This window comes from Schistocerca americana, chromosome X (assembly GCF_021461395.2).
Source record: "Schistocerca americana isolate TAMUIC-IGC-003095 chromosome X, iqSchAmer2.1, whole genome shotgun sequence".
NCBI classification, from domain to species: domain Eukaryota; kingdom Metazoa; phylum Arthropoda; class Insecta; order Orthoptera; family Acrididae; genus Schistocerca; species Schistocerca americana.
Genome location: NC_060130.1, coordinates 243,690,439 through 243,978,796, shown reverse-complemented (window position 1 = coordinate 243,978,796; position 288,358 = coordinate 243,690,439). Strand labels below are relative to the sequence as shown.

At 41.5% G+C, this 288,358-nt stretch overlaps 1 protein-coding gene across 1 annotated transcript; it reads left to right on the top strand.

Annotated features, from left to right (window-relative positions):
• The first annotated feature begins 88,770 nt into the window (after positions 1–88,770).
• Positions 88,771–275,099, top strand: LOC124554709 (polyamine-transporting ATPase 13A3). The gene is made up of 18 exons (XM_047128348.1): positions 88,771–88,965; positions 90,369–90,774; positions 135,579–135,658; positions 154,210–154,377; positions 160,095–160,165; positions 167,434–167,552; positions 167,944–168,100; positions 169,424–169,628; positions 172,472–172,670; positions 200,030–200,334; positions 201,927–202,127; positions 219,220–219,405; positions 223,602–223,736; positions 239,219–239,369; positions 243,692–243,934; positions 251,471–251,628; positions 264,293–264,611; positions 266,918–275,099. The coding sequence occupies exons 2-18, from the start codon at positions 90,675–90,677 to the stop codon at positions 268,297–268,299; spliced, it is 4,179 nt and encodes a 1,392-aa protein (XP_046984304.1). The 5' UTR covers positions 88,771–88,965; positions 90,369–90,674; the 3' UTR covers positions 268,300–275,099.
• Positions 275,100–288,358: the final 13,259 nt, after the last annotated feature.

Genomic DNA, 288,358 nt, shown 5'->3' with positions numbered 1-288,358 from the left:
TTGCGAGGTGCCAGGGCTAGCAGTGCATTTAACACTAAATTCTTCTCGAATCTTCATATGGAAATGATGCTCTAAGGCCCCCCCCCCCCTTTTCTAACTCCTACTTTTGCTGTTGCACATGGATTAAGAAGAAATGCAAACTGACTGTATTCGACCCTGCAAGTGGAGTAGAAAAGAGTTTGGCACCTGCAATAATTTAATTTGATAGACATTAATTAAATAAAGGAAAGTTTCAGTAACGTAGTGAGAAATGAAAAGGTTGCTCTACTGATTAACAGAATGAAATTTCTGTCCAAAATAACAATTTGATTTATTATGAGTAAACTCAAAATCATAAACAAAACACATGAAACATTTACAATACATCAAATTGGATCAAATTGGAAACTCAAAAAATGCTGTGAAGGTGAAGTTGTCCATAAACTATATTGTGACATTTATGACGAAGTGGTATGTGGAGCCAATCCCTTGCAACTCAAACCTTAAGAGAAACACCCAGCCAACCCAACAGTAATTGCTGCTACAGTAGTGAGAACTCAGACAATGAACATCCAAGACAGAACCACGGAAGAAAAGACGGGAACAGGCGCGCTCTGCTGAGCTCTGATCATCACAGAACAAATTCCCTAATCTGCCAATGCTGCAGACATACATTACCAAGCTGTCTTCTTAACTGCAAGGACACGATCTGGCGTACCGGAAGCGATGGCTGGTTGCTTCGACGTCCCGTCGTGGTGATGATAATGTCGCGAGTGTAGCCCAAAACAAATTATCCTGGTCTGGTTGTTCCAGGCTAAAGACTTCCTATCAATACAAATGCGCCTCTGAGGGAGACGAAGAAGCCTCGTCACACAATCACTGATGGTACAGTGATTGATTTTAACAAGCGAAGTCACACAGTAACTCCGATGCAGTCAACTTTAGCCAAAACTGGTCAAGACAGACAACATAGGCCGCTTGTACGCAGAACGCTCAATTGCCAACTGTACTCGGAAAGTTACGTTGAAGTCGAAACTTCAGCAACTTCGTCAAGCAGTTACAATCAAATAAAAGTATATTAGACAGCCAACGGAAGGCAGGCTGTCCAGAGCAGCGAGAGCTCAGTCTTGTAACCTACTCCGACCGAAAGGCGAGAGCCGACCCCCTTCAAGAGTACCCGTACAAGCCGAACACAGAACATTCCCGCCCCCAGGACAGTGGCCGTGGTTAAACGTTCCCATCAACAACTCGAAAACCTGCGGAAAATTCCACTCTATTGCCGAAGCACTACCATTCCACCAATGGAGATTCTTGGCGCCAATTTCTGCGCCGATTTTGCTACGTCACGGAGCTATGGCCTGAGCAAGCCAATCACAGTTACGATTTTGCAGAAAACGCGGGAATTTGCCCGCCAAGACTGCCTGGGAACACAAGTCATTCCCACGCCTCGCTGGTAGCCCGCCAGAAACGGTTTTCACTAAGTTTCTGCAAAGTAACGGAATCTCTAGCCCAGCCGCCCCTTCCGGCGTATCTGGGCGTGTCGTCCCGCTCTTATGACAATGTCGGCTTCTGGAAAGCATCCACTCGACTCCCTCACACCCGTCGGCTTAACCCTTTCAAGCTCAGCTGAACTCGCGCGTCACTGGACCACCCGGGTGACGAGAGACGCTGCGTGGGAAGTCCGCGTGTGAAGGAATAGCAACTTTTCACAGCATGCAATTAGAGAGGAAAATCGAAGTACTCAGAGTAAGATAGAAATATGAGAGGGGGCTTCTGCCACCTCTCAGTCACACCAATACCGAAAAAGGGAAGTAGGAGTAATCCGCCGAATTACAGGCCCATATTACTAACGTCGATTTGCAGTAGGGTTTTGGAACATGTACTGTATTCGAACATTATGAAGTACCTCGAACAAAACGATTTATTGACACATAGTCAGCACGGATTCAGAAAATATCGTTCTTGCGAAACACAACTAGCTCTTCATAATCATGAAGCATTGAGTGCTATCGACAGGGGATGTCAAATTGACTCCATATTTTTAGATTTTCAGAAGGCTTTCGACACCGTTCCTCACAAGCGTCTTCTAACCAAACTGTGTGCCTATGGAATATCGCCTCAGCTGTGCGACTGGATTCGTGATTTCCTTTCAGGAAGGTCACAGTTCGTAGTAATAGCCGGAAAGTAATCGAATAAAACAGAAGTACTATCCGGCGTTCCCAAAGGAAGTGCTATAGGTCCTCTATTGTTCCTGATCTATATTAACGACTTAGGAGACAATTTGAGTAGCCATCTTAGAGATTGTTTGCAGATGATACTGTCATTTACCGTCTTGTAAAGTCATCAGGTGACCAAAACGAATTTCAAAATGATTTAGATAAGATATCTGTATGGTGCGAAAAGTGGCAATTGACCCTGAATTAAGAAAAGTGTGAAGTCGTTCACATGAGTACTAAAAGAAATCCGCAATTTCGATTACGCGATAAGTCACACAAATCTGAAGGCTGTAAATTCAACTAAATTCTTAGGGATTACATTTACAAATAACTTAAAATGGAACCATCAAATAGGTAATGTTGTTGGTAGAGCAAACTATAGACTGTGATTCATTGGCAGAACACTTAGAAGGTGCAACAGGTCTACTGCTTACACCACGCTTGTCCGCCCGATTCTGGAGTACTGCTGTGCGGTGTGGGATCCGCATCAAGTGGGACTGACGGATGACATCACAAAAGTACAAAGAAGAGCAGCTCGTTTTGTATTATCGCGAAATAGGGGAGATAGTGCCACAGACATGATACGTAATTTGGAGTAGCAATCATTAAAAGGAAGGCGTTTTTCGTTGCGACGGGGCCTTCTCATGAAGTTGCAATCACCAGTTTTCTCCTCTGACTGCGGAAACATTCTGTTGGCACCCACCTACATAGGGAGAAATGATCATCACGATGAAATAAGAGAAATCAGGGCTCGCACAGAAAAATTTTAGTGCTCGGTTTTCCCGCGCGCCGTTCGAGAGAGGAACGATAGACAGCTTGAAGGTGGTTCATTGAACACTCTGCCAGGCACTTTATTGTGAATAGCAGAGCAATCACGTAGATGTAGATGTATCTCGTTTTATTCACGCATTTGTCAATATCACGTCCCCTTGGGATCACGCCAAAACACGAGGCAAGATGGGAGCGCTGAAAAAGCGTAAGTAGCATTAGCTGCTTCGGATCACCTTCAAATTTCGTCGAATATTTTGAACGGATCCTAGTGGCTCCATCAAGTACGTGAGTGCAAAAATTGCGCTCGCCTACACTCCGGATGGGTGCGATCACGTCTGGTGGGGATGCACCCTCACAACGTCCTTAGAGATAGGTTGACACGCCCGAGGGTATCAGCAGTGTCAAAGGCAAGGAAAAACCTTTCTCTGTTGCTCATCGCAAAGCGTGCTATCGTTTTCGACCACCAAATGTGGGGTAATACACTACTAGCCATTAAAATTGCTACACCACGAAGATGACGTGCTACAGACGCGAAATTTAACCGACAGGAAGAAGATGCTATGATATGGAAGTGGTTAGCTTTTCAGAGCATTCACACATGGTTGACGCCGGTGGTGACACCTACAATGTGCTGACGTGAAGGAAGTTTCCAACCGATTTCTCATACACAAACAGCAGTTGACCGGCGTTGCCCGGTGAAACGTTGTTGTGATGCCTCGTGTAAGGAGGAGAAAAGTGTACCATCACGTTTCCGACTTCGATAATGGTCGGATTGCAGCCTATCGCGATTGCGGTTTATCGTATCGAGACATTGCTGCTCGCGTTGGTCGAGATCCAATGACTGTTAGCAGAATATGAAATCGGTGGGTTCAGGAGGGTAATACGGAACGCTGTGCTGGATCCCAACGGCCTCGTATCACTAGCAGTCGAGATGACAGGCTTCTTATCCGCATATCTGTAACGGATCGTGCAGCCACGTCTCGATCACTGAGTCAACAGATGGGGACGTTTGCAAGACAACAACCATCTGCACGAATAGTTCGACGACATTTGCAGCAGCATGGATTATCTGCTCGGAGATCATGGCTGCGGTTACCCTTGACGCTGCATCAGAGACAGGAGCGCCTGCGATGGTGTACTCAACGACGAACCTGGTTGCACGAATGGCAAAAGGTCATTTTCTCGGATGAATCCAGGTTCTGTTTACAGCATCGTGCGGTCGCATCCGTGTTTGGCGACATCACGGTGAACGCACATTGTTCGCATTGACTGCACTTTGAACAGTGGACGTTACATTTCACATGAGTTACGACCCGTGGTTCTACCCTTCATTCGATCCCTGCGAAACCCTACATTTCAACAGGATAATGCACGACCGCATGTTGCAGGTCCTGTACGGGCCTTTCTGGATACAGAAAATGTTCGACTGCTGCCCTGGCCAGCACATTCTCCAGATCTCTCACCAATTGAAAACGTCTGGTCAATGGTGGCCGAGCAACTGGCTCGTCACAATACGCCAGTCACTACTCTTGGTGAACTGTGGTATCGTGTTGAAGCTGCATGGGCAGCTGTACCTGTACACGCCATCCAAGCTCTGTTTGACTCAATGCCAGCCGGCCGATGGTGGCCGAGCCGTTCTAGGCGCTTCCGTGTGGAACCGCGCGACCGCTACGGTCGTAGGTTCGAATCCTGCGTCGGGCATGGATGTTTGTGATGTCCTTAGGTTAGTTAGGTTTAAGTAGTTCTAAGTTCTAGGGGACTGATGACCTCAGATGTTAAGTGCCATAGTGCTCAGAGCCATTTGAACCATTTTTGACTCAATGCCCAGGCGTACCAAGGCCGTTATTACGGCCACAGGTGGTTGTTCTGGGTACTGTTTTCTCAGGATCTAAGCACCCAAATTGCGTGAAAATATAATCACATGTCAGTTCTAGTATAATATATTTGTCCAATGAATACCCGTTTATCATCTGCATTTCTTCTTGGTGTAGCAATTTTAATGGCCAGTAGTGTAAATGCACCACGGAAAGGGGCGGTTGCATTGACGACCTTTATGCCAGAGCGTGCGGCCTTTTCAAGCCGATTCTGAACGGTGGTGTGTGGAATGTTTGCCCGGCAGCTCATTAGGAAACCGTGTGATTTCAGTGCTGGGCGTCGTGATTCTGACCTCCATTGCAGAGGCCTCAAACTAAGGAACGGAATGTGGGTAAGAGGTTGTGTGGCGACCTTCCGATCGTGCAACACATCCACAGTGGCACTGGGAAGAATTGTGATGAGATGTGGTGCCAATGTAACATCATTAACCCACCTGACACACCTCTTGAAGTTCTGAGCTGTGGCCTTTTCTTCGGAAGTATCGCCACTTTGCTGTTTGAAGCGTCAGGGAGCACGAGGGTGACATCACAGGACGCCATGCTTTTGCACCATCACAGACTAGGGTTGTACACAAGTTTGAGCTAAATTTTATACTTAAGAGTCGCAATGGGTGGAACTTAACGGCGTTTCGAAAAAGTGATCTTTTAATTCTGTTGCGCACAGTATTTCTTTCCAATGGCCGTCAGCCTGTGGATCAATACGTTTACCGATGATTGTGCGGCTACGCCATAAAGCACTTTTCTTCAAAGTCAGAAGGCGTTTTTTTTTTGTTTTTTTTTGTCCTTTCTCATTGTCATGTCTGGGTCACATCTGCCCAAGTTCGCGTACGATGTTGTACTATCGAGTCTCTCACGCAGATACTAGTTTTAGCTCAGCCTTATTGTTTCCCTGCTACTTACGTCCATTACTTAGGAAATGAATACAACAGCAGCAAATTTCTCAAGACTGCCCAAGTGAAGTATGTGTTTAAAAGTACGAGGGTGAATTTTGGAACAACTTGAGGATCTAAGATTGTCGGGTGTCGGGGCGTCCTTGTTCCTCATTCCTTTGTGTGCGTCGATAATACTGACTGTGAATGTTCCGTTTCTCACTTTCAGTGGACGCTCGAGCTGCCCTCATCACCAGACGTACCTTGTGCTTGAGCAGACTACGCCGTACTCTTCCAATATGTGCGCTAACTCTTGAAGATGTAAACAATAAGTACGTTAAAACATGAACTCCAGTGTTATAGATCGTCTGAAAATTTTTACCCGCAGCAGCGATATGACCCAGCCGTATGATTTAGGATGTGATGGGGAGGAGAGTGTAGAGAGGTAGATACAGTGTGTACATTGGACAATGTTGTTATGGGCCGTCAGAATTACTGTTTACTGCAGGCTTTACACTGTGACAAAGTCATGCGATAGCGATATGGGCATATAGAGATGGCGGTAGTATGGCGTACACAAGGTATAAAAGGACGGTGCATTGGCGGAGCTGTCATTTATACTCAAGTGATTCATGTGCAATGGTGCTTAAGACCGCACGACGGCGTTTAACAGGCTTTGAATGCGGAATACTACTTGGAGCTAGATGCATGGGACATTCCATTACGGAAATCGTTAGCGAATTCAATATTCCGAGATCTACAGTGGCAAGATTGTGAAGAGAATATCACATTTCAGGCATTACCTCTCACAAAGCACAACGCAGTGGCCGACGGCCTTCAGGTAATGACCGAGAGCAGCGGCGTTTGTGTAGAGTTGTCAGTGCTAACAGATAGGCAACACTGTGTGAAATAACAGCAGAAATCAATGTGGGACGTGCGACGAACTGACGTTAATGGGCTATGGCAGCAGACCACCGAAGCGAGTGCCTTTGCTAACGGCACGACACCGCGTGCAGTGCCTCTTCTGGGCTCTTGACCATATTGGTTGGACCCTAGACGATTGGAAAACCCTGGCCTGGTCAGATGAGTCCTGATTTCAGATGGCAAGAGCTGCTGGTAGGATTCGAGTGTGGCGGAGATTCCACGAATCCATGGACCCAAGTTGTCAACAAGTCACTGTGGAAGCTGGTGAAGGCTCCATACTGGTGTGGGCTGTGTTTACATGGATTGGACTGGATCCCCTGATCCAGCGGAAACGATCATTGACTGGAAATGGTTATGATGGCTTGTTGCAGACCATTTGCAGCCATTCATGGACTTAATGTTCTCAAATAACGATGAAATTTTTATGGATGACAATGCGCCGTTGCACAACATTCTGGACAATTCGAGAGAATGATCTGAGCACCCAAATCGCCTAACATGAATCCCATCGAACATTTATGGGTCATAATCGTGAGGTCAGTTCGTGCGCAACGTTCTGCACCGGCAAAACTTTCGCAATTATGGAGGGCTATAGGGGCAGCATGGCTCAATATTTCTGCAGTGGGCTTCCAACGACTTGTTGAGTCTACGCTAAGTCGAGTTACTGCACTACGTCGGACAGAGGGAGGTTCGACACGATATTAGGAGATATCCCATGACTTTTGTCACCTCGGTGTAAGTCGAGTTAGAAGGATTATTGGTAAGTTGTGCGTTGGTGACAGGGACTTATAAAAACATGAACTGTGTGTAGACACCTCAGGCAAAGCGTAGCGGCAATCCCTCTAATCGATGGTTGCGGGTTTTCTATATAAACCAACACTGTTTTCTGTGCGCTCGCTTCTCAGACGTAAATATTCGTCAGACGCGCTATAGGAGCTCAGTGGTACCTGTAAACGAACTGTGCAGAGCACTGATAAGGTACATTAATCGCCTTCAGAAGCAGTTCGGCAAGTGCGCCCAAATATTTGAGACGGGAGGAGGATAGCTGGCCCACTGTCCTACTCGTTTCCGTGGAACTTTGTTACCTCTCTTACCGTTGGCAACTATTTTGGATTATAGCATTGATTGGAGAGTTTAGGAACAAAAAATTCATACCTTATTCTCCTACTTTCTGCTTTGCATCATATCCGAAATTTCTCCCATCAATGCAGGAAGACTCAGTATTTGAAATCGCTTGCCACGGACCGGAACCAGGCTGTGAGCATCAATTTCTGTGTCGTTCTGTAATTATAGTATTGACTTTACAGTTACTGAATGCTTTATTAGTCCTTAACTTGACAGATCAGCTGTCGAAATACACACTTTAAAAAAAGTTTTGCATTACCTCGGTTCCGAGAGATACGGAACCTGTACAGAAAATTGGAATAGAGATCAACATAAACATGATTTACGCCCTTTTTATTGCTCATGAAAATCACACATTGCATATTGTACCACTATACAGCGAGACCTTCAGTGGAGGTGGTCCAAACTGCTGTACACACTAGTACCTCTAATATCCAGTAGCACATCCTCTTCCGTTGATGCATGTCTGTATTCGTCGTGGCATACTATCCATAAGTTCATCAAGGCACTGTCGGTCCAGATTGTCCCACCCATCAACGGCGATTCGGCGTAGATCCCACAGAATGGTTAGTGGGTCACGTTGTCCATAAACAGCCCTTTTCAATCTATCCCAGGTATGTTTCATAGGGTTCATGTGTGGAGAACATGCTGGCCACTCTAGTCGAGCGATGTCGTTATCCTGAAGGAAGTCACTCACAAGATGTGCACGATGGGGGCGCGAATTGTCGTCCATGAAGACGAATGCCTCGCCAATATGCTGCCGATATGTTTGCACTATCGGTCGGAGGATGGCATTCACGTATCGTACAGCCGTTACGGCGCCTTCCATGACCACCAGCGGCGTACGTCGGCCCCACATATTGCCACCCAAAAACAGCAGGGAACCTCCACCTGGATGTACTCGCTGGACAGTGTGTCTAAGGCGTTAAGCCTGACCGGGTTGGCTCTAAACACGTCTCCGACGATTGTCTGGTTGATGGCATGTGCGACAGTCGTTGGTGAAGAGAACTTGATGCCGATCCTGAGCAGTCCGTTCGGTACATGTTTGGGCCAATCTGTACCGCGGTGCATGGTGTCGTGGTTTCAAAGATGGACCTCGCCATGGACGTCGGGGGTGAAGTTGCGCATCATGCAGCCTATTGCGCACAGTTTGAGTCGTAACACGACGTCATGTGGCTGCACGAAAAGCATTATTCAACATGGTGGCGTTGCTGTCAGGGTTCCTCCGAGTCATAATCCGTAGGTAGCGGTCATCCGCTGTAATAGTAGCCCTTGGGCGACCTGAGAGAGGAATGTCATTGACAGTTCCTGTCTCTCTGTATCTCCTCCATGTCCGAACAACATCGCTTTGGTTCACTCTGAGACGCCTGGACACTTCCCTTGTTGAAAGCCCTTCCTGGCACAAAGTAACAATGCGGGCGCGATCGAACCGCGGTATTGACCGTCTAGGTATGGTTGAACTACAGACAACACAAGCTGTGTACCTTCCTTCCTGGTGGAATGACTGACTGGAAGTGATGGGCTGTCGGACCCCCTCTGTCTAATAGGCGCTGCTCATGCATGGTTGTTTGCATCTTTGGGCGGGTTTAATGACATTTTTGAACAGTCAAAGGCGCACCGATTCATCACACCACACTAACCACGAGAAGTGTGGTACAACGGGTACACTGAGAGTGGTTTTGGCGCGTTTTCCCAGATACTTTTAAGCTATTGACGGGTTGTTCCCTATTTTTGTATCAGAAATACACCGCGCGAATAGTTAAAAACCTAACGAAAAGACAATATTTACACATGCCTCAACCAGACAGCAGTGACTTATACTGGTTTTAGCGATTATCACTAGGTTTTAGTGGGCGGATAGCATTCGTTGTATCCTATCGTTATATATTCACCTACAGGTTTGATTGCTAATGTTGAAAAGTATTTTTTATTGTTTATTTTTTACCTCCTTTTCGAGGTTATTGTACCGCAAAACCCGCGTAACCTACTAGGAAAGAAAAAAATTCAAAGCTTGTGCGTCAACTTCCGCAACATATCAGTTTTATAAACCGATCTCCTCTCCCTCTACGTTTGTCCCCATTTGCAGTCCGATGGTAAGCCAACTGTGAGTATGATACTGCTCGTACACTACTGCATATCAGAACCTACATCTGGCTACACAGTGTAAAACATTTTTGCCATTCATATAGAGTATATAGAGTAGGTGGCTGACTTCACAGTGCTAGCGGCTAAACATCCCCGTTTACTGCAAATTCGCTTTCACTATCTGTAAAACCATCGGATGTCGAATGGAACACACCTATATGCGTGCTACTGCTGTTGACAAATTTTCACAACGTGTATCTAATGAGTGACGAAGGTAGGCAGCAGCTGCATGTTTTAGCATGTACCTTTTGAAGTTTTCCGGACATCGCGAATTCTATGAGGCTTCGTTGAAGATAAGAGGCGAGTAGTAGCAAAACCGGCCAAGTCGCTGAAGGCAATTTTTTTTTAGGATAGATGGAAAACCTCTAGAGACAAGACAATGACGGTGGCAAACGCTTTTCATTCATAGATAAATCCTTAATGGTTTACTATTTAAATTTTATTGTCAAATCTGATTCATAATGAACCCATTTTTTTAAATTTAAGATTTGACAAACTGTACTGTTTTTAAAATACAAAATCTTATGAAAAAGCAAATAAATGAAAATAAAGTGATTTTGTGATTACTTTTCTTTATATCAATAAAAAAGCGTTTCGTCATAAATTGGATAATAACATTTCAAGAAGAACATCAGAACACTAAGGAGAATACAGAGTAGGATTTCTCACTAAAGGTTTGTAGGCCACTTAGAATCTGAACATAGTAAAAAGAAAATAATAATAATAATAATTATTATTATTATTATTATTGTGTCCAGGACAGTACAGTACAGTTATTTACAAATTCAAAATAATACAGTACAATACAACATATACATTAAACTCTGAAGATATCAGATTGATTTTGAGTCCAAAATTCGGCAGTCTTGATTGGTGGGACATCTGCTGAAATCACGTCCTCCAGCGTGCAGGCTGGAGACAGCTTTGGGCGGACCCAGAGGTGTTCACTATCTTGAAGTTCTCCACATTCGCAGGTTGCATCTCCAGTAATGCAGCCCAACGGCTCAAGTTTTGTTTGCTCCGCGTTTGCAGTCTGTTCAAAGTCCTCCAAGTCTGGTAGGGTAGTTGGAAACAGCAGCGGGTTCTTCCTTTAGGTTTCGGTTGTTACTTCCAGTTGCCTTGTTTCGCAACAGTTCTATTGGATGAGTGGAAGGTGAAGATGTAATGGCTTCAGCTGTTCGAAGAAATCTCTTTCTCAACTTCAGCCTAGTACACGATGCTTCGCTTCCAAACATCGGATTCCTGGGATCATTTTCCTTCGTCTTCTCAATCTCTGCTGCTGTTCTTCGCCTCATATCCTGGAGTGTATTTGCCTATAAGATGGTCGATTTTGTCAAATGGAGTTGGTCGTAGGCAATCATTTATAATGCTCCCTGTCTCATTAAGTGCGGTGTCCACGTGCCTGATGTGTGCAGAGCTCTGCCGGACTGGTGCAGCATGTTCTGCCGCAGAGAAACGTAAAGACTAAAGACAGAGCAGACGTACGTAAACATTTGGTTGAGCTCCTCATGTGCTGATAGTGAACCTGCGTATAATACTGTTTCTGCTGCAAGCTCTAAGCTTCTTGTTCTCGCAATGGTCTTTGAAAGTACGTGTGCGGTCGACCGGTACTCCGAGCTATGTACTGATGTCCCAGTGTTGTAGTTGCTTTCCCCTCCAAGTTACTTCCTGTTTTTCCCTAGCCTGCCTATTTTTCAAGTGAAACGCACGCACCTGTGTTTTGGATGGATTAGCCTTTAAGTTGTTATTGTCGTAGTATTCTGCAAGATCTTCGAGGGCTGCAGTTAGTTTCATTTCTACCTCCTCGAGCGTTCTTCCGTGGGCTGCAACCGCTGTGTCGTCGGCATACATGAAAGCTCTTGTGTTTCTTCCGACAGGTTGGTCATTGGCGTAGACATTGTATAGCAGCGGTGTCAACACACTGCCTTGAGAAAGATCGTTCTTCTGGATTATCCGTCGGCTTTCTACATCTACATCTACAACATAGTTACTGTGCAATTCACACGTAAGTGCCTGGCAGAGGGTTCTTCGAACCATTTTCATACTACTTCTCTACCATTCCACTCTCGAATGGCGCGTGGGAAAAAGGAACGCCTAAATCTTTCCGTTCGAGCTCTGATTTACCTTATTTTATTATGATGATTATTTCTCCCTACGTAGGTGGGTCTCAGCAAAATATTTTCGCACTCGGAAGAAAAAGATGGCGATTGAAATTTCGTAAATATACCTCGCCGCAAAGAAAACCTTCTTTGTTTCAGTGACTGCCACCCCAACTCGCGTATCATATCAGTGACACTCTCACCCCTATTGCGCGATAACACAAAAAGAGCTGCCCTTCTTTGCACTTTTTCGATGCCCTCCGTCAATCCTACCTGATAAGGATCGCACACCGGGCAGCAATATTCCAGCAGAGGACGGACAAGTGTATTTTGGGTTCTCTCTTAAGTCAGTTTGTCGCATCTTCTAAGTGTTCTGCCAACAAAGCGCTGTCTTTGTTTCGCCTTCCACACAATATTATCTATGTGGTCTTTCCAATTTAAGTTGCTCGTAATTGTCATTCCTAGGTATTTAGTTGAATTGACAGCCCTTAGATTTGTGCGATTTATCGTATACCCAAAATTTATCGGATTTCTTTTAGTACCCATGTGGATGACCTCGCACTTTTCTTTGTTTAATGTCAATTGCCACTTTTCGCACCATACAGAAATTCTTTCTAGATAATCTTGTAATTGGAATTGATCGTCTGATGATTTTACTAGATGGTAAATTACAAAGTCATCTACAAACAATTTAAGGGGGCAGCTCAGATTATCACCTAGATCAGTTATGTAAATCAGGAACAGCAGAGGGCCTATGACACTACCTGGCCGAACGCCAGATATCACTTTTGTTCTGCTCGGTGATTTACCGTCTATCATTACGAACTGTGACCTCTCTGAGAGGAAATCACAAATCCAGGCACACAACTGAGACGATACTCCACATGCACGCAATTTGATGAACAGTCGCTTGTGAGGAACGGTATCAAAAGCCTTCTGGAAATCTAGGAATATGGAATCGATCTGAGATCCCTTGTCGACAGCACTCATTACTTCATGGGAATGTGTTGCACAAGACGATATTTTCTGAATCCGTGTTGGTTATGTATCAACAAGTCATTTTCTTCAAGGTGATTCATAATGTTCGAGTACAGTATATGCTCCAATATCCTACTGCGAATTGAGGTCAGTGATATGGGTCTGTAATTCAATGGGTTACTCCTATTTCATTTCTTGAATATTGGTGTGATCTGTGCTACTTTCCAGTCTTTAGGAACAGAGCTTTCGTCAAGTGAGCGGTTGAATACAATTGCGAAAAAAGGCGCTATTGTACCTGCATACTCTGAAAGGAACCTGACTGGTATACCATCTGGACCGGAAGACTTGCCTTTCTTAAGTGATTTCAGTTGTTTCGCAACACATAAGATATCTACTTTTATGTCACTCATGCGAACAGGTGTTCTGGTTTCGAATTCTGGAATATGTACTTCGTCTTTTTCTTGTTGTTACGGCGACAAAGAACCGCCTCTTTTGTACTAAAGTTTGGATGAACTGCTTTAGTCGGTAGTCCTTGGTCATAGTATAAATCTTCTGTTAGAAGTGTGTCAGAACTCTCCATTACATTGAAAACAATATAGCCAACTTAATGCTATTCTTTGCATTGTGTAAGCACTCAGATATCGATAGTAACAATCTGAGGGCGAAACATGAGAGCGCGATTCTAAGAATTGTTGTGAGACGAGGTCTGTCTGCGAGAGTGAAAGTAGTAGTGTCTGTCGAGAGCTCAGAGACGTGTTACGCTGCTCTCACGTCGGTGATGGCCGACCTTACCACACTCAAGGAGTGATTTCATTTATATAGACAGGAGAGATTTAGATGGCTTAACTACGCTTGAAGATGGAATTCAAGATAAAATTCGCAAGCATAGCGTAAAAGCAATTGCAGGCTTAGGCTCGTGATCGTTAGTCCGAGTTTGCAACAATCCCATGTTTTGCTTGTCAGTTAAAGAAGCCTCCTTATCCTCCACATAATAATAATTATTCTCCACATCTAATTAATAAATATGCTGTGGTTATTAAATGTTAATGTAACTTTGAAATTGAAATAATTTGTTAATCTGGCACTCAGCCAGTATGAATACTTATACGGTCATTTTGAGGCTTTCGCCATTATTAATACTTGGTCACGATGATTTCTGAAGTTTTTAAATAGACTTAATTTATGAAATACCTTCTCATAAGTTATATAGTAGTTAATAGGATCCACGTAAACTCCTTTTTATTAAATTCATTCTTAGTAACAATAAGCTTTACCCGCTGCTGCTTCATGCTGCTGCGAATTGCTGTAAACCACACGGAAAAAGGCAACCATCTAAAGAGGTGAGTGCAAAACTTAGGTTCAAAACAGAGACACTGGCACACCGCAACATGTCATGTACTCTAATCCAGTAAATTCCGTTGCACAAGCCAGATTCTGTGTCATCTGTAAATTCTGGTTCAAAAACGCAGTAAGATAGCTTAGGTAATCATTGTTACAGGTTCATTTGTTCCTGTAGTTTTGCATATTCAGATACGCAGTCAGATAGCTTATCCAAATGTTAGTTTTAAATTTTTCGCTAAACTGTCTGTTGAGGGCTTAAATAACAGTGAAACTAACACTCCTACAACACGCACACAGTGTTATGCAGGTTAGATTCGGATTACTGATAGCTCAGGTTGCTTATCGAGTCCATTTTCACAGACAAACATAGGCAATAATATTTGTTGTAGGAACGTCACATATTGGTTGCATGTACGTTACACTTTGTAATGTGCCCTCTCTCGTATCCGTTCTCAGTATGCTGAGTCAGATTGAGGATCTGGGCACAACATGATTTTCCCGAGCGGAATCCTGCCTTTTGTTTAATAAGGGTCTTGTCTACATATCTAGATATGTGGTTCAGAATTTTCTTTCCGATAGTTTGTGTAGATAACAGAGAAGCGATATTGGTCGAAAATTCTTGGGGTCTGTTGGATCTTTGCCAGGTTTCCGTATGGCTACCACTTTAGCTTTATGCCTGATTTTGGGCATCTGTAACTTCGAGGTGCAGTTGTTAAGTAGACTTAGAATCCAATTTTTAGTATCTAGTACGGTTATTTGTTCAACTAGTAGGCCATCTAGGCCTGAAGCTTTGTTATTCTTAAAGAAGCATTTGGTATCCTCTAGTCCTGCTAAAGTAAAAGGGCAAGAAATAAATTCATTTTCTTCAGCATATCTTCGTAGCTTTTGTTCCCTTAGATCGTCTTTTGGTTTTGCCACTTAGTAGCAGATGATGAGCTATTTGATCAGGAGCTACATTGGATGTTACAGCAAAAACTCTAGTGAGGTCATCACTAGGGTCTTTCAAGAAATTCCACGCTTTATGCCTGCTATGCTTCACGTGTAACTGTGTTCCTATGTTACACCACTTTCTTCTTCTAGAGGCAGAATGGTAGAGATCAGTTGTTCACCTTCTGAATTGCTTTTCTGGAGAAAGGGTCTTCATTGATTAGTTGTTCGTATTTTTCCAGTAGTGTTTTTGAAACTTTGCCAGGTCCTGAGATGTAGGTAATTCTACAACCGCTAGGGATATATTTCCGTGATATCGTTTTCAGTAGGTTGACAAGCTGATCATACCTTCCTGGAACAGGTTCCACGTTTCCCACTTCCCAATCCAGGTCTTCTGCGAAATTAGTCCACTGTGCTCTCTTAAAATTAAACCGTCTTTTGAATGGGCTTTCTTTGGCACCACAGCTGCTTCCAAAACACAGACGACATGTCGATGCTCGGAGTTTGGAACTTGTTCCAAAGCATCTTTTTTCGACTAGTGCGCTATGTGTTCACTTACAAAGACGATATAATGTTATATCCAGAGAGTCACCTCCCACTGTTGAATGAGGGTGGTTTCTTCGTGTCGTGTATGAGCTTCAGTTCCATGCTTTAGGCCCAGCCTTAAGATTCTCCATTTTTGTACCTTTCCCTATAGTCCCATGAAGAGCTGTGGCAACTGAAATCACTCGTGACTAGTTTCGTTGGTATGCAGCAGAAACTATTTGGTTCCTTGAAACTGAAGTCTGTCTTCGGTGGTTTATACACCGATGTCATTGTGCATGACTGAACCTCAACAGTCAGGATTTCTATGTCTTCTACAGCTGTTAGGCCCATCGATAGGATAAGAAGGTCCAGTTTGGCAAATATTGCACTTACATACTGAACTTTGGTCTTGCAATGATCAGCTTCATGCTGTTTACCTTTGGCCTCCGATCATAGGGGCCTATGTAAGTCTCTTGTGCCATAAGAAAGTCGCAGTTTATGTGATTGCAGATGTCTGATAGCAAAGCTTCTTTCTCTTACGACATACCCTCATTATTCATGGAGATTACCGTCGAAGCTGGTTTTGATAAAAGCCTTTTGGCTTCGTTGTTGCTGTCGTCCTGGCGGTGGAAGTTTCTGCCGCTAGGATAACTCCTAACGTTACCCAGTGCACACCAGATCATCTATGATGACATGTTATCAGCGGAGCGATCTTAAGGAGGCATATTCCTTGTAGCCCCCACTCCCATCCTCGTCCAAAAAACTACAAATAATCAAATATGTTATATATTTTGTGCATTATTATAATACACTGTTCATACATACTTTTTAATATTGCTTTTTTAAGCCTTCAGTTTGCTCTCATTTAGATTACAATATCAGATATTTCACGTGAACCACTGACGCAGACTTCGGAGACTGTGTGGGAACTCTCACTGTCGTTGCAAGATGTTTCACCACCTAATATTATTGTTTGACAAAATGTCAATGACTGAAGATCTTCTCACGTTAGGCCAAAGTGTTTCAGCAGGAGAGTTTTGAAGCCTTTCCTTTCAGAGACAGGGAGAGTCAGCGATCTGCCACTTTTAGACAGACTTTGGTACCATCATTATTGCAAAATACCTCACCTTTTACATGGAAAGAATTTTGTGCCTTCTTTGTTTTCTTCACAATAATTCTTTTGGTCTTAGCTAAAGGAAATTGTCATTGAGGAGAAGGGTAATATGTTACGCTACACAATAATGACAAAATATAAGCACAAAGGAAATAGTATTGCTTTCGGGCCAATAATGGTAAGAAGCTAGTGAATTTGGAAATTAGTGCAAAAGACTGATATTGGCAACGTACAAATAAAATACTACGCCTTCAAAGACTATACATATGAGGTTTTTTTCCTACTGATATGGTCGCATTGTTGTGTAATCTAACAACACGACATTCCAGACAAAAATGTTGACATGAAGATTGTTGGTCGTTTCTTGACATGGCCGGTTATGAATTCACTGCCCGCGTTAATACTGAATATAGGATACCCAATCCACACTCGTATGTTAACACAAGGAAGGAAAATTACGGTTTAACATCTCACTGATGACCATCACACAAGCTCTAGTCGGACAGTTCCCGTTGTTATACCAGCCAGTTGGGAAACTTCATTCGCAGTCTGAGCATGGGCACATCCTAACATGATGGATCCGTTCTCCCATTCCGTCCCGTCTTCACGTCGACCTATTATTTCACTTCACTGATTCCAGACAACCTACTGGCACAAACGAACCACTGCATTGCCATGACTTACGTTATTGGTGTAGGGTACCACGACCACCTGGTGCCACTTGTACAACATTCACGGCGCTGCAAAGCGACCAGTGGGCTCTTTTAAGGGAGTGATTAATATTTAGTGTCAGGAGCTTATTAACATAACAATTCAACAAAACCGTTTAACACATAAATGCCTATTTGTCGGAGGAATCTAAGAAAATACCACCTCCAGTAGGATCATGAATAATAAATCACTGCTGTGTTCAACCCAACCTTCTGATCAAGGATAGAGTTTTTTTTTCCTTTTCTTCTTTAGGACAGCATCCGAATATGATAACCGAGGCATATACAAAATCGCATGTAGCAACTGCAGTAACTTCTACATCGGCCAGATAGGAAGAAATTGTAACGTCAGACATAAAGTACACAGAAGAAACAGCGAGAATAATCAGTCGACCTTCTTTCTACGTTTGTAAAATCAAAACCACACTGCTAATACAACCGAAAATACGCTCCAAATTCTGCGCAGAACACCAAAACGTCATACAATGAACATTCTTGAAGAATCGGACGTCTATGAACACACGAGAAAATACCCACAAGAAACATCAAACGAATGTACAGCATTTAGACAGAAATACTACGTCAAATACTTCCGTGAACACGGAAATAATATATGCAACAAGCAAAGGTAATCGTGACAAAGCTTAAGCTAATAACATAACATCGCTGTTCGTCTTTATAATCTTTGTAAACGTATAACATCGTAAGAGCAGAACTGCCAAACTACTGTCAAACCATAATTAACGTATTATTTTCAATATATTTACGTCAGTCATCACATAATCAAAAAATTTATAGTTATAAGACAGTTCACTAGTGATGTAATATGGAAGTCACATCGTCCTAGACGTGAGTACGGTATAGTTACTTTAACATACAGGGTGTTTCAAAAATGACCGGTATATTTGAAACGGTAATAAAAACTAAACGAGCAGCGATAGAAATACACCGTTTGTTGCAATATGCTTGGGACAACAGTACATTTTCAGGCAGACAAACTTTCGAAATTACAGTAGTTACAATTGTCAACAACAGATGGCGCTGCGGTCTGGGAAACTCTATAGTACGATATTTTCCACATATCCACCATACGTAGCAATAATATGGCGTAGTCTCTGAATGAAATTACCCGAAACCTTTGACAACGTGTCTGGCGGAATGGCTTCACATGCAGATGAGATGTACTGCTTCAGCTGTTCAATTGTTTCTGGATTCTGGCGGTACACCTGGTCTTTCAAGTGTCCCCACAGAAAGAAGTCACAGGGGTTCATGTCTGGCGAATAGGGAGGCCAATCCACGCCGCCTCCTGTATGTTTCGGATAGCCCAAAGCAATCACACGATCATCGAAATATTCATTCAGGAAATCAAAGACGTCGGCCGTGCGATGTGGCCGGGCACCATCTTGCATAAACCACGAGGTGTTCGCAGTGTCGTCTAAGGCAGTTTGTACCGCCACAAATTCACGAAGAATGTCCAGATAGCGTGATGCAGTAACCGTTTCGGATCTGAAAAATGGGCCAATGATTCCTTTGGAAGAAATGGCGGCCCAGACCAGTACTTTTTGAGGATGCAGGGACGATGGGACTGCAACATGGGGCTTTTCGGTTCCCCATGTGCACCAGTTCTGTTTATTGACGAAGCCGTCCAGGTAAAAATAAGCTTCGTCAGTAAACCAAATGCTGCCCACATGCATATCGCCGTCATCAATCCTGTGCACTATATCGTTAGCGAATGTCTCTCGTGCAGCAATGGTAGCGGCGCTGAGGGGTTGCCGCGTTTGAATTTTGTATGGATAGAGGTGTAAACTCTGGCACATGAGACGATACGTGGACGTTGGCGTCATTTGGACCGCAGCTGCAACACGGCGAACGGAAACCCGAGGCCGCTGTTGGATCACCTCCTGCACTAGCTGCGCGTTGCCCTCTGTGGTTGCCGTAAGCGGTCGCCCTACCTTTCCAGCACGTTCATCCGTCACGTTCCCAGTCCGTTGAAATTTTTCAAACAGATCCTTTATTGTATCGCTTTTCGGTCCTTTGGTTACATTAAACCTCCGTTGAAAACTTCGTCTTGTTGCAACAACACTGTGTTCTAGGCGGTGGAATTCCAACACCAGAAAAATCCTCTGTTCTAAGGAATAAACCATGTTGTCCACAGCACACTTGCACGTTGTGAACAGCACACGCTTACAGCAGAAAGACGACGTACAGAATGGCGCACCCACAGACTGCGTTGTCTTCTATATCTTTCACATCACTTGCAGCGCCATCTGTTGTTGAAAATTGTAACTACTGTAATTTCGAAAGTTTGTCCGCCTGAAAATGTACTGTTGTCCCAAGCATATTGCAACAAACGGTGTATTTCTATCGCTGCTCGTTTAGTTTTTATTGCCGTTTCAAATATACCGGTCATTTTTGAAACACCCTGTAAATTACATTCACGTTGATATACGGTCCCACCAGAATTGTTTTCCGCAAGTACTTGGCAATGGCGATAAATGCCGAAACAGAGTGTCGTTAAGAAAGATTAATTATTACATGCAGCTGTTCTGGTGCACATTTCTAATAAGAGAACAGCGTTATTTTTAATTTCTGATTAGCACAGTCACAGAAATCAACTAGCCGTCTCAGATCGCTCTGTGTGGCAAACGCACAGAAATGCTATAAATGACACAGACTCGCCCCGTCACATGGCTGCTCGGTTTGGAGCCACGCGAACGAAATGTCTGTGGATCAGTGCGTCCGCTACCGGCAGATCGCCTGATTAAAATGCGGAGGCTTTGTGTAAGGAACGAAGTGGAGAGGTAAATACAGAGGTACATTACGTACCTCCATAAAAAGATTTTTAAGTATATGCAGCAATGCGACACGCTCTTTTAAAGTTTTAGTTTTTCGATAGTCGCAGCAGTTTCTGCGCAGTTACTGAAAATAGCAATTTTTCAATTCGCGTGTTTTCTTCGCCATGTAGTATTTCTCATGCGATTTTAAACGAGCAATATTCAGGTATAGACTCACCAGCGAAAACGTCACTCCCACAAACTGCCCTAACTGTAACTCGCTGACGGTGTCGTGTATTCTCCGCCCTGTGAAATTCCCGCCCAGAAAAGGTCGCTGAAGGGCCCACTAATCCCCTGGGGACGCGAGCAACCATGCTCAAGCCGTAAGGTACCAGCCATACTATATGTTGCATGTAACAATTTCAGTGTTATTAGTTCTGATTAGTATATGTTTTCACGTAGAGACCTCTTACTGATTAAAAGTAAAAAAAAAATAATAATTCTATTATCCATCTTTTTGATTTGCAGTTCCTTGTATTGGCCGTGTTTGCAATTAAAATTTTGGATGTGAGGTCCGCCAGTTATGCAAAACACCGTTTTTCTCAGTACCCAAACATGTTTCGGCACCACTGTGTCATCATCAGTGGGTTTTCGTTTTTATTTATTCTGCAATGTGAACATTTTTGTTAAATGATTATAAAATTATGTGCATTTTTAGTTCAAACAACAGATCGCTTCTTTTTGTAAATACCTTTACATTTGGTATGCATGAATTTTCTGGATCACTTTTGTGTTGATTACTACATCGTTTGGTTGCAGATGACAAGCTACAGTGGTGCCAAAACATGTTTGGGTACTGAGGAAAACGGTGTTTTGCATAACTGGCGGACGTCACATCCAAAATATTCTATTAATTTATGCAGAAATTTGGTTTAGAACAAATACACAGCGATGTTGCCCAAGTGGAGCACAAAATAAGTAAATAAATAAATAAACAAGTAAATTGCGGTCCAGTTTTTGAAGGGCCATTTGTTGGCTGGTTCAGTGCTGAAATTTGTTAAACTTACGTCAGAGAAGTACTCGACCCAAAAGACATGAAAGAAGGCGCAAAAATGTTATAGTTCAAGAGTGAATTTGTAGATGATCAAAAAATTGACGAGACTAACAAAAATTAAGAACCTATTAAGGAGGTGGTTCTTGATAAAACTGAAGGACTTAAAGAAAACCTAGAAAATCTTGCACATAACTGTCATGCAAAAGAAGACAGTGTATTAGTTGAAGAAAAAGCAGATGAAGAAGAATCCAATGAAAGGGGTAATAATATTTTCTTTTCTGACATCTGTCAGTGACCTTTGACTGTCTTGGAAATCTAACAGTTGAATCATCAAAATAGGAAGTGACAAAAAATTTAAAAACAAACATTACTCATTCGTTTTTGTTTAACAGACAATGAGATAAAGAAAACGTTAACTAACAGTTAACGTCTGACTCCTATATCAGCCGCAGCGTGAGAATGTTTTTAGAACTTGGATGGCACAGTCGACTAAAAATCACACTTTGTACTATTCTTGTTGTAGTCTCTCTACCACAGGCATGAGTTTGACCAACGCATATAAATTTGTTAAAAGTTTTCAAGCGTGGTTGAATTTTTAAACCTTAAAACCTTAGGAACAAGTCTAACTATAAACAGAAATACCTTACCTAGACAGCACCTCAAACGGAAGAATGGTCCTATTGGAATTACTAAATAAATAAATGACTTTGTGAGGATGGTAATTGGTGAGGGCGACAGAAGTCCGCGTTAGGTACCAAAATACATAGCTAAACCACTGCGTAAACGTCAGTCTGAAGAAGAACAAAATATTCGACGTGTAGGTAACAAACTAGCAAATTAATACAGTTCTGTCATCATCATCATCATCATCATTTAAGACTGATTATGCCTTTCAGCGTTCAGTCTGGAGCATAGCCCCCCTTATAAAATTCCTCCATGATCCCCTATTCAGTGCTAACATTGGTGCCTCTTCTGATGTTAAACCTATTACTTCAAAATCATTCTTAACCGAATCCAGGTACCTTCTCCTTGGTCTGCCCCGACTCCTCCTACCCTCTACTGATGAACCAATGAGTCTCTTGGGTAACCTTGCTTCTCCCATGCGTGTAACATGACCCAACCATCTAAGCCTGTTCGCCCTGACTGCTACATCTATAGAGTTCATTCCCAGTTTTTCTTTGATTTCCTCATTGTGGACACCCTCCTGCCATTGTTCGCATCTACTAGTACCTGCAATCATCCTAGCTAATTTCATATCCGTAACCTCAACCTTATTGATAAGGTAACCTGAATCCAACCAGCTTTCGCTCCCATACAACAAAGTTGGTCGAAAGATTGAACGGTGCACAGATAACTTAGTCTTGGTACTGACTTCCTTCTTGCAGAAGAGAATAGATCGTAGCTGAGCACTCACTGCATTAGCTTTGCTACACCTCGCTTCCAGTTCTTTCACTATGTTGCCATCCTGTGAGAATATGCATCCTAAGTACTTGAAACCGTCCACCTTTTCTAACTTTGTTCCTCCTATTTGGCACTCAATCCTTTTATATTTCTTTCCCACTGACATTACTTTCGTTTTGGAGATGCTAATCTTCATACCATAGTCCTTACATTTCTGATCTAGCTCTGAAATATTACTTTGCAAACTTTCAATCGGATCTGCCATCACAACTAAGTCATCCGCATATGCAAGACTGCTTATTTTGTGTTCACATATCTTAATCTCACCCAGCCAGTCTATTGTTTTCGACATATGATCCATAAATAATATGAACAACAGTGGAGACAGGCTGCAGCCTTGTCTTACCCCTGAAACTACTCTGAACCATGAACTCAATTTACCGTCAACTCTAACTGCTGCCTGACTATCCATGTAAAGACCTTTAATTACTTGCAAAAGTTTGCCTCCTATTCCATAATCTCGTAGAACAGACAATAACTTCCTCCTAGGAACCCGGTAATATGCCTTTTCTAGATCTATAAAGCATAGATACAATTCCCTGTTCCACTCATAACACTTCTCCATTATTTGCCGTAAGCTAAAGATCTGATCCTGACAACCTCTAAGAGGCCTAAACCCACACTGATTTTCATCCAATTGGTCCTCAACTAATACTCGCACTTTCCTTTCAACAATACCTGAGAAGATTTTACCCACAACGCTGATTAAAGAGATACCTCTGTAGTTGTTACAGTCTTTTCTGTTTCCATGTTTAAAGATTAGTGTGATTACTGCTTTTGTCCAGTCTGATGGAACCTGTCCCGCCTCCCAGGCCATTTCAATTATCCTGTGTAGCCATTTAAGACCTGAAATTCCACTGTATTTGATGAGTTCCGACTTAATTTCATCCACCCCAGCTGCTTTATTGCACTGCAATCTATTGACCATTTTCTCCACTTCCTCAAATGTGATCCTATTTCCAGCATCATTCCTATCCCATTCTACCTCGAAATCTGAAACATTACTGATCGTATTTTCACCTACATTGAGCAACTCTTCAAAATATTCCCTCCATCTGTCCAAGGCATCCACAGGATTCACCAGCAGTTTTCCTGACCTGTCCAAAATACTTGTCATTTCCTTCTTACCTCCCTTTCGAAGACTGCTAATTACACTCCAGAATGGTTTTCCAGCAGCTTGACCCATAGTCTCCAACCTGTTTCCAAAGTCTTCCCAAGATTTCTTCTTGGATGCTGCAATTATCTGTTTGGTTTTGTTTCTTTCTTCAACATAACTTTCTCTGTCTACCTGAGTTCTAGTATGTAGCCATTTTTGATACGCCTTCTTTTTCCTTTTACAGGCTGCCTTGACTGTGTCATTCCACCAAGCTGTTTACTTCATCCTACTTTTACGCACTACTGTTCCAAGACATTCTTCAGCCACTTCTAGTACTGTGTCCCTGTACCTTGTCCATTCCTTTTCCAATGACTGTAATTGACTACATTCAACTAACTGGTACCTTTCTGAGATCGCTGTTATGTACTTGTGCCTGATTTCCTTATCCTGAAGTTTCTCCACTCTTATCCTTCTACATATGGACCTGACCTCCTGCACTTTCGGCCTCACAATCCCAATTTCACTGCAGATTAAATAATGATCAGTGTCATCAAAGAATCCCCTGAATACACGTGTGTCGCTCACAGCCTTCGTGAATTCCTCATCTGTTATTATACAGTCAATGACAGATCTGGTTCCCCTGCCTTCCCACGTATACCGGTGAATGTTCTTATGTTTAAAAAAGGAGTTTGTGATTACTAAGCCCTTACTGGCACAGAAATCCAAGAGTTGTTTCCCGTTCCTGTTGGCCTCCATCTCCTCTCCAAATTCACCCATAACCTTTTCATACCCTTCTGTTCGATTTCCAATCCTGGCGTTAAAATCACCCATGAGCAGAACACTGTCCTTGTCCTTTACTCTAACAACTACATCACTGAGTGCCTCATAAAAACTATCCATATTATCTTGATCTGTCCCTTCACAATGCGAATATACTGACACAATCCTAATTTTCTTGCTAGACACTGTCAAATCTGTCCACATCAGTCGTTCGTTTACATACCTTATTGCAACTACGCTGGGTTCCATTTCTTTCCTGATGTAAAGCCCTACACCCTATTGTGCTATTCCTGCTTTGACTCCTGACAGGTAGACCTTGTATTCTCCCACTTCCTCTTCTTTCTCACCCCTTACCCGAATGTCACTTACAGCTAAAACGTCTAGCCCCATCTTACTTGCAGCCTCTGCCAGCTCTACCTTCTTCCCAGAGTAGCCCCCATTGATATTAATAGCTCCCCATCTCATTACCATTTGTTTGCCAAGTCGTATCTTAGGAGTCCCTGGTTTGTCAGTTAGAGATGGGACTCCGTCACCTCCAAAGGTCCGAGGCATTTTGCTCTGATTGTTGCCAGCATCATATTTAAAGTACCAGGGAAGCAGGTTGCTAGCCTTACTTGCCCCGGGTCCCATAGGGTTTTACCCCTAACGGCTGAGGGGCTAACCGGTGGATTTGGTAGTCTTTGCCGTATGAGCACAAAGGTGACCACGACTCAGAATATGTCCGAGATGACCAGCCTTATTCCAAAGTAACTGGTATCTCGACTATCGGGACCACTTACTTGGCCACTCATACGTTGCCCGTGGTTCATGAACTAGGACATGACTACAGGAACCCACACCATGAACCACAGTTCTGTGTAAGCTCGAATTTGATCACGGCAAACATCGCCAAGTCATTAAATAACTTAATATTTAAATAGCTCAGGAGTCTCATCTTTGCATCATTAGTGCGCGTCTTTCTGAAGTGAATGGAAACTCACAAAAAGCAAGTTTACATTCCAAAGATATGCTTAATTTTAGCTCAGTATATGATCATTCATCATTACAACCTATGAAGACCAATTTTGCGTTTGGGGGGTGGGGGGAGGAAGCTACCATGACCTCTTTAAGGAACCTTCACAGCATTTGCTTAAACAAGGAAAACCAAACACGGTTTACAAATATTGACGGCCAGATGATTGAGTCCTGGTTAGCCACTGCGCAAACCTCGCTTGGTACCATAAACAACAAATAGACAGTAGACAACGAAATAAGACTTCACAGAGACTTAAGAATATTTCAGTACATAAAGAAGATTCGGTTCTTTTACAGCACCAGACAGCAGTCATTGTCAATTGATATACTTTCATAAAAGTGCACTTATTAAACACAGGGAAATATTAAGTGGCGTTATGTTCACACATGTGTCGTGTAGCTTAATTTTAACTGTTAATTAGTAAACGAGGCATGAGACTAGTGGCGCTTTGGGTTTAGATGCGTTAGAAATCACATACCTACACTTTTAAAAATAATCTGATTCCCATCGCACTTTATCCAGGCTTTGGACTCGCTGAATGGCAAAAGTAATTTTATTGTCATTTAGGCGTGTTTAAAATCAGCTTATAAGTTTCGTCAATTTTTTTTACCTTTTTTGTTTTTGTTTTTTTTATTAATTTTTAATGTTGCTATTTACATTTCATATATTTTTTATTTGTATACATATTCTGATAAATTATTTAGTCTTGTTTTTGAAGCCTTCAAGCAAACCCTTATCTCACCATCCTCCTCGTACTTTTTCAATATTTTCTCTAGCCTTTCATCCCGTTTCATGTACACTGTTTTCTTTCTTTTATCTTCCATACTCAGCTCTGTTCTCATTAACGTGCGCGCTGAATTTTCTGCTTCTGTTTTCATACAAGTAATTACATCACTAATTTTAGGATTTGGTTTGGATAGCATATTATTAATTTTGTTATGCCAGCCCTCTACGGAGTTAGTTGTTCGATGGAGCCGTTTGTAGCAGCTCCAAAGGCTGATAGGGTTTTCTTCATTTTTCCAACCATCTCTCTACAAAATAGTCGAAAAAGCGAGAAAGCCTAGGAACATTCGGTGCCTGTGAATGTATCTCCAGCCAGCCATCACATACATCTTCAGGCCGTAGAAACGCCAGCGCAGCACATATGCGAATTCGTTATCTCACTTCTTCATTTTCTTTACATTCGCGACTTAGTCCAAGATACTGTACTTTCCTCCAGAGAGACTTTCTCATGTGGAAATAGCATCCATGCACTGAGATACTTGGTAAGGTGTGCGGACATTTTCCACGCTGGACATTTGCCACGATTTTACCTGCTCCGAAGGGTTGGGTCCCTTGTCTCCCCCTCCTCCTCCTCCTCCTCCTCCTCATCGCTTACTGAGCCTTTCCGCTGGTTTACTTAACATAGGACCAGAATCTCTTTGGATTTTCCGCCACATTTCTAGAGAGAGTTTCGTTGTGGAAACTATTAAATGCATCTGGCATTGAAAACCGCACCTAATTTCAAGCCTCAGTAAAACTTCGCCAATCTTGGAGATTTTGCGTTCGTCTAAATTATAAATGCCTTTTTCGGTGCTTCTGCAGCAGCTTTCTGTCGTGTTTTGTGTACCATGGGGGATCAGTTCCGTCTCTTATTAATTTATTTGGTATGAATCTCTCGAGTGCTGTTGATACTATTTCCCTGGTCTTCACTTACATAGTTTGGAAGGATTGGAGACTGTCTCTTAGAAAGACGTCAACCGAATTTTTAGCTGCTTTTATAAAGAGATAAATTTCGCGTTTAGTTTTGGTGAATTTCTTTGTTATGAAATTGAGCCTAGCTATGACTGTGTGCTCACTAATCCCTGGATCCGTCGTGGTGCTCAGGATTATTTATGGCTAACACGTCAGGTGTGTTTTCGTAACCATTTACAATTTGAATGGCCTCGTGAATTAATTTTTCAAAATAATTTTAAAAAAAAGCATTTAGAACAATTAAGGAAGTTGTTTTCTATCTACAATGGGGTCTGAAAATGTATTTTTGTCAACGTACGGAAGGTAGATTGAAGTTACTGCCAACTATAATTGTATGAGTAGGATACCTATTTGTGATGAGACTCAAGTTTTCTTGGAACTGTTCAGCAACTGTTTCATCTGAGACCGGGGGTCGGTAAAAGAAGCCGGTTATTAAATTATTCCGTTTGTCGAATATAACCTCTGCCCATACTAAGTCACAGGAACTATCTGCTTCAATGTCGCTTGTGAGCTGGAACACACATTACATTATTTTTCCTTAAGTTGTGCTTCTTCTTTCTGCTGTAGTGCAGATCGTTACAATTACGGCTTTTCCCTCCAAAACCTGGGATGCTTTCTCAGTGACCCTGCAAATACCAGAGCTAAGCAATGTAGAACAACAACGTACGTTACAAGCATAGCATTCTGTATTACTTCATTTTCTTATTTCTAACATTTTAAAATTGTACGTCGACTTTAGATGACATGTCAATCATAGATGTTCTTATCTCTATTTAGTGAACGTATTTTCCGTCATGTTCTGAACATTGTCCGGCTACACTTTATTAACTAATGTTTCGCCGCAAGGGATATCGCATTTTAGAGAGTAAAGTAATTTGTAGTATCTCGTTCTTCTTTTCACATATTCACATACCCATTTCTTCTTTCCTTATTGTCTTCTGGGTATGCAATTGTAGTAATTAAAGTAGGCACAAATGCAGTGATCAAAAAGAAATGATTAGCGTACATTCGCATTCTCTTTACATCGTTCCTTTCTTGTTGCTCCCATGGCGATGGACTGTTTCTATCACAATCAGTAAGCGTGAAAGGAAGCTACCGTACAGACAGAGGGATCTATATTTATACTTGCCCCCAGGGGCTCAGCATTCATTTGCTGGGTACGGGCTTGGCGACCCCGGGGTTCCTGAGCTGGGGACTGGTAAGCGCCGCCCGTCCCCTGTCACCGTAACCTCTGAGCATACTTCAGCGACCACCGTGCTGTGGAACGTTGTGTGTCTCAGGGAATGGGGATCTTGGCTTGACCGCCCGGATCGCGAGGATGGAATAAACCTCTATAAAAAAAACCTCAATCTCAAGGTGTGCTGCGCGCTGATGAGATGCATGGCTGTTGAGGTGGAACGGTCGATAGCGGGCAACCTCTGGGGAACCTGCCGCACCTCAGTTGTATACGGCTTACCTAGGCACGCGGGGCTCTGTCTAGGTGGACTTCTAGTTCCCTAGCTGCTCGTGGGACCGCGATGGATCCTTCGAAATCCTCTTTTCTGCCTCCCAGCGGAAAGGGTGGGCCGCTGGAAGGTTCTAACACCCATTCTCATAAGAGGGCCCGTGCAGTCAGTCCCCCTGACTCCGGCGCTTCTTAAACAAGTCCAGTCTTAGGTAACAGAATGCATTCTGGTAATCCGAATGTGTTTCTCATTGTGAAACGGAAGGAGGGTAGTTTTGAGAAGGTTTCGCCCTTCTATATACAAAAGGGATTGGAGGGAATCTGTGGCTCCTTAAAATCGGTGAAGCGCTTACGTAATGGGACCTTGCTAGTGGAAACTTCCACTTCCCAGCAAGCAACTAACCTCCGATCTGCTAAATGCCTTGGAGAGTATGCCATAGACACTGAACCGCGCAGCACCTTGAACTACAGCAAAAGTGTTGTGACATGCCGGGATCTAGTCGACATTCCCAAGGAAGAACTGCAACGTGAGTGGGCTCCAGAAGGTATCGTTGATGTCCAACACATCATGAAGAGGGTTGATGGCACTCTTGTCACATCCGACTCCTTTATTCTAACCTTCAGTAGCACAAAACTTCCAGAACATGTTAAAGCTGGCTTCCTTCGCCTTAGTGTGAGGCCTTATTTCCCGGCCCCGATGCGCTGTTTCAAATGCCAGCGTTTTGGGCATACCACCCTCGGCTGTAAAAGCGAAGCGACTTGTGGAAACTGTGGTCAGGCTGCTCATGAAGGAGTTGGTTGCTCGTCTCCGGCTAAATGTATTAATTGCTCCGGGAACCACCCTGTTTGGAGTCGGGACTGCCGCATATTTTTAGAGGAACGCAAGGTCCAGGAAATAAAAACGACCAAGCATATCCCCTATGGTGAGGCCAAGAAGATTTATAAGTCGATGCAACCTCCCACATTTGCTACATCTTTTGCATCCCTGGTACAGAAGCCTACTCCAAAAGTCGATGCCTCGTCGCAGACTGAGGTGGTGAGTGTTGGCACTAACACCTGCAGCTGTCAGTGCACTTACACCGCAGCCGGTGTTTCAGAGCCAGTAGCCCCTCCTCGAATGGCAGACAAAGGTACAGTGGCGAACTTGGTCCAGCCCCTCGCGCCTCCAACAGCTGAGGTTGTCCCCAAGCCCAGTGCGCCAATTACCACTCCCACATCAGCTCCCTCAAAGTCCACCAAACCACAGAAAGCTACTGTACAGCAGCAACAGCGGGTCAAATCCCGTGGTAAACCATCTGACCATGCGGATGTTGTTTTACGTGAGGCTTCATCTGACTCTTCCCCAGAGTTGATGGAGTACGATGTATGTGTGGGGCACTCATCTCGTCCCACGCCTGCCCCTCCACCCGCTGCGGTCTCCCCGCCCCGTCGGAGAGACAGGGTGAAGGTGCTACCCCCAACATAGATGGCTCCCATACTCCAGTGGAACTTGCAAGGGTTCAGGACGCATGTGGAGGAACTTCGTCTACTTTCTCAGGGTAGGCCACTGTGTCTCTGTCTCCAGGAGACGTATTTCCATCCATCATACTCCCCTGAGATACGAGGCTATACACTCCACAAAAAGGACGACCTGCGTGGAGAGAGAGCTAGAGGAGGCGTAGGTATTTTCGTCAGGACGGACTACCTCTCCTCGCCTCTCTCACTTACGACGACTCTACAGGCCGTCGCTGTGTCTGTGCACGTGCGTCATCCATTGACTGTATGTTCACTTTAATTGCCCCCACATGATGCTCTTGATGAAGCGGCCCTCACCGACCTTCTTACACAGCTCCCCCAGCCATTCATTATTTGTGGTGATTTTAATGCCCACAATGTGCTTTGGGGCTCTGCAATTACCTGCCCCAGGGGTAGAGCGATTGAGAGGCTTCTCCTGTCATCCTGTGCCTACTTGCTCAATGGAGGACAGAGTACTCATTTCTGCATGGCGACTGGGTCGTTCTCTGCCATTGATCTCTCGCTTTGCTCTCCAGCTCTTGCCGCCAGTGCTCACTGGGAAGTGGTCGCTGACCTGCACGGCAGTGATCATTTCCCAATCTGGATTCACCTGCCAGATGGCGTGGGCCCCGAAAGGAGACCACCACGATGGGTGCTCAGTGGAGCTGACTGAACACTTTATAGCCAGTTGGCCCAATTCGAACACTGTGCGAATGTTGAGATGTGGGTGGATCATATTACCAACACGGTCCACCACGCCGCTGCAGCATCCATTCCACAGTCCAGAGGCCACCGGAAAAGGCCACCTGTGCCTTGGTGGAGTGCCGACTGCCGCTCTGCAATCAGGACCAGGCGTGCGGCTCTGCGTCGGTTCAAGTGTCGGCCGACTGCTGAGAATCTTGCAGCCTTTCGGGTGGCAAGGGCAAGATGTCGCCGCATTATTCGTGAAAGCAAGAAGAGGTCGTGGCAAACGTTCCTGAACACCATTAATCGTTCCACCAAAAGTTCCATTGTGTGGGAGACCATCCGGAGAATTTCTGGCAGAGGAGGGAAGTGCCCCATAGCTGCTGTAATGACTAACGGCACTCTCCACACGGATCCGCGAGCCATTGCCCAGACTATGGCAGCGTATTTTGCCACAGCTACTGCAACAACCAGTCAGGATCCAGGTTTCCAGCACCATAGAGCGGTTGCTGAGAGATGTAGTCTGCACTTCCAGTCCACCTCTCATGAAGTTTACAACTGCCCATTCTCTATGTGGGAGCTGGATTCTGCATTGTCTGGGGCTCGTGACACATCCCCTGGTCACGACAGGATCCATTACAGTATGCTATGGCACCTCACAATGCGCAACAGAGAACTCCTCCTCGCACTTTTTAATGACATTTGGGCGTCGGGTCACTTTCCTGACGCGTGGCGTGAGGCAGTTTTAATCCCTTTTTTAAAACCTGGGAAAGACCGCACGAGCCCAAGCAGCTACCGTAGTATTGCCCTCACTAGTTGCATAGGGAAGACCTTGGAGCGGATGGTCAACCGCCGCCTTGTCTGGATGTTAGAATCCCGGCAACTCCTTAGTCGCTTTCAGTGTGGGTTCAGGAGGTTTCGTTCCACCTTCGATAACCTTGCCCTCCTGGAGGCGGCTATACAACAAGCTTTCCTCCGCCGTCATCACCTTCTAGGTGTATTTTTCGACATCGAGAAGGCCTACGATACCACTTGGAGGCGTCTCATCCTGGCGCAGCTTCACGAATGGGGTTTTCGTGGTTGTCTTCCTCTTTTTATTCAGTCTTTCCTTTCGCCGCGATATTTTGGATACCGAATTGGTGACGTCCTGTCTGATCGCTTTGAGCAGGAGAATGGTGTCCCTCAGGGTAGCGTTTTAAGTGGCACTCTGTTTGCCATCGCTATTAATAGCATTACGTCCCTAGTGAAAAGTCCTGTCCAGTGTTCTTTGTTTGTGGATGATTTCTCTTTGTTCTGCTCTTCTTCAAGCCTTGCAACGACAACTCGTCAGTTGCAACTTACGATTAGGCGTTTGGATGACTGGGCGCAGAAGAGTGGATTTAAGTTTTCCACCGAGAAGTCTGTATGTGTTCTTTTTAACCGTTCTCGTTCGATTTTAACATTTCCTGAGTTGCGCTTGAGGGACACTATTCTTACTTTTACAGACACGGTGAGATTTCTGGGGCTCATTTTTGACTCGAGGCTCACGTGGTTACCTCATCTTAAAGACCTGAAACGGCGGTCGCTTCAGGCTTTAAGTATTTTAAAATGTCTTAGCCACAGTACATGGGGAGCTGACAGGACTTGTCTGCTCCAGTTTTACAGGGCGTTTGTGCGATCTCGGCTCGATTATGGGTGCACGGTGTATGGGTCTGCGAGGCCTTCGTACTTAAAGATTTTGGACGTTGTCCACCATGAAGGGCTTCGGTTGGCCACTGGGGCATTCCGAACTAGCCCCATACCAAGCCTCTGTGCAGAGGCAGGTGAACCGCCACTTCATATGCGGCGACGGCTACTTACGGTACGCCAGGCGTATAAAACTTTGTCCACACCCTACACACCTGCATACCATACCGTTGCTCAGCCTCCTCTGGCACGGTTATTTCATAACCGGCAACGTGCGATGCAGCCCTATGGGATTCGCGCACAGGATTGCCTCGCTGCGATGTCTGTGGCTGGTCTTCGTGTTTTACGTCGCGGTTGGAGCAGATCTCCACCTTGGCTCCTCCGGCGTCCCAAACTTATTTTAGATTTGACTCGTTTTAAGAAGGATAGCACGCCAGATTTTACATTCCAGTCACTGTTTTTTAACATTTTAGATGTGCATCACGGTTTCACTGTCGTTTACACTGATGGCTCCAAACAGGAGAATTTCCTTGGCTGTTCTGTGGTGTTCCCTGATCATGTTACCCGGATTCGCCTCCCTGCTCAACATACCGTTTTCGCAGCGGAGCTCCACGCGATCCTGAAGGCACTGGAGCAGATGCATCGTGTTCGGGGCGATCGATTTCTTCTCTGCTCCGATTCTCTTAGTGCCTTACAATCACTGCAGAACCTATACCCGACTGAGGAGATGGTCCAGCTGATACATGACCAACTGTACTTGCTCCAACAGCGGGGTAAAGAGGTATCCTTCTGCTGGGTGCCTGGTCATGTCGGCATATGGGGCAATGAACAGGCTGATCGGGCTGCCAAGGAGGCCTGCAGAGAGCAGGATGTGGTCCAGTGTCCTATCCCCTCGCAGTCAGTCATCGCTGCACTCCACAGGAAGTGCATGGAGTTGTGGGAGGACGAATGGCTGGCGGTGACGGCCAATAAACTGCGGTCGGTCAACTCAACCACTCGGCCGTGGCGTTCCTCCTGCCGGTTGCTCAGGAGGGAAGAGGTGGCCCTCACACGTCTTCGGATCGGGCACTGTCCTCTGACGCATAGCTACTTATTACGGCGGGAGGATCCTCCGTTTTGTGACGCTTGTGGTGTGCACATCTCTGTCCGGCACATTTTAACAGACTGCATTTTATACCGTGATGCAAGGGCAGAAGCACAAGTTGATGGGGATCTGCCTTGTGTTTTAGCTAACGATGAGACGTGTGTGTCTAGGGTTTTTAAGTTTTGTGATGTGTCTGGACTCTGGCCTAAACTTTTAGGCTGGAGGTTTTAGTGTGTTGCAGAGTGGCTGACTCCTCCCTTTTTTCCTTGCGGTCAGCCAGCCACTTCCATCTGCTACATTGTTTTAGCTCCCTCTACCATTTTCTTCCTGTGTTGTCCATGTTTTACTGCTGACGCCCTGCTTCATACCACGCTTCGGTGTGGGTGAGCACATTTTTTCAATGATGTTTCCCTGTGTTTTATGTTCCGTTTTATGTCCATGTTCTGAGGTTTTTTTCTTGACACCCGTCTCACTATGATACTGAACGGGCGCTGAAGACCTTGCTGTCGTGCGCCCACAAACCCCTCTACTACTCTATATTTATACTAGGCAGAACTAATTACATACTGACATAATCCTCGGTATTGCATTCGTTTCCCAAAAGTTATAAATATTTCGATTTCGGAAGAGAAGCTCTGTATTTGGCCAAGATGTCGAAGAAGAAGGTCCTTTACGTACTGGTTGTATCGAGTAAGATGTGGAGACGGCGGTTTCAAAGCGGACAGAAGAAGTACGAGGAAGGGCGTCCCTTACCTAAGGGATCGCTACCTGGCGAAGGGGCAAGTGTGGCAAATGTCCGGCATTCCTTGGTAACATATGTATAATTGCAGAAATCGCTGCTCACTTAAAATCTACAGTCACACTTGCAGGGTTCCATTCTGGAATATTTTCCAGCACATTTCTGAAAATTTGATCTATGTCTCTTTCCTTTCATTTGGTAATAACGCAAATGCAACTGGGTAGATATTAGTCTCATTTTTATTACTTCCAAAATCTGCGTGAATTCTACATTTCTGTGAAAACTGTTTGCTACAGCACTTGAACGTACCATCCATAAAAAAGTCTTATTTACTTCTTAGAGCCTCTCCCCCTGCTCTTCAACAAAAAACTATTATCCTGTCTCCACATTTATCGTCACTTAACAGGAAACTGCTGCCATCATTCATAGTTAATAGTTCTGCTTTAAGTTCAATTTCTTCTCTTGTCTCTGGATCCCTCTCACTTCCCTGCGACTTTGCTCTTTGCTTGTATAACGTCCTCTTCGTTGTTCGCTGCTCTGGTATTCCTGTCACAAAGTCGTACCCTCGATTATGGAAGCTACCTAGCTCCTCTGAATAGATTTTGGAAATAGGCGTATTTTCCTCTCGTGCCCTCTTCTTTGCCTGGTCCAGAGTCCTCTGTACTTCCAACCGTGCGTCATCCGGAGCTCCATATTGATGCTCGTGCGAAAAGAGCACTGTAGAATCCTTGGTTTTAAGCTTTCCTCGGCAATGCTTCTTTTTCTGTTTTGAACAGCGCCAAATCACAGTCCCATCTTCCTACATTTTCTTCACTGTGTAAGAATAACCTTCGTTGAAACTTGCATATCGTAACTACTCATCATCATCATCATCATTTAAGACTGATTATGCCTTTCAGCGTTCAGTCTGGAGCATAGCCCGCTTATAAAATTCCTCCATGATCCCCTATTCAATGCTAACATTGGTGCCTCTTCTGATGTTAAACCTATTACTTCAAAATCATTCTTAACCGAATCCAGGTACCTTCTCCTTGGTCTGCCCCGACTCCTCCTACCCTCTACTGCTGAACCCACGAGTCTCTTGGGTAACCTTGCTTCTCCCATGCGTGTAACATGACCCCACCATCTAAGCCTGTTCGCCCTGCCTGCTACATCTATAGAGTTCATTCCCAGTTTTTCTTTGATTTCCTCATTGTGGACACCCTCCTGCCATTGTTCGCATCTACTAGTACCTGCAGTCATCCTAGCTACTTTCATATCCGTAACCTCAACCTTGTTGATAAGGTAACCTGAATCCACCCAGCTTTCGCTCCCATACAACAAAGTTGGTCGAAAGATTGAACGGTGCACAGATAACTTAGTCTTGGTACTGACTTCCTTCTTGCAGAAGAGAGTAGATCGTAGCTGAGCGCTCACTGCATTAGCTTTGCTACACCTCGCTTCCAGTTCTTTCACTATGTTGCCATCCTGTGAGAATCATAACTACTGAGACGGTAAAATCCAAGTGGCGCGATGTGAAGTCTAGGAAAACTAGAGCGATATTAACAGGCAGACGGGAGTGTGCGGGCGGAGTTCGGCCGAGTCCAGGGAACAGGTGGAGCAAGGTGATTGGGACGGTCCGGCTGCAGGTAGGACACAATGGACGCAGGTACGAGGCGGAGAGTTCGCAGATTTCTAGTGGGGTGGAAAGTTCGCAGGGCGGAGAATTCATACATTCCTCGCTGACACTCGCTAACCATCGCTGTAAGCCGCTCATACTACCACCACCTAGAGAGACCAGGTGGTGATGCTCATACCGTCCCACTTGCCCATTCTCATTCACTCATTCAGTCCAACTCATTTCTCCTAGTTGTCGCTGTCAAAGACTCTGTCTCTCGTTATCACTTCCACTTTCTCCTTCTCTTATCCTTCTCCCACTGGCACTGTCTCCTTCACTCTTTTACTAGGACTGTTTTGTCACTGTCAGCTACGTTCCGCTGCCGCTGCATCCCTCTCTTTCTCTCACAATGCCATTGTCTACTTCGATCTTTCTATACCACAACAACTGCCTACTATCTCTCAGTCTTTATTACTTTTCCGTCTCCTTCCCGCTGTCACTGTCTCCTTCCCTCTCAGCATATAAAAGTATGAATATGTTTTCATTTCAAAATTTTTTGAAAATTTTAATGCTGCTGAGGAAGGTAGAAATGAGGCAGCTGGAAGCCCACTTTTCAGTCAGTCTTTTAATAAACAGAAGCATATTCGTCTTTTTGTACTCCAATGGAGCATTTCTCCGCTGGATCCATTCTTTTCCCTGCTGCAGCACGGCATGTCATTCATATGCTTTATTGTTCAGTAAAATTTTGATAATTTACTTATGTGAAATTGAAATATCGCAAAACTATATAATTACACGCCTGAGAACGGATTTTATGTGCATAAAAATTTTGCATGTGCTTCAGTACTGCGAAATCATGGTGTTCCCATAACCCTTCTCATGATAACGGAGACACTTCACGGCAGTGGTAGCCAACCTAGTCCCTACCGCCCACCAATCAGCATTCAACTTAAATGGTGGACGGTAGGCGGTAGGGATTTTAAGAACATCTTCAATAGGTTTTCATAAAATTTTAACATGAAGTGTCTGGTAAGTAATTATTCTTATATGCTGTACCTCGCTGCAACTCTGCTTTATAAAATTTGTTAAGTTACCTCCCTACCTTATAAACCACCTACACTGAGAAAGAAATGGGCGGTTGGGGAATTTTACTGCTAATGGAGACATAAAAGTGGGAGGTACATAAAAACAGTTGAATACCCCGGCTTTGCAGCATATTTCTACGTCTTACGTCACTTCATAAACTACTTTATCGCCTCACACCGGATTTTAACGGACACATATAACAAGACAATTTTCAAGGTTCTTCGACATCGTGATCTTAGTAATATAGCCAAATAATTCCATCCATTTGCTGTGCACAGCCGTCTTGGAGTCCGCGGCTCGGTTTTCGCAACCAAATACCAACTTTTTCGGGTTTTCTCAGGAACCACCCATGAACTAAATGGTGCCTCCATAAGCCCCTTTAGGCTCACCGTAGACCACATCTAATGCGAAAAGAACCAACCGATTTTCTCCATTTGGCTAAGCTTGAAGAAGTGTGTAATATTCAAACCTTGATCCTGTACACCAGGATAGTTACAGTAAGACGATCCTTCTGCTGAGTACACAAATGGTCCCTACAGCAATGGCCATCCAAAGCGTTTGACCCTCCCTTTCTACCACGAATAGATCCCGAGGTATGAGCCCAGGGAAAATCCTGTTTTTGTGCGCGGCGTTTTGGAACATACTGGCAGCGCATGCTGTCGCATAAGGACCGATAGCGCAGACTGATAGTAAACTTAGCTATTTTCTCTCTCCAATCCAGAGTAAACAGTTTTGACGTCCACAGAACTTTCTCGTGTGACAAAATAAATTCAGATTTGAGTCGTTGATAACTACGAGACTTAAAAAAAAGGGGGGGGGGGCGCGTGTGACTAGGGGCTCCCATAGGGTAGACCGTTCACCTGGGGCAAGTCTTTCGATTTGATGCCACTTCGGCGACTTGCGCGTCGAGGGGGATGAAACGATGATGATTAGGACAACACAACACCCAATCCCTGAGCGGAGAAAATCTCCAACCCAGCCGGGAATCGAACCCGGGCCCTGAGGACTGACATTCCGTTGCGCTGACCACTTAAAAAAAAAAAAATCTCATTTTGTTCGTTTTGGTTCGTTGTATCTGCTCGGGGCGGACATCGCAAGCCACCCGTTTCAGTTCGTCGTTGGTCCATTAACTCGGTTTTTTTTTATGACAGAGGACAGCTAACCCTCTGACCAAACACGCTGAGTTACCGTGCCGGCACCACTCAGCCACCGGGGACGGACACGAGACTAGTAATGCATAAACAATGGTTCAGTTTACAAAGGATAAATTATGTCTATGCGTGCTCGTAGCGCAGAATTTGTTTTGCCTGGGGGATCATAGTACCAGTGTAAGCGCATGCACGTGACTGTACGATTTACCTTTGTTTAAAATTATATTTTGGTGTACCGTGGAAAAACGTTTAGCTAGGACAATGAGTCAGGTGCCATTGTGTGTGATGTCCTTAGGTTGGTTAGGTTTAATTAGTTCTAAGTTCTAGGGGACTGATGACCTCAGAAGTTAAGTCCCATAGTGCTCGGAGCCTTTTTTGTTTTTTTTAATCTGCTAAGTAGGCGAGTTTCTAAAATATATTCTCATTTGCCAGCTACTTGTGCTTAAGTTTTCACTCCTGGTTCACGATGTGCGCGTTTCTACCGAGCCAAGTGCTAGTCTTTATTTACGTTGTGTGACGATCGTGTGCCTGAGCGCTTTCCTAATGGTTCGAGCATAGACGAAGCATAACGAAATTCAGTTGTTCGATCAGAAAAACGCATGCGTTGCCCCCTAATTATAAAAATGTAAGTATTAAGCTCTTGAAAATGAGAGAAAAATTTCAAAATGTATCCTGCTTATTACAGTAAAACAACGGTATGCGCAATGACTGCTAGCACAAATTATGTATGTCTTTTTAGAAGTAACATTATATTCAGATAGTAGCAAACATTCGCTCAACTATTACATAACAGATAAAGTGAAGTTACTGATATGTCTGAAGCTTTGCTTTCGTATACACTTATCGAGTCAGCCATAATCACAACTTGTATTCACAGTTTTCTTTTTGTTTTGGAATCAATTAGAGACATTACAGATCTATCGGTCTGGTCGTCTACTGGGTGTGTCATAATTAATTACGTAACCTGACACCGGTGAAACTATACGATAATACAAGCAAAAATACTCCAGTAAACATGGGTCAGCCGTTTGCGAAATAATTGTGAATGTGTGATTGTGAGCTAGCACGGGCTTCAGTATGTAATATTGTACTAGTTAGTAAAATGTATTTCAAATGTAAAAAAAGCAACTAACAAGGACAAAATTTCACCCATGGCTTACCTTAACAAGAAGTAAAACACTGTTCCAGCAAGTTACTTGTTACAATTTACTGTACACTAGCGCCAGTAAAAGGAGGTGTTCCATGTGTCCTCGCATTTGGCTGCAATACTGTACTCGTCTCTGCACTTACACGAATTGTTTCAAACAAAACCGGATCATCTCGTAAAACTTGACTATTCGACGTTCCAGTTCTCGATCATATCAAAAGGAGAGCTGTTCACTTCAATTAGGAGATGTTCACAGCAAGAAAAATCCAGAGAATTGAGGCCATGTAATCTTCGAACAGACTCTGCTCGGCCTATCCTTCTTTAACAAATCAAATGGCACTATGGGGCGTAACATCTGAGGTCATAAGTCCCCTAGAACTTAGAACTGCTTAAACCTAACCAACCTAAGGACATCACACACAACCATGCCCGATGCAGGATTCGAACCTGCGACCGTAGCAGCAGCGCGGTTCCGGACTGAAGCGCCTAGAACCGCTCGGCCACAGCGGCTGGCCTTCTTCAACACATTGGCGCGTTATCCAGGGTTATTCCGTGATGATGTTACAAACTTTCAGGGATTATGGAGAAGGGTAATGTACTGATTTGAGGGGAGTGACCCTGGTCCAGAAACATCCGTGTCGAAAGTTATAAGCGAAAATCGTTCTGATACCTCTGATAGTGGAGTACATGTACCGGTACTGTCGTTGCAAAGATTGTAGGCTCCCCACTCTGCCCTGACTGTCAGCTCGAAGACACCGACGAGCACCGTCTTACGTGCCCCCTAAAACGAAACGTTTGGCTCCTCATCCAACGAATTGTGGGCCTTTACGTCCGTGCACCGCCAACGACCGTAACCCCAGGTTTCTTGTTGTTGCCCCAGACATTTCACTATCCTCTTGCTAAGCATCATACACTCATCTGGTTCCGAAAAAAAAAATGATTCTGAGCACCATGGGACTTAACTTCTGAGGTCATCAGTCCCCTAGAACTTAGAACTACTTAAACCTGACTAACCTAAGGACATCACACACATCCATGCCCGAGGCAGGATTCGAACCTGCGACCGTAGCGGTCGCGCGGCTCCAGACTGAAGCGCCTAGAACCGCTCGGGCACACCGGCTGGCCATCTGGTTTCGAGGACAGGCCTTAGAACACCTCTTTCAGAGTGATCCGCATACAGTCCTGAACTTCTGGTACAAAGTTGTGACCGCGCGTAGTACCCTCACGCGGAAACCATCTTACCGACAAACTTTTGCCGGTTATCTCCGCAGCGTCTTCCTTGATCCCCCTCAACGTTGGGGTGTGCCATGCCTACCCATCACATGACGCAAACCCTTACCCACGTTCTCATGCATTGACAAAAAAAAAAAAAAAAAAAAAAAAGGAAGAAGACAGAATGTGTTACTTTGTTGTATTTAACGATTTTCTAATATTTTTGTTAAACTAACAATCATTTGTATATGATTAAATTATAACTTGAACTGTTGCATTGAGTATATATATATATATATATATATATATATATATATATATATATATATATATATATATATATAGGGTGTTTAAAAAATGACCGGTATATTTGAAACGGCAATAAAAACTAAACGAGCAGCGATAGAAATACGCCGTTTGTTGCAATATGCTTGGGACAACAGTACATTTTCAGGCAGACAAACTTTCGAAATTACAGTAGTTACAATTTTCAACAACAGATGGCGCTGCGGTCTGGGAAACTCTAAAGTACGATATTTTCCACGTATCCACCATGCGTAGCAATAATATGGCGTAGTCCCTGAATGAAATTACCCGAAACCTTTGACAACGTGTCTGGCGGAATGGCTTCACATGCAGATGAGATGTACACTGCTTCAGCTGTTCAATTGTTTCTGGATTCTGGCGGTACACCTGGTCTTTCAAGTGTCCCCACAGAAAGAAGTCACAGGGGTTCATGTCTGGCGAATAGGGAGGCCAATCCACGCCGCCTCCTGTATGTTTCGGATAGCCCAAAGCAATCACACAATCATCGAAATATTCATTCAGGAAATTAAAGACGTCGGCCGTGCGATGTGGCCGGGCACCATCTTGCATAAACCACGAGGTGTTCGCAGTGTCGTCTAAGGCAGTTTGTACCGCCACAAATTCACGAAGAATGTCCAGATAGCGTGATGCAGTAATCGTTTCGGATCTGAAAAATGGGCCAATGATTCCTTTGGAAGAAATGGCGGCACAGACCAGTACTTTTTGAGGATGCAGGGACGATGGGACTGCAACATGGGGCTTTTCGGTTCCCCATATGCGCCAGTTCTGTTTATTGACGAAGCCGTCCAGCTAAAAATAAGCTTCGTCAGTAAACCAAATGCTGCCCACATGCATATCGCCGTCATCAATCCTGTGCACTATCTCGTTAGCGAATGTCTCTCGTGCAGCAATGGTAGCGGCGCTGAGGGGTTGCCGCGTTTGAATTTTGTATGGATAGAGGTGTAAACTCTGGCGCATGAGACGATACGTGGACGTTGGCGTCATTTGGACCGCAGCTGCAACACGGCGAACGGAAACCCGAGGCCGCTGTTGGATCACCTGCTGCACTAGCTTCACGTTGCCCTCTGTGGTTGCCGTACGCGGTCGCCCTACCTTTCCAGCACGTTCATCCGTCACGTTCCCAGTCCGTTCAAATTTTTCAAACAGATCCTTTATTGTATCGCTTTTCGGTCCTTTGGTTACACTAAACCTCCGTTGAAAACTTCGTCTTGTTGCAACAACACTGTGTTCTAGGCGGTGGAATTCCAACACCAGAAAAATCCTCTGTTCTAAGGAATAAACCATGTTGTCTACAGCACACTTGCACGTTGTGAACAGCACACGCTTACAGCAGAAAGATGACGTACAGAATGGCGCACCCACAGACTGCGTTGTCTTCTATATCTTTCACATCACTTGCAGCGCCATCTGTTGTTGAAAATTGTAACTACTGTAATTTCGAAAGTTTGTCCGCCTGAAAATTTACTGTTGTCCCAAGCATATTGCAACAAACGGTGCACTTCTATCGCTGCTCGTTTAGTTTTTATTGCCGTTTCAAATATACCGGTCATTTTTGAAAATAATTTACATGTCAAGTTCCGTAGGACCAAATTGAGGACCAAATCTCCAAGGTCATGGAATGTGTCAGTACATGAAATTACTACATAAAAGTAATAACAGATAAAAATAAATGTTCATGAACCTGAAAGAAAATCAGTGCATAAGTTTAAGCAAACGCTATCAGCAACACAATGAGAATCAGCTTAATTTTTCAAGGAACTCCTCGACCGAATAGAAGGAGTGACCCATGAGGAAACTCTTCAGTTTCGATTTGAAAGCGCGTGGATTACTGCTAAGATTTTTGAATTCGAGTGGAAGCTTATTGAAAATGGATGCAGCAGTATACTGCACACCTTTTTGCACAAGAGTTAAGGAAGTCCGATCCAAATGGAGGTTTGATTTCTGCCGAGTACTAACCGAGTGAAAGCTGCTTATTGTTGGAAATAAACTAACATTGGTAACAAGAAACGACAATAAGGAATATACATATTGAGAGACCAATGTCAAAATACCCAGACTCATGAACGGACGTGACAAGAGGTTCGTGAACTCACACCACTTATTGCCCGAACCGCCCGTTTCTGAGCCAAAAATATCCTTCTAGAATGGGAAGAGTTACCGCAAAACATAATACCATACGACATAAGTGAATGAAAATAAGCAAAGTAGGCTAATTTATGTGTCGAAGTATCACTCACTTTCGATACCGTTCGAATATGAAAATGGCTGCATTAAGTCCTTGAACAAGATCCTGAATGTGGGCTTTCCACGACAGCTTATTATCTATCTGAACACCTAGGAATTTGAACTGTTCAGTCTCACTAATCATATGCCCGTTCTGTGAGATTAAAACGTCAGGTTTTGTTGAATTGTGTGTTAGAAACTGTAAAAACTGAGTCTTACTGTGATTTAACGTTAGTTTATTTTCTACAAGCCATGAACTGAGATCATGTACTGCACTACTTGAAACCGAGTCAATGTTGCACACAACATCCCTTATTAAAAAGGTAGTGTCATCAGCCAACTGAAATATTTTAGAGTTACCCATGATACTAGAGGGCATATCATTTATATAAATAAGGAACAGGGGCGGCCCCAACACTGATCCCTGGGGCACCCCCCACTTGACAGTACCCCTCTCAGACCCCACATCATAGCCGTTATCAACATTGTGAATAATGACCTTTTGCTGCCTGTTGCTAAAGTAAGAGGTGAACCAATTGTGAGCTACTCCCCTTATTCTGTAATGGTCCAACTTCTGGAGCAACTTCTGTGAGATCAACACAGTCAAATGCCTTTGCTAAATCAAAAAATACGCCAAGCGTTCGAAACTTTTTGTTTAGCCCATCCAGTACCTCACATAGACAAGAGAATATAGCATTTTCAGTTGTAAAACGACTTCTAAAGCCGAACTGTACATTTGGTAGCAAATCGTGTGATATAAAATGATCAATTAACCTTACATACACAGCCTTTTCGATAACTTTTGCAAACACTGATGGCATAGATATAGGTCTAAAATTATCTACATTATCCCTTTCTTCCTTTTTATAAAGCGGCTTTACTACTGAGTACTTCAATCGCTCAGGAAACTGATCATTCCTAAAGGAAAAATTACAAATATGGCTAAATACAGGGCTAACATGTGGAGCACAGTACTTTAATATTCTACTATACACTCCATCATAACCATGAGAGTCCTTAGTCTTCAGTGATTTAATTATTGACTCAATCTCCCTCTTGTCTGTATCACAGAGGAGTATTTCAGACGTCAATCTCGGAAAGGCATTTGCTAAGAAATTTATATGATTTCCTGTAGAAACTAATTTTTTATTTAATTCACCAGCAATGCTCAGAAAATGGTTGTTAAATACTGTACATATATCTGATTTATCAGAAACAGAAATATTATTACTGCGAACTGACTTTATATCATCAACCTTGTGCTGCTGACCAGACACTTCCTTCACAACTGACCATATGGTTTTAATTTTATCCTGTGAATTGGCTATTCTATTTGCATACCACATACTTTTTGCCTTGCTAATAACATTACGTCTAACATTTTGATATAATTCCCGCTTTGTTCTACATGATATCCTTATCCCTCTAGTCAGCCAAACGGGCTGTCCATTACTGCTAGTACCCCGTTTAGAATGTTCTAATGCAAAGCAACTCTCAAAGAGCATGAGAAATGTTATGGAAAGCATTGTGTTTATCATCTATATTATCGGCACTAAAACATCTTGCCACTCTTGTTCCTTGACAAGTTTTGAAAAACTCTCTATTGCAGTTGGATTAACTTTCCTATGTAGTTTGTAATTAAATACGACATTGGTTTGAGTACAAAAACCTTTTAGTGTTAAAATTTGTGCATCATGGTCTGAAAGGCCATTCGCCCTTTTACTAACAGAATGCCCATCTAGTAATGAAGAATGAATAAAAATATTGTCAATGATTGTGCTACTGTTCCCCTGCACCCTAGTTGGAAAAAACACAGTTTGCATCAGATCATATGAATTTAGGAGATCTACCAACATCCTTTTTCTTGCACAATAAGTTTGTTCAATAAATATTATTGCATCTAAAAAAGGAAAAAGTTAGCAGGAGCTCCCAGGTTCGAATCCCCGGTCTCTTTTCTCTGTGAGGTTTTGGACGGATTAAATAAAAGGTTGCGAACGTTAGGTGTTTTCTTTGATTTAACGAAGGCTTTTGACTGTGTTGACCACAAAATATTACTGCAGAAGTTGGAACATTATGGAGTAAGGGGAGTAGCTTACAATTGGTTCGCCTCTTACTTTAAGAACAGAAAGCAGAAGGTAATTCTCCGCAGTATTGAGAGTGGTAATGATGTTCAGTCCCAATGGGGCACTGTTAAATGGGGCGTTCCCCAAGGATCGGTGCTGGGGCCACTGCTGTTTCTTATTTATATAAATGATATGCCTTCTAGTATTACAGATGATTCAAAAATATTTCTGTTTGCTGATGACACCAGCTTGGTAGTGAAGGATCTTGTGTGTAATATTGAAACATTATCAAGTAATGTAGTTCATGAAATAAGTTCGTGGCTTGTGGAAAATAATTTGATGCTAAATCACAGTAAGACTCAGTTTTTACAGTTTCTAACTCATAATTCAACAAGAACTGATATTTTAATCAGACAGAATGGGCATGTTATAAGCGAGACGGAACAGTTCAAGTTCCTAGGCGTACGGATAGATAGTAAGCTGTTGTGGAAAGCCCATGTTCAGGATCTTGTTCAGAAACTAAATGCCGCTTTATTTACCATTAGAACAGTATCTGAAATAAGTGACATTTAAACACGAAAAGTAGTCTACTTCGCATATTTTCATACACTTATGTCATATGGTATTGTTTTTTGGGGTAATTCTTCTGATTCAAAAAGGGTATTTTTGGCTCAAAAACGGGCTGTTCGAGCTATGTGTGGTGTAAGTTCGAGAACCTCTTGTCGACTCCTATTCAATAGTCTGGGAATTCTGACATTGCCCTCACAGTATATATTTTCTTTAATGTCGTTTGCTGTTAGCAATATTAGCTTATTCCCAAGAGTTAGCAGCTTTCACTCAGTTAATACTAGGCAGAAATCAAATCTGCATGTGGAATGCACTTCCTTGACTCTTGTGCAGAAAGGAGTGCAGTATTCTGCTGCATCCATTTTCAATAAGCTACCACAAGAACTCAAAAATCTTAGCAGTAGCCCAAACGCTTTTAAGTCTAAACTGAAGAGTTTCCTCATGACTCACTCCTTCTATTCTGTCGAGGAGCTCCTGGAAGAGCTAAAAAAATAAGCAAATTCCAGTGTTACATTCTTGATTTTCTTTATTTAAACTAATTACGTGTCGCCTGAATATGTTTCTTATATATCATTTTATCTATTTCTACAACCGTGTTATAATTTCATGTATTAACTCGTTCCATGACCATGGAGACTTCTCCTTAATGTGGTCCCACGGAACAATAAATAAATAAAGAAATAAATACACATTTTGGCTCGTCGTCCGCTTAATGTCCCAATGCAGCTGATATCAGTAATCCATTTCCTTTCCTTTCTCCCCCCCCCCCCCCCCCCAAACTTTGAATTATTACAGCGAGTCACACCGTCCAACTATCGTGCGAGAACGACGCGAACAACTGGCAGAAGACCCGATTATTCAGCATGTCAATATTAAACTTATTCCTGTTGTTTTTGTTATTGTTGCGATCTTCAGTCAGAGCACAGGTTTGACACAGCTCTCTATGCTAGTGTATTCTGTACAAGCCTCTTCACCTCCGAGTAACTACTGCAACCTGCATCCATTTTAACCTGCTTATTTTGTTCATCACAGCACCACATTTAAACAGTTTCTCTTCTCTTCTTGTCTTCACTGCTTATAGTCCACGTTTCACTTCCGTTCAAGGCTGCACTCCAGAAAAACACCTTCAGAAAAAACGTCCTAACACCTAGATTTATATTCAGTGTTAACAAATCCTTATCTTCCAGAAATAATTTCCTGCTATAGACAGTCTGCGTTTTCTATCCTCTCTACCTCAGCTATTTTGCTGCCCATATAGCAAAACTCATCTGCTACATTTGATGTCTCATTCCCTAATTTAATCCCCACGTATTCGACTGGTTCCGTTACCTTAGTTCTTCTTTTGTTGATGCTCATTTTATAACCTCTTTTCAAGATTACATCCATTCCGTCAAACCGCTCTTACAAGTTCTTTGCTGTTTCTAACAGATTTCCGTCATTGGCAAACCTCAATTTTTTTTCTTCTCCTTGAACTTTAATTCCTTTTTCAAATTTCTCCTCCGATTCCTTTACTGCTTGATCAATGAACAAATTGAATAATATCTGGGATAGGCCACCGCACTGTCTCACAATCTTCTTAACCATCGCCTCCTTTCTACGCCCTTGCACTCTTATAACTGCAATCTGATTCTTCTACACTCTGCATGTAACCTTTCGCTCCCTGTATTTTACCCTCGCTGCCTTCAGAATTTCAAAGGATGTATTCTGGTCAACAGTGTAAAAAGCTTTTTTCTAAGTTCGCATTTGCTACAAACGTAAGTTTACATTTCTTTAACCCGTCTTCTAAGATAAGTCGTAGGGTCAGTATTGTCTTGTGTGATCGTACGTAACTCCGGGACCCAAACTGATTTTCACCGAGGTCGACGTCTACCAGTATTTTTTTCATTTTTCTGTAAATAATTTGTCAGTATTCTGCAATCATGACTTATTAAATTGATAGCCTGTGAGTATGTTTTCATTGGAATCAAAATTATTATATTATTGAAGTCTGAGAGTGTTTAGCCTGTCTCATATAACTTGTATACCAGATGGAATAGTTTTATCATAGCTGGCCCTTCCAAGAACCTCAGTAATCCTGAAGGAAGGTCATGTACACAAGGAGTCTTGTTTCGGCTCAGGTATTTCGGTGCTCTGTCGGATTCTTCTTGCAGTATCATATGTCCTATCTCATCTTCACCTACTTCTCTTCATTTTCTATAATATTGTCTTTAACTCTGCTTCGTGTTCCCTTCTTTGCTTAGAACTGGTTTTCCATCTGCGGTCTTTGATATTCATACAGCTGCTTCTCTTTTCTTCCAAGGTTTGTTTACTTTTCCTGTAGACAGCATCTACGTTTTCCCTAGTTATGCATGCTTCTACATTTTTGCATTTCTCGCCTAACCATTCTTATTTTGGCGTTTTCAACTTCATCTCAATCTCTTTTTTTCGAACGTCTGTATTCCCTTTTGCCTAGTTCATCAGCTCATTTTTATATTTTCTGCTTTTGTCAATAAGATTCAATATCCCGTGAGTTATCCAAGAATTTCTACTAGACTTTGTGCTTTTGCCTGTGTGATCCTCTGTTGCCTTCAGTATTCCATCTTTCAAAACTACCCATTCGTCTTCTACTTTATTCTCCCGTATTAGTCAACCGTTGTCTAATACTCCTTCTGAAACTCTCATCTATCTTCGTTCTTTCAAATTGTCTAGGTCCCATCATAATTTTCTAACTTTTTGCTGTCTCTTCAGTTTTAATCTTCAGTTCATAACCGATAAATTATGATCCAGGTCCACTTCAGCTCCTGGAAACTTTTTGAATTTTGAATTCTAGTTTCGAAATCTCTTTCTTTCCATTACGTAACCTATTTGAAATCTACCTTTCCTCCAGGTCTCTTCCATGTACATAACCTTCTTTCATAATTCTTAAACTAAATATTAGAGATGATTAAATTATGAACTGTGAAAAATTCTACCAGTATCTTTCCCCTGTCATTCCTTTCCCCTAGTTAACATTCTTCTGCTGTTTTTCCTACTTTTCCTTTTCCTACTACTGAATTCTAAACATCTATCACAATTAAATTTCCATCTCCTTTAACTATCTGAATGATTTTCTTGATCTCATCATACATTCTTTCAGTCTCTAGATCACCTGCGCAGCTGGTTGGCATACAAACTTGTACCACTGTGGTATGTGCTGGCTTCGTGTCTATCTTGGATACGATTATACGTTTACTATGCTACTCGTGGCTGCTTACCCACATTCCTATTTTCTTATTCATTATTAGAAAATGCCTTGAGCACTATGGGACTTAACATCTAAGGTCATCAGTCCTCTAGAACTTAGAACTACTTAAACCTAACTAACCTAAGGACATCACACACATCCATGCCCGAGGCAGGATTCGAACCTGCGACCGTAGCGGTCGCGCCTAGAACCGCTACGTCACACCGGCCGGCTCATTATTGGACCTACTCCTGAATTATCCCTATATGTGTTTGTATTTGTAACCCTTACTCACCTGATAACAAGTCCTCTTCTCCATGCCACCTTACTTTAATAATCCCTACTATATCTAACTTCAACCTAACAGTTTCCTTTTTTTTAAATTCGCTAACCTTCTAACCCAGTTAACAGATGTAACATTCCACACTCCGATTTGTAGAAGGCCACTTTTGTTTTTTCTGACGACAGTATTAACGTTGTAGGTATGATATCATTCTTCTTTCCCTCTTTTCGACACTTACATCACCTGTCATTCAGCAAGCTACTTTCTTCTTCTCAGAAAAGAAATGCCTTCAAAAAACTACGGTGACTTTGCATTTGGAATGAGACTGGAATATTTTCTGAGGTGGATTTAAATTTGTCAGCAGTTATAAATGTTATTTTTGCAAACAATTTAAAACTTGAGCTCTGAACTATGATTATTCTTCCACACAAAATTATTGAAAGACATAGTCATGGGTTTGTGGATGCTATTTTTCGTTCCAATTTCAGTGCCATGTATGACACTCACAACGAAAGGAACTAGTTGTTTGTTTTGAGACACAATTAGGTTTCTTCAGTGCAGCAAACCTGCATTTCTTTCTTCTCGATATCCTTTACCGAGGTCTAATAATGGATGGTGTGCCGCACCTCAAACTGACAAGGTAACCTCCCCATCGCACCCCCCTCAGATTTAGTTATAACTTGGCACAGTGGATAGGCCCTGAAAAACTGAACACAGATCAATCGAGATAACAGGAAGAATTTGTGTCGAACTATGAAAAAAATAAGCAAAATATACAAACTGTGTAGTCCATGGCAAGATAGGCAACATCAAGGATAGTGGGAGCTCAGGAGAATAAGATATTGTCAGATAATAATTGTCTGAAAATAAAAGATTAAACAATTCACTGGAGGGAAGACCTGAACCAAGCACCTCTCGCTCCGCAGCTGCTCACGCTAACCACGGGACCACGGCGGTCCTGAGCTCCCACTATCCTTGATGTTGCCTATCTTGCCATAGACTACTCAATTTGTATATTTTGCTTATTTTTTTCATAGTTCCACACAACTTCTTCCTGTTTTCTCGATTGATCTGTGTTTAGTTTTTCAAGGCCTATCCACTGTACCAACTTATAACTAAATCTGATGGGGGGGGGGGGGGGGGGGGGTGCGATGGGGAGGTTCCCTTGAGAGAGTCGTGCATGATCGTGATAAGTTCTTGGTGCAGAATAGTGTTTGTGTTCTTAGACACGAGCACGGAGTAAAAGAAAGGGGGAAGGCGAAGCTCTTCTCGAAATAAACCGACTGCCCCCCCCCCCCCCCCCCCCCCCAGCTTGTAAGTCCTCACACGGCATGTGACGGGGCTCGCCCGCCCGCAACATTCTTCTTGTCGCCACAAACACTAACGGCAGAAGGTCGTACTCCGAACCTGCTTGAGAACGGTGCCAAGCCTTTTATACTTACAAATGTATTTTTCAACTATTTGTGAGTTCTGTTTCTCAAGCAGAAATGCATCCCCTGCCAAGTCTTTGTTTACAATGAGAGCCCAGAACCAATTGCCAACCGATTTCGAGCTTCGACATATTATTAACTCCTGTGAAAGGGTTTAGGTCGGTCCGCTTCTGTTTCAGAAATAATCGAAGTCAAATATCGTGGCGTAGGAACCTTTCGCAAACTACGTTGAATCGTTACCACACTCAAAAATGAGGAAATTTTATTTTTACGAGTCAGGCCTGCATCCTGATAGTTTTCAAGAAATTGAAGAAGTAGAGATTTCTATCCGCTGCAGATATACTTGCAAACTGAGGCGGTGACTAAGTGGTATTGGGCTTGCGTTCTGGTCATAGTACAATAACATGCCCCGGAGTCGAATCACACTTCTGGCAATATTTTTTACTACTTGGCAACAGAATAAAAGTTATCACAAAATATATATGTTGCTATTTAGAACAAAATAAATTTATTGTGAACAAAATAAAAAAGTGATTAGTGTAAGTGCCTACCAACTTTGACAACATTTGTTTGATCCTCCGCGTGCATTGTATGATTTTCCGTGTTACATCAGAGTCTTTTTTCACAAATTATATTATTCTTTTATAGGGAAAATGAAAACGATCATTAACTGTGATCAGAAGTATTGAACAATCGTTGCTTGAATCTCCCACCCGCTCTCTCCCCCTCCCCCTTCCCCTCCTCTCTCTCTCTCTCTCTCTCCCTCTCTCTCTCTCCCCCCCTCTCTCTCTCTCCCCTCTTTCTCTCTTTCTGCTTCTCAGTATCCTCTTCTCTCTTCACCACGCTTGCACGCTGAATGGAAACCAATTTTAGTTCGTACACGTATTTCCCTCCCAACATACGATGAAAAGCAAACTTCAAAAATGGTTCAAATGGCTCTGAGCACTACGGGACTCAACTTCTGAGGTCATCAGTCCCCTAGAACGTAGAACTACTTAAACCTAACTAACCTAAGGACATCACACACATCCATGCCCGAGGCAGGATTCGAACCTGCGACCGTAGCGGTCGCGCTGTTCCAGACCGTAGCGCCTAGAACCGCTCGGCCACTCCGGCCGGCAGGCAAACTTCGTATTTGCTTATGAAGGCGGGTAGGTTCGATACGTGCCATTCACACTATAACAACGTGTGAAATATTGGGGCTGACAAGTGATTATGTACAAGATTACAGATATTTGTGCCGGCCGCTGTGATCGAGTGCTTCTAGACGCTTCAGTCCGGAAAAGCGCTGCTGCTACGGTGGCAGGTTCGAATCCTGCCTCGGGCATGGATGTGTGTGATGTCCTTAGGTTGGTTAGGTTTAAGTAGTTCTAAGTTCTAGGGGACTGATGACCTCAGGTGTTAAGTCCCATAGTGCTTGGAACCATTTTTGAACAGATTTTTCTGCAAAAGCTATTGAAGAAAGTACGAGACGACCCACACGCAAGAATTTATTTGTGGTCCTGCTGTTTATCGTGGAGTCAAATTTGATTTTACCTTATTCCTTTACGTGTCCATAATTTAGGTAATTCAAAATAAGAAACACAATAACAAAATTCTACCAAGCACTACTGATTTTCTGGCTAGATGGTCCGTAATCTCCAGAATTCCGCTGTCTCGATGGCCCTATCACTTGCACATAGATCTTCTGTAGTACAAGGATCGGGCAAGTTTCTGCAGACCAGAAGACGTTGTCCTGCTGGTCACCACTCTCATAGGACTCATCTTCAGTCATGAAACCCCACTTCCTGAGGTTGCGTCCTCTGTCGGTCCATGTCACACACGGCAGATGAAAGCCGCAGCAAGTTCATCTTTGGTGTGCTCCGCTACCTTTTCGGTTAATGAATTCCGCCACAGCTCTGTTCGGCGAGTTCCAGGTGCCGGTGGAACAGCTAATGTTGTACCTATGAAGCTCCTCCTTGACCTCAACCTAGATTTTTGTGGTTCATATCCAAACAAGGGGCGTCTGGGATCGATTTCCTGCTTCTTTTTCTCCATTTCTGCGACTGTTCTTCTGCGGATGTCACGTGGCGCTAGACCCATAATCTGATACATTTTTAACTAACATTAATTTTCATATTAGAATTATATTAATACCTTCAGCTGCTGACGGGCGTTGATATATATCAACGGGGACCGGTGAAAATGTGTGCCCCGACCGGGACTCGAACCCGGGATCTTCTGCTTACATGGCAGACACTCCATCCATCTGAACCACCGAGGGTACTGAAGATAGTGCGACTGCAGGGACTATCTCGCGCACGCCTCCCGCGAGACGTACATTCTCACCTTGTATGCCCACACACTACATTCGTAGTGTCCCACCCTAACACACTCATTACTCGTGGTAGACATTCTTACCAAGTCCCGTAAGAGTTCGGGTAATATGTGTGCATCCGCACAGAAGAAGAAGGTATTGCCAGAACTATATAGTTATATGGATATGGTGTCTGTTCTTTCGGATATGTCCGAAAGAACAACAACATCACGCGGAGGAAAGTTTTTCACAGCAGTAATTCCTTCAGTACTATTCTGATCTATTCGTACAATAGTTATGGTAACAAAATTTTGTCCACCATGAACATTAATATACTTATATCGATATGGTGTCTGTTCTTTCGGATATGCCCGGAAGAACAGACACCATATCGATATAAGTATATTAATGTTCATGGTGGACAAAATTTTGTTACCATAACTATTGTACGAATAGATCAGAATAGTACTGAAGAAATTACTGCTGTGAAAAACTTTCCTCCGCGTAATGTTGTTTGAAGGACTTGATTGTTATCTGAGATTGTGTGGTCATATTCTGTTACTGCAAGTGCATCTGCTGCTGTTGATCAGCCACTGTGTGTTCGTGCAAGACGTAGCTGCAAATCTGAGATCTGAATGCAAGCTTTTACCACTTGTTCATTGCCCCAGCTGGCATGCGCAAGCATATCTACAGCAGATCGAAACCACTAATTCTTCCATTTCTCGGAAATTATTCCCATACGGGCCTGAAACGTAAAATTAAAATTTTCTTATTTTCGAGTATGCTAATGGTTCAGCATGGCCCAAAACAGATCTTATGTCATACAATTTGGCTCCCATTATTCCAGAAACGATAGTTGTTACCTGCACCCTTTCATTCGACTAGTATGCAGAAGGACGTCGAGATCGGTGGGTCACTGCGTCTGACCTCTCCATGTTAGGCAGGTATTCAGAACCCCTTAAAAAGGAACCACTTTCAGACTGGCCAAGCGCATTCCTTTCCAAAGAGCGTTAAGATATATGAGCACTTCTCCCCAAAAATAGAATTTGTACCCTGGAAACAAAGCTGTTTTGCAAGACGCGACCGTCCGTAAGTGCAAGATTTTCTCGGAATACGGCTGCAGGCGCTGTAGTATATTTGCTGCAGGACACATTCCTAACGCCTACGAATACTCCTCGGAAGCTGAGACGTTCTATTACATGCGGCGCCCGGTGAACTGTGTCGCTCCTTTCTTAGAATCGGAGACACCGGCGGGATGCCTGTCTTCCCAGAAACTGGAGCGTGCCTGAGGCTATTTTCATTACTTCTCACGTTTCGTTCGACTGCTGAATTAGAAACTGTCCCGGCTGGAAATACTCATTTCATGTTGTTGTTATGTCTTCAGTGCGAAGACTGATTTGATGCAACTCTCCACCGCTAGTTTATCCTGTACAATCCTCTTCATTTCTGCATAACTGCTGCAACCTCCAATCATTTTTATGAAGGAAACTTGCGTATTGTAGCCAAGCTTTCAACCCAATATTCACCCCTCCCTCCCCCCGCCCACACATACACGCTTCCCCCTCCATTAGCAAACCGACAAATCCTCAACGCCCCATGACGCGTCCTATCAACCAATCCCTTCTTTTAATCAAGTTGTACACCTACATAATTACTCTGCAGTTCACAGTCAAGTGCCTTGCTCATCGAACCACGTTCCAGCTGTTTCTCTACCATTTCACTCTCGAACACTTAAATCTTTCCGTGCAAGCTCCCATTTCTCTTATTTTATTACGATGATCATTTCTCCGTATGTAGGTGAGCGCCAGCAAAATATTTTTGCATTCAGAGGAGAAAGTTGCTGATTGAAATTTGTGAGAACATCGTGCATCAACGACAAACACCTTTGTCTTAATGACTGCCACCCCACTTCGTGACACGCTTTCCCCTATTTCGCGATAATACAAAATGAACTGCTGTTCTTTGAAGTTTTTCGATGTCCTCCGTCAATCCTATCTGATGCGGATCCCATGCCATGTAGCAATACCGTGCATGGCAAAATGGTGCTATCCAAAACCGGCGACGAGGGAACTGTGGTGCACCACAGGCCATAGATGAAAGGGGTGGTATCATCAAGACAAGAAAACCTAAAATATGATTCACGAGGTGTGCGTGCTTTCAAGATGGATTGTGACATCTTTTATGAGAGCGCGGACGGGAGAGAGGCCGAAGTGCCATCACCTCTGCTCGCCAAACCACGCGGCTGCTACGGTCGCAGATTCGAATCCTGCCCCGGGCATGGATGTGTGTGATGTCCTTAGGTTAGTTAGGTTTAAGTAGTTCTAAGTCTAGGGGACTGATGACCTCAGATATTAAGTCCCATAGTGCTTAGAGCCATTAGAACCATTTGCTTGCCAAGGTGGTAAGTCCTGAGGCAGTTTCTTGTAGGCCCTTTCGACCTCACACACATTTCTTGATCAAGTTATTAAACTACACGCAAATACACAGTCCAGTCTAATTTAAGTAACCATCGCCAATATTCAACGTCAGCTTGCTGTAACCACTCGGAAATAGAAGGTGGCAGTACTATCAGTGGAGCGTATATGAAACATGCCGGAGGGGGGGGGGGGGACGGTTCCGGACTGAAGTGCCTAGAACCGCTCGGCCACAGCGGCCGGCGAGCGTTATGGTCTGGGGAATTTTTCGGTGGCATTCCCTGGGTTATCTCGTCATATGCATCTATCCTTGGGGTCCATGACCACCCCTACATGCAGTTTGTTTTCCCTCGACACGATGGCATCTACCAGCAGGACAATGCAACAGGTCACACAGCTCGCAGTTCACGCGTGTGGCGCGAAGAGCACCAGGATGAATTTAACGTACGCCCCTGGCCACCAAAATCCCAGGATATAAACTCAGTTGAGGATCTGTGGGACCACCTCGATCGAGCTGTTGGCGCCATTGATCCTCAACCGAGAAACCTAGTGTAGCTGGCCACGGCCCTGGAGACGGCATGCTCCATATCCCTGCCAGTACTTTCCACACTGTCTTCCTGCACGTCTCGCAGGGGTCCGCGCTGCGAAAGGTGGCCTTTCATAGATGATTACATTACTGTGTCTGGACAGTGTAATATGAATATACTATACAATTTACAGCTACCTGATGTTCATTTATTGGGTCTCTAATTTTTGCACGATATTGCTGTGATGACAATGGATATTCTCGTATAGCTTAATGCGCTGCACGTTAGCTTACGGGACAGAGAGGTGAACTAGGCCCGGATCGAATGCGCGCGACATATTAGCGGTCCGGTTCCGGTCACACGGAACGTGGTTTTTAGGTGGTTTTCTTGGCATTGTGACTTCTCTGTTACATCTGCACGGGTGGCTGCCGGGGCCCCCGGACTGAATCCAGCTTGTGATCTTCTTCATTCGGCTCACGGTACAAATTTCTGGGATAGACAGAGAGAGAGAGAGAGAGAGAGAGAGAGAGAGAGAGAGAGAGGGAGGGAGGGAGAAATATTCGCTCTGTGCTCCACTCGGCACATATTTTCGGATATTTCGATATTAACATCAGTATAGTAATTCTTCTCAGGTCTGAACGCTTTAGAGCACTGCAAGTGTTGAAATTAAAGGTGTTTAATAATGAATTAACTTGCAACCATTTATTTTTATAGGCGTTTGTTTTTATGATGACATTTGAAGAAGCCTCGCATCCCATCTCCAAATGTTTATATTTATTTGTCGTGAACTCTGTTTCTTTATTAACAGCGTTGTAGAATTTTGCAACGGGTATTGTACGAGGGTGAGTCAAATGAAAACCTTAAATTTGTAATAACAAATCGAAATTTCGCCCCGTTATCCTGTAAGTAGGTAAGTGTGCTACAAACAGCGTGCAGAATGGCCCGTAGGTGGCAGCATAGTGCAGATGTACACATACCGTCGCAGTATCAGTATAAAGATGGCCGCCCCACTTGCGACTTGCACCACGGAAGAACAGCGTTCTGTTATTCGGTTTTTGCGTAGTGAAGGAGTGAAACCTATTGAAATTCATCGACGAGTGAAGGTTCAGTACGGTGATGCATGTTTTTCACAGCAGCAAGTCTACGAATGGAGTAGGAAGTTCGCAAATGGTGTGACTTCAGTGGAAGATGCTCCTCGTCCAGGTCAGGCAAACCAATTGTGACCCCACAGAACATTGTAGCAGTTGAAGCCATAGTGAAGCAAAACCGTCTAGTGACATTGAATGACATTGCAGCACGTTTGCAGATTAGTCATGGGTCAGCACACCACATTGTGCATGATGTGCTCCAGTTTCACAAAGTGTCTGCAAGATGGGTGCCACGGCAGCTTTCTCCTGAAATGAGAGAACGACGTGTTGATGCTTGTGAAGAACTTCTTGGGCGCTTTGAACGGGAAGGTGATGGCTTCCTTGCCTTTGTATTGACCCTCTATATACTCCTTCCATCTTTCTGCTTTCCCTTCATTGCTTAGAACTGGGTTTCCATCTGAGCTCTTGATATTCATACAAGTGGTACTCTTTTCTCCAAAGGTCTGTTTAAATTTCCTGTAGGCAGTATCTATCTTACCCCTAGTGAGATAAGCCTCTACGTTCTTACATTTGTCCTCTAGCCATGCCTGCTTAGCCATTTTGCACTTCCTGTCGATCTCATTTTTGAGACGTTTGTATTCCTTTTTGCCTGCTTCATTTACTGCATTTTTATATTTTCTCCTTTCATCAATTAAATTCAATATTTCTTCTGTAACCCAAGGATTTCTACTAGCCCTCGTCTTTTTACCTATTTGATCCTCTGCTGCCTTCACTACTTCATCCCTCAAAGCTACCCATTCTTCTTCTACTGATTTCTTTCCCCCATTCTTGTCAATTGTTCCCTTATGCTCTCCTTGAAACTCTGTACAACCTCTGGTTTAGTCAGTTTATCCACGTCCCATCTCCTTAGATTCCCACCTTTTTGCAGTTTCTTCAGTTTTAATCTGCAGTTCATAACCAATAGATTGTGGTCAGAGTCCACATCTGCCCCTAGAAATGTCTTACAATTTAAAACCTGGTTCCTAAATCTCTGTCTTACCATTATGTAATCTATCTGAAACCTGTCAGTATCTCCAGGCTACTTCCATGTATACAACCTTCTTTTATGATTCTTGAACCAAGTGTTAGCTATGTTTAAGTTGTGCTCTGTGCAAAATTGCACCAGGCGGCTTCCTCTTTCATTTCTTAACCCCAATCCATATTCTCCTACTATGTTTCCTTCTCTTCCTTTTCCTACTCTCGAATTCCAGTCACCCATGACTGTTAAATTTTCGTCTCCCTTCACTATCTGAATAATTTCTTTTACCTCATCATACATTTCTTCAATTTCTCCGTCATCTGCAGAGCTAGTTGGCATATAAACTTGTACTACTGTGGTAGGCGTGGGCTTCGTATCTATCTTGGCCAAAATAATGCGTTCACTATGCTGTTTGTAGTAGCTTACCCGCATTCCTATTTTCCTATTCATTATTAAACCTACTCCTGCATTACCCCTATTTGATTTTGTGTTTATAACCCTGTAGTCACCTGACCAGAAGTCTTGTTCCTCCTACCACCGAACTTCACTAATTCCCACTATATCTAACTTTAACCTATCGATTTCCCTTTTTAAATTTTCTAACCTACCTGCCCGATTAAGGGATCTGACATTCCACGCTCCGATCTGTAGAACGCCAGTTTTCTTTCTCCTGATAACGACATCCTCTTGAGTAGTCCCCGCCCGGAGATCGAAATGGGGGTCTATTTTACCTCCGGAGTATTTTACCCAAGAGGACGCCATCATCATTTAACCATACAGTAATGCTGCATGTCCTCGGGAAAAAATTACGGCCGTAGTTTCCCCTTGCTTTCAGCCGTTCGCAGTACCAGCACAGCAAGGCCGTTTTGGTTAGTGTTACAAGGCCAGATCAGTCAATCATCCAGACTGTTGCCCCTGCAACTACTGAAAAGGCTGCTGCTCTCTTCAGGAACCACACGTTTGTCTGGCCTCTCAACAGATACCCCTCCGTTGTGGTTGCACCTACGGTACCGCTATCTGTATTGCTAAGGCACGCAAGCCTCCCCACCAACGGCAAGGTCTATGGTTCATGGGGGGAGGGGAAGAAGGTGTAATGGACTGTAAAAAAAAAGCAAAATAAAAAGAGTGAACGGTCCAAGAACAAGAAATTCAATATAGACAGGCTGAAACAACTACAGTGTTGTGGTTACAAGATCACCGCGTTAGAGTACCAAGCGGGCCAGCCGTGTTTTTTTTTTTCAGCTGTTCGCTGTACTCAAATTTGTGTCTGTGTCGTGACGTAACTTCCGTGTGCAACAGCGAGGTGTGGGTAGGGACCTGTAATGAGAGTTGACTCTGCACAACTACTCTGTTAGCAGCCGAAAGGAAGTGGCTTTCGAATGAGAACCGCAAACGTTTGATGAGAAGGCGACAAGCCAACCGAATCCTCCACCGAGAAACACGTCCGGTGTGTCATACGCGGCATTAGTGACAGTACATGTGTCATATGATAAGAATCTCTTATCGACGCACCTAGTTTGTACGCCTGGTGAGTGAGTGAGATATGCCTCCCTGCCTGATTTAGGTGTTCGATTGAATGTGAATGTGGTCACTCCGAAATGATGAAAACATAATAGTTTGTAACATAAGCTCCAACAAATGAACGCAACAGTTTCACAATCACACAGTTTCTCTGTGCTTCGTAAAAGCATATGTTTTTAAAGTTTTTCAGTTGCGTTCCGTTTTAGAAGATTTGACTCTTGGAAGCCTTTGTTGCGACATAGTTCACATTCGTTTGTTCGTTGTTTTCATTTCTGTGAGACGTATTACGTGGTATTTCTCCTGCTCGCACTATTCATCAGAATTACTTGCGACGGTAACGTATTCTTACCGCATCACACATATTCTATAACCAACGTATAGTACGAAAACAGAAAGAGTACAAACATTTCAATGACTGGCCGGACAGTTCATAATGTTGTAAAAAATAAGTAAAAATAAACAACACGAGGGAGTTTTGAACACAGCGCATCCGGTTTAGAACCCAACACCGCGAACACTTACCTACGACGCCGCGACTGGTCTATTTTTCTTGATATTGCGCTTCTTTCTATTTCGCTTTTTTTCACAGCTCAGTATACCTTGTTCCTGTTTTCATGCTTCATCTGTGTTCAGTTTTTGACGGGCTGTCCACTGGGTCATCTTAGCATTAAATCTGAGGGGGGTTCTAATGGGGCGTTTCCCTTGTAAGTATGTGAATCAGTCCCGCGGGTCACAAAAAGGTGCCCCTGCCTATACAGCAGCATCACCTTCCTATACTAAAGAGCCAAAGAAACTGATACACCTGCCTACACTCCTGGAAATTGAAATAAGAACACCGTGAATTCATTGTCCCAGGAAGGGGAAACTTTATTGACACATTCCTGGGGTCAGATACATCACATGATCACACTGACAGAACCACAGGCACATAGACACAGGCAACAGAGCATGCACAATGTCGGCACTAGTACAGTGTATATCCACCTTTCGCAGCAATGCAGGCTGCTATTCTCCCATGGAGACGATCGTAGAGATGCTGGATGTAGTCCTGTGGAACGGCTTGCCATGCCATTTCCACCTGGCGCCTCAGTTGGACCAGCGTTCGTGCTGGACGTGCAGACCGCGTGAGACGACGCTTCATCCAGTCCCAAACATGCTCAATGGGGGACAGATCCGGAGATCTTGCTGGCCAGGGTAGTTGACTTACACCTTCTAGAGCACGTTGGGTGGCACGGGATACATGCGGACGTGCATTGTCCTGTTGGAACAGCAAGTTCCCTTGCCGGTCTAGGAATGGTAGAACGATGGGTTCGATGACGGTTTGGATGTACCGTGCACTATTCAGTGTCCCCTCGACGATCACCAGTGGTGTACGGCCAGTGTAGGAGATCGCTCCCCACACCATGATGCCGGGTGTTGGCCCTGTGTGCCTCGGTCGTATGCAGTCCTGATTGTGGCGCTCACCTGCACGGCGCCAAACACGCATACGACCATCATTGGCACCAAGGCAGAAGCGACTCTCATCGCTGAAGACGACACGTCTCCATTCGTCCCTCCATTCACGCCTGTCGCGACACCACTGGAGGCGGGCTGCACGATGTTGGGGCGTGAGCGGAAGACGGCCTAACGGTGTGCGGGACCGTAGCCCAGCTTCATGGAGACGGTTGCGAATGGTCCTCGCCGATACCCCAGGAGCAACAGTGTCCCTAATTTGCTGGGAAGTGGCGGTGCGGTCCCCTACGGCACTGCGTAGGATCCTACGGTCTTGGCGTGCATCCGTGCGTCGCTGCAGTCCGGTCCCAGGTCGACGGGCACGTGCACCTTCCGCCGACCACTGGCGACAACATCGATGTACTGTGGAGACCTCACGCCCCACGTGTTGAGCAATTCGGCGGTACGTCCACCCGGCCTCCCGCATGCCCACTATACGCCCTCGCTCAAAGTCCGTCAACTGCACATACGGTTCACGTCCACGCTGTCGCGGCATGCTACCAGTGTTAAAGACTGCGAAGAAGCTCCGTATGCCACGGCAAACTGGCTGACACTGACGGCGGCGGTGCACGAATGCTGCGCAGCTAGCGCCATTCGACGGCCAACACCGCGGTTCCTGGTGTGTCCGCTGTGCCGTGCGTGTGATCATTGCTTGTACAGCCCTCTCGCAATGTCCGGAGCAAGTATGGTGGGTCTGACACACCGGTGTCAATGTGTTCTTTTTTCCATTTCCAGGAGTGTATTATTGTCCATGGCCATCGCGAGCACCCGGAAGTGTCGCAACACGACGTCGCATGGAGTCGACTAATCCTGTAGGGTTTTCCATAAATCCGTAAGAGTACGTCGGGGTGGAAATCTCTTCTGAACAGCACGTTGCAAGGCATCCCAGATATACTCAATAATGTTATGTATGGGGAGTTTGGTAGCCAGCGGAAGTGTTTAAACTCAGAAGAGTGTTCCTGGAGCCACTGTGTAGCAATTCTGGACAGGTGGGGTGTCGCATTGTCCTGCCGGAGTTGCCCAAGTCCGTAGGAATTCCACAATGGATATGAATGGATGTAGGTGATCAGACAGGATGCTTACGTACGTGTCGCCTGTCAGAATCGTATCTAGACGTATCACAGGTCCCATATCACTCCAATTGCACACGCCCCACACCATTACACAGCCTTCACCAGCTTGAACAGTCCACTGCTGGCATATAAGGTCCATGGATTCATGAGATTGTCTCTATACCTGTACACGTCCATCCGCTCGATACAATTTGAAACGAGACTCGACCGATCGGGCAACATGTCTGCAGTCATCAACAGCCCAGTGTCGGCGTTGACAGGCCCAGGCAAGGCGCGCGATGTAGCCGCGCTGTCTTAGGCGCCTTGTCACGGATCGAGCGGCTCTCCCCTTCGGAGGTTCCAGTCCCCCCTCGGGCATGGGTGTGTGTGATGTCCTCAGTGTAATTAGTTTAAGTTAGATTAAGTACTGTGTAAGCTTAGGGACCGATGGTCCCATACGACTTCCACAAATTTCCATTTTCCCAGGCGTGGCGTCTTGCAGTCACCAAGGGTACACGAGTGGGCCTTCGGCTCCGAAAGCCCATATCGATGATGTTTCGTTGAATGGTTCGCACGCCGACACTTGTTGATGGCCCAGCATTGAAATCTACAGCAATTTGCGGAAGGATTGCACTTCTCTCACATTCAACGATTCTCTTCAGTCGTCGCTGGTCCCATTCCTGCAGGATCTTTTTCCGCCACAGCGATGTCGGAGATCTGATGTTTTACCGGATTCCTGATATTCGCGGTACACTCGTGAAATGGTCGTACGGGAAAATCCCCACTTCACCGCTACCTCGGAGATGCTGTGTCCCATCGCTCGTGCGCCGACTATAACACCACGTTCAAACGCGCTTAAATCTTTACAACCTGCCATTGCAGCAGCAGTAACCGATCTAACAACTGCGCCAGACACTTGTTGTCTTATATAGGCGTTGTCGACCCCAGCGCCGTATTGTACCTGTTTACATATCTCTGTATTTGAATATGCATGCCTATACCAGTTTCTTTGGCGCTTCAGTGTACAACCTCATCTCGCTTTAGATTACGATACCAACGATGTCTTCGTCGAGCCCACTCGGCGCGTCGCCGTCTTATCTGCACAAGAGAAACAAATACGAGGGGCGTTTGAAAAGTCTGTGCAAAAATGAAAGCTACTAATGTGTTTGGGCTAAACCATTTTTATTTTTCGACATAGTCTCCTTTTAGCCTTACACACTTCGTCCAACACTGTTCTAATTTGTTGATCCCTTCCGAATAATAGGAATTGTCCAAGTCTGCAAAATAGCTATTAGTTGCTGCAATCACCTCCTCGTTTGAATAAAATCTTTGTCCTGCCAGCCATTTCTTCAAATTGGGGAACAAATTGTAGTTCGAGGGAACCAAGTCTGAAGAATAGGAGGGATGTGAAACGAGTTGGAATGCTGTTTCCATTAATTTTGCGACCACAACTACTGAGGTGTGTGCTGGTGCATTGTCGTGATGGAAAAGGACGTTTTTGGCGGCCCAATCGCCGCCGTTTTTCTTGCAGCTCGGTTTTCAAACGGTCCAGTAACGATGAATAATATTCACCTGCAATAGTTTTACCCTTTTCCAGATAGTCGATGAGGATTGTCCCTTGCAAATCCCAAAAGACAGTCGCCATAACCTTTCTGGCTGAAGGAATGGTCTTCGCTTTCTTTGGTGCAGATTCTCCCTTCGTAATCCATTGTTTAGATTGTTGTTTGGTCTCAGGAGTATAGAATGTATCCATGTTTCATCAACAGTGACGAAACGATGCTTAAAGTCCTGCGGATTCTTCTTGAACAGTTGCAAACCATTCTTGAACACTTTACACGATTCCGTTTTTGGTCAAGCGTGAGCAATCGTGGAAGCCATCTTGCCGATAGCTTTCTCATGTCCAAATGTTTATGCAAAATATTATGTACCTGTCCATTCGAGATGCCCACAGCACGAGCAATCTCATGCACATTAACTCTTCTGTCATCGATCACCATATCACGGATTTTATCAATGATTTCTGGAGTCGTAACCTACACAGGGCGTCCAGAACGTTCAGCATCACTTGTGCCCAAATGGCCACTTCGAAAATTTTGAAACCACTTATAAACCGTTCTAATCGAAGGTGCAGAGTCACCGTAATGTTTATCAAGCTTCTCTTTAGTCTCCTGAGGCGTTTTGCCTTTCATAAAGTAATGTTTAATCACCACACGAAATTCTTTTTCGTCCATATTTTGACAATCACTCGACTTCTTTGATTAACACGAATGCGAAGCACAAAGAAATAGACCAATATGGCTGAAACTTGGTGTGCATTCTTTTCAAAAATGCTACTAACTAAACATGATCTCGATACGCGCCGGTGGTGCCATCTCCTGGAATTTGCACGGACTTTTCAAACGCCCCTCGTATGTCGCCGTGAGTCGCTGCTAGAGAGGGCTCGCCAGACTCCTCCTTGTAGCGCTGCATACACCAGAGGACGCAAAATTCGCATCACCTCACTGCTTGCAATTGCGACTGATCCGCGTGTCTTTTTAGGCCGCCGTACTCTGAGTCCCGCTACAGACTGTCCTCAGATCACCTTCACATTATCTCCGATCACACCGAGCGCTCGGACTACAGTGCAGTGAGATCTTAACAAACGTAGCACAAAGTCAGTGACAAGCTGATGATACTTAGACTGCTAGTGAATGCTGATAACTGGTACTACTGGAACAGAGAGAGAGAGAGAGAGAGAGAGAGAGAGAGAGAGAGAGAGAGAGAGAGAGAGACTACAGGATACAAAGTTATGTATGCTTTATGTTTATAAACCGGGGTTCGGTGTGTGGCGGCGGTGGGGTGGGTGGACTGCTGTAGCCTGTTGTGGGGTTGTGAATCACTGAGGGCTACGGAGGAACGAAGCCTCTCTGTTGTTTCTATGTCCCCAGTTTAATACACAATACACACGCAATGCTTTATGTCGAATATATTACAAATAAATACATTTATGTTTTAATCATTTTATAGTGTTTGATGAGTTCTAAATTGTTCATCCACCACGTTACGCCGAGGACAAAACAGACATGTTACACGCTAGATCATGTACATTACGAACAACAGTGGTCCTAAAACACTCCCTCGGAATATGCTCAAAGCTACTTTTACATGTGATGATTTTCCCTCCTTAAGAACGACATGCTGTGTTTTCTTCAGTTAAATCACAGTCGTTCAGTGCATTGGCACCGAAACGGAAGATGTCAGAGAGATCCGAAACACTGAATTCGGTCTTGGAAACAATTTCATTGCGGAGGATCTTAATGCTTCCTCCTTTCAGTTGCCTCACTAACGCCGAAATGTCAGAAATTGGGATAAGTGATCACGGAATAGAAAAACAACTGTAATCGTTTAATAGTAGAAAGGCATCTGGACCTGATGAGATACCTGTGAGATTCTACAGAGATTATGCGAAAGACTTGTTCCTCTTTTAGAATCGGAAAGTGGACGTATCATTGGGGCACCCCGTTAACTGTAAGCCCAAACATACAGACCTGTATTTGCAGGAGTCTAACTGCCATCGGCAGCGGTCTTCGAACGTTGGTACACCGGTCACATACACAATGTGATCAAAAGTATCCGGACACTTGGCTGAAAATAACTTACAAGTTCGTGGCGCCCTCCATCGGTAATGCTCGAATTTAATATGGTGTTGGCCACCCTTAACCTTGATGACAGCTTCCACTCTCGCAGGCATACGTTCAATCAGGTGCTGGAACGTTTCTTTGGGAATGGCAGCCCATTCTTCACGGAGTGCTGCACTCAGGAGAGGTATCTATGTTGGCCGGTGAGGCCTGGCACGAAGTCGGCGTTCCAAAACGTTCCAAAGGTGTTCTATAGGATTCATACCAGGACTCTGTGCAGGTCAGTTCATTACAGGGATGTTACTGTCGTATAACCACTGCGCCACAGCCCGTGCATTATGAACACGAGCTCGATAGTGTTGGAAGATCCAATCGCCATCCCCGAATTGCTCTTCAACAGCAAGAAGATGTTTATAACATCTATATAGGCCTGTGCTGTGATAGTGCCTCGCAAAACAACAAAGGGTGCAAGCCCCCTCCATGAAAAACACGACCACACCATAACACCACCGCCTCCGAATTTTACTGTTGGCACTACACACGCTGGCGGATGACGCTCACCTGGCATTCGCCATACCCAGACCCTGCCATCGGATCGCCACCTTGTGTACCGTGACTTATCACTCCACACAACGTTTCTCCACTGTTCAATCGTCCAATGTTTACGTTCCGTACACCAAGCGAGGCGTCGTTTGGCTTTTACCGGCGTGATGCGTGGCTTATGAGCAGCCGCTCGACCATGAAATCCAAGTTTTATCACCTCCCGCCTAACTGTCATAGTATTTGCAGTGGATCCTGATGCAGTTTGGAATTCCTGTGTGATGATCTAGATAGATGTCTGCCTGTTACACATTACGACCCTCTTCAACTGTCCGCGGTCTCTGTCAATCAACAGACGAGGTCGGCCTATACGCTTCTGTGCTGTACTGTGTCCACATTTCCACTTCACTATCACATCGGAAACATTGGATCTAGGGATGTTTAGGAGTGTGGAAATCTCGCGTACAGACGTATGACACAAGTGACACCCAACCACCTGTCCACGCTCGAAGTCCGTGAGTTCTGCGGAACGCCCCATTCTGCTGCCCCACGATGTCTAATGTCTACTGAGGTCGCTGATATGGAGTACCTGGCAGTAGGTGGCAGCACAATGCACCTAATATGAAAAACTTAAGTGTTTTGGGGTGTCCGGATACTTTTGATCGCATAGTGATTGTGTCTGAAGAAGCAGGAACACCTGCAGTCTGTGTTCAAAGGTCATGGATATTTCTCACATCAGATCAGCACAGCCTTAAGAAAAAAGAAACGTCTCGGTCGTTCCTCCCATTCTCAGCAGAAATTAGGCAGAGTCTTTACCAGACGTTATGTCAAACTAATCTTTCTCCCACCTACAAAGACTTGTGCTCTTCTCTGTTCGGCAACGGACGATCTGGGATTGCAGAGAGCTTGAATTTACAGAATACCTTGCCAGTGTGGCAAAGCCCACATTGGTGAGTCAACGCGCACAGTGCGTGAAAGGTGTGCTGAAGATGATCGCCAAACTCGCCTTTCGGAGCCTAGTAAGTGAGCCACAGCCGAGCGTTGTACCTCCACAGGACATTCCGTGGATTATTCTGCCACGGAACTCTTGGCCTCGACGAAATCCTTCTAGGATTCAATTATTAAGGAATCGCTGAAAATACACTCCTGGAAATGGAAAAAAGAACACATTGACACCGGGGTGTCAGACCCACCATACTTGCTCCGGACACTGCGAGAGGACTGTACAAGCAATGATCACACGCACGGCACAGCGGACACACCAGGAACCGCGGTGTTGGCCGTCGAATGGCGCTAGCTGCGCAGCATTTGTGCACCGCTGCCGTCAGCGTCAGCCAGTTTGCCGTGGCATACGGAGCTCCATCGCAGTCTTTAACACTGGTAGCATGCCGCGACAGCGTGGACGTGAACCGTATGTGCAGTTGACGGACTTTGAGCGAGGGCGTATAGTGGGCATGCGGGAGGCCGGGTGGACGTACCGCCGAATTGCTCAACACGTGGGGCGTGAGGTCTCCACAGTACATCGATGTTGTCGCCAGTGGTCGGCGGAAGGTGCACGTGCCCGTCGACCTGGGACCAGACCGCAGCGACGCACGGATGCACGCCAAAACCGTAGGATCCTACGCAGTGCCGTAGGGGACCGCACCGCCACTTCCCAGCAAATTAGGGACACTGTTGCTCCTGGGGTATCGGCGAGGACCATTCGCAACCGTCTCCATGAAGCTGGGCTACGGTCCCGCACACCGTTAGGCCGTCTTCCGCTCACGCCCCAACATCGTGCAGCCCGCCTCCAGTGGTGTCGCGACAGGCGTGAATGGAGGGACGAATGGAGACGTGTCGTCTTCAGCGATGAGAGTCGCTTCTGCCTTGGTGCCAATGATGGTCGTATACGTCTTTGGCGCCGTGCAGGTGAGCGCCACAATCAGGACTGCATACGACCGAGGCACACAGGGCCAACACCCGGCATCACGGTGTGGGGAGCGATCTCCTACACTGGCCGTACACCACTGGTGATCGTCGAGGGGACACTGAATAGTGCATGGTACATCCAAACCGTCATCGAACCCATCGTTCTACCATTCCTAGACCGGCAAGGGAACTTGCTGTTCCAACAGGACAATGCACGTCCGCATGTATCCCGTGCCACCCAACGTGCTCTAGAAGGTGTAAGTCAACTACCCTGGCCAGCAAGATCTCCGGATCTGTCCCCCATTGAGCATGTTTGGGACTGGATGAAGCGTCGTCTCACGCGGTCTGCACGTCCAGCACGAACGCTGGTCCAACTGAGGCGCCAGGTGGAAATGGCATGGCAAGCCGTTCCACAGGACTACATCCAGCATCTCTACGATCGTCTCCATGGGAGAATAGCAGCCTGCATTGCTGCGAAAGGTGGATATACACTGTACTAGTGCCGACATTGTGCATGCTCTGTTGCCTGTGTCTATGTGCCTGTGGTTCTGTCAGTGTGATCATGTGATGTATCTGACCCCAGGAATGTGTCAATAAAGTTTCCCCTTCCTGGGACAATGAATTCACGGTGTTCTTATTTCAATTTCCAGGAGTGTACGTTTGGCGGAAGACCTTATTAAACAAGATAGCGGCTTTCAACTGGATAAGACGTGGGTCTAGGTGATTTCTGTAACATATTCAGAAAGAAAACATATTATGACTAATGACACGTCTAGCGACAGTTAATTTTATTAATTTGTCACGTAATTTTTATTCCGCGAGCCTGTACTCCGACAGACAGCGCGTATGTAAGATCACCACCACTAATACCCCTGCGCGCCATAGGTGGGGCAATATTCGAAGAGGGCGTGAAACCCTGCAGAGGTCGCTCATGTAGCAACTGCCTTTGCGCATGCCAAGTTTTGGTATGAAATTAGCAACGTAACCTAGCAATCTGCAGTGTAAAACAGTTACCTGAAGGTGGCTGAATGGCTGTCAACCGAAACACAGTGGCAAGAAGTTGACGTCATCCGTCTGCAATCCCGAAGCTTCATGAAACACATTTTAGGCTGGTGAAATTTCAAGAATCGCAGTTACAAGACTTTTTTTACATTTGAATCTGCAGATAATCTGTTAAACAAATCCTAGGTCTCAGGCATTAATGTGTAATTTCTTCACTAGGACTTAGTAAATATGCTAATATATGAGCACTATCAACATAATATGGGAAACTCGTTATTAGTTCACAATTTAGTCATATTTAATCATTATGAATAATGTAACATTTCAGATGATTTTTTTTACTTTCAGAATATTTCTTTTTTAAAAAACTGCAGAATAATCCGATGTAGCTGTTAACTGTAGAATTAGTATTTCGAAAGATCGTAGTACGACTTCCGGTCTCTCGAACTGAATCACTGATATTAAAAGCAAAGACAGAGCACTATCGGATCTATCCTTGCTAAACTATGTTAATTTCTATAATATAAACACGTTATTTGAGTAACATTTAGGTAACGCATAGCATTAAAAAAGGACAAACGAAAACATCGATGATCCAGGTGTTGAAAACTGGAAACTTCTGGTAGGTGCCAAACAGTGAGTTTTACAGGGCTATTACAAATGATTGAAGCGATTTCATAAATTCACTGTAGCTCCATTCATTGACATATGGTCACGACACACTACAGATACGTAGAAAAACTCATAAAGTTTTGTTCGGCTGAAGCCGCACTTCAGGTTTCTGCCGCCAGAGCGCTCGAGAGCGCAGTGAGACAAAATGGCGACAGGAGCCGAGAAAGCGTATGTCGTGCTTGAAATGCACTCACATCAGTCAGTCATAACAGTGCAACGACACTTCAGGACGAAGTTCAACAAAGATCCACCAACTGCTAACTCCATTCGGCGATGGTATGCGCAGTTTAAAGCTTCTGGATGCCTCTGTAAGGGGAAATCAACGGGTCGGCCTGCAGTGAGCGAAGAAACGGTTGAACGCGTGCGGGCAAGTTTCACGCATAGTGATGTGAAAGATTCAGTGTTTAAACCTCCTCTACCAAGAAACGTGCCAGAACTGCGACCTCGCATCAACAATGCTTTCGAACTCATTGATGGGGACATGCTGCGCCGAGTGTGGGAGGAAATTGATTATCGGCTTGATGTCTGCCGAATCACTAAAGGGGCACATATCGAACATTTGTGAATGCCTAAAAAAACTTTTTGAGTTTTTGTATGTGTGTGCAAAGCATTGTGAAAATATCTCAAATAATAAAGTTATTGTAGAGCTGTGAAATCGCTTCAATCATTTGTAATAACCCTGTACACTCGCCTCTTTTTCGTATAGGAAAGATGGCATGTAACAGTTGAGACTGTAGCCTTCATTTAATTCTGTGAGCCCATTTGTACCCCATTCAGTTTCTACGATTAATTGTTGAATTTGGAACGTCTCGCCCCAGTGAATCGGCAGCTTTCACAGAGATTTGTGTCCCTTCATTGCGGGTGGTGGACCGGAGTCGAGTCGCTGCCGGTGGTTGTAGGTAGCAGGAGAAGATTCCCAGATTGTTGCCGCTATGTTTTGTGGCGTGTATCTTACAACGTGCGTATGCTGTAAGGAGGGAATAATTGTACAAATGTTGTCATGGCGCAGTGGTGACATAATGCACTCTTATTCGGGAGGACAGTGGTTCAAATCCTGGCCTGACCATCCAAAATTCAGTTTTGCCTGATGTCAATTAATCGCTAATGCCAAGTTTCAGGACGATTTCTTTGAAAATAACAAGGCCAATTTCCTTTCACATTCCGAGCTTGTAATTCGTCTCCAGTGGCATCCTCATGAATGGGGTCTTAAACTCTGATACTCCTTCCTTCCTTCCGAATTTGTATCTTTCGAAATGTTTCTAGTAGCATTTCTCAACATACATTTCATCTTCCTTGCATTATTTCCAGTGTAAAGTTAATCTCGTTCACCATAATCGGTGTTTTTAAAAAGCCTGCAATTGTGTCATTAATTGACGATTAAAATTCTTATGAGTGTGGTACCGCGTCATTATATAAAACACTTTAATTATAAACTGTGAAACCAACGTTTCGATCTATTACAACGGCCTTCTTCATGGAAACCAGTCTTTCCTAGAGGGCAGCCGTTGTAATGCGGTCGAAATGTTGGTTTTACGGTTGATGTTATTCAATCTGTATATTGAGCAAGCAGTAAAGGAAACAAAAGAAAAATTCGGAGTAGGTATTAAAATCCATGGAGAAGAAATAAAAACTTTGAGGTTCGCCGATGACATTGTAATTCTGTCAGAGACAGCAAAGGACTTGGAAAAACAGTTGAACGGAATGGACAGTATCTTGAAAGGAGGATATAAGATGAACATCAACAGAAGCAAAACGAGGATAATGGAATGTAGTCGAATTAAGTCGGGTGATGCTGAGGGAATTAGATTAGGAAATGAGACACTTAAAGCAGTAAAGGAGTTTTGCTATTTGGGGAGCAAAATAACTGATGGTGGTCGAACTAGAGAGGACATAAAATGTAGACTGGCAATGGCAAGGAAAGCGTTTCTGAAGAAGCGAAATTTGTTAACATCGAGTATAGATCTAAGTGGCAGGAAGTCGTTTCTGAAAATATTTGTATGGAGTGTAGCCATGTATGGAAGTGAAACATGGACGATAACTAGTTTGGACAAGAAGAGAATAGAAGCTTTCGAAATGTGGTGCTACAGAAGAATGCTGAAGATAAGGTGGGTAGATCACATAACTAATGAGGAGGTATTGAATAGGATTGGGGAGAAGAGAAGTTTGTGGCACAACTTGACTAGAAGAAGGGATCGGTTGGTAGGACATGTTTTGAGGCATCAAGGGATCACAAATTTAGCAATGGAGGGCAGCGTGGAGGGTAAAAATCGTAGAGGGAGACCAAGAGATGAATACACTAAGCAGATTCAGAAGGATGTAGGTTGCAGTAGGTACTGGGAGATGAAGAAGCCTGCACAGGATAGAGTAGCATGGAGAGCTGCATCAAACCAGTCTCAGGACTGAAGACCACAACAACAACAACGCGTAGATTGTATTCAATAATGTTTCGTAAGCGAGTTTTGTAAACACCGATTGAGTAGTGAGTTCGAACGTCCTCGTACGAGGATACGGAGGTAATTTCTCGGTTGGCCAGGGAAGTTTTTTTGTGATAAAACATGCTCATAGTCGACGACGAAGTCTCTTCCCAGGTTAATTCACTTTGCCCAAGATATTTCCTGTAAGGAGATTCCATCACAAGTTGTGATTTTGGAAAGTCTACGGAACACCACTTTTGGCTGCCGTGATCTCTTCGTTAGATACAAAACGTTTCCCAGTCGTAATTTGCTTAGATATGGTAGTAAGTGGAAGTTAAGCAGCGTCAAAACTAGTGAACAATGCGGATTTTTCAACCATTCTTATTTCAAACTGAAATCCCACAGCTTTCCTTTTGCCAAAGGATCCTTTTGGGCAAGGGCGTTATTATCATTACATATGTTCATGTAGGCAATTAACTGCTTGAACAAGTTGATAAATTTACTTATCTGGCCAGTAATATTACCAGGGATGGAAGGAGCAAGGCAGAAGTGAGTAGTAGAGTTGCTCAAGCAAAGGCTGCTTTTAACAAGAAGAAAAACATCTTAACATCTAAGAGCATCAGCCTTGAAATCAGGAAAAGATTTTTGAAATCATATGTGTGGAGTGTGGCGTGCTATGGGTGTGAAACATGGACTCTCGGGACAGAGGAAGACCAGAAGCTAAATTCTTTTGAAATGTGGTGCTATAGACGCACGCTCAAAATAAAATGTATCGACAAGGTCGCAAACGAAGTGGTTCTGGAAACAGCAGGTGAGAAGAGAAGCTTCTGGAGTTTCATCGTTAAAAGAAGAGTGCAATTTACAGGCCATCTATTAAGACATAAAGGACTCCTGAACACAATCATAGAGGGATATGTCGAGGGAAAAAGACCAAGAGGAAGACCACGACTGAGGTACATGGATCAAATCGTGAAAGATGTGGGATGTAACACCTATAAAGAAATGAAGAGAAAAGCTGAAAGACGCACAGAATGGAGACAAGCTGCCATTGTAGCTGTTGCAAACCAATCCTTGGATTGACCACTACAGAAGAAGATTTTCACTTTCTTTCGCAATTCAGGTTCCCTCTCGCCTATTTTTTTAATCCAGTTGGCCTGAAAGACTTGTGTAGTTATGGCCAGTTTTTTGTCCTTGACAAGGCGATCAACGTTTTGTATCAGATGGAACACCGGTCGTAATATTTCCCGACAAATTAATTCTAATCAGCTATATCTTGTGCAGGGAACTGGCTTGCACACTTTAATTTGGTAGCTGTTTCACTTCTGTTGTGAAGTGGCAGGCGGACCCACATTTCATCTTCAATAAACATAAAATCTGCGCAGAGCGTCAATTGGATGCTTGTTAATGGTGTCCGAACATTGGTGTGAAATTCGTTTACGTATTTGCATTTGGTCAGAATTCAACAAATGCAGCACCCATCTAACACAAAAGTTTCTCGCAGTGTAAGTGTACCTCTCTTTCTTCTAAGCCGAGCGGTGTGCTGACCCCATCCACTGACCGCATCCACCTGACACCGTTGACAGAGGACGACACGGTTGTTGTCGGTCGCGACTGGCAAGTCTGTGCCGGAACACGGCGCTTTCTTTTTTGCTCTTTTTCTTCTGATATGCCTATAGAGGAAGCTGTTCCACGTACCTTTCATCGCCGAAGATTCTTTACTATATTGTTTTCATTCTTGGTTGCAGTTGTAAAGCATCATTCACGTGGCTCACTTTCAAAAAATTATCGTCACGTCTGAATGCAATCATCCATTTATTAGGCGTCGAAAATAAAAAGCGGGCTCTTTTGTGCCCTCACCAACGTTAGATGAATTTACGCTCACGAAAAAGTGACCAAACATAGAATTTTAGGAGGGAGGGGAGTCCCAGATTATCGATTTGGACGAAACACTGACGACTACTCTAAGCAACCTTGTGGTAATCACTTCTCCGCAAGCCGGCCGCTGTGGCCGAGCGGTTCTAGGCGCTTCAGTGCGGAACCGCGCTGCTGCTACGGTCGCAAGTTCGAATCCTGCCTCGGGCATGGATGTGTGTGATGTCCTTAGGTTAGTTAGGTTTAAGTAGTTCTAAGTTCTAGGGGACTGATGACCTCAGATGTTAAGTCCCATAGTGCTCAGAGCAATTTGTACCATTTGTACTACTCCGCAGGTGTAAACGACATTTTTCGTACGTTAATGCATAACATGTGCCAAACACAAATAAAAGATTTTTGATATCGACTTCATTGCTCTGCTCCGTGTTTTTGTAACGTATCAGAGAATCGCACTTTTAATTTTTGGAACTGCGTCGCCAAATTGTTTCCAGGACAGCGTGATGAAAGAAATAAAAATACGATTGTCTTAGAACCTCACTGGCCAGGATATCGGATTTGCCTTGGCGCAGTTTGGTAGCCCGCGTTGGAAGTTGCAGAAGGTAGCAAACGCTGTCCCTCTAGGGCGAATTGCCACCCAAATAAACGCCGTCGAGCGGCCAACTGAATCTTTTTGAAGTGGCTGCAGTTTGTGCATCAATGGCTGCCGCCACGGGCACAATATAAGGAGAGGTAATGGGAACCACCAGTACTGCGCCACAAGATGGGACAAACAGTGTACCTCTTGATATGTCATGCAACCCTGTTAATTGACGAGGGTAAAATGTCGATTTATTACATCGCAAAAACTTTCATCGGAACAACAAGCATTTTCTTTACTACTTGTTTGGAGCTGGTTTCATTGGCTGCCACCTCCACTTGCTGGTGCATGAAAGTTCAAAAATGGCTCTAGGCACTATGGGACTTAACATCTCAGGTCATCAGTCCCCTAGAACTTGTTGTTGTTGTTGTGGTCTTCAGTCCTGAGACTGGTTTGATGCAGCTCTCCATGCTACCCTATCCTGTGCAAGCTCGTTCATCTCCCAGTACCTACTGCAACCTACATCCTTCTGAATCCACTCTCCGATCCGTAGAAAGCCAGTTTTCTTTCTCCTGATAACGACGTCCTCTTGAGTAGTCCCCGCCCGGAGATCCGAATGGGGGACTATTTTACCTCCGGAACTTAGAACTACTTAAACCTAACTAACCTAAGGACATCACACACATCTATGCCCGAGGCAGGATTCGAACCTGCGACCGTAGCTGTCGCGCGGTTCCAGACTGAAGCGCCTAGAACCGCTCGGCCACCAGCGGCCGGCTGCATGCAAGTGGTACAACATTAGTGTTATATTGAAATATGTGTAATTGTAATATATCGCTGCTAGAATGACCTAGGGGGGCGACACAGAGGTTGGACACTGGACTTTCATTCGGGAGGAAGGTTCAAATGGGACTTAACATCTGAGGTCATCAGTCCCCTAGACTTAGAACTACTTAAACCTAACTAACCTAACGACATCACACACATCCATGCCCGAGGCAGGATTCGAACCTGCGACCGTAGCAGCAGCGCGGTTTCGGACTGAAGTTCCTAGAACCGCTCGACCACAGAGGCCGTCGAAGGTTCAAATACACGCCCCGCCGATCGGGTATGTGTTTCCCATGATTTCCCTAACTCGCCTACGAAACCTGGGATGGTTCCTCTAAAAGAACACAGCTAATGTCCTTCCCTGTCATGCCTAGACGTGTTAGCCCTCCGTCATTAACGATCTCGCCGTCGACGGAACGTTAAAAATTCCGAATCTTCCTTTGTGTTTCTTCTAGAATGATGATGATGATGATGACGTTTGGTTTGTGGGGCGCTGAACTGCGCGGTTATCAGTGCCCGGACACAATCCAATCTTGCCACTTTCACGAATGTTGATGAAATGATGAGGACAACACAAACATCGAGTCCCCAGGCGGAGAAAATCCCCAACCCTTCCAGGAATCGAACTCGGGACGCAGTGATCTAATTCTAGAATGATGTTCTCAAATACTGCAACACGTTAGGGGCATTCAATAAAAAAAATGCAATTTACTTTTTCTCGGCCAATTTCGGTTGAAAAAATGTGTAATTTGTTGTGGGACATCGTGGAATATTTCCGCTTCAGCCACTGTAGTGTCACAAAGTTCCGATAGGTGGCGGTGCTATACGCACCTTTCAAACTGGCGTCTGCCAATGGAGGTGCATTCGAAGCAGGGAGCTGTCATTGAGTTTCTTTTGGAGGAAAAGAAGAGCACTGCAGTTACTCATAGGCTCTTGCAGTAAGCCTACAGAGACCTTGCTGTGAACAAAAGCACAGTGAGTCGTTGGGCGAGGCGTCCATCTGTCATAATCGTAACAAGGTCAATATGACGTTGCATCCGCTCTGGTCTGTATTCACACACTCATTCATTTGGGAAGTGTGTCAGAAAGGCGTTGCATCCTCTCCTGAGGTAAGATGGCCCACTACTGTTGTATCCCGGACACTGGCACTGGGGCAGAGTTGACATCTGATTTGATCCCACGGATGTTGTATAGCGGATAGGTTTGTGGATCTTGCTGGCCACGGGAGTGCCTCAACATCACACACACACACACACACACACACACACACACAGTCCACAGACGCACATGCCGTGTGCAGATGAGGATTGTCATGATGAAAATGGCACCAAAATGCTGTTAGATTAGGGATAATACGTGAGGACCAGGATGTCTGTGACGTACTGTTGTGCTGCCAGATTGCCTCAGTCACCACCAGCCGTTACCAGATGCTATTCCCGATGGCTTCCCACACCACGACGCCATTCATCAGCAGTCCGTGCTTTCCGGTCGTGGCACCACTCCACTCCAAACACAGCCATTTGTGTGTGGCGTTAATAGCAGCCTACACGTGGAACTGCAGTTCTCCCGTCCAGCTCTTCCTAGTCTCCGACCAATGGTAATGGATGACACAAAATGTTGCACAGCGTCCGTCACTTGTTCTCGATTGACAGGCGGAGATGTGAATCGATTACAATGTGCTTGCTTCACAATAAGGCGATCCTCCCTTGTGGGTGTCCGACGTGGTCGACCAGAACCAATGGAGTCCATGATAGGGCCACTGTCACATCTGAGTGCCTCACAAATCTGGATAGTGTATCACTCTACATCTGTAACTGTTCACAGGCGCGTAATGGGGCCCCTTAGGGAAATGGCAGCAAGAGAGGGGAAGAAAACCAATGTGCACTCCGTGTGCATACCGGGGGGAGTCATTCCAGATGTGGAAAGGGTCCTTCCGGATGCCATGGAGGGTACAGGGTGCACCCATCTGCAGGTGGTCGCTCATGTCGGCACCAATGATGTGTGTCGCTATGGATCGGAGGAAATCCTCTCTGGCTTCCGGCGGCTATCTGATTTGGTGAAGACTGCCAGTCTCGCTAGCGGGATGAAAGCAGAGCTCACCATCTGCAGCATCGTCGACAGGACTGACTGCGGACCTTTGGTACAGAGCCGAGTGGAGGGTCTGAATCAGAGGCTGAGACGGTTCTGCGACCGTGTGGGCTGCAGATTCCTCGACTTGCGCCATAGGGTGGTGGGGTTTCGGGTTCCGCTGGATAGGTCAGGAGTCCACTACACGCAACAAGCGGCTACACGGGTAGCAGGGGTTGTGTGGCGTGGGCTGGGCGGTTTTTTAGGTTAGATGGCCTTGGGCAAGTACAGAAAGGGCAACAGCCTCAACGGGTGTGGGGCAAAGTCAGGACATGCGGGGACCAAGCAGCAATCGGTATTGTAATTGTCAACTGTCGAAGCTGCGTTGGTAAAGTACCGGAACTTCAAGCGCTGATAGAAAGCACCGAAGCTGAAATCGTTATAGGTACAGAAAGCTGGCTTAAGCCAGAGATAAATTCTGCCGAAATTTTTACAAAGGTACAGACGGTGTTTAGAAAGGATAGATTGCATGCAACCGGTGGTGGAGTGTTCGTCGCTGTTAGTAGTAGTTTATCCTGTAGTGAAGTAGAAGTGGATAGTTCCTGTGAATTATTATGGGTGGAGGTTACACTAAACAACCGAACTAGGCTAATAATTGGCTCCTTTTACCGACCTCCCGACTCAGCAGCATTAGTGGCAGAACAACTGAGAGAAAATTTGGAATACATATCACATAAATTTTCTCAGCATGTTATAGTCTTAGGTGGAGATTTCAATTTACCAGATATAGACTGGGACACTCAGATGTTTAGGACGGGTGGTAGGGACAGAGCATCGAGTGACATTATACTGAGTGCACTATCCGAAAATTACCTCGAGCAATTAAACAGAGAACCGACTCGTGGAGATAACATCTTGGACCTACTGATAACAAACAGACCCGAACTTTTCGACTCTGTATGTACAGAACAGGGAATCAGTGATCATAAGGCCGTTGCAGCATCCCTGAATATGGAAGTTAATAGGAATATAAAAAAAGGGAGGAAGGTTTATCTGTTTAGCAAGAGTAATAGAAGGCAGATTTCAGACTACCTAACAAATCAAAACGAAAATTTCTGTTCCGACACTGACAATGTTGAGTGTTTATGGAAAAAGTTCAAGGCAATCGTAAAATGCGTTTTAGACAGGTACGTGCCGAGTAAAACTGTGAGGGACGGGAAAAACCCACCGTGGTACAACAACAAAGTTAGGAAACTACTGCGAAAGCAAAGAGAGCTCCACTCCAAGTTTAAACGCAGCCAAAACCTCTCAGACAAACAGAAGCTAAACGATGTCAAAGTTAGCGTAAGGAGGGCTATGCGTGAAACGTTCATTGAATTCGAAAGTAAAATTCTATGTACCGACTTGACAGAAAATCCTAGGAAGTTCTGGTCTTACGTTAAATCAGTAAGTGGCTCGAAACAGCATATCCAGACACTACGGGATGATGATGGCACTGAAACAGAGGATGACACGCGTAAAGCTGAAATACTAAACACCTTTTTCCAAAGCTGTTTCACAGAGGAAGACCGCACTGCAGTTCCTTCTCTAAATCCTCGCACAAACGAAAAAATGGATGACATCGAAATAAGTGTCCAAGGAATAGAAAAGCAACTGGAATCACTCAATAGAGGAAAGTCCACTGGACCTGACGGGATACCAACTCGATTCTACACAGAGTACGCGAAAGAACTTGCCCCCCTTCTAACAGCCGTGTACCGCAAGTCTCTAGAGGAACGGAGGGTTCCAAATGATTGGAAAAGAGCACAGATAGTCCCAGTCTTCAAGAAGGGTCGTCGAGCAGATGCGCAAAACTATAGACCTATATCTCTTACGTCGATCTCTTGTAGAATTTTAGAACATGTTTTTTGCTCGCGTATCATGTCATTTCTGGAAACCCAGAATCTACTATGTAGGAATCAACATGGATTCCGGAAACAGCGATCGTGTGAGACCCAACTCGCCTTATTTGTTCATGAGACCCAGAAAATATTAGATACAGGCTCCCAGGTAGATGCTATTTTTCTTGACTTCCGGAAGGCGTTCGATACAGTTCCGCACTGTCGCCTGATAAACAAAGTAAGAGCCTACGGAATATCAGACCAGCTGTGTGGCTGGATTGAAGAGTTTTTAGCAAACAGAACACAGCATGTTGTTATCAATGGAGAGACGTCTACAGACGTTAAAGTAACCTCTGACGTGCCACAGGGGAGTGTTATGGGACCATTGCTTTTCGCAATATATATAAATGACTTAGTAGATAGTGTCGGAAGTTCCATGCGGCTTTTCGCGGATGATGCTGTAGTATACAGAGAAGTTGCTGCATTAGAAAATTGTAGCGAAATACAGGAAGATCTGCAGCGGATAGGCACTTGGTGCAGGGAGTGGCAACTGACCCTTAACATAGACAAATGTAATGTATTGCGAATACATAGAAAGAAGGATCCTTTATTGTATGATTATATGATAGCGGAACAAACACTGGTAGCAGTTACTTCTGTAAAATATCTGGGAGTATGCGTACGGAACGATTTGAAGTGGAATGATCATATAAAATTAATTGTTGGTAAGGCGGGTACCAGGTTGAGATTCATTGGGAGAGTGCTTAGAAAATGTAGTCCATCAACAAAGGAGGTGGCTTACAAAACACTCGTTCGACCTATACTTGAGTATTGCTCATCAGTGTGGGATCCGTACCAGGTCGGGTTGACGGAGGAGATAGAAAAGATCCAAAGAAGAGCGGCGCGTTTCGTCACCGGGTTATTTGGTAACCGTGATAGCGTTACGGAGATGTTTAATAAACTCAAGTGGCAGACTCTGCAAGAGAGGCGCTCTGCATCGCGGTGTAGCTTGCTGTCCAGGTTTCGAGAGGGTGCGTTTCTGGATGAGGTATCGAATATATTGCTTCCCCCTACTTATACCTCCCGAGGAGACCACGAATGTAAAATTAGAGAGATTAGAGCGCGCACGGAGGCTTTCAGACAGTCGTTCTTCCCGCGAACCATACGCGACTGGAACAGGAAAGGGAGGTAATGACAGTGGCACGTAAAGTGCCCTCCGCCACACACCGTTGGGTGGCTTGCGGAGTATCAATGTAGATGTAGAATAATGTAGATAGAGAGGTAAAAATTGACACACATGCTTGGAATGACATGGGGTTTTATTAGAACCACCCAATATTGCTAGACGCGTGAAAGATCTCTTGCGCACGTCGTTTGGTGATGATCGTGTGCTCAGCCGCCACTTTCGTCATGCTTGGCCTCCCAGGTCCCCAGACCTCAGTCCGTGCGATTATTGGCTTTGGGGTTACCTGAAGTCGCAAGTGTATCGTGATCGACCGACATCTCTAGGATTGCTGAAAGACAACATCCGACGCCAATGCCTCACCATAACTCCGGACACGCTTTACAGTGCTGTTGACAACATTATTCCTCGACTACAGCTATTGTTGAGGAATGATGGTGGACATATTGAGCATTTCCTGTAGAGAACATCGTCTTTGCTTTGTCTTACTTTGTTATGCTAATTATTGCTATTCTGATCAGATGAAGCACCGTCTGTCGGAAATTTTTTGAACTTTTGTATTTTTTTGGTTCTAATAAAACCCCATGTCATTCCAAGCATGTGTGTCAATTTGTACCTCTCTATCTACATTATCCCGTGATTTATTCCGTTTTCAAATTTATACTGACTTTTTGATCACCTGGTATGTTACCAGGCCACTGACTTAGTTGGCTGGCTATTTCTATAGCATTATTAAGTTATTAAGGGTAATGAAAGAAAAAAACTTTTGTAAATGTTATGAAAAAACGTTTACAGTTAGATCTAAACTTAACGCATACAAGCACAGTAGTTTCGTGCTGTTAAAATCCACAATATTTTTAAGGAAAATTTACACAAACGTCAATTTCACAGTTTGTAAGTGCAAGAGCCAGGAGTTTTCAAACGGTTCAAATGGCTCTAAACTCTATGGGACTTAACATCTGAGGTCATCAGTCCCCTAGACTTAGAACTACTTAAACCCAACTAAGGACATCACACACATCCATGTCCGAGGCACAATTCGAACCTGCGACCATAGCAGCACGCGCTTCCGGACTGAAGCGCCTGGAACCGCTCGGCCACAGCGGCCGGCTCAGGAGTTTTCAGCATTCAGGACAATTTTAGACAAAATTTCGCGCGGCATGTATGCGCTGTACCATAGGCTGCTTTCGTACGCCTATCTAATGTTTGATAGGTCACAAACGTTCTTTATCAATTCGTTCATCTCGAGTTCACCTACATCAGTGTGGAACACTGTAAACAGTTACCATTTACACCATGTATTTATATTTGCTATCTCTCCTAAGAGTCGTCGTGTGCATTTTCTCTGGTGTTTCGGCAAATATGGTATTTGCAATTTTGTTTTGAAAGGGTCAGGGATTTTCTCTGCCTCGTGATGACTGGGTGTTGTGTGATGTCCTTAGGTTAGTTAGGTTTAATTAGTTCTAAGTTCTAGGGGACTGATGACCATAGATGTTAAGTCCCATAGGGCCCAGAGCCATTTTTGTTTTGTTTTGAAATGTATAGCTCAAATCAGCCGAAAATACTGTTCATCACACTTTTCATGCGACACCCAATGTGAACGGAAAACGTCGGTTTGTTTCTCGTTAGAAACAAAATCTTTAGGTCGTCTGACCATGCTGGGCTTCTTATTAGCACGGAAGGTACGGAATACAGTTAATTTTGGCCCGCTGCATACGATTGTGTTCATTGCACATGCTAACAACTGTGGATGGCAGATTAGGTTTGGGGCCTCCAGATGACACTATTTGGTGTCGAATCTGTAGCATGTATAAAGAACAATAAACGGCGTTGGATTCAAATACAGCCACTGGTTTTGTTATCATTATTCAAGTACTTCATGACCAGATGCAGTCCCACTTTCCCTGTTGGATTACCAGAGATGGTGATTTGATTTGGTTTTCGTGAAACACACACTGTGCCATCTACAAGCACGCGCCAACCCATTTGATTTCTCACGACCTCTATATATTCATCTCATAGTGCTTAGTATTTTACTCAAGTTCAGAAAGCTTCTCACTAGAAGGCAGCACTAGACAAATATATGTTATAGACGTCCCATCGCTCAAAACTTCGTATACCTTTAGTGAGACTTACAGTTTCTGATGAAAAGTTCCCAGGCACCCTATGCAATGAAGTGATCACTAGATGTTACGAGAAGTGGATCCACTAGTGTAAAAGGAGGTGGGGAGTATTGTGTTGTCTGGGTTGTCTGCAGAGAGGCATTAAGAGCAGAGGGGATCGGCCAGGAGATTCCTATATGGATTAGTCATTGGATGTCATATGAGTACCAAAGCCATTAGGGAAATATCAACCTGTCTAAAGCTGCCCAAGTCGACTGTTGGTGATCTGATTGTAAATTGGAAACGTGAATAAACACGACAGCTAACTCAAGACCAGGCAGCTGAAAGAATCATCTGTGAGTTCCAAAGTGCTACCAGCACAATGACTGTGCGTGGGGAGTTAAAAAGGAAGGGATACAGTGGTCAACACCTCTTCATAAGCCGCATATTTCTGTAGTCAACGTTAAGCGGTGCTTGCAGTGCTGTAAAGAGCGGCGCCACTGGCAGTGGATGATTGAAAACGTGTGGTTTGGACCGATGAATCACCCTACACCTTGTAGCAATCCTATGGAAGGGCTTCAGTTTGGCGAATGTTACCTGGCATCGTGTGTAATGTCATCAGTGAAGTACGGAGGACGTGGTGGTTTCGTGTTTAGGGTATGGTCCCCTTATTGCGCTTAAGAAAACGCTAAATTCGGAAGGATGTGACCATTTTACAGCGTTGCGTACTGCATACTTGGAGACGATCATTGTTTCATGTTTGTATCAGCATGACAACGCACTATTTCATAGGGCGGCATCTGTGAGTCCATCGTTTGTGGACAAACAAATCCCTGAAATGGACTGGCCTGCCGAGAGTCCCAACCTGAACCCAATGGAATATCTTTGAGTTGAGTTGGGACATCGACTTCACTCCAGATTACAGTGTCGAACATCTCTACCTTCTTTGGTATTGGCTCTTGACGAAGAATGGACTGAATTTCTCCACAAACATTCAGAAATCTCGTTGAAAGTGTCCCCAGCAGAGTTCGAGCCGTCATAAAGGCAAATGTGGGCACACTTCATATTTGTCCACTAATACGCTTCCAAACATTTCTGATCAGATATTGTATGTGTCCATCAATCAAAAGACAGTCAGCAGTGATAAAACTGATGGGTATCCAGGACAAATTATTGGATGGTTCAAATGGTTCTAAGCACTATGGGACTTAACATCTGAGGTCATCAGTCCCCTAGACTTAGAACTACTTAAACCCAACTTACCTAAGGACAACACATACATCCATGCTCGAGGCAGGATTCGAACCCCTCGGCCGCAGCAGCAGCGCGGTTCCGGACTGAAGCGCCTAGAACCACTCGGCCACAGCGGCCGACAATTATTGGAACATCCACCGTTTTCACCAGCTATGGCACCTTCTGATCGCCGATTAGTTGCGAATTTTGAGCAATTTGTCGCTGAAATATTTGGAGCGAGGGGGCACGTTGACTCGCACACTGACCCCCTATTAAAGAGGAGTGGTGTTCAAATCCCCGTCATATCATCCAGATTTAAATTTTTCGTAGCTTCTCTAGATCATTTTCAGTGTATGCCAGTATGGTACCTTTGAAAAGAACACCGCCAGTTTCGAACATATCCTTGTCCATCCAGAGCATTTGTTCTGTCCCTAACTTTCTCGCCGGCTTTGAGACTTTATAACTTAATCTTCATTGCGGCCTAAAAATGATTTGAAGCTAAGGACAGCTGTTGGCTGTAGTTTGGATAGTTTCTAGCTCTTCCAGACGCCCACTTGAGGGATGGAATCTACTCACTGAAGGACGGTAGACAATATGTATTGGCCTAAAAGAGGATTATGTCGAAAAATAAATGCAATTTAGAAATAAATAAACCTCTTTTCATTGCCAGGATGGGAAAGCATCAACTTGCTCTTTTACAGGTAATTATCTTTAGAATTTTAAACCGTTCCTTCCAGATGCGTATCACAACGATGAAATCGTAGCTTACAGGTGTTCCCGTACAATGTCCCTTACCTTTTTTTTTATTGAAATCGTTGTGGGTGAACTGTCGAGTCATTATACATACGTAAAATATTAAAATAACGCACGTTTCGGTTGAGTTGCTGCAGTGTACCTCAGAACGTAAAATGATTTTTCTAGTTTTGGGTCCTTCAACAAACCGTGTTGCTACAGGTATCAGAAGAGCGATGACGTCATCATTATTGCCCCTAAAATACACACATCAAAAAAAGTTTTGCATCATCCCGATTCCCAGAACACCTGAAGATAGACGTTGACTATGGATATTGCATCATAGACACAGTCCCTTTGACTCTTCAGAGATGTCACTAAACCCGCCCAAAGATGTAAATAAACCATGCATGCGCTGCGCCTATTAGACGGAGGGGGTCCGACAGCCGATCACTTCCAGTCATTCCACCAGGAAGGAGATGCACGGCTCGTGTTGTCTGTAGTTCAAACATGCCTAGACGGTCAATACCGTGGTTCGATCGCGTCCGCATTGTTACTTTGTGCCAGGAAGGGCTCTTAACAAGGGAAGTGTCCAGGCGTCTCGGAGTGAACCAAAGCGATGTTGTTCGGACATGGAGGAGATACAGAGAGACAGGAACTGTCGCTGACATGCCTCGCTCTGGCCACCCAATGGCTACTACTGCAATGGACGACCGCTATCTACAGATTATGGCTCGGAGGGACCCTGACAGCAATGCCACCATGTTGAATAATGCTTTTCGTGCAGCCATAGGACGTCGTGTTACGACTCAAACTGTGCGCAATAGGCTGCATAATGCGCAACTTCACTCCCGACGTCCATGGTGAATCCCATCTTTGAAACCACGACACCATGCACCGCAGTACAGATGGGCCAAAAAATATACCGAACGGACCGCTCAGGATTGGCATCACGTTCTCTTCACCAATGACTGTAGCATATGCCTTCAACCAGACAATCGTCGCAGACATGTTTGGAGGCAACCTGGTCAGGCTGAACTCCTTAGCCACACTGTCCAGCGCGTGCAGCAAGGTGGAGGTTCTCTGACGTTTTGGAGTGGCGTTATGTAGGGCCGACGTACGCCACTGGTGGTCATGGAAGACGCCGTAACGGCTGTACGGTACTTGAATGCCATCCTCCGACCGATAGTGCAACCATATCGGCAGCATATTGGCGAGGTATTCGTCTTCATAGACGACAATTCGCGCCCCCATCGTGCACATCTTGCGAGTGACTTATTTCAGGATAACAACATCTCTCGTCTAGAGTGGCCAGCATGTTCTCCACACATGAACCCTATGGAACATACCTGGGATAGATTGAAAAGGGCTGTTTATGGGCGATGTGATCCACGAACCATTCCGAGGGATCTACGCCGAACCGCCGTTGAGGAGACCAACAGTGTTTTGATGAACTTGTGAATAGTATGCCACAACGAATACAGGCATGCATCAGTGCAAGAGGACGTGCTACTGGGTATTAGAGGTACCGGTGTGTACAGCAATCTGGACCACCACCTCTGAAGGCCTCGCTGTATGGTGGTACAACATGAAATGTGTAGTTTTCATAAGCAATAAAAAGGGCTGAAATGATGTTTATGTTGATCTCTATTCTAATTGTCTGTACAGGTTCCGGAACTCTCGGAGCCGAGGTGATGCAAAACATTTGGTGTGTGTATAACTTGTCTGTCGTACAACAGAATATTATATGTGGGAGACCAGTCATAGGTTTCAAAACTTGTTGATAACTGGTATCCTACTGTCAGAATCGTCATTGGAAAAAAGTAATAACACGTTGATTACATGTAACAAGTTTAAATTGTGTACCGCAAAGGGACTCGAACCCAGACACCAGACTTCCGTGCAGTACTCTACTACTGCGCTAGTCGAGATCGCCTCATGGCCGACATACAGCTACAATCTGCTTCTAGCTGCTCTTGATTCCTTCCAAATTCCTGCAGTTCTATAGCACTAGAGAACTGATATAACCGAGAGTTTTATAGCCTTTGGGCTGTAGCTGACATGGAATTCTTTTTCTCTTTGGGAGTACGTGGAATAGCCAGTTGAAGCTTCAGACGGTTGCTGATTCAACTCCACAAGATGCTATTATGGTACATAACGTGCAGTGAAACTAATCAAGTAACAATAAAGTGCGTCAGCCTTTCTCAGATTAAAACGGAAGAGAATGCAAGTGTAATGGAACTAGCCAATGCTTTGCTCAGCTGTACTTTCAAGGTCAGTGCCCAAACACGTATCAGTATCAAAAAGGATACTAATTGGATATTAGCATTAGCACCCGCAGAAATTTATTTGTGTGTGTGGGGGGGGGGGGGGGATAGGGACTAGAATTGCCATTGTTAAAGAAATTATTTGCTCAATTTCAAGGCGTGTCTTGCTTCAAGAAACAAATTTTATTGGTGCAACAAAAAAACTTATTATCTTCCAGAGAATTGATGATCAGATTCCAGGGAGCGTTCAAGTGCCCCTTCCCCCTTGCTCCTCCGTACGGACCCCCATGGGTAGAAGTAGCAGTATGGTATTGGAATTAGTAGCATAATTATCAATAGTAGTTGTTAGTGATGTCATTAGTTCTGTGACCCACTAATATTAGTATCAGCTAGCGTAGCAGTAAAATCAAAGAAGTGGAAATGGTCATGGGACCTACTAATATATGTAGTAGTTGCTGCAGTATTGATGTAGGAGCCTAGTCGTTGGTTGATTTTTTTTTGGCGGGGGGGAGGGGGCCAAACAGCGAGGACATCGGTTTCCATCCGGTTAGAGAAGGATAGGGAAGGACGTCTGCCGTGCCCTTTCAAAGGAACCACAGCGGCATTTGCCTGAAGCGATTTAGGGAAATCACGAAAAACCTGAATCAGGATGGCCTGACGCGGATTTCAACCGTTGCCCTGCCGAAAGCAAGTGCAATGTGTTAACCACTGAGCCATCTCGCTCGGTGAGTCTAGTTGTCGTTGTGACAACTATTGAAAATAGTGACTATTTCCCAAGTGGTCTCTATTTAAGACACATTATATGTATGACCTAGTCACCAAGCGTATTTATATTTCCCTAAGGAATGTATTCTTTCGATACTGATACACTGTATGTGCAGATGTATACGATGCCTGATTATTTTTTTCTAACCCTGTGTATAGCGAGCTCTAGGCTGTTAAGCTTTAACAGCAACTACAAATATACCAACAGCTCAGTATTCTGCTTCATCTTTTTCCTATTTCACATATTTTCAGCACTAGTACTAAGTTCATTCTGCACGCAAGGCAAAATCGCTCCGATCTCTGATGCTGCGACTCATGTGCGGCAGTGAAATCTGACGGCAGCGCGTGGAAACACTGCTGGTGCTAGTTGTGCAGGCGCGTGTACGTGTGGCGCCAACAGCGATCGTATATTGATAAGTGACTTTCGTTAAAACGAAAGTGTTGCTGATTACAGTTTACTGCATCACGTCTCTATATAGTTATTTTGTTAACAAAATGTCGTTTATACGTTAACTGGTTGCAGATACAAAATTATAGATGGTAAATCGCTACTAGATTTAAGTTTTACAATAGTTGCTTCAGGCTTTTGCCTGGCGTCAATTCACAAAAGATTGGTATAGTAGCAGAGCCAACAGCACACATAATGACAACAGATACCCTCAGTCTAATATGTTATGCTGTGAGATTCCAATCCCGTGTGTGTGTCTGCAAAAAGAAGACAACAATGTGTCGCTCTCTGTCATTCAGCAGTGAAGTGATATCTCTGTACGCCATACTCTTTGCTTTGCAGACTAGGGAGCGAGAATTATTTCAACAGCTGTCCGTATTCGGTAGCAGTTGGGAGCGTGGTGCGGTTGTGGTTGCGGTTATGTGTTGTCAAAGTGTTAAGTGAATACAATGTGGATGCAGTTAGCAAATATATCTGTGAACGCTGTTGCTCGTATTGACGCCGTGCTATAAGTATGCAGTTCTAAAGAAAACAGGAAAACAGTAAGGAAGTTTAGCTGTATTGAATTACATACTAGTGATTGCTTGACCATTAGAAGAAATAAAGGACGGAGGGATGAAAAGTGATAGAATTTAAAATATTTCCGTGTACAATCGGCGCAGCATTCACACCAAAAAAATACGAGACCTGCATTGTGCACCAAATATAACGAAAACCACTGAGGTTGAACATGTGCTCGGGCAGCGAAACTTTTGTATTATGGCATTATTACAACTAGGAACACAGTCTGCTCCTGTTTGTGCTGATTGTTACCACCTTGCGACGTATACGTGTTGTACGGCAATTGAAAAATATAATTTTCCGACCAAATTCGGTAACCGTGGTGTACACTGTCGCATTCTTTTGTGTAATACCGCACGTCTGCTATATTCCTTGTAACGCATAGTTTAGTAAAAACCGTTGGTGTATCATTACCCGGTTCCGTGTAGTGCCCCTAGGTGTTCTGTTAGATCTTGTAATGTAAACATTTTCTGGGAAATACAGAATTCTATTTTTGTCGCGTGTACTCAGTGAAACATGCCGTTCCTTGTGCGTGAGTAATTTTGTATAATTTTTTTTCCCCACCGTGATATTACCGGTGATGTGTAGAACATGCACAGATATGTGTAACTAATGCATGACAACACATGCTGTTGGAGTCTCTTTTTTCGTCCCTGGCTTTTTACTGTGTTGGTGATAGTATCTGTATATTCAGGTTTTCACTATTCGGCAATATAAGGCATGGAAATTGAGGAGGGATATCCGTTCTTTATTGTTTTGTAACATGAAGTTCCATATTCAGCTGGACAGCAAAAATTATCTGACCCATTTCTTGTTAATCTATAATTTCTGAAGACTAATCTGTTAGGCCTACTTAGAAATTGATTGAAATTTTATAATGTTACTGTTATTCCCACCACGTGTTACAAATGCACCTGCAACCAGATGTAATTCTTTCACTTTGTGTGTTTGCTTCTGAATATTAGACTGATATAACTTTTCATTTAGTGGTGCTGTCTGTCAACTAAATCAGCACACTTTATGAGCTGGTATTCTATGCATTTTTGTCCATTTCATAACAGCTGACCATGATTACTATTACACCTGCATTTGTACCAAGACAAGGCTGAAATTTGTGTTCTTTCAGGGAAGTGTAATGCAAAAAATCCTTGCAGACAGATACTCAAAGAAATAAGTGTTTATATTAATAGAACATTTTCTCTATAACAAATTTATATTTGTATTACTACCAATCTTGTTTACAAATTGTGTTGTAATCCCACATCTTGAAATTCATGTCACTCATAATAGAAACAAATGACATAGCCTGCTTAGAATGTTAAAATTTTTAGTAGGCTAACATTTATGTTGAAAATCATTTACATTGTGTTTTCTTTTTTTCCAGAGTACTCGGAATGTGTCGGATTTCATACATCTGTCATTTTAATGGGATGATTTCCTACAGTGAAAAGAAAAACTTGTATATTGGATGGAGGAAATCTGATCCTGGAGACTGACACCGGCATCTCTGATGAACTTACGTGAACAGCTGAACACTTTATTGATTCAGCGGATGTGATTTCAGTGATTTTACAGTGACAATTTTTTGACATAAAGTTTATTTCCTTAAGTTTTTTGCTTAAGGAGCTATAAAATTTTTTTGTCGTGTGACAGTATTTTATATTGAGTGTATTGTTTATAAACTGTTAAAATGTCATCCGCTCCGAGCCACAAACATTTCTCACGGACCACTAACCATCGTGGCATTCGAGGAAGTGGTCTGCGTGAATTAAACACAGGGCTACTAGAAGGTTTGTTTTCTGTTCTTTGACATTAAACATTTGTGATATGCATGAATGCTGCAAAATAATGAAACCATTTTGATAAGTCACCTAATCATAACTATTGCATTTGTGTATAAAATTTGGGCCATCGTCAGAGAATCATAATGAATTTCAGGAATTATTGTTAGAAAACATCCAGTAACCTAACACATGATCAAACTAAATAGTTCCTGCAAGACTGTTATTGTAAATGCTATTCAGTGTGTGTGTGTGCATCTTTTGTATTACTTAACTGTGTATACAGGGCGTTTAACAATACACATTATACACTTCTAGAGCTTTTAGAGGGGACTTAGTAGATCAAGTATTACGTAGGGACCCGTGCCGGGAAACATCATCCAACGACGCTGCAGGGTGTCAGTCATAGACACTGGCACATGTAAATGTATGTATATACAGGGTGATTCCTGATGACAGTACAAATTTTCTAGGATTATGGAGAAGGATAAATGTATCAATGTGAGGCTGTACTTGTTTCAAGTGTTTCAAAATTATAAATGGAAAGGTTCTGATATCATACCACTGACAGTGGAATATGTGTACAAGTAGTGTTGTTGCTAAGACTGTAGGGTAGACAACTTTCAGAGGTGGTAGTATAGACGACAAGTAGGAAAAAATGTCCAGCAAACATGCGCTCTAAAATGTGTAGCTGCAAATGCGTAGCTGAGGAGCTATGAGAACTTGTTCATTTTCGCTACTGTGAAACACATCTCCTCTGTTGAACAAGTGCTCATAGCTCTTTAAGTATGCTTTTTAGAGCCCCTGTTTACTGGACATTTCTTCTTGTTTTCGTCCATATTACCACCTCTAAAAATTGCCTGCCCTACAATCTTAGCAACAACAGTACCAGTGCAAGTGTTCCCTGTGAGAGGTAGCACAACGGTTTTCACTTATAACTTAAGACCTGTTCGTTTCCAGACAGGGTTTCCAATATAATACGTGATATGCTAAGCCACCTCTACAACCTCTAGAAGTGTTTCACGTGAAATGTGAAACCCACTGTATATACACAGAATGAGATTTTCTATTTGCAGCGGAGTGTGAGCTGATATAAAACTTCCTGGCAGATTAAAATTGTGTGCCGGACCGAGACTCGAACTCAGGACCTTTGCCTTTCGCGGGCAAGTGCTCTACCAACTGAGCTACCCAAGCACGACTCGTGCTCCGTCCTCACAGCTTTACTGGCAGAAGTAAAGCTGTGAGGACGGGGCGTGAGTTGTGCTTGGGTAGCTCAGTCGGTAGAGCACTTGTCCGCGAAAGGCAAAGGTCCCGAGTTCGAGTCTCAGTCCGGCACACAGTTTTAATCTGCCCGGAAGTTTCACACTGTATATACGTTCTTCCCTAGTTTTCTATTGTTATGAACCAGGACTCCACCATCTATGCAGTGTTGTCAATCTGGATAGGAGCTATCTAGCATTATAAACTGAAGAGCCAAAGAAGTTTGTACACCTGCTTAATATCGTGTAGGGCCTCCGCCAGCATGCAGAAGTGCCCCAACACAACGTGGCATGGGCTCGTCTGATGTCTGAAGTAGTGCTGGAGAAAATTGACACCATGAATCCTGCAGGACTGTCCATAAATCCATAAGAGTACGAAGCCTGCAGGACTGTGTAAATCCGTATGAGCGGATGGAGATCTCCTGTGGACAGCACATTGTAAGGCATCCCAAATATGCCCAGTAATGTTCATTTCATGGGAGTTTGGTGGCCAGCGGAAGTGTTTAAACTCAGAAGAGTGTTCTGGGAGTGGCTCTGTAACAAGTATGTACATGTGTGGTGTTGCACTGTCGTGCTATAATTGGCGAAGTCCTTCAGATTGCGCAATGAACATGCAAGGATGCAGCTGATCAGACAGTATGCTTATGTACGTGTCAACTGTCAGTCATATGTAGACGTATCAGGGGTCCCATATCACTCCAACTGCACATGCGCCACACCATTACAGAACCTCCACCAGCTTGAACAGTCCCCTGCTGACATGCAGGGTGAAAGGATTCATGAGGTTGTCTCCATACGCTCAATACAATTTGAAGCAAAACTTGTCCGACCAGGCAACATGTTTCTAGTCATCAACAGTCCGATGTTGGTGTTGATGGGCCCAGGCAAGCTGTAAAGCTTTGTGTCATGCAGTCATCAAGGGTACACGAGCAGACCTTCGGTTCCGAAAGCCCATATTGATGTTTAGTTGAATGGTTCACATGCTGAGACTTGTTGATAGCCCAGCATTTAAATCTGCAGCAATTTGTGAAAGGGTTGCACATCTGTCACATTGAACGTTTCTCTTCAGTCATTGTTGGTCCCAACATTGGCAGGTTCTTTTTCTGGCCACAGTGATGTTGGAGATATGATGTTTTACTGGATTCCTGATATTCACAGTACACTCATGAAATGGTCGTATGGGAAAATCCCCACTTAATCGCTACCTTGGCGATGCTGTGTCCCATCGCTTGTCCGCTGACTATAGCAATACATTCAAATTCACTTAACTCTTGACAACCTGCCATTGTAGCAGCAGTAACCAATGTAAAAATTGTGCCATACATTTGTTGTCTTATATAGGCGTTGCCGACCACAGTGCCGTATTCTTCCTGTTTGCATATCTTTGTATTTGAATACTCGTGCCTCTGTTTCAGCTGCTAGCAGTATTATGAACCACAGTTGCCAAGAACTAATCAATGTCCTCCTCATGTAATAATCTAAAATATTTCCATTGCATTTGGGCTGCTCAAGTCAGAGTTTGGAAAAATGTGCAAAACTGCTTCACAAGACTGCCTTCCACCTGTATTATCTGCAATGAATCCACAGTCATTCTAGTCTATACTCAGTAGGTCAGTGTTGCCTCCAATTAATACTGCATAATCTAGGTAATTCCACACTACTGTGTATAGACATGCTTTGAACGGTTCTAAAACTGTCACAGTGGAATCATGTGGCCGGTAAAAAACATCCACCAATTAAAGCTCACCTAGACCTGTTACTTTGGTCCAGATAACTTCACAGTTACTCAGTTTTGACCTCAATTGACAAAATATTTTTGTCGATTGCAGTGAACTCTGCAGTTCGTACGGCATCAGATGTCTCCCCAATATACATTCCATGGCTCGTTAAATATTTTGGCTCTTTCTACTTCATGTTTCAGTCAGCTTTCAGTTCCGAAAGTAATTTGAGTGCGATAACTTTCATTGTGGGCAGTAAATTCAGGAACTTTGGTATAAATACTTTGACAATTCACTTTTAAAATTTTGATGGTAAAAATGTCTTTACTTCCTATGATTTTGCTCTCTGCATACTGACTGGTAAAGTTCATCAGAGGACCTCAAACTACTGCCTAGCCTAAAAAGACCCCTCATGCTCCTCACATCTATCTGTTATACAAATAGCTGCTTTGTGTAGGGTATCCCTGAACACTGCAATGCAGGTCCAAAAGTCTGCAGCCAAGAGCATCACAGAGTCAAAAGAGAGTTTGGTTGAGACCTCCCACTCAGTTCCAAACCATACCCCAATCAACACTGAGCATGGTACTGCAAATCATGAGCTATGACTGCACACCGTAGTCACCATTTCCACCCATCACCTGTAGGAACTGATGATCGCCTCACAAGCCAAACGACATTGTCATTGGTGCTGACGTGAGCCACAACATGCAAGCAACTGAGCCCTGCACTAGTCACAGGCAAGCCCACCTCCACACCTTGGATAAGGCCCTCCTGTGGACCTACTGAGCATATATTGGACATCTTTCCGCCGCTGGGTGCTGTTTCCATAAAAGGCTCAATAATGCACCTAACTTTGGAGCTCGTGATAATTAGCAATCCCCATCCTTATGCGCCTGTTCTCACCCAGCTGAAGGAGCATCCACTGTGAATGGGTGAAGAGACAGGCAGCCTCCACATTGACTCTCCCCCTCAAGACATGCGAGCACCTTACAACCCATCATTCACCATGTGGTGAAGGCTGACCCCTACATTGGGCAGTGTGCCTCGGCAGCTGAGCCCTTGGACAAAATAAGTGACTCCAGAGGGGTCCCAATCTGTACACCACGTTCTTCTCTGCCACTATGCTCTGAGGCAGCAGCCTGAAGATGGCTGCCCATGGCCAGAAGTGTCTTCATCTGTTCATGAGCTGCCCCTGCATCCCCACACATCAATACCATCCTAGTATTACTAACTTAGAAATTGACTGTGAAAATGCATCGGAGAAGCTAAATATATAATTTACTACTCTCCTGGTATGTCACCAAAAGGCAGCTGGAGCTTTGTGATGCCAGGATTAATGTCTACATATGCATTTTGCAAGCCACCGTAGAGTGTGGCAGAGGAGACATTGGTTGTCACGTGTTGTTTAGGCACTTCCAGTGTTACATTTGTGTGCTCATTATGGGTGATGTACTATGTTCTGTTTAAATTGTCTAATTGCGTACCTGGCCAGATATTCCATGAACATATAATCATCGTGATGATGTAGCTCTTTTGTCTGTGTTTGCTTTAACAATAACATATGTTTTGAGTGGGATCCACCTTTAGCAAACTTGTTATTTATCAATCGGTGATGCAGGGCCATACTAGCCGATGGGAACAAGGTGGTGTTTTGGTAGTGTTTTATAATTATATTAGAATTTTAAGTGTCTCTCACCAGGTCTTATAGTTCTTTCATTTATAGAGCAACTTAACTTAGTTTTCAGTTCTTTAGTCTCTTTTCCCCCTTTAATGTAATTTGTGTCTGTACAACACTTGAATGTGGAACTGCCATGTAATGTTCTTCAGCAAAGCTAGTTCAAGGAGATAATATGGTATTTTAATCTTCGCTTTATGATCTCGCCTATTGGTGCCAGTGCAATGAAATGTCTGAATGGAGGATTTTGATTCACTGGTGCATTTTGCATAGCGACCAAACTGCTTGCTTGGTCACAAATCTTATATGTTCTGTAGTATTTACATTTAAACTGTTCTACATTTATGACACTGGACTCTTTCTTAATGAGGGTGGGGCTCAAATTTCATACTAACCCTCTTCATATTTGCATGAGGTGATTTGCCCAAATTATGTAGGGTAGAAACCACAGTGATTCCTGCAAGACATCTACAGATTTTTTTTTTTTTTTTCCACCATCCTTGTCCTATTTTAGCTTGTGCTGCTGCTTGTCAATAGCATGTTGAACATTCTTAACAAAGGCTCATCTTGGAAGAGGATGGTATTCCACTTATATACAGGAATTTTTATGTTGGCATGTCATCAGTAAGTACTTACTCTTATTCCGAATGGTGACCACGACATACATTACAGGTCAACGAGCATATCAAACTCTGCACATAGTACTTGCTGATAGCACATTTCCGAAGGTTGTGGCAAGTGCAAACAGTAATTGGAATTGCCTCATAGTCCTACCCCTTAGGGCACATAACCACAAGTTCTGTTCACCACATATCATATCCCTTGGCTGTCCTTAAGTATATTTCTGCTGCTTGCCACACCTGCCATTAGAAATTGTTGACACAATCAATTCATAATAGAATAACTAACATTTGACCACATGGCCACACCTGCCTTCATTTGGCCAGCCACTGATCTGCCAATAGTTGTCCTGCTGCAGGTATTTGCAAGGCATTTGTGTGCCAACAACACTCAGCTAATTTATAGGAACCAGAGTAAATTCAGTTCATGAAGAGGTATTACCCTTTTTTGCTAATAATTAATTTACAGATGTGTGTATTTTTTGTACCTAATACACATGGCACTACTATATCAGTTGCTAAATATCTCAATTTTATTATTTTCATGTAAGTACAGCTACAGTTCCACAGACAAAATTATAATTCATTTAAAGTGCTAGTGAAGTTTAATTTTCAGTTGTTTGTTTCAAATTCTGTTACTTCTCATTGCATGGCTATGAAAACAAAGTTGCTGACGTGGTCTGACTGAGCACATCACCTTGACAATGAAAAACAACTTATTTCTACATGTAAATTTACTTTAATAAAGTCAGTTGGACAAAATATGATAAACATTTAAAAGTTACTGAAAGTGGAAAAACTGGAAAACAGTGCTAGAAATGTGAAGTTATAACGCAAACGTGCCTTGAGGTTTCATAAACAGTAGTCCTTTCATTGGAAGCTACATGTAGACAATGGCTGTTGTGAGTAAAGGAAACATAAAACAAACAAATTACTAAAAAGTTAAATCAAAGTAGCTGCCGAGACAAAAGTGAGGTCCACTTGAAACATTCAGATTGTTTGGAGCTGAGAGGGAGAATCCAAATAAAGTGATGCAAGAAGTTATTATGCTGCCACTGTTTTCTTCAGGTGCAGTTACTTGTTACCATTGTAAATCTTATTGAACATTTAATTTTCACCAAATTTTTAGGCTGGGCACAACAGAAGTTGTATGGGCACTGTCAGACTATGTGATTTATACATTGATGACTTTCACTTTACCAAGTGAGGTGGTGCAGTGGTTAGCACACAAGGCTTGCATTTGGGAGGATGACAGTTCAAACCTGTGTCCAGCCATCCTGATTCAGGTTTTCCGTGATTTCCGTAAATCACTTCAGGCACCTGCCGGGATGGTTCCTTTGAAAGGGCATGGCAGATTTCCTTCATCATCCTTCCCTAATCCAATGGGACTGATTACCTCACTGTTTGGTCCCCTCCCCCAAACCAACCCTTGCATAAAATGTTTGGGCATACAGTGATTTGATCCTTGCTCCTACCAAAAGATATTCCAGTGCCTTAACTATATCTCTTGGTGGCGCATTCTTCAGTGTGAGGGATGGAGGGGAGGGTTTTTTTAGATATAAAGTATGTTGTAGAAGTGTTGTTTTATGAGTTTCGTAACTTCTGTGATAGTGTAGTGATGCTACAGTATTTGAGCAGGAGGACATTGAGGGGGCACATAGTTGCAACCGAAAAAATTCTGGCCAGTACACAACTTACGATAATTACAGCCTTTTCCATAGAAGTGCCCCAAAGGAGCTCACGGTTCTTGTGTGAGTTAATGTTTGACGCCCACAGGGCCATGAGCTATTGCATCCCATTTTTCTGTCCTGGCTGGCATTTTCTTCCTCGTGTACCTCTCTCTACTTACTCACTCCTTTCTTACTGCCCCCCCTCCTTCCCCTTTCTCAGTGTTCTTACTTATGTCGACCTGGCTATCCAACTGGTTTCCTATATTACTTGCACTAGTGTTCCCTTTACCTTTTCTTTTTCATCCTTTGTTTTTGGTATTTTTGGTCCCCCTTTGGGGTTGAACCACAACTTCTTAATTTTCTCTCTGTAGTGTGAGCCATTTGGGGAAGAACACTCTCCCTAGCATCTCCCCACTTCCTTCCCCGTCATAGATCTCCCTCCCCCCCAATCTGCCCTGCTTGGCCACCAGCACATGTAGCCAGTCTATGTGGCGGGGCTGTTTATGTACCCATTTGGCTGAGCCCCCTCACAACTCAGGGATCATGCTTATGATACCTGAGCTGTTGCCTCCCCATGTAGGCCTAAGAGTGGTCACTTGTCATTCTGCAGCACTGAAACTCCCGGCAATGGCCACCATGCTAGATGGCTCATTCTGTATCTTGGCGGTGCCCATGGGGGCAGCCACTAATTGGCTCCAAAAATGAAACACTTTCTTCACTACATCATATGTAGTAGGATGGATGAGGGACACTTTCACTGCCACCAAGCCATTACTTTTTGCAGAAAATAGTGAAAACACATTTGACAAAGTGGAGTCTCTCTGCAAGATGCAGTCAGGTTCCCTGTTGATCAGAACTTCTCCTGCCACCCAATCTGCAGCCCTTCATGCTTTTCATCATCTTGGTAACATCCTGGTGTCCATTACACATCACCAGTCTTCGAATATTGTTCAGGGAGTAATTTTTAATGGGGGCCCCAGCCTTCAAACTGATGAACTCCAGAGCAATCTGGAAAGATGGGGCGTTCATTTTGTTTGGTGTCTGCAGAAAGGTCATAAAGACAGTAGCACCAATATTGGCACTTTTATTCTGGCTTTTTAGGGAGTCTGCCTCCTGGAGAAAATCACAGTTGTGTGTTATCAGTGTGATGTGAAGCCATACACCTTGCCACCCATGAGGTGCTTTCTTTGCTTGCGTTTCGGGCACGTCTTCGTGATGTATGGCTGACCCTCTACATCGTGAATGTAAGACACCCACTCCACAAGGGGAGCCCCTTTTTTTCCACCGCCAGTGTGTGCTAATTGTCATGAGTGTCATTCTCGTTGCTCATTAGATTGCCCAGCTTGTAAGAAAGAAAATAAGATACAGGAGTATAAGTCCGTTGATTGTTTAACTTACTATGAGGCTCATCAACAGTATGACTGACTTCACTCTGTGTTGATGACTTCCACTTTTTCCTCTGTTATGTCCTTTCCCCTTCTTCATTAGCCCAGTCCCATCTCCCTCTTCTCTACCCTCCCCTCCCCATACTGCTCACCTTCCCTGGCTGAAGAAGTGTCCCAATTATTCAGCACTCGCCAGTGATGAGGCTAGCTCCTGGGACCTGTCTTCCCTGCATTTCTAAGGCCTGGTACCACAACACGGGCGTGGGACACACAGTCTGTGCACTGCAAAGTTGCCCTGTCTTTTGGTTCCAGATCTTGCAGAAGCTCGCTCCCCTTCTGTGCCTTGCCTGTCCCTTGATAGTTACCGGCCAAGCAGCCTGAGCAGTGTCCCCTGCAAATTGCTAGAACAGATGGTGGCTCATCAGCTCAATTGGGTCCTTGAATCTCGGGACCTTTCATCTCCTTATCTGTTTAGATTTCACGAGGAACAGTCTCCAGTCATGTACTTAGATTGGAAACTGCAGATAAACAGGCCTTTTCTCAGTGCTGCCATCTAGTTGCAGTTTTATTCAATCTTTGCAAGGCCCACAACACAGCTTGGTGCCATCACATCATCCTTACACTCCACGAGTGCGGTCTTCGGGACCCCTCCAGATTTTTTATTTGCCAGTTCCTGTCTCACCAGTCATTAAGAGTCCATTCACACTGTTCTCAGCTCTTTGCAGACCCAGGAGAATTGTGTTCCACAGGGCATCATATTAAGTGTCCTCTTTCTAATCACTATTAGTGGACCTATGGCCTCTGCCAGACCGTTGGTCACCCATACTCTATATGTGGATGAGTTCTGTATTTAGTCTATCTTCCATTCAGTGGCCTCTGCGGAATGACAGCAGCAGGGTGCCATCCAGTGTGCTTCCACAAGAACACACTTGCATGGTATTAAATTCTCTCCCTGTAAGCAGAGAGTGGTGCATTTCTGTTGCCGTACTACGATCAGTACTTATCCAGAGGTCTACCTCGACACGCAACACCTGTAAGTGGTCCCCCAGTTTCGTTTCTAGGCTCTTCTTTTGACAACAAGCTTACTTGGTTGCCCCATATCTGTCATCTGAAGATTAGTTGTTTTCGTTAACTCAGTGTCCTTCGCTTCCTTGCCCACAGCTCTTGGGGTGCAGATCGTTCAACCTTTCTCTGCCTTTACTGGGCACTAGTTCTGCCTTGTCTGTACCAGGGTTATCAAGTTTATTAATTGGAACTGGTTCACCATCATGGTATCTGTTTAGCCACCAGTGCATTTCACACTAGCCTTGTTGATGTCAGTCTGGTTGACACTGGGACCCTCCCCTTTTGATTCAGCAGTCCCAGCTCATAGTTTCCTATGCAATCAATATCTGCTGGACCAAGTGCGTTGAAACGCAAGGAGACTGTCGAAAAATGATGTTCTTGTAAGTTTCCTATTTGATTACAATAAAATTGAATAGCTACTTTGCGGACAATAATTGACTTACCCTCGTATTTGTTGTAGTGATAAAAATTAGCAAACAGCCAGATAATATTGGAAATTCAATAAAAGGTCGTACAGATACGTCTTTTCATCATATTACCTTTCATACGTAATATTAACGAAGCTTGAACGCTAATAAAATGACTGCCGCCATCTCGTGCTCAGGGTCGCAACGATCCTGTACATTATCGACGCGTAAAGCTGTCGAAATCACCGAAGTAATACGCCTTACTACTCGCACATTGTATTGTCCTAATGGACTACAAGAAGTGTACAAAATTGAAGTAAATCCGTGATCCGAACGTTGTGGCCTCCCCTTGTTAATAAAGAACACCATTCGTTCTTCTTAACACAGCGCTTGTTAATTGTAATCGAAAATAAATATTTTTCACCGAAAACTGCCATTTGCTGTATTTACGAAACATGCTAAACTACCCGGATAGCCGCGCGCTTTGGCAGGCAGCTTCCGGGATTCCAGGAAGTGCGCCGGCCCTGTATTGGTTTGCTGACTGACGAGAGCGCGGCTGTGCTGTGAGCCTGGGTATGATTTTTAGGCGGATTCTCACATCCAACTAGGTGAATATCGGGCTAGTACCCACGTCCCGCCTCAGTTACGCGATTTGCAAATATATAGAGACCTTTCGCACACTTTCACATGGAATAACACTAGACGCTGACAGTTTGGGTACACATATTCCTCCCCAGTGGAGGGGGATGGGAGAGAACGGGTGGCGGTATGAACAGAATCCAGCCACCTTCTACCACTGATATTGCTGTATCTAATAACTAGCATGCGGACCCCGTGAAGATACGAGGTAAAGGTTAGGAGGAAGAAGAAGAAGAAGAAGAAGAAGAGGAAACATGCTACATGTTAAATTTGAAAGCCCACGCAGGGAATCGGCCGCGAACCTGTTAAAAGGGCAGAGTCCCCGCATTTACTTGAAGTGGAATACAATAGAAAAATATTTCCGATGTGCATCATCTCCAGACGGAGAAATATACTCACATACGTAACACTGTATTCTAAACGGAAATATTCGTTCTGATTGTGACAGAACACTGCATGTTTAGTTTTTCATGTTTTCAAAAATCGCCAGACAACGAGGTGTGTGAGAAAAGTAATGAGACTGACAAAAATTCGAGCGATCTGGCAGCACTGTGTTGTCCTACGTGTGTAGACCGCAGTGTTCACCCCTTCCAGGTGTTCAGCCAGTTTGTCCCGTAAAGGCATCACGTGATTTTTTAGAGCGCCATCAGTGAGGTAGCGTTTTTGTTGTGGTTTACGAAAATGCAACAGCGGAATTTAGGGAAAAGTTATGCCGTCAAGTGTTGTAAGAACTTTAGGGGAATCCGCGAATGTCATCTGCGCAAAGTAGAAGCATTCCTATGGAGAACATTTATTATCAAGAGCACAAGTTTTTCGCTGGCACAAATCATTATTGGAAGACCGAGGACACGTCGAAGCAGAGACCTTAAACTTCAAAAACCGATGAAAACGTCAAAAGTGTACGTGCTCTTGTGAGATCAGCCAACGTTTAACAATAAGGATGATCGGCGATCTTTTAAACACGTTCACCGTACATCAAATTTTTACTGAAGTTTTGCACATGCGAAAGATTTGTCCCAAAATGGTGCCAAAAAACCTCATAACTGAGCAAAACAACCACTGAAAAAACATGTGCGTTGGTCTTGAGAGGACTGCCAATGACTGTAAATGGTTCATATACTTCGTATGGATATGGTGTCTGTTATTTCGGACATTGATGACCTGCAGCCGCCTACAATTGAAATTAGAACTATATTAATACCTCCAGCTGCTCACGGGCGTTGATATATATCAACGGGGACAGGTGAAAATGTGTGCCTCGACCGGGACTCGAACCTGGGATCTCCTGCTTACATGGCAGACGCCCCATCCATCTTATTTTTCGGTATTGTTCGTTGCGTTTGGTCTGGGCGGACGTCACAAGACTTCCGTTCAAGTTGATCGTTGATTCCTTTACTCAGCTGAGCTAGCGTGCCGGCATCCATCTGAGCCACCGAGGGCACAGAGGACAGCGCGACTGCAGGGACTATCACGCGCACGCCTCCCGGGAGACCCACATTCTCACCTTGATGTCCACACACTACATTCGTAGTGTCCAACCCCAACGCACTCATTACTCGTGCAAGACATTCTTACAAAGTCCCGTAAGAGTTCGGGGAATGTGTGTGCATCCGCACAGGAGGAGGAGGAGGTTATGGCCGGTATTGCCAGAACTATATACTTTATATGGATATGGTGTCTGTTCTTTCGGGCTTACGGAGCTTCCTTAGTGTTGGTTTGCTGCTTACAGGTTTGGCGTATGCTACGCTCAGTTCTGGGGTGACATTCAAAGCAGCTGCCATACTCTTCATTTTTCGTCACAATCCTCTTGAATGACCGGCCGTCACGATCATTCAGCACACAGTTTCGTCTGCGTTGTGACTGAGATGATGTTTCTCCACTTTCCCTGAATTCTGTATAAATCTTTGATGCGGTGCCTCCTGAAACACCAAACACTTCGGCCTCCTTGATTATTGAAGCAACCACCACACGTGCACCAACAAATTCACACATGCGCTGAACTTACGCGTTATGCACTCACAACTAGACAGAACACTGTTCTGACACTTGCAACGAACTGAGGACATAGCGTAGGTGACGTTCGTGGTCAAATAAAACAGTGCAACGTGCAGGCTTGGCTAGCTTCGGCATGTATGTTCAAGTATGCATTTCTCGTGGTATTTCCATATTTATATCCGCCCCCTGTGTGTATTAAGCATCGCTTGCAGAAGCCCAGCGTAGAGTATTCTTTTGTTAGTAAATTTTAAATCCATAATGCCACATGAGCCGTGAAAGGCGTCGCATCGTGCGTGAAGTTTTCGTGTAACTTTCACTGTTCACTCTGATCGCTTGTGAACGACAGATAGCTTTCCTTCCTGTCAGGTCCTTGTGTTTCGTCATTCCACGAACTGCTGTTTGTAGTGTTGTGTTTGTACAGCGGAACTTGTTTGCTTATACCATACCGCAGTTGGCTTGCAACATTCTCGTCCCAGGTTGTGTGTTTTACTGTCGCTCTCGGCCGCCAGTACCTATGTAAGAAGAGTGTAAAAATTTCAGCGTAACATTTTGTGTTCGTAACAGTAACTTACGCGACGCAGCCATTCTGTGTTTGAGTTTACTGAATTTTTTAAAGATTATAAGCAATACTTGGTAAATATGAAACTTGTCGAAGTGTTAACTATAACTGAAAAGATGCTAATATAGCTGCGTTTAGTGGGTCTGAAACATTCCAGCTCATCGTGACGTTTTGTGGTAAGACCTCAAGAATTAGTTACATTACAATACATTACTCCTCGACCCTAACGCTATGCGCTAACATTTGTTTATATACAACCATAATCATTTGAAGTTACATGATTTGGTAATTGTTCCATAATAACAGAAAATTCGAAGCTATAATCGTATGTTCGCCTTTTGCTGGACAACATTGCTCTTCCCCGAACATTTTGCTATATTTAAAAAAAAAAAAAAAAAAAAAAAAAAAAACCGTAGTTTAGATTGTACGTAAAATTACGGGTGTGTTATTCACAAACGTGCACACGTGATAGGACACTGACATGTTTAAACCAATATTTCGCTACTGAGTGCTTTACTTTGTCCGCATTTCTCACCTTTCTTTACTGTTTGATCAGCCAGACACGTGAAGACACTACTCAAAAGAGAAGAAAATGTGACAAGTGAAAATATCTGGTACTAATAGTGGAAGACAGTTTTTTAATGTAAAAATGCACTTATTTATTAACGTAGTCCTCGTTTTAGGTTAATTTTCTTTGTACAATGTCTCTACGGTATGCAGATTACATCTCTGAAATGCGAATGTGGTAGATCTGTAAAACACGCTACTAAGTCTCGCACATATTTTCACTGGACTCAAATATCTCTAGATACAGGGCTGTGTGCAATTCTTAAGAATGTATATTATCAGGTGAATAGTATGGATTTTCCAACCGTTCGTAACTCCAAATTCAGGTTACCCATTGCCAATGCGCATTGTGGGTAGGTTCATTGCCCTTCTGAAAGCTTTTTTCCTTTTCCCGTAGTATTTTCAGTTGGTGAGTACGTGACAAATGTGGTACAGATCTTGAACGAACGGTTCTCACAGTTTTCATATAAAATGTTCATTTTCTTCTAATATCCGTAAGGCATACCCCTGTCTGCAGTTTTGGGATGTGCTTAAAGTGAATCATCTTAGAGAAGTTCGCCACAACTGAATTTAGAAACCCATTTTTAACAATTAAAAATTTCCTTTGCTAACAAAATATAAAATTTTGAGATGGCGCGATATTCCAGCTTGTATATACGACTTCCTTAAAACGCCAAGAATCAAAACAATTTACGTAAGAAGTCGCGAACATGTAGATGTGAGTGAGGTGGAACACTACCCTATTGTATTTTCACACTGCCGATTGCTAGCTGCAGGGTGAGCCACTTTCGCGTTATCTGTGTGTGTTATCTATAATAGTCTGTTCCGTAAAGACAAAGGGACCATAAAGTGTGATATGGAACAGGAGACACTAACTTTTGGTGTGTCATGAACGTGCTGCACAGTAGAGAGGATTTTCTCTGCCCCAGATTCACACGCTCTTTTCCTCGGTACCATTCACAAAAAAATTCTTGCTTCACAATTAAAGGTAAGTTCTTCAAAGAAACCACCTTATTCTGTATGCAACAGAGCTTATGTGAAGTTTGGGATGCGGGAGTGGTATTGCCAGAAGTTGAAGCTGTAAGGGCGGGTCGTGAGTGGCATAACGATAAGTCGCTGAAAGACAATGGTCTGGGCTCGAGTCCCAATCGGGCACACACTTTGACATATTAAAAGTTTCAAATGAGCGCTTACTGCGCTGCGGAGTGAGAATTCATTCTGGAATCAAAGCTGCTTTTTCCTCAGGTGTAGCTCGTAGAGATGGGCAAAACTGTTCTTTTCAGAGATCGGATCAGAACTGTTCACTCCCTGAAATGAACTAGCTCTTTTTCATGACTCACCACTCATTCACAACAGAAAATAAATGGAAGGCACATTGCCCTTTAAACTTTGTTTATTCCAGTACTATACCTGTATTTTCATCTTATTTCATCCTATTTTGAAGTAACACAGATAATGAGTAAGAATTTTGTATTGTTTATTCAAATTTCAACGATATGACAAAGTTTTTGATTATTGATTTATTTTGCACTATCGTGGTTTTTTTGGGCGATCGGAAAATGTTGTAACTTGAGATTTACATTAACAATATATTTGGCTATAATGTACTAAAATTTCATTAACCTCGAACAAATACATCGCAAGCCATATATTTTTGAAGTGAACATTTCCCTCCGAAGACGCCTAAAATCGCAAAATCCGTACTACAATCAGAAAAAAATATATAAATTTGACTGTAAGACCAAAGTTCTGCATATAGCCTTCCGCAGAATAAAACAAGGAAAATATTGGTGTATCACATTTTGCAATACATTTATCGGTTCACTCGTAATTAAAGCGTAAATTCGAGTGACCATAATAAAAAATCCTATAGTAAGAGGAGCCGTCAGGAACCTAATCTGATCAGTTTAAACAAATAAAAATAAAATAAAAACAAATGATGTATACATAACATAATTATGTAATATACATAACGGTATTACTACGAAGAACAATATCCAGTAGAGACGAACTCCGATGCAGAGGCGCTGAGTCAAGCAGGTCGAGCCGCGAGCTGTATTACTGCATGAGCTAAGACCGCAGAGAACAGAGTGACACCTGAGTTGTTTTGCTCAACGAGTTCCGAGGGTGGGGGGGGAGAGCGGTGAACGGCCACCACTCACCCGCTCCGAGACAAATCGTCCATTCTCTTGCGAGCAGGTTGTTGCAAGTATTTCTTATGTTCTCCGCTAGGAGGCTCTCTGTCCTGTTGCTCGCATCAACTGCACAGAGGGCAGGACGTGCGACTGAAACGATCGCCGACGGAGTGCTATGCTAAGTTAAGGTGCGCCAGACACTGTACGCGGCAGAGGAAGCACAGAGAGGGCACGGCATATGTGAAACACAAAATCCATTGGGGCACTGCACAATGTAGGCAGCCAAGGCAGAAGCAGGGCAGAAGCCGGCGCTGGCTGTGTTGTGTGGCGTGCAGTGTGCTCTGACCAGCAGAGGCCCCACTGGTCTGCTCAGACTCCTACTCTCTCTCTCTCTCTCTCTCTCTCTCTCTCTCTCTCTCTCTCTCTCTCCTGTGGGAAACGTTTGGAGCTACCGTTCTTTTTTTCTGAATCACTGATTGTTCACTCCTTTGAAAGATTCAACTCTATGAATTAGTTCAGGAGCGGATCCCCCACCTCTAGCTCGTAGCAGCTGCGAGCGGTTAAGTTTCTGCTTCAGTTGTTTTCACAAGAGCTCCCAAACGGTCGTTTGTAGAATGTTTGCTCTCTTGGCTGCTCATAACCGCTCACGGTTTGCGCAGGGTGCTTTCCTGTGCGCGCTCAACTATTTCATAAGCCACTGTCGCCTGAAAGGTGTATTACACAGTACAGACTTCCAGTGGCTGTAAACTGTGCATACAATCCCCGAATGGAGTTGGAAGTATGTGTGCCTTTGTGAATCCACGTCCTGAAGTGTCGCTACATTTGTGAAATATACGAATTAAATAAAATCCAAACACTTTCTCAGCGCCTGTAACCATATGTACTTGATTCGCTGTGATGTAAGAAAGCGGAAGCTGTGGCAGACTTTCGCAGTATTATCAAGTAATTTTTAATGCAGCGACTATACGAACAGAAAAAAATCACTCCGTACCTTTGTGTTAAAATTTTGTGCGAATGAAGTAAAACTTTAAAGCACTAATGGAGTTATTTTCTGGTAAGCGTTTTTCTTCTGGTAAAAATGAGAATAACTAGTTTTGCGCATTGTTTTTGTCATTGCGTAATCTTCATCGAACGTTAAGGGGGCTATTCGATTAACAAATTTTAGTATTTAATGCGTCAGTCATAAATCGATGCATGATAATGAACTACTTTCAGAGTTTTCCTCTCTCTCTTTGAAATTAAGTAACCCATCGTTCGTACCCCGAGGAGTTTGCAATGAAAATGTGGTAGGTACGTGATTTGCGATTGGTGTAGTTATTCTCGAATAAACTTCCAGTACCTGTTACTGTTCACGAAGTGCAAACACAAATTTAAAAAAAACGAACAAGTGAAGGTTTATTAAATAAACATCTTAACATGTACTGTTTAAGTTTTAATAAAGATACGGTCAAGCAACATTTCCTTTGTGTTATTACTATTGAAAGCCAGAAATGTGTAGAAATTTTGTTCTGTTATTGACGTCATTTACCCGAAAACAACATTCGACAGAATGACTGAATAGAAATTAGAGAGAACTGGAAACAAATGCACTATCGCATCTGACAAAAAATATATGCTGTCCTGGTGGCTTCATTCTCGTCGGTCTTACGTCGTATTGCCCGCAGCTGGTAGTCTGGTGCCTATTGTCTCTGCCTGTAGAATCCGTGGTCCTGGTTTCTATTCCCGGTTTTCTTCGCTCGGGGACTGGGTGTTTGCACTGTCATCTTCATCGAAGCGCAAGTCTAAGGGTTTCGGTCAGTAATGCCATACTATCATTTCGTTTGATTAGTCGTATTTGTTGCGCACGTTTTAGAGTAAAACAAATTGATAAAATACGTATTTATTTTTATGCGAACTATGGATATCTTCGTAAGATTTTGACTTGCCCTTAGTTCTTGTTTACTAATATACTGGATTAGCTGATTCCTCCTGAAGTTTTGCTACTTGATTGCTCTATTTCTATGAATCTGTTGTTGTGGCAAAAAAAAGTAATATCTAATATGCGAACAATTGCGGGAATGTTGGCGTGTTTATAAACGGCTGACGTTTCCCTGAAAAAAAAGGCTTAAGTCGTCTATTGAAAGTAAGCCGCTAGGTCGTGTTGTAATTCCGTCAATATCGTGTAACGCACGCAATGTGCTATTGGTGATGCACAGACAAAAAGAGATCATTTACTAATACATTATCCTGCGGCACACATTTTGTCAGTGAAAAATGAGAATAATTCACAAATAATATCGTACCATGCCCTATCTTCCGCATTCCTATCGTTCAGTACTTTGGTCCTTGCATTCCAGATACACCGTGAGTGTAAAATGAATTCGCACACAGGTATTTCGGCGCAGGTTCTTAAGCCAACAACTTACAGTACAGCTTATACACTGACGAGCCAAAACATTATGACGACCTTTTTAATATTTTTTTGGTCCACCTTTGGAACGCAGTTCAGCAGCGACACTGCGTGACATGGATTCGACATGTCTTTAGTAGGTTCCGGAGGTATGTCAATGCACAGGTCATGCAGTTCCCGTGAATTACGGGTTAGTGGTTTGTCGGTGCGGAGTTGACTCCCGATAGCATCCCAGATTTCTTCCTTTGGGTTCACATCAGGCGAATTTGATAGCCAAGACATCAGCCTGAGTTCACTGTCATGCTCCCCAAATCACTGTAGCATGATTCTGGCATTGTGAAATTGACAGTTATTCTGCTGGAAGGCCGGCCGGAGTGGACGAGTGGTTCTAGGCGCGCGGTCGCAAGTTCGAATCCTGTCTTGGGCATGTATGTGTGTGATGTCCTTAGGTTAGTACGTTTAAGTAGTTCTGAGTTCTAGGGGACTGATGACATCAGAGGTTAAGTCCCATAGTGCTCGGAGTCATTTGAATCTGCTGGAAGATGCCATCGCCACCGTGGAAGATATCGCCCGTTAAGGACGCAGGTAACTGCAGTAATGTTCGTGTAGTCCACAGCTGTCACGATGCCTTCGATTACTATCACAGGTCTCATGGAAGCCCATTGTAAGTGCCCTTCCTAGTGTTACTCTGCTCCCAAAGGCCTGCAACCGTGGCGCGGCACTTGTATCGAATATCCTTCCGCCTGGATGACGGCGTATCTGGACAGGATCATCGACTTGGTGTTAACAAGAAATGTTATTTTTCTAACCAAGCGAGACTTTTCATAGCTTAACGGTTCAGCCTCGATGATCCCTTGTGTACTGCAATCGTTATTGGCTTTATAGCTGTGCCAACATGACAAAAACATAGGTCGTCTGCTGCAGTCATCTGTTCAACAGTGTACCCTGAACGTTGTGCTCCAAAACACTTACGCCTGCACCGGAATTGTAAGATGTCAAAACTCCCATAGATCGCTGCCTGTCCTACTTTACAGAGCGGGCAAATCTACGAGCCGTACGTTCTGTGAAGAGGCGTGGAAGTCCGTCACCTTGTCGGCTCCTTGGCGTTTCACCGTCCTTCAAATACTTTTCATAGCTGCTAACGACAGTAGCGCGCGAATACCCGACCAGCTTCTCAGTTTTTGAGATATTCGTCCCCAGGCGCCGTGAACAATCTGAACTTTTTCAAATTCCTTTACATTAGCTGATTTCCCCTTCTGCGGCCCATACCATCGCTGGAATGTTTCCCCACTTCTCCCTTCTCCGCTTATATATGCCACCAGGCGGTATTCAGTCTTGCGGTGAGCAGTGGTCATAATGTTTTGGCTGATCAGTGTAGATACTGTAGTATATGTTATAGGTGTGAAGGATGACAAAATTAACCTTAGAATTCACATTGCAAATGAAACGATTAAACAGTCGTCCATTTCGAAACGCAGCAAGAGTTCGGACACTTGGCAGAAAGTATTAGAAAGTTCTGACTTCAGTGGTTCTGGTAACCATTTATCGTGCTTGTGAGACATCAGGGTACTTGTGAGTGCCATGAAGACAGTTTGACGTTGAAGGCTGTGCGGGGGATCAGTACATCTTAATAACTAGTATAGATCCTATGAAGTAACAATACAAATTGTCGCAAGCTATCCCAAGAAGCAGGTCGGTGCCAGTGGGTCCATGGTACGCGAAAGTGATTTATTCCCCACGTCAGCAGGAGAACACAAAATCAGGACTCCAAAAGTAGCCACTGAACCCAAAAGAGGAATAAATTTACCATTAGATAGATATCATGGGCGAGTATCTAGAAAGAAGGCAATAGTTATTGAAGTAAATCGGAAGAAAAGCCATCATTCACCACTAAACACCGAAACCACGTTGAGACTTGTTGAATAAGGGTTTTGTTTGCGAGGGAAGTAAGTATTAACATTTTTTGAATCTGCCGAGAAGCACAGTGTCTTGGCACAAGAATAAAACACAGCAATATAAGTTCGATTAGAGTCTGAAATCTTTCTGTCACTGAAGGAACAATGACCAACATGCATCTAAGTGGTAAAAAAATGTATTCAGAAAACAGTTCCCCTGTAAGACAACGATCTTAAGCATATTGGCTCGAATACTAAGATGCCGTTCCCGTACAATGCTTCAAAACAACTGGAGACACTTTGATGTCCGACTGAAAATTCCTGAATTGTCATAGAATCCACACATTATAAGCTTCCATATGAAAAATAAAAGAGAAGTATTTAACCTGATAGTCCGTAAATAGCTTTTACGAAGAGGATCTCATTTGCAGGAGGAATAGGAAACTGCATACGATGACGGTAAATTTGATAAGATGCAAGCCCCTTTTTTTATCTGCCAAGTTATTTGCCTAATTCTTACCTTACGTTGAATATTCAATTCACCCCCCCCCCCCCCCCCCCTGTTCTCTACGTTCTGACTTGGTAATTTATCCCACCAACCCCCGAATGCTATAGTGACCTAACACTATTAAGTTCCCAGATTGTTTTGGTTTGAGCGCAATTTAGATATACGAACTAGAAAAAGTCTAGATACCATAATCACACACGTTTTATTGTATTAGACATATATTTCTTTTTTTTTCTGTTCTTTGCATAGAAAGTAAGTACTGCAGCGTGTATAATCTGCAGTTTAGATTCTTGTCAGCATAGTGAATTGAGTCTTGAACAAATTCCAGTCTGATTATCTGTCAACTTCCCTAAGACTGTAGTGTCAATAATGTCCCCAGATCCTGGAGTCCGTATTCTGGCCCTTAACCACCGAACCTAGCGAGAGAAGTTATTTTTTACAAGTATGAAGTTAAAATTCTACATCATGCGTAAAATTGTAGATAAATTCGGTGTCACATTGAACTGTACTGCTATTAAGCTGCAGTAATTTATTTTAAAAAGATTGAATAAGATGTCGAGGGAGGTAACTTTTACAGGCAATATTGCGGCGTACCAGGGAGATCATATCACACATCACATTTTTGCCCCTCAGTTATTTGGGACTGTCGGAGATATGAGACAAACAGCGGCGGCTATGGTACTCCAGGCACTTACTGCTTGATTGTAAACATCCCGGCAACTTGTTCCTTTTCAGCTACTTTTCGTATTTTTCTGGATGGTCTACAGACGGAGCTGCTGCACATGGCGCGATGAACACTGCTGTCACTCTTATAATAATAGCACATTCCAGCGCTATCTTCCTTTGGTTTTAAGCTAGGTAATTCATCTTTATTGACGCTGCCGTCCGCAAAACAGTAAATCTTCACGAGGAGACAAAGCCTCATGACGTTTTTACAGTTCGTCTGTCACGTAACTTATAACGTAGCAAGTGAAAACTGTTGTCAGAATTGTAAACATCGTACAGCGCATTTCCAATGTGGTACAAGGCTTTTTAGGCGGAACGACTACACGATTTGTACTGTAATGTGTATATGTGAGCTTCTATTGACCAAGTATGCTGTACTTCATTCTGACAATTGTTTTTTAATATATGTATAATTTGGTGATAGAAAGAGTAATGTGAGCCACGAGTACAGAAGAGTTCATAACACAATGCACATAATAATTTGACCTAGACTGCATTCATTTTCACAGCAACAGATATAGAAGAATTAATATTCTCTAGCCGGATGGAGTGAATTGTATAACTAAGGGAACGCGGCATGGCCTGTATCAGTTTGTGGCTGACCGCAACACATTGTTTTAAAATGATTGCATCTGTCATGGTCTTTGTGTACAGTCGGAAGGAAGACTCAGGATTCTGGTATAACGCCTCGTCAACGACGAGATGAGTAGAGATTGAGCACAAGCCTGCATTAAGGGAAGAAATTTATCCGTGTCCTTTTCGATGACACCTCCCCAACATTTGCTCCTTGCGAGGTATAAAGAAATCGTAGGAGGCTTTAATCTGGATATAGTATTGAACTGTCGTCCGTTCGAATTGGAGTCCAGTATTTTGATTACAGTCAATTATGAAGTGTTGTGACATTTACATTAAATATTATACTAGGAATCACTGAAGTTTCCCAACAGGAACAACCATAGATGCACACCACTGGTAAATGGAGCCGTACGAAGATGTACGGCATTCAGTTTTTGAAACATGAACGTAGAAACAAACATCTTGTGCTTAAGTTTGATAAAGAATTTTGTGCATACTGTGGGTGATTGCGAATAAGTAAAAAATTTGTATATTAAAAATTGCAGTCCAGCAAGAAAAAGAGATTTTTCCATAGCAACAACTTAAAGAAATTTTAGTTTCGAAAGCTGAAGTAAGCGACGCATTTGTAGAAGCTCGAACTAAAGTAAACCTCTCGAAAAAAGCATAGCTTGATTCTAGCTCATGTGCAGCTAGAGGAGATGGCAAAGCACAGCATACAAAAGGAAGATATCTAGAGTCCCGGACGAAAGGCACAACAGCGTTTTCACTTGAAACAAATGCTTCTAATCTATTCACATCTTCGAAGTATACCTAGACTGGACTGTAACACAAGTAATACAGTTAAAATAAATTTTACGCTCTCGTGAAGACTAGTAGTTGTTCTCGGTTAGCGTATAACGCGTACTGCGGTATTTGGATTCACTTTCAGGTTTTCCAGCGTATGTCAGCTATCACATTGAAAGCAGTAAGACTGTTTATGCATGTAACGATTTTTTTTAACGGTAGTGTTATTGATCTTCACTAGATATACAGAAATAAGGAACCAATTTTTCCGAAAATGTGTTACATTAAAACGAGGGGTGCAGTTTTTCCGCCGTACCTGGTTTTCTCGTTCAGCTGCACTGAAGACTAGGCGTAGTCACTTCTTGATCTACACTGCGACGGCCGTGCGGTCTCCCGCGCGCGCGCGAGCTTGTGTGTCCTTAGCGTAAGTGAAGTTAGTTTAAGTGCATAGGATCTTACCACAAATTTCCAAAAATTTTTACACTGCGACTGAGCTATGATGAAAGTTTCTAAACCTTCATTTAGATCAAACCACTGTTAACGTGAGAATTTTAATCAACTCAGACGTCCATACAAATTGATACGAACGTTGAACCAGTTGTATCGCTACTTTGATGTGCATGTTGATCACACCAGTCTTTTTTACGATACTTTTCGGAGTATCAAAGTAGAAAATTCATTCCAGTTATGGTCGGTTTTTCTCCCTGTGATTCAGTAACGTGGTTCTGTTGCATACTAAGATTATAATTTCACCAAAGAAAGACGCAGCAACTTGAGCACCGATGACCTTGTCGTTGACGGAATGTTTTTCCAGTACTAAGGAGCCGTAACTCAGAATCAGATTTCAGATCACCATCTACAGAACGAAATACAACTCTTCGCGTTAGTATTAACCGAGAATTATAAATTTGGAATGCTCAATCATATCTTTGTTCTGCCTACATCCATTCGACTGCAATGTTAGTTTCTCAGCGATCATTCTCACGTCTTCAGTCAGTGAGACGTGGACTTAAAATGCAAAAATCGTTGTAAAAAGGCTGTCAGTTGCGTGACGATGAATGGCTATATAAGAAAACAACTGGATCAGAGAACATACTGGAGTCAGAGAGGTAATAATTATTCCACCGGTAATGGAAATGGGGTGGAGGAAGGCGGAATACCAATGAATGGTAGATGGACCGAGAACGTCCTGTGCTATATACCTAGGGATAAGAAGACAGAAACGGCGATCAAAGGGAAGATAGGTGGGATGGCACTAGAAAACACACAGCAGCAGCTTGAATGTGTACCAATATACCTAAAGATCCTATTTATGGAAAGAGTAGGGGCGGCTTCTATCCAGTAGTGAATATCAAAAGGCTGGAATACGTCAGCGATTATGTACACTTCAGTGAATGAAATAATTAAAAAAAAACGATCATACTTAACACGTTGACTGCCGCTACGCTGTGTGCATAGCCTGACAGTAAAACATCCATCACTAAGCTCCTGGCAGTCAACGTGTTCGCACTAGAATGTTACCCGTGTACGAAAGGGTAGTATTCCCATCACAAGAGAAAGCGGTCCTCTTTGGTAAAATGTTTCAGTGGAGCGAAAAGAAGACTCCCTAGAAATTACACGATTGATTTTTGTCCGAATTTTCTTACCCAAATGAAAGGTGGAAAACTGACAAATGTATAAAACTGACCATCGTGGAACCTAGTTTTGCAAAAAGGGCTGAACTGGTCGAAAGTCATCAACGTATTCAAGAAAAAAACCTCAGTAATTTGAGGGTAAAAAATTTTATCCGAATTTTCATAGCTAAACGAAGAGACGGAAATGGGGTATCGAACTGATCAGTGTGACGTCTAGTTTTGAGAAAAAGGTGGAGGGGGGGGGGGGGGCGGGGGAGTGAAGCTGATTAACCCGTGTCCGCCTCCATAGCCGAGTGGTCAACCCCACAAACCCTCTTGCGGGGGACCCGGTTTCGTTTCCAGGTATTGCAAGGGATTTTTCCTTGGTGTGAGGACTGGATTAGGGTGCACTCAGCTTCGTAAAGCCAAATGAGGATTGCCTGATTGCCTGATTGAGAGGCAGTAGCTCCTAGGTCGGAACGTCGACAACGGCTGGGAGTGCGTTGTGCTGATCCCATGTTCCTCCATACCGTATCCGATGATGATTGGCTGGGGATGATACGGCGGTCTTCAGGGCCTGATCATGGGGGTTTTCATTTTTCCAAATAACGCATGACCGCCACGAGGCCGCAGGCTGACACAGCAGAGATTCACGCCTGACACTGTGTGGTCCCCAGCGGCCACACGCTTCACTCTGTATCTTACGGTGGTGTGTACAACTGGAAAAAAAACCAAGTTCACAATGTTGAAGAAGACGTTGTACCAGATCTCCTGTACGCCGGCGTCAACTCAGTCAATAAAAACAAAGTAATGCGTATTTCTGTATTAAACAGTGGAGAGTGTGGGCGCCGGCGGGCACACGGCGTGAGACACGAACACCCGCAAAGTCCGCCGGGGACCCCGTATTAAGAAAAACTTAGTGATTTGAGGAAAGTTTGAAATATTTCACGAACAGCTGCTGCTAGCTAAGTAAATGAAGTGTCAAAAAAAGGGCTAGCAATTTTGCGCATAAAAAGATACATTGATGTGATATTTGACCGTCAAAAAACTTCAAATAAAAAAAGATAAGAGAAAACTTTCAAATATTTTGTGAAATGAATTGCCTCAAAGAAAGAAATAAAACAGATTAAAGAAACATTTGACGCGCCTTTGAATGATGTTCGAAATCATGTACAACAAAAAAAGTACGTATTGATAATTTAAAGTTCAATGTGTAACTTATAATTTTAAAGAGTGCTAGAGGATACCTGTCTGGGGGGATTATGTAGACCGTTCAGTATTCTATTGTGTGACGTTGACATATTTCTGTAATCTACTCCCGAAGGTGTAAAAAAATTCCAAAAATTTTTTTAAGTACGGAACACTTCAAATATCAGGAAAGAAAATGCATGTCTCCATTTGAAATACCGTCGACATCATTGTTCTCGTCCTCTCACTTTTCCCGATAAAAAATGTAAATTCAAAATAGGCATCTCATTTGCTGTAGATGATTTCGAGTATCATTCAAAGGCGCGTCATGTTTCTCGAATAGATTTTATTTCTTACGTTTAGACAAATCATTTCACAAAATATTTGACCGGTTTCTTTTTTTTCAATTTTTTTGTGGTGCAAGTGTAATTAAATGGATAGGCAACTTTAAACCTTGAAGTATATGGTTCGACAGTTACACATATATTTTCTGCAAGAGCTGAATTAAAATCTACTTCGAACTTGTCGAATTAGCATGACACAGTAAACACCAAAATTATACATGTGACATTTAGATGTACATGACTACTGTGCTGTTCACACTTAGGTGCCTGCCGGAGGGTTTGTCGAACCTTTTTCTATTTCTCTACTGTTCCACTCTCTTAACAGCGCGTGGAAAAAAATGAACACTTTAATGTTTCACTACGATTTCCGATTTCTCTAATTTTTTATCGATAATCATTTCTCTTTATGTTGGATGGCGACACTAAAATAATTTCACATTCAGAGGAGAAACTGGAGATTGAAATTTCACGAAAATATCTCGCCACAACGAAACACACCTTTGTTTAAATGATTTCCATCCGAACTCGCTCGTCATATCAGTGACCCCTTCTCCCCTTTTTCACGATAATATAAAACGAGCTGCCCTTCTTTGGACTTTTTCGATGCCCACCATCAATACTATCTGGTGAGGACCCCATACCGCACAGCAATACTGTAGGAGAGGAGGGATAGTTGTTCGTAATTGTAATTCCAAGGTATGCAGTTGAATTGACGACCTTCAAATTTTTGTGATTTATCGTGTAACTTAAGTTTAGCGGATTTCATTAGTGCCTGTTGGTTAGGTGCGGCTACTCACAGAAGTCCAGAATGGGTTGCAAAAATCGTATGGTAGCGGAACTTGGTAGATATTCTATTGCGGAACCGGTTACACTGCAATAATAATGGTTCCAACTTTGACCACTAGATGCAGATCTGGCGCTGTGACTGCAAGGAACATGTCTAGAGATGTTTGTGTGTGATGAATTAGAAACTGGGCGTGGGCAGAAAATGTCAAACAAGTGACAAAGGCATAATGTTTATTTCATCATTAACTGCCACTTATACAATTTGTTCAGTGTGAGCACCGGAGACGTCGACGAGGTGCTGCATCTGTAAAACGACGTGATCAACAGTTGCGCAGCAGTTCTGATGGAATCTGAGCAACGTTTTCCTGTATACTGGCCTGCAGATAGGTAGAGACTGAACATGTCCCTGTTAAAAGCGTTCTTTTCGATATCTTTAGGGCCAAAGGTCACATGGATTCATATCAAGTGATCTAGCAGACGATGCATCTGGAAAACCTCTGAAGATAACATGTTTGTGGAAGGTTGCATTAAGCAGATCTTTCACTGGGCGAGCGGCATGAGGTGGTGTTTGCCCCATCTTGCATGAAAACAGTGCTTTCCACACAGTTACGCCCTTCTAAAGCAGGGTTCATATGCTGTACAAGGAGGTCTCGATAACGTGCAGACGTCTCGCTATACCTGACGGACCCTCTGGGTATATTCTCTGCAAAAAATAACGGACCGAGAATAAAGGTGCTTGTGAATCCACACCACACAATTACATACGGCGAGTGCAGTGGCTCTTCATACACAAAACAAGGTCTAACAGCACCCCAAATTTGGCTGTTCTGTGCATTCACTGCACCCTGTAGTTAAAATGTTCCTCGTCACTCAATAGAATATTGACTGTCCACGCCTCATCAACTTTGATCCGTGCCAGAAACCGAAGGGCAAATTCAGAACGTTGTTGCGGATCACGAAGTTTCAGTTGCTGCACCATCTGGATCCTGTACGGGTACTAGTGCGAAATAGACCGCAAAATTTCCGTACTGTTGACCATGGGATGGACAATTCTCGTGACATTGCACGGCACCCATACATTGGGGGGGGGGGGGGGGGGATGCTAAACATGGGTTATGGAGTGTTTTTAATATTTTCGAAGAGGAGAGGCAACTTGTAAGTAGCCATAGAAGTGACTATGTTATCAGTTTTTTTTTGGAAAGAGAAACTCCTGACTACACTGCATATTTTCCTTTCGCCTAGAGCCATGGGTGGAGGGGGGGAGGCAGCGGCCTTGCCGCAGTGGTAACACCGGTTCCCGTCAGATCACCGAAGTTAAGCGCTGTCGGACTGGGCTAACACTTGGGTGGGTGACCATCTGGTCTGCCGAGCGGGGTGCGCTCAGCCCTTGTGAGGCAAACTGAGGAGCTACTTGATTGAGAAGTAGCGGCTACGGTCTCGTAAACTGACATGCGGCTGGGAGAGCGGTGTGCTGACCACATGCCCTGCATATCCGCATCCAGTGAAGCCTGTGGGCTGAGGATGACTTTTGGGAGCTTGGGGGGGAGGGGGGGCTGCGGCCTTTCCTCGCTTCCGGATATTCGCGCACTTGAGCAGTAGCATTAGGAGTAGCATTAGCACTAGCCGGAGTTATAGCAACAGCAACTTCCACCAGGCTGGACGCCTCCTCTTCCAAGAGCAAGACCAAGCTCACACGTGTTTTCGAACTTCATTATAATCATCATTAAACAATTAAATGACTTCAGGCCTCTCCTCAGATCTTTCAGTTGGTGCAGCACTCTTCGCCAACAGTGCACGGACTCTCTTGTCGATAGCCATATTTTTCACTTATGTTATGGCTCGCTAAATGACACAACGTGGATGTCAACCGTCATACAGTGTACAGTGCCAGATTTGCACCTGATGGCCGAAACTGGAACTTTTTTTCCAGCAAAAATCGGTTCTGCATTAACGCATTAGCATATCGACGAAGTTTCGCTGTCAAACGATAATTACAGCCCATACTGGACCTCCGTGAGTTGGTGCACTGTAATTATAACCAGCCAGTAAGTATGTGGATGACGTCACACTTTTCCTTATTTAGAGGCAGTTGCCCCTTGTCGCACAATATAGATATCGTGTCTAGATCAGTTTGCAATTTGTTTTAATCATCTGATGACTTTACTAGACGGTAAATGGCAACATCATTTGCAAATAATCTTATAGGACTTCTCAGATTATCCTCTAAAACCTTTTATATGCATTAGGAAATGCTGAGGACCTGTAACATTTTTTTTGTGGAATGCCAGATATCATTTCAATTTTACTCGATGATTTTCCGTCGAATGCTACGTACTGTGATCTTCCTGACAGGAAACCACGAATCCAGTCGCACTCCATACGCACGCAATTTGATTAGAAGTCTCTTGTGAGGAACGGCATGGACTTTAGCTTTCCTATTAGAACCACGGATATCGGACATTGTCGTATTCAGGTTTCTATAGAGGAGGAAAATATCTGAGGAAAAATACGTTGATGGGTAGTATTAGAGATAGCAATGAAGAATACATTTACTAAAAAAATAAATTGAATTATGTGTGTTAGTGAGCTCTTTTAGTGATATGAAGTGTATGACGTTTATGTTTCACAAATCAGAGGCACTGTGTAGAGAATCGATACAACTGCCTCTGGGCGGTGTGGCTTCAATCAGATCGGTCTAAGCTCGTGTGTTGTATTCTCGCTGACTACAGATGATGTAACTTTGCTGCTCTCCTTGGGCCTTAATTTCCTCATTCGGCCCGCAAATCAACAAAAGCCCAAAGCAAGAGAAATGGGACGTAATCGAATTAAATCAGGCAATGCTGATAGAGTTAAATTAGGAAATAACACTTAAACTAGAAGAGTTTCGTTGTGTGGCAGTAAAATATCTGATACTGGGCGAAGTAGAGAGGATATAAAATGCAGAGTGACAACAGCAAAAAAAGTATTTCTGAAAGTAAATCTTTAAACATCGAATATGAATTTAAATGTTAGGAATTCTTTTCTGAAGGTATTTCTTTGGGGTGTATCATTTTACGGTAGTGAAAAGTGGACGACAAACAGTTCAGACAAGAAGATCATATAAGTTTTTGAAATGTGGTGCTACAGAAGACTGTCCAATGTTAAATAAATAGATCGGATAAATAATTAGGAAGTACCGACTCGAATTGGAGAGAAAAGAAACTGGTACTACAAAGTGACGAAAATAAAGAGTTCAATGGACAGGACACGTAGTTAATCTGCTAAGGGATAGAATTACGAGGGGTAAAAATTGTAGGAGGAGATCAAGGCGTGGATTGCAAAACACAGCATTTGAAAACTGAATTTGTAGTTATGGATAATTTCTACCATTTAAATTGTATTTTTTGTTGTTTGTGATTGTAATTTATAAATCGCTCGCTCCCATACTCGACTTGTTCTGTGCGTAGTATTTAAGTAAGTAATGGATGAGCATAGACTAATAAATGATGATGATTAGTAAACAGGTTTAAATGTATGCAGATTTGAGCAGTTACGTCGAGATGAAGAGGCTTGGCAGGATATACTAGCATGGAGATCTGTATTAAACCAGTCTTTGGACTGAAGATCACAACAACAATGTCTTCTTAGGGTTGTTGGATTCTGCTTGAGCTATTTTCCATTACTTTTAGTGCATCACGTTTTTGTATCTGGGCTTCCTGTATATATTATTTTTACAGTTTTCATTCATTTGTTGCATACAACTTTCTTGATTATATACTTAGCTAACTTGTGACCACGCCATTTTTTCAGTCTGCTTAAGTTCTACATGTGCGTGTAACGACCACTCATCTGAACTGTGACTGTTATGTGCTCGGCTGGAACGAGAATCGAGACCCCACTTGGAGGTTCGATGAAACAGCCGCGCAAGCTCAAATGGTTCAAATGGCTCTGAGCACTATGGGACTTAACATCTGTGGTCATCAGTCCCCTAGAACTTAGAACTACTTAAACCTAACTAACCTAAGGACATCACACATATCCATGCCCGAGGCAGGATTCGAACCTGCGACCGTAGCAGTCGTGCGGCCGCGCAAGCACGTGGGTTTTATGTCAAGAGAGACGGCCGATGGTATATTATTAGAATATAAACGACACATCGCTTATAGTACATAAGTTATAACGGACGCATAATTTTATCACATCTCATTTTTCGCTGCAGTGGGACACTTAAAGACTTTTCACGTCAGGTTGTCGCATGTCACGTAGTACAATGAATAGGATACCTGAGTACTGACATACTTTCATTCACACGTTCCAGGATATTGACCGTAAACCTCTACACTATACGGCGGGAAGCAGTTGGTACACCGTGTAACAGAAACATTCCCCCCCCCCCCCCTGCCCCACCGTCTCTTGCTCGTTCCTTTAATTTAGTGGATGGAGTGAGAAAAAGGTTCTCCAAATTCATCTACGAAGGAAGTCATAGGGTTTTAATTATCAGCACGCAAAAAATAAGTTACGTAATTCGTATTTATTTTGCTGCACATACAGTTAACGTCAGCTACGTTTATACTTTTCAAACCACTGTGAAGTGCATGGCAGAGGGTATGTCCTATTGAACCAGTTATTAGGGTTTTTTGCCGTTCCATTCACGTACGGCGCACGAGAAGATTGGCTGTTTAAATGCCTCTGTGCGAGCTGTAATTAATGTAATCTTGTCCTCATGGTCCCTATGGGAGTGATACGTAGGGGTTGTATTATATTCCTATAGTCATCGTTTAAAGGTGGTTCTTCAAACTTTATAAGTAGATTTTCGCGGGATAGTTACGTCTATCCTCAAGTTTCTGCCAGTTCAGTTCTGTCAGCATCTCTGTGACACTCTTCCGCAGGTCAAACAAACCTGTAGATCATTCCTGCTGCCCTTCTCTGTCTCCCCCCCCCCCCCCCCCCCCCCGGCGGATCCGGGAGTAAGAATAGGCCGGAGGTATTCCTGCCTGTCGTAAGAGGCGACTAAAAGGAGTTTCACACGTTTTGGCCTTATTTGATGGACCCCTGTCGCGTTTGACCTCCACTCTTCAAAATTTTTCCGAAGATCGGGCCAATTGGGGAAGGGCGCCTTACATGGTGCATCGTGTCCATCGTACATTAAGATCTTTAGCCCACTTTCTCGTCGTCGCATTTCAATCCCGCTCATTCTCCATCTCTTGGGCGAGGACACCTTCGTGGGTGACCGCAGAGAGAACGCCTCGCGCCGTCCGCCCTAAGGAGCTCAGTTCGTCAGCGCACCTGACGATGGCGACATGTCTGATCGCCGAAATATTGTGCCCGTTGGACACTATGGACCGACAGTACACCCGTGGACTGTTTGAACTACACTCCTGGAAATTGAAATAAGAACACCGTGAATTCATTGTCCCAGGAAGGGGAAACTTTATTGACACATTCCTGGGTCAGATACATCACATGATCACACTGACAGAACCACAGGCACATAGACACAGGCAACAGAGCATGCACAATGTCGGCACTAGTACAGTGTATATCCACCTTTCGCAGCAATGCAGGCTGCTATTCTCCCATGGAGACGATCGTAGAGATGCTGGATGTAGTCCTGTGGAACGGCTTGCCATGCCATTTCCACCTGGCGCCTCAGTTGGACCAGCGTTCGTGCTGGACGTGCAGACCGCGTGAGACGACGCTTCATCCAGTCCCAAACATGCTCAATGGGGGACAGATCCGGAGATCTTGCTGGCCAGGGTAGTTGACTTACACCTTCTAGAGCACGTTGGGTGGCACGGGATACATGTGGACGTGCATTGTCCTGTTGGAACAGCACGTTCCCTTGCCGGTCTAGGAAAGGTAGAACGATGGGTTCGATGACGGTTTGGATGTACCGTGCACTATTCAGTGTCCCCTCGACGATCACCAGTGGTGTACGGCCAGTGTAGGAGATCGCTCCCCACACCATGATGCCGGGTGTTGGCCCTGTGTGCCTCGGTCGTATGCAGTCCTGATTGTGGCGCTCACCTGCACGGCGCCAAACACGCATACGACCATCATTGGCACCAAGGCAGAAGCGACTCTCATCGCTGAAGACGACACGTCTCTATTCGTCCCTCCATTCACGCCTGTCGCGACACCACTGGAGGCGGGCTGCACGATGTTGGGGCGTGAGCGGAAGACGGCCTAACGGTGTGCGGGACCGTAGCCCAGCTTCATGGAGACGGTTGCGAATGGTCCTCGCCGATACCCCAGGAGCAACAGTGTCCCTAATTTGCTGGGAAGTGGCGGTGCGGTCCCCTACGGCACTGCGTAGGATCCTACGGTCTTGGCGTGCATCCGTGCGTCGCTGCGGTCCGGTCCCAGGTCGACGGGCACGTGCACCTTCCGCCGACCACTGGCGACAACATCGATGTACTGTGGAGACCTCACGCCCCACGTGTTGAGCAATTCGGCGGTACGTCCACCCGGCCTCCCGCATGCCCACTATACGCCCTCGCTCAAAGTTCGTCAACTGCACATACGGTTCACGTCCACGCTGTCGCGGCATGCTACCAGTGTTAAAGACTGCGATGGAGCTCCGTATGCCACCGCAAACTGGCTGACACTGACGGCGGCGGTGCACAAATGCTGCGCAGCTGGCGCCATTCGACGGCCAACACCGCGGTTCCTGGTGTGTCCGCTGTGCCGTGCGTGTGATCATTGCTTGTACAGCCCTCTCGCAGTGTCCGGAGCAAGTATGGTGGGTCTGACACACCGGTGTCAATGTGTTCTTTTTTCCATTTCCAGGAGTGTATTAATATCCGCGAGCTTATTAATATACAGCACGAACAGCTATGGGCTCAACACGCATCTCTGTGGACATCCGAAATTACATCTACATAATACTCCACAAGCTACCATACGGTATGTGGCGGAGGGTACGTTGTACCACTGCTAGTCATTTCCTTTCCTGTTACAGTTGCAAATTGAGCGATGGAGAAAATCTTACTTTTGTGGTCCTTACCGCGAAATGTACGCTGGCGGCAGTAGGGTTGTTCCTAGACAGCTTCAAATCCCGATTCTCTAAATTATCTCGACAGCCTTCCTCGAAAAGAACGTCGCCTTCCTTACAGGGATTCTCATTTAAGTTCCTGAAGCACGTACGTTATAAGTGCGTGTTGATCGAACCAACCTGTAACAAATCTAGCAGCCCGTCTCTGAATTGTTTCGGAGTCTTCCTTTAAATCGACTTGGTGAGGATTCCAAACACTCGAGAAGTACTCAAGAATTAGTCTCACTAGTGTTCTACAATATCACGGTCTCCTAAAACTCTCCCAATAAACCAAATTTGACCATTCGCCTTCTCCGCTATAACTCTTACTTGCTCGTTCCATTTCATATACCTTTGTAATGTTACGCCTCGATGTTTAATCGAAGAGACTGTGTCAAGCAGCACACCAAAAATGCTGTATTCGTACATTTACAGGATCTTTTCCCAACTCATCTGTACTAACTTCCCTTTTCCTACATTTACAGCAAGCTGCAATTCATCTCACCAAATGTAAATTGTAAGCCATAATGTATCCTTCCTTATACAGTCAATAAACGACGATACTTTCCTGCACGGTTCAGCGTCATCAGCAAACAGTTGTAGATTGCTGCTCACCCTATCCCTCAGGTCATTTATGCATATAGAGAACAGTAGTAGTCCTATCACACTTCTCTGGGGCATTCCTGACTGTAGTGGTAGAACAAACTATGTACGAGCACAGTTTATTAGTGCGGGTTGCGTACATCAGGGGCAGGTATGCACTCAGGGGCAAACCTATTGCTCTCCTTTGATAGACAGGTGCTTAACCTATTGTTCTGTTAAGTGCTTTTCCATGTCACCTCCATTTCCTTTTCATAGACAGGCACTTAACCTATTGTTCATGTCCGTTACAGCCCTCGAAAAATTAAAACGGCCAAAATGTTAAAGATGCAAAAAAAAAAAAAAAAAAAAAAAGAAAAAAAAGAACGAAAGTATATCCTTGTGACATTAAGTTCTATAATCCTAGGAAGTAACGTATCATGGTATTCTTTTGTCTGAAGAGAGTTCCAATACAAATTTCAGAAAAAATATAATTTCGTAAAAACTTACGTCTCCGATACTAACCGACCTTCCCCGGTACGAGTAATCACTTCGTTTGTAGTGTTCTCCCATATAATAAATCCAGGAACGTTAAGCCATGTCATTACACTGGTCGTTAAAATCATCTGTTCGCACTATCCACTGTTCTGTGTAGGTGTTGTGGTACAGGGAATAGTGCCGGCCGCGGTGGTCTAGCGGTTCTGGCGGTGCAGTCCGGAACCGCGGGACTGCTACGGTCGCAGGTTCGAATCCTGCCTCGGGCATGGGTGTGTGTGATGTCCTTAGGTTAATTAGGTTTAAGTAGTTCTAAGTTCTAGGGGACTTATGACCTAAGATGTTGAGTCCCATAGTGCTCAGAGCCATTTGAACCATTTTTGAACAGGGAATAGCCCAAGGGGAAAAAAACTGCACATGATTAAACATTCGAAATCTCTAAACTGATCGGAGTGACAGCGAAGAGGCAGTGTTCGCACTGGAAAGAAAGAGGTGGACTGTTTCGTGTATTGAGCGCAAATGCAATATGAAATACTAAAGCATCAGCTTTCCGGTGAACTGGCAGAAAGCAATGAGAAACAAGTACATCCTGTGCATACTGAACTAGGATAGTTCCTGAATGCACTCGTCGGTTGGTTATGTTATGCATAAATGGCGGACTATCTTACTTAACTATTAATACAGACTAGAGCATCGAAACTCTCACGGTTGTGCTGTACCCACAGCGGTCGTGCTGCGTCGCGCAAAACCAAGAAAAGAGGTTTGGCGCCGCGTGTGGATGACAAACTGCGCCGCTCTGCGCAACAACGAACAAGTTCCGCGCAGCGTCGGTGCATCAAAGGAAATGGTTCGTTCGTGCGCGGCTTTGTTTGGTCGGCGTTCCTCATTTCCATTGTTTCGAGGCTCCCACACACACACACACACACACACACACACACACTGGAACATTGCTGCGCTCCTACGAATACCTGCTTCATTCTGGACTGCCCGGCGCCGTTTGCGTGGCGCAGAGCTGCTAGGTGCGGCGCGGCTTTTGCGTCTCGGGGTACTGTTGCTGCGGTCTCGAGCTCGACTTCTGCTGACCACCTTAGATTTCTCTCTGTAGGGAATGCCGGACCACGATCTGCTCAGTCTGATGAGGCTACATGAGAAACTGCTCGAGTAAATAACCACCAACACGGAAGTCGCTATAATGGCATCATATCGAAAGTGTTGCATCAGTACGAAACTCGCAAGTCATTTATTTATTTTTATTGACAAAAAAGACTTGATTGACAGAAAATGATCCTTAGGAAAACTTTCTTTATGTACATTTGCCCTGTACACTGCTTGACAATTGCTAAAGAAGAACTGACACCTGTTAAGGAACAGCTGCCAGTTGCTACCGACCATCCGACCGATAATAGTAAAATAAAATGTAGAGGGCGGGTCGTGTTAACTGCAGCAAAGCCTGTGCGCGAACGTTCTGTATGCATTTGACAGTTCATGCGGTACGATGTTGGACGAAGGTTGTCGTGGAATCTTTTAGTGCGACATTCTGTGTGGTACCAGAACATGTTTGCAAGACATCATTGGAGTGCTCCCGATCGTGGAGGAGCAGTTGGACGGCGAAGCATCTCAGTGTCACCACTGTGGTCACAGTAATGGGTGTGTCCAAGTGTCGTCTCGCAACTGAAAAAGGCCACTGAACGTGGAAATGTTATCCGAAAGTGTGCCGGTGGTCGTAGATAGAACACCATACTGCAGGAGGATAGATATGTAGCCCGAGCGGCGAAAAGGAACAGACAACTCACTCCTAGGCAGATTGCTGCAAACATTGTGTGTCTCTGCCAAAACCATTTTTCGGCGATTGTTTCAGCCAGGTTTGTATGCTTCAAGGCTTGTTAAATGTGTACCACTTCAACCACGCCATCATTGAGAAAGAGTTTGTTGTTCTAGGGAGCAAAGTTGTTGGGGTCGGCAACAGTGTGGTCCACAGTGAGCTGCGATGAATCCTGGTTCGGTGTGGCAAGTGGTTCTGGTCATCAGTTTGGAGAGAGACGGGTACACGTTACACACCATTGAATGTTCATGAACGTCATTGGTTTGGCCTAGGCATGATGGTGTGGGCAGGCCGTATGTACAGCGGCTGAATACTGCTGCATATTGGGTGAGGTACTGTTGCATTAAGGGGTGTGGAAGGGCCCGACTTTCTCTTATGGACGTCACTGTCCACCCACACGGGACTGTTGAGGTGTTGGACACACTGAAAAGTGAAGATGTTGAACATATGGAATGTCTTGTACTGCTCAGACCTATACCCTATAGAACATACCGGAGATGCTCTTCAGATGTATTTGTCAACAAATACTTGCTCTGCGAACCGCACATAAACTGAAAACCACCTCGAGAGAGGGACGGGAATATCCTCCGAGAGCTACTTGACAGTTGGTCGACAGTTGGGTAGCCATCGTGAGTAATAGGAGCAAAATGTGCATTTGTGCCCGAGGATGGCATATTCCTCTCTCAGAGTCTGTTGGCAGTATGACCTGTTTCAAACATAAATGTTATTTATGTCTGTTAACTTGCTTTCCCATGCAGTGAAATCTACCATTTCTTGTGATAAATATACCACTCCACCTCTATTATGTATGTACTGTGTTTCATGTCGTCCATCATTGCCTGTGATTATTGCTGTCCAGCAATGTCTCTATTCCTTAACAACTGTCATGCAGTGTATTTTGTCCAAGTTCCATCTGTTTCTGCTGGTTGTCATTTAAAGGGTTTTTTCTTCCTCTAAAATCCCTCTGTGCTGTAATTATTGAAAAAGTTCGCTGTTGTACACCATCTTTTTCAGCAATCTTTTTCTGCAGGTGTTTCCACACAGCCTAAAATCATTTTCAGATCAACCATATATTCATACCAAGCATCAGTCACGAAATCATTGCATGAAAAACTTGAGCCTTCCTTTTTATTCCACTACTTCTTATCATAAAAACCCCATTACTTCCTTATTTGTAGGTGCACTGAAAGTTAAAGAATATTTTGGCATTAAGATTTTTTTCCTTTGGAACTCAAATGGGGACAAAACAGTGTGCTAACAAATGCACAGACTGGAAACTCAGTCTATATAATAGCTATTTCATAAGTGAACAATAAAATAAAATATATGCATATTATAAACACCTCTAGCATTTGCACCATATATGGCATCAGATAAGTACACTGCACAAAAAAGTAGACTACCAGGAGTCATACTGCGAATGCTGTGTAACACTGCCTCTAGCAGTCATAATGCTCTCAATTCAGCAAAGAAGAGAGCTCACCAGTTTCTTCAGGCAAGCCATTTCCAGCAGAAGCCCCTCATTGTTTAGATCCCGTAGAGCTACCAAATTGCCGGGATGTTGATTACAGTATTTCACCCGCTGTTCCAAATAGTCTCAAACATTTTGAGTGAAATTAAGATTGAGTGATTTCGTGGGTCTGTCAGTGTGCTATGCGGTGCACGAGTTTTCGTCAAACGAGGAGGGCATGCGTGTAGCTCCGTGAATACAGCTGGGAGTATGGGAGTGTCACAGGATACTCATTATGAGTATATAGAAGAAAGGGCAACTTGGTCATTTAGGATGTTGAAATAAACATTGTAGTTAATGTCTGGGGTTACCTGAATGAGTGGGCACAAGTCACGATATGAAAAATGTATACGGAAATTGCATAGTCAAGCACATCTGACCTGAACTATACCAAATTTCAGTGGAGAGACCAACTCCAGCTGCAATCGAGCATTAAAATAATTTGATGCTGAAAGTTGAAAGTTTGTGCCGGTCTGGGACTCAAACCCAGATCTCCTGCTTAATGCAAGCAGTTGCCTTAATCATCTTGGCCAAGTCCCTCAGAAGAGACACCACACGTGTATATAGCTTATCTGTAGACACGGTTGCCTCGATAACTGTCGTACGGATGCAGAACCGCGTCTGAGCGTCTTGCAGGAATATAGGACTTGCTGCAAGCAGGTAGGTGAATGGACAGTGGACACCACAAGCGTACGGCACACTGCAGGTTAAATGTCTTGCATCTTTAAAAAGGTGCAACGTCTTGATTTGTGGGACTACACTACATGCCTCCAGTTAGCTACTGTTCACTTTCTGTGTTATTTGGTGCATTGAAGATTTACAGCTTTATGTGTCATTCTGAGCAATGACCTTTGCAGGGTACCTGTCATTGATCATCCTCCATAAAGACCCAACTTGACCCCATCTGATTTCCATCTGTTTCTGAAACTTGAAGAACATTTTCAATGACTTCACTTTGATAGTGATGAAGCGGTGTCTGTGGAGGTGAGGTTGTTGCTCAGTGAAGAAACTCGTACATCCTATGGTGGTGATATCAACAAACAGCTCTCTCATTGGGAGAAATGTGTTTGTCACTTGTGTGACTATGTTGAGAAATAAATATGTAGACATGAAGAATAAAGATGTAGGATGTTAATAACTTGTTTATTTAAAAAGCTTTAAGAGTTTTCACAATAGATACAATGGACAGTGTACACTGCAGCACCAACAACTGGAGCAAAACACTATGACTCATTTCTGTCATACTTTCATGCCTCCACATCTTACTGTGATGGTTCCATATGCAGACTGGCACATACACATCACTTCATTGCCATGAGCTACGCCAGCAGTAGAAGGTCACGTGACCATCTGGTTCCATTTTTACACCATGTACAGCACTCCATAGTGAGCAGTGCAGTCTTAAAGGGTTTGGTTATGTTTTGACTGGTGAGCATATTTGCCATTTCTGTGCTATAAAATGTTTATAGTATCCAGCTTCTGTGTGCATTTATACAGGATGTTACAAAAAGGTACGGCCAAACTTTCAGGAAACATTCCTCACACACAAAGAAAGAAAATATGTTAGACATGTGTCCGGAAATGCTTACTTTCCATGTTAGAGCTCATTTTATTACTTCTCTTCAAATCACATTAATCATGGAATGGAAACACACAGCAACAGAATGTACCAGCATGACTTCAAACACTTTGTTACAGGAAATGTTCAAAATGTCCTCCGTTAGCGAGGATACGTGCATCCGCCCTCTGTCACATGGAATCCCTGATGCAGCCCTGGAGAATGGCGGATTGTATCACAGCTGTCGACAATACGAGCACGCAGAGTCTCTACATTTGGTACCGGGGTTGCATAGACAAGAGCTTTCAAATGCCCCCATAAATGAAAGTCAAGAGGGCTGAGGTCAGGAGAGCGTGGAGGCCATGGAATTGGTCCGCCTCTACCAATCCATTGGTCACCGAATCTGTTGTTGAGAAGTGTACAAACACTTCGACTGAAATGTGCAGGAGCTCCATTGTGCATGAACCACATGTTGTGTCGTACTTGTAAAGGCTCATGTTCTAGCAGCACAGGTAGAGTATCCCGTATGAAATCATGATAACGTGCTCCATTGAGCGTAGGTGGAAGAACATGGGGCCCAATCAAGACATCACCAACAATGCCTGCCCAAACGTTCACAGAAAATCTGTGTTGATGACGTGATTGCACAATTGCGTGCGGATTCTCGTCAGCCCACACATGTTGATTGTGATAATTTACAATTTGATCTCGTTGGAATGAAGCCTTATCCATAAAGAGAACATTTGCACTGAAATGAGGATTGACACATTGTTGGATGAACCATTCGCAGAGGTGTACCGTGGAGGCCAATGAGCTGCTGATAGTGCCTGCACATGCTGTACATGGTATGGAAACAACTGGTTCTCCCGTAGCACTCTCCATACAGTGACGTGGTCAATGTTACCTTGTACAGCAGCAACTTCTCTGACGCTGACATTAGGGTTATCGCCAACTGCACGAAGAATTGCCTCATCCATTGCAGGTGTCCTCGTTGTTCTAGGTCTTCCCCAGTAGCGAGTCATAGGCTGGAATGTTCCATACTCCCTAAGACGCTGATCAATTGCTTCGAACATCTTCCTGTCGGAACACCTTCGTTCTGGAAATCTGTCTCGATACAAACGTACCGCGCCACAGCTATTGCCCCTTGCTAATCCATACATCAAATGGGCATCTGCCAACTCCGCATTTGTAAACATTGCACTGACTCCAAAACCACATTCGCGATGAACACTAACCTGTTGATGCTACGTACTGATGTGCTTGATGCTAGTACTGTAGAGCAATGAGTCGCATGTCAACACAAGCACCGAAGTCAACATTACCTTCCTTCAATTGGGCCAACTGGCAGTGAATCGAGGAAGTACAGTACATACTGACGAAACTAAAATGAGCTCTAACATGGAAATTAAGCATTTCCAGACACATGTCCACATAACATCTTTTCTTTATTTGTGTGTGAGGAATGTTTCCTGAAAGTTTGGCCGTACCTTTTTGTAACACCCTGTATATTCACAATGCTGTATGTCTTAAACTTAAGATGTGGATTAGTGCCCAGACAGACATTAATTCAGCAAAACAGCCAAATGCATTCTTTCTATTTTAACACAACAGTACATAACTTTGAACAATGTGTATGAGCTGATGTTGCATCTGTAAGGTGTAAGTTGTTTGTCAATAAGCAGATAAATATTGTTTTTGGACCATTAGTTCCTTGTCTCAACATACACTCTTTAGGAACCTCTACTAATATGTGTAATTTACCCATAAAGGTTTAGGAAACACACACACACACACACACACACACACACACACACACACACACACACACACAGTCCAGTCACATTAATGTGACTACCATCTATGTTCAACATCAACCACTCACAGACAGCAGGTGGCTAACACAAAAAGTGGACAGTATATAAAGTGTGTCAAGGGGACGTGGAAAACAGTGGAGTTGTTGTCATTATTTGGAAATGCAGCAATTTATGTGAAGTCCAAAAGGGCAAGATCATTGGCTTTCAGGCCAAAGGAGGAAGCATTTCCAAAATGGCTATGTTTTTAAACTGGTCATGTGCCACCATGGTTAAACTGTACTGTGCATGGCACAATGGCACTATCCAAAACCGGCGCTGAGGCAACTGTGCTGCACCACAGGCACTAGATGACAGCAGTGAATGGCAGCTTTGGAGATGTGTTCAGTTGAATAGACATGCTACTGTTGAGCAACTGACTGCCCAGATGAATAAGGAGGCTCTCAACAGTGTCTCTTCAGTGACTGTACAGAAAATGGTGCTGCATATGGGCCTACGCAGCAGGCGCCTGGTTCATGCACCCGTGCTGACTGCTGTGCTGTGCAGCGACGAATGCTGGAATTTGCACACCAGTACCACAACTTGACGTCCACTGAGTGGAGACAAGCGGCCTTTCAGATGAATGATGTTTTATGCTCCATCAGACAGATGGCCCTTGGGGTCAGAAGTATCCAGGCAGGAGGAGGAGAGTTATATTCTCAGGAACATTTTTGTGGCTTTCTCTGTGTGATCTAATGATTCTGTAAGGCACAATAAATCAATGTAAATATGCATCTATCCTGGAGAGCATATCCACCCCTGCATGCAGTTTGTTTTTTCTTCGTATGATAGCATCTACCACAGGACAATGCAACATGTCACATAGCTTGCAATGTATGTGCGTGGTTCGAAGAGCACCAGAATAAGTTTACCATACTCCCCTGGCCACCAAACTCCCTGAATTTAAACTCAAGCAAGAATCTGTGGACCACCTTCATTGGGCTGTTTGTACCATGAATACTCAAACAAGAGACCTGGCCATAGCACTGAAGGCAGTATGGCTCACATCCTTATCGGTACCTCCCAGAATCTCACTGACTCTCTCCCTGCATGTCTCACAGTGGTCTGTGCTGGAAAATGTGGTTATTCAAGCTTTTGACAGGTGGTCATATTAATGTGAGTGGACAGCATATACACACAACAAAAAAGTTTTGCATCATCCCGGTTCCCAGAACTGCTGAAGATAGATGTTGACTGTGGATATTGTATCACAGACACAGTCCCTTTGACTCTTCAGAGGTGTCACTAAACCCGCCCAAAGATGTAAACAACCATGCACGAGCAGCATCTATTAGACTGAGGGGTCCGACAACCGATCACTTCCAGTCATTCCACCAGGAAGGAGGTACACGGCTCGTGTTGTCTGTAGTTCAGCCATGCCTAGACAGCCAATACCGCAGTTCGATCGCATCCACATTGGTTTCTTTGTGCCAGGAAGGGCTCTCAACAAGGGAAATGTCCAAGCATCTCGGCGTGAACCAAAGTGATGTTGTTCAGACATAGAGGAGATACAGAGAGACAGGAACTGTCAATGACATTCCTCATTCAGGCCGGCCAGGGGCTACTACTGCACTGGATGACCGCTACCTGCGGATTATATGGCTCGGAGGAACCCTGACAGTAGCGCCACCATGTTGAATGATGATTTTCGTGCAGCCACAGGACGTCGTGCTACGACTCAAACTGTGCGCAATAGGCTGCATGATGCACAACTTCACTCCCGACATCCCTGGTGAGGTCCATCTTTGCAACCACGACACCATGCAGCGCAGCACAGGTGGGCCCAACAACATGCCCAATGGACCGCTCAGGATTGGCATCACGTTTGCTTCACTGATGAGTGTCACATATGCCTTCAACAAGACAATCGTCGGAGACGTGTTTGGAGGCTACCCGGTCAGGCTGGATGCCTTAAACACAAATCGCCATTGAGGAGTGGGACAATCTGGATCAACAGCACCTTGATGATCTTGTGGATAGTATGCCACAACGAATACAGGCGTGCATCAGTGCAAGAGGACGTGCTACTAGGTATTAGAGGTACCAGGGTGTGACCACCACTTCTGAAGGTCTCGCTGTATGGTAGTTCAACATGCAATGTGTGGCTTTCATGAGCAATAGGAAGGGCAGAAATGACGTTTATGTTGACCTTATTCCAATTTTCTGTGCAGGTTTAGGAACTCTCGGAACCGAGGTGATGCAAAACTTTTTTTGATGTGTGTATATAACATCTCATCCCTCCCCATTTCTGTATTTCTGTCACCTCTCCCTCCCTCTTCTTTCTCTCCTTGTACTCTCCCTCCCTTTCTCTCACTCCCCTTCTGCTCTCATCATCCCTCTCTCCACTCTCTATTCCCCCATTCTCTCTTTCTCTGTGGTGACAATCTGTTATTTTCATCGCCTTTAGCCTTTACTGGTCCAGCCTCTACTCCCCTTATTCCCATGCTCTTGTGTTTTAGTTGCTGATGATAATATTTATGATGGAGATTGGTGAGGGTATTGACATATAGTATGTCCCACCAGAATAGCCTGAAAGGGGAAGGGGGACTGACTTTAATGTTCTCATGTGACAGCTGATTCACTGTCACCAGTTTCATATACCTTCACTCCATGATATAATGTGGTGGGGTTTGGAAATTAACTCAGGGCATTTTTATGAAGACCTATAATCAGGAATCTGGTGTCACTATGTCCTCCACTTGCAGCCAAAATACTTTAGATTTAATTTTTCGCACCATCTAGATTCAAACTGGTTTAATCTAAGTCAAGTGCTATCTCACATCCATGCATTAAAGGCTTTGACATTTGAGGAAGGTGTGTCTCAGACTACGGCTCATATAAACGAATCATTATATTGCCAGCATTAACCATAACAAGTATGGTGGAGTAGTGCTTAAGGCAATGGACTCGTATTTGGGGGAACCAACTTTCTAACTTTGTGTTTCTCATGGTTTTGATAGATCACTCCAGGTGAATGTTAGCATTAGTCCTATGGACTGGCCACCAGTAACTTCCTTTCACGTCCCTTGTCCAACTAAGCTAGTATAATTAATATAATGTATAGTATAATATGTATTTAAGACTGATGTGATTTATGATTTTATGGCAGTGGTCGAATGTAACTGATGTGATTTATGATTTTATGGCAGTGGTCGAATGTATAAAAAAAATAAAATAAAATAAAATAAAAATTCACCTTCCCTACCACATGTTCGTAATTTGATGCTCTGGAAACCTTCACTTGATCCTATGAGTCTGTAGTTTACCCATATTTGGCTATTTTTTTTTAACTTTTATCTCTGTTCCAGTGTAGTGTAGTTATATAATATAGCTTGTACCTGAATTTGAGTGGCAAAGTATTTTCTTTTTTCGTCTATCTTTATCTATGCCAATGAGTCATATAAACAATCTTAAGTTAGCGAAGAAAATAAAATGTTTAACATGTTTTGAGTTCACTTTTTAATGAATGGTGGCTTAATCCACAGGTACAGGGAACACAATGACACGTCCACCTCCTGGAGAATCAGATTTTGAATACATTAACTATGGGGAAGAAGATCAAATGGTATGTTCTAAAACATTATAACTTTTGTTGAGGAACATTTTGTTCACTAATGGAACTTGTTAGTTCTTGTTTTAAATGAAAAGTTAGTGTGTAGACACGTTATTTGTATAAATTACAGATTACTATTTTGTTATTGGTTGTGTACTAGTGACTTTGTATTGTGTCTGTGCTTTAGTAGTGGACATACACGGAGATGACAGAAGTCCTAATATAGTATTGGACCTCATTTTGCCCATCGTAGTGCAGCTACTCAACGTGGCATGGACTCAATAAGTCATTGTAAAAATATTGAGCTAAGCTACCTCTATTGCTGTCCATAATTGCAAAAGTGTTGCCAGTGCAGGAGTTTGTGCACAAGCTGACCCCTTCATTATTTCCCATAAGTGTTCAATGGGATTCATTGCGGGCATTCTGGATGGCAAAGTCCATTGCTTGAATTGTCCAGAATGTTCTTCAAACCACTCACAAACAATTGTGCTGCGTCATGGTACACTGTCACCCATAAAAATTCACTCATTATGCGGGAACATGAAGTCCATGAATAGCGGCATATGCTCTCCGAGTAGCTGAGTATAACCTTTTTCAGTCAATGATCAGTTCAGTTGGGCCAGAGGACCCAGTTCATTCCATGTAAAAACAACCCACACCATTATGGAGCCACCACCAGTTCACGCAGTGCCTTGTGACAATTTGGGTCCACGGCTTTGTGGAGTTTGTGCTACACTTGAACCCTACCATCAGCTCTTACCAACTGAAATCATGTCTCATCTGATAAGGCCACAGTTTTCCAATCATCTAGGTTCCAGCTGATACAGTAACAACAGGCCCTACGGGCAATGTCGTGCTGTTTGCAAAGGCACCTGTGTCAGTCATCTGCTGCCGTAGCCCATTAATTCCAGATTTTCCCACACTGTTCTAATGGATGTGTTCGTCGTTCATCCCACATTGATTTCTGCAAGTATTTCATGCAGTGTTGCTTGTCTGTTAACTCTAACAACGCTGTGCTTATGCCGCTGCTCTTAGTTGTTAAGTGAAGGCCGTCAGCCTCTGTATTGTCTATAGTGAGAGGTAATGCCTGAAATTTGATATTCTCGGCACACTCTTGACACTGTGGATCTCAGAATAATGAATTTCCTAACAAATTCCTAAAGGAACTGTCCCATGCGTCTAGCTCTAACCACTATTCTTTGTTCAGAGTCTGTGGTGGTTAATTCCTGTCATGTGGCCATAATCATGTCGGAAACCTTTCTACATGAATCACATGAGTACAAATGACAGCTCTGCCAGTCCACTACCATTTTATACCTTGAGTGAGTGATACTAGTGCCATTTGTATACGTGCGTATTGCTATCCCATGACTTTTGTCACCTCAGTGGAATTCTGTGGCCAGTGATCTTTCAGTTACTATTCTCTTGAATGAAGCATTAGTCTAGTGTAAACAGGCTCTCTCTTACACATGAAAAAAGTATATCTTTGTGTTTCAAACTGTAAAAAGTGCAATGTCACTGATGAGAACAGTTTATTGAGAAGAATATGGGAATAAATTAGAAAGCATGCCATTTTAAAACTTACAGTGGAAGTAATGAAAAGCAGAGTCCTGTTGGACATGTCCTAATATCTTAGAAGGAGTTATGTTCTAATATTTACACTCAAACAGTCCATCGTTTATTCTTTGCCAATATTTAACTTCAGTGTGAAAGTTTGCACATAACTCAGTTGAAAGAAATGTTGTTGATGAAGTAAGTGCCATTTGAAATAATCACACAGTGGTAGTCACTTGTTGAGTATGGAATAGCTTCCTTGTGCAAGCTGTGTATTTATTGTACCATTATGTTCACTATTTGAGGTTTTCTGTGTACATTATGTATTAAACTTATTTTTTAGACTCTCTGACTCATAGTTTTTGGCATGTATAATGGAGTGTGATCGGCAATTTTTAAATACATTTCCACAAACAGCACAGAAAAGCCACCATTGTTTTTAGGTGGGGGGCTAGTTTTTATCTATTTTGAGCCATATTGCCGTCTACTGAATCACTGTATGCTAGAGTTAAAAAAGTACATTTTGTTCTTTGACCAGAAGGAAAAAGCAGACCTAAGTTGTTCAAAATATTTTCATCCTATGGTACTACATTTATAAAAAGGAAGGTTAGAAGTACTAAACAAAACTGAATCGTTGATAAAGTAGTTAGAACTATCAGAATGACAGTTCTTAAACAGCGGCTGTTATTCATTTTTCAGCTTCCAGCATTCACTTGTATCTACCAGAGTGGCTATTTTACCATCACCTCAGATTATTAGATGTCTTGCATTGTAATTCTGTGGATTGTGACAAAGTTCTTGTGAATATTTCCTCTAATCTTAACAGATAAAAAGCTTGGTTTATGGATCTCTTTTCTGTCGATATAAATGAAATGCAAGAATTTCCTTCCTCAAAGCAGGTGAACTTGGTGGAATGGTCTGCAGAGTCTCAAAATAAGTGCTTTAGCAAAATATTGCAAATATTCACACTTCTTTTATCTAATAACACTTATGAAACAATTTGTCACTAATTACTTTTGTGAAATAACATACTCTGCTTAGTTTACAGAAAAAATAGATACATTAATACAACTGTCAAGAATTCAACCTAGTACCAACAAACTTGTTAATGTGATGTAACATTAAAGTTTCCACCAATTTATTTTGCAATTATATTGTAATGTGTTGTGCTGCATGCAGTGTGGCGTACAAGTTAGCATCACAAGCTGGCTTGCTGTGGGTCACCCAGTCAAACACAACAACTTGTAATTGTTTATCATTTAATATTTATCAGTTTGTGATGGTTCTCAAAATACCCTTCATTTGTAATGTTTTATTTTATTCTGAAATATTCAGTGTTGTATAAATAGCTGCACTCTCCTTCCAGGAGTTTAATTTTGTTCCGGCTGTATTGGTGTTCGTAATAAACATGCTTTCAGTGCCAAGTACTGTACTTCATTGATGATCGTGCTTTCTGATTTGGACAATTATGATGACATTGTTTGATGGAGATTCCTGGTACTTCAAAACGTATACATCACTGTGGCTCCAATTAGGCAATGTAAAAGCTGTAGCTATACAGTAGCCAGAATATAAGCTGACCAATAATTCCAAAATAGCAATAAGTCAGGTGAACAGCAGTCACTCATCAGCATTTCCTGGACATGATGGTCAGAATCCTCTGAATGACTGAAAGGAATCGACCGATTTGCCGCATACAACAGGCGGGATCACATAATGTGTTTGACAGAAGTATACTTTTACTTGGATAGCACAGCCTGACAGTGGTTTGAGGACACGTTACAGAAGTTCAGTGCATCGTCCGAACAGGCCTCAGAAGTCCCAATGGTACTGGCTAATGCCCTGTCATCGTCAGCTGACAGGCATCACTGGATGCAGATACAGAGGGGCAGGTGGTCAGCACACCACTCTCCCGGTTGTTATCAGTTTTTTTGACTGGAGCTGCAACTTGTTAATCAAGTAGCCCTCAGTTGGCCTCATGAGGGCTGAGTGCACACTGCTTTCCAGCATCACTTGGCACACCTTGACAGTCACCCATCCAAGTGCTTGCCAAGCCCAACGGCGCTTAACTTCGATGATCTGACGTAAACAGGTATCACCACTGTGGCAAGGCCATTGTCAGATGTTGAACAGCTCTGATAAATTTTGGGCTGAACTGAAGAAAACATTTGGTTACAATCAGATGGAAGTCCACATAGCAGAAGAACGATTGGAGAACAGGGCCCAATGTCATGATGAAATGACACAATCCTGTATACAGAATACCTTGCCCCTATGCCACATTGTGAATCAATATATGAAAGAAGCTGATGAAATCTCATATTTAATTAAAGGAGTTGCAGAAGACATGTACCAAGCTCTTTTGGTAAAGGGTGTCACAGCAACGGAGGACTTCATCAAGTGGTGCCAGTGCATAGAGGCAATGCAGCACAAAAGAGTCAGACGAAAGAGGTACTACCGACTGCTGGATGTGTTCCCTATGGCAGTTCACCATGAACTACACCTTGTTGGAAGAGAACAAGTGCAGCATTGTATGGGTCCAAAACTTTTGCACCATGTAAGCAAGACATGGCAGAAATAAAAGTTGAACTCATATGTCAGGAGGTGATAGTGTTGAAGAAGAGCTATATCAATTTCCGCCACCAGTTGAACACACCAGGAAGAAGAGTCTCGGCCAGCTTGGACTTACATCACAGCTATCAGATAACAATCCAGCACCAGACCAACACTGGAACAACTAACTCCTCCACCAAGTACAACACCCTGCAGAAGAACAGACATTTGGAGGAGAGAGGACAACACACCAGTATGTTTCCACTGTAGATACCCTGGAGAAATACACTACTGCAGATGAAGGAAACATGTTTTCAATTACTACTACACCATCAGATGTCAATTATCCCAACAGTTCTTTTCACAGCAGTCGACTGCAGATGATTCTAGTCTGCTGGACAAATCTTATCACTGTACCCTGGATGAGTTTCTTCCTCAACATTGCACAGCCATTCCCCATTGCCGTACAGATGTACCAGCCGCTCTCCTAGCCACTGAATTCAGGAAAACTAAGCAAAGCAACCATCTATGGAGGTGAGGCCACCACAGATGAAAGTCCATAATAGATGACAGTCACCAAGATGTCAGGAAATCTTATTGACGTCATCATCCACAGCCAACCTGTTCAGATGCTTGCCGATTCAGGACCTTTCTTTCCTGTAATGTTGAATGCTTATTATCACCAGCTAAAGAAGACTGTATTCTATGATATGAAAGGGATTTTGATGAAAGTTACAAATGGGAAATATAGTCAGCTGACAGGGACTTGTATTGCAAGATATCAATGTCAGAACTCAGCTTTTTGAATTTGTTGTTTGCCGTAATGTTATTCTTACATGTGATTTCTTGTAGGGATTACAAGGAGTCATAGACTGAGGAAGATCAGTGCTGCAGAGTAATAAAGCAATTTCAGCAAGCACACATAACAAAGATTGTGCTTGGCACTGTTTGCCAATGAAGATTTTGTTATCATGCTGTCATCAATGAGACAAATTCCAGTCATCAATTGAGATGCTCAGGTAAACTGTAAAGCTTTTGTCAATTGCCAAAAGCTACTCAGGCTCACAAAAGAAATCTACATGCCAGTGATGATCATAAGCTTTGTATGTGGTCAGGGAGAACTTTGGATCACTAATTGTTACAAGCAACAACAACTCATCCCTACAGATAGTGCTTAGGGACAGACACAGTAGTCCAGGAAGGGTGGCTTGGTGTCATTGATGAGGAATCATGCTCCACTACCACAACAGACAATGCTGGGGTGAAAGCTACTATAAAATTGCCAAAAGGATGTGACCTAGCTGAGAAGCAATGTCAGCGAATAATAGCCTTTCTGCATCAGTTTTTGGTTGCTTTCAAATCTAAAATGGAAAAAAAGACAGGCCAAGTGATACATGGTAAAATACCACGTTAATACTGGGGATCAGCCACTAATCAGTCAACACTCGTATAGATTGTCAGTGGCTGAATAATGGATAATTGGGATAATTGATGAGGGAGTCATGAAGATTCTGCAAGATAACATCACTGAACCTACAAAGAACACTTGGTCCTCTCCTGTGATCCTTATAAAAAGAAGGACAGCATATGACATTTCTGTGTCAACTACTGACAATTGAACAAAATCATGAATAAATGTGTGTATCCATTGCCGCACAGTGATGACAGCCTAGACTGTGTGAAAGGAGCAAAGTTTTCCTCAACTAGGTTCATAACTCCTGATCTGCTCTGTGAGTTTAATGTTATGCCGTTTGGACTGTGTAATGCTCTGGCCTCCTTGGAACATATGGTAGACAACCTGCTTCAGCGCCTTAAATGGACAGTATGTCTTTGCTATCAGGTTGACATTGTCATTGTTTTCTTTTCTTTCTTTCTTCCCCCCCCCCCCCCCCCCCCCCCCCAAGATATTTGAAGAATGTCTAAGCCACTTGACAGCCATGTTGTACTGTGTTCAGACTGCAGTTCTCTGCCTGAATCCAAAAAAGTGTGTCTTCAACACACAAGAAATTAAAGAGTTTGAGGCACCTATTGGTGATGGGGTCTGTTCCAACCCAGACAAAATAAGAGCAATCACAGATTTTGTGACTCATTGGCCTATTTGTGAGGTGAGAAGTTTTCACAGCATGTACTCATATTACCACTGACTCATAAAGGACTTCTGTGCCAATACACATCTCTTACAAGAACTATTGCAGGGAGATTCCAAATTTTCTTGGAATGAGAAATCTTGCCTCCTCATTAAGGAGGTGCTAACACATTCTCCAGTCCTAGAATTGTATGATTAGAATGCTGACACAGCACTTTACACCAATGTTACCAGGTATGGGGTAGGTGCAGTTCTTGTACAAATCCAGGAAGTGCTGAAAAGATGGTAGCTTGTTCTTCCAGAGTACTCTCCAAGTCTGAAAGGAACTGTTCTACAACCAAGAAAGAGTGCCTTGCTGTTGTTTGTGCCGTCAACAAGTTCTGGCTATACTTATTTGGCAAACCATTCACCATTGTGATGGACCACCATTCTCTGAGCTGGCAGAGTAGCCTGAAGGACCCACTGGGTTGGCTGGTGAGATGGGCTCTGAGGCTTCAGGTATACGATATCACAGTGGTATACAAAAATCAATGCAAGCACTAGGACACCAACTGCCCTTCAAGGAACCCTTTGGCAGAACACAGCAGCTTGGAAGAAATCTCAGTCATTGTTGCTTTAAATGACATTGCTGCTGAGCAGAGGAAACATCCATCATTTCAGTAAACCATAGAAGTCTTGAAGAAGGAGGAACCAACCAAAAGAGAATTCCAGTTAATGAACAGAACACCGTTTAACTATTATCCAATGGGGTGGAAATGGTTGCTTGTCATCCCATTTCGTATACACCTAGCTATCATGTAATATCTCCATCACACTCCAACATCACATTTGTGAAGATTCTAAAAAGTATGAGACGCAGGTGCCACTGGCCAGGTCTTCATCTGTCTGATAGACACTATGTGAGCCACTGTAAGGAATGCCAGCAACGGAACCACATGTTGCAATTACCTGTGGGGCATCTGCTACCAATTCTGCCAGCAGCAGTGCTTTCCACTGAATTGGAATCAATCTCTTGGGGAGATTGGTAAAGTCGACAAATGAGATTCGATGGATTATAGTCTTCATTGTGAGATGGTATGTTTCGAAAATGCCTATGAAAAGCTTTAACAACAGATGCGGCCATGTGCGTGTGTCCTGTTGTAATGCTAGCAGCTAAATTGGCAAATGCTATGACAGCCAAGAGAGCAAAGTTTGACAGTTGAGGGGGTCATGCCGACCCAGATGAGCTTTATGGCTCTGTCAATAGTTGGCAGGACCTTTGACACACCATGATTGACAGAGCTCAAAGTATGAGCAATCCTGACCGCAGGTCAACTAGCCGGAGACACAGGCCATGTAGTGGGTAATACTCTTCTCAGCTGCTGTGATGTCAACTGGTCATCACAGCAGCTGAGAAGAGTGTTCCACCTACCAACTTCCAAGGATGCCATGGGTCTGACGATGGTCATGTGATATGACCAATACTGGTCACCTATGTTCTTGTAGCATACATGGTGCGATCAAGACTGAATTTTAAAAATAAATTTTTTTAATAAATTTGCAGTTTAAAAGTTTTCAGAAGTTGGATATGCATGATTTTTTTGCATGGTACAACTTGGATTTCAGCATACAATTGGAGCAGAGGATGTACAGCCAGCATGTATGTGCAGCTGAAAGTCCCCTTGTGTGTGTAACTGAAATATTTTCTAAGTCTTCGGTCATGGGCTCGCAAAAGTACATGCGAGGAACTCTGAAATATTTTTAGCTTGTGTGCACATAGGAAAATTCATGTCATGTGAACTGGTTGGGTGAGACTTGTAAATATTTTGTAAGTGTCAGTCACAAAGAATTTGAAACATTTTTAGTGTGAAGACTATGAAAAACTTTGGGGTTACAGTACTTAGTTTTAAATCTGTGAACTGTTAGGCAGTTAACTTTGATGGTGATCTGCAGTTAAAAATGTTGTTATTTCATGATTACAGAACTTCTGTGTAGAAGTTTGCTGGAGCACTTTAAATATTTTCTGTGATTTTGTTTAGGTTCAGCGAACAAATGATGCTGGTTGGCTTACTAAGATTTTTGCATTGACAGATGTTATTTTAATAGTAAACTGTTGAGAATAGTGGAAAAGGACATTTCACTTAATTTTTCTGCAGTAAATTCAGTTTGTTAAAAGTGAGAAGTGAACGTTATTTCACTGCAAATTCCTGTTTGCATATAGATGTGGGTTAATGCAACAGATGCATTGGTTGGCCCCTGGACAGTGATGTAGCCAATGTTTTAAAATCCAGCCACACATTAGGAGGCCTTATGATCAGTCTTTCTTTTTTTTTCTTTTTTTTTCTTTTTTTGTGCATTATTCAGTTTTTTGTTTGTGGAGGTGCACTTGGGGGTGAGACATTCTCTAATAGAAACAACTGTGGTTAACTTCACCATTAGCCATTTACTTTTGTGGTGGCAAACAGCAAGAAGAACCGTGTGAACATTGCATTAACATTTCATATTCCCAAAAAAATTCTGTACTGTCACAACTGGCTATCTTATCTGCTACACTGTCACCAAAGCTGTGCTGACTGCTGAAACTCCGGAAATTGCGAGGCCCGGTTTGATCCATATTGTCAGGGTGTGTAGGGCATGACTAGGACATCAACATATGAAAACAGGAAGCTGCAACTCTCAACCATTTTCATTAAAATTGAGTTGGAAACTTTTAGGTGTGCCTGTATACTTTGTATGGTTGCTAGTAGTCAAGAGATCCTTAGCTGAGTGAGTAAGCATGTAGTTTATAAGTGTGACATCTATGGATCAGGTCTTGCTTCGTGTACCTTTCCTATCTGCAGGCTGCAGCAGAATAATTCCACAATGTGGAAGAGCAAGCTGTTGCTTGCACTGATTTTAACGGCCCTTGTCAATACAGAATGCGCTTGGTGATAGCTATGCTGTTACCATGTGCCCACATGGTGTTGACTATTGCTCACACCTGGGTTGCCTTGTAAACAAACTGTTTGGACATGACCTGACTTTCCACACTTTAAATGTTTTATGGTATGACAAAGACAAACTTTTTGCTCATGATTTGAAAATCACTGAGGACAAGATTTCCTCACACATCATGAACCATGAGACTGAAACTTTTTATGTACATGTTTACTGTTAGTCTGAGCCCTATTTTATTCACTTTAAGACTAGCGTTAACATTAGACTGACTTTGAAGTGCACTTTGAACAACAGACGTACATGAAGCCTCAAAATCTACTTCAGTTGTGTCCACAATAGTTTTTAGATTCCACAGTGGAAAGAACTTTTTTTTGGATCAGGACCTGGCAGTTTGAGAGTAGCGGCATGAATACATGCATCTGACAACCCCAGGCCGCTAAGGCATGTGGATGTGCGCACATAAATCATTTGCAAGTGGGCGAGACAATGTTATATAACGAACAACCTCATTACTATTTGTTGTGCCAGATGAAAATACACATGTGTCAGATGAAAATTCATTTGTGCCAGATAAAAATACGCTCACCGGTACACTGGTGAGCTCTTTGGTCTGCTTCAGGAGGAGACCAAGTGGATACTATAACACATAAAACATTATTTCATTTTATTACAAAGTAGATAAGAAGAATTACTTAACTTTGTACAATCCATATCCACAGGAATGTCATGATCATTTACACCCATCTCTGAATATTAACTTGTAACTTGATACAGACAAAATTCAAGTTTCTTGCTCTGTCTACATTTGATAATGTTCTACCTAATACATTAATCACACATGCTTTGGCACCTCACTCTTCAGGAAACACCACACATGATTTCTGCAATTCGTGTATTGCAAAACAGACTTGGTTTACATTCATAAACAGTTCTTAGTCATCACATAATTTTGTGGTGTACCACGTGTATCAAAGCATATTGCCAAACATTGGTGCAGACAAGTGGTGGTGTACAAGTGATTGAATTTTTATGCAGTCTCCTCTAGAAGCTATTTCTATTCTGTTCAGTGATATACACAAAATTTTGTTGTCATTTTTCAAGGTTCTTCACATGCCTGTAAAAAATAAATGTCACAAGGCTGCACCAGCAGATTACCTTTTAGAAAAATTAATTTAATAATGCATGTTGCAGAACCTCTCCGTCCTGAAAATTTTGTCTCAAACACCCAGGTTCATCTTCCCTCCCCATGAATCAAGGAGCAAAAGAAATTGTTCTTCTCTTTTGGATGGGTTCAAGATATTGGTTAAAAAATTCTTGTATAATGTCATTATGAGTTTGCCCGACTTTGAAGATGTTATCATAATATGTTTGTGTATGTACCCATCAACTGATTTTTTTCATCGTTGATCCAAATGAGCCAATGGTCTCTTGCAAGCAAGTGTGGACTGTGTGTAGTAATTTTCCAGAGAAGGTGACATCATATTGTGCAGTGTATGAATGTGTCACCTCACACATATTCTTGTGGTGCACAAGAATCACCTCTGATCCTCATTTGTCATGAGTCTGACCAAAACTGACTGACATTAGCACCCTAGAATAAACATCATTCACAAATTAGTATCAGATGGTCTGTAAAAATTGTGTTTCAGTGTATATGAATGAATGGGTTCTTTTCTCTGTAATACCTGTTTGATCAGTGTTAGTAACAAAATTCCTGTCATATTTTGGTATGAGAGCTTGTGTCTGTATTCAGAAATTTGCTGCTGTACGAAGGATTTCCTGCAGTGAAGCACTTTCATTCTTGGTTACAAATGTCGTGACTTTTCTCTGATGAATCCAGTGCCTTCACTTGAAGAGTATTACAGATGAGACAGAAGCTTGAAAATTCAAATCAGAAAATTGGCTATCAACAGCAAGACACCATTGCTGCAAGTTTCTCACCTGCTGATTACATTTTCAAGCTTGTATGAAATGGTCATAGGTCCACAAATCAGTTGTTTTAACTTCTTTGTTCTTTGCTCTACCTTGTTTTATATGTTCTTCTTGTCTTTACGTATCTTTTGTGCTTTTCAGGCACCCCTCCCCCCCCCCCCCCCCCCTCCCTTTCTATTAAGAGAGGCCAAACTCCAACCTGTATGCTCTCTCACTAGATTGATGTTTTTTATTTTTAATTATTTATTTACATGTCTAGTTCTGTAGGATCAAATTGAGGAGCAAACCTCCAAGGTCCTGGAATGTGTCAGTACTTGAAACTAGAACATAGAAGCAATAGCAGATAAAATAAAATGTTTATGAACCCAAAAAAGCCAATTCATAAGTTTAAGTAAACCCAATCAACAATGTAATATAAGAATCAGTTTAATTTTTCAAGGAACTCCTCAACAGAATAGAAAGAGTGACCCATGACAAAACTCTTCAGTTTCAATTTGAAAGAGCAAGGATTACTGCTAACATTTTTGAATTCTTGTGATAGCTTACTGAAAATAGATACAGCAGTATACTGCACACCTTTCTGCACAAGAGTTAAATAAGTGTGATCCAAATACAGAGTGGATTTCTGCTGAGTACTAACTGAGTGAAAGCTGCTAATTCTTGGCAATAAGCTGTTACTGTTAACAAAAAACAACAGTTAAGAATATATATATTGGGAGGCCAATGTCAAAATACCCAGACTAGTGAACAGGAGTCAACAAAATGTTCACAAACTTACACCAGTTATTGCCGGAACCACCCATTTCTGAGCCAAGATATACTTTTAGAATGGGAAGAGTTACACCAAAATATAATACCATACGGCATAAGCGAATGAAAATAATCAAAGTAGACTAATTTGTGTGTCGAACGATCACTTACTTCAGTTACCGTTCGAATAGTAAAAATGGCAGCATTAAGTTTCTGGACAAGATCCTGAATGTGGGCTCTCCATGAATTTTACTATCTATCTGAATACCTAGAAATTTGAACTGTTCAGTTTCACCAATCATATGCCCATTCTGTGAAATTAAAACGTTGGATTTTGTTGAATTGTGTGTTAGAAACTGAGTCTTACAGTGATTTACAAATCCTGTAATACAGCAGAACATAATCGCTGTCCACTTTCATGTGCTTGTCTTTGTATTCGTAATCATCTGATGACGTGACTTCTTTGGTTTCTCCAAAAAGACCTTCTTCATCGATTTATTTGTGGGCAATTAGTTTATCTTGTATCGTGATTTATGTCTCAACTAGTATTTCAAAAGTGTTGTGAAATGTTTCTTGTCCAATTTCCATATGTTCTTTTGCCGGCCCGTGTGGCTGAGCGGTTCTAGGCGCTACAGTCTGGAACTGCGCAACTGCTACGGTCGCAGTTTCGAATACTGCCTCGTGCATGGATGTGTGTGATGTCCTTAGGTTAGTTAGGTTTAAATAGTTCTAAGTTCTAGGGGACTGATGACCTCAGGACTTAAGTCCCGTAGTGGTCAGAGCCATTTGAACCACATGTTCTTTTGTTATTGCTGCAGAAGGATTCAAAGTTGTGAGATTGTTTTGGAGAAAAAGCTGCTCTCAATACACAAGTTCAGTATTTAATTGCACTTATGAAACTACACTGTAAAGCTATTTGGCTTCACAACAGGTTCACTTCCTCTTGCTGTCAAAGTACATGGCAAATCACTACATTTCCTCACAAAAACAAACAACTTTGGGCATTGATGAGTACCTACCTTGGGGGCTAACATATGAATTTAGTATTCTCCAGATATTTGAATGCTGTTCCCTTTCTGCCTCCATCAACCGAAAGTCGTTTGTGTGCCTGCAGCTGTTTCTAATGGGCCAAAACTACCTTCATAAATACCAGGAAAATCGATGAATTGGAGCATAATTGCAAGAAAAAAGTTTTAATGGGAAGTCACTGTCAAAATTTTAGAGTAAAATTCAATTTCCAGGGTAAAGATTATGAAAATAATAAAGGATTCATTAGATATTGAAAATTTGCACTTTTGTAATAAATTGGTTGTTAGAATTACATGGAAATGAAGAAAAAAATGTTCCCGCACTGAAATTTGATTGAGAGATCTTGTGCTTTTGAAATTAAGCACGTACTCATTCAGCTGCATATTCCTTGTATACTAGCAACCATAGAAAATGTATCAGTACCACTAACATTTTCAAACTCAATTTTCTTGAAAACAGTTGAGAGTTGTCTCTGGTTACATGTCCCATAGATCATGCGAACAATTTACTCTTAGTTGTGCCCTACTCACTCTGTCAATATGAATCAAATTGGTGAGAGGAAGTTTGTTCATACACGTGGTAAGTGTTGTACTTCATTGATGGCCCTGCTTTTGGATTTGGGCTTTGTTCTGGGTATCATGTGACAGCATCATTCCCAGTGTTACTCTGTTACTCATTATTTCAAGTATTTTTAAAACAAATAAATGTATAAGGACAAATCTCTTTTGCATTATTTTCATAAAAACCAGACTGGTCTTGAAGATGTTCTTACTGTCGCATCACACTCTCTTGCATGATTGCCTGTGTTAATCTGTAATATTATTGTGGACTCTTTCAATGTCCATTATATTTAGACCATAGATATAGTCATGAAAATTTTTGAAGAGTTTCTTGTTTTAATGGGTTTAGTGCTTTCAGTTTTAATTTAAAAAAAAGGCTAAATGCTACTCTGTGCTTATTGATAAGGATTTTGTCTATCATTTGTTGTTGGTGGCAGTTGGCGTATTTCCAAATGGGCCCCTTAACAATTTGTGTCAATAACTGGAAGATTTTGCATAATTGTTGTATGGTTTGTTTGTTTAAATCATTTAAAAAAATGTTGGTCAGATCTAGATCTAACGACCTTCTTAGGCTAGAGGAAGAAAGGAAAGTGCAAAATACAGAAAATACACTGTGTTGAGAGATATATTGCATTATTTCATTGAAATTTTGGTATTTCAGAATTCAGTAACCTGATATTTGACTTGCTGAATCCAATAAATAGTATGTGTTCTGTGAGGAAGAGGAAAATAGAGTATGGAAATCTTGTGTATTTTGTACTTACAGAATTAAAGGTGTATTTTCTTAGAGTGTGAAGAATAACTAACTATTATGTCTGTAACATGTATATAAAACTAGATCACTGCTTGCCACATAGAAGAGGATTGAACAGTAGACAAGCATATTTCTGCTCACCTGTCCACTGCTCAATGCCTTTTCTACTTGATGCATAATGATACAACCATATATACATATTACAGAAAAGCTAAAACTTAATATGAATGCAGTAACCATTTACAAGTTGTACAATTGTTGTTTTCTTAGTATTATTTATGTCTGTTGCATTGTACTCTTCCTCTTCTCTTTTCATACCGTAGTATTAATGTGCCTATAAATTGGGTAGTATTCGAAGAACAAAGTCTTTCCTCAGAGCTCTCTCTCTCTCTCTCTCTCTCTCTCTCTCTCTCTCTCTCTCTCTCTCTCTCTCTACCTCTGTCTCGCACACTTGCAAGTGCATGCCCACCAGATACACACACACAGAGCGAGAGAGAGAGAGAGAGAGAGAGAGAGAGAGAGAGAGAGAGAGAGGGGGGGGGGGAGAGAGAGAGAGAGAGAGAGAGAAAGTGGGGGGGGGGGGGGAGAGGGGAGTCTAACTTTGATTTCTTGGCACTGCAGTCTGACTGGATGATGTAGTCATGGTGCAGTTGGGAGACAACTGTGTGTATGAAGAGAGGTGGGAGGGGTCAATTTTTAATTGATTACATTATTTCAGCATATAAAGATGGATTCATTCACCAAAATGTTAGACCATATGTATCTAACCTGGTGATATATGGTAACTTTGTACATGTGAACACAGCTTGATCAGTTCCAAATAACATGTGATAATGTAAAAAAGTGCACATGGAAAGCAGCCTGTTTTTTCTACTCAAATATGTTTCACCTATTGAAGAATTCTTTTACTGTGGCACAGCAATTGTCTTGTTTAAGTTGAGATGAAAAAAATCAAAATTATTAAAGTAAGAAGAGATTTTCATAAAAAGAAATATAATAGGTCAACAAAGACACAGCCTCATGTTTATCCCATAAGCATATCCCTTCTGGTGTATCTTCTGTGTGCTGCTGGTAAAATACTTGCCTCTGCTCCCAAGCCTTGAGTGAAAAAAGAAATTATGTAATGAAAATCCTTCTTTTATGTCATAGAAAGTGGACCTGGGACATGAATGTATCCCATGGAATATAAATTAATTAAAGAGTTAGTTGGAGAACTTAAAATTGCTCACACAGTGAAGATGATATTGCATCATTTCTACAGAAGGCTAATGACCCGCTGGAAGGAAAGGGTTCTCTCTTGAGAAGACCATAGAACATGTTATGAGTTTGACCAGTCTCTCACACCAATCTGTTCTTCAGTTATTTACAAACAATAGCTGCTATTATTCAGTTACCAGTAAGAATAATCATTTATTCAGTATATTTGCCACTATGGTTTACTCCATGAAAAGGTTGTTAGTAGTATAATTCAGTTGCTTCACCAGCATGTCTCTTCTTGAAAGAAACTTTTATAAAGTAAAAAGGTGGGAATGGTTGTAAAGTTAAAAAGAAATTAATCGAATCATATTTATTTAATATCCTGTCTGATCTTGGAGGCACATAGAAGTATTAAAAACTTGAATACACAGTATTAATGATCCACAATAATATTTGTTTAATAGTTCATTATGAATCTACTTTCAGCTTACAAGGCCATCGTCAGATGGCCTAGGAAGCCAAAAGCTGGTTCATAACAAACTATTAAATAGATATTGTGGAAAATTAATACTTTGCATTCAAGTTTTTAATAATCAAATTCTGAGAACAAAGGCATTAAACTGATAGCTCGATGAACTGTGTGATAGTTTATTGTTGTTGGTTATATGTCTGTGTTAAAATATGTACTAGAGTTGGTCTCAGATTTTATCATCTTCCAAACTTTCTGGTCTTCTGGAAAACACTTGTACAACAGTATTCAAATTCCATCCACCCATTCATCCTATACATCTGTTTCGCTTACATCTTGCTGGGCATTTGTGACATATGTATTGTTTACACAAATGATTTCTTTATGAATTTTATTGAATACAGGGTGTATACGTGGACAAGGAAAAAAAAATGTACGGATTTTTCCCAGATTTCTCGGTTAAAAATACACTTTCTCCCAGGTGAAAATACGCTTTTTCCATGTTAAGTGACAGTATACTCTTATTCGGCACTGTAAAACTCATCAATCCTATGAATGTTAATGGTTTTATATACCGGAGTAGAATTTCCCGGCACTTTAGAAAACTCAGAGGGGAGAAACACGTTTTGAAAGACCTTTGATGTGCAGAAACATGTACGCTGCATATTTTCGTATTATGAAGGTATAAATTAGAATTCCACCAAACACTACATGTCACTTTCCGAAGCATTGAAATCAAGATTGCCATGTGCTTTTGTAAGCCAGTCGTGGCTCATGTCATGTTATCTCACCAGCTGATGACAGCATAGGACACGTGATGTAGTCAGCCAATAACAAGATCACTCTTAAGCACCGTGAACACACAATAAGAAGAGTTAATGGTTTAAATTAATATACATAGCATTCACCTATAATATTGGTCTCGAAGATTAATAAGATGGAAGAGAAGCTAAGCTTCCACATATAATGTTGATCTTTTTTGCGCTTGTTACACTTTAAGATACATCACACAAATGTGCCAGTAAAATTTTTAATAACGACATAAATGTTTGATCTTGTGGGCTCAAAATTCTTCTCAATGGTCGTCCTCAAAGAGTTGTTTTTTAAATGAGAGTCAAGCGCTTTGTGATTTAAGAAATTCGTTGTACATTCTCGCACATAGCTCATCTTATGTAAAAGGAAATCTCCTTTAAATGTAATGCTTTTCAAACCACCATTCGCAATATTTTCCTGCGACCAGTTAGAAAGAGGTTCGTTTCAGCAGTTGCAAGAGAGCGCCAGATAACAAGTGTCACCGCACTTGCGCAGCTACGATGTCACTGGAAGCCCATATGTTCATACGTGTAAAACATTAAAAGATCTTACATTATGTCATAAAAGAAACAAGATATTGACGGCCAGTGTGGCCGAGCAGTTCTAGCCGCTACAGTCTGGAACCACGGTGTTGCTACGGTCGCATGTTCGAATCCTGCCTCGGGCATGGATGTGTGTGATGTCTTTAGGTTTGTTAGGTTTAAGTACTTCTGAATTCTAGGGGACTGATGACCTCAGAAGTTAAGTCCCATAGTGCTCAGAGCCCTTTGAACCATTTTGAAACAAGACATCAGAGGATACTTCAAGAGCGTCGGAATTTCGTGAACCATACTAAAACGCATAACTCAGCTTAAAATGCACATTTGTATACAAATTTTCTTTGAGTACCAGTACTGTATTATCTCATGTTTGGTTCTTTGTTATGGTATAATGCCGTAAGTGCACTTGAAATGCAGCGAACAGTTGAAACTGGCCAATAGTGTGAAATTAAACACTTCTTTTCAAATAAGTTGACTGCCTCAACAGAAAAGATTAATAAAAGCCAAATCTCTTTAGCAAACCGGCCAAAATAACTTCATTGTTCTGTGAGGCGATTAATGTTTGACTCTCAGAAAGGTGGAAATAAAGTCTAAAACTAATAACATATTTTAGCCCTCCATAATTACACGAACGTATTTTAATTCATTTTATAGCTCCCAGCCACAAAAATCTGTTTTGTTATCATTTAACGTGAGAGCAATAAATGAAGAGGAAACAACAAAATGACTAAATGTAAACAGGCCATGTGGAGACGACCCACCACAACTCAGACTGCTCTGTGCATCAGCCCCAGATTTACTAATTTCAGAACTGGGGCAATATTAAGTAGTGGTGCCCAGCCACCTATCTGTAACGAGAAACAGGAGGAGGTACTACTCATTTGTGACTCAACTGCGCGTGCGCAAGAGCCCGCCCGCAACAGTTCAAACGAATCTAATTTTAACAGTTGTCACGCCACACTCATCGGAGGCAATTGCATAGTCTTCCTAAAGCCTTTGACACACTTTGCTGTTGGCAGACGCTTGTATGAGTACTGTTTTGTTGTTGTATACGGCACATTTCCTTTGCAACCTTTTATTTTCTTTCTTTTTTTTTCTCCTGTTCATGTTTTGTTGCTCAGTATTATTCTGCAGTAGCAGGATACAATAATATCCTTTGTTAGAGTATTGGTTCTTACCAGTCAATATCACAAAAATTTAACTGAAAAGTAAAACAATGAAAAATTCCCGGAATTCTAAACAATCCCCGGGTTTTTCCCGGTTTTCTCCCGGATGAAAAAATTCCCGGGTTTTTCCCAGATCTCCCGGTTGTCCCGGGTCGTATACACCCTGTGAATAGCATTATAACAAAAGAATTGTAATTTGTCATTATGTCATTGGCATATAGTTAATAATTATGTATTTTCCTTAGGAAATATATGGATACAAGAAGTGTCCTTGGAAAACTGCTGGGACATGGACGCTGATACTGCTCACATGTGGACTAGCAAGATTACTTTTCCACTGGAAACCAACCTGGATGCTCAAGTCTACACACAAAAGATGCTCACTTCAGAGTGCTGAGAAAGTGTTGGTTGCTGTAAGTAGTCATTGATGGATATGTTTATAAAACTGTATGTAAACTTGTGGGAGGGGAGAATGCTTTTACATAAAGAAATGGTTGTACCTTGTTAGAGTAATGTGTATTGACTGATTATCATATGACATTGCTGACTAGGTTACCCTGAGAGATAGATTTAGTCACCTACCAGGAAAGATTTTCCATTCATTCTCGCCCACCAACACATTTCCTTCATGAAGTGTGAGGATTGTGCTTTAAGTATACCTGTTGATTGTAGGTGACCATAATTGGTGTGTGTAGTGAGACATCGTGTTTGTGTTGTATGATGATGATGATGATGATGAGATAAGGGGGAGGGGTAAGCCCAATGCTTTCACATGGCTTACTCCTCTCAAATGGCACCATAGGGCCTGCTGGGCTTAAATGTCCCCATCTGACAGACGAATCACCACCAACAGTGCCGTATGCCCTCATTTCATGAAATGTTGTAGAGATTTTTGGTATGTAATCCAGGTATTGGCACAAAGTGTAGTGATAAAGAATTTATGCCACCACGTCCCCTCCCATTGCCAACTAAATACTGGTGGTGAAAATTTCTTCAATCTCCAAGATTTGAACCAGCCTACCGCACAGGCTTACATTACGATTTTGGCTCTGCAGGTGGATAGTAGTGTGTATATAAAAAGGTGACTGAGCAATACATTCTGCACAGAAAGAGAGGAAATATATTGTGACTTGCGTTTGCTCTCTCTCTCTCTCTCTCTCTCTCTCTCTCTCTCTCTCTCTCTCTCTCTCTCTCTCTCTCACTCACTCGCTCTCTTGCTCTTGCTCCCTCTTAGTCCCACATTAGATGCTTATTAAAACTTTCTCTCCTGGCAACTGATGATGGAGGGGTATGTTCCACATTGGGGCACAGCTTCTGCTTTTGATATTCTCTTGAAAAGTTGAGCCAGAAATATGTGACAGTGTCCCATGTACAGCAGCAGACATGTCTCCTTACTGTCATCCGTAGTGAACATTCTGATAACAAGACTGGCATCATCAAATGCATATCAACTCAAATATCAGTGCTAAATGTTGAAGCTACATTCCAAAATGCACATCACATACAGAACTTGCAGAGTGAAATGATTAGCTAGGGCAAAAGTACTGAAGCTCACAAATTATGGTGGCTAAAAATCATTTTACATTGAGAACTGAAATAATGACACTTTGACGCCTCAAAGACACATGGCCCCACAAAATTGCAAGAAGTAGTAACACACTGTCTTTCACATAGTGTGATGTGTTTTTGATTTTGAACTTATTTTAACTAGAGTTTTTTTTTCATTTCTTTCTTTCTTTTGAGATTTTATTTTTAAATATAGAGGAAAGGAAGCTTTGTTGTAAAATATGCTTTTTTACGCTTCTTTGGTGAAGTGAGCAATTTTGATTATGACACAGGATATTGGTGAAATGATGTCATGTTTCTCAAGTTAGAATATCTAGTCAAGTGAGAGAGTTTATATAAACTAATCAGATGAAGACTTTGGTCTGTTGCACAAAAATAGCTGCAGTACTTTAGTAGAGTGTTGGGGCATTTACAAAGGAAGCAACAATGGATGAATAGAAAGAATCAACAGTAGTTGTGGCTGTTGATCAGCACCTCCAGGAAGGAAGAAAAATGTCTGTGTGTAGTGATAGCAGAAAATGTGTGAAGCTGTATTAAATGTCATGCCTTAAAGCTACACAACAACTGAGGATATGTTAAAGATTTCTGAAGTTTTATTGTTACAATATGGTGTCATCAAGTATTTGTTACTCCTGAATTAGAAACTACATAGCAGTGAGTAGCAGGACTGTAGCTTCTAAAATAAAAGTTTCCCACAGATTTGAAGAATAATCCATGGAAGATTGTTAGAAGGTATTAGTCTCACAATCCCAAACATCTCTGAGAAATTACAAGCTACAAAAGTAGGACTCATTATAGCGAACAGATGATTTAGATATCTACACTGAGAACAGCAAGCAATTAAGTGAAGGCAAAACTAGTATGAGCAAAACACAAGAGTTACTATACATGCAAGAAGGCCCATGACCAGTCAGATGACAGAGAAAGTCCATAGTGTATCTACGGTAGAAACGATCTTAAAACACTAGTATGTTCCACTTCCAACAAATCAAGAGGGAAGCCAAAGAAACTGTCAAAAGGGCAGAGCTAATAATCACCTAATTGAGTGATTTATTTGAGAGATTACTCAGCTTGTAAAATGAATAAGGAGTTCATTGTGGTTCAGTGTTGAATGGCAAACTGACAAGAGATCACATAGGGTCATTATTGACATCTCTGAGGAATGTTAGAGGTGAGAGAGAAGAAAGCAGTTGTGTCATGTGATATTCTTATTACGTGAGAGAAGGTGAACTTCTTAGGCAAGATTGGTTGTAAACAACTATTATTGTTGATTACTGGTTTCAGTAAGCATGGTTACCATCTTCAGATCTCAATAAATGGTTATTACATGTCTACTATACCAGCTGTAAAAGTAATCTTTCTAAAACAATGCCAGGTATGTGTGGGACGAGATGAATGATGCATCACCAAGTCAAGGCTAAAACCACAATATGCAGAATAATTTGCCAGATGCTCAGAGCTCATAGCAAACACTAATGTGTACATCTTTGCAGCCAGGATATAGGAGACATATAGAAACCTTTTATCAAGATCTGAAGATAGTAATCGTGCTTACTGAAACCGGTAATTGACAATAAATGTTGTTTACAAGTGATCTTATCTAAGAAGTACACTTTCTTTTAAGCAGTTCAGATTCAGATTCTTTATTTGCCATTGATCACATGCATTGAAATAGGCTTTATAATGATGTCAAGATACAGAAGATTTACTGTATTGGTTAGTGTTTGCATTACAAGTACAAATTATTTATGCTACATTAATCAATTGTACAGTATTGCAGTCATTGGCTAATGCTCAGTTTCTATGTTACAAGTATCAAGAATTCTCTAAGACTGTAGTATGGATTGTCTATTAACCATTTGTGCAGTTTACTTTGAAAATTATTGGAAGGTGTATTGAGTGCAGTATGTGGTATTTTTTTAAATAATTTCAAACAGTTCACTTTATGAGAGTTGCCTGTTTTTGTCAGCCTATGTCTAGGAATGTTAGTGCTCTCTTTATTTCTGGTGTCATGAAAGTGTATGTTCTCTCTGGTGTTAAATTTTGTTCTGATCTTTTTAGCATGTATCAGTGATGCATAAATGTAAAGATTTATCACTGTCATCATTTTCATTTTGATGAATAAGGGACGACAGTGTTCCTTTGGACCAACGTTGCACATTATTCATAGCACCTTTTTCTGCATTTGTAGTACACCCCTGACATGACATTAGTGGCCCCATAGTAACAGCCCATAAGATAGATCACCCCTTATCACTCAAGACAAGTAAACTAATGAGATTCTTATAGTAGAGGTGTGGAAGGCACTGCAAAAGGGACAGAGTTACCTAGGATCCATCAAGATGATTTGCAGATACGAAGAGGTGATAAATGAGCACAGAAGAGTAAATTTAGACTGTAATTGTGGCGATGTTAACATTTTCTGTCTTGAGAATTTAGCCAGAAATGCAAGGAGACAGAATGATGTACAGTTACTGATCAGTGAGTTGCACACCAGTGTCCTGGACGAGTTTCTTCATTGCTTTGCAGAATGAGAACTTAAGAAAGTTGTAATTGTTGTCATACTTGCTGCATGGGAATGTGAGACCTGGCAGTTTTTGTGAGAATTAAGCTATGTACTGGCATCAGGTTTGATTCTCTCCCTTTCCTTCATTCCATTACTTGTGTCTTTCAACATTAACTAGGACATATCTGCTACACTGATGTGACAAGTATGTTATCAGTATTTAAAATGCCTCAACAGAGAATATTTAATTACTTTTATTGATTTTCCAAACAGTAGATATGATACCTTAATAGGAATCTGTGGAAGTCTACAAACAATATAAGGGGTAAAGATAATCACTCATCGTATAACTGAGACATTGAGTGATTGATAGACACATAAACAAGGCTAAAAATGCTGTTGAGCTTTTGAACAAGGTTTTTTTCCCCAGAAGGTGAATCTCAACAAATGTCTTCATTCTTGCCTACATGCCTATCAGCTGCACAGTGCCTCAAGAATATTGTGAGGGATTGATTATCTTTAATCATTACATTATTTGTATCCTACCCAAGGCCTTCCATTATCATAGTAATGTGTTTTGAAATCTATATAAAACAGCCCCACTAATTTAGGTTCTCTGTAGCTACCCTAAATCAGTTCAGCAAATTCTGGGACAGAGCAATAGCTGATGCTCTATTTCTAATGATTCAAATGTATGAAGCTTTTATCAACTGTAACTCTTTTTTTTATATGTACAGATTAACAAAATTGTCATCATCATTATTATCATTATTATTCATTAAAGGGAATGCCTTGTTGTTGTGTCCATTTATCTCTGTTTCCCATCACCCACTATATTTACTATATAAAACTAGATGTAAACACAAATCATATTATTTTTGGTTACATGTCTGTGTTAATTTGGAACGAGATAAATGAGTTTATCAACTAAGTTCCCCCTTTTTCATTTGCTAAATCCTGTGGTATTTTATTTTCTTGTATTTGTGCCACAAACATCTTTTAAACAAGTTCAGATGATACCAAAGACTTCACCCAGTATTCTAATTTTAATTTCCATGGTCATAGCTCATTAAATTTTAGGCCACATCAAATCTGTCAGAAGACTGATTACTTCACTAGTTGTGTTTTCTCTTGGAATTAATCACATCATTTGATGCAAACTATCTGTATTTGTTTTATATGTTTGTCATGGAAAATGAATAAATTGTTTATGATCCACTCTGCTTTCTTTGTGATACAAACAAGAAATTCCCCAGTATAAATACAGATAACAAAAAGGTAAGCCAGTAACCATTTACAAGTTGTACAGTTGCTGTTTTTTTTAGTATTATTTACTTCTGTTTCATTGTCGTCTTCTTTTTCTTCTCTTCTTATACTGTAGTGTTAATATGCCTGAAATTGGGTAAAATTTGGACAAAGTCTTCCTTCAGAGCTCCCTCTCTTCCTTCCACACGTGTGTGCCCCCCCCCCCCCCCCCACACACACACACAAACAAAGAGAGAGAGAGAGAGAGAGAGAGAGTCATAAATTTACTCTCATACTTTTGGAAAACTGGTTTTCTTCTTATGGTGCTAATTTGGAGAAAATAATGATAGAGGTGGTTTGAAAACTCTCAACTTGGTTCATGTGTATAGTGTGTTATCAACTGCATCTCAGTTTTGGTGTTTCTGATAAGATGTTATTTTTATTTTTTCCTTTTTAATACTAAAATCCATTGTGCTCTCACACTTTTTCTTTTCCTAATTATGTTGTGCACATTTTTCTCTTGTATCATGTGTAATAATTCCTATATTCAAAGACACAGAAAGGTGAGTATTTGTAATTGTAATTATTTTCTCAGTTGTATTCTCATTTTATATAATTCATGTATTCATAAGTTCACCATATATACTTAGTTGTTAGAGGTAAAAACATGAATATACTTTCACATCTCGCTCCCAAGTTTCATACAGTAAAAATGTAATACTGTGTAATTTACAACTACTGCACTTGCAGAGTGAAGTTATGCAGTTTCCAGTGTGTAGTTGATTCACTTCTGTGTTATTGATTTCATTATAGGAGCAGTACCACAAAAGACATCGGCGGTACTACGTGAAGACAGTGAAAACAGTGAGAGCTGATAGTGCCTTGTGAGTTATAACGTCTAAGATTATTTATAATTGACTGAATACTAAAAAGTGTAAAGTTCCACTTGTGCTCATTACTCTGTTTCATCAGTTATTGATATTTAGATTGAATGCAGAGCTAATATAATTTTTTAAACGAATCCTACAATTCATTTGTGCTGTACCATGAGGGTACAATGACAGCAGCCATCATGAGAATGTAAAAGTAAAGCATCATTAATACATTTTTCTTGTGAATACTTAACCAGTGTCGACTGAATATATAGTAATTGAAATTGCTAAGGGATATAGGAAGAAAAGATGAGGATGTTCGTAATATTCTGAGAACTACATAAAGCTGGAGGTATTTCAAGAATAAAAGTGAAGCTATAAGAACAATTAAGATTAAAAGCATTAGTAATGTAAAATACTAGATGTACCATATTGAGAGCACATCAGGGAGGTCAGCAAGCAAGGTGTGGGTTAGGGTTTGTGGAGCATGGAGTTCATAAGCTGGGTGCTAGTTGACATCATGAGTGCTCCATTACCATCACATCTGGGTGGGCGTCTGCACCACCATTTGATTTGATGGTAAAGTGTTGTGTGTTACAGAGAATGGAAATATGACATCACTACCTTTACTACAAGGAAAAAAATCTGTCAGAAAATATACCAACTTTAGAGCCTTACAAACCAAAGGATCATTACTGCCTAACACCAACAGGGTAAAGTCTGTGGTGCACAGTCTGTGACCGGGCTACTGGCAGAATTATAGGTAGAGTACAGGCTTTCTTCGCTGTGATGATATGAAGGGTAGGTTGGCAAGCCTGTTGCCCCAGCCATCATTTGCCCCCAGGACAGATGTTTGGTACTCATTTGATAGAGACTGAGTGGACTTGTGGGCATCCTGGAGAGACTGGGACAAGGAAAAACTCCACCCCTATCGAGGATCAAATCTGTGACCTCCAGGGCCAGAGTCTAGTGCTCTACCTGCTAAACCACTATGGCCACACTGCCTAATATACTTCTTTCACTGTAGTAACAAATGACATAACATAAATGATGAATTTAACAACCTTGCTAATTAAACAGAAAAAAAATTGAGGGATATAATGGTACCACAAGTACCCCCCACAACACATCAGTAAGTGTTTTGTGAAATATAGATGTAAATGTAGATAACATATTCTGGAACATACATGCTTCAGTTATTTTAATATCCATCTAAATAAATGGCCATAGACTGAAAAATAGAAGATAATATCCAATTTCTGCTATATATCATTTACTGTAAATTAAGGAAAAAATGTCACTATGAAGGCCTGTGATGTTGCACCTCGAATAATAATAGCCAAAACTAACATTTACTTAAATGCTATGTTTGAGATCTGTGTAATGTGCAAGTGAAAACAGTCAAATTTTTGTAGAGTGCTGTATCCAGCTAACAATGCATATAAGTCCAACGTGATCATTATCTTAATTTCAGATTACAGAAGTGGGTATTTTTGTTTGAGATGATCATATCCCCCATTAGAGCTTCATTTTAATGCTTTGTACTACTTTTTACTGACCAACATGTCCATGACCATAATGTGTGTGTGTGTGTGTGTGTGTGTGTGTGTGTGTGTGTGTGTGTGTTTTGTCTATTTTGTGAGTAATGAAGTATCCTCATATATATGCAGGATTTTCCATCATTGGATTCTTGATGAAACGTACTGATACTCAAGAACTACAGACAATCCCACAGTATTTATTTATTTAAACCAACATATTGGCTTACTGGGTTACCACATGTCATTGTCAGATTTTGATATCTACTGTGGTTGGTCTAAAGCCTGCTTGCAATTAAAAATAGTAGGAGAAAATGGGCACAGAGATTTTTTCCTTGCTGATTCCTTTATTTGGGACACAATTACTGGAATATTGGGTATGTTACTGACATAGTAAACTTACACAAAAACTTTCCATATTAAGCTATCACTGATGTTCACTATTTGTTTTGGAGTTATCTTCTTCATAACAATGCTTGTGTAAGCAGACATCTTCAGTGGTCAAAGGAAGTATTTTATCGTGCCAGATTGTTGCCTCAATCTTTTTCACAGTTGAAAGTTGAAAGATGTAATAGTTTGGGAAAACAGGAGAGTAACCAAAAATGTAGCTTCATTATTAAATGCTTCCTTCAGAGTATGATGGAGCTAGAAATGACTGTGGATGGAGTATTATCTTAATGATTTTTACTTCTGTTACATGCAAAGTGTCTCCCAGAAGGCCAACCCCACGTCCAAGTTCGCGGGAGACGGGCAACGGCACAGAGTAGGGGAATGCCTGTAGGGATGAAATGCAGTAAAGATGCCCTGTGCTCTGCACTGCTGTAACAGCTGTAAAAACCCTACAGGAACCCTGAAGAGTGACGGCTGACGGGGCTCTGGTGAAGCTGCATTAGTCCCAGTGTGCCACCATTTGCCTGAATTGACAGTATCTTATTCAAAAACAGGCTTCAGAGTGGAGGAAGAAAAAACTAAGTATGACTTGTAAGAGTATCATTGTCTTAGAGGTACACTGCTAATAGAAAGTACATGTACTGGAAATACAGTGATTATTGATGGACCTGAAGACAAAGTTTGAGTCCAGTCTACTTGTTTATGATGGAAAAGAAATGTGAATGGATAAAGGGATGGTGGTGATGTGGAGAGAATTGAAGAAATATAATTTGGAACTGTTGTTTTTTCTGCCTGTAAGATTTTGATAACTGAGTTGTGAAATGTGTCTGTGATGCAGAACTGGAAGTAATAAATGCATTAGATATGTGGTAAATATTACTGAAAATATTTTGGACATTTGACTTTCAGTTTTAACCTTTGTTATTTATGTTGTAAACAACTTTTGAACCATATTTCCCAGATTTTTAATGCTTATTAATTTCACTATTTTTCAAAATTGTCTCATCTCAGATCTATTTCTAAATCAACAGTAGACTTCATTTGTTTCTCTAACAGCTAAACAAACATTTCATTGTTTACAACCTCACACCCCACTAGTTCATACACAAACATCTATTTTCTGTTTGTGTATAATTTTTCAATGTCAGTCACCTTAGTGAACTATTCAGACTTATTATGTTTGTGGTTTTCAATCAGAATGTGACATTCATTCCTCTTTTGTTTATCATATTAGCCAATAAGTAAGGTACAATGAAAGGGTTTGACTCTTATTGCATTAAAAATGTGCCCTCTGTCTCTTCTTTCTTTTTTTATGCATAAATGGTTTTATGGTTTTGTGTGCATGTGGTAAGTCTGGAACTGGAATTTGGTGGAGGGGGGGGGGAGGTAATTGAGGGTATAGGATGTAGATGCAAGGATGTGATGGAAGATGGGACAATTGGAGTAGTGGCTGCATGGGCCATCATCAATTATTATGGTTTGTTTCTTTTTTTTACTCTGTTTATGTCCAACATTGTTAATCATTGCTTACTTGCTTGATTGTTTATCACTTCCTTTTAGTTCAAGGGCTTTATAGGTTTTGGAAAAAATGACACTTGTATACAGAGAAGAGTGAGTGACATATTATACACCTCCTTCTGCCCCCCTCCCCCCACACCAATCAAATTGCGAATTGAGTTGCTGTGGAATGGGTGTAAAAACCAGTTTCGTTTTCAGTGCCTAGATCTTGTTCATCTGCCATCTTTGGCATTCTTGTCGTAACTGCGACCAGGACGGTCGCGGGGTAGCACTGACGGAAGGCGCGGCGGGACCAGTGGAGAGGCCCGCGAACAACAACACAACAGAAAAGGACAGACACGACCAACGTAGGACAGAACAAATATGACAAGACTGAACAACAGAGTCACAAGGAAACAAACTCGTACATGAACCAGGAAGAAAGCAGTCTAGCGCAAGCGAGGTGTAAACCAACGTAAGCGAGATCAGACTGACTGGATGAGTGAGTGGCCGGTGCTTAAGTACGCTCTCAGGGGCTCCGCTATTGGCCGCTGGGACCACGTGGTCCACTGTGGCACCCCCACACTAAAAGCAGGCCAGGAGGCGCGCGCCGCCACAACTTACAGTTGTGCTCTATGGGTCTTCGACGTCCGTGACGTCTGGCGTGGATTCAAATTCCGCGGCGCGTGGTACCAAAATTCTACTAGTATCACTTGAGTCTATGAACCAGCACTTTCTTAATTGCTTCTCTGTTAAAGGCTCTTTCCATCTTCTGGGATCTGATTGTACCATAAAACCTTGATAGCTTTTCATTATTATCCTGACAGCATCCCTGTAATTTATTTTGCCTGAAGCAATGTTCACCTCTCATAGATTTCTCTCACACTCTTGGAACCATTTTAACTTAGATAACTTCGGATTTAGAAAATTCCTGATTTTCTTTGTGAAATATATCCACATGGGGGATGTGCCTATAGGAAAGTAATCTTCTCATTTTAATTGTTGTAGTTATTGGTTCCATCTTGCTGTACACTACTCTATTGTACCCCATTCAAACCTTCCATCAACGTATGTATTGCCTAAGAAATTCTATAGTATCTTGTGTTCCCTTTTACGCAACTGGTTGACTTGTCCTTTTTGATTCATGCACAGCTTCTCCATAACATACAAATCTTCTCATCATACAACAGTGCTGCAATGTCTTACTTTGGCTCCTACACTCAGCATTTTCTTATATATGTTTTTAGTTGCTTGATACACCCACTCTACTTCTGGATCTAGATACTGGCCATTTCGTGCTCTAGCCCATTTTGTTGGATTACTTCATGTATGTACTTAAACATCTTGATTCTTCCAATTTTTCCTATGGTCAGTTACCACATATTCTGATTCATCACAGATGCTCTTCTTCTCAAGATGGTTTGTGTTCCTGAGCTCTTAACTGATGTTGTTGGCAAAAATGGCCATGTCATCTGCAAAAGCCATTCATTTAACATACATACACTGCTTTGAGTTTGGGCCTTAACTAAAACTTATCTTCATCTCCAACCTTTTTTGTTCAGCATTTTTCTTCATTCCTGAATAATCTTTTCTAAGAAACAATTGAAAACTGGCAGATAAAAATCGATCTCCTTGCCTGACCCCAGACTTTACCTCGAAGGTCTGTGAAATGTCATTCTTGAATTTCACGTTTAGAATTGTAAAGGTGAGAGTCTCTTTAATCACGTTCCTGGACATATCATCCCCTCCAAATTATTTCATGATATCTAGTAATGACTCTCAGTTAATCACATATGCCTTTCTGAAGTCAACAAATACAACCACATAGTCAAGCCTCCCTGTAGTCTTGTATCTGATGATGTTCTTCAGACTGAAAATTTGTTCTGGATAGGAGCACTCCTTTCTGAAACAGCCTGGTACTCACCAACCATTTATTACATTGAACTCCTATTGTGTTTAGGAATGCCTTAGAAAGAATCTCATAAGGAACAGGCACTATTCATATACTCCCAAAATTGTTGACATTCTTATTGTCTCCTATGGGTAAGTACTGACAGCCATTTAGCTATTGTTGTACCCATTCGCCAGATCTCTTGAAAGAGAATCTTCATTAAATAGCTTCAGTAGTTCCACCATAACAGGATCTTTGTCAGCTACTTCATTTTCTTTCATGTTCTCTATGATCTGCTTAATTATTGTATTACAAGGTGGCTGAGAGTTAGACAGACATTGAACAATAAGGAAGATGGGTAAGCTCTCTGTTGTCTCATCACAGTTGAGTAGTTGGTTGAAATACTGAGCCAAAATGTTGCAATTTTCCATGTTGTTCAGGACTAGATTTTCAGTGTCATCTGTAGAACACAGACTAGGGTCTTGATACCCTTTCACACTAAACCTGAAGGTTTGATAAAAGTCCCTGACATTGTACTTCAAGAAATCCTGATGAGTGATGTATCAGCTCTGTCTGTTGTTTCCAATATGATTACTTTACACATCAAAACACGTGAGCTACAACTTTCTTTGAATCAAAATGTTTCTGTTCCTTCGTCAATGTCAACTTTTTCCTGGAAATTGTTCCTTGATCCAGTGTATTGTCACAGATTTTGTTCCACGATTGGAGTTTTTCTTTAGGACTTGTCAGGAGTGTCACATTGGCTGCCTGCTGAATGCAATGTTAGTCCAAATCTCAGATTTAGAGGTCAAGTTCCAGTGGTGCTGCTCCTTAACTTCTTGCCCGATCGTAAGTTTCATCATATGATGTCTCTGAATTTTATTTCCAGTTTTTGGAGGAATCTTCTAGAGAGGAACAAATTCACATTAGCCTAGGAATGGCAACGATCAGATTCAAATGTGGCACGTTTCAGTAGTTTTATGTTCATAATATCCTTTATTGTTCAGCTAGAGATTGCACCATGGTCAATCTATTTCTTACCATTCATGTTAGCCGGTGACTGCCAAACTTCTGTTTGTCATCATTACCTGAAGATCAAATGTTTGCCACCATTCTACAAATCCAATTCAATTTTATTGATCACAGTTCCACAAGTATACAAGTCCTCCTGTGGGCAAAATCGTTCCCATCTGTTGATGTAACTTCTTTTTATTTAAAAAATAATCATGTGTAGAATATAATAACAACAATTTCAGTTTTGAACATACGTTGGGCATCTTCCTATTCAATACGTCATAGGTATTATGTAAAGACTCTGATGATGGCCAATTTATGGCCAAGACTGGTAATGACTGTTACCATGTTATAAGTGCATCTGTGTAGAATAAAAATAAGTGTTAAGGCTTCATGAGTATAATAATTCTCTTGTATGTGCACAAGCTTCCTGGTGGAAATCTGTGAACTACAGTAACTGGGAAAAATGGAAAATGTGTGTCCAGAGTTGTTTATGATCTAAACAGGAGTTTTCATGTTAAATAAAATTCCTCATAGAACCCGTGTCTGTTAATAACTATGACTCTCAATACACAATTGAAAAATTCTTTTGGCTTTGAGGATTGAGTTAGTTTTATAGAAGTTCTCTGGGTTAGAAGAATACCATTTTTATGTGGATTAATTGTTTTCAGATTATATACTGCAATTTCTCTCTCACATATTCTCATACTTAATTTTCTTATAGTTAAGATAAACAGCAATATTTTAAGTTCCTGGATTCCACAAGGAGCAGGTGTGAACTTTTTCCCCTCCGGAGAATATGTATTATTACTGCATTTTCATCTATGTTAGAAAATAAAAAGACTGGCTGTGTTAGGTAACTGGGGATGAATTCTCCTTAGTTACCCAGTTTATGCACTAAGTCTGTTAAATTTTAGATTAGTTTTTTATGCTAATATTGTCATTTACAGAAATGGTGGCACAAGTGGCTTTGACTCAGAACCTTGTTGGAATGACCACATGCTTACAGATGTCAATTATATTGAAAAAGCACACTTGGCTGTACACTTCAGCGGAGGAAGTTTTAAATGTAAGTAATATTCTATCCATAACTACCAAAAACTATGAAAATATATTTTATTATTCCTATTAAAGCATTGCTTTGTTAAAAAATTCTGTTTGGTTTCTTGTATTTAAATAACATTGCCATTACTTGAACACTGCAAGGCAATGTAAAATACAAATGTTTTGGTGATAAAAGAATATCATAAACTCCATATTGTAAATTTTTATGTGTAAAGCCATATTTTCGTTATTTAGGTCATTGTTGTTTTTTCACTGTTGAGCAATGTGTTTTGCTGTGTACTAACAGTACATTTGTGAAATCAAAGTAAGGGAAAATTTTTGAAAGTTACACATAAATTGTTAGTTTTTCTAGCATGATAATAGTAACAGATACATTCAGTTTTACTTTCTTCTAGCATACAATGTTTTGCGGCTTTTTCGGTGCAAGAAGCAAACTTATGTGTGGGATGAGGACAGTGGGGACTTCCATAAGTTGTGTGGCTTAGACAAGCGTGTGCTTGTAAGTGTACTACATCAGCACCAAGGATTAACACAGCAGGAACAACTGTCAAGGTATGGATATTTGTCAAAAAATAGCCTAATGGTACAATACAGCATTCAAGAAAAATTTTATATACTCAGTAGCTGAAGTAAAAAAGTCAAGGAGGAAGAAGTGGTAAATGAGTTGTAGTGGGAGCAATAGTGGTGATGTCAATGATGGTAATAATGTTTATAATCTGATATAGAGTGTGGAAATGTGAGAGTAAAACAAAGAAATGGACACAGTTGCAGAAAGTGTGGGAGAAGATGAAAGTGCAAGACAGATGAAATAAATAAATCTAATTACAATGCTACTCACCATGTAGCTGATATGTTGAGTCACAGAGAGGCACAACAAAAAGACTGTAAAACAAGTAAGCTTTCAGCCAAAGGGCTTTATTCTGCCCTGGATCTTCCATTGTTTGATTAAATCCAGTCACATCTATTTCAGGGAAATTTTCCATCTGTAGACTTCCTGAATTCTGGTCTTAGATAATACGGTTAATATGAAGTGTAATGAGCATGAGTGAGTGGGTAATTCGTTCCAACCTGGAATGGGAGAATGTAAGAAAGCTGAGGTGACATCAGAAAACAATTTATGCAAAACCAGGAATGAGAGCATAAACCATTGAAAGCTTGCCAGCCATCATAAAAACAATTGCTGCTGCTTATTTTTGAATAGATACCTGAACATGTGTAACATTGGCCCTCAGCAGCTCAACATCAAAGAATTTGGCTGTTAATTTGGAGAAGGAACCAGTTAACTTTATTTACAGAGAAGGGATGAGTTAACTTTGTTTATGAGGAGGTATTCAGTAGCTTTCCGATCACTGTGAATGTGTATGACAAGCCTCTTTAGACTAAATTAGTGTTTAAAAACCAGTAAAAAATGTTGTAAGACATTGTTGGCCGAAAAATCTCCTTGGGGTTCAGTTTCAAAGGTGTTCTGTATTCATACTCATTAAGCACATTTATTCTGTTTATGGAAGTAGGCTATGAACATGTGCCTTGGCAAATCACCTGAAACAATTAACACAAAAATACCCATACTTGTTTTCATATCCATACTCGAATTTTATTTGTAAATATGTTCTCCCCAGGAGAAAAAAACTCTTTAATAAAGTGATGAAATTGGCTCAGGATTCATGTGGATGTTGGAGCAACTGACAATCTCATTGTTGTCTTCATTCTGAGTGTAGAGGGAATAAATTAGGACAAAACTTCTATGAAGCCTTACTTTTTAATAAATTTTATATTTATCTTTCACTTCCATGATGTAATTATTATTACTGGTTTTGTTTGTGTATATTATATAAAAATAATTCTTTTAACGTACAATGAATTAATCTGTTGCAGAATTTTGGCATTTGGTCCAAATGAAATAATCGTTCCAGTGCAGTCAGTGGTAACACTGCTGTTTCTAGAAGTCCTGAACCCATACTATGTGTTCCAGTTGCTGTCATTTATCCTGTGGTTTGCAGATGACTACATGTATTACGCTCTCACCATTTTGGCTATGTCAGCATTTGGTGTTATAATGTCTGTAATACAAGCCAGAAAGGTGAGTTATTTATTACTTGCTCTGTTTCATGTGCATAATTGTTGCTTTGCAGATAACTTTAAGTTTGTTTTAAAGAATTAATTTACAGGGACAACACTGAAATGTTTTTGCAAATGATACATAATTATCATACTGTGTGTTGTCGTTGTGGTCTTCAGTCCAAAGACTGATTCAGTGCAGTGCACCGTGCTAACCTGTTCAGTGCAAACCTCTTCATCTCCAAATAACTACTGCAGCCTACATTCTTTTGAACTTGCATACTGTATTCATCTCTTGGTCTCTCTCTACAATCCCCACCATCCACCCATCCCCCCCCCCCCCTCCCACTCTCTCTCTCTCTCTCTCTCTCTCTCTCTCTCTCTCTCTCTCACTCCCCCCCCCCCCCCTGCCCCCCTCCTCTCTCTCTTCCCTCTAATACTAAATTGGTGATTCCATGATGTCTCATAAAGTCAGAATGTGTCTTATCAACTGATCCCTTCTTTTAGTCAAGTTGTGCCACAAATTTTTTTTCTAGCCACTTGTGTCCAATATCTCCTCATTAGTTACACAATCTATCCATCTAATCTTCAGCATTTTTTTTGTATCACCACATTTCAGAAGCTTCTATTCTCTTCTTGTCTGCACTGTTTATTGTCCACATTTCACCTACATACAAGGTTACACTCCAGACAAATACCTTCAGGAAAGACTTCGTAACGCTTAAATCTATATTTGATGCTAGCAAATTTCCCTTCTCCAGAAACAATTTTCTTGCCATTGCCATTCTACATTATAAACCCTCTCTACTTTGGCCATATGAGCTATTTTGCTGCTCAAATAGCAACACTCATCACTACGGTTAATGTCTCATTTCCAAATCTAATCCATACAACATCTCCCACATTAATTTGACTTGTTTCACTTTTGTTGATGCTCATTTTATAACCTTTTTTAATTACACTCTCCATTCTGTTCAACTGCTCTTCCAATTCCTTTTCTGTCTCTGGTAGAATTCCAATGTCATCAGTAAATATCAAAGTTTTTATTTCTTTTCCTTGAACTTTAATCTCCAAATTTTTCTTTGGTTTTATTTACTTGCTCAATGTATAGATTGAATAACATCAAGGTTAGGTTGCAACCCTGTCTCACTCCCTGTCAACTACTGCATTCCTTTTGTGCCCCTCGACTCTGGTTTCTGTACAAGCTGTAAATAGCGTTTCACTCCCTGTATTTTAACCCTGCTACTTTCAGAATTTTGAAGAGTGTATTGTAGTAAACATTGTCAAAAGCATTCTCTAAGTCTAAAAATGCTATAAACATAGATGTGACTTTCCTTAACCTATCTTCTAAGAGAAGTCGTAGGGTCAATATTGCCTTACTTGTTCCTTCATTTCTCACAATCCAGACTGATCTCTGCGGTTAGCTTATATCAGTTTTTCCATTCTTCTGTAAATAATTCATTTTACTATTTTGCATCCATGACTTATTAAGCTGATGGTTCAATAACATTCACATCTGTCAGCCATTCTTTTTTTGGAAGGAACAATTTTGTCATGGGCGGCTCTCCCAGGGATATCAGTAGTTCTGACAGACTATCATCTGCTCCAGCGACCTTGATTCAACTTAGGTCTGTCAGTACTCTGTCAGATTGCTCTTGCAGTATCATATTACCTATCTCATTTTCATCCACGTCCTCTTGCCATTCTGTAATATTGCCTTTAAGTTCATTTACCTTGTGTAATCCCTGTATATATGCCTTCCACCTTTCACCTTTCCTTTGTGCTTATTATCATCTGAGTTCTGGTTATTCATACAGCTGCTTCTCTTTCTCCAACAGCCTCTTGAATTTTCCTGTAGGCAGTATCTATCTTTCTCACAACGATATATTCTTCTGTATCCTTACATATGTCCTCTAGCCATTCCTGCTTAGCCAGTTTTGCAGATTTGTCCTCTAGTTATTCCTTTTTAGGAATTTTGCACTTCCACATATTGAAACAAAATAATAATTAAATAATGGCTTTGCTTATGGACTCACCAGGAAGCAGGTATAGTGGTGTAAACAATAGATCATAATGTGTAAAGTTTGTGATTCTATGGTTTCCTTATTGCAGTATAAAATTGAAAAGCAAAATATGTGCTAATGTTTCTAAGACTAGATATTAGTGTTTTTCAGGTCTTTAATCCAAGAGAGACTGCATAGTATAGTGTTGTAGAAATTAATAGTCAAGAGAGACAGGCTTAAAAATGTGAAAAGTTTGAACATACCTGTGAAAGAGAAAACAGTTTATATGTAATAAAAGGGAAGTTCAAAAATGAAGGTAACAGCTCACTTGTTTCCAAAGCTCAAGATACTGTACTACATCATTTGGTGCCATGTTTCATGTTGTCAGACAGAACCTTTGTCTTCAGTTTTTGAATCATTTATTTTTGGTGCAGTTTCCTGAAGAGACATTTTGTCTTTCTGTTGGTAATAAGATTCTTGTATATTGTAGCTATTGTTTGAAATTGCTGCAAGAGGTAATTAAACTCTAGTAAAAAAAAAAAAAATTAATGAAGATTCTGGAAGAAGACTAAGGAAACAATGAGTCAGGAAACTTTTAATTCAAGATTAATGTTTAATTTTATAGTGCCAACGCATAAAAACACATGTAATTATAATTGTCTGTGCTATATGATCTTGGACATAGATTTAAAAACTTGATATGTGTGTCTTTTGTCATGTATGCTTGTGAGAGGGCATTGTGTTCATCTTAAGTTTATCAGTTATGATGCAAAATTAAGTTAATTGTAGAACTGAATATCTTGCACTTTCAAACTAATGAGGTTTTAATGTCTAATATTTACTAACTTTTCCTCTGTTTTAGACACAACACAAATTAAGAAGCACCATACATGCGTCTGATGTTGCAACAGTAATGCGGGGTCCAGCACAAACTGAAACAGTATCAACTGATCAATTAGTTCCTGGTGATGTTTTAGTGATTCCTCGCCATGGATATACAATGAACTGTGATGCTGTGTTGCTTACTGGCAACTGTATTGTTAATGAGAGCATGTTAACAGGTACAGGTTTTTCATGTTTAATGTCAGCATCATATGAAAATATATGACAATGTTTTCTTTTATAGTTGAGGTAAAATAATAACTATCTTTGACATCAGCTTTCTGTAGATTATTCAGAAAGCTAGACATTAACTGCCATGAAGCATAAAAGATAAACAACCACACTAAACTTTTCAGTTTCTTTATTTAGCCTGAAATAACTTTCAAGACATGAGATTTTAATAAGTGGGAGGCATAGGTTGAGGGTAACTTACTGAAAACCCTACAAATCTAGTCTCTCCTTCCCCCTCCCCTTCTCTTACCTCTCCCTCACTTCTTTCCTCAACCCTCCACCCTTCCCATAGCACTCCCTCTCTTACTACCTCTTACTCACCAACTTCCCTCCTTCTGTTCCTTAAGCCAAGTTTCCATGTGCATCTAAAGTGAGGCTGTAGCAAGTGACATGACAGCTGATACGTGAGTGGCACCATGTGCTGCTGTTTTCACATACTCCTATCAAAATTCTAGTTGCACAGTTTTCAATATGGTGACAGATGGACATTGTTGTAATCATTCAGGCTGTGGCATTAGAATTGAGCCAAAAATTGATTGTTGTCATCATTCAGGCCATGGCATTAGAATTGAGCCAAAAACCCATTAAGAAGAAGAGAAAGCATAGATATTGGATTTGGAAGTAGGTTTTGCACAGAAATAACACTAGAGCATCAGGAACGCTTTCATTGAAGTAACACTTGTAAACAAAAATCCGTTCTTGGACCACTTTCAGATGACGAAAGTAAATTTCAAGTACTTGTTTAGCTGCATAGTGAGCACTGTTAAAAAAATCCGATGCATTAGAGATGGAGTACTTGCCCGAGTGAAACTACAAGTTACTCTTTGATATTTGACATCTGGTTATTGCCTGTCATCTCTCCAATGTTTCTGTCACCTCCTTAAAACTAAAAAGTGTTCTATTGTGGTGTGTTGCATGCTATTTACAATGCCCTGAAGGCTCATTTGAAAGCTAATATTTTCACTCTTGCACCCAAATCAGTAGAATACAACGAAATATTAGTTATTCTATCCCGAATTTTGAAGTTACACTTCATGCAAGTGCATTAAAGACACTTCAATATAGTTTATTTCCTTTATTAAAAGTTACATCCAGTCTCAGATTATCCTGCCACCAGAAACCTTGTTACTCCCTTTCTCAGATCCATTGGGCAAGTCTTTATTGGTATTGAAGTTGCCAGTACTAGAATCTGAATATACTCCCAGTATTGCATTAATTTTTATCATTTGTAGAATTCAGTGAGCTGTTCTGAAACTCAAAATCACCTTTCACTAATTACTCAGTAATGCTTGCTTACTCACTCAACCATATACTTTCACCAAAGAGGTTAACCATTATGAAGGTTTTATATGCTGAAGTCACACTTCCTACCAATGTAACACAAAAACTGTGCTAAAAACTATGCATTTTGAACAGATTTCTAATGCGGTGTATTGTTGAAGCAACATATTTTCATAATACATAAGTATAAATGTGAAACCCACCTATTACACGTATTAGCTTCGGAAGCACTGGAATCAAGATGGTGGCTGCACAGTTTGCTTCTGACACTAATCAGTGGAATTAATTGGGGAAAGAGAGCAGCAACACGAAGTTAAAGCAGCAGTCTTTCATGGCATGGCTGAAAGGGGTGTCACTTGAGTGGCACCACAAGAATTAAGGTGTTTCCACATGTAATGTCGGTGCAGCCACTCAAGGGGCAGCCAAGTGGCATCACTTATGTTGCATGTGTAAGCATGACTTTATACCTCACACCTCCATCCCTCCCCACCTCCTTTCATCACCCTCTTTCCCTTGTTACTCTCTCCTTCCATCAACCTCCCCTATTTCTCCCCCGCACCATGCCATCTTCCCCTCCTTTCCTCTGCCATCCTTACCTTATCGTGCTGTTTGTCCCTTGTTCCTTCATTATCCCCAACCCTCCTTTTTTCTCTCCCTCTTTTTTCTTGTTCTCTTTTTCTCCCCTCCATCGCTCAATTTGCCCTCCATCCCTCACCTTTCCCTCTATTCCATACCTTCCACTCCCTCCCATGCCCTCCCATCCCAATGATGCCTTCGTCCATCAAAATCACCTCCTTCTTATTCATTCTTCCTCCAGCGATGCCTCATCTTTCAACTGCCTTTCATTCTCTCCATTCCCTGCAGCCCTCCATTGCCCCACCTTACATCCTTTCCTCCCTATCTCTCTTACTCCTTTTCTTGGCCAACAATTCCTTCCTCAGGCCTCTTGTCCTTCCTTTGAGCCTCATTCTCTCCATTATTCCTCATTGTTTCTCCCTTGCCTCTCACTCCATGCTCTGCCCTCTCTCTCTCATTCCTTTCCCCATCACTCCTTGATTGCTAATACCTCTCCCCTGTTCCTCCATCCTTTACCTCTCAAATCTCTCTTCATCCCTCAGCCCTTCATCTCTCAGCACATTCTATTATTGCCCCCTCCTCTCCCTCCACCATCCCCAACTTTTTCTTCCCCTCCGTAGCTCCTCCTTTCCCATGATATTCCTTGATGTTTCATGTTACTATTGGAAAGTTTTTGTCCCACTTGCATATATAAGTTATACAGTGATAGTGCTATCTCCTCACACATTGATATAATTTTACAACAGTTTTCTCAGTCCATTTTGGACCTACTTCACCATTGTAAATCTTCTCCTAATTGCGAGGGGAACTTAACATTGTGACTGAGCATGACACACTTTAAATGTCCATAGACATATCTCAATACCAAAGTTATTCTCCACAATGGAGCAACTTCTTCCATAATTTCTTACCATGCCTTGATATTGGTACTTGAAAGAAGCACTTTTAACACCAAAACATAATCTTGCCTTCTACCACTCCACTCATGTTGTCTAAATGTTTGTACTTGAAACTTTTATTGATTACAAGGTTGTCCTGCAGCAACTAACTGGTTCTCATTAACCACTTCCTGATGACCAATGCTGCTTTTGATTATTTTGCATCAGCATTGACTTTGCCGATATATACTTTTCTCCAATTCCTATCATCACCATCATCATCATCATCATAATTAATCCATCCAGACAATTTTATGAAGAAGAATAATGCCTCAGAAGGGAAAGTTTTAAGCAGGAACCTGGTTACAATAATCTTTAAGAGTTTTTATTCTCTGTAAGAAATTTAGTGTTTTCAATTATTGATTTTGTTACTACAGTATGAAAATAATATCAAAGTCTTGCCATTAATGTATGCAAATTTGCATACGTAACATTTTATCACAAGTATGTCTAACACAGGGTGTCCCATGGGGAATGGTCAATATTCAGGGGTAACATGGGAATGAATGTCTGATGCAAAAATTTCATATTACAAGTTTACACATGTACAACAATTAGTAAACAATACAACATACATTTTGCAAAGTATTGACTGAAAAATATGTATTTTTAACATTTGCCTCTTAAGTATTATCATATGTGTCACATTACAGCTGTTGTACGGTTCACAATAAATGTTTGAATATCCCGCCATCAACTTCAGTGCATGTGTGCACTCTTTGGAGAACATGTTGTGTTGCTTGTCTGAGTGCCTCTGCACTTTCCCTAATGAGGGCTGAAGCATCTGTCATATGTCCAAGCAGTTCACCTCCTGTGTCCACCTTTTGTTTGTACACCTCAGACTGCATCCAACCCCATAAACAAAAATCTAATGGCATAAGGGCTACTGATCTTGGTGGCCAGCTAATTGTACTACCATAACCAATTCAGGATTTAGGATAAGTACAGTTCAGGTGTTCCCTCACATGTCTGCTATAATGTAGAGGGGACTCCGTTATACTGGAGGTACATTAAAGTCAGTGTGGCCAAAGGAACACCCTCAGGGTGTTCAACAAATGAGTTTTCCAAAACAATTGCAAGTAATTCTGTCCTGTCATTTGCTCTCTCCTAAAATGATTTTACTTTTCAACGTATTTCCAATCATGCCACACCAAACTGTTGATCGAAAAACAAACTTGGAAATTGGTTTGGAGTAGCATGCAGATTTTGCTGCAAAAATCAATGCTTATTACATGTTTTCTTGATCTTCAGCAGGGAATAGTATTAATGGAAGCAGATGACAATTTTCATTTAACCAGTGACAAAATTCAAGCTGTGTGGCATTGTCATCAATGTGAAGATTGTGGACACACACTATGTGAAATGGGTACAAGTTTTCTGCATGTAATATTCACCATACACATGTTTGTGGGACATTGATAGGTGCAGAAAGTTGCCATTTGCTGGTAGCAGGGCTATGGCACACCATTTCAACACTGTGTTTCTGTTCCTCCACAGGTTATTGAACTACACATTCAGAAGAAAAATAGGAACTTGGAAGAATGTCTGTTTCATGCAATGCTCTGAAAATTCTTGTAAACCTTCTACAGTCAGAAATTTGATGGGAAGGAAAACACTGACAGTGTCCTTATACAGCAGCAGGACCACTATGACAGCAGAAGCTATAAACATACACCATATGTGCATATTTTTCATTAGCATAAACATGAGGCATTTTAGCCAGCACGTGTACACACACAGTTAACCAATGTTTCTCTCTGATATGCTGTCAGTCCCTCACACTACTTCGCTCTCAACACATCATGAAAAGCTACACATTCAGCAGACCAGTTTAATGGGAGAAAGACATCCCAAGTAGTTGGATTGAAAGCAAGGAGGTAGGTTGGACTAGAATAAAATGTCAGTGAGGTTGGTTAGGTAAGACAAATACGTACGTGAGCACCACTGGCCCAAAAACAAATGTACATTAAATGTGCCCTATCTCAGAAACCATTCAGAATAGGACATATAAACTTATGAAGTTTTTTGCTTCCAATTGAACATCCCAGAATATTGACCTTTCTTCTTGGGACACCCTGTATATTGGAAGTAAAAAGCTATATATACAAATGTTTTTACTACAGTAAAATTCAACAAGTTAATACCTCTTAATCAAGGAGGGTCCTCACTAGGGGTGGAGTTACTGGACATGGTGGACCACGAATAGCTTACAGCCTCTGTTCGGCATCGTCTGGCAGGACGGGAAAAAACCCACTCCACTGATGTGCTTGGTGGCAAAGTGGGCATGAGAACAGGTGGTGATGGAATAGTAATAAACCCGTCTGGTACTCCTGGCATGCACTGCACTGTTTACACTGCACTGCCGACAATACTCCATTTACTGATACTGGGAGGATGAAACAAGCATGTGGCATCAGGCTTTGTACATCCGTAGTCAATAGAAGCACCTCAAGGGGATGCAGCTCGGGAAGGCAGCAGGGAAAAACATGGTAACACTCCTATTGCTAGAAGAACTGCGACAGAAAACTGACACTGAACCCGGAATAAGAATTCTACTGTTCACCCATACCCCGGCAAAATGTGGCAGACGATGACATGAGCCATGTGGTATTGTGCAGGCAAGCTGCCAAGAGCACAACTGGGAGGTGTTACCTTTTCAGAGTGGAACAAGAGACCACTTGAGCAATGGTTTGGGATGCATGGTGTATGGAAATCGTGGGTATCTAAACTCTACCTCTGGCCAAAGTGACCAGCGAGGGTGTTTGGGGGGGCTGGTTTCTGGTCTGCGCAGCTCATCATCTACTGCTGCAGTTGGAGGTGATGGAAGGAGTCACCATGCGGTTCCCCCTTTTTGAGTGGAAAACACCGGTGCCATCTGCACAGAGGGATGTTTGAAGCTGACTGAGGATGCTTTCTGGGAGGTATGCATGGGTTGTTGCTGCTGTGCTCATGCTCTTGCTGTGGTTTGTAATGAGAATGGGGGCATGGGCAGCTCCTGTGTACAGCGTTGTGTGTGAAGTAGCGTTGCTGCTCCAATGGTGCAGGTGCTAGCAGCGGTAGTGATGACACTCTGTTGGGAATGCGGGCCATCTGTGGGGGTGGGGCGCTGTCTCCATCAGATGGAGGCTGCATAAAGGGTAGTGCAGTGTGACATCAGGGTCCCAGGCACTGGAGGGTGTGTCAGTCATGTAGTCGTCTGGCGGTGGACCAAAGGCAGCATCAGCTGGTGGTGTGTCAGACACAGCATTGGGGGTGGTGTCAACTGGTGACACATTGAGAACAGTGGAGGGGATGGTGTTGGCCTGCGTCGTATTGGGTGCAGTGTTGATGGTGCTGTGACTAGGGTCAGTGGTAGGAGAGAAAAACTCCACCTCGATGGTGCTGTGTCCATTGGCTGGAGCGGGTCTAGAATGTAGCCCAGCTTGAGCCTGTCTATGAAAATGGTTGTCACGACCCCATTCAGACAAAAGGAGAATGTCTTGTCCCCATGTTGCAACACCAAGTACGGGCCCAAATATTGAGGGTGGAGAGGTGGCTGGTATGCATCCACCGGAGACATGACGTGTGCATGCTGTGAGGTCATGGTGGATGAAGGTCGGGTGCTCACTGTGATGTTGCAGAGATCTTGGTCGCAGCTGGGCCATGAAGTCATGGAGCTGCTGCACGAAACCTGGGACATTGTTGTCAGGAGGAAGCAGGGTTGGTTCCAAAAATCACCAGGAGTGGTGAGTGGCTGTCTATATACGAGCTCAGCAACAGAAGTTCCCAGGTCTGTTTTGTGTGCAGAGCTAGAAGTACCAGGGGTAGGGCAGTGGACCATTCAGAAGAATAACATGTGAGGACAGCTTTAAGTGTGCTGTGGAACTGCTCCACCATGCCGTTAGCTGCGGGGTGGTAGCTGGTGGTATAATGGAAATTGGAGCTGCAGGTGCCTGTCAGAGGTTGGAAGAGAGCTGAGGTGAACTGGCACTTGTGATCTGTAATGATGTTGTGTGGGCAACCAAAGCAGGACACCCAGGTCCAAACAAAGGGTGCAGCCACAGTTTCGGCTGAAATGTTGGGGATGGGGTAGCCTCTGGCCAGCGAGTAAATCTGTCAGTAATCGTCAGCAGATATCGATGTCCATTGGAGGAGGGTAGTGAACCGACAATATCGAGGTGACACATGTGAACCAGTGTTGTGTGGTGGGAGAGGTGGCCACAGGGGAGTGAACATGTCATCTGACCTCGGCGTGCTGACACGGAACACCTGACCAGGCACAGTTGCTGCAGTCATGTTGGTTGCCTAGCGAGACGAAGTATTGTTTCATGAGGTTGGCACAACTGTAGATGCCTGGGCGTGCAAGGCCATGAACATGGTCAAATTTTTCGAAGATCAGAGGGAAGAAGTGGCAGAGCAATTGTTGGAACCATCAGGTTGTGAAGAATCCATGAGGATGTCACACTAGGTCTTACAGTCAGAGTCGGATATGGATTGTAGCTGGAGTTTGAAGCCAGATTGCATATTCTCAGGGCCATGAGCCAGGTTCGGGTCCCCTCTTGAGCAGCAGTGAGGACATCGTAGTTTGGGTGATGGCACAGGAATGGCTAAGGCAATCTGCCACATGTTATCGATGCTGCCAAAATGCTGGTCGTTGATAGTGAATTGTGCAATATACTCCTGCAGCCTGAACTGTCGAGGTGAGATCTGGTCTATGTCTTTCCTGCCAGAACTAGAGGTTAGAGGGCGGTGGTCTGTGAAGATCGTAAAGATGCATCCATCGACTGAAGATCGGAAATAATGGACAGCTTCATGGACTGCGAGCAGCTCACAGTAATATTTGCCCCAATGGCATTGTGCATCAGAGAGCTTGGACAAAAAGAAGGCGAGTGGATGCCAAATGTTGTCCGCATATTGTTGTAGGATGGCCCTGATAGACGTCTGGCTCGCATCTACCACTGTTGAGATGGTGGCGTTAGGGTGGGGACGTATTTGCCCAAGGTCCCATGTTGGTTTTCCGAAGATCTTGAATATGGCCTGGGTCCAAGGGAGCAGCGTGTTGCCTTTGTTTTTATCACTACAAAGTGCTGTAGTAAGGGGCTCTTGGGGCATCATTAAGGTGGCAACAGAAAAAGTTGACCATGCCAATGAAACACTGAGGTCTTTGAAGGTAGTAGGGCATGGAAAGTCTGCTACTGCCTGTATTGTCTTGAGGAGGGGGTGGGAGCCGGCAGCAGAGACTAAGTGCTCAAGGAATTCAATCTTGCTCACCCCAGAAATGCATTTTGCCATCTTGGGGATCACCCCAGCTTTCTGCAGATGGGAAAAAGTTTTCTGTAGGTGTTGGTGATGTTCAGTAGGGTCTCTGGAGTAGATGAGTATATCATCTAGGATGGCGAAACACCATGGTGCACCCCGGAGGATGTTGTCGAAAATTCGCTGCCATGTTTGTGCATCATTGCTGAGGCCAAATTTCATGAATTCACTCATAAACAGGCTGAAAGGTATGAGTATGGCTGTTTTATCAACGTCCTCTGGGGTGACTGACATTTTTGTGTAGCCTTTAGTGCTGTGTATCTTACTGAAGATAGTAATTCCCAAGATGACATCATTGTATGTGCAGAGGAGTGCGACCGGATAGCATTCAGGGGTGATGTGGACATTGAGTTTACAGTAAATGCCGCAAGGTGTACCAGGAACCGTCCTTCTCGGGGGTGAGGTGAAGGACGGAAGCCCAGGGTTTTCTGGTAGGGCAAAGTACACCGACAGTGAGCAGCTCTTCAGACTCCTTTTGTACGACTTTGCGCTTGTCAGTGGGTATGGGCAGGCACAACAGAAAACCTGGGGGCCAGGGGTACTGGCGATGTAAATCTCAGTGTCATGCTGAACATTCAGGGAGGCGCTGGGTGGCTGGATGAGGAGGGGGATTTCTGCAAGGAGCTGAGGATATGGACCTGAAAGTGCCAACTGTCTCATGGCAAAGCACGTGGCAGGGCGGGAGCTGCAGCGGACAGTCCTACCGGAGTTGCCATCAACTAAACGGCACTTCACTACGTCGGCCAGTAGGCTGTAATGGCCGAGGAAGTCAGCACCCAGAATGGGGTCGGTAACATCTGCGACTGTGAACATCCATGGGAGTTCGCACTGGAACCGTAGATCAATCAAGTGGATATGCACCCCTTAAGTAGAGATGGCTGAGTTGTCGACTGTGGTGGCGAGGAGGGGAGAGGGGGGGGGGGGGGCAGATTTAGGAGCAGTTTGTGGGGGAATATGGATAAGTCAGAGCCAGTGTCGACAAGGTAGCGGACAGGGCGACTAGCATCGTTCAAATCCCATATGAATAGGCCTGTGAAGTGGTACAGCAACAGGGCGCGCATACTGCCAGAGTTTGGGGACAAGGAACATGGAAGTCTGCAGTTGGTCATGTTCTTGCCAAACCTCTGGTGGTAGCAGCAGGCTTTGCCTAGATCACGGTGGTTGTGGTAGTTGGGGGCATGGGAGGAAGGGGGGGGGGGGGGCTGTTTAGAACTATGCCAGGGGGCAGCTGTTTTTGCATGGTCCGGCATTGTGTGTGTGGGGAGGCTATCAGTGGCTCGCGGCAGGTGCATGAGGTGGTGGAAGACACTGGCAGTAAGTGCTGCCATCTCAGAGCTCAAATGTCTCAGAATCTGGTAGAGGTCGGGGCTTGTGAGCTGAGCAGAGGGTCAATAGCATCAGTGATGTCACACACACAATGGCTTATGGTGGGGCGGAAGGGGTCGGTGAATAGCCGGCCAGAGCTGCAGGGTGGTAGCCAGCATTCTGCACTGCCACCGCAGTGGGAAAGACGTTCAGGGTTTCAAACAGTTTATCCGCCAAGACTGTGGTGTCGCCTAACAATGAATGGGCGCGCGAGCCCAGGGCAGCCTGTATGGGGGCGAGAAGCTACATGAGCCAGCAATTCAGTAGCAGGCCTTTGGGGAGAGTGTGCAGTTCAGCAAGTTCTTGGATGATACCCAGCAACAGGGGTAGGTGCATGTTGTCGCACTGCTTGGATGATAAAAAAATTACACACATGTTGCTGCTTCAAGGGCACGAAGCTGGATATCTTGCATTCTTTTAGTTTAATGTAGCTGCTGGAGGGGGGTGAGTATGATTGGGTGGTGGTGGTTGGGTCGAGATGCTGACAACCATTCCGAATTTCGTTGCATTGCTCGTGGTAGCACAACCTCCGAAAACTTCTTCAATGGAAGCAAACTACAGGCCTGTGTTTCGTGGGTTGAAGGGGAGCAAGTGAGCAGCAGCACGACTGCCACATTGCAGCACAAGCACACTGCCAGTGGTGTCTGCAGGGTCAGCTTGCACTGGGCGCACAGCCCCGTTGGTCAGCTGAGTCAAGGGCAGTTCTGTAGTGTTGACAGATGCGTGCAGAGTTCCACACCTCTGAAGTGCTCATATGTGTTGGGGTAAGAGGGGTAACAGGAGGCTGCTGGTTAGAGAGCCCGTCAAGTGTGACCGCTGTAGGGGTGGGAACGTATGGCAGCGATATTGTAACTTAACAGTGTGGGCAGTGTGTTGTGGTATGCAGGGTGGTGCTGGCAAGCAGTACTGCGGAGAAGAAGTTAGATGGGACACACATTGTCTGTCTTACTATCTTACCAACCAAAATACACTCCTGGAAATTGAAATAAGAACACCGTGAATTCATTGTCCCAGGAAGGGGAAACTTTATTGACACATTCCTGGGGTCAGATACATCACATGATCACACTGACAGAACCACAGGCACATAGACACAGGCAACAGAGCATGCACAATGTCAGCACTAGTACAGTGTATATCCACCTTTCGCAGCAATGCAGGCTGCTATTCTCCCATGGAGACGATCGTAGAGATGCTGGATGTAGTCCTGTGGAACGGCTTGCCATGCCATTTCCACCTGGCGCCTCAGTTGGACCAGCGTTCGTGCTGGACGTGCAGACCGCGTGAGACGACGCTTCATCCAGTCCCAAACATGCTCAATGGGGGACAGATCCGGAGATCTTGCTGGCCAGGGTAGTTGACTTACACCTTCTAGAGCACGTTGGGTGGCACGGGATACATGCGGACGTGCATTGTCCTGTTGGAACAGCAAGTTCCCTTGCCGGTCTAGGAATGGTAGAACGATGGGTTCGATGACGGTTTGGATGTACCGTGCACTATTCAGTGTCCCCTCGACGATCAGCAGTGGTGTACGGCCAGTGTAGGAGATCGCTCCCCACACCATGATGCCGGGTGTTGGCCCTGTGTGCCTCGGTCGTATGCAGTCCTGATTGTGGCGCTCACCTGCACGGCGCCAAACACGCATACGACCATCATTGGCACCAAGGCAGAAGCGACTCTTGTCGCTGAAGACGACACGTCTCCATTCGTCCCTCCATTCACGCCTGTCGCGACACCACTGGAGGCGGGCTGCACGATGTTGGGGCGTGAGCGGAAGACGGCCTAACGGTGTGCGGGACCGTAGCCCAGCTTCATGGAGACGGTTGCGAATGGTCCTCGCCGATACCCCAGGAGCAACAGTGTCCCTAATTTGCTGGGAAGTAGCGGTGCGGTCCCCTACGGCACTGCGTAGGATCCTACGGTCTTGGCGTGCATCCGTGCGTCGCTGCGGTCCGGTCCCAGGTCGACGGGCACGTGCACCTTCCGCCGACCACTGGCGACAACATCGATGTACTGTGGAGACCTCACGCCCCACGTGTTGAGCAATTCGGCGGTACGTCCACCCGGCCTCCCGCATGCCCACTATACACCCTCGCTCAAAGTCCGTCAACTGCACATACGGTTCACGTCCACGCTGTCGCGGCATGCTACCAGTGTTAAAGACTGCGATGGAGCTCCGTATGCCACGGCAAACTGGCTGACACTGACGGCGGCGGTGCACAAATACTGCGCAGCTAGCGCCATTCGACGGCCAACACCGCGGTTCCTGGTGTGTCCGCTGTGCCGTGCGTGTGATCATTGCTTGTACAGCCCTCTCGCAGTGTCCGGAGCAAGTATGGTGGGTCTGACACACCGGTGTCAATGTGTTCTTTTTTCCATTTCCAGGAGTGTATGTCTATCTTAGCATTTATGAGTCTTTAGAATGTAGACTGTGAGAGTGTTAAGTGATGGTGTTGCGTTTATTGCTGAGCTGTGTGCGTCAGGCAAACAATTTTCCAACAAAAATGTAAGTAAAGTGTTGTAACTCACAACATAAATAAGACACAAGATGGCACCTCCAGAACAACTATATTTAACAGTCTCACAGGACAGTAGTTCACAACAGACTCAGTGTTTGACATACCCATGTGGCAAGACGTGTACAGCGCAGGTCTACGAGGGTTGTACGAAAAGTAAGGTTCCCCATGAGCTACAGCCTCGAGGGAAGGTACTAGGCTAAATCAGACAACAGTGCCATGGGCAGTGGTTTCCCCACTCTTGGCCCGCCTGTCTGTGATTTGCTACATCGCTCAGTGTTGGCTTGGCAGTTGTCAAAGATGAAAGTGTTGATCACCGCTCCCACCAAGTGCGAGGTTCGAGCAGTAAACCAGTTTCTCCATGCAAGAAAGCTACTGCCTGTGGAGATTCATCGGCAACTCACTGAGGTTTATGGTGAAGAGTGCATGTCCATTCAGCATGTCCGCAAATGGTGCGGGACTTTTGCTGAGCATCATATGGAAATTCACAAAGAAGAACAGAGTGGACGACCGCCGGTTTCGGATGCGATTGTCCTGAAGATCAGCAGTGAGCTGCTCAAAGATTGGAGGCTTACTGTCTGTGAACTTGTTGAATGCATTCCTGAAGGTTCCCACCACAGAACTGAAATAAATTTAACTGAAATGTTGGGTTATCGGAAAGTGTGTGCTCACTGGGTCCCCCAGATGCTGACTGATGGACGCATGGAGCAACGCCTTGACTGTGCTCGTAAATTTCTTCAACAATGCGAGGGGGGAGGCAACAATGAGAAGTTGTTGGACTCTATTGTCATGGGAGGTGAAATGTGGGTGTTTCATTACACCCCTGAAACAAAACATTAATCTCATCAGTGGCATCACTCCGGTTCACAGCCACCAAAGAAATTCAAACAAACACAGTCGGCAGGAAAGGTTATGGCGACTGTGTTTTGGGATCAGAAGGGGGTACTCCTCATTGATATCATGCAACCTGGTACAACAATAAACTGAGACAGATATTGTGAAACATTGACCAAACTCTGGTGAGCAATCCAGAATCACCGGAGAGGACAAATGACAGAGGGAGTAGTGTTTCTTCACAACAACACTCGACCCCATGTCGCTCATCAAACACAGGAGCTTTTGAAGAAATTTGGGTGGACTGTTATACCCCATCCCCCGTACAGCCCGGACGTAGCCCCCAGCGATTATCAACTCTTCCTCAAGCTAAAGGAACACTTAGTTGGCAAGCACTTCAAGAGCAATGATGAAGTGTGAGCAGAGGTCACATGCTTCCTCAACGGGTTGGCGGGAGACTTTGACTTAGGAATACAAAAGCTGGAGCACCATCTTCAAAAGTGTGTCAAAAAAATGGAGACCCTGTTGAAAAATAGACAAAAGTGAAAGCTTTTCAACGATGTATAAATTAATAACAATAAACAATGTTTTCTGTTTGTAAAAATTATGGGGACCTTTCTTTTGGTACAACCCTCATAGCTAGTGTAGTAAAAAGCATGGTGAGTGAGAGCAGACTGAGGGCAATCATATGTGTAGATAGTGTGTCACAGGTGGTGCCGGAAGGTGCCTTTGCAGCTGTTGTGTGTGGTCGCTCTCAGCTGCAGTGTCTCCCCTGGTGGCCATGCTTTGGTAGTAGTGAATGTGGAGTGACTGTCATGTCATATATGCTGCTTGTGTGATGATGGCCAATGTCAGACGCATCAGACTGTGCCTGATGTCTAGGTGGTAGCCCATTGGTTATCACATCCCTTCTTCCATGGGGAAGCAGCAAGCTACATCTTGGTGTGTTGAACCCATCTGGCCGGCCACCCGGGCAGTGCTCCAAACCAGGCCAATGTCTTTGGGAACATCATAGATCCCCTCAGGTTTTACCCATTCCCATTCAGTGCAGACAGGAGTGTACGGTCAAAAGGTCCCCGCCTGGTGGTGCAGTTGGATTCTTGGTGACTCTGATACTGGTAGCAAAGGTCCCTGCATACCTATGTTGGCTCCTGGTGTGGAAGGGAGCTGTAGTGGTGGAGATGGCACAATTGGGGCTGTTACTGGGGTTGTGATCTTCTTTCAACATCCAATCCATCTTGTTTGGCGTACAAACAGAGCAGGATAGTGTGGCCAGGGGGAGATAGTGGAGGGTCTGGCAGAAGAGAGCCAGAAGATAGTGTCACCGTGATGTGTGTTCACCAAAGGGTCCAGAGGCAGTGACAGCTGGATGCCTCACTGCAGGTGGAACTGATTTTGATGGCATATCATCATCCAATCCCTCTTGGCAGAGTGAACATGCGGCATCCCCACAATGCTGCTGGACAACTTCCAGAATCCCCTTGCCCTGGCTGGGAGTGAGGTGACAGCACTGCAGTCTTCCCCACAGACATTGGCTGTATGAGATAGGGGAGCATGTGGGGCTGATGGCCATGGAGGAGTTCTACCGCATTCTTCTCCCCTATCAGCATCGAGCTGTAGGAATTCAAAAAAAGTGTTAGTGCATCATTCATAGTAGCATCAGTCACATATTTCTTTATCTGTGTTTAAAAAGTTTGCATGAGTCTTTCTGCCTCACCATTTGAATGAGGGTGGAAGGGCAGAGACAGCAGATGCTGAGTGTCATTTTGGTGGCAGAACTCACCAAAAACTTGGGAGCAAAATTCTGGTTCACTGGCTAACACCAGTGTAAGAGGAAGTACTTCAATAGCGAAAATTCTGCTGAGCACTGCGACTGTAGCCTCCACACTCGTTGAGTGACAGTTGACCATGTACAGAAAGTTGGTGTTCACATTGAGGGCAACCAGCCAGGTAGTATCCAGGAAGAAGACCTTTAAGTCGACATGAATGCACACCCACTGGCATGAGGGCATCGTCCAGGTGGGAGAACATTTGGCAGAGAACTACATACTGTTGTTCACACCGATGACAGTTGCAGACAGTATGTTCGATCTGCCAGTCTATGTCCAGCCAGTATACATGGTGCCAGGAGGGCAGTTTAGTTTGCGAGATGCCCCAGTGACCTTGGTTCCATATCTGTAAGACTGTCATGCATGGAGGTTTAAGTGGAGCTACCTAGGGAGACCATTGACCCGTGGTTAGTAGGATAATTCTGTCCACCGGGAATAGTTGGTAGTGGAGGTGGGAGAATTGCCACAGCGCGTTGAAGTCCTGATGAGAATGTGGTCTGGCCAACCCTGTTGCATTTACTGCCATACCTGTTGTAAGATGGTGTCCTTGGCCATGGACGCAGCTACATGCCGCCGCCCCCCCCCCCCCCCCCCCCCCGATGGGAAGTGTGCCAACTGCCTGTTGAGCCTCTACATCAAACTTTAAGCATGAGATCTTGTATGGTTGAATTCCATGTCAGGGTCCATTGGGAGATGGGACAGGGTGTCCATGTTGGCATGGTGATTGTTATTGCGGAAGTGAATCTTATACTTTTACCTGCTGGGTAACGTTGCTGCTGCAGGATTGAAGTGGGAGATCAACGGTTTATGATCTGTAATTAGGTGAAGCTTTGTTCTGTATAAGAATATATGGAATTTCTTCAGTGTAAAGATGATCACAAAGGCATTTTTTTTTATTTGCAAATACTTTTCTGCATGACATTGAGCATCTTCAATGCAACTGTGAATGGATGTTCAGAGCCACCCATGTCTCTGTGTTCCAGGATGGCTCCTAGGCCCCATTCAGAGATGCCTGTCACTACCACCACCACTAGCTGTGGTGAGACATAGTGCCACTAGGAGGGCTTCAGGATCCTGAACAACTGTCCACATGCCTCCAACCATACAAAAGGCTCACCCTCTTTCTGCAGCTTGTTGAGTGGGTTCGCAATTGATGCCAGGCCTGGGATAAATTTTCAGTAATACATTTTTCCCCAAGAATGACTTGAATTCCTTTAAATTTATGGGGTGAGGAAGCCCGATGACAGCTTCGACCAGCTTCTGTGTTGGCTATGTACCTTTGCGAGAGATGATGATGTCCTAGGCATTCCACTAAGGGTTCAAAAATTAGAGATTTTTTGAGACAGTATTTGAGGCCTGTGGACTGGAGGGTGTGGAACAGCTGCCGGCAAGCTTGTGGTCTTCATCACCACAATGTTGTCTATATAATTTATGTGGCCCAGGACATCCTACAGCAGTTGCTTGAGGAACCTTTGAAAGATTTCTTGGCACTGTCCACCCAGAAAACTAAGCATTTAAAACAATATAATTCATGTGGTTTGTTTACTACCAGGACTTTTTGTGATTCCTCATTCAGGGGTAGCTGTAAACAAGCTTCAAAGAGATCTACGTGTCCTCCCTCGAGTGCAGAGAAAAACTCGTCTGGTTTCGGAATAGGAAACATATCGATCTCTGAATGGGAACTGACCATAACCTTGAAGTCTCTACACAGATGCAGTTTCCCCAATAATTTTTTCACAATAACCAAAAGTGTTGTCCACTCTCTTTTAGCCACGAGTTCAGTGTCATCCAAGGCTGTCAATCTCTTGAGCTCATTTCTTGATGGCAACCCACAGTGTGAGGGGCCTGGGTTGTGCACAGAAGACGTAAAGGTGCACCAATTTCTTCAATGTAAAGTGCACTGTAAAGTTCTTAATTTTTTACTAAACCTGTAGAGATTATGTCAGAGTACTCCTTACTGAATGTTTCAAATTCCCAAAATGGTTCTTGTTCCAAGACCAGATGGACTTAGTCGTGGATGACAAATCCGAAAGCAGAAAAAGTGTCAAGGCTGAATAGACTCTGCTGTGAACCACAAGAAAGGTGAGGTGCCTTACGACATTTTTGTGCATCACTGTGATTGTGTATTATCCTTTGAGTCGAATGAGTTTTTTGTTAAATGTCACCAGGTGGCGAGCTGTGGCTTGAAGTGACAGTCCTCTCAGCTTTAGATGCATGTGTGTGTTTAACAGGGACACCGAGGCACCGTAGTTGAACTTGTCTGTGCAAAGTGAGTCTGATGAACAGTTTCTTAGATGGCACCATTGTGGTGTGAGACTTCAAGAAAATCATGTTAATGCCCATTGGGTCCTGTCAAGGCTAGTGTTTTTTTCCAGAGCACGGCAGACAGATGCAAAATGTCCTTTCTTCTAGCATGTCTCACACTGTGCCCACCAATCAGGGCAATTTTCTCTGACATATGACAAAACAGCATTTCCTACTGAGTCCTTCCAACTCAGCTGCCAATGCATGGTAGGACTGATTTGGCTGTTTACAACACTAATTAAATTCCACACAGGATGCAATGACATGGCAGTGTCAATGAAAATAAGTAGTTAATAGAGCACAAATTTTGTCAAAGGTCAGATGTGGCAGTTCCGTGAGAGGGCCCGGTTTGCATATAAGCTGGTACATTCTATGTGTGATCCATGACAGGAAAAGTGATTTTACTATGGCTAGATCTGTTACCTGGAATGCAGCAAAGTGCTGCTGGAGGCACTTCGTGTATGCTTCCCACTCTTTCAGAGTATCGTTGTAAGGCAAGAATGGTGGCAGATTTCTAGCTAATGACTGGGAGAGCAATGCAGACCCAAACTTCCTGACATTTCTGTCCCTATAACTGCTGTTGCAGAAATTGATGTAGAATGACACAACTGGTAAGGTATTCTGTCACACAGGGCCTGTGTTTACATAACAAACACAAAAAAATCCCATCATCTTTGCCTATCATGTTGTAACACACAACATAAAAAAATGATATTGCACTGACAGTACAAAAAAAAAAACCACTCACACCATGAAGGAATTATCTGAATGGGATGAAAATTGGTAGATGTGATGTACATGTACAGACAGACAAATGATTACTGTTTTGAAAAAAATGGATGATTTATTCAAGAGAAAGAGCTTCACAAATTGAGCAAGTCAGTAATACATATGTCCACCTTTGGCCCTACGCAAGCAATTATTTGGCTTCGTATTGATTGATGGAGTCATTAGATGTCCTCCTGAGGGATACTGTATCAAATTCTGTCCAGCTGGCATGTTAGACCATCAAAACCCGAAGCTGGTTGAAGACCTTGCCCCTAATGCTCCCAACATTGTCAATTTGGGAGAGATCCAGTGACCTTGTTGGCCAAGGAAGGGTTTGGCATGCACGAAGACAAGCAGTAGAAACTCTTGCCTTGTGTAGGTGGGCATTATCTGGCTGCAGTTTGAGCCCAGAGTGACTTGCCATTAAAGGCAGCAAAATGAGGCACAGAATATCGTTGACACACCGCTATGCTGTAAAGGTGCTGTTGATGACAGCATAAGGGGCCTACTATGAAAAGAAATGGCACTCCTAAACATCACTTGATGTTGTCAGGCCATATGGTGAGTGACAGTCAGCTCCAGGGAGTCTTTAGACATGTCTTCACCTTGGAATGGAATCTAATTGACTGGAGTAGAATTGTCTTCAGTGATGAGTCACACTTCGAATTAATTTCCAATGACCAGCAAAGACATTTCTGGAGGTTCCCCAGACAGCAGTGGGGTACCAAACTCTCTGTTGCCTGCCGTATGGTCTGACAACCACAAGTGATGGTCTGGATGTCAGTTCTTTTCATAGCACAACCCCTTTACAGGGTGTTTGAAAAAGAACTCCGTAGTTTTAAGTATAAATTTAACAGGGGAAAATTAATGAAATTAATGAAAAATTACACCAATGAGTACATATCATGAAAGAGAATTCCTTCAGAGGTTTTTTTTTTATTTTTTTTATTTTTATTTTTTTTTTTTATGTTAGGAGACTTCAGCATGGGATCCATTTGTTGCCCTGCACACGTTGAGATGATATTCCACTTCTCACCACGTATTCACCAACATTTAAAATGTAACTGTCCCAATTGCTGTGACAATTCTTTCCCGTAAATGATTGGTGTCTCTGATCTTTTCACTGTGCACAACATTTTTTATGTGGCCCCAAAAGAAAACATCCAGTAGACTAAAGTCTGGGCTTCATGGTGGCCAAGGTATTGGGCCAGTCCTGCTTATCCACCATCCTCCAAAGCAAGTGTCAAGAGCCGCACGCACGTAATTACTGTAATGAGGTGGGATGCTATATAGTTGGAAAGACACAAGCCTCTTTTCCACCTCAATATCGTTCATTTGGGGAAAGACATACTCTGTCAACATGCCACTGTAAACATCCCCGTGTATTGTTTTTTCTACCAAAATGAAAGGTCCAATCACACGATCTTCCATCAAACCACACCAGACATTAACTTTGGAAGAGTCACGTTGATGCTGAATAACTTAATGTGGATGCTCTGTACCCAAATTTTGCAGTTCAGATGATTAACTGTTCCACTGACATGAAATGCAGTCTCATGAGAAAAGGGAGTTGCCTGCACTGCATTGCACGCACGTCTTGACTGAACTGAGGGAACAGAGGAAAAAAATGGCACTGGTGCCGTCTCAAGGTGAAGCAGACCTGTAGCTGCAGGAGAGCCAAACTCAGAGAGTTGATGAATCCAACACCACAAACTAGAATACTGTGTGTCACTTTGTACAGACTAGGAAATATTAAAACTAGGGAGTTCCTTTCCAAACACACTGCATTTGTCATCCACAGCACAGTGGTTCGTCGATGGTGTTCTATGCCCTGTTTTGTTGCCCTTCATGGAGAGCCATCCTGGGCTTACATTTCAGCAAGATAATGCCCTCCCGAACATGGCGAGAGTTTCTAGTATTTGAAACATCCTGGCAGATTAAAACTTTGTGCTGGACCGAGACTCAAACTTGGGACCTTTGCCTTTCACGGGCAAGTGCTCTACCATCTGGGCTACCCAAGAACGACTCGCCCCGTCCTCACAGCTTTACTTCTGCCAGTACCTTATCTCCTACTTTCCAAACTTCACAGAACTCTCTCTACTACTTGTCTCCATGCTTGCCAAATGCTACCTTGGCCAGCAAGTTTGCCAGATCTCTCCCCAATGGAAAACATTTAGAGCATTATGGCTAGGGCCCTCCAACCAGCTCAGGATTTTGATGATCTAACATACCAATTGGACCAAATTTGGCATGATATCCCTCAGGGCAGTCTTGCTGAAATGTAAGTCCGGGATGGCTTGCCACGAAGGGCAACAAAATGGGGTGCAGAATATTGCCGACATACTGCTGTGCTGTCAGGTTGCCAACAACTCTTATCAATCAACACGAAGCCAAATAAATGCTTGCAGAAGAGTTTGAGGTGCCCAATGTGTTATGAACTTTCTCAATTTGTGAAGCTCTTTCTCTTGAATAAATCATCCAATTTTTCTGGAATTGTAATCATTTGTTTGTCTATGCATATACATCACATGTACCAATATCCATCCCATTCAGAGTATTCTTTCATGGTGCATCATGTTTCTTGTCTTAAAGCTTATATTTAATTACCTCACAGGACAATAGTTTAAAATGGATACAATCTATGGTGTAGCCACATGGCAAGACATGTACAGAACAGGTATGGCTAGCATAATAAATAGCATAATGAGTGAGAGTAGACTGAGGGCGATCGCCAGCCGGCGATCACATATGTAGATGGTGTGTCACAGGTGGTGCTGGTAGGTACCTGTGCAGCCATCATGCATGGTCGCTCATCTGTGGTGTCCCACCCTGGTGGCCAAGCTTTGCAGTAGTGGACACAAAACAACTGTCATGCCATATGTGCCAGTTGTGTGGTGATGGCCAGTATCAGAGGCATCACCTGGTGCCCAACATCTAAGTGGTAGTCCAGTGGCTTATTACATAAGGACGCCAGTGAAGAGATTTAAACATACAACTCACATAAGAGGTCTACATTGAAATAAATGAATCTCTATGTACAGATTTAAATTTCTGTACATAACCTCACTGGCATACCTAGCAAATAATCCTCATCAAACTTCAGACTAATGTACGTGTAACTGTAATGCAGCTGATGGCACAGAAAAAAGTTCTCAACTACTGCAAGTAATTCCTTTGTGCAATAGCAATTTGTTGCAAGGACCCTTTCAACAAGGATTTGAGTAGTTAGGGGTTATCACTCTTTTCAGTTGTGCTGGAAGCCTATTGAAAATGAAACCTACTAAATAATGCACACTTCTATGTATAATGCTTAAGAAAGTATTATCCAAGTGTATGTTGTATTTCTATCTCATGTTCACTGAATGACTCTGCAGTGTCCTCTGAAAGCGTCACTATTGTTGATAACATAACCCATAGTGGAATACATGTACAGGAATGGTAGAATTAGAACTCTTGAGACACCTGAACAACATGCTACAGAAAGTTCATGAACTGAACATTCTGTTCTGGACTGAGAATATGTTTTATGAGTGGACAGATTGCCCCAAAATATAACACCTTACAAAACACTACAGTGAAAATGAGCAAAGAAGACCAGTTTTCATATTTCATTGTGAGATAGAGTGAACATTCTTACAAGAAGATAGCAGCACTCAGTTTCTACACAAAATCTTGAATGTGATACTGCCAAGAAAGCCTTCCATCTACCTTTAGTCCTAAGAATTGAAAATTGTTGACTACACTGACTCTGTTTAACCACCATTGGACAATAAAATTTCACTTTTGCGAGAATTGTGTGTCAGAAACAGTATGTACTGCATCTTGTTACAGTTAAGCATTAATCTGTTCTCTGAGAGCCACGTGCAGATATTCCTGACTACTCTTTTAGTTAAGTCATTTATATTATGTTCCATGTCTTTTACAACATTTGTGTCAGCTGCAAAGAAACCATTTTTTCTGCAATCTTTTATGTTTAGTGGTAGATCATTAACATATGTCAAGAAACGCAATGAGTCCAGACCAGAACCCTGCGGAACCCTTTCACATTACATGATCCCAGCCAGATTAAAAACTCTTTACCATTTATGGACAGTGGAGGTCAACTTTCTGGTTTATGCTTTCTGCATATGAAGTAAACCATTGTCGGTTTTTTTCCTAATTCTATAATGTTCCAACTTATGCAGAAGTACTGTATGGTCCACTTATCAAATGCTTTTGTTAAATAAAAGAAAATATGTACTTTCATCAACCTATTATTTAGCCCTGCTAGTGCCTCAGGCACAAAAGAATAACTTTCATTTTCTGTGAGTACTTCCTTCTTAAGTCCAAACTGAGAGTCTAAACACTGATGGCAAATAAATTGTCCAGAAATGCGGTATGTTACCTCTTTAACCCTTTTTATAAAGGAATTTCACTAACAAATACTTCAATATGCCGAGAAATTGACCACATCTAAAAGATTCATTGCACACATGACTAAATACATATCTAATGTATGGTGCATTGAACTTCATGAATGTATCTGAAATTTCATCATTCCTTGGGAGTCTTTACATTTTTATGATATTGTAGTTGATTCAGTTTCATATTTGCTTGTTTCCTGTTATTGCACATGATTTAGTTGTCTCTGAACATTAGCTTTCAAGAGTTCTACATATTTAGCTTTACCAATAAAATTTTGATTTAACTTGTCAACTGCTGACAAGAAATAATCATGAAATATTTTGTGCAAATCTGATGGATCACCATCAGTTTCATTTGCACACTAACAAAAATTTTATTTACCTTGCCAGTTATGGACAAGAAGCATTTATGAATAGTTTGCACAGTTTTAGTGGCTCAATAACGGTCTCCTTCTCATACAAGAGAGATGTAATATGTTGAGCACCCATATTATGTGCTGATATCTGTTTCACAATTGACCACGTAGTTTTAATTTTGTTCTGAGAGCTTTCTGTTCTGTTGGTGTAATACCAGTGGTGGCTTGTGCAAAATTTTACCATCGTGCTACAATGTGGTGGCCTATCGCCTTCTGACTTACGAGGGTAGTAATCGTAACTAACTTGATTACATTAATTTTATGAAATTGAACTGTTTAAATATATTTAAATTTTATAATTGATTGTTTAACATTGTGAGGAGTAAAAAAAAAAATTAACAAAATGAAAGAGCCAGCAGGAATCGAAACCAAGCTGCCAATTTAAGAGTCTGTGCATTTAACCACTTGGCTGCCATGCCCTCTGTAGAATAGCTGCTCAAAAAACCCTGATGCTCTACACATAAATATTTAGTGAGAATTTTACCTTTCCCTGTGGCCTATTCAGGCGAAGTATTCTAGGAACGTGAAAGGAGCATCTACCTGCTTCAATTTACATAGATTTGCATTTGGAGAAGACCTACCTAACTCTTTAAAACTCACTTTCTCTTCCAAAGATCTACTGGAAAGGGCTTCTTTAGCAGATCATCTTCAGAAAAAACATTTATACTAAAAGAAGGTGGCATTTTCCACTTTTGACATATTAATTTTATTTGTTTATGACTAGCTTTAACCTTCTAAGCCGTTCTCAAATGATGTTGTTTTTCTGCAGCAGGGAATATGTTTCTGCAATAGAAAACTATGCTTTACATATTGAAATGTTGGCATCTTTAAATTTGTGTTCTGTATTCATTTTGGTTCACCAACAAGACAGCATCTGTGAACCAAAACGAATAGCATTAATACAGCAAAGGTGGACAATGCCACCTCCTTTTAATAAATTCATTTCTGTGGTACCCTCTATGGAAAAAAAAATTAAAAAAAATGTCTTTCATACTAGACTTGCTTGTGTACTTGTCTTTTTACTGCCATTTATAGTCTTTTGACTTACAAGGGTAGTAATCATAACTAAACTGAACTGAACTGTTTAAATATATTTAAATTTTACAATTAATTGTTTAACATTGCAAGGAATAAAATAAAATGAAAAAAAGTCAGTAACACCAGGAACCGAACCTGAGTTCACAAATTGCCAACAGTGGGCTTCACTGTTTGCTCACAGAGCCATTAAAACAGCTGCTCCTCATACGCTATGCTTGCACAATATATTACATGCCAATTCAAAGAAACGTACTGACTTGGTGCTGTGAACAATGTATCATATAAAGTGCCAGAAGGGATGGCATCATTTCAGAGCATGCACAGTTGAAAACAGACAGCTGCATCCCTTCTCTGATTTGATTTTAGCATGATTGACCCTCATTTCAGCACTCGACACTGGTTTCTGCGCTGGTGTCCAAAATTAAAGCAACAAATGACTGTTTCCCTATTATGTGTCTAATTCAGAATGCAATAATACAAACTATCAACAGATGTCCATACAATTGTGTTCTGCACGGAAGGTAGCATTCTGGTCAATGGACAACCATGCCAATGACATCAGGGCACCTATCAAATGGGGTAGTGTTTGCCATGTAGTCCCTCATCAACAATTTCTGTGTTCACAGTCACAGACAGTGCAGTATGGAACAGAGAAGACGCCTGCCAGACTTTGTGGTGGAGGGCCATAGGAAGAATGGAAGCAGTAACTGATGTGGCCTCATAGTTTAATGTGAATTGTTCTGTTGTTTCTTGGATGTGGTGACAGTTTATAGAGACCGAAAATGTAGCCCAAAGACTAGGGCAGGGCCGACCATTTGTGACATCAGAAAGAGAGGATCATTATTTGGCTGTAGGGCCATATCAGTACCACCTTAGTACTGCGTGGCAAGTGGCATATCACCCCACAGTATCCACTAAATATGTTGTATCAAGGTAAACTGTGTACAGGAGGCTTTGGCAGAGCGGCCTTTCTTGTCGGAGGCCTGTACCTTTGATGCTTCTTCACAGAAGGGAATGTCTAGAGTGGAGTTGTCAGCGTGCCACATGGGCAGTCGAACAGTGGGCCAATGTCCTTTACACAGATGAGTACCAGTTTGGTCTGGAGAGAGATTCTCATTGGATTAGCATCTGGAGGGAACATGGAACTAGATTTTGGGGCCCAAATACTATGGAAAGAGACCAATATAAAGGAGGATCCCTAGTGGTGTGGCATGGATTATGTTAACCACACAAACACACCTTCACGAAATTGTATAGGTGAATCAGAAAGGTTTAACTGCTGTCAAATATCATGACAAGATCTTGGGATCTGATGTGCGGTTGTTGCATGGTGCTGGGGGCCCAGACATCTCATTAATGGACGATAAAGCCCGACCTCATAGAGCACGGGTGGTTGATGTTCTCTTGGAAACACAAGCTATTGCACCCGTGGTGTGGCCTTCTCACTTTCCCGATTTGAAACCCATAACGCATGTCTGGCATGCATGGGGAGACATGTAGCATGTCATCTTCCACCAAGCACTCTCCAAGACTTGCGAGCAGCTCTGCAGGAGGAATGAGCATTATTGCCTCAACATGACACTGATCATATCATTCACAGCATACCCCATAATGAGCACATTAACCAGTTGTCAGAATGTGTGTGAAAATCTGTTATGTTGGAAAAAATGAAGAACATTTTTGTCTACCATTATGCTTGTTGCAGTTGTTTACATTCCATATTCTTTACATTGTTTGTACTTTACTATCACATGTTTGTACTGTTTTATGCCAAAAAAATCCAACCTTGCAAAATTTCCATTTGTTGCTCTAATTTTGGACACCAGTGTAGTTCACACTGGACTCGCATTCGGGAGGACGACGGTTCAATCCCGTCTCCGGCCATCCTGATTTAGGTTTTCCGTGATTTCCCTAAATCGCTTCAGGCAAATGCCGGGATGGTTCCTTTGAAAGGGCACGGCCGATTTCCTTCCCCATCCTTCCCTCACCCGAGCTTGCGCTCCGTCTCTAATGACCTTGTTGTCGACGGGACGTTAAACACTAATATCCTCCTCCTCCTCCTCCACCAGTGTAGTTATCTTCGAGAGAGTACTACAAAACATATTTCATCTATTTTATTTGCATAGCAGCATGCATTTGAAGAGAATTGCATAATTTTAGTGTGATTTCCAGCTCACATTCAAAGAGAAATGGGATAATTTTAGTGTAGTTTGGTTGGTTGGTTTGTTGGGTTGAAGGGACCAGACTGCAAAGGTCATCTGTCCCTTTAGTGTGGTTTCTGACTCACCTTTGAAGAGAAGTAGCATAATTTTAGTGCAATGTTTATAGGTGCTGTAGCACATTAGCACCTGGTGGCATGCTGCCACTGTGTAATACATTGTCTTAGCCTTTCTGTGACATTCCTCGGCACTTTGCAATATTGTCTGTAGTAAAATTCTGTTACTGCTTTCTGATTGTCCATGATACAGCTCTTGTTTCCTTCTACACAATATTCTAATGCCATTAGGTATCCAAATAAGTTGCTTGTGAGTACTGTATATGTGTCTGCATTTATTACATGGAAAGATTTATTAAAGAAAATGATAAAGTTTTGAAGAAATGTATTACACAGAGTGTTTCACAACTCCTATTATAGGCTCCTGGGATTGTAGAGAGGACTTAGTAGATAAAGTTTCAATAAGGGTCCCGTGTCTGTAAATCTGCCATTTGGATATGAAATAAGTTTGGAGACTGGATCACTTTCAAACCTCCCTCATCATAGTATGCAGACAAATTGGGAAGAGGCCAAAGTATTCATTCACTGTTGTAATTATGACACCATATATCATTTTCATCCTACTATAACAACAGCTGCTAGAAAATGGTACGTCCACAACCATGGTGATTGACTGTGGTGTTCCGCAGATGCACTGTGCTCTAGATTTTGAAGAGAACATCATTCATTACATAGAAGAAAACCTGATGATGAGTACTTGAAAATGTGGGATCCTGTAGAGTACACAGGTCAGAGCTCATTGCCTACACTGCATGTGTACCATAAAGCATACAAATGGTTCATTTCCAGACATAAGTTCCTTATCAAGACTTTATCTGCTAAGTCCCCTCTCCAATCTCTAGAAGCCTGTAATAGGAATTGTGAAACGCCCTATATTTGTCATGTGTAGACTTCTTGCCAAGCTAGGCCTTTAAGGTTGGCTTCAAATGTCTTCATTGCAAGCGGATTCACATCTCAGAATCTTCTGTATACTACTGTGGACTGTGACACTGCCTTGATTTCTTTCAGTATTACTATATGTGCATTGTGATCTGACAGTCTGTTACTAATCTTTTTCACATTATGCCCATCAACTAAAGAACAATCCATGAAGCAGTTGTTTATGAATGTGCTGTTGTTTGCCTGAACTCTAATTGGAAAGTACACTGTCTTTACCATGTTGCAAGATTCAAGTAAATCCATTAAGATTGTTTTCTTTGGAGACTCTGTCAGAAAGTTTATATTGAAATCCTCACCCACCGAAAACAATTTCATGTCTTTCTTAATAACTGAGCATCACACATTGACAAATCTGGAGAGGAAAACCCTGTGCTCTGAATTAGGGAATCTGTAGAGGCCTGTAATGAAAAGTTTTTTTCCCTGAAAATTCAAATTGTCCTGCACAATTTTCAAATATTTGGGCTTTTAAAACAGCAAAATCTTAATTATTAATTATCACTGTTTACTAATTTATAGGATTTCTGTTTCAGGTGAAAGTGTGCCAGTGACTAAAACACCATTGCCAAATCATCCTGACTTGCTTTATGACAAGAAAGAGCATGCAAAACACACTTTATTTTGTGGAACTCAGATAATCCAAGCTCGCTACTTCGGACACGAGAGTGTGTTAGCTGTCGTAATTAGATCTGGCTTTTCAACTTCAAAGGGAGAGCTTGTGAGAGCTATTTTGTATCCACCACCAGTCGACTTCAAATTTGAACGTGATTCATATAGGTTTATTGGATTAATGGCAGCAGTAGCCATGATAGGTTTTGTGTACACTGTAGTTACAAAGGTTAGTTCTTGACATTATTTTAGTGCTATTTATTTTTAAATTTAAGCTATAGAATGAGTAATGATATATACTATATAGTTGAGATGTGGAGTGACATTAAAGCACACAAATAGAAGTCCATGGAGATACCTACAGTAATAATTACTTTGCAGGTAAAACCTACATGAGCATTGATACCCGCAGTTATATCTATTGTCATCCATAGGAACAATTACTTTGTAATAGAGTTAAACATTTTCAGTAGTATGAGGGAGCTTTCATTCAATTATTTTATATATGGTCAATGTACAGGATTGCATGAAGCGACTCTGCAGATTAGTTGTAAGGATAGCTAAATAGTTGCAAGGCTTAAGTTCACTGAAAGTATGCTTCTGTCCGTACATTCTGAATATAACCACTTTATCTAAATCTGTTGACTTTATATTGCCAAGACCATAGTGTTTGTGCAGTCTTTGAAATATGTTCCTGAAAACATCTCTAACCCCTAGAAGTGGTTCACCTGCAGTGAATAATGACAATCCTGGATTTTCCATTGATTGTACGTGTAATGAATGATCTGTGAACTTTATGTTACCTTCAGTTATCCTTTTGTAGTGCTTGAATTACCAGCTAAAGGTGGATCAGGTTTAACTTCATTGAAAGTGTGTCAGTGACATTAACAAAACGTACAAAATCTCGTGCGAGGTGTGAAAAGAACTGACTGTCCTTTACAGTGAGAAATAAAACTAAAACTGATAATCTGACAAGAATTTGGTTTACTGTCAAAGCCAGCTGTATGGACTTAAGCAGGTGAAAGTAACTGAAGCCAAGTTGAAGCTTATTATGAACTGTCCAGCATGCCAAACAGTTTAAAGTTGTGTAGAAAAGCATAGCTTTCACTGGTGGTAGTGGCTGGATGAAGTGGGAAGAATATACTGTAAATAGTGAGGAGGAACACTAAGTGAATGATTTAGGTTAATGTTCATTCACATGTAGATGTATGGATTGAACTGAAGTTAAGAGATCAGAATGAACATGATATATCTTTGACAGAATTGGCAGGGGATGTGCTGCATTATCACTCCTCCTCTTTCTGTCCCTCTTCCTTCAGCTTCTTATTCCTTACTACTTTATTCCGATCCCTCACTTTTTAGTTTGATTCATAGTTTTATGAATCTATGAATATTCACCCACAGAGATCTTTCAGCAGTCTTCCATCTGATTATCCCTGCCTACACAAAGATGATTTCTCTCTGGTGACATATTCCTATCTGTTTCCCATGCTGACCCTCCCTCTCATAGCCCTCCCCCCTCCCTTCTCTTCGCTTTTCCCTTCCCTTCCCTTCCTTTTTCCATTGTTCATCAGACATTTCATAAATATAAAAACTCTCACTTGTGCCAGACCTCAGTGTCAAGACAGTTTAGTTGTATTCCACCCAAAATTTCCCAATATTGTATTAATATTTAATTTTGATGTGTTAATATTCTGACATGTGCACAAATTGAATCTCATGGTGTGTACTAGACTGTTCTGTACTTTCCAATATGCAAATCATTCTCATTCTTATTTTCCTGAGATGAGATTCAAATATATGGATTTTTTTGTTCTGCAGGTATTGAGAGGACTGAGTGTCAGTGCCTTAATCTTGGAAGCATGTGATCTTGTTACTGTTGTAGTACCACCAGCATTACCTGCTGCCATGACAGTTGGTAGCTTTTATGCGCAAAAGCGCTTAGAAAAAAAAGCTATCTATTGTATCAGCTCACGAAACATTAATATTGCAGGAGCAATAGACTGTGTGTGTTTTGATAAGGTAAAATGACAATTTTATTTGCATTGTTTAATTTTTCTGTTACATGTTTTTTTTTGTTTCAAATTGTAGTCATAAACTGATTAATAAATTAAAATAATTACAACAAAAACCCTAACACAAGGTACTTAATGTGGTTTCAAATATTTATAGAGGTTGTGAATCAATTTTATTGATATCTACATCTACTGTCTCCAAATAGAAAGTTGTAGTTCTCGTAGAATTCATAGGGTGAACAGGACATATCAGGCAGCTCCCAAGTGCTACAGAGATGTAAGATCCTGGGGCCTTGGAGGACACTCCATTGTTTGGATATGGTTGTTCTCCAGAGATTGGCTCTTTAGGCGTGCTCTGCGTGGATATGAGTTATTGTCTTGTAGAATTAATTCTCCCCTTGTTTTTGTGCAAACAATTTAACACAACACATTTCCTGTACCTCTGATCAGTCAACTTACTCCGCACAAACTTTTTTTTCAAATTTGGTATCATACCTAGCACTGTCTGCTTGTAAGACCAAACTTTGACACCCACTCCCCATCTGCCCATAGGGTTACTGTAGACAATGGAAGCTTATTCTATAACTGGACAACCTCTTGGTGTTATTGAGGGCTAGGCTTATGACTCAGGTACAAGTACTGTAGGTATTACATGTAACACTATGTGGAAACCACACTATTTCAGTAGTATTTTGATAAAAGTGGCCATCTATTTTATCAGGGGTGATAATAACTTAAGTATAACTTGGAAATATGAAAAGATCTTGATTTCATAATTCTTTATTAAGCATTACACATTTCAAAATTTCATCACCAAACAAAAGCTGTGATACAAAGAAATTAATGATAACAAATATATACTTAAGTATCCACATTAGTGATCCATATACAGAATTTTCAATTTTTGCAGTCAACATCATACTCAAATTTAAATAAAACTTTAGTAAAAGGTTTGTAAAAGTGAGCACATAGACAGGATATAATACAGATTTCATTTCATATGGGATTATCTGACTGTGCCATTATCTGTTCGAAGAGAACTATTGTCACACTGACTGTGGCGAATAAGCTACCTGAGAAGTAAATGAAGGCCGGTAGATGACGCTAGCATTGACCATAGAAATGAAATGAAAGAGTAATTTTACAAAGAAACCATTATGTGTGATGTCCCTATACTAACAACTCCTTCAGCATGATGTACTATATTAAAAGACATATATGTTATTTACAAAAAGGAAAACTTTTGTTGACAATGGATATATATATATATATATATATATATATATATATATATATATATATATATATATATATATATATATATTATTTAATGTATACATACTCAGGAACTACATGTCGTAACATAACATTGTGGACAACGTGACAGATATACGTTCATGCTATTTTTATAGAGAAGAAACTCATATGTTGCATTAGATGAATTTCCATAGCCAGAAATGTGCATTGTAGGGTAACATCACAAATAATATTTTACATTGTAGTGAAGAAGTTGTTGGTATAGTGACATCATACAGAATGGTTTGTTTGGGTTACTCTTTTATTTTGTTTCTATGATCAATGCTAGCATCATCTACTGGCATTTGTTTACTTTTCAGATTTAAATGTAAATATGATATTAATTGTAAAAACTGAAAATTCTGTATATGGATCTCTACTGTACATACTTATGTGTTTATTTGTGATCATTAATTTTTTTGTACCACAGCTTCTTTCTGTTGATGAAATTTTGAAACATATATTGCTTAATAAATAATTGTGTGATCAAGACCTTTCTATATTTCCAAGTTGTGCTGAATCTGAATGGTCAACTGCCCCTACCATTGATATATTTCTCCATTAAGTAATGGGATAATAACTTCATTAGGTAACATAAATCATAACCCATACAATACCAACTCAAGACCACCAACAAGAAAGAAAACTAGAGTCCTGAGTCTCTATATAAACTGTACACTAATCAAGTTATGAGTGATCCACAATGTAAGAACAGTGACAGCACATAACAAAGACACTATGCACACTGCTGAAGGCTGTAGCAGCTGTCCATTTATCACAGCCTGTGCCGATGGGGTGGCCCTTGAGACTTGGGTCTAGTGGTGCTACAGTGATCTGTCTGATAGAGGCAGTTGCTGATTCTTTGACTGACGTCATCACAGTGTCAGGTTGGCATGTAAGTCCCCTCTCATGTTCAACTGGCCAACCAATCTTATGGCATGACCAATGAGTTAAGTGAGAAGCTACCAATGGAATAACTGCTAATGGTTCTATGTGATGGGTGGCATGTCCTCTACTGTGGGCTGTACTGATGGTGATGTGGTCTCTGTAGATGGTGTAGGAACCTACATGGATGAAACAGTTGTTCTGCCTCTGTGGGATCCCAAATTGTGCCCCATGTCATATCTGGGTGCAGTTTTACTCTAGCTGATACCTGTGCAGGCAGAAAGTGTATGTGACAGCACATAACAAAGACACTATGCACACTGCTGAAGGCTGTAGCAGCTATCCATTTATCACAGCCTGTGCCGATGGGGTGGCCCTTGAGACTTGGGTCGAGTGGTGCTACAGTGATCTGTCTGATAGAGGCAGCATGCTGGAGCCTGGAAGCTGATTCCTGGCTTGGCTGTATGTATTTACTGAGCCATCATGACCACAGTTGGTTCTGGTTGCATTTGATGTATAGCAGCTTCTGGCCTTAGAGACCCCCAATGCTGGCAGGTATCCATTCTGGTGAGTGCTCATAGGTGCAGTCATAAACTGCTCAGCCAGCTTGGAAGTAGGGTCATTACCAGTGTTTCAGGGCCACTGGTGTGGGCCAGAAAGGGTCCAATACCTCCATCCATGCAGATCAGTTGGGTTGCTGCTTTCGTTCGTATGGATCTATATATGCTCAAAAAACTGGTGAGAGTATCTCCTCTGGAAATGTTATTCAAAGCTTCCCTTATATGTGTTTTAAATGTTTTCATTATTAATACAGCTTCATCATCAGAAGCTCGGTTCTGCAGTGAGGTGAGAATGTGCTTGATTCAATTTCTTTTGCAAAATACTGCAAATCTTGTAACTGTGAAGTGAGGCAATTTTTTCTAAGATTATGGTCATAGATGCCTCCTCTACTGCATATATTTTTGCCAAGGCTTTGGTCATTACTGCTAATGTGGTGGATGTCATCTGTACTAAGTACAGAAAATTTTATAACGCGTCCACCATGATAAACCAGGTAGCTCCCAAGAAATGGTCTGCTAAATCCATGAATTCTTTGTCCCAAAGGCCAAGCTGATAAGCTCTGCCTCAACATTCTGCTGTAACACCACATTTCAAAAACTTCTATTCTCCTCTTGTCTATGTTGCTTATCATCAGTGTTTCACCTCAACATAAGGCTACACTCCAGACAATTAGTTTCAGGAAATATTTCCTAAAACTTAAATTTATGTTAGATGATAAAATATTTTTTGTTTTTCAAGAACAACTGTCTTGCTCTTGTGTGTCTGCATTTTATATCCCGTCTGTTTTGACCATCTGCAGCTATCTTGCTTTCCAAATAGCAAAACTCATCTACTATTTTTATGTCTCATTTCATAATCTAATTTCATCAGTATCACCTGGTTTATTTTTGCTACAACCATTACACTTGTTTTATTTTTGTTGCTGTTCACCTTATAATCTCTTTTCAGCACACTGTCCAGTTGATCTTACAAGTCCTTAGCTGCCTCTGAAAGAATGACAATGTCACAACTTCCTGGCAGATTAAAACTGTGTGCAGGACTGGGTCTCAAACCTGGCACCTATGCCATTTGTGGGCAAGTCAGCAGACAATAAAGTTTTAACTTATTCTCCCTTTTCCAAATTTCTTATTAATTCCCTTTAATGTTTGCTCGGTGTACAGATTGAGTAACATTGGGGGAGGCTACAACCCCATCTCAACTTCTGGCCCCTTGTCATGTTCTTCAACTCTTATAACTGCGATCTGGTTTCTGTACAAGTTGTACATAACTTTTTGCTTCCAATATTTTACCCCCACTGCCTTCAGAATTACAAAAAGTGTTTTCCTGTTGACTTGTTGAAAGTCTGAACTAAATTTGTAAATGCTTCAGTCAGTCTTCTAACGTAAGTCATAGGATCAGTATTGCCTCTTGTGTTGCCTCATTTTACCAGAACCCAAACTGATCTTCCCTGATGTCAGCTTCTACCAGTCTTTCCATTCTTTTGTAAATAAATTGTGTCAGTATTTTGTAACCATAACTTACTGAACAGATAGTTCTGTAATATTCATACCTGTCAGCAACTACCTCTTTTGGAACTGGAATTATTACATTTGCCATGTACCTGGCCATACTCTGGTCACTTCAGCTTCCAGCACAATGCCTGGAGACCGATGACCACCCTTTAAAAATCAAACCAACCAAACCAAACAGTGCCCGCAACCAGCAGGTAGCCTGCTACAGTACTGTAGGCTCTCCTCCACTGGAGACAATCGTGCACCAGGCATCACTAGTACACTGCGTGTCATGGAAATGTTACTGCAGACAATCTGTAATACACCTGTTGATGTGCCGACCTCTGCTAGGTGCCACCAAGGGTGCCAGTCTCACTATCAAGTAGCGTGCACATTGGTGACAGCAGTTCTGACGTCACAGGGACTATGTTGCATCCTCCATGGTGTGCTCATTGAGCACTGCACAATATGCTTCTGCCCACTGCCTATAAAGATGCCCTCGACTGCAAACAGGCAGCAGTACACCAGCTCATGCTCCAGTCTTGCTGCCTGTGTCACGGCCCATCATTTGGAGCTCACATCAGCTGTGATGCATTGATTTGCCAGTTGTAATTTTTGGGGTCTTAACCTATCCAGCACTGACCTACCGCCATCCCACACTGACTTTCCTCAGACTCAGTACCTATCGCAGTTACCCTCGTGACCCACATAACAGTCGACTAGCATCAAAACCTGTGTCATGACCCAGGCCACAATGGACCCTTGGCTGTGCCATATTACCAGATCAGGAGGATCCCTTTCATTGTACCCTTCAGAAACTATGTTATGTTGAACTTTGTCCTTTCCACGCTGTGTTAATAAAGTGTTACTTTCATGCTATTTGGGAAATAATCATTATTTGCATGCAGCCTAACAATCAGGACACTAAAATTGACAGTGAGGATGAAGTTGGATAATTGCAGCGTGTGATCTTATCCACCACCCAGTCGCGACCTCCCCTTCAGCTGTGTCCAGCGCTGCTTCCACTGCTCCGCACATTAGAGCCGTGACCAGACCTCTTCTCGAGGGTAGCATTGCTCCGACCCAAAAGTTGTTGATGAGGATAAGTTTCTAAAAAATTTGCAGCACCAGGGGTCGTTTGCCATCATTGTCCTACCTGGCTACCCCCCCCCCCCCCCCCCTCCTCCGCTCTCCACCCCCACTCCCGGTCCTCTCCCTTTCCCTCAGCTTTGCCCGATATTGTGTTGCCGCTTCGCACCATCACCGAGAAGATGCAGCCGTGGACAGCTTTCCTCACAAAGGTGGTACAGCCCTAGACATATCACTTAGCAGTGTGGATCCCACTCCAGTGGACCTCATCTACTAGCTGACCGCTGCCCTCCTGTGGCCACGAGCCCGATGGTGCACCCAGTGCTTCACACCTTCGGTAAGAAGATGGAGCTACGGTCGTTCTCGTCATGAGAGTGGCACACCACACTAGTCGGCACCAAAGTTCACATCTGCATTCCTCCTCCCCCTCCCTCAGCAGCACTTGATGCTGCTCCTGCGCTTTGTGCCTGTGGGATGCAGCCGTAGTCAACCTTCTTCACACAGCATCAGGGCTCATCCATCACCTGACTTCTGTTCTCACCTGAGGTGCACCTGAAGCTGCTCCTGTGATGATGCAGTCACGGTCAGCCTTCTGTACAAGTGTGGTGCAGCACATCGAATGACAATGAGCATACAGTCAACATTCCCAATCCCAGCATCTGAACTTTTGCGCTGCCATGTCCTGCACTGATGCCATCCTCCTCCGGCCTCATCCGATGCTGCCACCGTGCATTGTGCCTTTGCCACGAAGGTACTGCCATAGCCGGCCTTCCTCGTGAGGGTGGTTTAGCACTTTGTGCCATTTCGTGTCTGGGTTCCATGTGACATTGTGCTGGCTCCATCACTTTCTCTAGTGGTATGACCACTCCCTTCTTCCATGCAGGCAATATCAACACACAATGGATGGCTCGTTTACCACCATCATAGTCGCATCGTCCAGATGCGACCCCACTTTGACTGAACCCGTCAAGCCGTCCCCCATGTGTGCTTCACATCTTCACCTTGAAGGTGTAGCAATGGCTGGCCTCCCTTATGAGGGTGTTGTAACATTCCGTACCTCCTGTCTTCTGGCTGACTTACGACTATGTGCTGGTTTCTGTGCTTCCTCCAGTGCTCCCGTGCATACCGTGGCAATGACCTTCTGGCCACTCTGGGCTTCCCTACTGGCCCTCCTTTCATTGTCCGACATACATCACATCCCAGCTTTTCTACCTCCAAACAGCCCTCCCTCTCATAATGCTCCTCACTCACTGCTTTGAGAGCCACAGGAAGTCCGCCACCACAGGCCCACTGCTGTGTTCCTCATCTTGCTGTTGTGCTCTTCCTGCAAGTCTTCAGTGCCTACAGTGCCTCCGCCATCCCAGGGCCCGTCTCTGCTCTTCGGGCACGAGCCTTTTTCATCACCTGTGGCAATGTGATGCACCAGTCTCCATCCTCCAGGTGCATTCTCCTCCCTTTCCCGGCTCCTCACCTCTCCTGCCACCCTTCCCAGTGATGCCTTGCACCTTTGCCAGGGAGATTAAGCCATGGCCGGCCTCCCTTATGATGGCAGCACAACATTTTGTACCCTCATCACCCCCACTACAGTCTTGCGCTTTTGTTCTCATTTTCAGGCCGTGCCCTCTTCATCCATTCCCTCTCCACAAACCATTTCACAACCTTGGGGCCCACATTCCAGGGGCAGCGTACATCGCCCAGGGGAATCACCACTTCTCTGTGGATGTCAGTTAACACTGCTTTTCCTCATTGCAGGATCTGCAGCATTACCAGATCAGAAGGATCCCATTCGGTTGTACCATTCAGAAGGTTACCATTCAGAAACTACCTTACGTTGAATGTAATTCTTTCTGTGCTGTGTTAATAAAGTATGACTTTCAAGCTACTTCAGAACTTATCAATATTTGCTAGCAGCCTACCATTCAAAAAACTAAAACATGCTTCTTGAAGTCTGAGGATGTATTTCCTGTCTCATTAATTAGCATACCAAGTGGAACAGTTTTGTTATACTCCAAAGGACCTCAATAACCCTAAGGGAATGTCGTCTACTTCACAGGCCTTGTATCAACTGTGCTCTGTCAAATTCAGCACTGTGTCAAATTCATCTTGCAGTTTCGTATGTTGCATCTCATTTTCAACTGTTTTTTCAAGTTTGTTTGCATTTAACAGACCTTTTCTATATTTTGGGAGGTGGTACTATGGATCAAAACAATAAAAAATTGTCAAGTAAACATGGGCTGTAAAATGGATATCATAAGAACTATGACAACTTTTTCATCAGAAGCGATGTGTTTCACAGTAGCAAATATGAACAAGTGCTCATAGCTCTTAAGGTATGCACTTTGAAGCCCATTTTTACTGGACATCCATCAGTGGCATCTGGATGCAGTATGGAGGGTTGTGGGGTCAGCACACTGCTCTCCTGGCCATTATCAGTCTTTGTGACCTGGAGCTGCTACTACTCAGTCAAGTAGCTGTTCAGTTGGCATCACAGGACTGAGTGCACCTTGTTCCAGTCCTTCCACCTAATAAAATTCCTGTCAGTACCAGGAATTGAACCAGGGTCCTCTGCCTGGTAGTCAGCTATGGTGACCACTTAAGGCAATTTATTATCTTTGTAATGAAAAATCACTGGAAACAGTTGTTGTTGTTGTCTTCCGTCCTGAGACTGGTTTGATGCAGCTCTCCATGCTACCCTATCTTGTGCAAGCTTCTTCATCTCCCAGTACTTACTGCAGCCTACAGTCTTCTGAATCTGCTTAGTGTATTCATCTCTTGGCCTCCCTCTACGATTTTTACCCTCCACGCTGCCCTCCAATACTAAATTGATGATCCCTCAATGTCTCAGAACATGTCCTACCAACCGATCCCTTCTTCTAGTCAAGTTGTGCCACAAACTTCTCTTCTCCCCAATTCTATTCAATACCTCCTCATTAGTTACGTAATCTACCCACCTTATCTTGAGCATTCTTCTGTAGCACCACATTTCGAAAGCTTCTATTCTCTTCTTGTCCAAACTAGTTATCGTCCATGTTTGACTTCCATACATGGCTACATTCCATACAAATACTTTCAGAAACGACTTCCTGACGCTTAAATCTATACTCGATGTTAACAAATTTCTCTTCTTCAGAAACGCTTTCCTTCCCATTGCCAGTCTACATTTTATATCCTCTCTACGTCGACCATCATCAGTTATTTTGCTCCCTAAATAGCAAAACTCCTTTACTACTTTAAGTGTCTCATTTCCTAATCTAATTCCCTCAGCATCACCCAACTTAATTCGACTACATTCCATTATCATCGTTTTGCTTTTGTTGATGTTCATCTTATACCCTCCTTTCAAGACACTGTCCATTCCGTTCAACTGCTCTTCCAAGTCCTTTGCTGTCTCTGACAGAATTACAATGTCATCGGCGAACCTCAAAGTTTTTATTTCTTCTCCATGGATTTTAATACCTACTCCGAACTTTTCTTTTGTTTCCTTTATTGCTTGCTCAATATACAGATTGAATAACATCGGGGAGAGGCTACAACCCTGTTTCACTCCTTTCCCAACCACTGCTTCCCTTTCATGCCCCTTGACTCTTATAACTGCCATCTGGTTTCTGTACAAATTGTAAATAGCCTTTCGCTCCCTGTATTTTACCCCTGCCACCTTCAGAATTTGAAAGAGAGTATTCCAGTTAACATTGTCAAAAGCTTTCTCTAAGTCTACAAATGCTAGAAACGTAGGTTTGCCTTTTCTTAATCTTTCTTCTAAGATAAGTCTTAAGGTTAGTATTGCCTCACGTGTTCCAATGTTTCTACGGAATCCAAACTGATCTTCCCCGAGGTCCACTTCTACCAGTTTTTCCATTCGTCTGTAAAGAATTCGCGTTATTATTTTACAGCTGTGACTTATTAAACTGATAGTTCGGTAATTTTCACATCTGTCAACACCTGCTTTCTTTGGGATTGGAATTATTATATTCTTCTTGAAGTCTGAGGGTATTTCGCCTGTCTCATACATCTTCCTCACCAGATGGTAGAGTTTTGTCATGAATGGCTCTCCCAAGGCCATCAGTAGTTCTAATGGAATGTTGTCTACTCCCGGGGCCTTGTTTCGACTCAGGTCTTTCAGTGCTCTGTCAAACTCTTCACGCAGTATCTTATCTCCCATTTCATCTTCATCTACATCCTCTTCCATTTCCATAATATTGTCCTCAAGTACATCGCCCTTGTATAAACCCTCTATATACTCCTTCCACCTTTCTCCCTTCCCTTCTTTGCTTAGAACTGAGTTGCCATCTGAGCTCTTGATATTCATACAAGTGGTTCTCTTCTCTCCAAAGGTCTCTTTAATTTTCCTGTAGGTAGTATCTATCTTACCCCTAGTGAGACAAGCCTCTACATCCTTACATTTGTCCTCTTGCCATCCCTGCTTAGCCATTTTGCACTTCCTGTCGATAACATTTTTGAGACGTTTGTATTCCTTTTTGCCTGCCTCATTTACTGCATTTTTATATTTTCTCCTTTCATCAATTAAATTCAATATTTCTTCTGTTACCCAAGGATTTCTATTAGCCCTCGTCTTTTTACCTACTTGATCGTCTGCTGCCTTCACTACTTCATCCCTCAGAGCTGCCCATTCTTCTTCTACTGTATTTCTTTCCCCCATTCCTGTCAATTGTTCCCTTATGCTCTCCCTGAAACTCTCTACAACCTCTGGTTCTTTCAGTTTATCCAGGTCCCATCTCCTTAAATTCCCACCTTTTTGCAGTTTCTTCAGTTTCAATCTGCAGTTCATAACCAATAGATTGTGGTCAGAATCCACATCTGCCCCTGGAAATGTCTTACAATTTAAAACCTGGTTCCTAAATCTCTGTCTTCCCATTATATAATCTATCTGATACCTTTTAGTATCTCCAGGATTCTTCCAGGTATACAACCTTCTTTTATGATTCTTGAACCAAGTGTTAGCTATGATTAAGTTATGCTCTATGCAAAATTCTACCAGACGGCTTCCTCTTTCATTTCTTAGCCCCAATCCATATTCACCTACTATGTTTCCTTCTCTCCCTTTTCCTACTCTTGCATTCCAGTCACCCATGACTATTAAATTTTCGTCTCCCTTCACTACCTGAATAATTTCTTTTATCTCATCATACATTTCATCAATTTCTTTGTCATCTGCAGAGCTAGTTGGCATATAAACTTGTACTACTGTAGTAGGCGTGGGCTTCATGTCTATCTTGGCCACAATAATGCATTCACTATGCTGTTTGTAGTAGCTTACCCGCACTCCTATTTTTTTTACTCATTATTAAACCTACTCCTGCATTACCCCTATTTGATTTTGTAATTATAACCCTGTTTTCACCTGTCCAAAAGTCTTGTTCCTCCTGCCACCGAACTTTACTAATTCCCACTATATCTAACTTGATCCTGTCCATTTCCCTTTTTAAATTTTCTAACCTACCTGCTCAATTAAGAGATCTGACATTCCACACTCCGATCTGTAGAACGCCAGTTTTCTTTCTCCTGATAACGACGTCCTCTTGAGTAGTCCCTGCCCGGAGATCCGAATGGGGGACTATTTTACCTCTGGAATATTTTACCCAAGAGGACGCCATCATCATTTAATCATACAGTAAAGCTGGATGCCCTCGGGAAAAATTACGGCCGTAGTTTCCCCTTGCTTTCAGCCGTTCGCAGTACCAGCACAGCAAGGCCGTTTTGGTTAATGTTACAAAGCCAGATCAGTCAATCATCCAGACTGTTGCCCCTGCAACTACTGAAAAGACTGCTGCCCCTCTTCAGGAACCACACGTTTGTCTGGCCTCTCAACAGATACCCCTCCATTGTGGTTGCACCTACGGTATGGCTATCTGTATCGTTGATACACCAACGGCAAGGTCCATTGTTCATGGGGGCGGGGGGGGGGGGGGGGCTGGAAACAGTAACAACCATTAAATACCTAAGAGTAACTATCCAGAATGATCTGAAGTGGAGTGGTCTCATGAAGTTAATTGTAGGAAAGGCAGATGCTAAAAGGTGAGAAACAGGCAGATCAGCTGTTGTGGAACATGATTTGCAGCCAGGAGACAACTAGATATGATATGATCAGGCTCAGGTACTGGCAGCCACAAGTGGTATTATGAAATATTTGTTTTGTAAATAAAAACAATGCCTTCTCTTGCTACACTGTATTTTATTCTCCCAGGTGCATTTCACCTTTTTTCTCTTTAAGGCCTCATTGGTGGGATCTAAAATGATACAGTTATGATACACTTTTCTTTTGGTATGTGCTATTCATAGATTATAAAACAGTTCACTTCTTGCTTTTTAAGTAAGTAAGTGATTACTTACAGTTCTTAACATTTTTAGTTGGTACCTGCATTTCTTCTCATCTGGCCTATTTACAAAACATAAGCACATAATGCTTATGTTTCATAAATAGAACAGTAGTGTGACCTCCAGCATGTGACCAGATGAGAGGAAATGCAGATGCCAACTAAAAACATGAAGAACTATAAGTAATCACTTATTTACATAAAAAGCAAGAAGTGAATTGTTTTATAATCCACAAATAATACATATCAAAATTAAAATGTATCATAACTGTATAGATTCCACTGATGGTGCCTTAGAGTTAGAAAAGGTGAAATGCGTCTGGGAGAATAAAATACAGTGCAGCAAGAGAAGGCACTTTTTATTTACAAAACAAATATTTCTGTGCTTGCTGTGGAGGATGGCCATGCAAACAAACTCGGTATTATGAGAGACTGTACAGAGAGGCAATAGAGAATATTAAACACCCTAATAATTTTAGCTGGAAGGAGAAGGGTGTGGAACTGGATAATATCTGGATGACAGGAGCCGACAATGACCAATTGTGCTAGGGTTTTTGAAACATGTGAATTCATGCTTCTGTGTGGGAGTGTGCTTTACTGTATTCAATAGTGAGCCAGTGTGTGTGTCAGACATTTGAAAAGCTAAAAACCCCTTGTAGGTGTCTCCTGTAGATGGGGACGAAATGTTTGGTTCCAACATGAATGTCATCTGACTTTGGCATAATAGCTTGGAATATTTCAATAAGTGTGTCATTGTTATCTGGACACATGGAGGAGAAGAGGTAGAACTTCCAACACCTCAATCAGCAGCACAGCAAAATCCAGTTTACTATGGGGACAGAAAAGATTGAGGTGCTGCCCTTCCTTGACATCGAAGTCTATCGAAAGCCTAATGGTAAACTTATCCACAGTGTAGATAGAAAAACCACCAGCATGGACAGGTACCTATATGCCTCCTTCCCTATGCAAAAAAAAAAAAAAAAAACCACCCTGTACACATTAACCAAGAGGTCCCATAGAATCAGCAATGGAGAACATCTGAAGGCAGAACTAGGAAATCTTGGGTTGATCTTTGGAGCCAGTGGTTATGGGATGAAGATGTTAGGCAAAATTATGGCAACAAATGATGAAGACAAAAGGAGAAGGAGAGAGCAATAGGAAGCACAAAACAGTGCCCTATTACCATACGTACAAGGGGTTGCCGAGCATGTGGGCAAAACTCTCTGCCGAGTAGGTATCAAGCCAATTTTCCAAAGAGCAACAAAGTAAAAGATGTCTTGTTTCAACAAAAGATGCAGTTGACATGCTACATACTGCTGGAGTCTATGAAATTGACTGCAAATGTGATCTAGTGTATGTATGCAAGGCAGGGTGACCAATTAGCCCACAGGTGTCTTAACATGAAAGATACATTTGTCTTAAGATAACACTCCAAGTCAGCGGTGGTTGAACACCAGGACAAGTGCGGCATAAAAGTAACATTTGAAGAAGCCCACATTCTAGGAAAACAGCCACGCACCTTGTGCGGAAGGTTAGAGAGGCAGTAGAAATAGCCAAGTGACCCTTTAACCTGAATAGAGAAGACAGGACAGATCTTCAGCGTCTTGGTTGCCAGAAGTAACAGTGCTGTGGGACAACAGCTCAAACAAAGGAGCTCACACAGGTAATTGGGAGATCACAGCAGCCATAGGTACACAGAATACTGGCACGCCTCAGCCGCCATGAGGCAGCAAGAAACAGCACTATGTCACAACTGCCAACCATTTCCCATTCACTTATTTGTGCCAATGGCAAGAAATAAAGCAAACGGCAATCAAGTAAGTCCATTTCTACCGATAACAAGAAATAAAGTAAACACCAATAAATGATGTCCAACAGTCCCCCCCCCCCCCTCCTCATCCTCAATACCCTATCAAGTCATTAAAATAGCTTCTTCCACTAGTATACAAGAAGTAAAATTTTTCTCATTCAGCAGTAAGCAAAACACCCTGAGTAAGGCCATTTGCAACAGTGTCCAAAATGTTGGATAATTTTAAATATTGATCATGTGATCACATGACCTAAATAATTTCACTGACAGTGATAACAGCTGTGGAAGCCTACACATACAAGTGTGAAATCACCACTCAACATCCTATTCAAGCAGAAGAATGTTAACAAAACCCCAGTGTAGTGGGGCAGCCTGTCTTTTTTTTTTTTTTTTTTTGTCTTTTTTTCTTTCCTTTCTTTAAACCCAAAATTTAGTATCAAGAGCAGTTAAACAGTAATTTTCATGACTGATTGAGTGAGGCAATGTGTGGTGCTTGTTGCCTTTCACAAGTATGTATAATCCCTTTTCGTGACCATCCTTCCCTTAGTCTAATAATAACAGTGCACACTTCCGGACACATTAGTACAACTAAAATTACAGGAGCTAGTCACACCAATGTGACCACCACCTATGTTGGACATCCATGTGCAATAACCACACACAAATGTCAGGTGGCAGCACTAGCAGTGGAGGGTATATAAAGTGTGTCCGGGATGCAGGAAACAGTGCAACTGTTGTCGTAATGTGAAAAATGGAGCCATTAATCTGACATACAAAAGGGCATGAGCATTTGCTTTTGGGCCAATGGCTGAAGCATTTCTGAAGTGGCTAAGTTTGTAATCTGTTCATATGCCGTCTTGGTTTAAGTATACTGTGCATGACAAAATGGCACTATCCAAAACAGGCACTGAAGCACCTATGGTGAATCAAGAACCATAGATGACAGGTGTAAATTACGATTGTGGAGATGTATACAGGTGAATGGACATGCAACTGTTGAGCAACTGACCACCCAGGTGAACCAAGGGGCTACCTACAGTGTCTCCACAATGACCGCTCAGCAGACATTGCTGTCTATGGGGCTCTGCAGCAGATATCTGGTTCATGCACCATGCTGACTGCTGTTCATCAGCGATGAAGACCAGAATTTGCATGCCAGAACCACAAGTGGATGTCCACTGAGTGGTGACAGGTTGCCTTTTTCAGATGAATCACATTTTGTGCTTCATCAGACAGATGGCCTTTGGTGTAGTGCAACAATCATCAGAATTGTCCAGGCTGGAAGAAGGAGTGTTATGGTCTGGAGAATGTATTCATGACATTTCCTGGGTGATCTCATCATTCTGAAGGGCATAGTGGGTCAACACAAGTTTGCATCTATCCTTGGAGGCCATGTCCACCACTGCACACAGTTTGTTTTTCCTGAGCACAACAGCATCTACCAACAGGACAGTGCAACGTGTCGCACAGCTCACAGTGTGTGTTAGTGGTTCAAAGAGCATCAGGATGAGTGTACCATACTCCCATGGCCACATTTAAACCCAGTCAAGAATCTGTGGGACCACCTCTGCGGGGCTGCATGTGCCACGGATCCACAGCTGTGAATCCCAGTGCAACTGGCCATGGCACTTGAGTTGGCATGGCTCCACATCTTTGTCAGTACCTTCTAGAACCTCACTGACCCTCTTCCTGCATGTTCGTGCTGCAAAAGGTGGTTATTCACATTAATGTGACTGGACTGTGTATGTTCTTCATTACCTAAGCCATTCAACATCTGTTTTGCAGCAAGTAATTTGATGAAGGCTAGGTCAAATAGGGGAGAGTGTTGTACATTGGTACTCATTTCAGATTTTCATCTCTAGCCAGCTCTGTAGTAGAAGTTTAATATAGTTTCTTATTCCATTTTTAAATGATTGCATTAACTTTTTATATGCTGCAGTCTTTTTCTGAAATTACAAAAATTACTCCAGTAATTAAGGTTGTTCCAAATGTAAAAACATATTCCAAGGTACAACATGGTCATGTACCTAGGAACAAATATTATATTGAAATTGACAAGTGTTGCAGTCGAGAAAATCGTGTCAGTGCTGTATTAAGTGATCTTGCTATTACATTTACACTCAATTACACACCAGTAATCAGTAAGTGAAATCAGATTAAGCAGAAGTATTATCAGACTTTAGTTACAGGTTAAAAATGCTTAAAAACTGAAGCTATTGGAAATTGAAACAAATTCCCATTTTCATGACAGGTAAAAATGTTAAAACATTAACGAAACTCAGGTAATTTGCAAATGTCCCATGTTCCATTGTAAAATACCTCCTTCTGTTTCGAGGTACAGAATGGTGCTCCTATACCTAGTTTTAAAAATATGTAGAATTTTACTTAACATAAAATTCTGTAACTAAAGAATTAATAATATATTCCAAATTGCTGTAATGTATTATACAGCACTTATACGTATGAAACTCAAAATATTTGCAAGTGCTGCACAAAACACAACTTCATGTCTAGCAACAATAAAAACTGTAGAAAATGGCAGAAACTGCTTAAGGTGATCTCTAGTGCGTATTGTTGCATATGATTCTAAAATCAATCACAAGACTGAAATACCAACCAGAAAATGTTGTGTGTTCCTAGGTACATTATGCTCTAGGTATAGCATTCTCCCCTAACCCTTGATGTGCCATTACTACAATAAGTTACAACCAACCATGACTGACGACTCAAAATTAAATCTAAAGAAAACTTTGTTTTGAACCATCAGCAGTACAGAGTACCTTCTCATGCAGTCTATGGTCACCAATTATAACTAAAATTGGAAGTATATTGTCACAATTTTTAGTGTGGCAAAGTAGCCCAGAAATAAGTCTTGCACTGAACTTACTCTTTGTTATGCACTAGTTTCGTATAATACAGACTGCATTTAACACAGTAAGAGGATGTTGCACTCATTCCTCAGTATGTAACTGATATTATTCCACTGCATTTATATGGAACTCACTCAACGTAATGGGACTGTGGTGTAACCTGACTCCAGCCAAACACTGTGAGACAATTATTTGTCACTTCTCACCAAGCAGGTTATCTAGTGTTAAGACATTGGATTCAAATTTGGAAGGATTGTGGTCCAGAGCCTTGTTTGGCTATCCAGGTTTAGGTTTTCTGTGATTACCCTAAAATCTTTCATGGAGATTGCTGGGATGGGCACAGCTGACTTCCTTTCCCATCCTTCCCCAAACTGAACTTATTATCTCATCTCTAATCACCTTATCATTGACAGGATGCTAACTCCTAATATTCCTTCTTTCTTCCTGCCCATGTCTAAAATATCACAATGTATATATGATACAATGAATTACATTAGTAAATTACATTTTGGAAGTCACATATCGGAGCAGTTTGAACACATTCTTCTTTGAAATATATTTTTGTTGATCAAGCCACAGATTGAAATGTATGGTTGTATCCAATACAGACATTTGCATGTAAGACATAAATTTGTCTCTCTTCATTATGTAATGAATTGTTATTATTACTTACAATTCCTTACTTCATGTTAAAAAATTGCAGGAAATATGGATTATTGCAGGTCCAGAGGTGTTTTGTTTCTTGATGTTTATTATTATTTTTCAGACAGGCACATTGACAGAAGATGGTCTGGATATGTGGGGTGTTGTACCAGTACAAAACAGTACATTCTTGACACCTCAGAGAGCTGTCTCATGTTTGAATAATGATGAATTTGTGTTTGGAATGGCTACATGTCACTCTCTGACAATAATTGATGGTGAACTTTCTGGTGAACCCTTAGATCTCAAGGTATGGCTTATTATAATTTAATTATGCATTACCTTATACTTGTCACACTTTGACATTATTATTAGCTGTTAAGTGACAAAAGAGATCCGACCTCTCCAGTTTTCATTCAACTATTTGATTTATATCTATAATTGTGTGTAACAGTGTTGATGTGGTAAATTGTAATAATGATGTACTGTTCATAAACCTTAGCAGCTTCAAACACTCTGTTCTAACCTATAGCTTGTGTTCATTTTCCCTTTGTGTTTACAGATCAGTCTTTTCTTTAATCTCTCAGAAAACTTCCGAAAAGTCTGTAATGAACATTAACATTAATTTATTGTAAAGGAAGCGACAGTGATACAGATAGGAATGTCACTGTAACAGTGCCACTGAAGCTGTTTTGCCTCTGTATATGGTGTTGTATTTCCAGTGGTTGTTCCATTTCTGCTATTAAAACTGTGCTATTTACATATCTTTCTGCAATCGCAGATATTAGCATTTGTAGCACACTGACTGCAAAAAGCAAGGATGCAGGCTTGAGTCCCAGTCCAGCCCACAGTTTTAGCATGTGCTCTGCTCTTGAGTTAGAGGATCCATTCTGTCTTATGTGAACAACTGAGAATTTCAACTGTACAAAATTTGAAAGCAGCTGTCAGTATTATTTTGACAGTTTAGGAACCCCTAGACTCGGAGGAACTAATAAATATGCCACAGAAACTGCCATTAGATGGTTACAAATTCAATTAATGGTTGCCTCATATGAGCTTAAAAGCTTCTTGTTCATGAATAACCACATTATTAAAGGTTTTTCAGCTACCATATTTAGTATAAAATCAGAATCTACCACCAAATTTCACACAAATTTAATAATCACACACAAAGCTCACGACTTGTAAAATGTTTGCAGACAATGGGTGTATAGCAAAAAATCAATTTTCTGTCTGTGGTAAACAACATTCACAGATTAGCCCTGTCATACATAGATTGTGCATATTTATGCAAGCTCAGTTATGCAAAACTATATGCATTAGAAATTTTCAACCTAACTACTTTCCTTTTTTCCATATCCATAAAAATTCATGAAACTATTTTTCATTTGTCCCTTTGTAACATATGAAATTGCTACCAATACATGCTAATATTACATATTATGTCTGAACAGCCATTTCATATTCTTAAGGTTAAAATGAAATTTAATGTTGCTATTATTATTTATTTCCTTATGAAAGTGGCACAGAGGACAATCTTTCTCGTACACAACCACCTCTCTTTTTGGAACTTGCCATATCATCAGGTCTATAAACCATTTCTTTCTAAAATAAATTTAATGTTTATTCTATGCTTAATAAAATTATTTTACTTCATTGAGTAATCCTTTTGTAATTAACAACAAGTGCACCAAGAAATTTTTATTTGTGTCTCATCCAGACAAAGAAATAAAATAAAAAAAGAATCATGTTTTCAAGCTCATCATTTATCTTATATTCATAGTAGAGTTGAAGCCAACTGTGCATTCAATTAAGGCAGTACACAGATGGGGGTTAGTGCCTTGGTTACACCATCACTACAAGTAAAATATCGAGTAGCTTTTACAGCCATTCCTCTTTATTTATTAAACAGTGAGTTCATCTTGCAGATTCAGCTTCATGCAGGTTGTACTATTGCTATCTGGCACAAATGTGTACTGTAACACAAATTGGTTAATATACAATTTTTTCAAAACTTCTGTAAGTCTTGTTTTTCAAATCACATGTTTTCCATTTTAGAGAAAAAAAAATCATTTTTAATATAACGTACTGTGTGTTTCTAAAAGAATGCAAGTTTTTGCCCAATGCCAATACTATTACTAATGAAATTTTGAGTGGATACTTTTTATGTAATGAGAAAGATACCATGCAACAACCCTCCCTAATTTATTTGTCCATTTCCAGCCTGTGTTGTGCTGAGGAATAGTATGAACAAAGAGCTTATTTGTTTTACTATTGAATTGAATTGAATTGAACTTACATGGGAAGGTGCCACATAGAGGTGAACATGCAAAAAGAAACGGGCACTGAGGTCAACGACCACAACATACAGCACCTGGCTTTATACTTTGTCTAAGGCCATGAGATAACATAAGCTCAGTGGAATTGTACATGTTTAAAGTCAAATGGTAAATTGTTTGATGTAAACAGAATTCATGGTATAAAAACTAGCTTGCTAGGGCCACTTCCTGTCAAAATTTCTGCTTCTGTGATGATGGAGAGAAGTAACTTTAAGCCGCTGTGAACGAAGGGTTCTGAGAAACAAGATAATGAATGATGCTCTTGATCAGAGTTACGTCATGCCTCACCTTTGGAAGGAGTTTCCAAAGAGCGAGTTAAAGCCTGATGTTCTCAGGCTGCAGGAAGTCTTGCCTCATGTGATCTTCAATTGAAGCTTTAGCTGCATACACTCAGTCATTTAGCTGTTCTGGTGTATTCAGAAAAACTCAATCATTTTCTAGGCATCTTTATTTGTAAACAAAATGCTTTTTCTAGCAAAGAATATAAATGAAACCTATTAAAAAAAGGAAATCTGTGTCATTATGTTTTTTTAAAATACAGAAATTGAAAGCAGTAACTCTATATATACTAGCCAAGTAAATTCGCTGTTAGTTTGTATTCATAAAGATAAGATTGTTGTGCTTAATTCTGTACTGACATACAGTTCAGAAAACATACCTGTCACTGAGTTTAAAAAAACTGGAAGCACCATCTATTGGTTCTTCGCTGTATTATTTTGTGATGGTTAAACATCTGAATTACTAAGCTGAGCAGATGATTTTAGATAATACTTTAAATTAAGATATCTTCTTATTTCCTGTTCCAATTATGATTAAATAAAACCTATATCTTGCCGCCAATCTGTGCTAAAGTTACTTGTGAAAATCCCATGAAAATTCGGTGTAGTAGTTTTGGAGATTGGTTTTATTAGAGAGGAGGGAGGGAGAGAGAGAGAGAGAGAGAGAGAGAGAGAGAGAGAGAGAGAGAGAGAGAGAGGAGATTGGTTTTATTAGAGAGGAGAGAGGAAGGGAGAGAGAGAGAGAGAGAGAGAGAGAGAGAGAGAGAGAGAGAGAGAGAGAGAGAGAGGGCAGGGGGGGGGGGGGAGGAAGGGAGGGGAGAGAGAGAGAGAGAGAGAGAGAGAGAGTTTATAATGTAGCTTATGTTCATCCAAAGATTATTAGAGTATTGTGTAAAAATTTTAAGTAAATAGGTCAAGGAAATTTGAGATTTTTGCTAATATATCTTTATATTCCATATATATTAGAAAAATATGTAGCCTGTGTCTGTCTGAATGTTTATTAGAGTATCATGTAAAAATGTGAAGCAGATTGGTTAAGTACTTTTCAAGGTTCTTGGTAATAATGTTTAACAATGACTTGTCTTCATAAAGGATTATAGATTTCTCCTTCAAGTGTTATATGAATGTTACCATTGTTTTCAAATGGTGGTGGATTGTTGCTAACAAACTTATATGTTGGGATATTATTTAGTAGCAGAGGTTTAAAAGCTTAGAAAAACAGAGCTTCATGCTCAAGTCAGAGTAGGATAAAACTGACTGGCAATTGTATACAATACAAAATTAAATACCAATGGAAATGATGGTTGGAAGATAATAAGCGGGTTCTCTCTCTGCTTACAACATGATTCTTCAAATTTCTATCTTTGTTACTAGTGTTTATTTTGTGAGGAGTACCATCATTTTTTATCTCACACTTAGTTTCAGTAAAGATTTCATTCTTGGAAAAAATATTAAAGATCGATATAAATGTATTGTGGTAAAGTGCCAGACTGTGGATCCAAGGTCATGTGTGTGCTCCCCAGTCAGTCCAAAAATTTCATCTGTCATTCTCCACTTCTTTCACCGCTGGTAGTGTTTGTTAATGTGAAAAATGCCAAGGTGCACCATGGCTTGTAATTCACATTAAACTTTAGGTCTCCCAATTACTGGCTGAGTAAGTCAGTTCGAGCTTCAAAGGTCCTAGGAAGGAAATGGCATACCACCTGTAATAGGCCCATGCCTAGTAAAACACAGTGATGTTAAAACTCTTGGGTTGATGACAGATTAACTTTTTATGGATTTATTATTTTCATTATTGGAATGAAAATACTGCTTTACCCTTACTGATAATATTCTAATCTAACTTTAATTGAAGACTGTTGAATATATTGCACTTTTATCATTTCCAGATGTTTGAGTCAACAGGATGGCAGCTGGAAGAGCATGACATTGAAGACACTTCAAAGTTTGATATGTTATTTCCAACAGTAGTTAAGCCACCCAAAGGAAGATACACCTCTGCTGGGAAGGACTCTGACATAGATGTGAGTTTTGTTTGGTTAAGTTTTCTTTCTTGTTTCTTTCTATGAGAATATTTGCTCTCAAAGTGGCTATTAATTTTAGTGTGTCATCAGACAGTCTGTTAGTCACCCCTTAAGCTGTAAACCCTCTTTGTTACATGCAACTGATCTGTTCATAAGTGCAAATTGATACCTTCTGCAAGGTCATAGTTACAGATTAGCCAATTTAGGTACAGAAGCTGGCATTTCTAATTATATGAACATCACTTTTCATAAGCATCTGTTTTACAAACAATTTTACATGCAGGGCATCTGCAGCAGCTGAAGGTCATGATGAATGAAAACCCTGCTGACAGCTGGTATAACTTGGTTTTAATTGAGCACACTACTGGTTTCATGGCTTACAGCCACAAATTCAGGTGAAATGTACATATTTAAGAAATGAAATAGTATTATAAACTGTATTGCAGATTTGTGCTACTATATAAACATTATATGCAGACTTAACTCGCAAAATTACATTAATCCATAACACGGACATAGAGAAACTATTTCCTACAACAAATGTAATTCAGTGGGTATTTACTGTAACTAATGCAATGATTGCCCAAAAAAATACATAGAACAAACCGGTAGGTGCTTCAGTTAAAGGGTTCCAGGAACATCTTAATTTAACAAATTCCAAATCTGCATTAACCTCACATGCACGGGAAGTGGGGCATAGTCTTGCTGAAAATTTTATAATCCTTCATAGAAAAGAATAGGGCCAGGATTTGAGTATACTGGAGATAGTGGAAATACAAAAAAGATAGTATACAGCACATGTTGAATGGTCTGTTGGGTTTAAAGCATCATAACATTTTGACAAAGTTTCATTGCTACTTTGGTTAATTATTTCGTAAGGGAGTGACCCAGCACTCTTAGTCATGTGTACATTGTGACACAGCTTCTGTGTGATTGTATTGTATTGTATTGTCCGTCCTCTGCTGGAATATTGCTGTGCGGCATGGGATCCTTACCAGGTAGGATTGACGGAGAACATCAAAAAAGTGCAAAGAAGGGTAGCTCGTTTTGTGTTATCGCACAATAGGGGTAAGAGTGTCACTGATATGATGCATGAGTTAGGGTGGCAGTCACTGAAACAAAGGCAGTTTTCTTTGTGGTCAGATCTATTTATCAAATTTCAATCACTTTCTCTTCCAAATTCGAAAATATTTATCATAATAAAATAAGAGAAATCAGAGCTCAAATGGAAAGACTTAGGTTTTCCTTTTTCCCATGCACCATTCAAGAGTGGAATGGTAGAGAAGTAGTATGAAAATGGTTCGATGAACCCTCTGCCAGGCACTTAAGTGTGAATTGCAGAGTAACCATGTAGATGTAGATGAACTGGGGGCCTAGAAACGATGGAGAGGCTCCGTCCCTACCGCAGCCGCAGTGGTCCACAGACTGGCCGGCTCACCAGACCTCGACACAAGTCTGCCGGGCGGATTAGTGCTGGGGATCAGGTGCCCCTAACCAGGCAGGCTTCTATGTGATAGTTACTGTTTACCCGACAGTCAGTGTTTCCTGGTGGCCGGCAAAGTCAGGGCCTGCTCTTGTAAGCTGTGCCTTCTGTGTCTGGTTTGACATGGTAAGAAAGCAACATGGCTACTTTATTCTACTTTCTTCCCACGGTCTTGCACTATTTGCACTGTTAACTACATTATGAGCGATTATCTTTGGAATCAGTTTTAGCCTTCAGCACTGTTTCTCTTTCTTATAGACACTTACATATGCAATGAAAAGCTGTTATATGGGTTCAAGCTACCTGGCAACATTAATATAGGATATTACGGGGATTGGCTTCCAAAGTAGTCTTCATTCATCTAGACTTCTCAAATATTGAAAGTGTTCTGAGAATGCTAATACCTTTGACTAAGGATATTGCAGTCACCAATTATGGATTTATGTAATTTGGTGAGCATAAGTCTGCAAATAATCTTTATATAATAATGCAAAATAGCAATACATTTTATGATGATACTTCCATTCTTAACCCTTGAATGGGTGCACCTGTATATAAAGTGTACCAAACATAAACAACATTATCTTGTACTGTTCCATTGTTATTTTGCAGTTTTGAGACCATACTTATTCCTTCATTATTGCTTCATCTAACACAGTGATAAACTGTCTTGTCGTACATCAAAGTGAGCAGCAGTAAAATAAAATAAACAGAGAGCTAGGTGAGAAAAAAATTTACGGTCAGTGCAAGTAAATGCCCCAGATTCTGAGCTAGTAGTACAATCTTACAATGAGGCAGTTGTCTGTGAGATAATTTGTAATTGAATAAGCGTTTTGCCTTGATCTGATGTGGCTGCGCCGTATAATGCTTTGAGTGGATCGTTACTGTGGGGTAGCACTTTTGTGTGGCAACAGTGTGACATAATGAAAGTTTATTTTATTATTGTTTAATTAATCTAAAATTAAACTGTGGTTTTACCCATAATGTTTACCTTAGTAACATAAAAACAACTACTCCTTACATTGTACAAAGTTGTTGTTACGAAAATGGGTGCGACCACTCGAGGGTTTAATATGTATGTTGCACCTGAAGATGTGGCTGTAAGCCATGAAACCAGTAGTGTGGTCAACAAAAATCAAGTTTTATCAGCTGGCAGCAATGTTTTCATTTCTCATTCATTAATGTTGTTACAGTTCATGCTAAGATTCTGGCTGAAAGTTTCTCTTGGTGTACAATTTTGGGTGTTACTCTAATACTTTCTATTAGTGATATTGTCTTTGATGCATTGTATGCTATCAAAAGTAATTATTTGTTGTATTTATGTGAATATATACTGTCTACAGTCAGACAAAGAAACTGTGGGAAACAGTGTCCACCTTACTCCTTATACATGCATAAATGTTCATCCCTGTGCTTGATTTTTATTGATTTTTTTCTCATTACTTCCAATCCCAAATTACAGCTAGGTATAAATACATACTATTTGTTTTCTGTGATATAATCTTCTAACACTTTTGGGGATTGTTTCTGCTTCTTTCCCCAGTTTACCTCAAGTTTTCACTATTCCTCTCCCTTACTTCCATATTTACTCTGCAGATATTTAAAAATATAACTTTCAAACAAAGAAAGAAAGAAGAAGAAAATATCTACCATTATGCAGCAATTCTGTGGTGGAGCTCTCTTTCTTTTTCACTGCTATTTTAGTCTTTATTATATATATTTATATTTCATTTAATCACAAATTTTGCCACACTTCTTTGACATGTGACTGGTTACTTCTGAACTTCATATGCCTACTCCAAAAATAATTATGGCACTGAGAAAGACCATTATATTTACAGCTTCTTCTTTCCCTTTTTTCTTGACATTTCTCAGCAGCTCATGCATTACGATAATAGAAATAGTGGAGAGAGTGGACTGCCTTTCTTTAAAAATTTATTTTCTTCAACAAACATGTACTTTCTTTTGCTACTCTAACACAGATTACACTACCAGTTACATTTTCATCCACCTGCAAATTATACCACACATCATTTATTTATCATAAGACCATCTAATATGCACTTGAAGGTTTTTGTGGCATGGCAATGCAATAAAATCTTCTCACATTTTTTGCTGCGTCAATTTGCAGTGAGTCCGCAATGGAGGATATGTACTTTCTTTCATATTCTGATGAAATGTCAGTGTCTCACAGTCCGTCCCCCTATATAGTCATTGACCATAGCTGACATTTAAATCCTGGCACTGACCACTCTACAACAATTTAAGCACCATGTAGTCCCATGCTTGTATGTCTGGCAGCTCAGGCTCACTGTCCATTGCTCTCCCACAAAATGCAGTCTGTCACTCTGGTCTTATTGCTTCCAGAACAGGTTGCCAAGATGCACTGAGGGTAAAACCCCTTTCACTATCCTCTACGAAACTGACTTTATGGGGAAGATGGTAGCAGTTCTAAATTATCCAGTCTACAAGAAAATTGGTTGGGATGTAGCATCTATAATCACAAGGAATATGACTACAATCCTGGACTCCTCTGGGCTAGTGAAAAAGATTATGAAACATTTAAACAAACCGGCAGCAGTGCCCCTACGTCTGTGATGTTAGGAACTACTATGAGCAAGTTGATGGGGTTCGAATTGACTCACTTGCAGTGGCAAAATTCTGCATGAAGAAATCTGGAGAGATTACAAGGCCACACCCATTCATGGTGTGGCAACAAGGAAGGGAGTCACTAGATAAATTTGTCAACCCCCAAATGAAATTAATATAAATGATGAATTCAACATGGAGGTTTGAGATCAACAAGCTCCTGTTTCTGGATGTCTATGTGCAGAATCCTGATGGTGATTTGCACAAAATTGTAACTACTAGTGACAACCTGCCATTAACAGTGAGCTTCATGCCTGATGACACTGATGCAAAGGTGAGAACTACATGTGGTGAGGAGAATGTACTGATGAAACTGGAATGTCTAGAATAGACTTTAGCTTCTAATAGCTGTAGGAAGGAAGGTATTCAGAAGGTGCTGTATGTAAAGAGATGTACAAACAAGAACAGAGAAAGAAACTAGAGAATTGCCCACCTAGCGGGAAGGTGTGCCAGCACCCAGCATGAAACCGTCCAGCAGATTTGTGTCAAGATCCAGTGTGTTGGCCAGCCTGTGGGTGGTTTTTAAGGCAGTTTTCCATCTGCCTCAGCAACTGTGGGCTGGTTCCCGTTATTCCACCTCAGTTACACTGTGTCGCCAATTGATGCGCAAATACTGTCTCCATGTACCTGGTATGAGACATTCCTTGGGGGGGGGGGGGGGGAGGGGGGGGGAGGTGTCCACTGGGGGCCAAACTGCACAATAACCCTGGGTTATGTGTGGGGCGGTGGTGAGGTGGGTGGACTGCTGTGGCCTGTTGTGGGCTTGTGAACCACAGAGGGCTATGGCGGGACAAAGCTTCTTCGTTGTTTCTAGGCCCTCGGTTCAATACACAATTGCCTACCTACCATATGCTGATGCAGCCTCTGCAAAAATCTGCAAAGCTCTAAACAACAAAGGAATTGAGTCCATTTTCCAGCCAAGTGCAAACACAAAAAATGAAAAAATTGCAGCATGAAAGATACCATTGTGCTTCATATATCTGGGGCTTGTTTCATTCATTGTGAATGTAGGAAATTTTACAATAGACAAGCATTTTGTAACTCTGTGTATGTTGCATTGATCATATAAATGCTGTAAGGCTCCACCAGGATGGTAAAGTGACATGGACTGAGTGCAGCTTCATGGAGTAGCACAAGTTCATTTTCGAGAATACGTCTGATATCTGTCCAGTGAGTGGTTTCCTCCTTAAGGAGGTAGTCACCAAATCTGATGTGTTAGGGGCTTTGCCCTCAATGCATCTTGGAAACCTCCATTGGAAGCAATAAAGTGGAAGGGACATCTGCATTTCATGGGATGGTGAAAACAGTGAGGCCCGAGCTTCTGACATCATAAACACTGGGACTGGTGGTGGTTAACTTGATGAGGTGCAACCATTGCAGGCATTTAAATGTCAAAAGTTGCCAGCTATTATATAAGGAGATGGTCTGCGAGACACCAGCACTCAGCCAGAAGATGGAAGGAGAATATATGTCATCTGAAACATCAAAGACTCACTGTAAATTGACATGACAAGAAACCCAAGAAAATTTTGCTACAAGACCATTAAAATTTGAGAATACATTCAATGTGTTTCCCTTGCAAGTCTGTGGCTTCCTCCCCCCTCCCCCCCCCCCCCCCCCCCCTCTCTCTCTCTCTCTCTCTCTCTCTCTCTCTCTCTCTCTCTCATGTTTACAGAAACTGTTTCTAAATCTGAAAAAGAGTGCAGTAACTGTATGTCTGATGCACTGATGCAAGTGTAACTTGTTATTACATTTAAAGAAATTAGACAGAAGTACACTGGTCAGTGTAATACAGGTTTGTTTGCCTGATTGGCCAGGCATGGGTGATGTGAAACATGAACTAAAGAAACTAAAAATAGTTATAGTTTTTAGAGTCATCTTTCAGTTTGTTTCAACAGCAAATTGGATCTCATTCCTTGGGTAGCCTACCATTATTCAGGAAAATGGTTTGATGACTGTCTGAACTACAATTTCATGGTATTCTGTTGGTTTTAAACCATAAATTTTTGTGTTGTGCGATTTATTTGTTGCCAGACAAACACCCTCATATCACTTATTAAACTAAGTGTTACACTACATTATATATGACACAAAATTGATCTTGAAACAGTAAATAAGATGTGGGCATTCATTCCACTATGAATCATAGTGGTGTGGGTGGCTATAATGATCCAGTACAGTATTAATCTTATTTGACTGTTATAATATGAAGTGACTCTTACAATTAGCTACCGGTCATGATTTGTTAAATGTTTTTATGTGCTTTGTCATAAAGCCAACCCATCTAATGCTGTTGTGATTACACAATGTGTGTATCAGTCCTCAAATTAAAGTGAAGAGACACGTATTAAAAAAAAATCTGATCATATGGCAAGTTCTGTTAATGGCTGTTGGACTCACAGCAGTACTAAAAGAAATATTTTCCTGCAGGACAAGACAGACTACAATAGTGACACATTTCTGAACAATGCTGATAGTACACCAATGTGGATAACACTTAGACACGTGAAGCTGAAATGAAATGCTAGTATTCCCCCTTTTTTTAACCTTGACTGCCAAATCATGTCAGCATAAACATACATACGTTCTTATTATTCATTCATGCAGACCATATGCGTTTGTCACAGAAACACATTTGATAAATATTTGTTAATTATTATTTCACTGTAGTACAATTAGGAAAGCTTTTGATTTAATATGCAAGGCATTTGCCTTCAGTAAAGCATTAGCTGGTACTTCTTTAAGCATAATTAAGGACAGGCTGGAATTATTTCATTTTACTACAGTGGAGACTCAATTATCTGGACCTCAATAATACGGATTCATACATATCTTGCTTGTCAACCGTGAGCAAATATCTTTGTAGTTTAGACTGAGCATGCATGGACATGTTGCACTGGCTCAACCTACCCACACCCCATGCAATCTCTGCCCTGTGCATTTCATTATGTTTGAGTTTAACAGTTACTAATCACTGCGCCATATCATATCTGTGCTTAAAAATGTCATGGCGCAGAAGCATGGTTTTACTGCTTAAAGATAAAATAAACATTATTGATTCATTAAAACAAGGAGAAATTAGTCATAAGTTAGCCGATAAGTATAGTGTAGATAGTTATATGATAAGCGATATTAAGAAGAATACCAATTCAGTTTTGAATTACACATCAAAAAGTAAGGAAGAAACCAAAAAATGAACATTGGAAAGGAGCTTTGTATTGTTGGCTTTTAAAATGGTTCAAATGGCTCTGAGCACTATGGGACTTAACAGCTATGGTCATCAGTCCCCTAGAACTTAGAACTACTTAAACCTAACTAACCTAAGGACATCACACACATCCATGCCCGAGGCAGGATTCGAACCTGCGACCGTAGCAGTCGCACGGTTCCGGACTGCGCGCCTAGAACCGCGAGACCACCGCAGCCAGCTGTTGGCTTTTATAAAAATGATCAACTGATCAGCTGATAGCTGCTCCCTTGCTCTGTGAAGAGGCATTACAGTTAAATAAAAGAAAATGTGGTGATGAATCATTCGTGGCAAGTAACAAATGGTTGTTCAGATTTAAATCTCATCATGGAATTTGCAAATTGGAAGAACAAGTGAAAAAATGTCAGCTGATGTAGATGCAGCAAATTCTTTTACAGATTGTTTTAAAGAAGAATTGGACAGAAATGACTGTGACTTGTACTTTGTTCACAATGCTGATGAATCCAGATTAAATTGAAAATCATTACCATCAAAACCATTAGCTTCTTGGCAAGAGTGTACAGCTCCAGAACATAAAACTAGTAAAGAGTGAGCAACAATATTAGTTTGCACAAATGCTACCAGGACTATAGAATGCATTTGCCTCTCATTGGATAATCCAAAACCTCCAGGTTCTTAAAAAAATCAGGTTTCTCTTAATTTATAAAAACCAAAAAAGTTCATGAATGGACACTGAGATATTCATTAACTGGTATAACATACATTTATCCGTGAAGTAAAAAAATATTAAAACAAAATTGATAAACAAGGAAAAGTCACACTTTTAATGGTTAATGCACCAGCCCATCCTTCATCTGAACTGTTAGAGACAGAAAATGGAGTGTTTACAGTAAAATTTTTGCCTTCTAATGTGACATTCTTGGTACAACAAATGGATCAAAGTGTTACTGAAACGCTAAAATGACTTTATAGAATACTAATTTTATGTAGATTATTATTTGTTGATGAAGATAACGTAGAAATGGTTTTCTCATTTTTCAAGCAAATGAATTTATAGTTGTGTCGTTACGTGGTTGTAGATGCTTGGGATTTGATTGAAAGAAAGACTCTCAAAAAACCTTGAAACAGAATACTAAAATTGGAGCCTGAAAATTCAACACCAGTGTGGATGATTCTGTTTTTGATGATAAAAATGAGATAATGACAAATGTACACATATGCCATGAATGTGATGCCATCCATATGGAGTTGGCTCACTTGTGACAGTAATTATCAAGATTTTCATATCACACCAGATGATGAAACTGTTGAAAACATATTGCAGGCAAGCAAACAGCAGGAAATGCAAGGTGAAACAGAAGAAAATGTTGATGCAGAAAAGGATGCAGGACCATTTCATGCAGAAACATTTCAAGCCCAGCAAACAGCTTTAAAATAGTTTGAAAAATAAACGGAGCATGATACTGTGAATTTATTACAAGTAAAATGAATTCTTGATATATCAGCAATGAAGAGAAAAAATTGTTTACATCAAATCACAATTATCAAATATTTTAAACAAAATTAAACTACAGTGACTGTCCCATGTGACTTTCGTCAGGTCTTTCATGATTGAAGTTGCAATATTTTAGTAATTTTGAGAAAATATGTACATAAATACAAAACATGTCTCTAATCTCTTAATAAACATTGATTTTTGTTGATTTTAATAAGTTTAATTTGTTTTTGTTGTTTTGAAGAAACACCTAACACTATGTATTAACCTTAGGAAGATAACCGTATGACAACGTAGCTAAAAGAGAACTGTACGTGTACGTTATCTTTTTAGAATTATAATACAAAAATTGCTTTTCTTTATAAACACATCAAAAAAGTTTTGCATCACCCCGGTTCCCAGAACTCCTGAAGATAGACGTTGACTGTGGATATTGCATCACAGACATAGTGCCTTTAACTGTTCAGAGATGTCACTAAACTCTCCCAAAGATGTAAACAAACATGCATGAGCAGCACCTATTGGATGGAGAGGGTCCAACAGCCGACCAGGTCCAGTCATTCCACCAGGAAGGAGGTTCATGGCTCATGTTGTCTGTAGTTCATCCATTCCTAGATGGTCAATACCACGGTTCGATCATGTCCACATTGTTATATTGTGCCAGGGAGGGCTCTCAACGAGGGAAGTGTCCAGGCATCTCGGAGGGAACCAAAACGATGTTGTCCAGACGTGGAGGACATACAAAGAGACAGGAATTGTCAATGACATGCCTCGCTTAGGCTGCCCAAGGACCACTACTGTAGTCGATGACTGCTATCTACAGGTTATGGCTCGGAGGAACCCTGACTGCAATGCCACCAAGTTGAATAATGCTTTTTGTGCAGCCACAGGACATCGTGTTATGGCTCAAAATGGAAAAGTAGGCTGCATGATGTGCAACATCACTTCCGACGTCCATGGCAATGTCCATCTTTGCAACCACGACACCAGGCAATGCGGTACAGATCGGCCCAACAACATGCCAAATGGACCACTCAGGATTGACTTCACGTTCTCTTCACCGATGAGTGTCACATATGCCTTCAACCAGACAATTGTCGGAGATGTGTTTGGAGGCAACCTGGTCAGGCTGAATGCCTTAGACACACTGTCCAGCAAGTGCAGCAAGGCGGAGGCTTCCTGATGTTTTTGGGTGGCATTATGTGGAGCCGACATAAGCCGCTGGTGGTCATGGAGGGCACTGTAATGGTTGTACGATACGTGAATGCCATCCTCTGACCAATAGTGCAACCATATTAGCAGCATATTGGCAAGGCATTCGTCTTCATGGATGACAATCTACATCTACATCTATACTCCGCGAGCCACCTTACGGTGTGTGGCGGAGGGTACTTATTGTACCACTATCTGATCCCCCCTTCCCTGTTCCATTCACGAATTGTGCGTGGGAAGAACGACTGCTTGTAAGTCTCCGTATTTGCTCTAATTTCTCGGATCTTTTCGTTGTGATCATTATGCGAGATATATGTGGGCGGTAGTAATATGTTGCCCATCTCTTCCCGGAATGTGCTCTCTCGTAATTTCGATAATAAACCTCTCCGTATTGCGTAACGCCTTTCTTGAAGTGTCCGCCACTGGAGCTTGTTCAGCATCTCCGTAACGCTCTCGCGCTGACTAAATGTCCCCATGACGAATCGCGCTGCTTTTCGCTGGATCATGTCTATCTCTTCTATTAATCCAACCTGGTAAGGGTCCCATACTGATGAGCAATACTCAAGAATCGGACGAACAAGCGTTTTGTAAGCTACTTCTTTCGTCGATGAGTCACATTTTCTTAGAATTCTTCCTATGAATCTCAACCTGGCGCCTGCTTTTCCCACTATTTGTTTTATGTGATCATTCCACTTCAGATCGCTCCGGATAGTAACTCCTAAGTATTTTACGGTCGTTACCACTTCCAATGATTTACCACCTATGGCATAATTGTACTGGAATGGATTTCTGCCCCTATGTATGCGCATTATATTACATTTATCTACGTTTAGGGAAAGCTGCCAGCTGTCGCACCATGCATTAATCCTCTGCAGGTCCTCCTGGAGTACGTACGAGTCTTCTGATGTTGCTACTTTCTTGTAGACAACCGTGTCATCTGCAAATAGCCTCACGGAGCTACCGATGTTGTCAACTAAGTCATTTATGTATATTGTAAACAATAAAGGTCCTATCACGCTTCCCTGCGGTACTCCCGAAATTACCTCTACATCTGCAGATTTTGAACCGTTATGAATGACATGTTGTGTTCTTTCTTCTAGGAAATCCTGAATCCAATCACAAACCTGGTCCGATATTCCGTAAGCTCGTATTTTTTTCACTAAACGTAAGTGCGGAACCTTATCAAATGCCTTCCTGAAGTCCAGGAATACGGCATCAATCTGCCCGCCAGTGTCTACGGCACTGTGAATTTCTTGGGCAAATAGGGCGAGCTGAGTTTCACATGATCTCTGTTTGCGGAATCCATGTTGGTTATGATGAAGGAGATTTGTATTATCTAAGAACGTCATAATACGAGAACACAAAACATGTTCCATTATTCTACAACAGATTGACGTAAGCGAAATAGGCCTATAATTATTCGCATCTGATTTATGACCCTTCTTGAAAATGGGAACGACCTGCGCTTTCTTCCAGTCGCTAGGTACTTTACGTTCTTCCAGCGATCTACGATAAATTGCTGATAGATAGGGGGCAAGTTCTTTAGCATAATCACTGTAGAATCTTAAGGGTATCTCGTCTGGTCCGGATGCTTTTCCGCTACTAAGTGATAGCAGTTGTTTTTCAATTCCGATATCGTTTATTTCAATATTTTCCATTTTGGCGTCCGTGCGACGGCTGAAGTCAGGGACCGTGTTACGATTTTCCGCAGTGAAACAGTTTCGGAACACTGAATTCAGTATTTCTGCCTTTCTTCGGTCGTCCTCTGTTTCGGTGCCATCGTGGTCAACGAGTGACTGAATAGGGGATTTAGATCCGCTTACCGATTTTACATATGACCAAAACTTTTTAGGGTTCTTGTTTGGATTGTTTGCCAATGTTTTATGTTCGAATTCGTTGAATGCTTTTCTCATTGCTCTCTTTACGCTCTTTTTCGCTTCGTTCAGCTTTTCCTTATCAGCTATGATTCGACTACTCTTAAACCTATGATGAAGCTTTCTTTGTTTCCGTAGTACCTTTTGTACATGATTGTTATACCACGGTGGATCTTTCCCCTCTCTTTGGACCTTAGTCGGTACGAACTTATCTAAGGCGTACTGGACGATGTTCCTGAATTTTTTCCATTCACGCCCCCATTGTGCACATCTTGTGAATGACTTTCTTCAGGATAACAACATCGCTCAACTAGAATGGCAGCATGTTCTCCAGACATGAACCCTATTAAACATGCCTGGGATAGACTGAAAAGGGCTGTTTATGGACGATGTGACTCGCTAAACACTCTGAGGGATCTACGTCCAAATGCCATTGAGGAGTGGAACATTCTGGACCAACAGTGCCTTGATGAACTTGTGGATGGTATGCCATGACAAATACAGGCATGGATCAGTGCAAGAGGACATGCTACTGGTTATTAAGAGGTACCAGTGTGTACAGCAATCTGAACCACCACCTCTGAAGGTCTCGCCCTATGGTGGTACAAGATGCAATGTGCGGTTTTCATGAGCAATAAAATTGACGGAAATGATGTTGATCTCTGTTCCAATTTTCTGTACAGGTTCCGGAACTCTCGAAACCTAGGTGATGCAAAACTTTTTTTTTACTTGGTTTTACTTGCTTTTCAACTATCCAAATGATTTACAAGAGCAATTAGTCTGGTTAATGAGTGTCCACTGTACTACAATTACTGTCTCCATTAGTAAACAGAAATGAGAGAGTGAATACATGCATGAATTTCTTATATGTATATTGTATAAAATAAAAAAAGACCAAGTGAGTGGTTCAGATTTAAATTGCAAATTGCCTTTTACTTGGTTAGAACAGTACTGGTGTGGTTACTCTCATGTTGCTTGAGTGCAGGGTACAGCAACTAATCTTCTAGATCAAACTCCCAAGCAGTTTTCAGAAATGGTTACTGTGCAGACCGACCATCCTGTTGACCAACAGATGTCACATGGTCATATTTTCAATCCACACAGTGGACTGTTACTGTACTCAGACTAAAAACACTGGTACCACACTCCTAAACCTGTACACAATTATAAAGTTTTACATCATATACAATTTCACAATGTTCCCAAATCATAATATGGACTAAAGTTTTTATTGCTTTTGCTACCCAAACAATTACATATTGATCCCATTTGGGAAAATGTAACATCCAATCAGTTTACAATTTCTTCTACAGGTGATAGCTCTTACTACACATCAAAAACATTGATTCTACACAGCATTAACAGAGACTGCTACTAGTACAGGTCAAAGATTGCATTATGCATCGGATGGTACAAAAAGAATCTGAAGTGGAATCATATTCTGTACAACGTGTTTCCATTAATTTGATAATCGTCAGTGTAAACCATATTTTATTTTGGAAGTTTTTCAAACTGTGATACTTTTTGCAAATACTTGTTGGTTTCTGAATTTATTTCCTGTTACATTTATCCAAACTGGATGGATATTTACTTAATCTAAAAGACCCATATCTACAAACTCCATGTATTTCAGTACTCTATTCACTGTCTGCAGGACAAAATACTCCAAATCCACTGAGAGAGTTTCTTTAACTCTTTGCCTTATGGAACCAGTACAGAAAGCCACAGCTTGAATGACCCTAAAATCATTGAAAACTGTAGTTAGAAACTTCCACTTGACTCAAAATATATTTGAGATACAGTGCTTTAAAGTTGAATTATACCAGTGTTCTGCAATTTCTGTTGTGTTGTTGGATGATGTTTCTGAACATGCACTTGTATCCTCAATTCATTCATGAAGACACTGTCTACAACCCTGTGCAGTTTATCAGCAGTATTTCCTTACACCCTGTGTACCAAAATTACAGCTTCAGTTTAACTTCATCAGAATGGTGGGGCATCATTTAAGAACTGAACAAGGATCCAAGCAAAGTAATACCATTTCTAACTTCTGTATTTTGCTGACGACTTTGTACTGTTCGTCTCTAATGCAGATATACTTCAGCAACAAACTGAAGAACTTACTGCAGCACATTTAAAAATAGGTCTGGAAAGCAATTACAGTAAGGTTAAAATAATCTGATATTAACACATCAGAAAGGAAATTATACAAATTAACAATGAAATCATGCAGTCAGTTAATGAGCTTTTAGATTTATGGGTACTGAGGACAATGAATTGCTGAGCAGCAAAAGAAATAAAAAGAGAATAAGAAAGGTCTGCACTGCAATTGTTAAATTAAATAGAGTTTTCAAAATTATGCATCCAACACATCTGAAACATAAAATTTATAATTTATGTGTTTTATCAGCTTTGAGTTGTGGCAGTGACATATGAAGGGCTTATTTCAATAGCGGTACAAGTCCATTTTTGTTCATTCTGAGATACAGAGTCCTAAAGTTAAATGAGTGCTGAAAAATCTGCAGTTGAGATACCAGAAATATTCAAGTACATATACCTGAATATTTCTGGTATCTCAACTGCAAAGCTCATTTAACTTTAGGACTCTGTATCTCAGAATGAACAAAAATGGACTTGTACCACTATTGAAATAAGCCCTTCATATGAACTTTCAATGGCAAAACCATACAAAAACGTAAGCTCAGTCTGTGAGCAGTGGAGAGGTGCATTTTGTGAACTGCTAGAAGAGGTGACAAAATAAACAAGTGAATCAATTGACACGCTGGAATGGAACTGAAGTAAAAATGAAATGGTGTCAATGAAGAAGAAGATAATGATGATGATGTGGTGATATACAAGGCTAGTCCTCTGGGATACTGTCATCAGCTTATTGCTTGCATCAGAGTACTAACTATTTTTATGTTTCTGTGTTCTGTGTATCAGGAGCAAAATTACAAAATGTGTTACCAGGAAAGAAATTAATCACCTCTACACCAAAACCAACACAAATTTTAACATAATGAGGCACAGGCTGAGAATAAACTGAAACTCACACTAGCTGAATATCCTCAAAAATGGCAATAAACTATCTATTTCTGCTTGGTTCATACCATGTAAAAATTTTTTGTCAGGCTGCTTATGTTCTCTATTAACATGCACCTATCATGAAGCCTGTTTTGTTGTAATTACATACAGAAAATAAAGATTCGTGGTTATTGTGCCACAAAAGTCTGCAGCAGTAGAACTTGGCAATTCCTGGGTAATTGTATAATCTTCAGCTGATCTAGGTGCTTCTGCAATAAAATGTACAAGTCTCATTAACATGTCTCTGGTAGTAGCACGAGCTTGAGCACAATTCTTAGTATGAAAAAAAAAATTGTGTGTGTGTGTGTGTGTGTGTGTGTGTGTGTTTGTGTGCGTGCATGCGTGCGTGCGTGCGCGCCCGTGCATGTGTGCATGCATGGGTGTGTGTTTCTCACCCTTCATATTTCATAATTATTGAAATATTATACAGTGTCAGTGTTTTTGAAGTAGTCATATGTTCTTGTCTTGTGTTTATAGGATATAACACTGGGCATTGTTCGTCAGTTCCCATTTTCATCTAACTTACAACGTATGAGTGTCATTATGAGAAAGCTTGGTGATGCCCATTACACTGCTTACTGCAAGGGATCTCCAGAAATGATTGCATCCCTGTGCCATAATAACACAGGTATGCTCAAAATATATATTATGCAGTTGTAACCACTGCAATTAATATTACATATCTGTTCTATAACTATTGTGACACCCTGCACTCACTATTTCTATGTATGTTATGGTCCAGTTTCATTGAAAGAGATATCCTTACTCATTGTTATTGGAAGATTATTTTTTAACAGTGTTCTTGGACAAAAGTTTAGTAGTTTTCTTGCTGTGTCTGGTTGATTTTTCTCACAAACATGACATGGCAAGAAAAATTCAGAAAATTTTATCTATGATTTATTGGTAGTTGATCCTTGGAAAACATCTCCAGTTATACAATACTGTGTGATCTTTCAAGAATATCTGATTCCTCAAGAAAAGTCTAAATGCCATATTTATAAAATATAGGCACTAATTCTTTATTTCAGATTAGTTAAATTTACTGAAATGAAATGAAGGGAATCATTGAGGATGAAATCAATGAAGTGCAATAACAGGAAAGGGTATCAGTGAAATCTGTTCAGAAATATGGAATGAATGTGTCTTGATAAAATTCCCATTGATTTCATTCATTCATTTCATTTCAGTGACCTTTGTTAAATTTGCATAGATACCCTCGTATACATGTATCTGTGGCAGTGAGAGCCATGGTGTGCCACAAAATTTATTCCTGCAGTGGCACTGTCCCCACTTACCCCATGGGAGAACCTCTTTTATTATTCAAAAGTAATTGGAGGGAAACATCAGTCGCATTGAAAATTTGAGATGCTCTCGAAGGCATGTTTTTATGGTTTTGAATGGCTAGGGTGACTGCTTACTATAAGAAAAAGGTTTAGGTTTGGATACCAAGTTGGCAAAATTTTCCATTTTTCATGACATGGTCATTATTTTCTTCTGTGCAAGACTTTTAGGAGAACAAATCACAAGTACATGGTAGTGGAAATATTCATGTACAGTGTTAATGTAGTTTTCTTATATTTCACCACCTTTTACATAGCTGATACAGCAGGATGAGTTTTAGAACATCTCTTATTTATAGCTCACTGGACACAGTTGTTGAAGTAAAATATGTCACAATGTTTAACCCTATTCATTTTCCTGAATAGAATGCCACTGATTGGTGCAAGATGTGAGAGGTATGAGCATGAGGCAGCATAGTATATACAACAGGCGTTGAGTCAGCCATAGTGCTGCTTTGATCATTACTGCAGGGGCAGTTTTTGTGCATAGGTTATTGCCTGTATTTGTCACACTTATGGTACAGATGGTTTGAAAATGTAATCAGGTGTCCAAAACTAGTCACCATCAAGATATAAAAAAAGATACTTCTCAATGCAACTGGTGACAGAGCTACAACCATTTATTTCAGTAGTATATATATCTTGTAGCTCCCATCACACTGGAAACTAGAAGCAGCTGTGAAACATTTTGTTACTCATTTTCTTTGACTCATCTGTGATTACTGTTTTTATTTATGTGCTATCACATGTGAAGCAGCTACAGCTTCAGCTTCAGGCACTGTATGAGGTGCTATCCAAAATTTTCGGGACTGGTGCTGCCATCTGTTGAAAACCTTACCTTTGGACTAATGGTCACCGTCACCCTCGAAGTAGTTCCCATCCGCATGTATACACCAGTCCCAGTGCTTCTGCTGCTGGTCATTTTTACAATGATTACCAGGTTTCTTCATAAGTTACTTTTGGATGCTTTGTACAGCACATGAAACTGACTGGCTTCTCTGCAACTGAAGATGTTCAGTAAAGAAAAGGAATCCATGTAAAAACAAGTGTGACAATAATCTACATTAAAAAGCATTATAAAATTCAGTCGTCACAACATTTTTCCACTTGACTATATCTTAAGCTTTCACGGGATTTTTAAAGATGGAGCAGATGTAAACGATTAAAGATCATAAGTTCAAGTGGGAAGAACATACCACACAATTTGCTGATATACCTAACCATATCTCAATTTGCAATGTAAATGTTGTTAGTTATAGGTGATGCAAAAGAGAAGATAACTGCCTAATTTCCTTGCTTTCCTCTCATAGTGACAAAAAGTATAATATTCTTGGTTAGCTTGTAAAGGCAAACCAAAGTTGTCCTAGTTATTAAATATGTAACATGAATTATTTGAAGTATAAATTCAGGCACACCCTGCAAAAAACCTGTTCAGAGGATAAGGATACACTAACCACTGTTTTTCAGTGCTTTTATTTCCAAATGAAATTTACTATAAATAATATACCTGTATTTCAGGCCAACACCTCAGTTCATGTAATCAATACTAGGAGTAAGAACAGTTAACAGGAGGAGTCATTAACTGTTATCCAGAACCTCCTACCCTTTGCCACCAGGGTCATATTGCTTCAGAAGGCCCATATGCAAGACCTGTCCTATGGTCCCACCCAGTACATACTGTTCCAGTCCTGTCACAGGCATATTATACCCTAATAGAGGCATGGCCATTTGCGAAAGCAGTCATGCCATATACCAACTCCACTCAAATTTCTTCACAGGCTTTTGTAGGTATGACCATTAACCAGCTATTTGAATGAATGGCCATTGCCAAATCGTGGACGAGAGCAAAGTTAATTACCCAGTGGCAAAGCATACAGCTGAGTGAGACATACCCAACTACAGTGGTTGTTTCTGAATCCTCCCTCCCTGTACCAGCTTTTCTAAATTACATCAATGGGAATTGTCCTTACAGCACATCCTTTCCATCCCACAATCCTATTAGCCGCAATTACCACTTACCCTTGACCATACGTACCGTCGCCCCTGTCACCGTGCTTCTCAATTCACTTCATTAATCTACACCCATATTGTGTCTCTATGCAGTCTCCCTTTTTTGCTGTTCTGTTTCTCTTTGTTCCAGCCCACTCCATCACTCTATGTGCTGTACACAACTTACTCTGCCTGTGCCAGGTAGGGCCCGTCGATGCCCTGTCCAAAACTAGTCACCATCAAGATATAAAAAAGATACTTCTCAATGCAACTGGTGACAGAGCTACAACCATTTATTTCAGTAGTATATATATATATATCTTGTAGCTCCCATCACGCTGGAAACTAGAGGCAGCTGTGAAATATTTTGTTACTCATTTTCTTTGACTCATCTGCGATTAGTGTTTTTATTTATGTGCTATCACATGTGAAGCAGCTACAGCTTCAGCTTCAGGCACTATATGAGGTGCTATCCAAAATTTTCCGGACTGGTGCTGCCATCTGTTGAAAACCTTACCTTTGGACTAATGTTCACCATCATCCTCGAAGTAGTTCCCATCCACACGTATACACCAGTCCCAGTGCTTCTGCTGCTGGTCATTTTACCCTTCCATTCCTTCTACTTCGCCCAAATTCTCCTGACCTCCTTCTTGTTCCTCTTACCCACTCCATCTAATATAAACCCTCATCCCAGTCAGCCTGCATCACTCTTACAAGGCACAATGCATGTATGTGTGTGTTTTTGTTACTCTCTTATTTTTGAGAAAGGGCATAGATTGAAAGGGTAGTGATGATTTCAGTCTTGATTGTGGTCACATGGGCTGATCAATGTCTAAAATTTGTGGTCGGTTAGTTGATTTGGGGGAGGAGACCAAACAGCTAGGTCATTGGTCCCATCAGATTAGGGAATGATAGGGAAGGAAGTCGGCCGTGCCCTTTCAAAGGAATCATCCTGGCATTTGCCTGAAGTGATTTAGGGCAATCACAGAAAACCTAAATTAGGATGGCTGGACGCAGATTTGAACCATTGTCCTCCTGAATGCGAGTCCTGTGTGCTTACCACTGCACCACCTCACTCGGTCCAACTTTGTGGTGAGTGGTTACCTTTTCTCCTCCGATTATTTGTTTTTCACCTGGAAAACAATGAATTGTAGAGAAGTACTCATCTTCAGTGACTTGCCAATAACCATAAAATGTTTAGTTGACAATAAAGCACAGTTTAAGGATTTATTTGTGGTAATCTATTTCTACATGAGTGCTGGGTTTCTTAATAGACTCATTTGATGCACAAACCATTAAAAATATCTCATAATGTGTGTAGTATCTAATACCTGACTTATCCACATTTTCTGTGCCATATAGCTAGCAATTTATGTAAGTTAGCATTGTGTGTTTTCTTTCGACAATACTGGCTACACACTTTAGTGTGTTTAAAAATTTAAATTATGTTTCAACTCTGAGAAAAGTTTACTTAGTATTTGTCGAAAGAAGATCAGCTTTTCATTTTTTTGTAAACATGCATTACATGTTTTTAAGATGTACCATATCCTCAAGGACCTCCTCACTTTATACCTGCAGACTGAACTGTGTATCTGATCTAATCTGCACATTTTTCTTCCAGTTCCTGCTGATTTTGACACTGTGTTACAAGGATATGCTCAGGAAGGCTACAGAGTGCTTGCCCTGGCATACAAAGGGCTCCCAAAAATCAATTATGTTAAAACACAGAGAATTCAAAGAGAAGAAATAGAATCAAACCTGATATTTCTTGGGCTCATTGTTATGGAGAACAGACTGAAACCTGAGACAACTGGAATAATAAAACAACTGAAATCAGCCAACATCAGGACAGTTATGATAACAGGTATGTAAACTATTACTTCAGCAGTTTTTCTTCCAGGAAAATTTCCATCATCTGATTTGTAAACACGATCACATCAAACAAAAAATGAACTTTTATAATTTGTTTCAAGAGACATCTTTTAGATATTACACGTAGTGTACATACTGAGATGTACATAATGTAAAATTGGTTTTAGGTGTTAAATGCATCCTGTTCATTGGGGAAACATATATTAAAGAAAAGTTACATATGTTTAAGAAATCTAATGGTGTGTCATCCTTTTGCAAGTAATATAAATGCTCATTGTTAAAGAAAGAAATGATACAATTCCAATATGAGGATTCCTGCAACATTCGTATGCAGGAGTCACCTGTAACAGTGTGTTCATTGAAAAATGATCAAATAATCTGTGTAAGAGATTATCTTATCTTATAAAGGACATCTGGAAATTCACACTCAAGCTCTTCGTCATACAGTGCAGCATTGAAATTTAAAACAAAATTACTCTTTGCCAAGATTTTGTGTGGTACAACATTTATGAGAAAAACTCTTATTAGTTATATCATGTGACAGCTCTCCAGGATGGGGAGAGTGGTTTGAGTTTATCTCGTGACTGAGTAACATTTTCAAATAATTATGACATAGGTCAGTGGTGTAAAGTTGTAGTTCAAACTACCTCAGATTTCCAATTTCAATCTTCTCAGCGTCATTGGGTGTATTTTTTAATGTTCTGCATTGTAGGTTTGTTCAGTGCTAAACATGAATTGATACTGGCATCTAATTGTAGTTTACTATCCATCAACCTTTGTTTGAGATAACAAAGACTGATGGATAGTAAACTACAATCAGATCCCAATATCAATTTGATATTTGGGATAACAAAGATTGATGGATAGTAAACTACAATTAGATGCCAATATCAATTCATGTTTAGCACTGAACAAACCTATAATGGTATGACCAAGAGTAACATGTAAAGATATAATGAGTGATGTAGTATTAGGACACTGGATTTGAATTTGGGAAGAAAGTAGTTCAAATTCGTTTCCAAACATTTAGATTTTGGTTTTCTTTGGTTTTCCCAAATCACTTAATGAATATGCCAGAATAGTTTCTTCGAAAGGGTACAGCCATTTTCCTTTCTCACAGACAGGATGTTAAATCCTGATCTTCTCCTTTTGTAAGATATGGTACATACAAAGCTCAATAAAATTAAACCACACCGATAAGCATAACTGTACAATGAAACCACTGTCAATGTTTGCAGTAATTTACAGTCACTATTCAAAATTGTTTCTGAATGCTTAAGAACGTGAGTGGGAACATTCTACAACACGTCACCATTGATGCTTTCAGTTCTAACTCAATGTTTGATTGGTTCCTGTCATAGATTTAACAGCATTGTTAATGTTAAGCATGGATGTCTTAAGTTAACAGAAGAAGGTTTATTGTGTGACTTCTGGTTTTTCGGTATAATTTCTCTTCACTATATGTGGATCTCCATTTTCTAGTGTTACCACACCACATACTGTAGATAGTTTTCCCTCACAAACGGTGGAGGATGGGACATTTTGACAAAGAATATTTTTATTTTACAACCTAGTCCTGCAGTGACTGAAAAAGAGCTTCTGCATCTTCATACAGATTCCACAAGCCACTATGTTGTGCATGACGGAGGGGCTTTGTACCACTGCCAGTCATTTCCTTTCCTGTTCCACCCACAAATAGAGCAAGGGAAAAATGACTGGCTCCATATGAGCACTAATTTCTCTTGTCTTATTTTCGCGGTGCTTATGTGAAATGTACATTGGCGACAGACAAATCATTCTGCAGTCAGCTTCAAATGCCTGTTTTCTAAATTTTCTCAATAGTGTTCCTTGAAAAGAACGTCTTCTTCCTTCCAGGGATTCCCATTTGAGTTCCTGTAGAATCTGCATAATACTTGTGTGTTGATTGAACCTACCAGTAACAGATCTAGCAGCCCACCTCTTGAGTTGTTTCGATGTCTTCCTCCAATCCAATCTGGTGGGATTCCCAAACACTCGAACAGCACTGAAGAATGCTTGGGCATGAATTTCCAAACAGTCTGGATGTATACTAGGTTGATAATTTCCATTCTACAATAATGTTTCTTCCTTCAAGGACTGATGCATAGAGAGCAGTGTGGATTCGCAGTACAAAAAGCTTAAAAGTTCCACCATTAAACCAAAGAACCAAAAATTTGAAGCCATTACATTTGTTTAAGCAGCTTTCATGAACCTCAGCTCAATGCTTGCTGGTGTTCCTTACTAATGGCATGTAGAATTTTCAGAATAACATCCATCAAAAAACGCTTCCCTTATTATCAGTCTGATAAGCTATGTTCATACTCTCAGTACTCAGATGTCTCGAGGCCTAATAGTCATCAAACACTCATCTTCTCTCTCTGCAGCATACTCTGTGTCCAAGGTGCCAACATACCAGCATATTGTTGTCTGTCTTCCAAATGCCTGTTTTTCTGTAGTGCATTTACTTGGTGAAGGAGTTGTTTGGCACTATGTCACATCATAAATCCAAGTATGACAGAAGCTATCTCACACCTGATGAAAGGAGTCATAGAAGACATATATCAAGTTCTGGTGAAGGATGTCACATCATTTTAGGGCACCTTCATATGTCAAATTGGTTTATGGGCTACTGAGAGAAAACTTTCCTAGCAATCTGAGATCCTAAACCTTGTTGGTTTATGTTCAGTGATGATACCAGGAGCCAAGATACTCTATCCTCATATAGCTACATGCATAACACATTTTCTCCTATCCATTTTACCTGCTCCTCTTCAGTTCATCATGGTTCGTCCTGGACAATGACTTCCAATCACTCCATAGAAATCTGTTGATTTGAAATTCACTAACCAACAAAAGTGCCTCGACTGTAACAGCCGCCATCCTACGCACATTAAAAAGTCTCTCCTAACAGTCTAGCCACCTGCCATGGTGAGTAATTCCTTGTCCAGTATGCTGAATGTCCTATTAAAGCAAAATCTGGTTGGGGGAGTTTAATGAACCAGCATTAGAAAAAGACTGCAAATGATTCTATGGCTTCCAACACCAATGTTGCAAATGAACCATCAAGACAAATAAGTGAGATAAGAGCTCACATACACACATGCAAACTATAATTTCTCCTCACTCCATTTGAATGTGGAACTGAAAAGGGAATGACTAACATTGGTTCAAAGCACCAGCTGCCATTTACTGTACAGAGGCTTGTGGGGTATGCATGTAGATTTATATATAGAAGGCCTTCACAGAAAGGTGCTAGCCTGCAAACCCAGTTCAAAAACAGATCTCCAAGAGGATATATCCACACATCTGTAATTTTCCAACCACCCCCACTAACCAGCTGCAAAGGAATACGTCCTGCCCCTCTCTCCTTTCCAAGTGCTGGGTGTATCACTATGGCTCCATGAAAAAGGAGCAAAGCCAGCAGTGGAAATATGGATTCACCACCAGTGAAAAAGATGAAGTCCCAAACATCATCTAACATGATGATGCAGAGTGTTTTTTGGGACTGCCACTATGTGGCACTAATTAGATTATCCTTGTAAGAAGCAAACTGCTACAAGAGCACATTACAGAAATCTTGTGATGAAGTTTTATGGGAAGCTTTCAAAATGAAGTATTCTGTGAAGCTGTCCAAAAGCTGTTTTTTCTCCATAACAATGCCCCAGCTCATTCTATACAGGCCAGCCACATATGCTTCTGTGGGTTATCAAATTTTGCCTTAATGTTCATATTCTCCAGGCATGATCTCCACTGACTTCTTTCTCTTTCCTCAGATAAAGAAACAAGGGCATGACAGGCATTTCCAGAATAATAACAAGGTGATTTTTGAGGTGTAATATTTCCTGGAAAGCTAAAATGAAGATGTCTACAGTCAAGATGTCCATAAAGTCACCCATCAACAAGTTTCATGGTTGTAGCTAGATTTTTTTTTGGGGGGGGGGGAGGGGGGGTTGAGAATTAAGACTTTATGACTACCTCTCCTACAATCCTACAAACATTATTAATACAGCTGTGAGCTATGGCATATGCGAAGTGGCATAGTGGTTAATATTGCTGATTGGCATTTGGCATGCTGCTGGCCGCCAGTTCAAACCCGACCACCAGCAGTTATATGTTACTTAGTATTAATCATTTCCTGAATGCCTTATGTTTTTAATGTTTGTATATTATGGAATATTCAATGTCTGTATAAATACCAGCATTATGGAATATTTGATGTTTGTATAAACAGCCGCACACTTCATCCAGGAGTGGAGTTTTGTTCTGGCTGTATGTTAGAGCCAGTAACAAACATGTTTTCAGTTCTAAGTGTTGTACTTCACTGATAGCCCTGCCTTCAGGCGTGGATTTGATTGTAGTTTTGACATGACACTATTTGATGGAGACACAGGGTACTTCAAAACATTCACATCACTGTGGCTCCAACTAGGCAACATAAAAATCATTGACTACATGGACAAGAACCAAAGTACAAGCAGTACATCTTTCCCAAGATCTGTATATTCAGGAGACAAGTAGAGTCCAAAACAGCAGTAAGTCAGCTACAAAGCAGGCATCCATCAATGTTTTCCAGAAACGCTGATCGGGAGCCGACACAATGGCTAAAACATTTAGACTGAGTTGCCAGATTCAAAGGTAGGATGACAGGATGTGTTTGACAAATTTATACTTCTAATTTGATGGCACAGCCAAGCAGTGGTTTGAGAGCAATGAAGAGAAGCACAGTACTAGGGAAAAATTCTGTGCTTAACCAAAAAAAAAGTTCAGTGACAATCAGCAGGGAGTCTGATTAATGGAAGAACAATTGAGGAACAGGGCCCAATATCATGAAGAAAAGACGTAGTCATACATGCAGAATGTTTTGGCACTGTGCCACATCGTAAATCCAAATATGACAGAAGATATCTCACACCTGATTAAAGGAGTCATAGAGTTCTTCTGGTGATGGATGTTACGTCAGAGGTATTCATTAATTGGTGCCACCGGATGAAGAGAGAGAGAATGAGAGAGTCGAACAAAAGTTGTACAACTGACTGCCAAATGTGGTCCCTATGGCAGTTGTGAAAGACAACCACGGCTCACCTCTCTCATTCGCCAAATAGTAAGGGAAAAGACACAGCAGAGTATGGCAGCCAGAAATGTCAGACTGAGTACACAAGAGATAGCAACCGTGAATGTCGACCCCATATGTTAGGAGGTACTGATCTTTGACACCAATCTCTGCCACTATGCGAACTTACCAGTAAGAATGGACTCGGCAACTTGAACTTATGCCGCAACCATCAAACAACAACCCAGCATCTGACCAGTACACCTCTTCCAGAATGGTAGTTTACTGCCCACACAATCTACAAAATGTCCTGGTTGGTCTTGATGTCATGTATAGCCCTACCCTTTGCCACATGGGTCATATTCTTGCGAAAGATACAAGGTACAAGACTTGTCCTATATACCCATCCAGGACATCCTATTCCAGACCCATCACAGGCACATGCTATGGAAACAGGGCCACCAGCAAAAGCAGCCATGTCATATACTAACTCTGCTTGTAACTTTTGCACAACATTTTATCAAACATGACCACCAAAATGAGTGCCCGCTGCCAAACTGTGCCCAAGAGTAAAGTGGACCACCCAGTGGCAGATCATTCATTTGAACACAATGTTTGTCATTTGCACAAGAGTCTGTCCCTGCTCTGGGAGTAAGATAAATGGTACAAAATTTAATGGCTTTAACTTTGAAGGTTCTTCTACACTTTTGTCACCCTTATAAATAAAAGATTGTGTCAAAGGCCACTAATAATTGTTTTATTTTCTTTGTGATTACAGTTCTGCGTATTTATGTTTAGTATACCTTGCATGTTGTTAAAGGCATCTGCATTTCAAAGATGTGAGACAATTAATACTAATAATGAGGAAAAGGTCACTATTGTAATGTTACACAAACACAATATCAGGATTCCAATCAACTAACTTTTATTCCATTTCCACATGCAGGGATATACTCAGACCCAGAATGAAGCAGTAGCTAGTACAAACACACATAACCAAGAAGTACATTAACACACAGTCTAACATTGAGCGTACATGTGTCACATAAACATTGGTCTGCAAAGGGCTCAGGTGTGCCAGCTTATATACGGCTGCTTTGGCACATGGCAAAGCACTTGCTGCACATTCTGTACCCATATCTGGTGGCTTCTTTAGGCTGGCTGTGGAACCACACTCTGTTTAATTATACGGGCTCACAGTATAACGTTACAGCTGCCACTTTCAGATACTTTCAAATAAAGTAGTGCATGATAAACAGTGTGAACAGAATATACAGATGATTTGACGTTCTGTTCTGGTTTATTTTTGTTTAGTTTTCATCTGAAGGTTGGACCTAACATTCTTATAAAACCATCAGTAGTATAAATATTTTTTTCTGAAATATTGCTTTCATTTAATAGGGGCCTCAGTAGTTAACTTATTCTTGCATGCATTTCATTCTGCATTGTCATTTCATTTGATACTTTAAAAATTAAAAATATTTTCTGGATCATCCACTGAAAGCAGTCATGCACTAATGCACCATGACAAATTAAATGAACTATTTTATTTGGGTTAATGATGACTAGTTTCAAATGTGTCCATTCATTATAGAACCATTACCTGTGTGGTTCTGGAATGATTAGTGAAGTAATGTTGTACATTTGTACATTTGGAGCTCTTCACAACTGCTCAGCGTTGAACATTCTGTGTCCATAATGTAAGTGCCTACTACATCCTGAGTCATCTGTTAGTGGAATGTGGTAAAAGTCATCAGTAACTAAAACTGTCAATGCAACCTGATACAGGAAATTTTCAAAGCAGTGTTGGGATTCCACAAGGAACTCTTGGCCTAATGTACTAGTGCATGACTGTATTTCAACCTTGAACCCTGTCCTTTCACGGTGATCTGTTTCATCAAAATAGATCAGTGCAGCAGCAGTAGACAAGCAGTTTCTACGGGCATGTTGTTGTGTCCTGCCAGAAAATGTCGCACCTGAGATCTGATGCAAAAGAAATGTGACTGAAGTTGCAAAATTGTTTAGTTATCAGAGATGCTCAGTTAATGGTGCTTGCTGTCTTGTAAGACATATTTGAGTATACACATATCTCATTCATTCCTTGTTCCTGTTTGAAAAAAAATTTGCATGTCATTTTCCATGGGCTGTGAAGGAGCTCCACCATTACTGTCTCCTGGCAGAGTGCAAGAACAAATCTGTCCTAAATTGTTTGTCAGCTGCCATTGAGTTGATCAGATTTGATACTACGGATCAAAGCAGTCACACACTAATATGCAATGACAAATTGTTCCTTAGTTATACAAACAGTCTCATTTCTTCTGTCAGAGTAGAATAAATGTGTATAATTTGACATCTTTTTTCATTTATTTGATGTAATTTAATTTTTTCTTTAATTAGAAACATTTATCAAGTACACAGGAGGGCTGTAAGTGTATTAAGGTCTATGTACTCATATTGCAGGAGACAACTTGCTCACTGCTGTAAGTGTAGCGCGTGAATGTGGAATAGTGAATTCATCCCAGAGAATTATTATTGTACATGGGAAGCCACCTCAGCTTTCAGGCCCTCCAAGACTTTTCTACACAAATGCTTCTTCTCGTCTCATCCAACGAGATGCAGTAAGTATTTTCTACAGTTTTATGTGTACCAGTGAACCCAGCAATGCATCCGAATTTGCTATGTATGTATGAGAATTGAATAAAAGTCCTAAGCGCCTTCTTCCCCTCTCCCTGTCCATCAACTCTTCCCCCCCCCTCCCCCCCTCTCCATCCATCTCATTCTCTGCCTCTCTCTGTCAATCTCCTCCTTCCCTCTCAACATGTTCATTTCCTCACCCCACCTCTCTCTAACTTCAAGCCTTGTTTATTCTTATTTCAAATTCAGATTCTGTAATGGTATTCTAACAACAAGCTATAAATACAACATTCCTGTATTCTGTGAACACCAAGTGTGAGAAATAAACCAAAACAGTACATTATTGCGTATACAACTTTTGTGTATAAAAATATATAATGACAAAGAGCATCTATGGGGAAACAATTTCTGTAACATTTAAATGCCCTGCTATCATAGTTAAAACTGAGCATGAGAAAGGAAAAAAAAATCCACAGATGTTTTTCTTACCGTCAATTTTAACACAAAACCTGTATATTGTTGTTTAAACAACATATAGCCTATATCCATCTGAATGTTTATTAGAGTACTGAGTAAAAATCTGAAGTAAATCAGTCAAGAAGTTTTCAAGATTTTTGGCTATAATGTTTCCCCTTTTTACATTACATATACATTCGTATATTATACACATTTAATAAATATATAGCCTGTGTCCCTGTGAATGTTCATTAGAGAATAGTGTAAAACTTTGAAGTGAATCAGTCAAGAATTTTTTGACATTTTTGGAAACAATGTTGCCACTTTATATATTATGTATATATTTGTTAATATATATATTTAAAATAAGTGTAGCCTATGTCAGTCCCACTGTTCATTAGAGCAGCATTTAAAAATTTGACACTTATGGTAACAAAGATAAAAGAATGACTTTTATAGTATAGAATAGATTTTGAAGATATATGAAAAATAGCCATTCTTGAAAAACTCCATGGACTTACATAAGATGATTGGGTGGAAGTACCACAATAGAGTTATTAAAGGCAGGATGTTAACAGCCCTCTTTCTGAGAAAGAATCAATGTAGATGTGCAGCATTAAAAAAACAGTTACTGAAAATTTGAGTCTGATCAGGACTTGCATTCATATTTCCTGCTTTTTGTGAGCAGTCACCCTAACCATTAGGCAGTCTGAGCATACATCCAGATCTTATTCAAATTTCCATTGTCAACAGTCATGATGTGTGTGGGAATAGTGGCACTGTGGAAATGGATATGGTGGAAAACCAAGGCTTACTCTGTCATAAGGGTATATGGGGCTAACTTGACCTGTTGGGAAATCTGCTGTGTCCTGTGCCAAGAGGAGGCAAACACAAAAGGATAGGGGTCTATTAACCATTGGGAGTTCAAATTTATGGCAAATAATGGTACCCCTTAGGAAAATGGCAATCTGAGCGTACATCCAGGTCTGATTCAAATTTCCATTGTCGACAGTCATGATGTGTGTGGGAATAGTGCCACTGGGGAAATGGATATGGTGGAAAACCAAGGCTTACTCTGTCATAAGGGGTATATAGGGCTAACTTCACCTGTTGGGAAATCTGTTGTGTCCTGCGTCAAGAGAAGGCAAACACAAAAGGATGGGGGTCTATTAACCATTGGGAGTTCAAATGTATGGCAAATAATGGTACCCCTTAGGAAAATGGCAGCAAGGAACACCATATGTACTCAATGTGTATGTGCAGGAGCCTCATTCAACATGTTCATGAGGCTATTCAAGCAGCCGTTGAGGGAGCATGGTGCAGCATCTGCAAATCGTTGCATATGTTGGATCAAACAATACCTTTCATCTGGTCTCCAAGGTCATACTTGGATCATTCCAAAGATGGACAGAGAAGGTTGAGAAGAGTGGTGTAGTGTACAGAATTTCAACGAAGCTCACAGTTTGCAGTATTGTCCCTGGAACTGATCATGGACCTCTGATTCTGACACAAGTGGAAGGACTGAAGCAGTGACTTCAAAAGTTCTGTGACAAGCTTGGCTACAACTTCCTAAACTTGCACCATGTGGTTGAGAAACACACGGTCCCCGTAAATGGGTCAAGTGTGCACTACACATCAGCCAAGTAGCTGACTCTGTGGGGGGAATTCTCCATCCAGTCCAGAAAACAGCAGCTGTTGGAGAGCTGGAAATATTAGCCAAAGATCCAAAGGCCTACAGGCCAGAGTATTAAAATCCTAGTAATAAACAGCTATGGCATTCACAACATGGTACTAGAGCATGAAGTGCTCCAGAACATGTGTGAGCTCAGATAATACTTGGTATATGGTTAAAACATGGAAGTTAATAGCAGTGAGGTTCTTGGGGAAAATTTAAGTGTATATCAGAAGAATAGGCTAATGGTAAATGGAGGTGGTGTATTTGTCACAGTAGACAAGAAACTCAACTCCACTGAGATAGAAATTTAAACCACATTCGAGATTGTTTGGGCACAACTCATCCCTTTTTGGTGTAGCACTAGGAGACTAGCAAGTCATATATTTAGCTTTTCTGTTTGTGTTCATAATTTAATTCCTAAATTCTTCGTATATTTATGTGTACTTGCAAAGTTTAATTGTAAAAGTCATTGCATATTTTTATATTTGACAAGTATAGTATTGCATTTTGGTTCCTCAAATTATTCACAAGTAAGTAACCAATGTAATAGTTATATTATTTTATATTTGTTTTGGTACATCATACATGGCACACAATAGCTTTTTTTATCCCACCTTCTACTATCAACACGTTTACTAAACAGACACCTCAGTTATTTCCTTTTTCTATCTCTTAACCATCCTTACATTCTTACAACAGGCAAGAATAAGATTTCGTTACCCCTTGGGAATTACTGTGCTGAACATATTTCAGATACTTTATATTTTTTGCTTCTTTTTACATGAACTCTCTTACATCAATAGGGCATTGTCTCAATTTATCTTCCCATTAATGCTGAAATATGTGCACCGCAGGGAAAAAAGCAACACTCTCAAGGACTGTGGTCAGTGGCACCAAGGCAAAATATGTGCATACTGAGGAGTTTTTGTGTTAGTGATTCATTTGCCTCAGTCATTGGTGATCAGATGGTACTCAGGAGGTCTGTCTTTGCACCTTCAGTTTTGACTTTGCGTGCAGAAAATGTGCTGAACATAAAAGTGAACAGTGTTTGCAACATTCATTCTAGGGTACAACCATGCCCCATCAGTGAGTACATTCTCGTATTGAACAGATTCAGCCATTTGAAAGGGCTCGCATTGTGAGCCTGCTGGAAGCTGGCTGAACATATCGATGGATTTCTGAACATGTTGAACACAATATACTGGTGTCACTGCTTTCAACAGTGGTCTGCGGAACATCCTCACACTTGTAGACCAGGTTCTGGATGTCTGCATAGTACAGATGCACATCAGAATTGACACTTTGTATAAACAGCAATGGCTGACTGAATATCATTTAGGGATGAAATCTGGGCACATCTTGCACCTGCTGTGTCATCAGGGATCATTGGGAACCATCTGCTTGCAGCAGATTTAAGATCACATGAGCGTTTGGCCAGTCTACCACTGACACAATGACATTGCAGAGCATGGCTACTCTGGTGTTGTGAAAGACATGACTGGTGAGTGAAATAGCACTGTGTTGTCTTCAGTGATGAGAGTAGGTTCTGTCTGTATATGAGTGATGGGTGGTGCATTGTGTAGACGTGGTGAGCTGTCTATTCCAGAGTGTATTTGCCCGTGACACAGAAGTCCCATCCCAGGCTTCACTGTGTGAGGGGTCATCAGTTACAACTCCCAGTCCAATTTGGTGTTTCTGCCGAGGAAGTAATCCGTGACCACTACATTGCCCAAACTCTTATCCCTGTGCTTTTACTTTTCATCGACGGGAAGGTGGTGTGCTTTTTCAGCTGGATGGTGCACATCCACATACAACAGTTGCAATGCAGTGTGCTCTTCATGGTGTACAACTGCACTGGCCAGCAAGAACACTGGATCTCTCACCAATTGCACATGTATGGGACATGATGAAGTGGGAACTTACTCGTTCTACAGGGCCTGCAAGAAATACTGTGAAATTGCAACAAATGGTGCAAGATGCTTGGGACAAGCTTTTCAGGAGTCATTTGGCACCTTTATGATTGTTTGCCTGCATTACCACCAGAGGATGGTACACTGTGTATTGATGGAACAGTTTGGGCACATTTTACTGCGACATGTGTTTCATTTGGTCTGAATTTATTGTCGCATATTTCTATAATGACTGACTACATGTCATCACACTTGTCAATAAAATGACCTTTTTCTTGAGGGTGTTGCATTTTTTCAACAGTCTATTTTAAAAAATGCATATTTGCAAATCTTCCAGTACTAGCTGTGTTACATAACATCACTCACAACTCAGTCATCAAAAATATCCTTCAAAAACAACAACCTTTTCTATTCCTTCACATTTCTAAATCTGTCTACAAAAATTTTAATTGTAAAATTGACCTACTGTTTTATTAATAACATTTCTACTGCACCAATGTACAAACTTTATTCATTCTCATACCAAACTTCAGTTGTTATGTAAGGACCCTCATTTGCTGGTTTCTTTTGTACCTGACATCACACTGAAGTAATTTCCACATGTTGTTTACACTGTTATAGCAGTATGTGAAAGTTAATTAATTGTGATGTAATATTGTGGTGTGCTTACTGTAAGACCTTCAGTACAATCACCATCAGATTATTTGACTTGTCGCTCTAACGAAGTAGGTGAGTGTCAGCAATATGTCTCGTGGTCTTATCGTGGCATGTTTATCTTCTGCCGTTAGGTCAGATGATAGAAATGCCACTTGCATGCTTAGAGTAGCAGATTGACGGTGACCAATTTTAAACAGAACTTGATTAATTTTCACACACATTTATTAAAATAATAACAAGCATAAAAATTACTTAACTTGGTTCTGGATGCTATTTACAATTGACAATCTGAAGTTCCTTTGGTACTGGTACGTTAATCTAATTCTCACATACATCTCTGATACTTGACAAAAGTGTCTATACATTTATCTTCATGGCTATGTACAGGAATATGGTAATCTTATTAGGTGCAGACTGAAACTTGACTATAGACTGGTACAGACAAATGTAGAACTCGCACAGACTGGTACAGACTAATGCAGACTTGTACAGACTGATGCAGACAAATATAGACTGACTGATCGGAGGTTTGTCCACTCGTTATAATACCTCGCGCATTCATGTATCACTGCGCGAGTGTGATCCGTGAGGAGAAAAGGTTCTACATTAGCAGCAATTTCATTGGCTGCATTACATATTAATACGCGGATCGACGGAAGCAGATTTTGATCTGTCTGTATGGCAGCGCCATCTCGTAGTGCAGAGACAGATGAGCACTGCGCCTGCGCTGTCTGCTTAGCGGGGCGCGCTCTAGTGGGAAAGTTGTGTACGTGCTGACTACGCGGAACTATGTACCCAACAAATATACAAAAGAATTCAGCAAAATTCGCAGATGAACATTTCTGGTGTTTTGACACCACAGTGGAGGTCCTTGCATAATAACTGAAGCTATGACTTTAGAATTTACATGGGTGAACTAAAAACAGTACACAGAGTGCATCCCATAAGTAATGCGACCAATTTTTTTCTGATGCAATGGTACACCACAGGGGGGTGTTAGCTTCAAAACGCTCTTTGTCTCATTCGGCAGTGAGCTGCCAGAGAGTCAGGATGTGGGTTTCTGTCAACCCCATTTTGAGTTTATGTAATATGGCACAATGGATCATTCTGTAGAGCAACGGTACGCTATCAAATTTTGCATTAAACTTGGGAAGTCTGCCACCGAAACGTTTCCATTACTTCAGCATGCTTTTGGGAATGATTGCTTGTCCAGATCACAAGTTTTCTGATGGCACAGGTCGATCATGGAGGGCCGAGAGGAGATCACCAATGAACCTCGCAGTGGACAGTCATCAACCGCACGAGTCGACGAAAATGTGACACGTGTGCACGATTGTTTGAACTCTGACAGATGGTTGAGCCTTAAATTGACAGCAAAAACTCCAAACATGTCAAAAACAACCGTTTTCCACATTTTGACCAAAGATTTCAACATGAGAAAGGTGTGTGCCAAACTCGTCCCAAAAGTGTTGACCGACGAACACAAGCACATGCAAGTGCTTCGGTGCTGAGAAATGTTGGAAATGTGTGAAAATGATGCTCATTTTTTAAACTTAGTTATCACTGGTGATGAGTTGTGGATTTTTTAGTACAACCCTGAGACAAAAAGGCAGGTTTCAGAGTGGCACACCCCATCATCGCCCCGTCCCAAGATGGCAGGCATGAGCAAGTCCAGGATCAAAACCATGCTCATTGTCTTCTTTGACGTCAGAGGTATTGTCCGTCATGAATTTGTACCTACCGGGACTACAGTGAACTCAGCTTTCTACTTGGAAGTGCTCAAAAGACTGAAAAGGAGGGTCTTGCGCTGCCAAAGCGACATCAAGGACATGTGGAAAGTTCACCACGACAACGCGCCGAGTCACAGCGCCTTCATTGTCAACGACCTCCTGGCCAGGACCAAGACCCCATTGGTTCCCCAGCCTCCCTACAGTCCTGACCTGGCTCCTGCTGACTTTTTTTTGTTTCCTCAGTTAAAAGGAGTCATGAAAGGAAAACATTGGGACACGATTGAAAGCATCCAGGCGCATGTTACATCAGCTCTAAAGGACATTCTGGAAAAGGTATTCCAGGATGCCTTCCAGGCATGGAAACACTGCCTCCACAAGTGTATTGATGCAACAGTATGCTATTTTGAAAATTTTTTATTGTTTGTATGAATATATTCAATAAATTATTTTTTATGAATTTGGTCACATTACTTATGGATCACACTTTGTAGATAAGATGGTAGCTAGATTTTATTAAAAGTTTTCCATCGATTTTGCTCTCTTGATTTTGCCAAGAGTAGCCATCATGTCTACTATGAAACATAAATCCGTCATTTCCACCTCCAAAGTCTGTCCCTAACCATTTAAACAGGTGTAGGTCCTCCTTTTGTGGTACATTTACCCATTGTATTTCCTCTGTCACACTGCTCATAAATATGAACACCATTTTCTCTTGGAAACAAACTTCACCTTTATATAACATATCACCAGAAACCATCTTCATTCTTTCTCATATCCCAATCAAAACCTAAATTTCTGGTTATTTCCAATGCATTTCTTATAATCTTCTGTTAGCCCATGGCTGCTTCTTAAAAAAATATTACTAACTTCAAATGAGCAGCACACCTGCTTTTTTCCATGCATTGGTTTGTGTGAAATGTACTTTTCTTTATGAACATTACAATTACCTGCCCTGAAACCAGGCATACTTTATACAATCATTAATTACTCTCCGATGGTAATTGCAAGTAACTTTTATGTAGATGGTGTCCATCGCTAACTAAACAGCTGACCTCTGATTTTCCATTATTGAACAGCTAATAAAACTCTTCACTCTTTATTTATTTATCTTTTTTTCTTTTTAACTAGCCATTTTAATGGATCATAACTTCAACCTTGCATTTACTGATGGTAAGCGGGATTTTCTAGTCCTCTCCGCCCCCCCACAAAACCACTAACCGCTCTGTCATGAGGTGTGATTGATGAGCTGGAGAATGTGATGTTCCCCAATCCTACAGAAGCTTTACCTCCAGCCTCTTCTCCAGCAACCCTGAAAAGTGATACCTACACCCTGGTGTCTTAAACTTAATGTGAATTGCACATTTCCCTTATTAACTGCTTCATAACACCTAGCTGTGTCTACTGGATGCACCCAGCTAATTATCTCACCCCCTTATCAACATGACATGAGTAACAAGAAAGATGGTATGACATATGACATCTACCTTAAATTGTAGATTATTTCTTCTATAGTTGACTCCTTACTACTACGTTACTAATTTGTTGTTATATATTAGTCCAACTTCATTCTGTTTCCCATTAAAGACAAAAATGTTAATGATAAAGAAATGTTGAATGCCTTTTTATAGAAAAAATTATTATTGCAAGCAAAACACTGTCTGAGAGGCTTGTAGAAGAAGAATTTCGAGTCAATGCATAAACTCTGGGATATCACGGAAACGAGTTTTGAAATTTATTGGTAAAGAAAAGGGTTCATGCTATAGAACATATGAAGCGGGAAGGAGTGAAGTAAGGGAAGTAAGAAAGGAAAATAAAGATCAATGATCTTGAGATTGAAGAAAGAAGAAGAAATAGACCCAAAAGACAGACACCCGTCTCATCCACAAAACCACTAACCGCTCTGTCATGAGGTGTGATTGATGAGCTGGAGAATGTGATGTTCCCCAATCCTACAGAAGCTTTACCTCCAGCCTCTTCTCCAGCAACCCTGAAAAGTGATACCTACACCCTGGTGTCTTAAACTTAATGTGAATTGCACGTTTCCCTTATTAACTGCTTCATAACACCTAGCTGTGTCTACTGGATGCACCCAGCTAATTATCTGTTTAATGTAGCCAATTTCTAAGAACACACACATGATAAAACTAAGTAAAGGTTCATCTACTTAACCATCCCTGAATAGGCATTTAAACCTAGTAATATTATTTTATTAAAGAAAAAAATTTTTTAAAAATCTCTTTTCACAGGTTTATCAGTCATATCTGCATTATAAAGGGCTTTTGCTCTTACATTATTCCCCTAACTTGGGGCCTACAGTTCTTCCTGTACATTCTCAGGCATTCAATGCTTTTTATCATTTGTCCCACAAGGTCACATTCTATTTTACTGTGTGCACATTTAGCCACTCCAGTGCCCAAACTGACTGATTTATCCCAATACAAAGAGGTGCACAAATATAAGAAACAGTGAATTCCCTTGTTAATACAAGTTGATACAATAATTCTTTGAGGGCGTCACATTGACCATTGTTTGGCAGTAAAAGAATGTGAGAGATTCATACATCTATGTGACATCCATACCCTGCAAATCACTGTGAATTGGATGGCAGAGGGTACTTCCCACTGTACCAGTAATTAGGGCTGATTCTTGGAGTGCACTATGAAGTGCAGAAAGAGTATTCTTGCTGTAATTAATTTAATCTTGTCCTCAAATCCCTATGGAAGCTATATTTAGGGGACTGTAGTATATTTGTAGAGTCATCATTTAAAGCGAATACTTGAAACATTGTGAGTAAGCTTTCTTGGGGTTGTTTGCATCTGTCTTAAAGTGCCTGCCAGTTCAATTTCTTCAGCTTCTATGTGACACATTATGATGGGTCAAACAAACATGTGACCATTTGTGCTCCCATTCTTTGTATACATTCAGTATCCCTTGTTAGTTCTATTTGGTATGCATCCCACACACTTGAGCAATATTCTACGATGAGTTCGGCAAGTGATTTGTAAGAAATCTCCTTTGTAGACTGTCTGCATTTCCCTAGTTTTTTACCAACAAACTGAAGTCAGCCACCTGCCTTACCCCAATCTGAGCCTGTGTGACTGTTTCATTTTATATACCTACAAAGTGCTACACCCAGGTATCTGTAGGAGTTTACTAAGTCCAGTTGTGGCTTGCTGATAGTGTAATCATAGGATACTACATTTTTTCATTTTGTGAAGTGAACAAATTTACATTTTTAAATATGTAAAGCAAGTTGACAATATTTGCACCACTTTGAAATCTTGCCAAGATCTGGCTGAATATTTGTGCATAATTCTTTTTGACAGCACTTCATAATAAATAACTGCATCATCTGCAAAAAGTCTGAAGTATTTATATTACATGCAAGACCATTAATATACAACATGAACAGCAATTGTCCTAACACACATACTGGTGGTGTGTGTGAAGTTACTTCTACTTATGTCGGTAACTCTCCATCTGAGATAACATCCATTGTAAGGAAGAGATAGAGTGCTATGTACGGTAAAGATGACATTAAGCTGCAGATAGGCACAAGTAAAGGGCAGTTACATGTTAGCCTTTGACCACAGCCTTCATCAGAAAAAGAAAGACAGAAACACACACATTCATTCACACAAGCAAGTACACCTCATGCACACGTGACTGCCATCTCCAGCAGCTCAGACTAGCATGTAACTGTCACATGGAATGGAAGCAGCAATCTGGAGGGACAAGGAAGGGGAAAGGATTGCAGCGTATGGGTAGGGAGAGAGAAGAGTGCTATAAGGTAGAGTGTGTTGGGACTAGACTGCCAACAGGCACAGCATTGGGAGGCTGAGGGGTGCAGAGAGTGGGTGGTGGGTGTAAGGGGGGGGGGGGGCAAGGAAGGAGAGGAGTGGGGAAGGATGGGCAGGTGCATTGTCAGAGGGTGGCACAAAAAGAAGGTGGGAGATGAGAATATGGAGGAGGTGATAGGACAGGGAGGTGGAAACTGTTGGGTTGAGGGTGTGAGGACAGTATGTCACCATAGTTTGAGGCTGGTATGATTTCAGGAGCAGAGAATGTGTTGTAATGATAACTTCCATCTGCACAGTTTAGAAAAGCTGATGGTGGAGAGGAGGATCCAGACAGCTCGGGTAGTGAAGCAGGCATTGAAATCAAGCATGTTATATTCAGCTACCTGTTGCGCCACAGTCTGATCTGATTTACTCTCAGACACAGTTTGGCAGTGACAGTTCATATTGTACATAAATGATCTACTCAGTGTGTGCAATAGCAAGGGACACTGTCTGATCAAAAGGATCTAGACACGTATTAGTGTACATAAATATGGGGTGTGCCCATCCTTTGCCTTTATGATGACTTGAACTCTGCTGGGGACACTTTCAGTGCAGTCCCAGGCCAGCCATCAGTCTAAACTGATTTTCTATGGTCCTTGTAAATTACCAAAGTAAATATCAGACAGTTGCTTCAGTTAGAACTTATCGAATTTGTCCACTAAACTAGTTAAGTATCCAACTTCAGAGCTGAATGGTCAGCATACACTACCTTATCTCAGGCATCTGGACACCTGTTGGTGACATTAATATGATGTGTGTTCACTGCATTTATGATGGCTTGAACTCTGATGGGGACTCTTTCACTAACGTGAATGTATGTGGAGGAATGGCAGCTAATTCTTCCTCACGGACTGAAAGCAGAGAAGGTAATGATGTTGGAGGCTGGGGTCTGGAACAAATTTGGCATTCTGACTCATTGCATAGGTGTTCTATTTGGTTCAGGTTGGGTCTCTGGGCAGGCTGGTTCATTTTAAAAACATTATTGTTGACAAACTGTCTACCTACATAGTTGAGGGGTCAGCATGGCTGACTGCCATGCAGCATACCCGGGTTCGGTTCTCGCTGCTGCCAGGGATTTTTCCTTGGTGGGAGGACTGGAAGAAGGTGCACTCAGTCTCGTGATGCCAGTTGAGTAGCTATTTGCCCAAGTAGTATCAGCTCCAGGTCATAAAAACTGACAACTGTTGGGAGAGTGGTGCGCTGACCACAGACCCGTCCATACCACATCCAGTGACACCATTGGCAGAGGATGACGTGGTGGTCAGTCAGTACCGATGGGCCCTCCAGGGCCTGTGGACAGAGTTTCTATTTATTGCCCATATACCATTGCCTCACAGTTGGTGCTTCATGACAGGGTACACTGCCATGTTGATACAAACAGTAATCATTTCTGAACTATTCCTCTACTGTACACAGTACACAGTGCCGTAAAATGTGTTCATGTTCTTTCACATTTAGTGTTTCCTTAAGTGCAATAAAAGGACCACACATAACCACAAAAGCCGGCTGGGGTGGCCGAGCGGTTCTAGGCGCTACAGTCTGGAACCGTGCGACCGCTACGGTCGCGGGTTCGAATCCTGCCTCGGCATGGATGTGTGTGATGTACTTAGGTTAGTTGGGTTTAAGTAGTTCTAAGTTCTAGGGGACTGATGACCTCAGAAGTTAAGTCCCATAGTGCTCAGAGCCATTTGAACCATAACCACAAAAAACACAGCCTTACTGAAACACCATCTCCCGCGTATTTAACTATTGGCATTATACATAATGGCAGATAATGTTCTCCAGACATGCACCAAACCCAAACCCCTTTCATTGGATTGTTTATAACACTAAGATAAATTGTATCACCAGGAAAGGCATAACACAAAAGGTGCAGACACCAACTGCTATAACATGGGGATCTAATTGTATAACAAAGTTCCAAGGTATTTAAAAAGCTTAAGGGCGCTGCTTTGAAGTGGTATTGACACAGTTTCGTACTAATAAGAGTTTTTATAGTATTAAAAAATTTCTGTAAAAGGGATAGATTATCTTCTTAGTTGTACGATATTATTTATAAGTAATTGAGATAAATTGCATTTTTGTAATTGTATCTGCAAAGTTGTGATCAGAATTTTAACATGTGTCCGCAATCCAAAACAAATCTTACATTTGTCTATGAAGCATACATAACAAAAATATCAGGAATTTGTGAACCATGATAATCTGAAGTTCGTGGGACTTAATATTATGTTGCTCCACCTATTAATTTTAGAACTTTTACAGCTTTTGCATTTGACGTAGTAGTCAGTACTATATATGATAGTTGTAAATTGTTGATTACATAACTTCACATTGTGGCTGTATGATTATCATGTCACTTTGGTTATTTATTCCAGTCAACAACTGAACTGGTTGGTGGTGATATTGGTAACAGCAATAGTATTACAAGTGGTCTCAGTCTGGACTCCACGTACACAAGTGGCACACAGTCTCTCACAAGTATTCATGGAGAAGCAATTTCAGCTAAGGATGACAACAACATTGATGCAGCAGACTATTTGTTTGCTTTGGATGGTCAGTCTTGGGGAATATTGAGAGATTATTTCCAAGACACAGTTCCCAAAATTCTTGCAAGAGGTGCAGTATTTGCAAGAACAAGTCCTGAACAGAAGCAGCAGATTGTTCAGGGGCTCCAAGATATTGGATACTATGTCGGTATGTCACTGAAATAATACTCTAAATATTATTCTATTTCAAATTAGTTGCTTCTCTTTTCCTCTTGATTATATTTGTGTGTTTGGTAAAATGAGGAAAGAAAATTTTATCAACAAGTTGCTGAATCTATGCACGAATAAGCTTTGAAATATGCCACTCTCTTAGTTTATGACATAAACTGAAGCTACTGCTACTTACATGTAGACAGACTCTGCAATCATCAATGAATGCTACTGAATACCATTCTATTCTCACCATCACACAACACAGATGGACATAGGTACAATAGCACTATGGTGTGAATAGAAGTCATTTTAGAGGTGCTTGTGGCCTTAGTCCTCCAGCTAGCAACGAATTCTTAGTGCACTGTATGGCCACTTCAACACCATATTATAGAGGACGTAACGTGTGCTGTGCTGTGTGGCCTCCCAGAAATTGTGTACATGTGTAAGGATGTTCTTCTGGTCATATTACATCCAGTCAATACAGCAATCCTTAGAAACAATCATCCTGTCTGTGAAAGAATTACAACATGACCCATCTAAACACCATTAATTTAGCTGCAGGAAACATGAGTACATTCCCTCAGCATGCCCAACACCACTTCAGTAGATTGGAACTATTCACATTTCAAAGCTCAGGTACAGAAAATGCACTGCCATATAACTGCACTATGTCACGAGATGGTTGAATTCTGTGAAATTTTCATCGCATTATTCTAAGAAAACACATACAGTTAGTAGGCAGATCAGAATGGTTCAAGATGTTACAGTTCTCTTAACACTCTCATGGTATCTTGATGTACGTGAGTGAGCAGTCAAAACGCTGATGTATTTGTAGTTAAAAACCAGAGGTGCAGTTGGAACACTGTGTTACAAGTGAGTCCTGGTTTACAATTTCTTCATTTTCTTAAGGTGAAAGTTTGAACATTTTGATTCTCAATTATGGTGATTTTGCTGTAGGTAGTTAATGTTTGCCATATCCGCACCATAACACTGTCATGATTCACACCACTAGTTTTCAGTTTACCTGCTTACTACCATAATAATTATTTGTTTTAACTCATTACTGACTGTATTTTAAAAGGTAACTATTATCAGACAAGGAAAATAAAAAATTCCAACATAATTTTGTGATTTTTACCGAGTGTAATATAACTAATAATTTTCTTAAATTATTGGGGGAGCTGCCCTGCCCCCCCCCCCCCCCAACCAAATTTTTGAGATGATGTGTCTCAGACAGGCACAACAAAATGACAACTTAAACACGTAAGCTTACGTGTTTAGTAGTCTTTTTGTTGTGCCTGTCTGCAGCTCAGCATCTCTGCTATGTGGTGAGTAGCAATCTATTCTTTTCATAATATTGTCAGTATTCCATCCTGAATTTTCCACTGATTAATTTTGTATCTGTGCTTTGAAATACCTCATCTTCACCCATTCTCTGAATGCTCCATGAGCTGTACAACCTATGTACTCAACAGACAAACAAGGCCAGAGCATCAGGGACACTTTTCTCTGCCTACAAAGTCTGGGGAACAATGTGTCCATTTACTGGACACAGGGGACTTCAAACAAATAAATTAGCAATGTGAAAGCCAATGAAGCAAGCACTGATAATCAGTTGGTAGATGTGCTGCCCCATTTTGTGCTTTTTTCATTCTGTTGAAGTACAGTGAGCTGGAGGGCTACTGGGAGTGGCAGACAATAAGCTGCAGCCAGTGCACTGAATTGTGTCTTATATTCAGACAAGAGGGTAGAGACTAATTGATATGGAGAAGTTTGTAATGTGTTATCAGGATAGACTGCTTATCCAATCTGTTTTTTTATAACAGTTAGCTAGCCAGACCTGTTGAACTACAACTGCTTTTCACTTTGTGTAGTGTGACTGATATTGTGAAGGTTCAGATGTATGGGAGTGAAAAATGAGAAAGAGTGAGTTTGATTTTACTTGAGTTTATATATTATACTTTTTTAAACTTTTCCCATTTTAGCGATGTACTCCTTAGACTATTTTAGTTAGAGCAAAAATAACCTCACCATTGAATGCCACACCCAAACGATTTTGGTGTTATGGAGGCACTGAACACAAATAAAAAGTGTGTGTGTCTTTAAATAGCAGAGTAAGTGTGACATTGAGAAATTTACTTCAGTTCAGTACATATTTATGTTTCACAAGGATTCTGTGAAATTTAATTAAGAGAGCTGTTAGTGTGGTGTTTATGAGTAGTTTAAAAATAGTTTTAAATTTTTGTTAAATTTATTAGCAGAGCATATTTTATTTCTTTCTTTTTTTATGTGTATGTGCAGCCATGTGTGGAGATGGTGCCAATGACTGTGGAGCCCTGAAAGCAGCTCATGCAGGCATATCACTTTCTGAGGCAGAATCATCAGTTGCGTCACCATTCACATCAAAAGAAGCAAACATTTCCTGCGTACCTAACTTGATAAGAGAAGGACGTGCTGCATTGGTTACTTCCTTCGGTATCTTTAAGTACATGGCTGCATATAGCTTAACTCAGTTTGTGTCTGTTATGATACTGTATTCAATTGATAGTAACTTAACAGATATTGAGTATTTGTATATTGATCTTTTCATTATAACAACTTTTGCATTCTTCTTTGGGAGATCAGAAGCTTATGAAGGTCCATTATTTAAACAACCCCCAGTTCTTTCTCTGGTTTCCTTTTCTTGTGTACTTTCACTTGTAACACAAGCAATCACTGTTACAGCTTTCCAGAGTGCATCATTTTTTATTATTCAGCAAGCACCATGGTTTGAGCCATTCAATTCAAGTGTGAGAGAAGACGAGGATGGCAGTGTTGAGTGTTATGAAAACTATGCTCTCTTTGCTGTTTCAAGCTTTCAGTACATAATACTTGCTCTTATTTTCTCAAAAGGTGCCCCATACAGAAAATTTATTTTTTGTAATGTAGGCTTTTTGTTGACATTTGTTGTTTTGACTGGGTTCACAGTTTATCTGATTTTATGGCCGTTTGAATGGCTGAGAGACTCATTTGAGCTAATGCTCCCCCCTGACATGAAATATAGGGTGTTGATGCTGATACTGGCTCTTACAAATTTTGTTGTGTCTGCATTCCTTGAATATTTCATTGTTGATCACATATTTATACAGAAACTGAGGTATGAATTACCACGAAAGAACAAATCTTCCAAATTGTACCTTTTAGTTGAGGAGCATTTAAAACACGATTTTCTGTGGCCACCTATAACAAAGGAAGTTGTCTGTGATTCTGCTGTGTCAGATGAAAACAGAAGGACTAGAAGGCCTATTGTGTCAAAGATCTACAGTGTTGATGAGAGAAAAAACAATATTAGCAGTCTAATAAGTGCAGGGTCTTCTCATAATAATGAAGTTACATTAAGTCCAGCTACTTTCTTGGAACAGAAAAAAACAAACATCTCATCTCTAAATAGTGTTGAACACTTATCAACTCATGCCAGTAATTCAGTGGCTAACTCCAGCTCTAGTGTTCCAGAGATAGGCACAAATAAACTGTCTGGTGTGAACAGTAGGAATATTGTATATACTGTTATTAATCCTGTTGCGGACATTCATGCAACTGACAGTGATCACAAAAGTGAGGAAACATTGACTGTGTCACCAAAGACTCTTGTAAATGGAACAAATGTAGCATCATCTGTATGTACAGTTGAAAAACTGAGCTAGTCTTTCAATGCCAAAACAGAAGTGTATGTGTTTCTGTTTTTGATAAATGTAAAATCTATGTAAATAAAGTTTCCATATTTGGAAGTATTTTCAGCATCACTGAAGTTTCATGTATGGAAATTTTAGTGTATGGTCCAGTTAATCTTCTGAGGTTTAGGTTGTGTGTGTACTGCAGTTTGACGTTGCCATTGGTGAGACTGTTGTTCCAAACAAACATGTTCATCTTCAGTTAAAGAGGTGTGTAAATCATTATTCCAGTTCTGTGGCAACACTTTTACAAATGATAGAGTTAATCGTTGTATTTCATGACCAAGGACAGTCATCATATTAAACCTTATGTTTTGCTGTGTTAAGACAGAAACTACATAATGACACACAGTGTTGTGCAGACACAAATTTTTGAACTATAATAGAAGTAAGAGTTCTGTCTGTCTGTCTGTGTGTCTGTCTGCGTGTGTGTGTGTTTTGTAAATTTCCAATTGCTACTCACATATGGATTTTTAACAGTATTGTGTTTTTATCGTGTGTAATAAATGTATTATAACTTATGGCTGTGTAGCAATGGACTGTAATGCAGATAAGGGATGCACATATGTTTTTCACTTAATTGTTACAGCTGTACTGAAAGACTGTGAGTTAATATGTTATCCACACCATAATTTTCCGTATTTTTTAGGCTGGTATGTGTGCTTTTTATTGCTGGTGAGCTATCGTAATTGTTAAAGTACATTAACGTTAGCGTTAGCTGTTGCTGCAGATTGGTATTTTATTGGCATACATGTGCAATGTTATCCTTTACTATGCTTCAATTTATTTATGTCCCAAAAGAAATGAAATTTTATCTAGTGGATAACAGATTATTTAACAGTCATGAAAGCATAAATAAACTTACTGTGTTTTAATCAAAGTGCTTAAGTGTTTGTACCTAATTGTCACTTAAGTGAGACATGATCAAGACTGAACAGTTAAGTGAATTTCTGAGATATCCTATTACTGCGTAGTTTAGTCTGCTCCTAAAATTGAGAAAATGGGTCCATTTTTAATAGCTATTAACTGAAAAGGAAAATAAATAAATTTGCATGTGTGTATATAAGTTTGTTCTGAATATGTAGTATGGCAAAGTCAAAGCCAAGATGAGCCAGTAATGGTAAATGTGATGGAGAAAAAATTAAGTAGATAAGTTTAAACAACCTGTACATGAAATAAGTCTGTGCAAAATCAATTTAATGTGAGAAGTTGGTGACCTATGGTGTAAATGCTTTTGGAAAAAAGGGAATGAGAGAGAATAATGCAGAAAGAATGCAAAGAAAATCACATGAAATATGTGGTTCTCAAATGTTTCGTGCCACACGTATAAACACACAAATCATCATAATCCCATAGTGACTTACATCGTATACTCATATCTGTAATGTGTGCATTCCTTTTTAATCTGCTGTTCTTTCCCATTCCCTCAGTCTACATTTATCTTCATTGTCTGCGTCACAGTTTGCAGCAGATTTGACACCCTGTGCTGAACCACTCTTGATAATTAGTTATGCCTGTGCATTCCAGAGTTCCCTTAACTCAGTTAAGCTGATCTCGCTTCTTACTCACCCACCACAGAAAAGTGCAAGGTGGTCAATAAGACTGGAACCATCCTTATAAATGAAAAATGGGCACATAAATTTAAACTTAAAGTCAATTTGTGTGAAATGGGAAAGGACAAAAACCTGCAAGGTTATGTTACCAACATGGTGCCATTTTGGAAGCCGCCATCTTGGGTACAACTTGTAATTTTCGAATGGAAAGAGGGCATGTGATATGTCAAACTGATCGGTAATTACATCAAAAAATAGTGGTGTCTTTCATTTGAACATAGCTTGATTCATTCTCAAGTTTTGCCACATTTTGTATAGAAGAAGGCAAATACTGGTGATAATGCAAGAAGGCCACGCGATGTACACAAAGTGTTGTCAGCACATTATAAGGTGGTTGTAATCTGCTTCACCCAACACAAGTACTAGAATGTGATAACAAGTATCAACAATACATTCAAGTTTTCTGATCCTTACCACATACACAATTGCATTCACATGTCCCAAAGAGAGAAATCTGACGTACTTAAATTTAGGAAGGATGGTGGACACGCCATGGATCTCTATGTCGTATCCTTCCCTTGAAAACTTTATATCTGGGTATGCCTGGACAGCTAGACTGTAGCGAGATGAGGCATCAGCGTGCTATAAGAAAGTTGGAAATGTCCCATCTTCAGACAGCAACAATGGCAACACATCCTCAGGTAACAACTGCAAATAATGGGGTACTGTTAGTGTACCCTGAATGAAGAAGAAATCAATAATATGAGAACCCCATATTTCATACCAAAGAATCACTTTCAATGCACCATTTACCTTCAATGGATCCCTCCAGTGAGGGTTGACACCTAACCAGCATCAGAAATAGCTGAATAGAAATAGCTACATCTGTAAACAATATGTCATAGGAGAAATGGCAGTTTTCATCCAGCTCACATGTCACCCATTCTGCAAACCAATTCCTATGATGTGGTTTGTCCTCAATGAGATGATGTAACACATGCATTTTGTAAGGGTGCTATTTACAGCTGACCCCAGTTTCTTGCAAGATGTGGTGAGCTCTATGCTTTGAATTCTTACTGAAAGATGCCAGAACAGTGTTTGATGTTGCTTCATCCAGAGCCACTTTTGACTGTCTAGTTTTTGGTTCAGCTGTGACAGAGCCAGTTTAATGGAATTTCGCGAGACAGGTCACCACCATACTGCAGGTAATTGGTGGTCTGTCTGAGTGACATTGAGTGAAATCTGCTGGAAGAACACGGATGCTCCTTTCTCCTGATATCAGGACAATCTCAATGCATTAGGCTTTTGTTAACCTCATCAGCTGTAAGAAAGAAACATCAGTCATAACTCAAGAATAAATAAAGCTATACTCAAATGAAAGACACCATTGTTTTTGTCATGTGTCTTTTTTTGTGTCACATATCCTCTTTTCCATTTGAAAATTATGTGTTGCATCCAATAAGGTACCATCCTGAATGTTATCTATCATTAATCAAACATGAGAGGTCCATGTCAGTCACAGTTACTAACTGCGATATTGTCTTGTTTATCTTCTACATCGGTATTGAATATGAAATAAATATTTGGCTATGAGAAGCTTCTCAGTATATGCACTACTGATTATGCAGAACCATTCATGCTGCTGTCTCACCTATGAAAATCGTAAAAATGTTTAATTGATAATGAATTAATGCTCATTTGCTTAAAGTTTTTATAGTGTCTGTAGATACTGATGGTGGTCATGCACATTTGAGTCACTTGCTTCGCTTAAAAACTTTTTTGTTATGTTTTGAAACAGTCTCAGTTTTACTGTCTCAGTATGTATGCCATCACTCGTATAAAAATAAATAAATAAATTAGAAGGTGTGAGATATTCCCAAACTGAAAAGAATTCTAACAAAGAAATTGTAGACAGCTATTAATAGGACATTATTCTTTGCTTCTCAAAATTGTTTCTTCCCATACATAGAACCTACATATGAGGAAAACATGTTAGCAAAAGTAACTTTCCATGCCTTTGTTTTTAATGGCGGGTAGGAAAAACAGAAATGTAGTGCCACCATTTTTGTTAATGGGCAGGAAAATGAAAACCAAACACTTGTCAGAACATAACCACAGAATGTTTCCATTCAAAACAGGTAGATGAGACAATCAATTCCTGTTTCATAGAGCATGATTGGGCGTTGACAGATCTACAGTTGCATCCACTCTTGTGCTTCCTCATCAGACTGAAACCAATGTCCTTACATGTCTGTCTTCAGGTTGCCAAAAACGTGAAAATAACATGGTGAAAGGTCCAGGCTGTATGGAGCCTGTTGCAGTCTTTCTCAGTCAAATCACTGAAGTGTAGCCATCATCCGATTGTGGTTCCCCACCCAAGGAATGTGATCACTGGACTCCATGGAGTGAGTGATGAAGTATGCAGGCCATGTTTGCTACACAGCAGTCTGAAGGATAGTCAGATCTTAGGCACTAGCCATACGATACTACAACAGCTGGACAAAAAGCTAGACCAGTGTGCCAGCATCAAAGGTCGTAACTCAACAACTACATGCATCTGTGATGTGGCACTATGCCGTTCACCTACCACAGTGGTGACAGTATCAAAACCTAACAGCAGTGGGCCACCTGTTGCATGGACTGCATGTTTTGGCAGGTGTTCAGTTTTCATTTGACTGCTGCTTATATAATGGATGGTCTAAGTGAGATCAAAATATGGCCAACAACTCTTTACACTGGTCAGCCAAGATACTATTCCTAGATTTGGTGAATACTGCCCTTTTAAACCTTCCTTTATTGTAGTTTAAGAAGTTGATATCCAAAGTGGTAGTTTTGATCCTGATTTTAATGTAGAGTCTGTAATGAAAATTGATATATGAATCATTAAAGTCAACACTATTCTAAGATTGCAATTTGTTTAGTAACAGATTGTGACTAATCCCATGACCAACTACTGCAAAACAGAGGAGGGTTTTTTTAAATGCTATAAAAAATATTTTCTATTAAATGAAATACAAAAGCTACCAGATTAAAAGTTTGTTGTGATGTCATATAGTTTCTGTCTTCGTCTGCTTAATTGGGTGATGTTGTTTTAACATTTTCATGAAATGTTGTGAATTTTGAGTGAAAGTGATTTTCAAAAGTATTTGTTCAGTTAGTATTACTACCAGTCATGAAATGAATCAAATTTCTGAGTATGTGATAGTAACTGTGACAGTAATTTTTACTATGTGAATGGTTGAAATGCTGTTGAGATGATGTTCTTTTTTGTACCTGTGAAAGTAATAATAGTCTATTTAATTTTTAATAATTTTTATTTTGTTTCTCAATACTTTTGTGGCTTGTACTTCAATGACTAAGTCAGGAAGCTTTAATTATATGGCAGATTTTGTTCAGTTAATGGTTTAGATTTATCCTAATCTCATTTGAGAATTCCATTACTTTGCTTTTATTTTTTTAAAAAAAGGTACATAATCTCATTTAGTGTTTTGTTACAGTATGTGACATACTTTGTGAACAGTATTATGTTTCTAGTATTTTGTATGTATTATTTAAATATTTCTAATTTAAAAATTGTGTGACATACAACTTTCTTTTTTACTTGTGCAATTGTTTGAAATTATGAAGTAGTAAAAAGATTGGTTTGCTGATGACAGAAAAAAAATGCAGTCTTGTGAAAAAAATTAAAACCATTCTACACACCATATGGAGTACTTCAAGCACACATTCCATATAGCATTTTGGATATTTATTTGTAAAGACTCCTGAATTGCGTTGTCATGCTAACAGCAATCAATATGCTGTATTTTACTGATCCATGATCTCTCCACTATATCTGAATATGAGCACTTGGGAAGTCATTAACAATATATTGTGCATACAAAAGAGCCTCAAAAATTTTATAGAAAGCATGATCTCTGATAATGGAGTGTGATTTAGGAAAACCATACATCATCTTCATACATTGTGGGTGATATTTTAGAAATATTTAGAAAATAACCAGGCAATATTTGTATGTAAACAGTATGTGCCCTATTCAGAGTATGCGCGAGTGTGTGTGTATGTGTGTGTGAGAGAGTGTGCATGCGTGTGCGCGCGCATGCATGCGTATGTTAGGCAATGGATAATGGTTTTACAGTTTGATATTTCTTCACTTTCCTCCTTCTGCTCCTCATCCTCATCCCCATCCTCCTCCTCCTCCTCATCATCATCATCATCATCATCATCATCATCATCATCATCATCATCTGATGCAAACCAATATAATAATTCCTGCAGGTGAAATAGAAAACCTTGGTGTTAGCATTTTTTTTTTTTTTACATCAATTTTGTTTGTGGTAAGATATGTAATGTCTCTTTGTGAGTGATAATGGTTGCTTAATGATGTGGAAGTGTTAGAGCTATGAAATGGTGAATAGTCCTGATGAAGATGGAACTAGGAAAGAAGCAATACTGCTAAGTTAAACACCAAGATTTTGTTTGTATAGTGTTTTAATAAGCATATCATTTTGAACATTACTAAGACTGAGACCAAAATGTTGACCAACGGTGGGTTGTTAAGTATGCCAAACTGTTTCAAACATGGTCTATTTTATCACCGTTGATTGTGAAAGTCAATGTTTGATCGTACTTAGGATAAATGCTGGATATGAAAGCCAAACTTTCATTTTGTGATTATTACTCTAATTATTTCCTTTTCCTTGAAATAATGGCATAGTTTGTGTGGGAAAATAAATCTCACATGTTTATCAGTGCAATGCCTTGATATAGATGTGGGTAACATAAGTCATTTAAAGCATGGACTGATGTAATTTAAGGTGAACTGTGTGTATGTTAAGATGGATTAAGATTGGGACATATCTGGTAAAGCTGCTGCAGCACATCTTTTATAAAAATTACAAAGACTTTGTGAAACATTGAATTGGGTAATGTTGTTGTAAGAAAAGCTATTGTTAAATTGTGAGAGCTCGAAATGATTTTACATGAGAACTACCATGTTTATCAGTACTAAAGGAAGATGATGGTTTGTGCCGTTATCAACTCATAAACAGTAACTTAAACCACTGCCACAGTCACAATTAAATTAAATTAAATTATATTTTTGTCACATTTGCTGTTACAAAAGAACAAATATTGAAGTTTTGCATTATGTGATTTCACCCTGTTCAACAAGAAAAATGTGTAACTTGGTGCTGAGTAAATACTCATTGTTACCCATTATTATCTGACATTTTATTTCCTAAATCACCTCTGTTTTGTGCAAAACCATAGAAACAAGAGCCAAAGACTCATTACACTGTTTTCCAAGTCAGACTAAGTACTTGCTGCAAAATGTACACTAGCACACATTTCACTGTATACGTGAAAAAAAATGCGTGGTTCTTCATTTAATTAATTTTTTAATGTGGGTTACTGCATTGTCATTCATGTGTCAAGATAAACGTATCACAGTTAAATAAGAATTTTGGTTTTCTAAATATGTCAGTGATACGAATTACAGCGTGGAACCTGTAAATATTATTTGTTAAGCAGAAAAGAAGAGACAGTAGGCACAACATCTGGTCTTGACAACAAGGATTAGAATTTCATGCATTCCTTAATCATGGCTGCTATACATAAAATAAGTATTTATTATAGTGATTTTATGCTCTCTAATGGGTTTGGAAGTCACAAACATCTTGTTAATCAGTATTTAATGAAACTCATTTCCTGTGAAGTGATTATATAATTGCCAAGTCATAATAAGGATAAACTAGTTCTATTAATAAATTTCTTGATAGCCGCTGCAAAAAAAGTAGCAAATCCTCGACACTGCAGTGCTGTGAATGGTTTCTTAGCTTCACACTAGGCAATATTTATTGGTACCTTAAGCTCCTGAATTTTCTGTTCCTCAGCAGAAACAGGACAACACCTGCTTCACTTGATGACTGCCTGTGCAAGTCACACATGTTTAGAGAATTTTGCAATATCTGTCTGTTCATGTGCCATTGATACACATTTATTGCAGTGTTACCCTACAAGCAATGGTAGTATGTGCGAATCCCTGATTTTACCAAGTATCTCTATAATAGTGAAGGCAGTCAAATAACTTCTGAATGAAACTTTACTCAGTCAGATGCCTACATCACAAGTGCCCCAGTTTTTATTTTAGAAAACATTAGAAGACTTCCCAATAGCTGAAATGCCCAACACACATAATTTTATCAAAGTGATTGCTTTGTTTCAACCTGTAGCTTGCCAAACCAAATGGATTGCAAATGTACATCATGAGATGAATAAAACACAATTCATAATACCATCTGAGTACATCACAGTATGGTATATTCATCTCAGGGTCAGACCTTATGCAGCAAAGTCTATTGACTGAGATGGATATACCGTACAGTCATGTACTCAGATGGTACAGGCAAGTTACAGGTTAAACCAGTGCAATCACCTTGATAATATTACATGTGTTGTGCATTTCAGCTATCTAATGTTTTGAAAATAAAAACTGGGCCACTTGTCATGTAGGTATCTCACTGAGTAGAATTTCATTCAGAAGTCATTTGACTGCCTTCACTATTATAGATTAGATTAGATTAATACTCGTTCCATAGATCACGAATACGACACTTCGTAATGATGTGGAATGTGTCAGGTTAATAAAAGATGTCTGTGCAAGATATTACATTACACAAAATATTGCATGACACTAATGTTTAAGTTGTTTCTTTTTTTTCCCCCTTAATTTATATCTAAAAATTCAGCCAATGTGTAGAAGGCGTTGTCATCTAGAAATTATTTTAATTTATTTTTAAATGTTAATTGGCTATCTGTCAGGCTTTTGATGCTGTTTGGTAGGTGACCAAAGACTTTTATGGCAGCATAATTTACCCCTTTCTCTGCCAAAGTCAGATTTAACCCTGCATAGTGAAGATCATCCTTTCTCCTGGTGTTACAGCTATGCATACTGCTATTACTTTTGAACTGGGTTGGATTATTAACAACAAATTTCATAAGTGAATATATATACTGTGAGGTTACTGTGAGGATCCCTAGATCCTTAAATAGATGTCTGCAGGATGACCGTGGGTGGGCTCCAGCAATTATTCTGATTACACGTTTTTGAGCAATGAATACTTTTCTACTCAATGATGAATTACTCCAGAATATGATGCCATACGAAAGCAGTGAATGAAAGTAGGCATAGTAAGCTAATTTACTGAGATTCTTATCACCAAAATTTGCAATAACCCTAATAGCATACATAGCTGAACTCAGACGTTTCAGCAGACCATCAATGTGTTGCTTCCAGTTTAACCTCTCATCAATGGACACACCTAAAAATTTGGAAAATTCTATCTTGGCTACAGACTTCCGTTCAAAGTCTATATGTATTACTGGAGTTGTGCCATTTACTTTTAATAATTTTGTGAAAAACATCATTTACAATTACATCACTTAGTTCTTGGTTTTTGAATGTTATTACTATACTTGTATCATCAGCAAAAAGAACTAACTTTGCATCTTCAGCAATGTGAAATGGTAAGTCATTAATGTATATCAAGAACAGTAAAGGACCTAAGACCAAACCCTGTGGGACCCCATACTTGTTAGCCCCCCAGTTTGAGGAATCAGCTGTTGTTTTAACATTAGAAGAACCACTTATTTCAACTTTCTGCATTCTTCTAGTTAAGTATGAATTAAACCATTTGTGCACTGCCCCCCCAAACCATAATGATTTAGCTTATCTAAAAGAATTCCATGATTTACACAATCAAAGGCCGTTGAGAGATCACAAAAAATACCAATGGGTGATGTCCGGTTATTCAGAGCATTTAATATTTGATCAGTGAAAGCATATATAGCATTTTCTGTTGAAAAGCCTTTCTGAAAACCAAACTGACATTTTGTTAGTACTTTATTTTTACAAATATGGGAGGCTACTCTTGAATACATTACTTTCTCAAAAATTTTTGATAGAGCTGTCAGAAGAGAGATTGGGCAGTAGTTGTTGACATCCAACGTATCCCCCTTTTTATGCAATGGTTTTACAATGGCATATTTCAGTCTATCGGGGAAAACACCCTGCTCCAAAGAGCTATTACATACATGGCTGAGAATCCTACTTATCTGTGGGGAACAAGCTTTAAGTACCTTGCTGGAAATGCCATCAATTCCATAAGAGCTTTTACTTTTCAGTGAGTTTATTATTTTACTGATTTCAGAGGGAGAGGTTGGTGGAATTACAGTTGTTTCAAACTGCACAGGTATGGCCTATTCTATTTGTAGCCTTGCCTTTTCTAGTGAAGATCTAGATCCTATTTTCTCCACAACATTTAAAAAATGATTATTGAAAATATTTTCAATTTTTGATTGTTTGTTAGTACACTTGTCATTCAGTTTTATGGCACTAAAGTCTTCCTGTGCTCTTGGTTGCCCTGTTTCCCTTTCAATAATATTCCAAATTGCTTTAATTTTATTATCAGAGTTACTGATCTCAGACATGATACACATGCTTCTGGACTTTTTAATAACTTTTCTTAGTACCGCACAATAGCTTTTATAATATTAAACAATTTCGAGGTCAGTTCTCCCTCTAGCTGTTAGATACAGTTCTCTTTTACGGTTGCGAGATATTCTTATTCCTTTAGTTAGCCAAGGTTTTTTTATATGTTTTCTTGGAATTATGTTTAACTATTTTCTTGGGAAAACAATTTTCAAATACCCTTAAAAATGTATCGTGTAATAAGTTATATTTCAAGTTTGCATCGGGTTCCTTATACACTTCATCCCAGTCTAGCTGCTGTAGGCTTTCCCTAAAGTTTGCAATATTTATATTGTTAACTGGACGCACTGCTTTGAAAGTCTGATTTTATATACTGCATGGAGCTATGTCATGTACTTTAACTAGCTGTGCACCATGATCTGAAAGACCATTCTCAACAGGATAAGCATTTATGTCCTTAAACTTATCTTGGTCTATAAAAAAGTTATCTATCAATGTACTGCTGTTCTTTGTTATCCGAATAGGAAAATCAATGACGGAGCTCAAATTGAAAGAACTGAGTAACACTACAAGGTCATTCTTCCTATTACACTCTTTCAGAGAATCAACATTGAAATCCCCACAAATGATAATTTGCTTCCCCCTGTGTGACAGATAGCACAACAAAGCATCCAAGTTTTCTAGAAATAGCTGGAAATTCCCTGAGGGGGACCCATACACTGTTACAATTATGAAAGTGCCATAATTTAGTTTAAGTTCAGTGGCACATGCTTCCACATGTTGCTCTACACAAAATTTTTTTGTTTCTAAATTTTTTACACTGTGGAAGCTTTTGACATATATGGAAACTCCTCCTCTCATCATATTATCTCTACTTACATGTGCAGCTAATTTGTATCCATTGATGGTAACTTTTTGCATATCAGTGACAATGTGATGCTCAGACAGGCATAGTACATCTATTACATTCTCAGTTTCTATATCTTCTAAACAAAGCAGAAGCTCATCAATTTTATTCTTCAATCCCCCAATATTTTGATGAAATATACTAACATTATTTTTCACTTTACTTGTGTGAGTATCTTGAACTTTTTTAACATCTTTAGTACTTGCCAGGCTGAGTTTCCCACTGAACACTGATCTTACACTAAAAACGAGTTTACACCATGAGATGTAGTTCCTCCCCCCTTTAAATTTCCTGCTATCAGCTCAGCCAGTTTACCCTTCCCTTTCTTGTTGAGGTGTAGGCCATGTCTAGTATAGTCCCACCTACAGAGTGAATCAACAGGAACCACACCAATGTGTGACCCTGCACCAGATCCAAGTAGCTGTTCCAACTCCAAATTAACTCTCCTGACAGAAGAGCTCAAATGAGGTCGGTCGTGGCGCTCCAGATCCGACACAAGCCCAACACCGGTATGACTCGATGTTGATGCAACCTTTTCCAGGTCACACTCTATGCTGTACCCCAGATCTCTGCCAGTACTGTTGCCTGGCCCACCCACAATAACCACAGTATCTTCCTTAGTAAAGCCTCTACATAGTGAACCTAAATCCTCTGTAACCTGCCCCAGTCCAGCACTAGGTTTGAAAAAACTTGTGACCTGGTATTCTGACCCTAATTCATCCTGCAGAAGTTGGCCCACACCCCTAGCATGCGAACTACCTAGCAACAAGACTTTCTTTCTCTTTGCAGACTTCCCTACAATCTTATTCAATTTTCTGCTGAATGCTTGTTGAGACCCGTCTACATCTACTTCTGTGAGAGGCTCATCAGTTTCTGACTGAGGCAACAGGTCAAACCTATTTTGTACATTAATAACAAAGCTGTCAAAAGAATTTCTTGGCCTGTTCCTTATGCCTGTTGCTACTTCCCACCCCTGTTTACCCTTCTCCCCCCTTAACCTGCCCAATTCTCACCTAGCCTCATCTAACTCAGCCTAAAGGGCAGCAATTTTCCCCTCCTGTTCCACAATCTTTCTATCTCTACTGCATAGCCTACAGAACCACTGATGAGTCTCACTCATTTTCCCAATTCCCACGCCACTACAATCGCCCCAATGAAAAAAGTTACTACATCCATCACACCAGACCTCGAAGCTAACGATTCTATGGCACGTCAGGCACTTTACACTCATGGTACAAATCGATTTTAGTGACAGAAAGACAATTAACTTACTGGAAAACAATGAAAATACGCGTACGAAAAAGATATATTGACAGAATTCCTCTTTCGTTCAGTAACAACAAATGCATTAAGGCAAGCTTGTACCCTGCTGTATTATTGTAGCAGTATTTTCTTGGAGGGCCTAAGTGCTATTTATTGGTCATGGTTAGTAAGGGAGAGTGTTGAATCTTGGAACACTTTTCAGAGTTTCACCTCTAGCCAGATCTGAAATAGAAGTTCAATATATTTTAATATACCCTTTTGAAACGATAGCATTCGCTTTACTTGTATTTGAAATTACAAAAAATACTCCAGAAAAGTAATTTTTTTCCAAATGTGAAAAACTGTTCCAAGGTACAACATAATCCTGCACCTAACAACGAATATTGTATTCAAATTAAAAGTATTGCAGTTGAGAAAATATTGTTAGTATTGTATTTAACTGTCTGTGTATGAGAATGTTACTCTACTACACACCAATAATCAGTAAGTGAAATCAAATTAAAAGGAAGTATTATTAACCCTTTAACTGCTCTGGATGTGTTAATGCACACACCTTTGTACCTGTCCCTGTGTGCTCTGGACGTGTTTACGTGTGGCACCAGTCCTGGTGGTGCGCGTAGACACGTTCAGAGCACACAGGGACAGGTACAAAGGTGCGTGCGTTAACACATCCAGAGCAGTTAAAGGGTTAAAAACTAATTACAAGTTATAAAATCTTGAAATAGAAGCTATCAGCATCCAATGCAAATTTCCATTTTCAAGACAGAAAAAGTTTTAAGACATTAAAGAAATCTTTTGGTGATATATTACTTTGGTCACATGAAATATGGCCCAAGAGACAGTTTGTAAAGGCCTTGGATCCAACAAACAAAGGATCTGCATATTTTACTGACAAATTGCCTTGTCTTTTATCTGCAAAGATATGTGAAGGTGAATCTCTGAGACGGCAGATTAAGAACTTTTTGAATAATGAACATTTTGAATCATGCCAAAGAAAAAAAGAGACTGAGTATTTCTCTATAGTGCAACATGAAACCACCTCAGAAGAAGAGCTCACAAGTACAAAGTGGTCATGAATGACATGATTGAAGAGGATTGAGATCTGGATGCAACATGTCTCTGTTACTTAGAATACTTTATGGAGAGTTGTATTCATGAATTGGAGGAACATGGTGAAATATTCCAGAAGCAAATTTCTGCTATGGAAATGCAATAGGTCTACAAATGGTAGTAGATACCTTGTATGTTTGCAGATTACTGTTGGAGTATGATTCAAGAGAAGAAATAAAGCCAGTGCAAGAAACTTAGTGTGGAAGTTTTCAGTATTTGGAAATAAATTGATGTAATTTGTCTGTCTGAACACTATATATACACTGGGATAGAAAATCTTACAGTAAGTGGTTACAAATTAGCTGGATATTCATGTAGAACCCATGTGGAGCAGTTCCCAGTTTCATAAAAAAAAATAAACGTAAATACAAAAATTTAGAAAATGTAAATATTGTATAGACTTGGAGACAGAAACACATGTTTGTGAGATAATATTGGACAACATAACATTTGTTATTGTTCAAGCATACAGGACTCCACTGGGTGATTGGAAAATTTTCAAGAAAAACTTCGGTGAGTCATTGTGCTGCCCATTAGAAAGAAAGAAGGGATTATTGTGTTTAGAGATTTTAATGCAAGTTTCTTAAAGGAATCTGGCAGGGAAAAATGATCTAGAGATGTTATTAACTACATACACTTTAATGTTGTTTATAAATTTCCCTAGTCAAGTAGCTGAAGGTAGTACTACACTGATTGCTAATGTATTCATACAACAAGAAAGGTGAGCTCATGATTCACAGTTAGTCTAATTACATAACTTAGCCAAATATTCAGTCAAGAAACACTAAACAAAAACAATGAGGCTAATTAATAACAAAACAATAGAAAGTTTTAAGGAAAGCTTAAAAAATGTTGACTGGAGTGAAGTTTACAATGAGCCTAATGGTATTTCAATATTCTTATTATTCCCTAATAAATTTGTAACTGTTTCTGAAAGCAGTTTTCCTAAAAAAAATTATTAAATACAATAATAGGAAATCTTCAAATACACCTTGGCTCACTAAAAGTATTAAAGTATTTTCAGCACAAAAATGGGAAATATCCAAAATAGCAAGAACAAGTAAGGACTCTGAATTACTTTCATACTATAGAACAGAACGGAAATGTTTTAGAAAAAGTTATAAAATAATCTGGCAGTATACACTTCTTACCACAAATTGACAGATCATACAATAAAATCAAATCAATATAGAATGTTTTTAGAAAAGAGACAGGGAAAGAAGACTCAGTAGGTGACTACTGTAACATTGCACAAACACAATATTAGAATTCTCACCAACCAACTTTTATTCCACTTCCATATGAAGGAATATACTAACTCTTTGAATGACGTAGTAATTAGTACAAACACACGCAACCAAGGAGTACATTAAGGCATGTCTAACAGTGAAGTTTACATTTGTCACATAAACATTAGAGTGACTGAGGGTCTATCATGCCGGCTTATATAAGACTGTTTTGCACACAGTGCTGTGCTCACTGCACTGTCTCTGTCGGTGAGAGGCAGCCTCTTCAGGCCAGCCATGGAGGCATGCACTGTTTAATTATGCACGCTCACTGTATAGGGTTACAACACTCCTTCCCCCTTGAGGAAAGATGTTCACTGTGGAGAAACCCATGTCTTCATCGGAAGGGGACAACTGCTGGAGCAGGTGTCATGCCATCACAAGAGAATACAGACTGAAGTAGTACAGGCATGGACAGGTGCAGTGCCAACTCTCCTGCAAAAGACTGTAACAGAGCACCAGTGATGGAGGAGCCATATCTGTACCACTTCTGTCTGTGTCCAAAACAAGATGTTGGCCTGGTTGGAAGGTAACCAAGCAAGGTGACGAGTGTAATTTTGACTTCAGCAGGGTAAAAGCACACTTGCAGGTGGCTGACCAGTAGAAAGGAACACCTTTACATCAGAGAGCATGAAGGGGTTGAGCAACTGTGTCTGCATCAGGAAAAAAATTATAGTAGTACGCAATCTTTCTGAGAAAGGCCCGCAACTCTCTGACATCGGCAGGACATGGCAAAATTGCAATGGCACTGAAATGCTGACATTAAGACATGACACCAGCACATGAGACTTCAGAACTGAGACAGACAATAGACAGCTGAAAAAATTGTGATTTATCCAAGTTACATTTCCACCAGGTGTCCTGCAACACCATGAACAATGCAAGCAGGTTTCGCAAGTGTTCCTCTGTTAAGGAAGCAGAGACCACAATATCATCCTGGTCATTAATGCACACTGGCATAGAGAGGCCATGAGTTGCTCCAAAAATAGTTGGAAAATAGGAGGGCAGACAGTGGTATTGATATAACCTGACGCGGGTACTCACTATGTGGATACGTTTTGAATCATCATCCAGAGGCAGTTGCAAGTAGGTTTCTAACAAAACTATTTCAGAAAAATATTGGCCTCCGGAAATCTGTGTATCGAGTTCATCCTGACAGGGATAATGGATTGACATCAATAATAGCATGTGAATTTAGAGACTTCTAAAACAAGCAAAGCCGAATGTTGCCATTACGTTTTGTGATAATTACAAATGGAGTAGACCGTTCACTAGAGGAAACAGGCATGACAACACCCAAGGATGTAAGTTGATCGAGTTTTGATTTGACTTGCTTCCCTAAAGCTACGGGGATTGTCCTGAAAAAAAGAGGGTTACACCATCAGTTGCATTGTGATGTGAGCCTTGAAATCGGTGGCACACAATGCACTTTGTCAGAATTAAAGAAGAATCAAAAAATTATGAAGAAGTCTAATCCAAACAAGTTTTCAGTGTTGGCATCATCCACCACTCAAAAGGTCAAAGGCCAAAAACAACTGCTTTATACACTATGGGAGTAGAAAACTGTCCCAATATTGGTATTTGTTGTAACTCACCAACCGATGAGAGGCAGTGGACAATGCCGGTGACCGCAGATCAACACACGCTATGTGATCAAAAGTATCCGGACACCCCCGAAAAACACACGTTTTTCACATTAGGTGCATTGTGCTACCACATACTGCTAGGTACTCCATATCAGCAACCTCAGTAGTCATCAGACATCGTGAGAGAGTAGGATGGGGCGCTCCGCGGAACTCATGGACTTCGAATGTGGTCAGGTAATTGTGTATCACTTGTGTCATGCGTCTGTACATGAGATTTCCACACTCCCAAACATCCCTCAGTCCACTGTTTCTGATGTGATAAGTGAAGTGTAAACATGAAGCGACACGTACAGCACAAAAGCATACAGGCCGACCTCGTCTGTTGACTGACAGAGACCGCCGACACTTGAAGGAGGTCATAATGTGTAATAGGCAGACATCCATCCAGACCATCACACAGAAATTCCAAACTGCATCAGGATCCACTGCAAGTACTATAACAGTTAGGTGGGAGGTGAGAAAACTTGGATTTCATGGTCGAGCGACTGTTGATAAGCCACACATCATGCTGGAAAATGCCAAATGACACCTCGCTGGGTGTAAGGAGCATAAACATTGGATGATTGAACAGTGGAAAAATGTGTGGAGTGACGAATCACAGTATACAATGTGGCAATCCGATGGCAAGGTGTTGGTATGACGAATGCACGGTGAATGTCACCTGCCAGCATGTGTAGTGCCCACCAGTAAGATTCGGAGGCAGTGGTGTTACGGTGTGGTCATGTTTTTCATGAAAAGGCTGGCACCCCTAGTTGTTCTGCATGGCACTATCACAGCACAGGCCTACATTGATGTTTTAAGCACTTTCTTGCTTCCCACTGTTGAGGAGCAATTCGGGGATGGCGACTGCATCTTTCAACCCGACTGAGCACCTGTTTATAATGCACGGCTTGTGGTGGTGTCGTTACATGACAGCCGGCCGAAGTGGCCGTGCGGTTAAAGGCGCTGCAGTCTGGAACCGCAAGACCGCTACGGTCGCAGGTTCGAATCCTGCCTCGGGCATGGATGTTTGTGATGTCCTTAGGTTAGTTAGGTTTAACTAGTTCTAAGTTCTAGGGGACTAATGACCTCAGCAGTTGAGTCCCATAGTGCTCAGAGCCATTTGAACCATTTGAATCGTTACATGGCAATAACATCCCTGTAATGGACTGGCCTGCACAGAGTCCTGGCCTGAATCCTACAGAAAACCTTTGGGATGTTTTGGAATCCTGATTTCATGCCAGGCCTCACCAACCGACATTGATACCTCTCCACAGTGGAGCACTCTGTGAAGAATGGACTGCCATTCCCCAAGAAACCTTCCAGCACCTGACTGAACATATGCCTGCGATAGTGGAAGCATCAACAAGGCTAAGGGTGGGCCAACACCATACTGAATTCCAGAATTGCCGATGGAGGGTGCCACAAACTTGTAAGTCATTTTCAGCCAGGTGTGCAGATACTTTTGATCATATAGTGTAGGTTAGAGAATTTAACAAAGTCACAGTGACTACTGGCATTTTTAACATCTTGTCCATAACACATACTTCAATATAAGGTTTGCTTGCCACAACTGTCACGTGGGAAACACTATTCACATTTATGTTCATTCTGATGGAGGATGTTGAGAGGTGCACACAGATGCAATATGTCCCTTGTTTTTACAATATTTACACCTCACCCAATGCTTTGGGCTCACAGATCACTCATTGAACAAAACAAAAAGAGCACAAATGGAGAGGAGAACACGGCCACTGTTGTGACACTGCGTGCCGGTTTAGCATGGCACAGCCCCATGCATCCTGGAGAACATGACTGCACGGCTGCGATGTTATCTTCCCCCCATGAGCTAACCAACGGTGCTTGAGCAGGAGAAGCAATGGTGGCTACTTGGCACCGAGTTTCTGTCTGATTTTCTGGTTCCCTTAATATTTCAAAAGACTAGGCAATGTTCAAAACTTCTGTGGGGGAGTGCTTTTTACATTGTAAAGTGCATTCATGAACTTCCCTATTAGGGGCCAAGCATATTATGGCATCATGAACCATTAAATTGTCATACGAGCGCTGGTGAGTTTCAGTAAAAAACTGGCGATGAGACTAGGTCTGTGATGTTCCACTGCTCGAGCTGTCTATGACTGTTGCAGCTGCTTTTGACAACGGTAGAACTCAATACGACCACCAATCCACGTGAGTACATTTGCAGTGAAAGCAGAATGCAGCTGACACACCTCATCAAAAGAGAGACTGGCAGGTTCCTGAAGAGGAGCTAGCTAAGCCTTACACACATTGGGTTCAGCAACACCACAAGCTTGGAAATGTTGCTGAAGGTGTTTTTCAAATGTGTCTCAATTTTACATTGAATCATCATATCAAGAAAATGGTGGGAGTCACGTCAACGGTGATGCCAAATTGTTTAGTGCAACAGAGGGAACCTGCAGCTGGTTGGTGAGAGCTCACTGCTGTTCAACAAGGGATTGAAGAGTTTCTTCCACTGACATATTTGCCACAGTGAACCATGAAACGAAATATGTGGAGAGAATATTGCACTTGTCGCCAAAAGTATTCTAATATTGCACAAATGCAATATCAGAATTGCCACCAATTCTCTTTCATTCTGCTTCCATATGACAGAATATACTAAGACACTGAATGACGTAGTAAGCTGTACAAACACTTGTAAGGAAGGAGTACATTAAGGTACAGTCTAACAGTGGAGTATACATTTGTCACACAAACGTTAGAGTGGCTGAGGGCCTGGCCTTATATAAGGCTGTTTTGCACACGGCCCTGTCCTTGCTGCATTATCTGTGCCGATGTGAGGCAGCTTCTTTAGGCAGGCCATGGACACGCATGCTGTTTAATTATGCATGCTCACTGTATAGAGTTGCAACCATGACACTATTCCTATTAAAAAGAATGGGAGTATTATAAAAGACAGTTCATGTGTAGCAGATATTTTTAACAATTTCTTTTTAAAAATAGGAGAGAAAATTAGTTCAAGAAGTACCTGCCACTCAGAATCATTTCTTATGTTGTTTTCTAAAATTTTTGGGCATATAATGTACTCAAGCCTTCTCACCCACCTGAATAGTAATGGGATACTTACAAGCGGAAGGCCTCAGACAAGGGCAATCAGTTCGGCTCACATTTGACAGGATGCTTGTGTACAACCTAAAATGAAATACTAAGATATTTTGGCTCAACTGGCCCATTTTTGAGAAACACTCCGCTAAAGTTCATGATGCACTATAACTCAGAATTGATGAGATCCATAGATAATTGAAAACTGATCATTTTTCATCATCATATATGGGAACTGCAAACACACGTGATCCTAGAAATCTGGGAAAGAATCTTTTTTGACTGCCATTTATACATCCATAAGGTAAACTCTGTGTAATGAAAATGCTATTGGCATGGTGACCAACTCATTTGGATGGAGAGCAGAGAACCTGTGTTCAGTTCCCAAATGTTTCCTTTTTTTATCTGTATTTTTTTTTTTTTTTTTTTTTTAATTGGTGGGTATATGAGGGTTAATAAGGTAAGTAAATCAATAAGGAATAATAACAAAGTAGGCAAATAAATCTATCAAATGACTTGGATTAGCAAAGAATTAAAATTTAAGCCTAATTGTATGAAAACAATTACAAGTAAGAGTGCTGTGAAGATGGGCATTTGACACACATTTATCATATAAGGGAGAAAAACTAACTGTTGTCACAGTTCGTAGTATACATAAAATAATATACTCGTACATGGTGCAATATACCATCACAGCATTTGAAAAACTGCTGCCT

What these genes read in the sequence shown, in the direction of transcription:
- LOC124554709 (XM_047128348.1), top strand. Translation starts at nt 90,675, where the DNA reads ATGTCATCCGCTCCGAGCCACAAACATTTCTCACGGACCACTAACCAT. An exon ending in CTGAGAAAGTGTTGGTTGCT is followed by an intron (nt 154,378 to 160,094) that starts GTAAGTAGTCAT and finishes ATTTCATTATAG; the next exon opens with GAGCAGTACCACAAAAGACA. An exon ending in AGATATTGGATACTATGTCG is followed by an intron (nt 264,612 to 266,917) that starts GTATGTCACTGA and finishes GTGTATGTGCAG; the next exon opens with CCATGTGTGGAGATGGTGCC.